Below are 288358 nucleotides of genomic sequence, written 5' to 3'. Positions count from 1 at the left end.
CAAGTTACCTCTACAAGTGTCTCCGGAACCAATTACATTTGGAGCCAGAAGTGGCCATGGAGACAAGAAGTAAGCCACGTACCTTCAGTCCTGACGGTCGATGTCGAGGAACAAGCGGCGATGGGGCAGCCAACTCGGGCCGACAACGACGCCGCACCGCCGGTTGAGCAGCCGTCCACCACACCTGCCGATCCTCCTCCAGCGTCGGGAGCAGCAATGGAGGAAACACTGCTTCGCCTCACTGAGCTGCTCCACGCCACCATCTCCATCCTGGACGACATGCGTCGCTCACAGGTGGAAACAGGAGGGAGAGAGGCGGCCCAGCGGCCGCCCCATTCCGCCGGCTCCAACACAAGGATGGCAGCCGTTCCCGCCGCAAATACATCCGGGTGTGTCGTCACTTCTGCCGGGGGAGCAATGACCGCTGGGAGCAACGTCACTTCCGGGCCCAGCGCGGTCCAACCAAACATCGCTGCGTTATCAGTGCTGCGTCCCTCACCGCCGGGTGACAGCGCTGCGAACGCGAAGCCAGCTTCAGCCGGGTTGCCAGGCAACGAGCGCGGGGCTCACGTCCTGCAAAGCCTGCCGGAACTCAAGGCATATTCTTCAGAGGGGGGTGAGTGGGCAGCGTTCGAACGCCAGTTCGTCTCTCTTATAGAGACGTCCGGCTGGTCAGAGGATGAAGCGCTCCAGGGCCCTCCCGGCCATGCTCGACGACGACGCCCTCGCAGCACTCCTTGCGGTGCCACGGGCGAAACGTGCCATGCTCACGGACGCCCTTCATCAGATGCGGCTGATTTATGGACCCCCATCCGAAGCACGTCACCGCTTCGATGCGAGGAGGAAGAAGGCCTCCGAGTCGGCGATGGGGTACCGCAGTGTGCTGTTGGCCATGGCGCGGGTTGCCTACCCTCGCATGGATGAAGACGCTGTGGAGTCACTCGTGCTGCAGAAGCTCATGAGCTTGGCCCGCCAGCTTCGAGTTGCCATGCCGACAGCCGCCGACGACGACGACTTCACGTCGCTACGTGCTGCCAGGTGCATCCAAGCACACCTCCATTGCGATGAGGACACGACCATCGCCGCCTGCGCAGGCCCACCTGATGCACAAGCCTATGACGTGCATTCGGGGCCTCATCAGGCCTTTGCGGCAACAGAAAGTCACAGATCGTCCAACTGGCGATCCCAGCAAGATCACCACCAGCGGGACCGGCCAACCTCGCGCCAGGACGGGGCGTCCATCATCTGCCACAACTGTGGCCTTCGGGGCCATGTGGCGTCCGGCTGCCGGATCCCCCGACGCTGGACTTCAGGACCTCCGACCCCGGCGCCTCACTCACCACCGTATCCTCTGCATACCCAGGCGAATCAAGACACCTCGCACTCTCGGCCCCCACTTACACCAAGCACGCACCCTCACACCACACAGGGGGGTCATGCTTCGGAGGAGGGGGATTCGGGCCCATCATTGAGCAACCGGGCACTCGGACCAGGTAAATTGTCCGAGTTGGCCCATAGGGTCGTTGCCGCGGCAGCAGGGTCCTCTGCCGTAGTGGGTTCCATCGAGGGCGTTGATGTTCGTATGTTGATCGATACGGGTGCGTCGGCGACCATAATTTCAGACATAATTTATAACATTCTGCCCGATACATGCCGTCCCTTGCAGCCAGTTGATGTGCCATGCTATGCCGCAAATGGGGGTTCGTTGTGCATCACCGGACGGATCAATGCTCAGATCCGCATTGCTGATGTCCAGTTAGTTGGACCCATTTTGGTCTCATCAACCCTCGCCGTTCCGTGCCTCCTCGGAACAGATTTCTTGGGGAAGATGCCCATTAAAATTCTCATTAACAAAGGGTGTATTGAGCTCCGCTCCGGCCGACACATGGCCTTCCTGCCCACACCCACTCGGTTGCACTCCGCATCTACGACGGTGCAGGTGTTGGCGGCCTGTACAATTCACATTCCTCCCAGTTCTCAGATGTTAGTTCCCCTCCGGTTTCGTAAATCCCTTGATTACGACGCGTTCATGGGGGGTGCTGTGATCGGGCCTTCGCGTTCAGCTGAGTGGGTGTCAGACCTCGTGTGTGCACAAACGCTCGTGCGAAACGACCACGACCCCTTTATCCAGGTCCTTAACGCGGGATTGGAAACGGCCGTTATCTGTCAGGGAATGGTGCTTGCTCACGCTACACCAGCCCCGTCAGAAGATGTGATCGTGGGTCACGTAGGGGGCAAGTCCTCTTCCGTTGCCAAGCCAGGTCCTGACTCAGGATGGCTCGACGCGCTTTGCTCCACTTCTGCCGATTTGTCACCATTACAGCATGCTAAATTACGCACGCTGCTGAGCAATTTCGCCGACGTTTTCAGTCAAAGCAAATTCGACATTGGCTGCACTAAATTGCTAAGCCACCACATCGACACGGGTGATGCCGCTCCAATTCGTCAAAACTCATTCCGGTTGAGCCCGGCCGAAAAGGAACATGTACGGGTGGCCGTCAACGATATGTTGGCGGCCGATGTCATTGCGCCATCAAATAGCCCATGGGGGGCGCCGATCGTTCTTGTTAAGAAGCACGACGGGAGCCTCCGCTTTTGTGTTGACTTCAGGAAACTTAATAAGATTTCTGTGGCCGACGCCTACCCGCTTCCCAGGATGGACGAGTCGCTCGATGCCTTAGCAGGTGCACACTATTTCTCCACCTTGGATCTCCTCTCGGGGTTTTGGCAGCTACCCCTTGATGACGCATCCAAACCAAAGACGGCCTTTCGCACGCTGCAGGGACTGTTCCAATTCAACAGACTTCCCATGGGTCTTCACTCGGCCCCGGCGACGTTCCAGTGCCTGATGGAGCTGGTCCTCGCTGGGCTCCAGTGGGATTCTTTCCTAATCTACCTCGACGATGTAATTGTGTTCAGCAAAACTTTTTATGAACACCTCACGCGATTGAAGGCAGTTTTCCTTAAAATGCGGGCGGCTAACCTCAAATTCAAACCGCAAAAGTGCCACCTCATGAGGGATTCGGTTCGTTACTTGGGCCATATTGTCAGCCGCTCAGGAATTGCCACGGACCCCGAAAAGACAAATTGCGTGCGCTCATGGCCAACTCCTACCTCTGTTGGGGAGGTGCGGAGTTTTATCGGCTTTGCCTCATATTATCGACGATTTGTTGCGGGATTCGCATCCATCACGAAGCCCCTCCATGCATTAACGGCCAAAGGGGTAAAATTCCGTTGGGGAGAGTTAGAACAGGCATCGTTCAATGCCGTCCGAAAAGCACTGGTCGATGCTCCTACTCTGTCTTATCCAGATTTTACCACTCCGTTCATTCTGGATACAGACGCCAGCAACACCGGAATTGGAGGGGTGCTGTCGCAAATTGTCAATGGAGTGGAGCGCGTCGTCGCCTATGGCAGCAGGGTGCTGTCGCCCGCGGAGCAACGTTACTGCGTGACGCGCCGCGAATTGCTTGCTATCGTTTTTTTCATAAAGCAGTACAGACCATACGTGTATGGCAGGCATTTCACAGTACGCTTCGACCACGCGGCACTACAATACGCCTTGCGAGTGGACCAACCATCTGGACAGCTCTCGCGTTGGCTCGAGATCCTCCAGGACTTTGCATTCACTGTCATTTACCGCAAGGGGATTCAACACGGGAACGCCGACGGGTTGTCGCGACTGCCGACCAATGGGCGCTGTGCTTGTTTTTTGGGTGCGGGGCGTTGTAGGCATCCTGACGGGGTACCGCCCCCATCCCTTGCGGCCGCGGCCGGAGATGGGGTCGGGGACCACGGGGCTCCCTCCATGCAAGTTCCGCAGGACGCATTGCTGGGCCTCGGGTTGGACGACTGGGGACGTCTTCAGATGGAAGACGTCTCCCTCCTCAAATTGAGACGCCGCGCTAGGGGTGCCGAGGGTCACAGGGGGCAGGGGGGCCCCGTATCATATGTCATCCGGGAAGGCGTCCTCATGCATTGGGATGGGGAGTCCCAATCCCACACGTTGGTGGTGCCCACCTCCCTGCGGGGGCAACTTATGTGGGAAACCCACAGTCGCCTCTTGCACTTGGGTGTTCAGAAAACACTAGCTAAAATCCAATTATAATTTTTCTGGCCGGGCATGGCAAACGATGTGGCTGACCTTGTGCAAGGTTGCACAGAATGTGCACGGCGGAAACCACCTGCTAGGCCCTCCTGCCCGCCGCTCCAATCCATGAAGGTTTCCCGGGTCAATGAGATCGTCGCATTGGATATTTTGGGTCCGTTTCCCGCTACTCCTCGGGGTAATAAGTACCTTTTGGTTGGGGTGGAATATTTTACCCGATGGGCCATGGCCTGGCCACTCCCCAACCAGTCTGCAGCAGCCATTACGGAGGCCTTTTTCCAGGGCTACGTCCTGGATAAAGGTGCTCCCGAACGCCTGCTGACCGACCAAGGGAAAAATGTATCTTCCACCCTGTTGCGGGATGTGTGCAACCTGCTAGGGACACACAAAATTCGCACCTCGCCATATCACCCCCAGACTGACGGTATGGTCGAGCGATTACATAGGACACTTACTTCCATGCTAAGCCACCAGGTGTCTGAGTCACAGACTGATTGGGATCTCCACATACCTGGTGTCTTGGCCGCCTATAGAATGGCGCCCCATGCTGCCACGGGGTACTCGCCATTCTATCTTATGTATGGTAGGGAGGTTTGCCCCCCAATCGACGTACAATTGTGCTTTAAACAGCCCGCACCTAAGGATAAGATTGCCGACCACATCCGTGCTAATGTGCGTCGTCTCGTGGATGCCCGGGAGGCTGCTCAAAATAACTCAGAAGCCCGTCAGCTTGCCAACGAGCGGTTGCGGAACCTCCACACGTCCCGCCACGTTTGGGTAGAAGGGGACCGCGCCTGGCTCCACTGCCCGCAGGTACCATTGGCTACTTCCTCAAAACTGCTTAAGCCTTGGAGAGGCCCGATTGTTATGATTCGCGTTCTCCGCCCGCAGTGTGTCAGGATCCAACATGGCAAGCGACGTTGTTTCGTGCACCCGTCACGTCTAAAACCTGACATTCAACCCTACACACCTCCTTCACTTCTCTGGGGCCGAGAGCACGACATGTCCGACGAGCCGCGCCGCGATGATGCTGCTTCTAACTCTCGGGCAGGTCCCGCTGTCCCGCCCTCAGGTGGCTCAGGAATGAAACCCGCCAAGGCCGACCCAGCGGGAACAAGCTTGCCCGCGGGATCAGCGACCCAGGACACAAGCGCAACAGCGGGTCGTCGGTCCCCTCCCGCCTCCGTCGCGACCGATGGACCTGCCACTCGGACACGCTCCAAACTCAAACGATTTTCATGACCCCCGCCCATGAACTCTCGTCCCAACGCGCCGCCACTCACCTTGCCATCATGTATAGTGGGCGGTTGGGGCGTGCGTTCATCCTGCATATATGTGTTTATACAGTGTTGTTCTGCATCGGTGGCATGGAGTTTCTCTTTATACGCGTGACCACAGGAGGGGGAGAGGTGCTTTCTTCTCATTTTTTTCTTGGTTTGTCACACACTCATTCTGATGGTTAACAAATAATTTATTGTACAATTGTATTTTTTTTGACAGCCGGGTCAGCTGGAAGCTACGTAGAGGGGGGTAATGTAGTGACACAAGAAGGGAGGGGCTGCTGGGGGCTCTGGGACCCTGGGCGGCCCAGGTGCTTGGGCCCCTTGGCGCCGAGCGCTAGGTTCCCAGGCGGCCCAGACGCTTAAGCCTCTTGGCGCCAGGCGCTGGGTTCCCAGGCGGCCCAGACGCTTAAGCCCCTTGGCGCCACCAATGGGGGGGGGGCTGTGTGTGCTCTGTGGGATATCTGGGGGCGCACACAGCCCCACCCCTCGTTGGGGACTAAGCATAAAAGGGGAGCTCCCTGGACGATCAGGGCCAGTTGTAGCTCAAGACCCAAGACCAGCCATCTGAGGACCCTGGGACGCTGTGAGGGCCAGTGGTGGGACTCTGGAACTCCCGGCTCTACGTCCTTGTGAGGGCGAGTTCCAGAGCGTAGCCAGAGTAGTGTATCTAGGCTGTGTACTGAGGCTGTGTACCTAGGCTGTAACAGAGTATCAGGACTGTTGGAGTGTTGGATTGTAATAAAGATGTTACCTCTACAAGTGTCTCCGGAACCCATTACAATATTATACATTCACTCTCTCTCTCATACGATACGTATTATGGTGTTCTACACTCACCAATGACAGTAGTATCTTGAGACTTGACTCCAGTAATGACGACGACGACGATGACAATGACGATACAATGACGACGATGACAGACCTGTGCAGTTCGATGAATGTGATGATGAATGATGATGGTGTTACTGCACAGGTATAATGAGGCCTTTAAATTAGTTCGAAAAATCCGCGATGCACTGAGGCCGCGAAACTTGAACCGCGAAGTGGCGAGGGATTACTGTATTAAATGTGCATTTAAAAAGACGAAGATCGCATTGTGCAACCAGACTGATATAAGCTTCCATAATACAGGTTTTTTTTTGGGTTAGATCACGTAAATATAAATATGTTGTTAAACCCACCACCATCCGACACAGCCAATTAGTAAGGTTTGTCACGTGAACAAAACATGCCAATTCGTTACTAGTGTAATAAAGCTCTTTGAGACGACTTCTGGAATCCTTTTATTCACTTTAGGTTACAGCTGCTTCACGCTGCTGATAGGCAACGTGAAGGGACAGATAGACTGAGAGAGACGCACTGCCACGTGGCAACTCAGAGCCCCGCTCCTGCGTGGCCCCTTCCTCCGTTCGTTCTCGTTCTGACCACGTGTCGTTCCTCTCTACCCCTATTTAATACCCGGGTCACGTGGTACGCTTCAGCCAATCCTTGTTAGCCTGCATCGAATCTTCCAGGCTCCGTCATCAGCTCCCAGGACTACGCCCCTGACTCATCTCCCCATTGGCTGAGGCCAAAGCCAGCAGAACCAATCTCTATAGTCTTCTTGGTTCTTTCGGTAAAGTCACGTAGAAGGTAAGTAATAAAATAATAAAAATAAAACATAATAAAACAATTCTCACGACGTTTCGGCCACAACGCAAGCAGCCGTCCTCAGGTGAAAACCAGGTCTGTCGAGGCGACAGACCTGGTTTTCACCTGAGGACGGCTGCTTGCGTTGTTTTATTATGTTTTATTTTTATTATTTAATTACTTACCTTCTACGTGACTTTACCGAAAGAACCAAGAAGATGAATCCCTGCAGTCACGAAAGCTTTAAATCCAAATTCAATCTCCATAGCTGTCATCCTTAAATCACGTCAGGGCCATGCCCCCAGGCTTCTCCCCATTGGCTGTAAACCAGGACCGGCAGAGCCAATCACCATGACAAGTTGTGATACGTCAGTGAGCCGGATATATTTTCATATTACATCACCCCCCCCCCCCCCCCGGTGTAAAAAGTCAGCCATCTCGGCTGGGAAAAGGGTGACAAGCCGAATCCAATTTAGATAATTATTAGGGCGTCTGAGACGCATTAACAAGGTAAGGGGGGGAGTAGGCATCTACGCACCGAGGAATTCAACCATTAACAACAGACATACATTAGGGCGCCCCTGTAGCGCAGTAACAACAGGGTAATAGACCGCAAGGCAATCATTACTAATGAAACGGAAGAGATTTCGACCGCATACGCGACGCAGGACCCTCTTCGTTTTTCGCGCATGGTCGCCTCGCCTCCCGATCTGCAGGAGGTGTTTGCCGTGGAGAAGAAGAAGAATGTTCGGTTTCGGTCGTATTCCGGATTGGTCCCTTTGGAGGAGGGACGTCCGGGGTCTCGTTGTCCCTCAAAACCTGTTCATCTGCGGGGGGTACAACACAGCCCCGCTGGGGATCAACGGGCGAGGCAAGTGGCACATTCGGCACTCCAGACCCCGGCAGGTCAACAAGTAGAGATGAGGGGCCAGCACGCGAGTCAACGTAGGGTTTGAGTCGCGACGAATGGACATACCAACGACATTTGCCGTACTGGACGCGAACACTCTGGGGGTTCCGAATGTCCACCAGCCTCACAGGCCCCCGCCAAGGCCTGTGCAGTTTAGGGGACGTGCCTACTGGCACCTGAGGGCAATGGAGCCATGCCAGATCGCCTACCGACCAGGGCATGTCAGTTCGCGATCGAAGCGCATACCTCTCGTTCCTTGCCTGCGTACGGGCCGTCGCACATCTGGCGGCCTCTTGTGCCTCTGTAACCCCTGTAAGCGAGTCCCGTACGTGATCAGGCAAGGAAGGGGATGGTTGTTTACCCGCCATACCCAGTTGCACATCAATCGGGGGTACATTTTCACGGCTATACATCAGGAAAAATGGCGAATATCCACCAGGATGCCCGGTATGTGCAAGTCCCAATCGGTTTGTTTTTCACTTACCGTGTGACAAAGCATGGCCGAAAGGGTGCGGTTAAACCGTTCCACCATGCCATCCGTTTGCAGATGGTAAGGGGAAGTGCGGATTTTCTTTGTAACCAGCGCAGTGCAAACATCATTGAGCAATTTGGAGGAGAAGTTACGTCCCTGATCTGTGAGCAGCCCTTCGGGTGCTCCTTTATCCATGACATAACCATTGAAGAAAGCCTCGGTGATGGACGCGGCCGTTTGGTTAGGCAGAGGCCAGGCCATAGGCCATCGAGAAAAATATTTGACCCCGACCAAAAGGTATTTGTTACCCCTAGCTGATGGAGGGAGCGGGCCCAGGATGTCCAGAGCAACTAATTCATTGATACGGGATACCTCAATCGAACGTAATGGCGGAACATAATGTTGCCGAGGCGGTTTCCTCTTCGCACAATAATAGCATGGCCGGACAAAGTCAGTGACATCTGCCGTCATGCCGGGCCAAAAGAAATCCTGCTGCATCGCGGCCAACGTTTTCTGCACGCCGAGGTGCATCAATTTGTCAGCGTGCAGAGCGCGGAGCAGGTCGTGGCGAAGGGATGTCGGCACGACCAGGCGTGAACGGTCAGACAATCCATCAGTACACATCAATAGTCCCGCCTGGCCCCAGAACATCTGCCATTTCCATCCCGCCAAATGAGATCTCGGTTTCCCGATCAGTTTCCGCAGCGGAGCCAGAGAGGCATTGGCCTCCTGCTCGCGTAGCCACACCGAGTGCGGCAAATGCAGCGTATTGTCGGCGCCAACGGGTACATCCTGGCCTTCATCGTTCGACATCGCCCCCATAACCGGACAGGGCGAGGTAGACAGTGCTGCACAGTGGTGCGTACCCATCAGACAGGTGCAGGGAGGAGTCGGGGGCAACCTGGAGAGAGCGTCCGCGTTGCCATGGCGAGTACCCTTGCGGTACGTGATCTCGAAGGAAAATTCCTGTAATGATTCCAACCACCGAGCCAATTGACCCGATGGTTGTTCCAATTTCAACAAATATTGCAAGGCCGCATGGTCAGTGCACACGAGGAATGTCCTTCCATACAGGTACGGCAGGTACTGGCGAACAAAATGTACTATTGCTAACAGTTCCCATAGCGTCATGCAATATCGCGTTTTGGCAGGGGACAGAACCCTGCTGCCATATGCCACCACTCGCTCGACCCCTCTTTCCGTTGCGACAAAACGGCTCCTATGCCGATATCGCTAGCATCCGTGTCAAGGATGAATGGCTGAGAAAAGTCTGGGTAGTCGAGCATCGGCGCGGTGGCGAGGTGATCCCGAAGAGATTGTGAAAGAGCGCTCCTCTTCCGGGCCCCAATTAAATCTCTGATTTTTCCCCGTCAGAACATGCAGTGGCTTAGCCAGTGTCGCGAAGTTCTTAACAAAATGGCGATAGTAGGATGCGAACCCAATAAACCGCCGTACGTCGCCCACCGAAGTGGGCGTGGGCCACTCTCGGACACATGCTGTTTTCTGAGGGTCCGTGGACACACCGTCCGAGTTGGCGATGTGACCCAAGTATCGGACGGACCGTTGCAAAAGGTGGCACTTTTTCGGTTTAAATTTTAGGTCAGCCGAGTGCATCCTCTGAAAGACAGTTTCCAGGCGTTGGAGGTGTTCCTCGAACGTGCGGCTGAATACGATGATATCGTCCAAATATATGAGGCATGTTTCCCACTGCAGCCCCGCTAGCACCAGTTCCATTAAACGTTGGAACGTCGCCGGTGCCGCATTCAAGCCCATAGGTAAGCGGTTAAACTCAAAGAGGCCTTGTGGCGTGCGGAACGCCGTTTTAGGTTTGGACGCATCATCGAGGGGAAGCTGCAAAAACCCCGACGACAGGTCGAGGGTGGAGAAAAATGTTGCCCCTGACAAAGCGTTCAACGAGTCGTCCATCCGTGGCAAGGGGTATGCGTCTGCCATGGATATCTTATTCAATCTGCGGAAATCTACACAAAACCTCGTTCCACCATTCTTTTTCTTAACCAGCACCAACGGCGCGCCCCAAGGACTGTTGGACGGCAAAATTATATCGGCCGCCAACATGTCGTCCACCGCGCCGCGCACGTGTTCCCTTTCAGCAGGGCTCATGCGATGCGGGTGCATACAAATCGGTCCCGCCGCACCGGTGTCAATATGGTGCGACAAGAGCGAGGTATGGCTGAGATCCAAATCGTTTTTACTGAAAACGTCAGCGTACTGTAACAAAAATGTATGCAAAGCGTTCCTTTGCGTAGTCGACAAAGATGTATTTTCCCCGCACAAATCCGCGATCCATCGATCCTGTGAACGACTGTAACGAGGTCCATCAGCGGCTATTTTAGTGGGTGGTTTACCCTCAAAGCTGGTGAAATCGGTAGTGGCGTGAGCCAATACCGATCCAGCCGGAATGACGACCCGGTTTGGGCCCCCATTCAACACTTGTATGAACGGGGCCTGACCCGGCCGAACGATAGTTTGAGCCGCTACCAGGGAAAAAGATTTAGCCACCGAATTCAACGGGGATAACAGCACACCCGTCGCACCGTCCGCAGCATCCAAAGGTTTCCGGTAACGCAGCGGAATAAGCATCTGCGAGCCCGACGGCACCTCTACCATGGCAGCAACAATGGCGTTAACTGCGTTACCCGGGGGAGAACGGCCCAGCAGGGAATGCAGGAACGACATCCTACGGCCCCATGGCATTTCTAAGCAACCTTGGTCGACAAGTATCTTAACTGGCATGCGGCGCAAGAAATCGGTGCCTAATAGGCATGGGATGGCCAGTGAGCGAGAAATCAACACTGGTCCCTCAGCGGTAATATTACCGATAGCAATGCGCACATCAACTTGCCCGAAAATACCCATGCTACCCCCATTAGCAGCAACACACGCGTCATTAACCGGTCGGATCCGTGACGTGGGAATAGACAGGAGATGAAAAATGACATCGGAAATGATGGTGGCAGACACGCCTGTGTCCACCAAAATACGGACATCGATCTCATCGATGGTACCTCGTACCGTCGATGAGCCCGACGTGGCAGCTAGCACCCTACGGGCCAATTTCTTCCAATGTGTATTAGAGTGTGGCATCGACACAGGTGTACAACAATTTCCGTCCGGAGCGCAAATATGTGTGCGAGTGGATGGGTGATGTGATAAGACCTGCCAGGTATCCAATTTGTGCCGACTCGCCCGAGGGTGTCGTGGATCTGCGCCCGGTGGAGGAGATGGAAGTCGACTCGACAGAAGCGGAGAAGGCAGAGGTCGGCAGCGGCAATTCCGGGTGAAATGGCCCCGTCGGCCACACTTGAAGCAGGTGGCCGTCGTCGCCCGGCGGTCGCTCGTCCCGGGCCCTGCACGTGGTTGACCCATATTATCACGCTGGTCGCACAGCCGGCGTCTCGGGACCCAGCGCGGAACAGCAGCCATCACCTCGTCATCGCCGGAGTCATCGGAGCAGGGGATGACCCGCTGTGGAGACCACCCCAACGGTGGACCGTCTATTTGGGGGTTCCTCATCCATGCTGCCATCTGATCCCAGCGCTTTAGATTGAACTTAGCGTCCAAGCAGCGCGCCACCCATCGCGACGTGAGCGGTTCGTGGCCGCATACCGGCAGTGAGATGTTCAGTTCCTGGGATAGCTCAAGCAGTCGGGAAAGGATAAGAGTATCCAGGAGATCAGCCGTCGAGTCGGGGTAGGCGGCCATGGCCAACGCTAACAGCGCCCCCCGGTAGGCCAAGGGCGATTCCTCTGATCCTCGACGACGTGACATAAATTTTCTGGTAGCCACCGTCGGCGGGTTGTAAAACTCCACCATCTCTGTGAAAGCATCACGAAGCGTCTTCTTCTTGGTCGCCGGGATGGATCGGAAGACCACCAGGGAGACATCATCCAGCAGCATGGGCAGCGCCTCCAGTGCCTCCGCCTCCGTCCATCGAATGGATCTAAAGGCCGACTCGAAGCGCCACGTGAAGGCACTCCAATCGCCCCCGGCGATAAATTCCGTAATTTGAGGAAGACGATGTCCGCGGTGAATGGCCGACGCCTCGAGCGTCTCTATTCCCGCTTCCCACGTTCTTCGCGTCTCCGTCAAAATGGTATCCAGCGACCGCGTGGCGACAGCCCCGCCCAAGATGGCGTCCGGTGGCTCCATCACAGCCGCCCCGCCAAGATGGAGGCCTCTCCCCACGCGGCAGGAGCAATGGCGGACGTCGACACCCGCTGCAAATCTTGGTCCTCGGCAGTCGGCTGAAACCCTGGCGGCCGACCCAGGGCCGTTGAGGATGCGACCACCGTCACCAGACTCAGCAAAATCTCGCGGAGCGACTCGATCTGCTCCGCCATCAGCCACCATCCTTTGTCCGCATTTGAGGCCGTCGCTTCTGCAGCCTGTCGGCGATGAGCGGCGCCGAGGAGAGCAGCAGCCGGAGGCAGAGGAGCCGTAGCTCCCAGCAGTTCGTCCTCGTCCGTCTCAACTTCTTCCTCCGACGGAGGGTCCGGTGGGTTCTTCTTTCTGAGGTGCTTGGACATCTTGAAGATCGTCCAAACGGTTCCAGAAGATACTTCTGACACCAATGTAATAAAGCTCTTTGAGAAGACTTCTGGAATCCGTCTTTTATTCACTTTAGGTTACAGCTACTTCACGCTGCTGATAGGCAACGTGAAGGGACAGATAGACCGAGAGAGGCGCACTGCCACGTGGCAACTCGGAGCCCCGCTCCCACGTGACCCCTTCCTCCGTTCGTTCCCGTTCTGACCACGTGTCGTTCCTCTCTACCCCTATTTAATACCCGGGTCACGTGGTACGCTTCAGCCAATCCTCATTAGCCTGCATCGAATCTTCCAGGCTCCCTCGTCAGCTCCCGGGACCACGCCCCTGATTCCTCTCCCCATTGGCTGAGGCCAAAGCCAGCAGAACCAATCTCCATAGCTGTCACCCTTCCATCACGTCAGGGCCATGCCACCAGGCTTCGCCCCATTGGCTGTAAACCAGGACCGGCAGAGCCAATCACCATGACAAGTTGTGATACGTCAGTGAGCCGGATATATTCTCATATTACACTAGTACAGCACATCGGCGTGTTGGAGAGCAAATCCACTACATTTACAATATAATTACGACGTTTTGCCAGTAATTACAAGTAGCATCATCATGCATATTGTTCTTATACCTCCTGTCGTTTGTGTGCACTAAAATAGCAGTCCCTGTTATTATCTGCCCACAGGTAATCCCCACTGAAGTATGGTGACCTGTATAGGGATGCATTTAAACAATGTTTTTTCTGATGATTCGCTTCCAAGCAGCACTAAGCCTGTAGTTATCCGAACGTTTAAATTATTTATTTTATTTCTCTCAATGTCTACAGATTCTCGAATTAGTTTTGGACAGTAGTAACTGGTTTTGTACGGAACTTAACATCATCAAAATCCATTGAGTGTCCTTGTTGGCACGTGTGTTCTGCTACTGCCGACAGTTGTATTTGGGAGTATTTAATATTCCTTTGGTGTTCTAGCCATCTCATGCTGATCATTCGTCCTGTGTGCCCAACATAGCGTTTGCCACAAGAGCTACGTGTTAAAGTGAAATCAGCTTGTTCATCCGTAGTAGAGCTTGTTCACTGATAGATACCGTAATTGCACGAGGAGTTTGCACATTTGAATGTACATATTTGCACGTTCACACAATTGTACGTGCTATACGTTTTTGACTGCAACGTACAACTTATTTGCCTGCCTCAGATCAGTTTTCCCGACACATCTAAGCCAATGCATGTTGTAGCAGCAACTATACAGCTCTGCAACAGTTGCTGAGATGAAACAAAATAAATCCCTCTGCAGCAGCGACCTTGCTTCTGGAATGGTAGTGGTGGTGGTGAGTTGCACGACCAGCAAAGCCGGTGCACCAGTTCCCGGTATCGCAGAGCCAGCTCAGGTCGAGAGAGGAAGGCTGACTCTCATAATCAATGTGGCAGTGTGTTGTTGCTCAACAGCCAGAATTTTAAATACGAACGATAGCAAATCATGCATTTATTCAATTACTGTGTTGTACATACGGGGATGCTGCCGTGGTGTCATGAGTGACCCATGAAGGTCGCCGGTTCAGTTTCCCTGGTGCGGCAGATGAAACAACGGTACATGTTCCTTAATGGCCCCATCTCTATGTCCACCCAGCAGTGTAATTGGGTTTACACGCAATTAGTCCATCGGCAGATCCCGTACGGTGGGACACAGTGTGGACATTCTCATCGCTTCCAAATATGTCTGATCAGCATGGAAGAGTAAGTGAAGTACCCTCTAATTCGGCGCACTTCAGTAACGGCCCTTCCACCAGCAGTGGCGTGAGAACGAAATTCTAGGGCTGCACCTTATTACATTACTACAGTAGCTTGTTTGCCCGTCCTAGGACAGAAGCTGAAATATTAAAGATGTACATTTAGATACTCTTTGGTTTTTTCGGTAAAGTCACATAGATATAAAATTAATAGATCACGATGTTTCGATCGCAACACAAGCGACCGTCTTCAGGTGAGAGAAAAACAGCTACTAAAACAAGGTCTTATATAGGCCTGAGATGGGTGCAGCCTCAGGGTAAGAGGGCGGGGCTAGAGATGGTCTCCCTGAGGCTGTGGAAGTGGCTATTGTATTGTGAGAGATTAGCATGTCAATGCACGATCTTAGTATGTTGCAGCATCGGTGACTTGCCTAGTATGTCGCAGCATCGATGACTTAGCGAGAAGGACATCCAGCCCGTCAATACAAAGACATCCAACCTAATAATACAACTCAGAGAGTCAGCTAAACGTTTTTCATGGAGAAATTTGAGACAGATGCCATCCAAACATCCACCCTACGTCCTTCCTTGTGGAAGAGATACGTAGATAACACGTTGGTCATCTGGCCACATGATCAGCCAGCACGAAACCAATTATTCAACCACATCAATTCCATACACCCAGTCATCAAATTCACCATGGAAGTGGAAAAGGATGGCAAGTTACCATTCCTGGATGTTTTGATCGAGAAGAGATGGCTCGTTGGGACATTCTGTCTACAGGAAAGCACCCACACGGATGCCTATCTAAAGCCTGACTCCCACCACCATCCAGCCCAGAAGAATTCCCTCATCAAAACACTACATCATAGGGCCCATTGCATCTCCGACCAGCACCACTTAGCCAGTGAGCTGGAGCACATACACCAAGCCCTCAGGATGAATGGATATTCTGACCGTACAATCCGCAAAGCTGTCTCCCAAACCATGGGGAGACAACCATCTGAGGACCCAATCAAAACTATCACCTTCCCATACATAGCAGGGGTTACCACAAATATTTCCAAAATCTTTAACAAACACAAAATCCAGGTTCGTTTCAACACAGTACACAAAATCCGTGATTTTATCCTATCTGTAAAGGATGCGATTCCTGACATGCAATATCTTGGTGTCTACAAACTAAGTTGTGCCTGCGGCAGCAGTTACATTGGGAAAACGAAACGATATGTCTCAGACCGTGTTCGCGAACACAAGGCAGATTTGAAGCACGGTAGGACCAATACCTCTGCGGTTGCTGATCATTGTTTTAACGCTGTGGGCTCACACGAAATTGACTTTTCCAAGACGAAGGTACTCTGCAAACCCACCGGCTATTATCAGAGATTTGTTCATGAAGCCATCCAGATATATAAACACAGACACAACTTCAACCGAGAAGATTGGTACAAACTGAGCAATCATTGGAAGGACGTTATTAACTAGGTAAAGTCTTAAGCTGCTGTAATGTTTCCATCCTTCCTGCGATTTTAGCTGACTCTCTTAGTTGCATTATTAGGTTGGATGTCTTTGTTTTGACGGGCTGGATGTCCTTCACGCTCAGTCACCGATGCTGCAACATACTAGGCAAGTCACCGATGCTGCGACATACTAAGATCGTGTATTGACATGCTCATCTCTCACAATACAATAGCCACTTCCGCAGCCTCAGGGAGACCATCTCTAGCCCCGCCCTCTTACCCTGAGGCTGCACCCATCTCAGGCCTATATAAGACCTTGTTTCAGTAGCGTTCTCTCTCTTTCACATCAAGACGGTCACTTGTGTGGCGATCGAAACGTTGTGATCTATTAATTTTCTATCTACGTGACTTTACCAAAACAACCAAAGAGTATGGATGCCTGCAATCACGAAAGCTTCAAATCAAGAATGTACATTTACGTTTTCTTGTGTGATTGTAAAAAAAATTTAGGAAATGTTTCACGTAAATATTTTCTTAACTTATTAAATAAAATGAAGGACTTTGGAAGATTTCTACGATATTTTGTGTGTGAATTTCTTATCACTGTTCAAAAGGTTTCCCTGCACTTGATGAACACTTTGATCTGCTGATGATTTTTAGATCTAGACAGAGCCACGTATAACTGTCCATGGGAATATACGTGTTCATTGAGATAAAAGTCTGACCATGGAACTTGTTGATTGTCATCGGATACGCAGGAATTATCGAAATTTGGCGTCGTTTCAGTACGAAAGGAAGAGTGACATCACTTGGAGCTAGGTCGATTCTCGGGATGAAGACGATTTCGCTTCGGTTGCATTCTGATACAATATCCGTAGTGATTAATTTATTTTGTAACGACTTGACCATTAAACGCGTTCCATTGCAAAGACCATTCTTCGGGTTCAGATTTCGCAGCAGCATGATGATAACGCCTGTCTTCAGTGCCAATGTGTGTGGCGGCATTCCTGAAGGCGTTTGATTGTGACGAAATTCTGGAGGGTAATTCAATACTTCTGCGGGATCTTCCGACAGAGCTGTAATACATTATGAGATCTCCGAAAAGCTGTGTGGTAATGTTTCGGTTCATTTCGAGAGTGTCCTTATTGTTAGGTGCCAGAATCGCACCTTTTTGCAAGCTCTTCTTCAGGCATGTGTTGCAAGTTCTGTCCGTCAATTGCGGTGACCAGATCATCAACCATTATCATTTGAGGTGGATTTCAATGGAACCTAATGGCACTCCAGACATCTCGGGCAAAGTTCCCAATCTAACTTTCAGCAGCCAATTGTTATGCTCATTTTTACCATCACTCCGAAGGTTTTCCGTGAGAGTCAATTGGTAAACTTCTGCCATAATACGCTGGATTTGATGCAGTACTTGATGATATCAACACAGGTGCCTTTTGCTACAACCGGCAAAGTCTGTTTGAAGTCGCCACCCATTACGACGACCTTTGCACCAAACGGCCGTTGAATCTGCATGATGTCGTGCAATAGCTGATCGATGCATCGAAGGACATGCTTTATCAGCATCGTAATTTCATCAATGATGATAAGCGATGCTTGTCGTAGCATTTCGCCTTCTGGCAAATTCAGTTTCATCAACGAAGAAGATGTGTTGAGGAGGGGAACTGGAAGCTTAAATCCGCTGTGCACAGTTCGTCCCCCTTTAAGTAAAGTTGCTGCGATTCTAATGGTCGCAAAAGTAAGAGAGATTTGACATGTTCCACAAACAAATGAGAGCAGTGTGGAGTACAAAAAGTATTTCCAAAGCCGCCAGGACCATCTAACTAGAAAAGTATGTTCTGGACATGCTCATCGTCGACAGCTCTCATTATTGCTGTGAAAGCTTCAAACTGTTGCCTATTAATGGAGCAAATTCTCGTTTCAGCTTCTTGTTCTTCTTTCATGGTAGTGAATCTTGCACAAAAGTATGTAATCAAACACTTCACTACATTTCCCTGTAGCACTGTATTAATGGCAGTGAAAACGATGTCATCAAACACTTCACTGCATTTCACTGTAGCACTGTATTAATTGCAGTAATTATTGCATAAAATTATGTCATAAAACACCTCACTTCATGTCACTGTAGCACTGTATTTAATTCACCTTCAATTTGTTCGAATTCATTGCTCTGATACTTTATTTTCTTCTGCTTTCGCTCGCTGGGGTTTAAATAAAATTGAATTCGATGCAATAGCTGGAAAATCACGGAGAAATGTATATATGTTATCAATATTTAGAAGCAAAAATAAGACTTACCTTTTGTTTCAAGTGCTGAAGAAATAAATAAAAACACCAAATACACTTTGTTGCTGCATATAATTATTTATTTTAAACGTCAAATTTAAAGCGAATTTGCGTAAGAAAAATTATTCCCACTCGACCTTCTTCTGTGGGAGTGTAAATATCCACCGGCTCATGATTATTAATGACGGGGGGAGCTCTTTTGTAGTGACGTCACATACGGATGTAGCACTGTGCTGCGTATATTTATTTTTAGCGTCACTTTCTGTAAAGAAACGTCATATTTGAAGCGACTTATCATAATTAATAATTTAATTCAGCTCCACCTTCCTCTGCGTTAGTGTAAACACCCACACACTCATGAATATTAATGAGGGCGGTGGATCTCATGTGAAGTGACGTCACGCGGGGCGGTGGGCCTCATGTGGAGTGACGTCAAGTGCGGGACACACACACATTCTTGGCTCTTTATATTGGTATTATATTTGTTTTTTATTCGCTGTGACTTTATTAGATGGCATTAACCATCAGAGCAAAACCTCCTCTAATTGAGCAAGACTAAAAACAGTCCATTATAAAATAAATAAATCATATTTCACCTGTTTTGCATTGTGCTTGAAGGCTATACTCTGCATATGTTACACTGTGATCATTGAGGGGACTAATGCCTGTCACCATCATCATCATTATATCTTTATTTAAACTAGGTGAGAGTCCATTGGGACCAAAGGTTCTCAAAGCAAGACAATAATACATTTCATTGCCTGACCCTCGCTGTCCTGTGGGTCTGAGTGAAGTTACACTGCCTGCACACTCGATATCCCTGCCACTGAACAATCCATCTGCTCACTACAACATGACTGGGAAGGATTCACGTTTCAATGCGATAGAAAAACAACGTTATTCCAGGTATGATTAACTTCTTGCCAAAATAACACTTTCCAAGCATGGGATGTAATTTTTTGTTGTTTATTTCTATTTTCGTTATGACCGTAGTTGTGACTTCATCGTCGGTGCGTTATCAAGTCGCCCTCCTCCGTGTCATCCGATCTCCGTAGACCGCAGAGGCAAAACAGCGAATTGGGGAGTGGAAGTGTAAGACGGCGGTGGTTGTCACCAGTGAATGCAGTTGTGTTCCCCACTGACTGTGTAGCTTAATTAACAAGCATTTGAAACTAGAATTATTCAACCGGATCACTTTGCCCGGTGATATGTTCCCAAATACCTTCAAAATATTAGGACTCGGTAAAGGCAGTGCACCTCTCTCGAAAGTGACCATGGAAAGTGCCAGTCGTATTACAGAGGACTGCGTCGGTCTCATTTATAATGGAGCAGAGCTAAATGGAAAACTCGATCGAGGCGATGTAATGCTTTGTAATGTGAGCATATCTGTGAATTATGACTTCAAAATGTTAACCAGAGTGGGGAGTGACAAGTTGTCAGAGTGCTGAACTGGCACTGACAACGAGATCAAACTTCAGATATTAAATTACATTCCCGGTTCTGTGGAGAGGCTGATCCCAGCCATGGTCATCAATGAATGCGGAGCAAAATGAATAGGTTTTATATAGGAATACATTTACCCCTCTCTCTCTGGTCTTCGCACCTGATGGGCTCACAAGTGACGAGATCACATGTATCATCTGTCTTCATGACAGAAAGAGGAAGATTTCATCACAACTCTGGCTGTCACCTGATGAGGCTGGTTGTTGTAATTACTGGCGAAACGTCACGGTACTTGAATTCTAAATGTTGGGGGATTACTCTCCAACACACAACCGGTGAGTGCTGAACTAGTAACTAATTGGCACGTTTGGTTTTCGCCACAAACCTTACTAATTGTCTGTTGTGTGGTGGCGAGTTTAACGACACATTTATATTTACAGGATCTAAGACCAAAAAAACCTCGATTATGAATATGCTTTGCACCGAATGTGCCTATTTTTGCAGCTCTGAAGAATCATTTGGAAGATAAGCACCACAAGTCGTACAGCCTAGAGCTGCGCTAGAAAAAGATATCAGGCAAAGACGTGAAGATGCAGTGCAGGGTCATTCCCGCTCAGGCGTGCATGTGGCCGTGGATAGTTTTGTCACGGATGTTTGTCGTAAGCGCTACTGTGTGCCAAGATGCCTTCAAAAAAAAAAATCTGCGATATAAACGGTGTAAGACGCAGACAAATGCAAGGCAAAAAAAGAACATTGCGTACTTTGCCCCGCGACATAACGCTCTCGCCGCCTGTGCCCTTGCCGTTTGAAACTACGCGACTTGCGCACAGAGCTCTCAAGATCTGAGGGTCTCCTATTAAACAGTCACTTTTTGTTGAAGTGCATTTGTTGGGATTAACTGCACTTTGCACACGAGCGCTGATATTAGTGGGGGCAAGCCATTGGTTTTCACTGACAAGACAGGGGAAACAATAGCGAAATAAAAGAGAAAACAATTATTTATGCCAATTTTCACTGTTTTTTTTGTTGCTGTTGTAAAACTGACATATATTAATACAGCAAATGGCTCTAATTGTAATTTGATGTAAATCTGCATTGGCAGAACATTGTGATCAGACAGGGTTGATCCGCTGCTGGATGAAGGCCTCACCCGGCCACCCGCTGTCCCTCTCGATCCTGCCATATGCAGGACAATACGTCACAATGGGCGACGTTTTCGGCAATGGCTCTTCTTGTTGCTATTTGTTCTTATGCACCACTGCTGACGCAGTATCACAGGTTATGGTTTTTTTCAGATAATATGTCAAATTAGAGAGACAAAACGGTGAACTCTGGGAGTTTTAGTTTCTGGTGCAGTGGTAAAGTTGTTGTTTTTTGTCTGCGCTGGGTGGAGATAGTGCTGTACGTTGCGTGTTTTTGTTTTACCAGAACAAGGTTAGGTAACAAGACACTGAGCGTACAAAAAACAACAACTTCTCATCTCAACACAAAAGGCCACAATTCAAGTGCATAATACATAACGCGTGTATGTGACCATAACATTTGGTCAGCCTCTGGGCAGGCTCAATCATTTTCCCTTTGCACAACCGAAGCCATTACAACCCATTAAGTCAAACGTCTCTATGCTGGAATGTGTGTGAGGTTGTGTTCATCTCCATTTGAGGCCCTGAACTAATCCTCCCACAGCAGTGGTACAATACTCATATTTATTTACACCAGGTTTATGATGGGCCGAGTCGACTCCTGGCTCGGGAAGCAGTGAGCCTGCTGTGCAAAGTATTATTATTATTATTGTTGTTGTTCGATACAACATCATCAACTTGCCACGTGTTGCTACAATTTAGAGGATAGCTCTCCGATTCGTTTTCAAGTTGTACCGTGTTTTTCACTATACGTGCTGGGAGCAAAACGTCGGACATCGTGCCGGACTACACGCGGTACAACCCAAAAGCACCTCTGATCAGTACGGTTGGCAACGTACGGTGCGATAGAAGTTCAACATACGTGCATCAATTGTAGAGCTGAGTCAACCGCCAGCGAAAAGATGAGATCGACTTTCCAATGGTGAGTCCAGTGCTCTCTTTTAGAGAGCTGCAGGATCAGATAGCGAGCACCGAGCACCAATGGAGACCAGCCTTGCATATATGAGGGGAAAGTGTGGCAATTACCACGAACGTTAGACGTAGGAAAACATTTATCCCTCTATTTAAGACTGAAACATGAGGATTTCTTCACAATTCTGATTGTCGCCTGATCAGGCTGGTTGTAATTAAAGGTGAAACGTCACGGTACTCAATTATAGATGTTGTCGCTTTACTCTCCAACACACCAGTGTGCAGTACTAGTCTAGTGATGTCAAATGGATCACTGTAGCGCGTTACGCTCAGTGCTGTAAAACAAGGACATCTGGGTCACTAGGAGCGTGGTACCGGGTGCTTGCAGAAAGAGGCAAATGAGTCCTACCGACAGAATAGGGAATAGCAGCCACTCCGCCAGTGCGAGTAATTTCCACATACTTGGTCACGGGGGAGCATGGTGGGGCTGTTGGCGGAGGGCTGCATGTGAGGACGAGTCACCCTGGCATTGGGTGAAGCACGTGATGGGCCGGGGTGAGGAGTGGGGGTCAAAGGTGAAATAGTGCGCTATTTTTGAGTTGTACGCCTTTTGGCGCCATCTGGTCCAACATCAATGGAAACTAGGCTCTAAGAAAAGCTGTGTCGGGTGTGGACCAATCAACTTCAAGGACATTGCATATCATTATCATTATCAGAGTTGTTTCTTTATGTTTGCAATTTGACTGCTTGTGTTGTGGTTATTGCAAACATGATGCCTTGTATGAAGGTGTCAATTTTTGTACCAGTTGAAAGGGTAAAAACCTATCACTATATTTTGCCACTGGTAAAGGAGGTCTCATCGTGTAAATGCTTACCCCGAGCTCTCAATACTCTGATAGCGCGCTGTTTTTGAGTTGTACGCCTTTTGGCGTCATCTGGTCCAACACCAATGGAGACTAGGCTCTAAGAAAAGCTGTCTCGGGTGTGGAACAATCAACTTCAAGGACAGTGCATATCATTATCAGAGTTGTTTCTTTTTGTTTGCAATTTGACTGCTTGTGTTGTGGTTATTGCAAACATGATGCCTTGTATAAAGGTGTCAGTTTTTGTACCAGTTGAAAGGGTAAAAACCTGTCACTATATTTTGCCACTGGTAAAGGAGGTCTCATCTTCCAAATGCCACGTCTTCATCTCCATCTCTGACGTCATAGTTCAGCAGCACGTTGGCTGCTCTAACCCGCTTATAGTTATCCCGTGTGCGCAAGAGATAGGTGTGTTATAGTCCCGTGTGTAACGGTGTTATGTAATGTAGAATAAACGTTGTTGCCTCCTGAATAGTGGTTCCGAAGCAACTCACTACACTAGTAACGAATTGGCACGTTTTGTTAACTTGACAAACCTTGCTATTGCTGTCGGATGATGGCGGTTTTAACAACACATTTATATTCACGCGATCTAAACCAAAAAAAATCATCAATCGTGAGAACATTATTTGTGTTGCACCCAGTGTCGTTCTGCTGCTCGTTCCCTGAATTACAAATCCTCCACTATTGGCACTGTCGCTTGAGACGAATACATTCCTATAAAGAAGCCCCAGCTGTGAGCGGTGCATAACCCTGTGTCATAGAGCAGCCATAGAAGATGATGTCACGTAACTACTCCTGTCATTTCGTCAATTGGACTATTTGTCCACCCTCAGGACACACGTTTTATATGTTCTGCAAAGAGTGGTTCCAGACGTAATACACACAAATGAGCATATTATACCATGAAAGCATAAGCAATAAAGGGTGCTATTTAGTTATCCACTTGTTTGTGTTACTAGATGCATAATTGAGTTCACTTGATCTATTAAAGCTAAATTGTATTTTCTGGATTTGTAAGCCTTGCAGATTAATGTTTTCCACTCGCATAGCTTAAACAGGTGATATGCTGAGAGAAGTAGACACTGGTCCTACAGTCCACCATCATCATCATTATCAGCCGTTGTCCATGCTGGATGAGGGCCTCCCCACATGGGATGCCACGTTGGCAAGATGTTAACTACATCACCTGGTATACAGGAGGTCGTTAGTTCCATCCCGACCCTGACTCCTGCTGTATATTTATAGTTTGTGTGTCTGTCTCTCTCTCTCTCTCTCTCATCATCATGATGGCTTGGAGATGGTAACTACCTGGCCTGGTATACAGGAAGGTCTGGGTTCCTTCTCAACCCTGACGCCTGCTGTATATTTGGAGTTTGCGTGTCTCTCTCATCATCATGGTCGTGGGTTCGATCCCGGAGTTTGCATGTTCTCCGCGTGATCGCGTGGATTTTTTTCAGAGCCTTCCGGGTTTTCCTTCCACATTTAGACTCAACATGATTTTAGAGTATTTTTCCACTGTAAATTGACACACGATAAGTCACTTTGTTGAGCTATCATTTGTGGCGAGGTTGCTTATGAAAAATAACTGAAAAGCTCAGTGTGGCCTTACCTGGTAGAATAAAATTTAACATAGTTTATTTTTTGACAGTTTTAGTTCAGGGCTTCCCTACATCGTTGCCATGCCTCACTGTCCACTGCTGTTGTCATCCATATCACGCCTGCTCCTTCTCTGCAGTGGTCGTATTTTTTGGTGCAGGTCCCCTCGGTTGTTGTGCTTGATGCGGATTGGAAACAAAACTGAATGCACATAGTTCCATAGAGAAAATAGCATTTTACCTCCAGAAATTCAACAATCCCTCTTGCCTTGTGGTTAGTTGTTTGTCCTTCCCCCGCACCTCCAATTACGTACAGTGCCAAAGAAGTTCTGCAATCATGCATTGCCTACTTTATTGTTTTGATTACATTCATTAAGCGAAGTAGCAGAAAGGCCTATACTAACTTACATTGCAGTTGAAATCATTATACACGTTTAATTTGCGTATATCATTGGCAGGGATTCTTTGGTGCAATAACGCCATCTATTAGAAGTATTACTCTTTGGGGAAGATATTAATCCAGTTGCTGCATCTGTTTCCAAGTTAAAACAAGATATAATTTCCACGTGAAGGCGTTTTGTTTGTTGGATAGACAAAAATAACTTCCTTAACTAATTAGTATGTGCTGCTAGGGCCAAACAGCTTTTTAGATTATTATTACGTTATTTCTCTTGCACGTCCCTTGCTGTGTCAGGGTCCTCATACAAAAAAACCGTACAATGTGTGGTTTATAATTCCAGAGATGTTCGTACTATAGTCCTCTGAGCATTTCACTAGGAGGTCTAAACTCCAGTCCAGTGGTTCCCAACCCATCGCCCACAGCACCCTGCTGCTCCACTAGGCCGTGGGAAGTGCTATGCAACGCTGTTGCAGATGTATTTATATTGAATATTACGAAACCTCAGAATTTTTTGTACTGCTGCATGGTGCGCCCACAAAAATATTGTTGAGGGATTGACAAGTGGTCCGTAGGTCCAAAAAGGTTGAGAAAACACACCTCTATATCGTCTTGGGCGTACGTCTGCGTGTCATCAAGAATAGTTAAAAGTCTGCCTCTCCACATCACAAATAAAATAAAACAGCATTTTTGTCCCTATGTTTACCGATTTTCTCCAGCAATGTTTCATAGCAAACTCTTTAAAGAGTATCCCAACTTGGACTGGTTTCAACCTTATGAATCAGGCCTGTTAAACAAATGCTAGTTGGCTGTTGGATATGTACAGTAGCATGCATTCTATAAGCAGTGTGTGTGTTTGCAATGGGTTATGGTCGCACAATGCTTTTATAGTGTCAATGCTTCAGAAACAGAGTTTCTAGAAGGCACTTTCTTTATTAACAACTTTCACGGCCTCGTCCGCACACTCTTCACAGTAGCTTAGCCTAGCCTGTACACAACACTAGCCATCTAACACTGACAGCGCTGGCGGAGATAACCAACGACTATCTTTTGTAGCGCAATATCTAGCGGAGACGTTTAGTGACAACGACGATGAGATGAAAGCAACGACGAGATGAATCCATTCCCAGCCTCGAGCTCCCGCTCTTGGCTCATTTTATGCTACCAGCACCAGCCTGGCTCGGCCCTAACTGGGCCTCCTTTCTCGAACCCGCTAGCAGGTTCCAGGAGCCTCCAGATGGGGTCCTCCATGACCCTTTCCATAGTTCCTCTGCTCTGCCAACACACCCGTGCGCACGCTCACCAGCGTGTGTCCTGTCTGTCCACCACAGTTGGCGCCGCTGTCCAACAGCCGGCGCTATTACATTACATTACCCCATCCCCTCACCTGTTTAAAAAACCCAGCCATCCCGGCTGATACACAGCAATGCAACCTGGTGGACAGGCAGAGCAACTCCCACAACCGAGAAACATCACGAAACACCAAAAAACCCAGCAGCTAACCAAAACCATTGTCACGATACTCCTCGTGCATCAACAAACCAACACCTGCTCCACCCAAGCAAGTCGGCGTGTGAGCAACCCCACAGCACAACCGCGACGCCCCTGACGAAGCAACAATGCAGCAGCTGTGAGACTCAGCGCACAGTGCAGGCAAAAAAACCCCTTCAGGGACAGCACATCTGCGACGCCCCCCCGAGAACCGACAACGCAACTGCCATGACACTCGTCGTGTGGCGCAGGCAAAAAAAACGTCCCCATCAACAACAACAACAAACACAAAGCACACAACACCACACAACCCTTTATCATTGCACGATACCCTTTAACAAGCCATTTTTCCCCAATCAAGTAGTACAAGGGAGAGTCCACTTTACTGGACATTACTCCCATGAACTGAGTCCTTGACGCCAGTCCCCCACCTTTGGCAAGATCTTGTACTTCTTGGGGGCTCCTAGGAACACAAAAAAGTCCTAAAAGGCACAGCCCTTCCCTGGCGATGGCCATCTGTAGGGCCTGCAGGGCCTCCTCTTCCGTCTACCTGACGGACACCCAAGCTGCTTCGAAGCAATGACAGAATGCTGTCCAATCGCCTCCCGCCGCCATGATCTCCCGAACAGGAGGCAGCCTCCATGTTCGGCACCTGGCTTCTTGCAGCGCCGCTGGATGCGGTTCACTGCATCCCACCCCAAATGGTGCCCGCCGGCCACACCATGCCCTCCGCGGCAAAATGGCGTCCGGCAACTGTGTGGTCTCCACCGTGGGAATTGCTGCTCCAGGCGGCAGCTCTGGTGAGTCCCGCGGCCCACTCGCCGTCCCCTGGATGGCAGATGAGGACAGTGCGCGACCAGCTGGCCGAAGGTCAGGTCGAGGCAGCCAAGCACCGCACCCCACCCATCCTTAACTCATGACTCCGGAGGATCGGCATTCCCCTTCCACTGATCCTTAGTCACCGCTCCTGCGCCAATGGGGTATTTAACCCGGGTTTTGGGTCCCGGGGCTGTCAGAGGGATGAATGTCTCGCCGTCCTCGTCTTCTGATGACACTATCCATGGGTTTCTGTTCCTAGATAACTTGGACATTGTTACTTATACCCTAATGTCTATTGAATTTCCACAACCACTTCTGACACCAGTTGTAGTGCCAACGATTCAGAGACAGAGTTTATAGGATGCACTTTCTTTATTAACAATTTTCACGGTCTCGTCCGCACACTCTCCACAGTAGCTTAGCCTAGCCTGTACACAACATTAGCCATCTAACACTGACGGCACTGACTGAGATAACCAACTGCTATCCTTCGTAGCGCAATATCTAGCGGAGACACTTAGCGTTGACGACGACGAGATGACAGCAATGACGAGACGAGTCCATTCTCAGAACTGGCAGCCTCAAGCTCCTGCTCGCGACTCCTTAATGCTACCAGCGCGGCCTGGCTCCGCCCTGACCGCTCCTCCCTTCTCGAAACCACTAGCAGATTCTAGGGTCCTCCGTGACCCTTGCCCTAGTTCCTCTGCTCTGCCAACACACCCGTGCTCACGCTCACCAGCGTGTGTAATGTCTGTCCACCATGGTTGCCGCCAATGTCCAACAGCCGGCGCTATTACACTACACTTGTATCAGGAATTCCAGGTGATCTTTTGAAATGTGCCATGTTTTGCTTTGATTTCGTTTGGATTGGAGTATATTGATGAATGTATGTGTTTATGTGTGGAGTTGTTTTTGTACGGTAATTGTATAAGGCGTTTCGTACAGAGTCCAGTGATATGGGAAATAACGTACAGGTTAATCGGGTATAGGAGGGTGATAGTTAAGACTTGTTCACAACTGTTGAGTGACTGAGAAACACAAGGATGAAAATGGAAATTGTGCATGTAGACTGTGTGTGCGCAGCCCCAGGAGAAATTCAGATAATACCTCATGCTATCCATGACCGGAAATCAAACACACAACGCGGTTTAGTTCAGTCTGCTGAAGACGGCACCGCAACTCCCGATATAGTCCACATACACACAATGCATTGTGACTGACATTAAAGAACAATTTGCAATCATTTAGAAGTTTCTGAAAGTAGCAAAGCACAGAACCTAAGATCGCCAAAGTAGCAACATTAGTTTCAGTGTGCAGCCCTTGACTGAAGGGGAGATATGAGTTGCTTAGGATGAGCAGTGGATTCAGCTGAGATAAATAGCCACACAAGAGAGGGAAACTAATGAGCACTTTCGGAAGTCATTAATTGTTGGAAGACGTTTCAGAGAAGGTAGCTTAGGTCAGGATAAATTGCCACTGATATGTGCATAATTAGGAACATTTATTCAACATTTGTCACGATGGTTTGAGATTTTTTAGAATTAGATGAAAAATGTGAGGACTTAGAAGGCATTTGCTCATACGGCTAATGTTGCCCACGGGGAACATTACATTTTTGGTCAAGTACGCATGCGTGTGCACGTGTGTACGCGTGTGCACGTGTGTACGTGCAAATTGTAATACAAAAGTTTAAATTAGCTCATTAAGATATCTTGGAAATGTTCGTATTTTACACGTGCACACCTGCACATGTACGCATGTGCACACGTAAGCACGTACAGTACTACTGTAATAAACGACTTCCACGACGACTCTTGACTGGTGTCTTTTATTAACATAATTTCTGCACAGCTCCGCTCCTTCTCTCTCCGCGTATTTCCCCTTCTTCTACTGCTGTGGACGAGCCGTTCTCTTCATCCCACTGTCGAGGTTCGCCTCCCTCTCTCTCTGATCCCGCCGCTGGCTGGCGGTGTGCAGGGAGGAGAGGCGAGCTTCGCTGGGGATCTACTACATGGTTGATGGCGAGGAGAGGTTGAGCAGCAATGCAGTCTAGACCGAGGCTTCCCACACCGACCACGAGTCCTCCCCTGCCTCCGCTACACACCTGAAGAAAATGGAGTGCAAATTGTATATATGCCTACACACCAAACATACAACAGTCAGTAAAAACTACTATATAATCAGTAGATACTAGATACTACTATAGAATCAGTAGATACTACTATAAAATCAGTAGATACTACTATAGAGTCAGTAGATACTACTGTAGAGTCAGTAGATACTATTATAAATACTACTGACTGACTCTATGACGTATATGTTTGGCGTTTAGGCATATATGCCTAGAAAATGTTATATTTTTCGAGTTAAACCTGTTGAATCAACTTTTAACCCTCACATCTAGGGGGAAGGAGGTCCAATTTCGATAACGTTTTGATTCAAGCCTTCTTAAAGGCTCTCATAATTTAGTTCTCGAACAAACGGAACGCCGAGTTTTTATAATAGAAGCTGATGGTGCATCTTATAATCTGCAAGGTGTGTGTATGGTCTGTGTGGCCATATTTATTTCACTCTGTTTAACACGTAGTAGGCTTTCACGACCAATATGATCATAATAGAAGGCTATTTTGGGTTAGATCGCAAAATTAACGGAAAGAACGTCGTACTCAAATTTTACATGTTGTGGTTTAATTCTCCAACACACCTGTGTGTGGTGCAGTAGTCACTAATGAGCATGTTTTGTTTACGTGACAACCCCTACTAATTTGCTGCGCCTGGTGGTGGCGATGGGTTTTGTTTCGATCTGTTGACACTGGGCACGAGTCTGGGTGCGTCTTACTTGTCGGAATGGCATTTGATACGGAGAATACGATACAAAATGGGACATTTAAGTAATGTACTGCAGATCAATTTTACTTTGTTAACGTATTAAAGTGTAATATGGAAAGTACACAATATGGCTCAATACCAGCACATCCTTTAGCTGGCACTTTTCTATCATTCGTGCACGATTTACAGAACTTGGAACATAAACATCAAGGTCAAAGTGTCTCTAGTTAAAATAAGAGTCCACCAATGCTCATTTCTATTGGTGGCCATTAGTCATTGGTGGAAATATCACATTTCTATGACTAGTTTCTCGACGGAAAAATCACTACTGACTTCACAAAAAAATCGACAATATTTGGTTTATAAGACATTTTGGAAATTAATGCGTACATTACACTTTGGGATCAAAAAGTGTATTACAATTGACAAAATTCAGTACTATGGAGAGCTGTCTGCCAATCGATGATTTTGAACGTGATGTTTAAATATGGGGGGGGGGATGTCTTCTGTGAGATGATTTTGAACAATAAAGTTTGACTTCTGGAATACTGTGTATTCTCCACGTTAAAGATGCACCCGGACACGTACGATCTAAAAAACAGGAACAAGTAAAATGCGCCTTATACACTGAATAATATGGTAATATCATTTTTTTTATCAATCTCCTTTACGATTTTTACTTACTTATCCCATGCAAGACATTTCTATTGTGAGTTACGTTATTTTCCCCCCTGACTGGACAGTGCCTCCAAAAGTAGCGGCTTTCTTGCTGCAATGCTCATTCTTTCTCAGGAACGCAGTGTAAACCTTTCTCTCTTCTCATATGAATAACTGCTTTGTGGTTGTTATTCACTACAGCAAGGCTTAACCCTGCCGAAATGAATGCAGTACTATTAAAGATTAAGTTGCAGCCCTATAATTGCCTGCTCACGCAGCTGCCGAGAGAGCTCCTCTGGAGGGGAACTGGGGCTTATTCTTCCAAACTGGCCAGATGTCCTGGAAACAGTGGTAGTTACCCACACCTTACCCCACCACACGTGACCCGCTGATCTAATAACTGTGGTGCGTCCATTTACACACTGCTGGGTGGACGGAGCACTGGGAAGTTAAGATAATTTGCTCATTGTCTCCGCTGAGCTTGAAACCGGCGGCCTCGACGACATCATTCAGTCCATTGTGCTAACCATCATAACCACGTCCACCATCTGAAGCCCTGACTGTGCATGGCACCTCCACCCCCGCCAGTTATAAGCATGTACCTGCCCAGAACGAACACAATAGAGTTTGAATATATCTAGCATCAAAGTACTCCGGTGTATCGAGACAAAGTGCAGCCATCACACGGTTGCAATTACGAGGGTATGTGGTTGTGAAAAGGGAATACAGTACATTCTTCCCACTCCATGAATTCGAGTGTCTGCGAAGTTTAATACAAATAAAGAGCATTGTCTTCTGCAACGATTGACTACTTAAAATGTTGTCTTCGTGGTGTTGATGCCAAACATATGTGGAATTTTCCATATTTGTATACACATGGAAACAAGTGTGAACTCATCAACGAGGCCACGGTAATTTGAACAAAAATACCCTCTAATGGGTGTTGTCGTGTGTCAGTAATGCGTAAGCGGTAATACTGGTTGATAAAGCAGATTGTCAACAATGTTTTCATTCACATCCAGTGAAAAGGAGTATGAATACATTACGTTCAATAAAGGCTACACCTTTTTAGATGACATTTTAGTTTACATTGTATCAATGCATGATTAAGAATCGTAAACAACAAGATTAGTTGATTTCTATTACATAGCACGCCACATCGAGGGGGAGTGATCTCCCATTTAGCATGCAATGCGTTTCGTAGATTACCATCGGGGACAATGTCATGTTTTTTATTGGAGGGAGCAGATTGGAGATATGAGGAGTGTGACGACAGAAGAGAGGGGAAGCAAGGTCATGGAGGAGTATCATGATAATTATATATATTATGAACAAATTTTATGATTTTGTTTCGTATAATTGGTGGTGACACATGCCTAGAATGCAGATCTGGAGGCAGTCAGCAGGAATCATCGCGTGTGCAACCAGTGCTGGTACTTACTGGAGGAGGCTCGTGAAAGACACGACTGGGCAGTTGGAGGCAGTCGCCTTCCAATAACAACAACAGAGAGCAGAGGAGTGACGCTCACAACAACGGTTAAAATGCGGCAAGTTGTCACAGTAGGGGGCACAGCTGGTGCATCTGCCAGTTATCTCAGTCAGTCAACCCATGATGGAACCTTGGTCTGTCCCGTGACCTCCTGTCAGCGAGCCTTTGGTACTTCACGTGGCCATAGAGTGCACGTAGCCTTGCACAAGCGCATGTTGTAACATCACCACTACTTAGTGGCGAATGGAGGTTGTTGTTGGTGCAACTGGCCCATTGAATGTCCGAATAAGACGTGACTTTTGGGCGTGGAACATTACTACGAACATTATATTCTGGACAGGCTTAATTATATCACAGTTGTGTGACATTTTTTAAACTAATAGACTAATTACCAATACGAACATTTTAGTTGAGTTATTAGAATGATAAGCTATTTAAAATTATTAGGCTTTGACCTCATGCTGATAGACTGCTTGATGAATAATTGTCACTTGAGCTTCTTGGGGGCCGAAGCACTTGCTTAGTTTACTTGGGCCTAGTACAGTCCCTCTGTAGGACTACAACCTGATGAGCTATGATGTGGCCCGCAGATGGCAGTACAGCAAGCGGGTCGACAGTGGCATCCCTGAGCCAGTGGTGGCAGAGACCAGCCTCACCATAAGGCAACTATGATAACAAAAGTAGGTTCCCAATTTTAGCTACCCTATGATGATAGGGCAAGTAAACGTCCACCGATAACTTGAATATTTCCACATGGTCAAATGCCCCGTAGATACATTGTGCAGAGGACATCAAGAGCAAAAAATGCACGTTTATAGAAACTGAATTCAAAACAATGTGTCATTACGCATCAATTACTTAGACATGACACAGTGGAACCAACTGGTTAAAATACAATAATTCGTTGTTGTTGTTCTTATGAAAGTATTTTACTCTTTTGCTGAATACAATTTTGTCGTCTTCATCCCATAACCGAGTGCATTTTCTGTGAAAATATTTTCAAAAGCTCCTTGGACCTGTTCGACAGAGAAAAACTGATCTACATAGTACCACAAACAGCATTCATGTCATTTTTATAGGCACGGTCGTTTATCCGATGCCATTCTGTTGTTTATTTCCCAATTTTTTATGATCTACTTAAGAAAATTGGCAAAGGTGCAAGCAGGGGGAGTGATTAAAGTTGACTGCGTTTAGAGTGCGCACTATTAAATCAAAGCTGGAAATAAAACTCCGTGTATGTATGATGAATTTCTTTTGCACAGTCTGTAACCAACAATCCTAATTTGAGGTGCGGGACGACAAACTAAACACAAAAAAATTTGTTTCTAAAGAAATTCGTTATTAATATAGATTTAAAAGTGCATATCTCCAGGGGATTTTTAATATCAGAAGGAAGAACGTTCCGGACGGCCATAGAAGCGCATCTGAAAGTGCGAGCCAAAGGCCGCTTCTACGAGAATGACCGGAGTTCACGTGATCGTTGATGCTCCTTTACGAGATCAGCAAGGTATTGTGGGTTCAATTGTGCCAAGTACTGTTAAATGGACCATTGCGAGTGCAGCCCTTTGGGACGCATCCACGTTCTGGCCGGTGCCACATTTACACAGGGGCTTTAGGGGCTGCAGCCCAGCGAGCCCTCAAATGTTGAGGCACCCCTCAATTATCAATACTGCTTTATAATGGTTCAACACAACACGGTCGCGCTACGATACACCCTATAGCGTAATTCCATATTTGGGGCCATTTCAGTTTTAAGTTTATTTTGCTTGCTGAGTAAGAACTCAAGAGACCAGGATGGCAAGAGTGACCTGAGGCATTAATCTACCATTAGGTGGCAATGATTATTGTTGTGTGTATAATCTAATAAGTTTGTATTTTAAGGTGTAATTTTATAATTTTACGAAGTTTGACCCTGACGCCAGCACACAATGGCCTACACCTACACCTACGAATGATGCTGGGGTATTGTTAACATCCACTGTGAAGCAGATGGCACGTATTAATAGTGTAGAGGAGAGAAATACGCGTAGCGCACAGTTAAGCGGGTGCAACTGAGGTCGAACAAATGTGCGTGTTGCAACTAGGGGTCGGCACGGTTTGGCTCAAACCACCAAACCGCGGTTTGAACCGAACCAAATCGGTTTGGTTTGGCTCTGTTTGAACTGGTTCGGTTTGGTTTGGGGCTACGAAAACCGACTCGGTTTGGCTCGGACAGGGTGGAACCGGCTCAAACTAGTTTGGTTGGTTGTAAAGGCGACACGAAAGGACATGCTGTAGTTGCCTTTGCCTGCGAATTCACTTTGCAATTGCATCTCCATGGCTCGAGCGGCTCAAGACGGCGCCATCCCCGGCGGCTCCAGCATCAAAAGGTATCTCATCCACGACGTGGAAGAGACCAAACACGCCGGTAGCGACGAGGAGCCGATGGCGAGCGAACGTGAGAGCCCGGACGCCACGCGCGGCGACACGCGGCAGAGCCTCATGCGCACCCTCGGCGCCGCAGCGCTGCAGACCGCGACGCAGCCCAAGCCTATCCCGGCGTCGTCCGTGCCCTCCGAGAGAGCAAACTCGGCCGCCAAGCACTCCTTTCTCGACCGACCAAACCTGCACAAGTGCACGTTCAAGGCCGAGATGTGTGTGCGCTCGTGGGCGCGGATGTTGCCTAGTGTTGGGGTTTCACTGCCATTGAACTACCACACTGCGTTCAAGGACATTGGGCGTGCCAAGCTTGAGGAGATGGCTGTGGACGACATCGTCGTCCAGTACTTGCTAGTGAATCTCAATATGAAGAAAGCCTGCGTAGAAATTAGCGATTAATACACTTGATATTTGTATTGAATGCGAATATTGTTTGCCGCGCATCTTTTCGGTTCAAGCCAACTCAAGAGGTTTGGTTTAGCTTAGTTTGGTTTGGTTTTGGTTTGGTTTGGTTCAGTCGTCGCTGGTTTGGTTTGGTTTGCTCAATTTGAAACCAGTTTGAGTCGGTTCAAACCGTGCCGACCCCTAGTTGCAACATGAGGTTTGCACAGACAAACCGCCAGTAATTAAGGGGAGATGCGGGTGCAACCGAGGTCGAACAGGTGTTACGCTGTGACCGGAGGTTGCTGTCAAAGAAACGGCAGATGGGGGTTGATTAATGGGCCAACAGGATGAGCAGGGGGATATAAGCGGGAGTGTGTGTGAGCGAGGGTTGTTGTTGCCGGGAACCAAGAGTGAAGACATCTCGCCGCTGCCACTCCAGCCGTCATCGGGACCTCAACCCTCCCGCCATTGCCGGGCGGGTGTTGGCTGAGCCCACTGCCCGGGACAGACGGGTAAGCGGGTCTGAGGGAGCGTAGGTGAGGGCAGCAGTAGAGATGCGAAGTTGCTGTTGTACAGAATCGCTGAGTGCAAAGACGCTGTGTGTAGAGTCGCTGTGTGCGGAGTCGCTGAGTGTGAAGACGCTGTGTGCGGAGTCGCTGGGTGCGAAGATGCTGAGTGCAGGATAAGTGAGGTGCAGAATAGGATAGGAGCGGGGAGAAGTCAAGTGTATGTGACCGTACAGATAGTCATAGGAGTACCTATAACTGGCGCAAGAACAGGTGAATAAAGTATAAGCAGGTGATTTGTTACAACGTGTCGGTGTGAGTAATTTTTTTAAAACTGCAATAGTATCGTGGTTATTATACTCACAATAATAAGCAAAGAGGGGCCGCTGGATTTCAACTGTAAACATTATGCAACAGGTTCCACAGGTGGGCTCTGTCCGCAGTTAGAGTTAATTATTTATTTTCGCTCGTTTTAACTCTGATACAAATTGTGTATCACTATAAAAAATGTACAATTGACAAACAAATAAGAGCAACTAGCAATGGAGTTAGATCGCGTAAATATATAAATGTGTGTTTATATAAATAAATATATATTTGTGCCGTTATATAAATGTGCGTTAATTTAAATAAATAAATAAATGTGCGTTTACGTGATAAACCTCACTAATTGGCTGTGTCGGGTAGGGGTGGGTTGACATATTTACGCGATCTAACACAAAAAAACCTCTTATGAATGATATTGGTCGCGATAGCCTACGTGTTAAACTAACAATGGAATATTTGACATCAGACTTGGGTTGTGGTGAAGCAGTCAAGGGCAGGAATTAAATGCACAGAAAGGTCTCCAAAACTTTAATAGACCGAGGCCCCTTCAAACTTAATAGGGCCCTGACCACAGATACGCGGTGGAGGCATCGCCCATTCTGACAGCGACGCACTGCCGCAATGCAGTCCCTGCATGACTGCTGATGAAACGGCGCGTTACTCTCCCCGTGCTGCCGCTTTTGCCACGGCCAGTGCACTTCACAGCCAGAAAATCGTATTAGACCAGGTGTGGCACAAGTCTGCTTTAATACCCCAGCCTCACTGCTAGGAGATTTGTTAATGGAAAACTCTTACTCACCAAGACAAATTATTGCACTTCTAGCCCGAACTAACACATGTATGATTTTTTTCTCAAATTTACAATCTGATACATTTTATTATCACCAACCTGCAGTTTAAAGATGTTTCCTCCATTGCCGTTAGAAATTCCTGGGTGAATATAGATCACGGATTAATTAGTCTGTCTGCAGTAGTACTTAAATAACCTTGCATTTGATCTTTCATTGTTGCGGAATTTGTATTCTAGTAAAGCAATTGATATACACGTGGTGGTGAAAATATTTAGTTGCGAACTCAAATCATGCTCGGAGGTTGATCCAGCGCATCATCACCATAGCTGATTTCCATATGTCGAGGCCGACTCGCCCATACTATAGGAATGAATAATTTCCACGGATGGCACAGGGCTGCCAATGAAGAGCGCTCTGCTGATGAAACCCAGATGGTGGAAACCATTCCAGAGTTTTTGTGCTCGAAAAATTATGCTGGGTAATGTTGAAAAGCCACTTTTTTATTGACTAAAACATTTTACTTACAGCTCATATCGTGTAGTTTGAAAAGAGAGCTAAATCAATTATTGTTTGAGCAAGGAGATACATTTACTCTGACATCAGGATGTGTTTATAAAGTTGGTGTTTTCATTGTATTAACATTAGGTACCTGTGTGAAAGGCAGGCGCTCATGCCACAGACTAAATAACCAACATGGCCGAGATCCTGAATTTTGAAAAAAAACTCAGTTAGAATATACAGAAAATCACAAACATCGCCCCAAACCACAAAACCCTCCTAAAAAAAGTAATGGGACTCAGTGAAGAATTCCTGGGTAAACACGTGTATATACATTATCTTTATTTATTAACATCCATTGTTTAAATATTTGAATGTACGTTTTTTTTGGGTGAAAACGGGTAACTGTCATTGCTAACAGAGCGAGTTAGCCCTTTAACATATATTTCCTATACTCGCTTACCTACCAAATCACTTAACGACACGTTTTGTGGAACCAATTACTGTTGTTAAGAGTTCTACTGTATATAATAATAATCCAGCACACAAAAAAGTATATTACGTTCTGAACCAAAGAAAACCAATTATCTCAGCCCAATCAGTAATAACTTAAAAAAACAATTATGTACAAGTGTTTTTTTTACACTTAGGTTCATGTCAAAGTCTTCATTAGAACAGGGGTCATCACATGGTCAACATTGTACTGATTGTTAGTTGTATTGGAACAGTAACAACAAGTGCAGTAGATTAATGCAAAACAAAGTTTGAGTATGGTGTTTTTGTTGTTGCTAATTTTTGGAATAATCAGTCATTAAACAATAATTGACAAGCACTGATATTAGGATATGTCCATGCTGTTTGGTTCATGCCACTCCGCGACACTACCCCACAAGAGGTAAGGCATTGCTTCTAAGTTGAGTTTCGTTTGTCGTAGCAATGCTAACATACTCTATGCGTTTTAATTACATGAAGTGTTGATATTTGAAATTTTCTCTACACAAGACAAATTGACTGCTTCTCTTAAGTTCATTCGAGCATTAAACTCCATAGCTGGAAGCAACAGATTTGAAATACATTCACAAATGTGTGTAATAAGAATAACTACCAGATTAAAAAGCATGACTCTTAGGCTGTTTAATCAATTATTGTTTAATGTAAGATTAAACAAATATAAAATATTCGTGTCCGTGGCTGCAATTACTTACCTAGATTAATAAAGACATGCTTAAGAAAGGCGTTTTTTTCTGCAATGTTATTGCAAATGTGCTTTTAATTTCAAGCCTTAGGATTTGGACACAAAAGGAGTGACACTCTCACACACACACACGTCCTGGACCTCGCATAGGTCAACTTACGTATTCTGTCAGATTGGCAGGCTAATACATCCAGAGTATTAACCAGGGCAGCCTGTCCACTTTTAACCATGAACTCTGTAAAATGTACCAGTGCAGTGCGTGACCCCATATGAGAGAATATCCCACGAAAGTCGCGTTTTTTTGGGGGCCAAGGGACCACTACATTGTAGTTAATTATCACGTCCTGTTTCCAAATGGAAACTTGCCGGAAGAAAGACACGTTTTGATGAGAATTTGCAAGTTGCGATTGCACCTACTGGAGTGGCAGAAGCAATACTTTCCTAATTTTCACCAGAATGTACTGTTGCCATTGCTCACGAGAGGCCACAAAAACGGCCATCCAGCCAAAAGCAAAAACGGCAACGCTCGGGGAAGGAAAGAGGCACCGAGGTGAAGGTGGATAAGCGTAGGAGGGGGGAAGGAGGAGGAGGCACTGGAACAGAGAGGGAGGAATGATGCTGAGACATCTGCAGCAGATGGGACGTGATGACAGATGATCAGCAACAGTGGAGGACGGCTCGCTAGGACCATTCTCTGCCTCAAAACACTACGCCCGACATGAACGATGCTGACCAATATGTGACTGAGCGTCTATTTTACGAGGTCGCATTCATTACACACAAAAGTACCTGCAACAAATTAACCACAATACCTTGTTGATCGCGTCAAGGAGCACAAACAATAATGCGAACTCCGGTCATCCTGGCAGCATCGGCGTTTTGTCTAGCCGTCGAACAAAGACGGTCGCTGCCTCGCACGCTTTCAGATGCTGATAGTTTGTATTTACAGCCTTCTGGAATGCTCTTCCTTACAATATATTAGGAAGCCACTAGAGACGTACAATTTTAAATCTAGGTTGAAGGCTCATTTCTTTAGAATTGCTTTTTGTGTTTAGTTTGTTGTAATTTCTCCGCACCTCCGATTTGCGCGGTTCGCTACGTACAGCACAAAAGAAGTTCAACATACATACAGACATGGGTGACAAGCCAGCTCACCCTCAACAATGGATACGACCTATAAACTTCTGGAACACATCATCCTCCGCAGAATGCACAAATAGAAAATAAATAAAAACTATCCAATGTGCAACTGAGGTCATCCAGAACAGACCTACAACACATAACGACGCAATGCCCGATCCCCAAATACGAAGGAGATACACTCCTGACATGGTTATATGGGCTTGACCACCTGAATGTGAAATTGTACTTATTGCTCTGCATCTACATCAGCAGCCGTACGAAAGGAGAAGAATAAAAAGAGGAAGATGAGGGAGGGACTGCCAATGCCACTGTTTTCAGAGCTGGGTTTTTATAACGGTGTTTAGAAATACCCATTGGAATTAGAATATCATTTATTATCGTAATACTTAAATGGATCAAACTAATTTCATCCACAGCAAAAACAGGGACTTAGCCCATATGTCTAAAGTAAAAAAATATATATATTTGGTTCATTGTCCGCTCTAACTTCCTATACCCATCGAGATAGCAGTTCTCAATCAATCTATGCTCAGAACTAATTTGTTTTGTACACAATGAATGTAACTTCCATGGTGCGTGAAATTAAGCTGAAAAGGCGAAATAAAATGGATGCACTGCACCGAGCGGTATTAAGGAACGAATAGTGCCATGAGGAATTCTCCCTGCTATTAAAGTTTACGTGTTTTACTTTAAACCGGTTTGCACCATGCATTATATAGTCCACTGTGACATCTACCTTGAAGGTGTGTATTATTACGGTGCGTACACCATATACAAATGCATAAATTTGATTTTACAAACGAAACAAGAGTGTTTCCCGGCCCTGATGAGTGTGATGTGGTTTTGATTTCAGCACGTAACCCTGTGCCAGTGAGTGGTGTCAATTACACATCTCAATGGCAGGAGCTAGGATCACAAAGACTGCTGACTTTCCACAAAGTGATACTTATTTTCAGAATTTGAACATGTATTTATACTGGAGGAATCCGGTTAGCTATACAGCTCTTTTTCACAGATGTCCAATAGGGGCAGGTCAGAACGTTTAAAAACAAACAATACAAAACAACACAATAGGAGTGCAACGTATAGGAAAGGTAAACAAACTACATTATTGTCACAGTGATCCTGTGACAATAATGCTATTGTAATAAAGGTCGCAGAGGCAACTTCTGAAATCAGTGTTCTTTATTAACTTTCTTCCACAGCTGTCATCGTACTGGCTCCTCTGCTCTGTAGCTCCTTCATCCTGTTGGCAGACAGCGTGAGAGGGAGGGATACCGCTGCCACGTGGCAGGCTCTGGACCTCGCGCTCCAGCGTGGCTCCCCCCTTTGTTCGTTCCAGCTCTGACCACGTGTTGCCCGTCTCCACCCCTTTTATCCTTGGGTCACGTGGTGCCTCTCAGCCAATCCTGGGTAACCTCCCTGGAATCTTCCAGATCCCATCCTACGGCAGAGGTCGCAACCGGGTACCTGATTCCCGTACCCTACCCGATACCCGGCTACCCGTACTTGGTACCCGTTTGCGACCCTGGTGCGGCCGGGTACGGGTAGGCCGTGAGTCACTGGTGAGTAACTGTTTGTCACTCATTTCCCAACGTCTTGTCTCTTCTCACAATTCAAGTTCCTAGAATCAACCCACCCGCGCCTGCAACATGGCTTCATCCCAGAGGTCGCAATCGGGTACCTGATACCCGTACCCTACCCGTACCCGGCCGGCTACGGCCGGGTACGGGTTCCCGTTTGCGACCTTGGTGTGGCCGGGTACGGGTAAGGAATTAAAATCCGTTTGCGACCTCTGTCCTACGGTCCCAGGACCACGCCCCTAACTCGTCCCCCATTGGCTGTGGCTGAAGCCAGCAGAGCCAATCATCTTCTTCCAGGTGTAACCTTCGCATTACGTCAGGGCCACGCCCCTACTCTCCCCATTGGTTATGGGCTGGGACCGGTAGTCAATCATTATCAATCAGGTTTGACCACTTAATCACCCAGGTGTACCCTCACATTACATTATTAACCAACATCACATATTGGAAAACAATTACAGAGGCGCTTTCTACAAATGTTTCAGTTGAGTCACGTAGAAATAAAATAAATTAAATAATAGAGTACGGCGTTTCGATTGCAACACAAGCAGTCGTCATCAGGTAGAACTAAATTTGAGAGACAAAACACAGACACGGAGACACACAGACAGACACACAAGCAGAGAGAGAGAACACAGAGACACACATAGAGAGACACACAACAGAGTGTATCTGTGTTGTCTCTCTCTGCTTGTGTGTCTGTGTGTCTCCGTGTCTGTGTTTTGTCTCTCAAATTTAGTTCTACCTGATGACGACTGCTTGTGTTGCAATCGAAACTTGATGACGGTTGCTTTTGTTGCAATCGAAATGTCGTATTCTATTATTATTCATTTTATTTTATTTTTACTTGACTTTACTGAAAGAACCAAAGAGCAATTCATGCAGTCACGAAAGCTTCAAATAAAGTTTGCATCAGTTGACTTTAAAACCATTACAGACTACGTTATTTTATTATAACAAAACAACATCACGTATTAATTTAAGGCCTGCTTTACCTTGGTTATAATTTAAAATGTTAATTCATATTTTTTCTTGTAAGGTAAAGGTGCACCGCTGCAATTGCATTTTCGCGGCACTGCCGGTAGGAGGGTCACCACTAGAGAGTGCTCGAGAGAGCCTCTCCTCAGCATATTTGTCAAAGGCCTCTTCCCTACACTCTGCCAGCCACCAGGGGGTTTGTAACAGGGTAGTCGTGCACTTGTTACATCGTTCTACCGTCCAGCAATCACAATTGGTTCTATTGTAAGAGAAGCGAAAGGCGCTGGGTTTTTTCCCCACTCACAGCCTCCTCCTGTGGGATTGCCTTGTTTGAGACAGGTGCATGCCAACTAACGGGTGGGGTGATTATATAAGAAGAATGCTTACCCGATTGGTGGGAGGCCATTCATAACGAGAGTGTGCCTGGGTAATTGGCTCTGACGCTGCTAGGTCGAGGGGGCTGCAGAAGCCAGCGACGTAAGAGGAAGGCAGAATGTGTGGTGGTTGCACGTTGCTGCTACTGAATCTGGGTCTGATGCTGATAGTGATTATAATGATGATGCTGTGATGCGCTTAATGTGAGTTAGGAATAAAATGTGGAGTTCACCTAACAGTGCTGGAAAGTCCCTTTTACAGGTTTGTTTGGATATTCTTCTACACAAGCATTTTGCCTGTCCAAGGACGGGTGTATTGCAATAAATCTGAAACTTGCAAGCGAAAAGCAGACCGCGACGTGATATTCATTGCATTAATGCGTGTGCAATTTGTCAGGGCGCGGTGACACAGACCTATTTAATTTTAAGGTAATAACCCCTTGTTCATCATGACGTCCTTTTTACTTTGATGTCTCAATAGCGTTACGGAGATCGCGTGACGTGAAGGCTCTGCCTTTGCAGTGAGGGTTGTAAGTTGACGCCGAGGAGGGGTGAGGAGGCGCCTCGGCCCCCCATGTGGAGTGACGTCAGCCGCTAATTATTATGAATGGAGAGGGTGTCCATTTGGAGGACGTCACCTGCTCATGAATATTAATGAGGGGGGCTGCTCGATGTGGAGTGACGTCATGAGGGGAGCTGGTCTATGTGGAGTGACGTCACGAGCATTAAGGACATTCCTGGGTCATTATAGTAGGTATTCTCGTCGGCTGACTAACTTACAAACCCAGGTGCTCTTAGTGCTCTAGGTTTGTAAATGCGATTAACCAGAGCATCTCCGCGTCCCAACAATGCATTCTTCCCTCTCACATCCGAGCCTGCATCATAATCCATGCCTTGAACTGCATTGCGTCTGGCATATCAGACATGTCCATTTCCATTCGAGCAAAGTTCTGTGCTGGGTTTCATATTTCATCCAGAGATAGCATAATTGGCCTTATTTTTTTATGTTAGTTTCTTTGTAGCCACTGTGGTATTCACTGTGTATTTAGTATCGTTGCAGTATCGGTGAAGTTTTAATTGGCAAACGTGTAATTGCCAATGTGGTGCTCCATTAAAGCTTTAATATATAAACACAAAGTAACCAGTATGGCTCTGAGCCTTTGTCTCTCACCAATGAATCCTGAAAGAGCCGACATGAAACGTAGTTCTTCTCTGTGACCTTTTGTCATTAACGCTGAACCATTAGTGTCCCAAAGGAACCTTATTCTGGCTCTGAGATTGTCATACATACTAACCCCGAGAATCCTGAAGAAGCCTCTGCCATTTGTGAGTGGCAGAGGCTTTTCCAGGGTGGTCGATATATCTTGTGACCCCTATTTAATTCACTAAAACTTAATATGTTTGTATACCAATGGGTCTTAAATAGAGTTGAATAATCAAAGGGAAACACATTTTAGGGGTCAGCTATTTGTGGGGTCACAACACATCTGGACCAACCTGAACAGCGCATAGCGAAGGTGGTACCACCTCGGGCAGCCAGCCGTAGGTGCCATGGAGTGGACCCAGCTTGAGATTGTAACACCGTTCACAACTCTCGTTTTGCTGCTGTGGTGCAATGGTCAATTGCCGTCCAGAAGTCGCCAGATCGTTCTCCGGGCACTGGCAGTTCAACAGTGGCACAAGTTTCATAAACGTCCCACCTCTGTCAACCCAACAGTATAAATGGGGCATGTCACAGTCAATCGGCAGGTATAATGGGGTAAAGTGTGGGTACTCTACATTTTTTACACTTCTGGCCGGCGTGGAAGAGTAGGCCAAATACACTCTGGAGGGTCTCTCTAGCGCTCCCTCGAGTGAAGGTCCTTCTGTCCAGCAGTGGCAGGAGGAATTAATTGCATGTATGCACCTATAACTATGATCAGAGCAATTATCTCAACAATAGCATGCTACTCATAATAAAGGGTTTTGGTTTAGATCGCGTCATTTACAAATGTGTCGTAACCCTCCACCACCCGACATGGCCAATCAGTAAAAAAGTGTCGGGTAGTGGAGGGTTCCGACACATTTATAAATAATGCGATCTAACTCAACACGTTCCTTCGGAGTGGGCAGGTAGGAACTTGGATGGACAGCGCATTCGTGCACGACAGACAAATATGCACGACAGACAGATAAATAATCCCTGGTGGGCAGTGTGGAACCTGTTGTTCCTACCTGTAAAAATCTTTATCATGAATTTTGGTCGCGAAATCCTACGTGTTAAACGAACAGTATACTTTTCGATTTAAAGCTTTCGTGACTGCAGTGATTAATCTTCTTGGTTCTTTCGGTAAAGTCACGTAGAAGGGAAATAATAAAATAGTAAAAATTTAACAATAAAATAATTCTCACGACGTTTCGGCCACAACGCAAGCAGCCGTCCTCAGGTGAAGAACAGGTCTGTCGGAAAGACAGTGTCTGAATGAACACCACCAGGCTTGGCAGCGTATATATAAGCTGGAATGAAGGGGGAAGAGCGCCTTGACAAAGGAATTTGCATATCAAGAGGAATTTAGTTGCTTCAGCTCCATACTATTAACATTCCTTCCCTTTATTAATGCTAACCCTACTCCCTCCCTTTGATGCTGCTAATCCGGCATAATGCACGGGCATAATATGACTTTGAAACCCCCCCCGCCCACCTCCTACGCATTCCACAAGTAGTGACTAATCCCATATCTGCATTTCCCATAAATACGCTAAATGCCTCTTGATATGCAAATTCCTTTGTCAAGGCGCTCTTCACCCTCCAACTCAGCTTAAATATACGCTGCCAAGCCTGGTAGTGTTCATTCAGACGCTGTCTTTCCGACAGACCTGTGACTTTACCGAAAGAACCAAGAAGATGAACAGTATACTACCACTGATGTTCTTGGCAGCACAAACGCATATTTAAACGAAGTATCCAGAATGCTGAAATATGTATTGAAGAGGTCGGGAATAATTGATAACAGTAATGATGAGGGGGGGGGGCACACATATGAGTGGGAGAATAGGAGGTGGTGGCCAGGGTGAGAAATTGGAGGAAATTGAGCAAACAGACATCTGCTTTGGAGACCACGCAGTCGTAACTTTCAGATCTGTCAACAACTGTCACTTAAACTCACATGGGACGACGACGACGACAACAATTTTAATCTGAGGTTCCAAATTGCAATCTTGCTCTGATTTGTTAACGCATCTCACGGCTTGCTTTGCAATCGCCTGTAAGTTGTACATCCAACCTTGACGTTGGTGGAATCCAAGCCAATCTCATTAGCTCCGTGAAATTTAAGTGCAGCGCAAAACAACAACAAAAAAGCCATGTGAAATTGCACGGACCAATCCTGGCTATGGGAAGGGTGAATGCTCGCGGGGGCTGCGTGTGTTAAGTTAAGAGGATGGTGCTTTCCGCTGAGTACGTTTGGATGGAGTGCCAATGAGGTGTGAGCCTAGTGGGAAGCGTGCACGCCAGTTGAACCGTGACGTGGGGCTACAGAGGATGTTGGGGGATGGCTCCCTGCGCCCAAAGGCTGCGGTTATAGTGTCACTGCTGCAACTCCTCAGCTCTCCAGCGTACCGAACATGATATTGGCTCTTGACTTCGTGAATCTACAGCAGAACCGTAATGCTTTCGGGACACTTTGCAGCACAAACAGAGCGCACGTGTTAAGGTTCCTGCAACGCCACTAGAACAGGGAGGTAGAACATACATGGAAAGCCGTCAGGAGTGCTAATGAAATGCCTGTGGTGATGAAGAACATTGCTGAGGTCATTGTCTCAAATAGGTATTCAACGAGCAGTCCATTTCCTGGTGTATATCGCGCAGTCTGTAACATCGTTCGTCAAGCGTATTATCGTGAATATGTAACTGTGGTGGATTGTAGGAGTTTCATAAACAACTTGGACGTTTGCGTAACAAGACTGTAACTAGCAAGCATTGTAGATCGAATTAAGTCGAATTTGTTGCAACGAGTGCAAGATGCAGGAGGGCGAGTTACTGAAACAGACATTTGTGTTTCTGGAGACCCAGAGGTCAGAGCTTCATGGTGCAGGAATACCCACAAGAGATGGTCTTGGAGGTCACGTGTTCATTGTGCAACTATTGGGAAAACTTGAAAAACGAAATGCATTGTCCTTGATTTACATTTAAATATTATTTTAATTAATTATGATTGATTAGGATTTAATACACGTACACTATACTCTTTGTATTGCATTCGGTGAAATTAAAAGTTCGCCTCTTGACGATACATTGTTACATCTAACAGGCTAAATTACTTTGAGAGTGTCCGATGGTACACATGCGCGTGTGTGTGTGCAGAGTAGTGTAGCGGTGGTGTAGCAGTTAGCGCGCTGCTTTATGAACCCGGCCACTCGAGTTCGAATCCCGCTCACGGTCAGCACCAGTAATGATTATTTGAACCGGTCCTGAGCCTCCCCTAGGTCGACTCAGCCTCAAATGATGCGATGTGTAAACATCGCCATTAGGGAGTCAAATGCGATCGGGCGTGGTGATGGCCACCCACCCCCTAGTGTGCAGTGCCGGCCTTCATAGGTGCTCGCTAATAGTACTTTCCCCAAAAGGTCTCATATAAAGATTCCCAGCCAAAGCGAGCACCAGCGTGGAGTGATATCTGAATTGGATCCCCTGCACTACCCAGTACGGTTAAGTATGGTCAAACAACCCTCAACCAGCAGTGACATGACAAAGGAATACACTGTTACTTATTACTAATTCACATTCCAGATGAAGAGTTGTGATACAATCTCAACAGTCAGGAACATAAATTAGAGCAATGCGTAATTGGAAGCAGTCATGTACCACGGAGAACACATGATTTTATTCATATACGGATACAAACTGTGCATTTGGATGATAAATACTGATAATAAACACAACTTTTCCACGTGGTAATAGAGGGCGCGCAGAAGAATCAACCTGTCAGCATGAAGATATCACAGAAATGTGAAGAGGTACATGGTAATGTTTGTTTTCTAAATGAAAGGAGACGAGATCAAGAGGAGTGGGATCAAGGTTGGGTTCTTTAAGACAGTAAGGGGTTTTGATACACACGTGGCCGAGTGAGGCTGTCGCTTTGCTTCATTTGTCCGAGTGAAGGAACCTCGCAGCAGCGTTCCAGATAATCACAATCTTGTAGATGAGCGAATACGCGTAGCCTATAGAAAAGAGGATTTTTGGTGGCCACCGTGCGAGGCAGGGCGAGAGACGAGCTCGGGGATTAGCTGCAGAGATGTTAAGCTTTGGTCAGGTATGGGACGTTTTGCTGAGCAATTAAATTTGCAATGTTTCTGGAAGCGGGGTTGGATAGGACGAAGAGGAAATATGTTTCGGAGATTAAAAAAGAAGTTTCTGACTGAACATCATGACATTCGGAACATATCACATGTGCTTTACCTACGATGGAATTCGTCAGGGCTCTTAAGTGGTATCACCACTATCAGCCGTTGTTTATCCACTGCTGCATGGAGGTCTCCCTACTCCATGACCATCCCTTGTGGTCCTGTAGATTCAACTATCCATTTCGCTCGCCGTGCATAAGGCGATCTGTTCACTTGCGCCTCTGTATTGGTCGTAGTTTTGGGCACATCGTTTCCTTCGGCTGCTACCACCAGGCTGTCTCATCAATCACCTGTATCTTCCATCAGCCATCGTCCACTCTAACGATGCCCTGGCTCCCACCTGTACAACAGTCGATACGATGCGCCTGAGGTCCGTGCATTTATGTTTCTCTTCGCGTAACTCTAAGCACGCATCTATATACGCTGCTTTGTACACTTTTTAAAATATTGTTCCATTTTGTTCGTCTGCATCCGCCTTTCTGATTCGTGTGGCATTGCTGGCAATGTGCACTGATTGAAAACTTTCCTCTCCAGGCGCGATCTGTACTGCTTTTCATTTAAAAAAAACAACCCATCCTGCTCTTGATCACCTATTCATTTTATTTTTATCCAGATCTGCCTTCAATTGCCTAGGTATACATTTTTTGCTGCCCTATTTGCTCTCGGTTCTGCTGCCGTACGTATACGTATTAAGCTGTGGTTTTAAGGTGTTTCCCTCGAATACGCATTCATTTTCGTTGAGGCGCTGTTCCAAGAACGAGTATTTTGATAGATACACACAATAAACAACTCACCTGACTGCACAGCTGAAGGGAGGACAGTTTAATGAAAGATGTAGAGCAGTGTTCTTCACAAATTTTCAGAAGGGGGCCACTTTCGCCGTGAAGACATCAGTGTGAGGACCGCAACACATTTGAAACCATTGGAAATTGACAGCATGATGATGATGAGGGGCGTTTTCACATGTTGTGTATTGTGTCGGGGGCTGCACGTCAGTGGCCGCACTAAAGGCCACCAGGGGCCGCCAGTGGCCCGTGGATCTTGAAATGGACACTGCTGTAAGATCAATGAAATATTAAGCAGTCTTTTACCAGCAAGGTAATAGGTTAGTTGGACGGTACTCCATGCACTCTGCATTGATCATAAAAACTATCAAATATTTTGGGGGATTTTTTTATTCTCAACATGTGTCAGTTATAATTGTCATTCATATGGGTTACATTTGATAATGACCAGTTCATTCTGTATGAGCTGGCTCTGTTGCTTTCAAGTTACGGCCAACTTGAGGTAAAATGTTGTAAGTGTATAATTCGCTCTTGATTAAAACATTTTTAAGTGCAGCCCTGCAATTACTTGCTAACGCTCCGTCTGGACAGAAGGATCGCCACTGGAGGGAGCTCCAAATATCTCCCTCTCGTGGAGACAGCTCAAGAGAGCTCCTCCTCTAGAGCAGTTTATCAAACTTGTTTGGCCCAAGGACCACTCAGCCCAACGTAAAAATTTACGTGGAACACCCAGCCACTCACCCCTGTCTGGTGACAAAACATAATTCGCTTCTCTCCAGATACCACTAATATAAAATAATTCATACTGGTAGGAACCTCCTGGTTACACCAGCCCACAGGGGATTATTGTGTCTGTCCGTCCGTCGTGCATCCAAAAATAAGAGGGGTGGGGCTGGGTGGAGAGGGGAGGGTGGGGAGGGGCTGGGTGGGGAGGATCTGGATGGGGAGGGGAGGGTGGGGAGGGGCTGGGTGGGGAGGGTGGGGCTGGGTGGGGAGGGGCTGGTCACCCCGTGGTGCCCTTATAAAACTCAACGTTTAACTTACTCACGCCGGCTTGTGCCCGCCCTCACAGTCGGCCATATTTGCGGAATACACCATGCCGCCGTTGACTCTGGCCATTGACCGAGCAACCCAACGTACCTACCAGCTCCCTCCGCAGGAATGTGTTATCGGAAAATAAAACAAAATGACGCAGTCATAAGGTACATTTTTAAGGGGGGTATTTATATCTTAGGGTTAGGGTAGTTTAATCACGGCAGTTTCCCTCACGTTTTTTTTTATATAAGTACATTACACATTCATGTTTGAAACAAAAGGTATACGTCACTGAGACAGAGGGTACACTCCCTTTGCTACATGCGACACATTGGATAAAGTTAGGTTTCCAAGTTAAATGAACAACAATAGAATCCCATTCTATTGCACAACTCTGGAAATCACGAGACAGACCTGCCACAGCAGAATAATAGGACAAGCCGGAAAACCGTACGTTTTAAACGACACGCAGAGACGTGTAAAAGCCACACAACATTTTGATAAGCATGCAAAAAACCATCAGCAGTTCTGGAAGAAGTGCATTGTGGTCCTATTGTCCTCTTTGGATGAATGTGACCGACTGAGAGCAACAGTGATAGGCGGTGATAGAAAACTCGACCGGTTTCGTCCTCATCGGGACTCATCAACACAGCAGTGTTCACTGCTGCCAAGTCTGCCTCTGGAAGCTATATGTGTTGAGTTCCCACTTCCACACGATGAGGCCATTAGCTTGATGTCTACACTGTGGCCCATACAACAGTCCAACTACCCCCCACACCTCATCTGAGAGGAGCTGGTTTCAAGCTAATTTTTTCCTATAGTAGTGAATAAACTTGTCCGTAGTTTCAACTGCCTCGCCGGGAGATAGAACTATCAACCTGTGGATTGAAAGTCGACTGCGTGGACAATTACACCAGAGCCTCATCCGAGTTTACATATACTGTAAAACGCAACACATTGCATTGCATCAGTACGTGTCAGTATGCTGCTCTATCGATCTCTGTGTCTCTCCGCACATGCATGTTTGTCTCCATGTATCTACACTGGTGAAGCGTGTCGTAAATATGAGCACTGGAGAGACAAAGGTGGCCTGGCATGGTGCTGGACACCGACCCCATCACGTACCGTGCAAGTCTTCATAAGGTGCTCGCCTTCATAGGTGCTCGCTAACAATATTTGCCCCAACAGTCTCTTATTAGACATCTTTCATAATAAAAGCTTTTGGGTTAGATCACGTAAGTATAAATGCGTCGCAACCCTCCACCACCCGACACGGCGAATCAGTACAAAATCTGTCACGTTAACAAAACGCCAATTTGTTACTTCTTCAGCCCACCGGTGTGTCTGAAAAGTGAATCCACAACATTTATCATTTGAGGCATCTGTTTGACCGTTTCTGTATCTGTGTCTCGAGGGCCAGCCCCCCCCTCCTTATGTGAGACAGCACAATGATAGCCCCCCTCCCCCGACCCCTTAATCCCCCACCCCTCGTCCCCGCTGCCTTCGGTTATCCCCCGAAAATGATTTATTCCATCACTACATTGGGGCGAAGTCGTCTTGCTTGGTTGCGTTTTGACACTGAAACTCGACGTACTAGTATCGCGAATGGTGTTACATTCTCTGTAATGTCCACTTTACGGCAGATGGCATTGCCTTGGCAATTCCTTACAGAAATAGTACTTAAGCAGTTGTGGGAAATGGCTCGGCGGAAAGCATGCCTGCGTGCGGTACGCACTGTACATGTATAATTAATCGTTATTCTGTTTTAATCAAAGCTATTAATAAGAGCACATTGGAGGGAAGTGTCGCTGCAAGGAATTGCAATTGCCGGGGCAGAGCTAATGACAGAATGGCAGATATTGCCTTCGGACAATAAACGCAATGTTTTTTTGTGATTGCATTGGCAGTGTAGCATAGGCACAAATAATAAACACTCGATCCGTTCGTCAATGACACTGCTCTTAAAGGAACTATATATATGCGTGTGTCTATGTATGTATAAGGTGATGTATCTTGCAATGGCCAAATATCTCATAGCCTCGTGGCTATGAGATATGTATACTGGAGGAATCCGATGAGCTATGAAGCTATTTTTCACAGATGTCCAGTACGCCGCTTGTTGCAGAGGTGGACGGCTCCGATCGAACGACTGTCTGGATTAATACTGCGGGTGTAAATCACTGCAAATATACCCACGTTATACGTACACTTTCACGACCAATATTGTGATTCATAATTGTGTTTTTTTTGGTGGGGTTCGATTATGTAAAAATGTTTGTCGTGAACCCTCCTCCACCAAACACAGCCAATTAAAATACAGGTTTCAGGCAAATGAAACGTTACAAAGTGTATGATTGCGTCAGCACTGCACCGGTGTTATTTTTGGAGAGGAATCTTACGGACTTTTCAATGGTTACCAACGATTACCATTGCTGGATATTACCATCCAGCATCCTCAGGTTGACATGAGCTCAAATCTTGAGACCATGAATTACGAATCACACAAAAAAACACGACGCGCCAACTGCTTCACAATGGACGTGAAATATCCTGTGACATCGATCGGAAGAGTGGGCAGGCTATTGTGTGAGTTGGTGTCGTGGCCCAAATGATGCCAAATAAAAAAAAATGACCTGCAAAATATTCAACCGGAATTGTACATAGTAACCATCACCCCCTTCTACCGTAACTTGGCAAGATCCTCCTGAAGAAGGGCAATTTTATAACAGTATCCCCTCGTTATTCACAAACTTGTAGCCCACGGTTTTGGCTATCCGCGAATCGCATCGGGAACTCTAAACGACTGCATCGAGAGAGAGAGAAGGAAAGTGATGAGATAAAGTGATGAGATACTTTAATATGTATTTAGAATATTTAAGATTACATTTTTATTCACCATGTTTTGTTATGAAAATGTCCATGCATTTAATTGCGTATGTATGCATTTAAAGTCCTTAATTAAAAAGGGCAATATCATTATCCGCGAAATGTACTATTCACGAGCATCTTCGGGACGTATCCCTCGCGAATAACGTATATGCATACACGTGTTGTTACCTTTCAGGGCAGTGCTACTAACGATTAGTGTATGCAGCTCCCAATTCACGGGCTTATATCACAGAAACGATGTTTGGAGTTTGAAGATGCGGAGCCCTAAAACACCTGAAAGACACACCCGCGGTGTTTATACAGCAGCATTCTCCCAAAGCAACGGATAATCTCTGTGAAATGCAAAAAAAAGTATTGCACAGCGATCACAGCACGGGAAACATAACGTCGGCAAAAAAACAACTGCGTAATATTGCAACTGGTGCACAAGGACAAACACTTATGTATCCATGTGCACCACTCCAACTACGTGTAACACTTTCTCACGGCAGGAAAAAAAATATTCAATACTTATATTTTGTCATTTCAACTGGAATTAATACATCTAATCTAAAGGGTCCCCCCCTAAAATACATTCTGATTAGGTTCCCCCCCACCCTCCGAGCGATCTAGGACCACCTCTTCTGCGATTGGCTGTGTGGGGTTAATACATCTCGCTGCAGACAATGGGTAAACTTACAGAGGTAAAACGTAAAGGCGCAGTCCGGCTCTCACTTTCTCACGTCACTGCTGCTGGAAGGTCCTCCACTAGAGGCAGCCGTAGACAGCCCGTCTGGAGAGTGGTTTTGGTCGACTCTCCCACGCTTTGCCTGACGTCTCTGACGATGACGAGAGTTGTCCACACTTTACCGACTCGAACAGCGGTGTACACATTTCCGCCGCGGCAAGAGATCGTGCTATCTATCGAACGCCCTGGACTGCGACTTAACTGCGACGCCCATTGCACCGCGACATCCTCTCCGCCGCAAGACGCGCCGCGTGCGATCAGAGCGGCTTTGAGCAATGCACGCCCGCGGACAGCCGCGGGGGTAAAGAACAAGCGGGAGCCCCGCCGTGGTCTGCAGCGCCACCCATTGCCGTTTTGTCGGGATACGCGCGCAGGTGACCAAGTAAACCCAGCGCCGCGCGTTCAGCTTCCCGGGTGCTGGGATCACAGCTATATCCTTCTGTAATTCCTACACGTCTCTCGCTATGATGACCACAAATCAGTTTCGTCGCCTATCCGGACGATCTCTCCCGGGGAGCTGCGGCGAGCGTGCGTCCGTTAGCCCAAATTGCGCAACACGCTGGAAAAACAACGCTTACACAACAATACGCAACAATTCACACACACAAATCACAACAACAACATATACAGCAATACTCAACAACACACAACAATACACACAACAACAATACACAACAACACACACACCAATGTACAACAAACACACCAATACACAGCAACACACACGCCAATACACAACAACCCCCACAAAAACACACAACACACACATAATAACACACACAACAACAACAACAACGATATACAATAACACACGCGCGCGTGTCTACGGTGCAGCCGATAAACTCCCAGCAATTCAATTTGGTGAGCCTGATCTTGTTATGGATGTTGAAGTATTATCATGATTATTATTTTGCGCGAGAGGATGAAGAGAAAGAGACGAGCGACACACGCATTGAGATCAGGGCGATGTCTCCGTTGATTATTAGGATGACCTTCGAGGTTAATTTTCAATCTCATTAGCAATGGACATATAAATGTCAGTGCCCGCCATAGCATTTGTCCTTTCACACGGAGCGAGACGGTGGTGGTGGTGATGCAAACGTGAAACCGCTAGCCTTCATGATCCGCTGAGTGTTGTTATTGTTGCCAGTTTGGTGATTAATAAATATTCATATTCTTAGGTTTTTTCGGTAAAGTCACGTAGGTAAAAAATTGTGTTGCTTCCGAAACGTCGTGATTTTTTTTACTTTTATTAATTAAAATTTTTTACCTACGTGACTTTACCGAAAAAAACCTAAGAATATGAATCCTTGCAGTCACGAAAGCTTCAAATCTAGAATTGATTAATAAATGTTGGCACGTGTGTTCATTGATGTCCGAGAAATAATTCAGGAGTTTTGTTATTTGTTTTTTAAGCTGCTTTAAGATACCTTATCACGCTCGTATGAATCGAACACAACACGAAGGATACTCTCACGGACATTAGCAATAACATCAAAGCTTCTGAACCGCACATCATTGCGAATACGTGCTGATCCACAGCCGCACAGAGTAACTCGCATTAAATGCAAAGCATTCGCATGCCCGTTTAATGCGCCGCTGTTGCTGCTGGAGAAGATCTGATAATCTGTGTACGTGCTGATCAAAGTAGCGCCTATTCGAAACATCGCGTGCCACAGACGAGGGTCAATGAATTATTCTATAAACTAATCTCATGCAAGCCACCAACTTTTGTAACGAACATTTAAATAGTGTTCATATGCATACGCATTGATACATATATAACAGTATTCGTTATGTGCGAATGTACATAGTACTCAATCGATATTACTTATATATTCATGCTACAAAAGTAATCGCGTTTTTTAGTCAAGCTACACATTACAAAACTAGCACTCAAATCATGGATAGCGGTTCGCGCGCGTGTATTCTATCATGTGTCTTGCTGGAATGGTGTTTGTGTGGAGTCTTCAACAAAGCACAAGCACATATTCCGTGCGCGGACAGCCACACACTCGCATAGTCACACACTCACATAGCCACACACTCACACATAGCCACAATCAAAGATCCCCCGTATAGCCTTAACAGACTGTAGGGGCAAGTGCTGTTAGCGAGCACCTATGAAGGCCGCAACGGTACACGTGGGGGTGGGTGGCCAGCACCACGCTTGACCGCCTTTGTCTCCCCAGTAGCGATGTTTACACACCGTACCAGGTACTCATTTAATGCTGAGTCGACCTAGGGGAGGGCCCGGGACTGGTTCAGATAATTGTCACTGGTATTGGCCTTGAACGGGAATCGAACCCGGCTCGTTGGGTTCATAGCGCAGCGCGCTAACCACTACACAACCGCTCCCCACATAGCCACACACTCACACACAGCCACACACACACATAACCACACACGCACACATAGCTACACTCACACATAGCTACACACTCACACATAGCTACACACACTCACATAGCCACACACTCACACAGCCACACACTCACACATAGCCACACACTCACACATAGCCACACTCACACATAGCCACACACTCACACACATAGCCACACACTCACACATAGCTACACTCACACATAGCTACATACACACACAGCCACACAATCACACATAGCCACACACATTCACACATAGCCACACACACACACATAGCTACACTCACACACAGCCACACTCACACACATAACTCCACACACTCACACATAGCCACACTCACACATAGCCACACACTCACACATAGCTCCACACACTCACATAGCCACACACATAGCCACACTCTCACACATAGCTCCACACACTCACACAGCCACACACTCACACATAGCCACACACTCACACATAGCCACACACACATAGCTACACGCACACATAGCTACACTCACACACAGCCACACTCACACGCATAGCTCCACACACTCACACATAGCCACACTCACACACAGCCACACTCACACACATAGCTCCACACACTCACACATAGCCACACTCACACACAGCCACACTCACACATAGCCACACTCACACACAGCCACACACACACATAGCCACACGCTCACATAGCCACACACTCACACATAGCTACACTCATACATAGTCACACACACAAAGCTCCACACACTCACACACAGCCACACACACATAGCCACACTCACACATAGCCACACACACTCACATAGCCACACACACTCACATAGCTACACACTCACACATAGCCACACACTCACACATAGCTCCACATACACATAGCCACACACTCACACATAGCTCCACACACTCACATAGCCACACACACACATAGCTCCACACACACAGCCACACACTCACACATAGCCACACACTCACACATAGCTCCACACACTCACATAGCTCCACACACACACATAGCCACACACTCACACATAGCTCCACATACTCACATAGCCACACACACACACATAGCCACACACTCACACATAGCCACACACACATAGCCACACACTCACACATAGCTCCACACACTCACATAGCCACACAGCCGCACACCCCGTGCGCGCACGCTCGGGCATTCAGAGCGCATCCGCGCCGGACAGGGCGTGGGGGAGGAGGGAGCTGTGGTGGCAGCAGCAGGAGGAGGAGGTGTTGCCATGGCGACTGCTGGAGGAAATGGATCAGCAGTCGCATCAGGTCCGCGTCGCTGCTGATGCCACAGCGAAGGGAGGCGAGGCTCGTGCTGGGGTTAGCGCCGCGCTAGGAGGACGCGGAGGAGGAACCGGCACCGCGGTGGGTGGGGGAAAGCGCAGACGACGGAGGGAAAGGAACGGCGGAAAAGAAGCGGCGGCGAGGGGAGGGTTTCGCCAGAGGAGGGGAGATAGCGGAGCAGCAGAGGAAGGCTGGCGCGCCTTTGTGGTGGATAGACGAACACGGGCAACGACTAGGCGGAGACGCGTTGAGACAGAGAGAGCCAGACAAGACCGAAGGACGGCGAGGCGGACACGAGACCTCGTATCGCATCTGGTGTGGGAGCGCTCGCTGCGGGTGATTTTCTCGGAGGCTGCTCTCTGTTGCAACCCCCGGCGCTCTCTCGCAGTCCCGCGTCCTCACCTCCCCACGTTCAATCCACCTCTGAGACTCTTCACGACCACCTACCTGAACCCCCACCCTAATTACCTGTACTGCCCCACCCCACTCACCCACTAACCCCCCCCCCCCCATCACTCACCTGTACGACTCATCCCCGACCATATTCCTGATTACCCACCCACATACTTCCCAACCCACCGAAGAGCCATAGCTTCCCCCCGAACTTCACACCCCGGACTTCAACAGCCCAGTCCCCCTCTGACCCCCCACACGGTCCCCTTTTCATCCCCTCCCACCACCAACATCACCCCGCGCCCCCCTCCCTCACTCCTCTCATCCCCCTTTTTCTCTCTCCGCCTTCCGAGCTCGTTCCAAGGCGGAGGTGGGATTGTGGATTTGTGTTTGCGGGAACCCACGGGGTAGCGCTGGGAGCTGGCGGCTGGGGGTGGGGGGAGACCGAGAGCATTTATTTGATTTTATTTCTTTTATTTTCTGTGTGTGTGTGTGTTGGGCTGGGAGGCTGGGAGGTGGGAGGGGGTGGTGGTGGTGGTTCCAAGCCCCCGGAGCGACGAGAACAGCCCCGGCGAGGCGTCTCAACGCCAGCTGGGACCGAAGAACTCAAAGACGGACGGCACGGAAGAGAGGTTACAGCAGCAGCAGCGACAAGATTAACAATAACAGCAGTAATATTAGTAGCAGCAGCAAATATTACGGAGAGCAAGCGGACGGCAAGGTGACAACGGCAGCTGACAGAAGCTCAGAGCGTGGAGCTCCGAGTGAATTACCCCTCTCCACGGACCCACACGCGCGCAACGGTTCCACTCTACGAGGATTGAAGCCGAGCAAAGAGCCACCGTTTCTGCTCTTCTTTACAGGCGCACACGCGCGCGTACACACTCTTACTCGCCGTGCGGTGGTCCACCCGATGCTGAGTGGATCGTCGGCATCAACATGAGACGCATGGGGACGCGACGAGACCCGACCGGGACCTTGGCTCCCTCCCTATGGATTCTGATTCTCGTTTCGTGCGGGTGCATCGGGGTGGCCCTGGCCGCTTTCCCCAACAACGTTCAAATAGGTCAGTGCAGTGCATCTGTCGTTGTGTGTGCCCGTATGTATATATGTATTTGTGTGTGTTATAATGTGTGGTGCATGGCGTCTACGGGTCGCGCGCTCACACACAGCCATGCATCCCATTCCACTCACACACAGTCACACATAGCCACACACCCGTGCCGATCACACACAGCCACACACCCCGTTCCACACACACAGCCACACACTCCGTTCCACTCACAGCCACACACCCCGTTCCACTCACACATAGCCACACACACCGTTTCACTCACACATAGCCACACACCCCGTTCCACTGAAACACAGCCACACAACCCGTTCCACTCACACATAGCCACACACAGCCACAGACCCCGTGTCGCTCACACAGCCGCACGGATCGTCTAATTGAGTATCTGCTGCGGTGCGTAAAAAACATCGTCACTTGGGAGGCCAAGGCGTGGTTCTAAACACCCACTCCCGAGTGCGCAGTGCTGGCCTTGATAGGTGCTCGCTAACGGCACTTTTATTTGAATAATATTAAAACGTATGGTTTCGGGCTATAGGCTGATCTGGGTGTCGCTGTACATGTGTTCCAGAACCCACCTCCCCCCAAAAGCGCATGTGTGCATCTCGGGCTTTCTCCGTGCCACGTGGCAGTACACGAACGTTCGCGTGTCAAAGTACTAGCTTTGCATTGTGCGAATCATGCTTGTACCAGTACTGTAGGGTCTCATCCATAGCCGTGTGTGTGTATCCCTTTGTTTCGGAATAAGTCTCAATGTCCCAGCAGACGCGCACCCTCCCTCCCCTCCACCCCGTTACAGGCTGCACTGCAAACCGCATTGCACTCTCATGGAATATATATAAAAAAAAATAACCACCGTGGATAATGAATGCGTATTAATAACACACGCGTTGCGTGGAGAGCCAGGTGCATGACAATGGAGGTGGTGGGTCATTGTGAGCTCACTTTCTCGCCGTCGTTTATTGCAAAATAGTGACGTACGCGAGACATTGTTGTCGTGTGGGATGCGTGCACTCACGGCAACGCGAATGCGCTGGGATTAGCACCCATGGCCCGTGCAGAATACACGCTTGTGATATTCTTCATACAAAACGTGGCCACCGTTTCTCAATCTCTCTTGCTATTCATGAGCGTATACGTCTTCATTGTCTTTCTTACACTACCTAAAAATGTTCATATATCCCACGTCTACAAACCATCGTTAACGTTACACCTGCCGTTATGTCTGCAAACACGCGTCTCCTTTCCGTGTGTGGCTGCGTGTGTGTTTATTTGTTTTGCATGGCTTGCGATATATTACGAGACGCAGAGTGCATATACTCACACCCGGACAGAAACACGACTGCAACACTTTAACGGCCAGGCTCTTGGCTGCATCAGAGTGACGCCCAAATGTTGATAATTTCCCCACGCCTGCTTTGTCCATCATCACTGCTTAGCTCTACAACACACGACTCATTACATTATTGGTCTGCGCGCTGTGTTCCGAGCCTGGCTCTAAACACACATACACATCGCAGGCTCAGTCATCCGCGGCCCGCTGTGATCTACAAAGAGTGCCCACAAATTACGGATTAATCACCTATTTTCACATCAATCCTTCCCACGTCAGAGTCTTCAGGCAATTGCTTTTTTTAACCACATGCGTTCCATTATGCGCGGGCGTACGCGTAGATTCTTCAACGTACAATTCATTGACAATGGTTGTTCGGATGGCCATCCGTCAATTTCCACGGACAAACCCCTTCCACTCTTATGATCTCCTGCAATCCTTTACGCGATCAGCGTGACGAATGCACGCACCGAATACGCACAATGGACACACACACGCCACACACACACACATTCGCACAACCCAGAAATACCGATATTAATCACGTACGGTCCCGTTGTTTTACGTTTCAATTTTCTTAATCGGTTTACCGTGCAACATTCCCCAGCATATTGGCCGTGATAAGCGTGTCCACACACGTCGGGGCTCGGGAGAGATGGATAATTAATAATATGCTATTAAGCAGGTTCACAGCCCACCCTGGCGCTCTGCTGTATATCATTATCATTATCCATCAGCCACGACCCAATGCATAGCCGAGCAGATGTGCGCTCGCCGTAGGTCAATGCTGTACGCAGCAGTAGCGGGCTTAGCGGGCTTAGCGAGAAAGCAAGAGGCCGGGGTGCTGAACGCAGCAGCAGCACAAGCAGCACACACCGTGGGATGCAAAGGATGCGATATTTAGGCGGACGTGTGTGTTTTTGCAATACCAAATTGCGACGCTGATTTATTTATTTTGCTTTCTATGCATGACCGGCTTCGGTGGGTAGTCAACGGCGTGCCGATTTAAGCTCAAACGTTCTCCCTAAAAGAGCGGTGGGCGCAATAACCCCCACGGCTTACATTGAGGGGAATTGCAACGGATGAGCCGCCCTTCACGGCGTCTGTATCGTCACTTGTCTCTCGTCAATAAAAATGAAAATGACTTGTCATGCTAATGATGTTGCGCCAAATTATGATTTCAAAATTCAGTGGGTTATTAACCGTCCGGTTGTTGTGTACTTTTTTTTGCCAAATGTGGACACGGGTGAAATTGTCTCAGATTTAGTTGGTTGCAACCGTGATACATTCAGTCCAATAATTGCAATACTCTGGGTTTGCCAGGATTGGTTTTAATTCACACAAAATGCATATGTGTATCGGCAAATTATAAGTCCTTAGATACAATCGCGTTTGGTCGTCAATTTGTGTCGCGTCAAGCCTTTTAAAGATATATTATATAGATTTGATGTCATGAACATATGTTTTATGCATTAACATACAGACACAGACACCGTTGTTTGTTTTGCAATCGTCTGCTGCTCCATCGCACAGACAGTTTGAGCATGAGCACTGCAATGTCGATGTGGTATATCTCGCCGAGCCGCTGATATGTTCTTCCCAGTGACACACAGACATCATGAGATTTTTTTTTATTCAATTGTTAATATTTAGCTTAACCTATACGCCATAGATCACACTGAGATATTGATTGCAATATTTCCTTTGAAAGTATATTTGTGGGTTTACAGCTCCGCCCGTCTCATTGAAACAAAATCGTTAATGCATAATTCATTGTGAATAACGCGCATCTGTCTCTTGAGTCGGTGTGTTTGTGCGTTCATGAATTTGCTGTGTGTCTTTGTGCGTGCGGCTTTGTGAGCATGTGTATACATGCATGTATGGGTACTTGTCTTTTTTGGGGAGCGGCAGTGTAGCGGTTAGTGCTACAAACTCGGCGACCCGAGTTCGATTCCCGCTCACAGCAAACACCAGTGACGTTTATCTGAACCAGTCCTGGACCTCCCCTAGGTCGACTCAGCCTTAAATGAGTACCATGTAAACATCAGCACTGGGGAGATAAAGGTGGCCGGGAGTGGTGCTAGCTACCCCCAGCCTCGTGTGCTGTGTTGACTTTCATATAGGTGCTTGCTAATAACACTTACCCCAGGAGTCCGTGGAAGCTATACGTGGTATATTTGTCTTTGTATTCGTGTGCATTGGTGTTGTGTGTTGTGTCTGCACGTCTGCACGTGTATACATGTGAGGCACTGGCCTTTGTGCATGTGTGTGTCAGTTTGCATGCATGCGTGCGTGTACATATGCTGGTTTGTTTGTGCAAGTCTGTGCTAGTGTGGTACGTTTATGCGTACCCTGCTTGAGTTACATACGTGTTTACTGCTGCTGCCTCCGTGTGTATTGACGCATCTGCGCGTGTGTCTGCATGTTTCCGTGCGTGTGTAAATGCGTTACGCATTCTCCACTTCTCTACGCCGCTGGCTCCTCTTCCTTGGCCTCTGGCTCCTCTTCCTTGACCCCTGCCTGGTTCCTCTTCATCGTCTCCGTCTGGTTGCGTGACGCGCGCCCCGGGCTCGCAGGAGGCCTCTTCACGCGCCAGGCTGACCAGGAGAACAGCGCATTCCGATTCGCAATCGTCCTCCACGACACCGCCAACGCCAACTTCAGACTCATCCCGCACGTGGAAACTTTGGAGACGGCCAACAGCTTCGCCGTCACCAACGCATGTAAGAGCCCCCCCCCCCCCCCAAACCGGGGGAGGGGTGGGAGAGCGGGCGGGTGTCTTTATTGCACTCTCACCATTGCCATGTTTCATTTTGCCCTTATTTGTCGATTCATCTTGTGTCTTGGGGACCTGTCATCCCTCGACTGTGCACCGACGGCACACCGAGTAGCCTAGGCCCAGATGTGGTGTCCAATTTGTCCAGAAAATCTAGATGTATTCGTATGCGTGGTCTTCATTTACGGGCATCAGAGTCCTCTAACTTAAGCTCTTTTGTGTTATTCCACTAATGGATAAAGGCCTTCCTATGCTGTCCGGTCATTGGGATTTATTGACCATATTTCACCACCGCTGATCAGTGCATGTTGGTGAAGGGGCAGAGATAGTTCAGATGTCACCCGCTACTTACGTCTGATGTTAGACGTTGCCGAGAATTAAGCTCGGAACACCGGGGTTCATTGTGCAACACACTAACCAGTGCGCCACTGCTCCACCTACGCTGTTCATTATGTAGTGATTCATTCGTAATGCAATCAATAATTAGCATGTGGTTTGATTCGCAACATATTCCGCCACGGACGCGTGTATTGTCATTGCTTTGTAAAGAGTCATAACCAACACTGGCACAATACAAACATGACATCGCACGTCTGGAAGCTGCAAGCTTTGAAGTTGATGCTTGTCCATGTGGTGAGTGAGTCCCACATATTTTTATTTCCTCTGCTGTCAGAGCCTCAACCACGCTGTGGTACATTTGTATAATACTAATTGCTGTACATAATGACTCCAGTGCTTAATTCAACGGATGGGTACGTCTACCAATAGTTTATGCATACGTCGCGTTGTCAATGTATTGCTTTTGCTATGACGTACTTGGTTGTGCTGTGTACTTGTATGCATGTATTCAGTTGGTACCTATGGCAGCGTAATACATACTGCCACTACTGCCTTACGCCAGGAGCCTCACACTAATAAAACAGCCAATTCGTCATGCGGGACGCGGTGTATGCAACCGAATTGATTGCCATACAAAGGCTTTAAGAGTGAAATGGGTCCAGGCAATGCATCCAAGTTACGCTCGGGGTAGTAACCGTGGTTATTTATAAAGCAGTTTGCTTTATTAACTCATTTGGAGCCACATTATGGTAATGCTAAAACATAGAGCATATGATAGTTATTCGATAGATGCCCGTGATGTACGTGCAGGCAATGTAAGAGATAGGCAAGTGAATATTGAAACCCTTTTAAAGGCATTGGGAACTCCGATTCCAGCCATTCTGATCTATAAACTCGTCTCAGCAATGTGACAATGCACATTATGGGCATGCCGGTGTAAGTCGGGTAGCATCTGCAGCTAATTCATTTGCACTCTCTTTCTTACTGAAGAAATCCATGCTTCCATTAATCGACATTGATTAATGCGAATTTAAATTACGTTTCGATGCATACCACATTTTTTCTTGAAATTTGTCGAGTAGCGGTTGTGATCAGCCATTCTGGACTGTCTGTGTACACGTTGTGTTTGTGAAGACCGACCGCTCTAATTTTAGTTGCCCTGGTTTCATCTTCGGTATCGTTTTCTGCTGTTCTTACGAGCCTCAATATTCTCTGTTTTACGTGAAAAAAATTGCAATAACGAATGCATTAATATCGCTACTAATTTTAGTGCATTATATTTACACGTATTTTGTATATCAGCGCAATGCAATGTTATCTCGTTTAAATAATTGTCACGCTGTAGGTATTTTCAAGAGAGTCAATGCAAAGATAATGAATGTGCATTGCTTTGCGTGGATAATTTTGAGCATTATAAGCTGGGCTGTGAAGCCTGTGCCCTTTGACACGTTCCTGGGAATTATGCAACACGGTCTCCACCTTTCAGTTTGCAGCAGATGGCATGCCTTGGCATTGCCCTAAATAAATGAATGGGTGACTATGGGAATTAAACTGTCAACTAAGTACAAAATGGCTCATTGAAAAGGTTGTTGGCCACTCCTATCCAACCGCATTGCACAGTTGCACGTTCCCATATAGACATACTTGCTATTTCAAACTTTACATACAAAACATTGTACCTGCACATTCCTTTGGCCAGCATCATGTGCGGCCAATGCAGTTAATGCCTCCCCATGCGATGTGTAAAGAATTGTAGGAGGAACAAGGCTGGTGCTAAATATGTCAAAAAAACAGGCCGACTCTTTCAAATGAAAGTCAGTCTTGCCGTGTGCTAATGAGCAATGGTCAGTCCACATCTTCATTGATGGTCTGTAGTGCGTGATGGATATTCCACATTCCTACGGCAGGAACTGCTGCTGACTTTCCACTCAGCGGTGCTGACAAAGTGGTACCTATTTACATATTCTGAAGGGATGATAGCTTGAGTTGATTCTGATTAGGGTTTTTTTTATCTCGTAACATTGGGGTTAAGAGCCCAGCAGTGCTCCACCAAATAACCTGTCAGTCATTGTCACTTGGAACAATCAACACTTCTACTACATGTGCATTTAGTTTAATTATATTTAAACATTGTTTAGATAAGCAAGTTATAATTATCAAACGGCACCGTCTGCAAATTCAAATGTCACTGGGCAGTCGTTTACCCTGATCTACCATCGTTGATCCTGCGACAGGGGCCATATACACCAAGTGACTCTGCATTGCTATCTATCCAGTTCCACATAACCCTTCAGGAGTGTAGTACCTCACATATTTTTCATACACAACTACAAACCGGTTGCTGACTTCACGAAATTAGGCAGCCTGATATATACTGTGAAGTATTTTAAACTATAAACTGTAAAGCCCCACTGAGCTATATAGCTCTTTTTCAGGAACGACCTGGCCTCAAACGATAGCCCAACAAAAGTGGCGTATCGTATTGACATTCATAGCAGTCAAATACTCCAAACGCATGTTTCTAAATGTGGAGGGAAAACCAGGAGGACCCGGAGGAAAAAATCCACGCAACTTCACGGAGAGACAACATGCACACTACAAAATATACAGGCATCAGGGTCGGGAACGAACTTCACGGCACCCTGTATACTGGGCGAAAGCCTTCTGGCCGTTAATTTGTATACGGAATTTTAAGCCGAGCCGTGGCTCTGGTGGGAGAGCTGGAGATGAGAATCGCTGGGAGATGCGGCGGTCACGTTGTAATTTACTGCCCTACGCGGTGGGACGTTGCTGCGGCCTGTTGCAGCGGTGAGGAGTGCCACGCAGTTCTTGACCTTCACTCGCACACCGGGGCATTAGGGGGGCACTCATTACCGATATTAAAATATAACCACACACAGCTCGCCGCTCGCCTATGTGCAACATTAGCTAATTGTGTTGGAGGGCTTTTAGCATTGTGGTGTTTTATCATTGAGAAAGGCGTTTAATATTTCAGCGACAAACATAACGGAATATGAAGCGAGGGTCGTGCTCTGTGAACGCTGTCATCATTTCCGTTTAGTGGCCCCAGGTTTCTCACCTTTGCAACATAATGCACGATTGTGAGCTGGACTTCATTAACAATGTTAATAGCTGTAATGAAATAATGTGCATTCAAATCAAGGTGGCTTCCTGCTAATCCAACTGCAATGGGTAAGCAGTCATCTCCTGTTTATAGCCCTCAGCGAGAAAGTGGAAATGCTGCATTCGTATGGTGGAGATGAGTTTATCAAAGGACGACCCACCGCTGACTTCCCGCACGTTAGCGCTCATTTTACCTTCCGACTCAGCGCCACGTGGTCCCGCCACAGTAACAAACAGCTGTAGAAATGGATGTTATTTTCGTCAAATGTGCAATTCACTATAGGCGTTCTAAATAAAGCATTCTCGTAATTCAAAATGTTGATTGAACAATTACTACAGTTAACAGGGTGTTTATGACGACCGTTTTGCGGTTTTATGTTGTGTGTGCTTTTGATTTTCGCACCACAGCCAACGCAGCATCACCAAATAATTAGTAGTGTTGGCGATTCAAAATAGATTCAAATGTATTTTTATTTACAAGGTAAGACCGACGGAGCTATGTAGCTCTTTTTCAGAAGCGACCTGACCACAAATGATAGCTCAAGAAAGTGGATTCTCACGTGGAAATGTATAGCGGTCAACTAAACTAAATTCACGTGTCTAATCATAACCATGCGCATGTCAGTCAGCACATGCTATGTCACAATATCGTGTGAGACATCGCATCGCCATGTTTTCAAAACAATTGTTAGTCCTCTTTTATTGGCGGTCCCTGAGCCAGCAATGGAAACTCCACATTGCTATGGCAGGGACAAGTCTGGATATGTTAACTTACCCCTACGCGATGCTCCCACTCATTGACTTGACCCCAGAGAGATGATGAGTTCAGGCGGTCCCCGCTAGGAATAAAACTTATGCATTTCGAATGGAATAACTCCGCTCTGTAAGTCGAGGCATCACGAAGCATGTTTCTTTTTTCCATCAAGGAAAATAAACGGGGTTGGTTTTATCCATTGGACTAAACTGTTCACACAATACTACATTTAAACTGTTTGTTTTCCTAAAACGTTGCATGGAAATGCTACGACTAGGCTGATGTCTATCTATCGTTGAATGTTTCATTCTAAACACCTGCACCAAACCGGTTTATTAGACAATGTCTTCGAAGCGACATGCATTGGAAATAATACTTCAAATGATTAACTTTTTTTGAAAATAAAAATTGATTCCTAAAAACAAGACCACATTACAAACACACCTCAGTGGAATTTGTATGCACTTTATAAAGTATTAATATTATGGCCTTGTTAGTGTAAAAAAATACGTGTACTATTTTGGTTACGCAATTTTTCATTTAAACATCAAACAGTCTATAGCTTCATTCCATTACCATCCCGACAGATTAATTACAGAGCAACCGCTGCCAGGAATTCAACTCCGAGTTAACTACATGGACACCCACTCACCCGTGCTTCCCTCCTACCGCTTGTCCAGCTGTAGTTGCAAACAGTCCATCTGTAAAATAGCAACCCCATTAACACTGCTAAAACATCACTGGCTCACAGCGCCTCTGATATTGGAACGCTTTGGAGCGTTGGGTGATGTGGTTAACGCATTATGCTACGAGCCTAGACACCTGGATTAGATTCCCGGCCATGGCTGATATCGGTGGCGATGACTTGAACTGATCCTGGGATTCCCCTAGATTGACTCACAATTGAGTTGCTGGTGTCATGTGTAAACGTCAGGAATGGGAAGAAAAACAACGACCGGGAATGGTGCTGACCACACCACCCTCTCGTGCGCCATGCTGGACTTGATAGGTGCTCACTAACGGCACTTGTCACATTCGTCTGTACTGTTCAATGGCTAGCCATCGATCGAAGGCGGTCACTGCATCCACTTCTGCGGCCGTCTGGAACGCTCTTCCTTCCGATATTAGGAAGCCACTGGAGCGATGCACTTTTAAATTCATTTATATAGAACTGAATTTTGTGTTTAATTTGTTCTTCTCCCACACCTCCAATAAGCACGGTTAGCGACGTACGGTGCGAAAGAAGTTAGTCGTGTCTAAGTGCATATAGTGGAAAATGGTGGCACAGTGGTTAGCACCAATAGCGATCTCAGCGCTATTGGTTCAATACCAAATCTAGGGTATCATGAGCCGAAAGTGGAATCTGACCCTGTACTCGGCCTTCTCTCCGTCTCCCTCAAATGCATTGGTAGAATACTTTAGCGTCAGTATTGGGGAAAGAAAAGGTGGCTGGCCGTGGTTCTGACCACACCACTCCCTCGTGTGCAATTCCGACCTTGATAGGCACTCACTAACGGCGCAAAGAAATTGAGAGATCGTTCCGTAACCTGCGTGAATGTGCACATGCAGTACAGATGACAGAGTGGTCAGTGCAGTGTAGGACGTGGGTTCTATCCCCAACTGTGTACACTGGTGCCAAGTCGAAACTGAAACGTGTCATTGATCTCGCGTCTTTGGTTGACTCAGCCTTAAACGCGATATGGTTGCAAAACGCCAACATCAAAACTCGAGAGAGACAAAGGCAGCAGCGGGTGCATGGTAGTGGCCTCAGTGCGTTTCCACTGACATATTACACTCTAATGGGTAACACAGCAAAACGATAACAATCTCCGGGATGGGCACAGACTCCGCCTGCTTTTGGACGCATTCGAAAATCGGCGGATTATGCTAGAGGTCGTGGGCTGCTTGGCGACGATAGCTAAATCTGAGTAGAAATGTCTCCATATGATGGTGATTAACGGGTGACCCACCTGCACGCTTACCTTTGTGTCTGCCAAAATGCGGCACGTAACAATGCCGGTGCAATTGACTGCGCTTCCAACCATACCCCCACCATGCCAATGCGTTTGAATGAGTATTAGAGTGCACGTATGCTCGCAGAATGGATGCCATTAGGACGGGCGTCCAACTATCTCCCAAACATCTGCCTTTGCACGACCATCATTTTGGAAATTACATCACCAATAAGCGTTTTGATTCAATAAAAATGAAAAGTACATTTCGCATTTGAGCCATTCATATTGCGCAAAGCTATCATGAAGGTGCTCTGTTTCACACACCGAGTATAGTCTGCATTGGTTTCACAGTCAGGGACGATGTTGCGTATGTATTTACCTAGCACGGTTGGCTATGTATGGTGAGAAAGAAGTTCAACATACATACATGTAAGTTTGCACTGCAACGAGGGCACACCAGACCCTATATTTTTCAAATAACGTCACGGGATATTAAACCTCCACTGTAAAGCAGACGCATGTTTGCTGAATGCACCCGCAGTGTTAACCAGGGCAGCCACTGGGCTCGACCAGCGAACCTCTGCAACAGGAAAAAAAATAAAAGATGGAAATCGCAAGTTGACGGAAGACAGAAACCGCAACGCCAGAGGTGTTGACAGAGAACTTCGCAGCGCATGCCGTGAGACGATTGACGTGTTTTCAGTCTATGAACATGCATTAATGTCACGCCTTTGATAACATTTCGAGGCAGCAGCTGTGTATTCCAAAAGCTGCATTCACCTTATGAATTGCTGTCCCCCTTCAGAAGCCTTCACTGTTTGACCTGCCCTTGTGTGCACAATAATATTCACATGTGTAAAATGCTCAAATGCAGTTTAATGTGAAAGACATTTAGTCTGACCTGCGTCATAGGGGAAGCATACAATGATTTTCAAGCGCAATGCAAGTTTAATAATGGCTACCAATATATAAATAGATGAATGTTTTTATTTCTTCGTGAAGCAACATACGAACTGTAAATCAGTTTCACTGTTATAATGTGTGCGTGATTGATAATTCTACTGCTGCAATTTTGTCTGCGTTCGCGATTCAAAACAGCTCCTGCGGACGAACCGTCGGGAAAGAATGTAGCTTAAGTACAATGTAAGCAATAACTTTCCAAATTCAGCTGCTTCATACATTTCGGTGCCCGATGCACAGGTTTGTGCACGATATAATGGTTTTTTTTTAGAACCTCGGCAAAAATAAACTGTGCCAGCGAGGTCTCCATTTAAGAAGAACAGACAAAATCCACTCGGAGTGATGCACTTCGGCCATTTTGTCACGATCTGAATCGGGCCCGTGATGTTTGTGGGAGTTGCACAAGCCATCCGCCAATGAGCACGTCCATCATCTGCAACTGATTCATGGCCATCCTTGAAGCAGCTATTCAACGTCGTCAGTTATCACTCGGCTGCGCAGATAATCACCTGGAGGTTTGATGGTTCTTATTCGCCAACACTGTCATCGGGCAGCACAGGTATAATGTCACTTCAGACAGAACATGCTTGGATTGCTTAATGCGGCAATTTTCTGACCGCTCCTCCAGGGTTACCACAATGGCCCGATATCTAGGAGAGGTGGCATCCCGTTGGCTCATTAGCCCCTAAGCAGACATCATTTTAGGGGCCCTGTTTCAGTCTATGATATCCTACTGAGTTCATCATCATGAACATCTGCAATGATGAATCCACTGCTGGACGAAGGCCTCCACAAACTGCCACTACCTCTGACTATAGTGTGATGAAACAATCCGTCCAGCACCTGCACGTGAACTGATGTAATTGCTCCATCTCCCCAGTGGGCATTCTCTCAGATGCAGTCCGTACCTTGGCTTCCACTACATTATTATGTTTAACCATCGTCCACGAGATGACAGAATAATGGTGGGCAAGATATATAGATGCGGTGAGATAAGATAAATGCAGACAGAGAGATGTGGTGAGACGACAGAAGACAAATTCAGAGAAGAAAAAGATGAGAGATTATTTGGCTTGTTCAGAATCAGAATCTTTATTTAGACTGTAGGAGGAATCCGATTAGCTATAAAGCTCTTTTTCACATATATCCAGTATGGGCGGATTAGCAAGTTACAAAAGCAATCAATACAAAAAACTATATGAGTGCAAAATAGATAAAATGGTAAACAAGTCATGAATATTTAATATAGTTATATATGTCTAATTTATCAAGCTTGGGCAAGGGAACAAAAACAACAACAAAACAGTCCGAGACCACACCATGATAACACCACACAGCAGTAGTCCCTCAATAAAATGGCACATCAACATTGTTACGTTAATTACCATGTTATATTTATTAGGATGTGAATTCGAGTTGATATTTGACGTACCCCGATTTTTTTTTATGAACCTGGGGCCCTTGAGCCACTTGGGGGTTTAAGCGTTTGCTTGGTTTGTGTAAAGTTCAGCCACCGCTCATGCCTGGGAATAATGGTCTCGACAGCGTTGTCACAGGATCTTCAGTGGCCATTTTGAGGATGGATCTGCACTCATGCAATGCCACACGGAGATTAATAGCCGACTGCAGCAATCGAAATGTTCACAAACAAGCAAAATGGCCCGATGGAACATGCACAGACTGCAATGTTTCCAAGCCACTGAAACACACACACACACAGTTTATCCGATTCCATTTTCCTAATCTATTTATTGGCCTTTGGCCATTAGATTTAATCAGTGCTCGTAAAATAGCGATAATTAATTTACTCTTGAACACAAACAGGCAACTCTCAGTGACCGGAGTTTAGACGTTAAGCATAATTGTGAAATTTGGTCGTAGCCCAAATAAAAAAACGGATGCTCTACACCATACAGTAATTTTCTCGTCATCATCATCAAGAAAAATAAACTATACAAATTGTTTGGTGATGGTGCTGCTGTGTTCGCGGTGGCGCACAAGCACAATTAACACAGCAGCTCAACACGTTAGTCGATAACAGCATCTTAAAACACCATCTTAACGGAGTGGTAGCCAAGGAATGTAAAGCGTTTTCCCTTTAATACAGTCTTACTGACGAATGCGTTGATTTCTTCCCTTCCTGATGTGTGCATGGCTTCAATGAGAGCTGCTCGCTACGCACGAAATGGTGTAGAGGTTCCGCAGCGATGGAACTGCTTTTATATCATGCGCACTTCTCTGTTCGGATCTGCTTCGTCCGGGTGTTCATCGGTGCCCCGACAACCCTCGCCTGTGCCCTTCGCGCTCCAAATCCCCTCGATTCAACTTTCTGCTGGGGCTGGCAAAAAAGGCTGCTATTGATGACGTCTTCCCAAAATGAAGACGCGTCTGTTGTGCCCCGGCCGTTCGATACCTCTTTCATACGCCTCTGTCCAGTGCAATCGCCGCGCACGCACACTGCGTCGCAAATGCGGAGTAAATTGCGCCTAACATCTGGAACTTTCCACTGCACAGGATGTGTGCACATGCGCACACCTGGAAGATACAATAATCACTGTTAAGGCATTTAGGGATACATAAATAGCATCCATCGATCTTGTTTGTAACTGGTTTAACCTGGAAAATGCAATTAGCATGTGTAACAATCTATTATTAAAGTGTCTTATTATGCCTGTGCACATGTGCACGTGAGTGTGTTTGTAAAATGTATACAACACATTAGAAGGGTTTCTTTTGTAAAGACGCTATTGTAAAGATGTGATATTATTTATATAATCTTAAATATAATGCTCATTCTTATGAGCCACAGATAACTTAGCTCTCAAGGTACAGACATTCCACATTCCCATTCCGAGTTCAAGTCTCAGAATCATGGTAAGTAAAACAACGTTTTACACTGTCTTTACGTGACATTCACTGATGTTATATATGCCCGGTAATGTTCTCGTCTTGACTCACGTATTATCGAAACACGGATTTTATTTGTTGTTTTGCCGTTCTTCATTTTTATTAACAGTGACACTTTTGATATATATACACGTGATAGTATATAGGAATGTACAATCTGTGAGTCACACAACATGCGACATTGGCAATGCCGAGAGCATAACCTTCCTTTCTCCGGTAACCTGTGCTCGTTAAATTGCATTGTCCTATGCCTTATAAATTGTACACATCTCTTGCCGTCTCGTGTCCCGTGAAGGTGCTATGGTTTGAGTATATGAACCTTAAGAATATGTTCTCATTCCCAAATAATCATAAGAACACAAGGGCAAATAGAAAAAAAAAGAATAAACATGCCCTATACGCTCTCTGCCGAGTCATTCTTGGCATTAGGTGCATTTCCCATGACGCAGAGGAGTCTCAATCGCCTTTCACCTTGTGTGTGGTTTATTTGACATAGAGAAAACAGCTCATCCAGCGAGGGCCATGCACCATGCAAACAGCTCCCTGGGTTGTATGCGCGCGCATTGCTCACTCTCGGCCGCGCGATAACCACACGAATGAACGCACGTGGGAAGTGCTCCCCGTAGTGGTTAGAGATATATCGTAGGAATCGGAGGAGCTGTGGCTCGTGCCCAGTTTGTCCGCGACAAAGTCGCAACGTAACTTGCTCTTTTGAAGCGACATCGGCGCATTTTCTATCATGCACGCACGTGCGTGGAATGTTTAGCGTTTACTGCACTTCGTTCCCTGTAATATGATGGATTTGTAAAGTATCAACGGCCGAGTTAAACACAAATTGTAAGGTGAATATTGAAATCAGAGATTAGTTTGTCTTTACTGTAGATTTGTAACACTAATGTTCCACCTGTATTGTTTAATTATTCCTCGTATTATTATTGAGCTGCAAAAGCATATACAATGTAACTGATATTGGCCAAATACTCCAATGCTTCAAAATGACCTGCAATGTATTCAATTTAGATTACAAACAGCAGCATGCTGTCCTACTGAGAAGAGTCTTGAGACTCGGCGAGGGTAAGCAAGCATAATGATCCATAAATAAAGCTAACAATATCTGACCTGTAATGAATGCATTCATTTGATTATTCTGCAAAGTATAGTGTTTCGTGATTCAGCCCGTTGTGTTTGTGAGTAGGGCACTCTTTAAAATGCTGGACTCACAAGTTCAAGGCTTTGAATGCAAATCGCACTTGGGGATGACTCAAGGTGTCATTCATACGGGATCGACAAAATTGATACCACTTTTTGAGACGCCAACGTTGATCACATGATGGAGAGACTGGCCCCCGCCATAGGAATGTGGAATTTGTGAGCATTCAACATTGGTCATATCGTGGAGATATTCGCCCCCACCGTAGGAACGTGGAATCTCCACCACTGGTTTAAGGCTGCCAATTAAGATGCCTGTCAACACCCATTGCTCACTTGAGCTTTGGCTTGATTCAATTAACGATGAACGCTTTCCAACCAGAGGCAAAATCCTGTATTTTATGAGAATTGGATTGCAGAAATAGCGAAGTTCAGCGGGATATGAAATGACTATATCCCCCCGCTTCCGCAATGGAAATTTGACTCGAGCAGAAAGAGTGAGCTAATGTAATTTTTGTCGAAAATCAGAAAATAGTGATTTTTTTCCACCACGAGTGGTGGAAAAGTGTACAATCACAGCATGATACAAATTTTGCAAACTATACAAATGTATGGTGCTTTGAAAGGCAATGATTGCTGGAATGCCTTGGACCATAAACTGATGCATGTGTTGCCTTGAAATGATTACAGCCTGCGTATTGTTTAGGAAAGAACATTGGTATATATAAAGTCAAATATTGTTTGCAAGGTGGGATACAGGAATGGGAGGGTTAGAGAGGGGATATATTGCACGTGAAATAATCAATGTTTGTCACATTGCTGCCACCGTTTCATAATAATCAATAAGAATTATCATCGTCATCAGTTTCATCATTGTCATTATCAGCAATGTCACCCCTATAAATGTACATTGACAACAGCGTTACCTTGACTGCCAGCGGTAACCTGCCTGTCGATGTATCTTTGATATATTTGCTTTGCGAGGAGCACTACATCAGCTGCCGTCCCATCGGCTTGGAGACATTATAATAAGATCCCATAGCACTCTGCACAAAATTGCTGCATTTGTTGTGTGTGTGATAGCAAAAATTGTGTTCATATAATATATACTATCTCGTGTTATCTCACGTGAAGCACAACCGCTGCCTATACCCTAATGTTATACAATGATACACTGAATGTCCATGCAATGAATGCTGATTGTTACTGCGAGTCTGCAGTATATGTCTGCAATCAAACAATAAATACGGTACAACCTAGCATGTAAAAATCACGTCTGCTCTGGCCACTTAACTGCCCACACCCAAGTGCAGTATTTGTACAACGCGTAACTGTAATTTTCTGTAGATGTTCATAAATCTGACCTTGTCACACATCCGCCAATACCTCAGTTCCCGGCGAGTCGGATATATGGTGTTGTACTGTGTACGGTTCATAGTGTACACATCGTAGTGTACGATTTAATTATACAAAAGGTAAACTGACAAATATTGACGCTTTCATCATGAGCATGATTATCATTCCGTGTCATCTGGTTGAGCCTCAATATCATCAAATTAGTGTCAGTACGAAACTAGGATGTAATCATATTAAGTGCCATTAATTTACTACAGCAGGTTATAGAATAATTAAAAATGAATATTCATGAGAGTTTCTAACAAGATTGAGTGAATAGTTTAGTTTGTTGTCGTTCCCCAGTACCTCCGATTAGCATAGTTGGCTACATACGGTGCGAACGAAGTTCAACTTGTATACTTAAATAAATAAGTGCATATTTTTGACACTTCATCCTGGAGCCATCACAATAGAAAAGGCTCAGTTTCCATAATGTCAGCATAACTCGCAGTTTGCATACAGTCATTTTGTTTGATTCCCACAGATGTCCAGTAATTACTACAGCGAATTACTAAAGCATGCCATTTTCTGTAGGCTGGGCATTAAACACCCGCTGACATTCCCAGTGCTGTGTGCCAGTCATAACCGTACGTCCACAAACAAATGGAGCAACTTAATAAGAGCTACCTCGGTCTTCCTTGTAAATGATGCATTGGCTCTGAGTGAGCGCTCGCCCAGTAAAATAAAAAAAATTGATCTGAATCGACCTATCTGGCATGGAATGCACGCAGCAGACACAATGTGCTTGCATTAATTTAATGAAAGAGATTGTTTTTATTTACAGCGAGCTACGAGCCAATTGAGATGTGGCCCGAGCGGGAGCGCGTTCGCCGCTTCCTGTAAAGGTTCACGGTGCGATTCCAGTGGCTGGCCAGGTTATTGCTGGGAGTGTATTAACCTCAGCAACAAACAAATACTGGGCGCTATCTGCTTCACAGTGGACATTAACAGTTCTGTGACATGGTGAGCAGGTGTACGCCGTTGCGTGCCAGCGTCATGGTCCAAATTTGCCACAATTTGAAAAATAACCCACAGATTTCTCCATTGGGAATACAGGGTGTTTGAAAATGATGAACTCGATTTGAAATCGCTATATCTCTGCAACCACGATCCGCCCATGAATCAAACTCTAACCACTTGAAAGGGCGGGGCATAGAGTTTAAAATGATTACCGTTAGATGCCTCTCCCAGCGCACAGACAGCCCCTAGCCTCAGTCATTCGCAAGACACACTGTCTCAACGTTGGATAGGTCGCACGGGACCCAAAGACTTGGCGCTACACTCTTGGGCCCCAAGATCCCCAGATATCACACCCTCCGACTTTTTCTTGTGTTTTGTGCCACCATTCGCGACTAATCTGGATGATCTCAAAAACATAATCACGGCAGCGGTGACTTTATTGGAAGTAGACACTTTGAGAGGCGTCTGGGACGAATTCAACTATCGTCTCGATGTTGTCCGTACAGCAGGTGGAGGACACATAGAGCATTTATAAAATGGTTAGTAAAACTTGATAACTCATTAAACCGTTTGTAACGTTTTGTGTAATTGTAACATGTTGCCATCGTGAAATATACTGCTTTGAAATTGGGTCCAACTTTGTCAAACACCCTGTATACACAGAGAATCACCATCCCCCCTGTTAAAACTTGGTAGTTCTCTCCTGAAAATTAGTCATAATAATAGTTTGAAAGGGAGAGCTGCACAGAACACACGATATTGTGTGAGCAGTGTCCGCTCCGTCTGGAGAGAGATACGTCAATGGTAGCCCCGATGCATTTGTGTCATTCCTATTGTTGTTGTTATGGGAGGCAACCGCCTGTACCGCCTAAGCGAACAAAGAAAACACGTTTCAGAATTACAGTTTTGCACAACTTTTCAGGAGCCGAGCAGGTCCGAACACCTGTTTACGATTGCAATGCTAAATTACGCATCAATATTGTATGCTTTACACGGTGACATATACTGCTCTGCAATATGATGGTGGCCTTCTGAAGCCATTAATCAAACGGTCATAGGAGTCTGGTGCGTGAATACATGAATCCTAATCACACCTTAATAATTCACGCATGTATGTATGTGTTATCAGGGAGAACATAATGTTACTTTTAATTCAAGATATGCGGTGAACATAAGGGGTACAAACGAACGGTCGCGTCAGAGTGTACACACAGCTGAGCGAGTGGAGGTAATCGTCTCCATTGGCAGCCCCAGCATGTAAATTACAAATTCCTATGGTGGCGTCAGTCTGGCCATAGAACAAAAACTGTTGACTTGGAAAAAGTGTACTCGTTTTATAAATCCACGAATAAATTAGATTTTTTTGTAGTTAGACATGCACAATTGTAGGTTATATATATTACTGCTAACGTATTGTATTTTCATGAATATACTATATTCTAACATGAATATATATATACAATTTACTATTTGGTGATGTTGCTGCATTTGCAGTATGTGTGTGTATGTTGAACTTCTTTCGTACCGTACGTAACCAATCGGAGGTGCCGTCCGTGCTAATCGCAGTAGTGCACAAGCACAAAACACAAGAAGTACAGCAACAACATCTCAACACATTCGCTAATAGCACTGCATCATAGAATGTTCTAGGAACAAGGGCCATTGCGTACAAAACCACTTATGTAATATTTTGGTGTTTAGTTTCACATTTATGCATGGCATACTTCTGTTGGGTGCCCTCAATCTGTCGAGGAAATTGCACATTCCTAAAATGAGGAGCAGTCGATTCCGAAGACAACAATTTAATTACGTTATGTAGAATAATACTGGTAGGAACCTCCTGGTTATACTGGTATGAACATCCTGTTACACCAGCCCACAGGGGATTATTGTGTTCGTCCGTCCGTCGTGAATCCAAAAATGGGAGGGGTGGAGAGGGGAGGGGCTGGGTGGGGAGGGGATGGGCTGGGTGGGGAGGGTGGGGCTGGGTGGGGAGGGGCTGGTCACCCCGTGATGCCCTTATAAAACTCAACGTTTAACCTACTCATGCCGGCTTGTGCCCGCCCTCACAGTCGGCCATATTTTCGGAATACACCACGCCGCCGTTAACCCTGGCCAATTGACCGAGCAACCCAACGTTCCTACCAGCTCCCTCCGCAGGAATGTGTTAATTGTAAAACAAATTATGAACCCACTTGCTGTGCTACCTCGAACAGGCACTTAATTTCTCTGAATAAGTGTGCACGTGTGTGCAATCCGTTCACTCTGCTCTCACTATTGGATTACGTGGCCATGTGCCACCAGCGATTTGTTTCTCAGAATGAATACAGCGTTTGCAGTGCTTACGAATCATACGACACGCACAGCGTTTACAGCAAGGGACATAAAAAAGTAGCGTCATTACAAAGAACGCATACATCTTCCGTTTTAGTAAGATGTTTTGTTTAACCGATAAAATGGTAAAGATGCAGCCTTGCAAGTGCTCGCTCACATTACTGCAGATTGACGTCTCTGAGCGTGATGTTTGGACAGTATGAATCATTCACATGCTAACCAATTCATGCAAACGCGGCCATACATATTTACAAATACATATTTTGAATCTAGATATTATTTTACGTAATACGTTTGGTCATGGAGCTGTTGATGTATTCTCCAGCTTTTCAATACAAACACTGAACATTCCCGTGATTTAAAAAAGCAATACATTCGTGTAATTTCACAAACCAGAAATCTCACACTTGATGGAGCCTTTATGAGAGATCAAACCCTTTCAAGACAATATCATTTCTCAGGAAGAGAATTCAATCTTTTAAACAAATAACAATTCCTGTGAAAAAGCAAGCGGCTTCTAAGGTGTCACGTAATCACTTGATGAACCACGCAGCCTTAAAATACTGTATACGACTTTTGTAGCCGGAAATTACTGCGATTCCACATCAACCATTTCCATGCCGTACGCTCGGAAAGCACACCCTGTTGTTTGAGTGCGGAAAGCTTTAATGGCTTAAAGAAATGTCCCCGGTTCCTATGGATGCTTTAAGCGTGGGAAGTAAAGATTTGAGTCATTATTCCCTGCGACTGTCGGACTCTCGACACGCCTTCCCCAGTGTGAGCTGCATACAGATTTTGGATCGTGCTGGGTGTTTTTTTTATTCACTCCTCCTCCGTGATGTTGCAGTTCAATCCATTCGAAAACAATGTTTGTTGCCCAATTATGCCCTGTTAATCAACATTCACTCTTCCGGCATTTTCAGAGGTTGCGTGCCTAATTTGTTTAACGTCCTATTTGTGTGGTCCGCACTGTGCTCATGGTGTCGTTGTGGACGGTCTCATCAGTACACCACCGCCGCTGCTGCTGTCAGTGCTCTGATGGCAACCTAAGATAATATAACCACAATGCAGTAACACATTAGCATGTACTGTTTACGTGACAATCCTTACTAGTTGGCTGTGTCGGGTGATGGCATGTTTAACGACACATTTATATATTTACGCGATCTAACCCAAAAAAAATCTATTGTGGATGATATCGGTCGCGAAAGCCTACGTGTTAAACTCACAATGCAGTTCTTCAGGAAATTCCCGATGGTTTCTGCATTTGCCCAAAGGCTGTGTGCTCTGTGCCACGTGTCTGCGTATTGTTTGAAACTCATGCAGGGTTCCAGCCTAATGGGTTCTTGTCGTCGTTTTTATAGATTTTATTGAACATTGCCATCACCTTTTGTCGGTTAAAAGAAAACAAATTCAGTGAAATTAAATGGTATGTCCATTATGCAGTCGAAAGTCCACAGCGGCTGATCATATGTTTGAAAATGGGGAGTAGCTTTAGTTTGCAGTGGTAGGTCTTGTTACGTGTTATACAATGTGTGTCGTCTTGCACATTTGTGTTTGTTAGTTGAGAATGTGGATTAAGGCAAAGGCACCCAGTTGCGTATTTTACGGACATCACAATCATTAGTTTCTAATTAAAACATTGACGGTAATTTCATAATTCAGTTGCATAATGAAAGCAGGTATATACTGCGATACTGTGAAAGGAAAGTGTCCTACAATTGCTTACTCGTGCGACGTATGGCAGAAGGGCTTCCCACTAGATCAGTGATTCTTAACCTGGGGTGCACGCACCACCTGGGGGTACGATATGCCCGTTCTGGGGTTGTGAGGAATGGCCAGATTTTTTTTTAAATGGTAAATCAGCGAAAAAACAAATTAAGCACGGGCATGTAAGTACAACAACTATGTTTTTATCAAACCTATGTATTAACATTGTATTTTTTGTTTACGGTGGTGCAAGGCTAAAGTAAAGGTTAAGCACCACTGCAGTAGAGGAGGCTCTGGATAACCTTTCCAGGGAGTATTTTTGGCCTTCTCGTCCATCCTGACCAGAAATCTTGAAAGAGGTGGGAGAACCCACACTCTTTGCTTCTTTTGGTCAGGTCACGGAGAAAGAAACTAAATGAAATAATAGAATACGACGTTTCGATTGCAACACAAGCAGTCGTCATCAGGTAGAACTAAATTTGAGAGAGAGACAAAACACAGACACGGAGACACACGGACAGACACACAAGCAGATAGAGACAACACAGAGACACACAGAGAGACACAACATAGACACACAGAGACACACAGAGACGTTTCCACACAGAGACGTTTTTAGTACCCACACTGTTCCCCATCACACGCGACATTCCCATTGCCGTTCTGTGGTGAACCCATTCATACTGCTGGGTGGGGGGCGAGGGGGTTATTTATCAATTTAAGGGGCTCCACGGTGGCAAGATGTTATCTTGCTCGCCTGGTATGCAGGAAGTCGCGGGTTCGATGCCGACCCTGACGCCTGTATATTTGGAGTTTGCGCGTTTCTCTCCCCGTGGTCCCGTGGATTTTTTCTCCGGGTCCTCCAGTTTTTCCCTCCACATTTAGAAACATGCGTTTCGACTTTTTGGATAATTTTGCTGCTATAAATGTCCAAATGATGAGCCACTTTGTTGAGCTGTCATTTGTGGCCAGGTCGCTTTATAAAACATAAGTTAACACCTCAGTGGGAATCTTTATTTGAAGCTTTCGTGACTGCAGGAATTCATACTCTTTGGTTCTTTCGGTAAAGTCACGTAGATAGGAAAATAAATAATATATCTATTATTTATTTTCCTATCTACGAAAGAACCGAAGAGTACCTCAGTGGGCGTTTCCTGGTCGGATGGGGATGGTTTAGTTTTCTTCGTAAGTATTTGTGTGATTTTTTTACCTTTCTAGTACTTTACCCTCCTACCGCGTTTTTGTATTGTTTGTTGTTGTAATGTCCCTACCCGTCACTCTATTGGACATCTGCGAAAATGAGCTTCATAGCTCATCGGATTCCTCCAGTATAAATAAATGTTCTCATTCTGATTTAATAAACTTGCCCTTATTGTTCTCACTTCCGGGCCGGGAAATATAATTGATTTGGCGACCTCATGAATTGTGGGAACCATTGCACCGTGGCAGCATATACGACATAGTCCACACTATTTCTGTGAACATTTAACTCAAAAATGTCTCTCAGATACAAAAGAAAACACTTTTCTGGAATGAATTCTGCTTTCAAATTCTTGCTCCAGCTATAATGAGAGCAGATACAAACATATAATGCTTGCAGCTGGATTGAATTCTGCATAAGCATCATGTATTTTTGTTTTCCTAAGCACAGAATATATATACAACACAGTGTTCACTATATATACGCACACACTTATGCATATACTGTAGTATATATTTCTGTACATAAAAAGAAGGATCCTCCCCATTTAACAAGATAGGCTGTTGGGGAAGGTGCCGTTAACTATATCATTCGAAATAGACACGGAGCGATGCACCGACTCAACCATTACAATCGATTGACGTTCATAACACATGCATCAAGTTGCGAGTGGACGAAACCATGATTTTTAGCCCATGCAAATAATATGCACATGGTACATATAGACTAACGGAGCAAATAATGAAACTACTTCGTGCACACGTGACAGAAAGCAACCAACTTGGAGTGCAAACCCAGTTGGTATAAGTGAGAGGAAGAAGCAAAGATAATTACATTTTAGAACCAAGCCGTGACAACGTACGTGTGTGAGTGTGCGGTAGTGGTGTGTGTGTGTGGTAGTGGTGTGTGTGTGGTATGTGTGTGTGGTAGTGGTGTGTGTATGTGTGGTGTATGGCTACACGTGTGATGAGAAGGCTGGTGCAGCACAAGTGCAGGACTGGAGCTTGTGCTGTTTACTCTGCTACATTCCCCCCTCGCCATTCCAACCCATACCAGATAGCAAAGACAAAGACCCCCCGTTTAGCCCTGATAGACTGTTGGAGCAAGGGCTGTTAGCGAGCACCTATGAAGGCCGGCATGGCACGTGAGGGGGTGGGTGGCCAGCACCATGCCACGGCCGCCTTTGTCTCCCTCAATGACGATGTTCACACATCGCGCCGGGCACTTATTACAGGCTGAGTCGTCCTCGGGGAGGCTTAAATCTGCTTTAGATACTCGCCACCGGCTTTGGACACGATCGGGCCCTGAACTCGGGTCGCCGGGTTGGAGCACAGCGCGCTGACCGTTCCACTACCGCTCCCCCATAGCAGACAGCGACGGTGGAAGGAGAAACATTGACAGGGCCGAGTGAGTGTGCGTACGTGTGAAGTGAGATCGTTTGTATGCATATTGAACTTCTTTCGCGCCGTACGTAACCAACCGCGCTCATCGAAGGGGCGGGGGATGGACAACAAACGCACACAAAAAGCAGCTCTAAATAAATGAGTTTTCAATCTGGATGACTTAAAAGTGCATAGCTCCAGTGGCTTCATATTATCGGAGGGGAGAGCGTTCCAGACGGTCGGGGTAGTGCATGTGAAAACGCGCGTATGCGGTGACCGTCTTTGTTCGATGGTCAGCCCAAAAGCCGCTGGTGCTTTAAGACTGACAGGGAGTTTGCGCGATGATGGTTCATGCTCCTTGGCGAGAGGACGCTCGTCGGCTTTGGTCGACCTCTTCCCGGAGGGTTGGGATTCCCCCTGCAATTCGTCACTGTCGCGCCACATCGCCCTCCTGGTCTCCCGCAGGTGTACAACCCTTGTATCACAACCGTTTATAGACAACCTCCCGGTAGGGGAGTTTGATTCCATAGTCTATTGGCCTGCGGCTGATTAATGCAGTGATAGGCCGTACATTGTGAAGTGATGAATACCCGGCGGTGGTGGCATTGCTCGCCTGTAATCCAGCAGCACCGTGGAGGCGGCGAGGGTTGGCGGATCGCAGAGATGTTGCAAAACTCCCTTCGCATGGCGGTCGAGGTGCCATACCCTGGCTCTCCAGGAGAATGTTCTAAAGAAAAGTGTGGACTAATATCATCTCTACCTTCTGAATGTGAGAGAGTGGGCACACGTGAGTTTTCTCTAGTAGGTTGATAATATCTGAATAGATAGGGAACTGCAGAGCTTGGAAAAATTTTGATAGCCATTTGCACCATCTGGTTGCATTCTAGGTTGTCTCTGCTTCTTCCGTGATCAGGAGGTTTAATTTGCATGAATGACCGAATATAAACGGAAACATTTATAACTTGCTTTTTGCCCGTCCAAGGACGGGTGTATTGCAGTAAATCTGAAACTTGCAAGCGAAAAGCAGACCGCGACGGTCTGCTTTTCGCGTGACGTGAGGGTTCTGCCTTTGTAGTGAGGGTTGTACGTTGACGTCGAGGGGGGGGGGGAGGCGCCTCGGCCCCCCATATGGAGTGACGTCAGTCACTAATTATTACGAATGGGGGTGGGGGGGGTCATTTGGAGGACGTCACCTTACAATGATTATTAATAAGGGGGGCTGTTCGATGTGGAGTGACGTCACTTGTGCATGATTATTAGGGGGGGGGGAGTATTCCATATTGAGTGACGTCACCCACTCATGATTATTAATAAAGAGAGGTGGGGGTGTCAATTTGGAGGATATCACCTGCTCATGAATATTAATGAGGTGTCTGGTCGATGTGGAGTGACGTCACGAGCGTTAAGGACAGCCATTCCTGGGTGATTACAGTAGGTATTATTACACATGAACATTATTTACTTAGTGATGGGGAGTGTTTCATGGGTGACGGGACATGTTGTAAGGGAGCTTTTTCAAAAGGCCAGTGGAGGTATGGGCAGTGCCCTGGATTCAAGCGTATAGTGCAATGCCACGTGTTCAATTTAGGCTGAAATTACTCAGGATAGTTGTCAGTTCCCATTCAAAGGAACGAACTCAAACGACCAGAATAGACTAATTTGCAAGAGTAACCTTGGTCAACAGAATAACAAAATCACAACAATTAATATATCGTTCCGTACAGCAATTAAGCAAATGGAAATCACAGAGAAATAAAACTGGTTCAATACTGCACAGACAAATACCCACGTCTGCTATACGTCAAGTCTGAATCGAATAATTCCGTATAAGGTTGAGTTGTTTTGGCATTGGAAATCACACACATAAAAAATATATCGACTAAATATGTGCTTGTCTGATCGTAGTTTCTCTCGGAAGGCAAAACAACACATTCTGTTTACTTCCCGTGTATGGCAGCACTTTATGTCATATCCAAAAGTTACAGTATTGACACTCGTGTGAGGCATAGCACCAGAATGTTTGCTTACAGCATTCTTATGTTACGAGCCTACACACTGCATTGTTACAAATTGTTCTGACGTGCCTGCCAACTGCTGAACTCGCCAAGCTTATACGAGATGAACGAGCAAATAACCTCGGTGGTCACAACTGCGACAACTGCGATGGTTAAATTTCGATTTAAAGCTTTCGTGACTGCAGGGATTCATCTTCTTGGTTCTTTCGGTAAAGTCATGTAGAATGGAAATAATAAAATAATAAAAATAAAACAATAAAATAATTCTCACGACGTTTCGGCCACAACGCAAGTAGCCGTCCTCAGGTGGAGAACAGGTTTGTCGAGAAGACAGAGTCTCATTCAGACTCTTATTATTTCCATTCTACGTGACTTTACCGAAAGAACCAAGAAGAACTGCGATGGTTGGTTGCACGAGACGACCCACTAAAACATTCTACACGATATACCTTTCCAGTGATCTTGCGTGAACATTCTCATGCCTCAGGAGACGAGAGCTCCTATTATCCGCGGCAGCTGTAGGTTCTGCAACACAAACTGTTCACTACACATATTCATTCATATTATCTGCGATTATCAACAATTTTTACCGATAATGTACGCATGCTGAACTTATTTTTACACCGTACGTAGCCAACCGTGCGCGTGCACAGCTGAGCGGCTTCCTTTCACTCAAATTATTTTTCGTAGATCAGAGGAGTCGCGTGCCAACTTCGTCCTCTTATCAACAGGTGATCCGCTATTTCTTACCTCACGCACAAGAGGAGTAAAATCGCGGTAATAGGAACACTGCAGGTAATAGGATGCGTGATATTGAGTATGTCCACCGAGACAATATGACCCACCGAGGAGATGGAGCGATGAAATCAGCTCGTGCGTAGGTGTTTGGTCGATTGTCATAACGTCGGATTAAGTGAGGTGAGGTGGCGAGGACTTTGGGAGGCCTTCATCCAGAAGTGGATGGATCACGGGTCACGAAGATGATGATGATGCATTAAACCATCCATCGCTTACACCGAAGAGAACGAACGTGCGTAAGGGTGTTCGGAGGAGTGAGTACGTGAACTGCAATGTAAACCCTGAAGGGATGAACACTTTACAAACGCCCTCCCCCCCTCCCCATTCTCAGCAGAGACGCGAGGAACAATCGGGGCATTGAGCCACGGCAGTGGGAGCCGTGTCGAGCCAACAGAAGGGGTGCAGCCTATTTGCGCGTGTTTACTGCACTCCGGCCCGAAAGGGTTCTGGCTTCGAGACAGGGTCCCTTGTAACGATTACGGCCTGTTTCTCGCGTCTCTCGAGATTAATGCAGAGGGGTGCACGCTTGGAATTGCGCAGGAGAGAGAGAAAAAAATGAAAAGAGAAACACGTGGATCGGAGAACGAATGCGAACTGCTGCAGAGACGTTATATTGAAAAGCGAAGAAGAGGTCTGTAGGCACATCGCTCGAGGCGATGATAATGGATTGTCCAGACCGATGACAGAGTGGCAGCCGAGGGCGAGAACACGACCGAGACCACTTTTGTGATTTGCAGCGATGAGATCGGCTTTGCGTAGGAGCAATATGGATCGTTTCCATCTTGAAACCATTTAGTGATGGCACCGATTTGGGATTGGCTTCATCCAGTCGTGAATAGAGGATGGCACAATCATCAGCTGTGCTGTGTTCACTACTGGATGAAGGCTGTTGGGCCAACATTGTAGAATTCCTTTCCAGCTGAGACCCCGCTTGCTTGCCCATTGCCACATATATAGCCTTGTTGTAGCTGCTCTCTCGCTGGTTCAGCAGTTCTACTGCTGAATTAAGTTTTTTTCCGCCTGAGGACGACCGCTTGTGTTGCGATCGAAATGTCGTGATTTATTTTATTTTATTCCGACGTGACTTTACCGAAAGAACCAAAGAGTATTGTCTCAAATGTTCAAACCGCATGGCAATGTTGACCCAACGTTGCATGTTCACTGGGTTCACACACACACACACTCGTTCTTGTGATTTTGGTCATTTCCATCCCCAACGGCGTATTCAACAGAGAGACTCGGGAGGGAATCAGCTACGAGCCTAAAAATGCATCAAACGCCTCGTGGTTCCATCAGATTGACACTTAAAGGACGCATGGCAACTGTCTCCGGCAGAAGGCAGTGGTGGTCACTTCTAAATCGTTCCATACGTGCGCCTTTTGTCACAGAGTTCTGCAGAGCGGGGTGTGGGGCGGGGGGTGTTGATTTTGTCTACATCTAGATAGCGCAGTCGGGAACAATTGTTTTATGAAAGAGCAACGGTGCTCCTTCTAGCTGCAAGGGAGTGGTGGTTAATGACAGCGCACGGCAATCAACGCATTTACTTTTGGTACGGCTGCTCGCCCGACGTGCACATCTCCTCCGTGGGCATAAACAGAACAGCTGGCGCTACTTCGGATGCCCTAGAAGGGGCTCTTTATGAGGCATATATTAATTTCACATGTCAGAAAGTAATTATAAAAAAAATTTGGGGGGGGGATTGCTACCATTTTTTTATGGTGAGTTATAAAGTGCACGCGTCAGCAATGACTAAGAAGCGGTACAATGCATTCTAATGGCTCTGTATGGTTTGTATTATAGGATGGCTTGTATTAAATTTTGGTTTGTATTATATGATGGTTTGAATTATAGGATGGTTTGTATTATAGGGTGTTTTGTATTATAGGATGGTCTGTATTATAGGCTATTGGATAAAAGGGGTTATGTGACATCTTTATTTGTTGCAGTAAATTTCCTGGAATTTTACCAAAATAAACACGGAGCACGGTGATTTTTTTATCTGCCTGGCGCCAACGAAGCATAAATAATCACACGTCTCTTTCAAGATGTACAGTGCACTTTGTTGCAGGCGTATGCGTCACTGTGGACTCATTGCAAACCGAGTTGCCGAGCGTACATACGGTATAAAGAAGCAGCTACCATCCTCAACAGGAATATGATACATTTGGGCGGCATTGCCCTACGCATTTGCGACTCCGCGTTCAGTAGCTGTTGGAATCTCTGTCACGCGATATTTGACGAACACGACAGCTTCTTCCCAATTACAGAAATCACGTTCCCCGTTATGTGCTCGCGAACGGAACTCGTGCTGCACGTGGGAAGCCACGAGTAAGGGGGTGGTGGTGGTGGGGGGTGCAAAATGATCGGACGGCCACCCCTGGCCCGTGTGTTCTCGCACGCCAGAGAGACACGCCGTTCGTCGCGGCGCTTGTCCCACAACGGCCGTGCCGTGTCCCCGTGAGCCGTGGCGTGTGAGGCGCGCGCCAACTTGCAGGGCACGTCCTCAGTAGCCCGCGCTGTGCCGATGCGACCCGTCTCTACAGCAGTGAGGCGCGGCTCGCACGCTTCGTATGCAACCCGGTGCACCGGATTCAAACTATTGAACGATACATATTTTTTTACTTTACCAGGTATGTATTGTGTATGCATGTTGACCTGCTTTCGCACCGTACAGGTGAGGCCAACTGAGCTATGTAGCTATTTTTCAGAAGCGACCTGGCCACACATGATGGTTCAAATAAAGTGGCTGATCGTGTGGAAATGTATAGCAGCGGAATACGCTAAACGTACGTTCATTCTGAATGTGGAGTAAAAAACCAGAGGACCCGGAAAAAAATTGCACTTGGCCACCATAGGGAGAACATACAAAACTCCAAATATACAGGCGTCAGGGCGGGATGGAACCCAAGGCCTCCTGCATATCAGGCGAGGGCGGTAACATCTCCCCACCGTGGTGCTTCTCAATACGGAGAGTACAAAAGGAAAAGGTGCAGCCCTGCAATCCCTTGCTCATGCCACTGCTCGTAGAAGGGCCTTCAATGGCAGCCTGGACGATGAGCTCTACAGAGCTCTACAGAGTTCATCGCCGGGCGTAATATTTGGCCTATTTTTCCATGCAGACCAAACGCCTTGAGAGTAGTAGGAGCAACCCATACTTTACCCCACTACACACGACCTTCCGATCGACTAACTGTGGTGCAACCATTTATACTGCTGCGTAGACAGAGGTGGGGGGATTTAAGATACTTGCGCCATTGTTTCACACTGGCGTGCCTTGAAATTTAATCGTTCACCTCTAGATTTCACGTTCAGTGTGCTAATCATTGCGCCGTGGCAGCATCAATACGTGCAGTAAGCGAATGTAATTGGCTACTAAAACTATAGCCATGACGCTTTAGTCCTGAACTATTATTCCAGGAAACAAAATGGCGTACATAGTTTAAGTTTCAGTTTCGTGCAATGATTCCTGGTCTTAATTGTACCGTCGTAATGGGTTCCAGAGTGCACATGGAGTGCTGAAGGTGCTTTTTATGACTCAAGGAGTGTCCTTTACCTGCAGTAAGAGAGTTGTAAATAAACACGGTGACTTAGATAAAAAGATGTGGTGAGACAGCCTGAAATTATAAGCCACCACGTCACTTGGGTAATTATTGTTATTGCCATGGAGTTGCCTCCTGAATTTTTATGTTGCTGAAAATTAATTATAATTAGATTAGAGCCGTTTATCAATGCACTGCTGGATGATGGCATTCCCATGCTATGTGGGTCATGGAAATGTATACGATACTTCACCAAATGGAGCAATGCTGGTTGATGAAGGAGGATACCAGGACTTGTTCAGATAACACTCGCCGCTGACGTTAGGCTGGGCTGGGAATTTAACTCAAGGTACTAGGTTCACCAACCACTGCACCACCTATTGTTGCTGTTGCTATAATTAATTCGCCTAATTGCCAATGCATTCTTTCAACCGTAAACCTAACATGCTCACGCCATAAACAAAACACCCAATTGTACACTTACTAATTTATACCCTAATTGTTTAAAAGAAATAACAGTACATAAATAAGTAATATTTCCCAAGTCTCCCCCTCTAAGAAACAATACATCTCAATCGGCTGTCAACTGATTAAATAAATTACGTCGTGCAGAATTGATGAAAACCATAGTTTTAACGTGCACGGGGCAACTGTATTGCCTCACCTGACAGTGTCGCGTTCGACACGAGCAGCGTAAGAGAATGTGACTGGTGTTGAAAGTGACAAACCTTCAAAGTATAAAGTAGGACACCAGAGGAAAGCCAGACAAATACGAATTCCCACAGCTCCTTCTGCTTGCAGATCAATGGCGTCTGCAGAGGTGTTGTGCAAGCAGCTAGTTTGCCTGTACTGTATATCATCCACACATTATATTCAACCCACAGTCAAACTATATTGGATTGTGTACGATTATTTTGATAATTCCCGCCTGCTATGTTAAGCGTGTGTGTGCTTATCTCATCAACGCAATTCAGTTGAACACAACGTGCCGTCGAGCGAAATACATGTTGTTCACTTCTTTGTGCATTATTGTTCTTAACGTTAAAATGTGTCCAGAAAAGGCATCAAGGTTAAAGCACGCTGGGCTTGACATTATGATTATTACAATTATTATGTTTGTTCAACGACAGTCACCTTTACATGCCCAACATGTGAGCGTGATGGCCGTATTCATATTGCGATTATCTCAACAGCGCCAAAGAGGACCCCTGGCTAAATGTGCATTCAGCAAGAGTGCCCCCGTGCATGTGATGAGAGGCCAAACGTAATTCAGGTTTTACGGGACAATTGTGTTAAAAAAATGTGACTCCTGGCCTGGGCACTACCCACACTTGGAAATTTGATCGAATGAGATTGAACGTTTTATGCGGCCGAGGCAGCGGAACAGCAGATGCTACACGTGTCTGTGCTGTGTGACAGAAAACACTTATATGATCACTGGGGATCGCTATTCTGCACATGCTCCGTGCTTGTAAACTCTTAGGTACACGCGCACGGTGGCAGTGCTGGGCCTAAGCAAAGCAAGCAAAAGCCTAGCAAAGCAGCTCAGGCGGACTCATATGCATAGGGATGTATCAAATGTCAGCGAAAATTTAAATCCGACTAAGCACAAGATAATTCATGCAGAAAAGACGATGAATCTGCCTTATCTTCTCATCTCTATCTTGTCTGCATCTCTTCTCTTATCTCGCTACGGTACATCTATTTCTTCTCTCTATATGTATTCTGTCATCTCACAAGGTTTTTCTTTCTTTCATGAATTGAAAGAGGCACTCCCCAAAATAATGTATGCCCCCCCCCCCCCCCATGGGCTAGAAGCACCAATACAAACACATTTCAAATCCTGGGCAGCGTCGTCTTGGCCCAACAACCCCTCCAGGTTTGGTAAAATAACCTCCACCCCGTAGTGGAAAAGTCAGTGCTGGAGGTCATACAGAGAAAAAAGGTGCCAGGTATAGCAATATGGAATTTCCACTACTGGCTCAAAGTAGCACCTATGAAGGCCAGCAGGGTGCATGATGGGATGGTGCGGCCAGCCACACGCCCGATTGCCTTTGTTGTCCCAGTACTGACAGTTACACATTGTACCAGGCATTAATTTAAGCTTGAGCTGACCTAAGAGAGGCTCAGCACCTTTTCAGGATTATCGCAACTGATATTAGCCATGGCCCGAAATGGGACCCAGGTCCGCCGGTTCGTAGCCCTGTGCGCTAACCACTATGCCGGCGCTCCCTCAACCACGGTGGTTTTACGCAAACGCATGCATACACCGACACTCACACGTGCACCCAAAGGTCACCACTCTCTGTCACAAAAAAATTGTGGCTCGTGCTAAAACACACGGGAGGCGTAACATGGTCAGTGTCACACCTTGGTGTCTCTGTCTCCCATTGCTGACACTGATACACCGAACCAGCCACATGTGTATTACTTAAGGCTCAAGCCAGACGAGCATTACGTTACGTTTTTCCCTGGCCCCGTCTCCATTACATTAAATAAACGGCTGTGTCGAGACTTAAGGGTATTGGCGGAACAAAGAGAATATATACGCAGAGTTATTAAGCACATTGTCAGTCGCTCCATCCAGGTGTTTTATTCTGAATTGTTGCATCTTGTTGTCATGATTTGTTTCATGAATTGATAATTTCGCCTCGTGTATTTTTCATTTGTTCTGTCTTGTTCACAGTTGTTTTCTTTCGCTCCAATAGCCTAAATAGTAACTTCAGTAATTCATTGTTTGAGTAAATTGTAACGATTCAATTCTCACACATACAATTTTATCCATGTACCATTCTCATTTTAATTGATGAATTGATGCCAAGATTATTGTATAACAGTTATAGCCTCAGGATTAGATCTAGACTGCAAGATATAATATTTTGTTTGCTGTTTTCAAACATTCTCTGTGATATATTTGTATGTGTCCGGTGGTAGTCGTGAAATGCAATAACAGAACATTGTTACGTTATGCTCTTGCTACCCTGTGTACATTGCTTGGCCATTTATTCTCTTGAAGGCAGCATGCTATTGGGTTGCAATGGGGTCACATACATTTAATATGTCAATGATAAGTCGTAAGGATGTCACATGGGTTTATTTTAGTTAGGAGCAATGGTCACGTCACCATGTTTAACAAAGATTAAGTTAAATTAATATTTATCATCAGTAGTATAAATATCACATGTATAACAATTTAACTGCTTTACATTACGTTATAGTCTTTTTTTTAGGAAGGCCTAATTTGTATAAGCAAAGTTGGCGTGAGTTCGCTGTAATTCCATTAGAGCATAGAACTCCTGCCCAGAATGAACGGGCGCAATGGGATGGGGCATATAAGCAAGGGGAGGGTAGGTGGAAGGGTAGGAGGTGCCTTAGAAGGGGAATGAATTATAAAGAGTAACAGATGATATATGTAGCACAGTACTGTATATACATATACTGCGAAGTGGTCTCATTTAGTGCAGTAGCATTGCTCATTAGAAGAGTGGTCTCTACGTTTGCTTACATAACTTTACTCATTAAATATGTGTGCTGCGTAATCTACACAGAACAATGGCTCACTTGAACGGTTGCCACCCGTCCAGGATTTCGCAGGGTTCTTCTCTGTAAGTCTCTCCGGGATATGAAAACTTAGAAATAGTCTCCTTTCTTTACGTCCCAAATTGTTATATTTCAGAGGTGGCAACCCTATTCACCTGGCATGTGCGCACCATGGTCTTCACGACGTAGATTAACTATTTTATTAACGTGTTACTTAAAACGTATGCTATTTGTTAAAGTGACATTTTTGTTCACGGCCTGAACACTCGAAGTGTAAAAAAGGGCTAAGTGTCGTTCTGTTCCAGTGAGCAATATGCCAGCACTTGTCTCCAGACATGGATCTGAACCGATTGTGGAAATTCTACAATTCCCAATGACAGGAGGGGGGTGGGTTCAGTATCTCCAGAGGATGATCACTGATGACTTGGGTCATCAAATTGGAACTCATCTAATCAACTCCAGGGGAAGATGCGATGGGTCGACCCTCAATTTAAGTGTGAATTTACAACCCAGTGACAGGGAGTAAAAGTGTCATAATAACGGCACCTCCGGGACAAATGCCCGCGAAAAGTGTGTACCCAACTCCACGCGTGGCTTGCCGCACATGTAGACTGCATGCGGGGGTGACACGGAGCGGTGGCATAGCCCAGTAGTAGAGCATTCGTTGCTTGTCACAGAGGTTCATGATTTGAATCCAGTGGTTTCCCTGGTTAAAACTATGGTGTACATTAACCAAAACAGCACTCGCTGTCAGCTTTAAAGTGGACGTTAAAGATCCCGTGCCGTCAATTTCAGGAGTAGGCCAACGTGTGCTGGCGCCATGACCCAAAATTCTCCGGAAAAAAAACCCCGCAAAATTACTCAAAAGGAATAAACATAGCAATCATCGACGCTCACACAGAAAAATACACGTGGGAAGACCCTCCTGAAATCGAGTCGTGCGGCTTTAAGGCTCCGTGAGGCTTTCCTGGGTAAACAAGCGCTACGGAATAATAATAATATCACATACTAATAAAAAGATCAAATAACAATATGGAGTAGATTACTGAGCGGACACCGTGCATTGTGTGAACTCGATGTGGGAGCCTCACGATGAGTGTTGGGAATGCGTCTCCCGTCCCCACACGGGGGCTCCAGTTCCAGTCCATCTGGCCAGGTAATTCTCTTTCCCAGATCATTGTAAAGTCTCAACGCAAATTACAGTAGTGCCAATGACCATATTCGCGTGCTTGCGTATATAAAAACAAATGTTTTTACCTTTCGACACGTCCACTTGGGGTTTGGGGGTACAAAAAAATTCCAGTGGTTTTAATTCAACATTTCATCAATAATGCATTGTGTAAATACTCCTACACCTGCGCAGCTTTAGTCAATAGAAGTGGCATTGGAATAAAGCTTGTTTTGTACAGTCGTGTCATTTTACTGTGCAAATTAGATCTAGCAGCAGGGGACGTTGCAGCTTCATTTGTGATTGCTAAGAGGCACTGGCATCTGTTCGCTTTATAGAGGCACTGGCCTCTGTTAGCTTTATAGAACCAGACGTGGGCTCGGGTCTGGTCATAGAACTATAGCGGCGGGCACGCGTCCCAGGGGTCGTTGGACGTGCAGCCGCCGTTCGTCTTTTCCACGTCGCAGCAGTTCAGGACTAACGATCGTGGGGACTCTGAAGTGGTGTTATATGCATGGAATCCCTGTTGGGGGGTGGGGGCGGGTGAAGGGTGATATCAACAATCATCAAGGGGGCTCTTAGAAAAATCTATTGGGTTCCTGACCCCCCTGCCCGTAACGTAAACACTCCCTCTGGGATGAGGGGCGCGAGCTCCCTCGCTATTATTATTTTGTCCACCAGCAGAGGGCCCCCTTTCAGCCGTGGCGCCCCCGGCACCAATTGCAACTTTGTTAACTGGCCCCCTCGAATGTTGCGGTGCCGCACGTTGATGACCGTCCGTTAGACGCAGGCACAGAGGAACAATACCTCTGGTGCACCTATGCCTCGAAGCGACCCCCCGAATCAACGGTATCGCCAAATCAGAAGTCGACACCAAGCCGCGCTCACAGATGGTCAAGAAATATTGCCACTTCGTAAATCGTGCACCTCCAACCAAACACCACTGCCATCGATGATGAAGCTGCGCGATGAGTCTCCCAAAGGCAGCTCGGCTGACCGTAGGCCGACACGCGTCGGCCATCACGTGACCACAGCGTGAAATTTAAATTGTCCACCGAAATCAATCTCTCTACGGGGGGAGGGGGTCATCATTACCACGCTTTTGTATCGATGTGAAACGTGGGCGCTTCTTATCGACGACACATGAGGCAGCTCGGTCACTTCAACGTGTGCCCCGCCTGAGATCAATGTGTGACATCAAGTGCCCACACGGAGATCCTCCGCAATGAAGTAGCACAGAGGTGTGCCACGTAACGTGGATTAAAAGCACGACGTTTAAGTCGCGGCTTCATTGGGCTGGACAAATGGTTTCAATTGGGCCGACTCCAGGACTGCGAATGCAGTCTTCTACAGCCAGCCAGAGAGCAGCACAGGCACAAGTAGCAGGTCCCTCCTCTGCTACAAACACCACAATTAAAACACGCACGGGGACTGTTCAGTTGACAAGAGATTCGTGGGTAGATGAAAGCTTTTTGAAGAAACTCGCATCAGTCACCTGCAAAGGGGAGAGGCATCAGAGCAAATAAATAGAAGGCTGCACGGCAAGCAACCGGTGGCTTCACCTGTGCTGTCTGCACGGCAACGAATGGGCCGTTCTCCCACTCGCATGCCCGTCACCGGTAAAGTTAAGACTCCTTCAAACGCGAGTGTTATGGTCGACAGCATACGCGGCGGGGGTGCAAGTTGTGTTGTGGTGAGTGTACTGCGCGATGATCCCAGCGACCCGGGTTCGCTGGTTCTTCTTTCCACACGCACTTGAAAGCGGGCTCTGCTGGCTTGGGAATAGCCTCACACTACCTGGGCCCTCGGACCCAATATGCAAAGGAGAGTTCCATCGGCTCATTAACTCCCAATCAATTAACCTCGCCTTCCTCTCTCACACCCCACTATTTTCTGTGGCTGAGAATGGTGGATAAGATGTAGGGTAATATTTTTTTAAACAAATTGCAAATGAATCCCCTTCGCGTGACCTCGTATCCAGAATCAAGACACTGACTGCGCGTTCCATGCACATCTTATCTAGGTTTTTATATAGTGCTTTTATCAAAGCGCTTTACAAGAATTATGTATTGTACATTCATATTGGCTGATGGGGAAATTATATGGGGTTTGAATGTAGCAGAGGGGAAGGGATGGAAAGGAAGGGTGATGATAGGGAAAGGGAGGAGCGAGGTTAGGATGGTGAAGGGGGAGTATGATTAAGGTTTAAAGGACGGGGACAGGACGTAGTAGATGGATACACTATTGAAAAAAAGATGAGGCTTAAGGGAGGAACGAAAAATGTTTAGTGATATTGCCTGTTTGATGTGAAGTGGGAGTTTATTCCAATGGAGAACCAGGAAGGAAAATGAGCAGAAACGTGACTGAGCACAGGTTGGGGAAGTGAGATAGAGTGGGGCAGAACCATCGGAAAATTGTAAACGAGGGTCACGGATTTGAATAAAAGGCGGTAGTAGACGGGAAGCCAATGGAGTTGGACAAGGAGAGCAGAGGAATGAGTGTGATGTGAAAGCTTAAAAATAATCCGGGCCGAAGCGTTTTGAATCTGATATCTGAACCTGGTGAGTAATGTAAGCATGTTGAACTTATGCATGTTGAACTTCCTTTGCACTATACGTAGCCAACCGTGATAATCTAATCGGAGGTGGGAAACGTACGATACATTTCCTAGCACGGGGAATGAGCATCAGCACCGAAGAACCAAAGGCACCTGGGTGTGGAGTTGGCCACACCAAACACTCATGTGTTGTGCCAGGTCTTAATAGGCACTAACAGCAATTTCTACAGTTGTATATTAGGATAAACTAGGAATATTTGTATGTATACTACAAGAAAGCCTTCTTATCTATTTTGATATGGGTCACGCACATCGTGGATCATATTATGCCGTGAGGCTATCTGCGAATTTACCTCATTTATCCGCGAGGGGAAAATGGCGGATAATTGTGGGGCAACTGGATGAATTTGCAGCACAACTCCACGTAACCTCGGCAACATTACGGGAAATAGAAGTCTCCAAAGCGGTGGTCTCTGAAGAACAACTCGCTAGCACGCATACGTGGTCTGCACTCTTTACAACACGCGTATAATAAACATGAGCACGCAGTGTTAGCAGTTTCAAAAATAAGACTTAACCCGGAATTGTATCGTGAACGTTCGTATTAAAATCGTCCCAAGACCTTATGAACACCTGTGCACTGCCGTAGTTATGTATAACTTCACAATTGATTTGTGTCATGAATGCGCACTGCAGGCCTCGATTGATGTTGCCGCAATGTTGCCATTTTAAAACACTCGGGGGGGGGGGGGGGGGGGACTGTGGTGGCCACTGCGACGAGTGGTTATTGCTTTCTTATTTTAACCCCAATTCCTAATTGGCACGTATGACTGAGACGTGTGACATGTTCTGTACTGCCCACATTCCATTTGAACGTTGCATAAGCACAAGTTAATTGGATGAGTGAATACATTTTTCGTTTAAATGTCGCTTTGTTAAGACGTTTTTGGGCTTGTGTGAGCAGAGGTTGGGGGTGGGGGGGGGAGTAAGGGCTGCTGGTACAAGAGCGGTCCTAATGATGATGGTGTGCTGCACGAGGTAGCTGGAAGGAGATGCTAACCATCACCTGCTGCATAACCACCTGCACTGATTGCTCGAAGGGATGCGCGCGCGTATTGACAGATGGCAAAAACCAATTAAACGCGTACCGCTTAAAATCTTAATTGCCTGACGTAAAACATATTTGGTCAACACCTTTCAGGCAATACCTTGGGTTATTGACTCATTCACGCACACCGTGCTGCATTTTTTGTTATAATCCTGACAGATTCAGACGGCGGTCGTATAACACAACATGCGATGTTGATGGAGCCGACATAACTGGGATCATGTGCGTCTCATTCCGCTGTATCACCCCTGATGCCCGTTGCTCCCTCGTGCGAGTCGAGGTTAGGGAAGGAAATGCACTGTGGGTTATATCGAGGGATATATGCATTGGTAATAATTTCCTGGGAGGCTTTCTGTATTTTTTTAAATATATCGTTATGAATTGAAGATAACGGAATGTTGCATGGTCTCTTAAGAAAATTTGACACATAGAGAAAACTGTTATAATCAACCCTTAAATGTAATGCTGTGTCCATGCAGAATTCATCTTGCAAAGACAACTTACACAGTAGAGTTTTGTGTAGCTTTGGGTTATTCTGCGAGCTGCTGTGATGTAATGATATTACGATATATTATTATACAATGTCAATAAGATCCGAGATAGTCGTAGCATTTTTTTTTCTAAATATCATCATTTTGTGATGATTATATTTGCCAATTTAAATTTTTCTTAAATATTGTATTCATAATACTTATATAAGAAGCATATATTGTAAACTTGCAGCGATGAGAAGAGACGTACTTATGCAGGGTGAACTGCAGTTGAATAACTTTTCAGTGATCTTTATTAGTACCGAAAGTACAAAATAAAAAAACAATAAATACAATTACAAATCGTCTTGGTTCTTTCGGTAAAGTCACGTAAAATACCTGCAGTCACGAAAGCTTTAAATAGAAAAGAATACAATTACAAAGCTACAGCAAAGCCTGATATCGCGATAACTGTTGTGTCATGAAAGTTTATATTGTATCATGAAAATGTAACCCGAGTATTAAAATCGAGCATTGGGGATGATTTCCTAGCATTGGCCTAGAATTCATTGGAAAGCAGCCAAAAGCCACACAGTGACTTCTGCAAATGTTTGAAATTTCCCACCCGACATAGGTCAGGAGGCACATAAGGGGTAATGTTGTGCATATGTCAGTGTACTGAGCCTCCACGACTTACATATTCAGTTTGAATCCCGGGTTTCCAGCAGGGTTACATTGTAAAGGGCCCAACAAATTTGAAAAGCCCTGTTACCAATCACCACAAAGAAACAAACCATCATTTTAAATATGTAATGATGAGAATACCTATGAAATGAATGCAGGCAAAGACAAAGAGATTTAACAACGCACAAAGGTGTGCAGCATAGCATGTCTAACAGCTTCTCAGCCTTATCCAGACGACCAGCTCAAAGTAAAGTCAAACCATTGTTATTTGCAATGACTCTGTTGCAAGTTTGGAAATTATCTACCATCCAAGGCGCCATTACATCGAACACACAACTAAGGCAAGAATAATTTGAGAAGGAACTGAATGTGCGGCCATGTTGTTGTGGAGACGATCAACTCCATCGCACTGGACAGCAGTGACACAGAGCCACAACATGGGACTAGTTTTATCCTCATTAGGGCTCATCAGTAGAGTACAGTACAGTTATCATTAACAAACCAATATGATAAAAAATAGAATTAGTTCAGTTAAATCCAGCTGTAAGTCCATTGGTGGCTTGCACAATAGATACACTATGATGTGAAGAGCAGTGAGTGCGGTGGAGTAATGTGTGGTTACTCCTACCTCTTACAAAACTTCCTCACGGGGTTTCTAGAGCTCTCCCTGGAAGAGGCCCTTCTGCCAGCAGTGGTGTGAGCAAGCAATTGGATGGCTGCACCTTTTCCTTTTCTATGCTAATCATTTGCAAATTTACACTTGTGGAACTAATAAGAGGGACTTTACAAATGAGACAAACCATAGACACCACACAGGTAGAACATACGATGGAAGGGGGGGTGAGCACAGTTACCTGTCTAAATCCTGTCCTGTTATTTTCATACCACTCCACAATGCAGTAGCTCTGCTGCGTTAGTGGGATTCATCGTGAGGAGGGATGGTACATGGTGTGCCTGTGTGATTACTGATAGCATAAACAGGTGGGAAATAGAGTTATTTTCATAATGAGTCATCCGTCGTTTCCATAGTGATCCACTCTATGTATGCATGTTGTATGTAGCCAACCGTGCTAATCGAAGGACAACAAACTAAACACAAAAAGCAGTTCTAAAGAAATTATTTTTCAATCTAGATTTAAAAGTGGATAGCTCCAGTGGCTTCCTAACGTTGGCAGGAAGCGCATTCCAGACGGCTGCAGAAGCGCATCAGAAAGAGTACGATGCGGTGACCATCTTTGTTCGCCAAAAGGTGCTTCTGCGAAGGACGACCAGAGTTCACGTGATGATGGTCTATGCCCTTTGACGAGATCGGCGAGGTTTTTCGTTCCAATGCAGTGGCCAAGCATACGAAGCCACAGAGCCTCGTCTGCAGACCCATAGATTGTGCCGCCAGACGCCCAATCCCAGAGAAGTGCCCATCACAGAGAAGATGGTGTTCACTGTGCCACTCATACCTTGGAAAGGCATTTCAAAAGCCTCCATTGGTGTCGAAGCAATTTTAATGTTACAATGGGTCAATTTAAAATCGTATTTATCCAAGAGACATATCAAATTCCAGAGTACAGCATTACACCATGTATGTAGGAAACGCTTCACAAGATGTACAGTACGTATTCATATGTAAAGTGCATGCATGTGAACATTATGTAAATGGTATTTAACGTGTGCATAATGTATATATCCCACTATATGCACTGAACATGGGTGAAGGCAATGTTTAGCGCATCGCACTTATGCACCCGGATATATGTACGTTTAACTTTTTTTTCACTATACGTAGCCAACCTTGCTAATCGCAGGTGCCGGGGAAGGACAACAAACTTAACAACAAAAGCAGCTCGATCGAGATCTACCTGGATTTGACTCCTGGCGCTGGTGGTGGGTGTCTGAAACCGGTCCTGGACATTCCGTTTCAGCCTCCACTTTAAATAACATCCATGACTAACATTGCGTTGTGGTCATGCTTTTTTTCGGCACGAACAACTGCTACGTTTATCATGTTCATTGAATTGCTAAAATTCACTGAATAGCTGAGGGGAGTGAATCATCGCATCTCTCTGATGCACACCCAGGATGTGTATTTGTTTTTAATTGCTCCAATGAATGCACTATTTAGTGTTGCTTTGCTTGCTAGCATAATGCTGGGCACACACATACCCATCTCAACAGCAAATTAACAAACCAGATCAATCGATGCTAAAGCACTGGGCAAAATAGTAAGCCAAATAACTCTGCTCTGATGCAGACCTTAGCTTAATTCAAAACATTAAATACCGCAATCTAATTATTATCAATATAATAGCGAATATTGTTATGACTATTACCTGCATGACAAGCTGCTAATTCTTCCCATATGTGAGTGTGTGCGTGTGTGTTTTGATAAGCGTAATTGCTGCACATAAAGGCTTTAGGAAATTATTGATTGATTGATGTACTTTATTTAACAAGGTAGAAGTCTGTTCTGATTTATTATCTCTTGCACGAAAGACCTGGATAAACATAATTACTGTTTATAGGAACGTGACTTTTATTTATATTTCACCGAGTATTTGCCGTGGGTAAATTTTCCACATTTTTGTGATGTGGGTAATGATACCAGCACACGATTGGCCTGCCACAGTGGACAATGTCACAGGGTCTTGGTCGTCTTCTTTATAGCCGGCAGTGTGCTTTGGGTAATTTAATGCAAAAAATAAACAGGGTGGCTACATGAATCGAACCATGTTGACTGGCCCAGCGGTGAGTGTGCTGACCACTGGACAATTCAGCCGCCTAATTAACTCTAAAGCTTTTAAAAAATAAATGTCTTTCGGCAGTTCTTGGCATCGTCGGGAGGAAAGAAGAACTCAATAAGTGATTGCTCAAATAAATATGTGCGGGTTCATTTCTAAAATTCGATTCTAAAGAAGCATGTTTAATCAACATGGTATCGTGCAGCATTTTTACATGTTAATGTGAACCCTCTTATATAAATGTCAATGCATTTTACATCGTGACATATTGAAGAATTCGTTTAATGTAAGTATTACGTTCGCTCAAGCAGAGTCTGGCTTTAGAAAGAACCACACAGGCTACCTTGCATGGCAATGGGAAGGGCTTGTGATGGCTATAAGCTGTTCAGTGTAAGGCTACACAGTGCCTGTTAATTCATATGACAGCTTTTGCAGAATCCCCAAACTTCATACCAACTTAAAACGCCTATATTTTATGTTATCATGATTTTTTTTATGTTCAATATAATGTTTTGAGTCTTAATAAATATTGACACAAAACCACTGCCGTTACGGCGAGGACGCTTTCTGTATTTATTAAGAAAATGATGCATCAACCAATAAAGCCCTCTCCTTTTATACCATTACACGCATTGGCCATGAAGTAATTTTCATGCCAAAATTTTTGATTTATAATGTGGTGTGTGCTTTAAAATGTGGATGAGCGGCCAATTGAATGTGCAAACAGCAGGACGTTTTGTCACAGGCATGCAATGTTTCATTTAGGAAGCATTTAATTTGCATGTAGTTATTGCTGTTGGGTCTCTTTGGGAGCCATTTTTGCACCACCAGGGGGTTTAAATCAGGCTCCGCAATGTGACGCTGGCTCCCATGCTGCCATGCAAATTAGTCCACCCAGGACATCTGCAATAAGGGGCCTAAATCATGCATCTCATTTAACTGCCTTTTGGCCAGGATTAAATAGCAAAGGGTCAGGTCTGCTGTTTAGGAGGGGAATGTTTAGGAGGGGAATGTATGAATGCGTGCATACAATGCAATTGTATTTTTTTATACCATCAAAATATAAAGCTTCATCATGTAGTGCTTTCACCCACGAACAAACAAAAAAACACTGCTGATGATATATGTTGCCGACGTTTGAATGACACAGTAAAAACGAATATATATATTTTTTATAATGGATGGTACCTTCATGGACTCCCTGTATATTGTGTACAATATGAACAAACAAAACGTTTAATGTACAAAGTTTCTGATTTTTTAAAATATTTCCACACTCCTCATAGCTGTTGTTGATTACAGAATTTGTGTTCTGAAGTAATCGAATGGCAACAGCAATTGATGAAATGTAAAATTATATATTTAGCCGCTATGTGGTCTCACATTTTCAATTAATACAATTACAATATGATGATGAACACTCATGCAAATGCATATGCATGATGAGGAATATAATTCAATGGAATTTAATGTACACACATTCAAAGGGAAGACTGTGGTGGCAAAGCAAGGGCCTCCAAAGACAAAGATCCCCCATTATAACCTTAACAGACTGTTGGGGCAAGTGCTGTTAGTGAGCACGTAGGAAGACTGGCATGGTACACAAAGTGTGGTGAGCACCACGCCCGACCGTCTTTGTCTCCCCAGTGACGATATTTACTATACACCGCACCAAGTGATAATTTCAAGCTAAGTCAACCTAGGGGAGGCCCAAATCCGATTCAAGTAATCGTCACTGGTTTTTGGCCGTCACTATGTTTATAATGCAGCGTGCTAACAGCTACACTACCGCTCCCCATATCCACCATCACACGCATACACTGTGCAATATATCTTGCATACATAGAACCAACAGGAAAAAAAGTTAAACAGGAAATAATCTTTGAAGAGCCCAAAATTGGGATGGCAGGAGCGACAATAGCGATATTATTAGGTGATTTTCAAGAAATGCAATTCACAGTTGGTGAAGAGAATTCAACAATTCCGCCAAATCCTACAAACACAATTTTATGTTAATAGTGAACAGGTTCAATATAATTTATTGAACAATCACTTTGCTGCACAGTTGTCATCAATCTCCCACCAGTGCAGCAATGCCAATTTGGCTCTCCATGGCCTGTCGCACATCCACTGCATTAGCTGAAAATCCGTGGACAATTTGTTTATGCAGCACACGTACGATGCCCGTACTTATTAATGTGCGCTTCCTGCTTAGCAAAGGATAATGCGGGATAGTGAAACACATACAATAGGATGGCATGGCGAGATTATAGTGATATTGCGATGATGATTATTGTTATTATTTGCATTTGTTTTTCCCTTATAAGTCTCACTGAGCCTCAACATTCTTCTTCGGGAGGGCCTTGCCAAGTTGTCACAGTAGGGGTGATGTTTCTGTTGTGTGTAATCCCAATTGAGTAATTTGAAGGTAATATTAGCATTGGGATGTTTGGTCAATACCAGTTGCATTGTATTTTCAAAATTAGCGTGATATACAATTCTAATATACGCTTTGAGCTGTTTGTCAATCTACTGCAGGGCGGTTAAACACCACCCTTGACCATACTTCACGACGGTCAGTGCGATTTGGTTATGAAGGTTAGGCCCAGGACTAAGTCAGATGTCACGTGCCACCAATGTTATCCATGGCTGGAAATCAAACTCAGATCACCCCATTCAGTCTGCTGTGTGCTAATGATGCGCCATCACTCCCTCACAGTGAAGCAAGTGACAGCAGTGGCGAGTAATATCTGAAGTGCTCCTGGGGCCTCCACCGTGCGTGTGGTCGCACTGACGAGCGTGGTTGGTGAAGTATAGCTAGACAACCCCGTGACCGCCGCACTGTATGCAGAGGCTTTCATACTCGTCGTGGAATACTGCTGCTTGGAAAACATTGTTAATACCATTGAAAAAGCTATGGGGTAGGTTTGGCTAAACATTTCATTTGTATATTTTTAGTGATTTGCTTACCTTTCCAATACGTCGCACTCCTTTCGTGTTTTTGTATTATATGTTATTGTAGCATTCGCCCATACTGAACATCTGTGAAAAAGAGCTTCAGAGCCCATCGGATTCCTCCAGCTTAAACAAATATTCTGATTATGAGAGTGGTTCGGGGATTTCACTCGCAAGTGGACGGTTGTCGCTTCAAACAGCACATAGGAGGGTCAACTCAGCCAATCATCCCACCAATAATGGATTTAATGTGGGGAGACTGGGGTTCTCTACGGTATTGTGTAATTTCCACCACTGACCCCGGGCCACCAACACAGATGAGCAACTGCCCTATACTCATTTGAGCAAGGAGACCATCATAATTTGTATTCATATTGCAAAGGGATGCTGTTATGGTCTAATGGTCAGCATGCTGGACTTGCAACCCAGAGGTCGCCGGTTTAATCTCTCGGCACAGGAGTTGAAACAACGGTGCAAATATCTTAACCCCCCCCTCCTCCTCCAACCGTCTCCATCCACCGAGCGGTGTAAATTAGTACAACCGCAGTCGATCGGCAGGGTAGCTGTGGTGGGGTAAAGTGAGGGTAACTCCCACCTCTTCCGAGATGTCTGGGCAGCGTGCAAAAGTGGGCCAAATAGAGCTCCCTCCGGTGGAGGCCCTCCCCCAAAGTAGTGGTGTAGAGAAGCAATCGCAGGGCTTCACCTTTAACCGTCATCTTTGTTTGTGGGCTCTCATCTACAACATCCAGAAGGGCATTTTGGCTTCACCCAGTTACATTCGGTCCACTAACGAGTGCTAACAACTGAAGACGAATCCATACCCATGGTTGCGCCAACTACCAATTAAAATATTGACGATGAAATCCTTTCAGGAGAAAGCTTAATTATTTTTTCATTTTGGCACGTAAACATATATATATATGTATTGTCTTCGGTATACAGTTTTGGGTATGAAGTATGGATTTGTGGGGTGGTCAGACAATTTTGAGAGCACGATATTAAATGTATGCACAGGCTCACACCATATTGCTTTCTTTCAATCAATACTGTAACCCATAACATCAATGCACATATACAATAAGCACACACATGCCAGACTTGAACATAACCCTAAAATTAAACTGAATGACTTATTTTCTGCTTCGCTTTCAGAATGTTATGACTACACCACGTGTGTGTGTGTGTGATCCTATTGACCTGGTTCGATTCGTTGCCATAGTCATCATGGGTGGAATGTCAAATGTGAACCTGAAATGGTTCCCCTCTTCAGTTGACTCATTCTTAAACGAGTTGGCTTGCGTATTGTGCAAATATTAGTATGGGAAAGACAAAGGTGGACTGTAGTGGTGTTGGCCAGCACACCACACCTTCACTTGCTATGCTGTCCTTAATAGGCACTTACTAACAGCCATGCATCCCCATGCAGTGTGTGCACATAGGTCATAATGGAAGTGTTTTGGGTTAGATCGCGTAAATATATGCCATTAAACCCACCACCACCCGACACTGTCGATCAGTAAGGTTTGTCACGTAAACAAAACATGCCAATTCGTAACTACTTCAGCACACTGGTGCGTTGGAGAGTAATCCCTCAACATGTACAATTCGAGTACGACGTTTCGCCGGTAATTACATCCAGCCTCATCAGGTGACAGCCAGCATTGTGGAGAAATCCTCCTGTATCCGTCTTAAATATTGGTCGCGAAAGCCTACGTGTTAAATAAACAGGAGTCACCCTGCGTGTTAGTGCTCACGGGCTGCGAAGGGGCTTGTTCTTTTTAGAAGGGAGGCGTTGGAGCACACTTAAAAAAATGTTTTAATGCGGGCCCACGTTTTGTCGCAATTTCACAAGATCCATCATCAGCAGGACGGAGGCAATTGTGGTAGCGAGCGCATTGCGATTAGTGGGGATGGGCCCCCGCCAAGTCCCGTGCAATCGATTGCAACGTGGTTGCCCCCTGGTGCTTGTGAGTGCTGGGCAGCTGGAAGAAGAAAGGGCCCTCTGGGGAAGAGGCTCCTCAGTCTCCGATCAATATGATAAATTTACCGTACCTCACCATTTATGGATGCCTAAACTGAGCCTGTGTTTCACCCACTGTCTCTCACTGGCTGCGCAGAATGGTATTCCTTCACCTTGGTGGGTTTTTTTTTAGAAAGCAAGATAAACAACAATTAGTTTGGGAGATGATTTCAAGGCCACGCTGCTCTTTATTAAAGGTCTTTGTCTCTGTCGTCGGGGGCAAATGCAATACAATATTTGGCACTAACGCTCTCGCAGTAACATTGGATTTATGTTATTTTTATTTTCAGTTGCTGTATATTGATAATTGAAAATAATTGAATGTGAGATTAATACAAAGCATAGCAATGTGTAATGTATCAATGTCTGATATGCATATATATTATTTATTCACCTATTACTCCTCGTGAAAACATTCAAATTCATATCATAAGTGATATTTACTAAGGAGCCATACATTTATGAAACTGCACCATTTTGTTTGTCAGGTAAAGAACATTAATTTGGAAAACAAATTTAGAACCATTACCGTGACACAACGGCTGCTAATATATTTTACGTTAATGTGAACCAAAGGAAACGTTATTTTAGTTTCATTTACATTTTCTATACCGCGGCTACGCAGTGTTCAGCACGATGAACGCAGAGGTCACCCCCCCCCCGCCCCCCCCCGTTTACAACGTGTGCACACACTGTTAAAAAAATTACCGGCTTGGTCATTTCTCCTGGTTTTCAAAGTATAATACACGCCATATTTAAAGTGGCGTGTAATATGAATACTGTTTCTTACATGTACATTTCACCTTATAATTGAGTCCATTTTATTGATGAAAGAAATCACATAATGGTACCTTTTCACGTGAAACAAATGCTATACTCAACTGCTTCATACTTTCCATATTATACTTTCCATATTAATACTTTACATATAAGTCCACAATTATAAATATAATACAAAATTAAACAGTTTCAAAATCCACTTTGTTACGTGTAACAACTAAACAGGCTCATAGTTTACCTCAATTTGTGCAATTTTGTAATGTCAATAGTTTCAAAATGGATTCTAATGCGAGTGAACATTTTGTAATCTCCACAATAATTTGGTTCTTTCAATACGTATGACCAGCGTGGAAGAGTAGGCCAAGACTACAGCGCCCTCGCAGAGCTCTCGCGCTCCCTCTGGTGGAAACTCTTTCACCAGCAGTGGTGTGAGCAAGCAATTGCAGGGCTGCACCTTGACCTTTTAATTCTGCTATGACTTCAAAGCCTCGACTATTGGAGGTAATTGGGTGACTCGGGTGGCTAAAGCCGATGCCAGAGCACTGAGCTGACCGCTGACATTCAGAGTTTGAATCCATACAGCCCCCCAACCCACCCCAGTCAAAATCTGATTCTGTAGATTGTAGGTTTATGCTCTCAGCCAAATCACTGTGTTGCGTGTGAAACAAATAGCCAAGGTCAAAGTGCACGCTTACCGTAAGAGACACATTGTGTGGTGTTCATCTCCACCATTTAGATTTGAGCCAGTGGTGGCAATTCTACGTTCTTATGGCGCCCCGATATTGTTTCCTATCTACACTTAACATCAAAACTGGCCCTTATCCTCTCCTCCTCCTCCCTACAACCCGCACTGAACAGCATGGTGAAGTATGGTATGGGGGAGACCTTCATCCATTTTGTGGATTAAGAATGAATGGAATTATGGAGTAATTTTATCGTTACGCTCCAGGTACTAATTTGAAGGAAATCAGCAATTGCTGTGTACGTATGTACATTGGACTTATTTCGCACCGTATGTAGCCAAACCCTGCTAACCAATGGATAGCCTTGACCACTTGCCATTGCAACGAGGACATTTCACCGTCGACTTCAGAGACGAGAGCTGCCACAACCACTGGCTTGAGTGTGGAGACGCATGACGACGCATGGTTTTGCACGCCTTAAGCAATTATGTCCGTGCCAATAGAAGAAGACACCAAAACTGTGCTTTGGCTCACGGGTGAAGAGGCAGTGCTGAAGAAGTTACTCAACCACAATGCGTGGATACAGGAAATATCAACACAGCACTGCTGGTTATGCATTAGCAATTACGAGAGCCGCAAAGGGTATGTGTTTATCGTGTTTGTTTGAAAACAGTCGACCATATATTCTAAATTATTTATTCAAACTATACAAAAATAACGATTTCGTGATTACAAATAAATGTCTGCTGTTGAGGAATTATTCTTGAGCCACCCTTTTTCTTTATAAACTCTCGCATTAAAGGGAACAAACGCAGATTAATAATGATAATACACCGTACTACCATGAAAGGGCAGATAACGTGTTTTTCTGTAAAAAAAAAACACCCGTTAATATTGCAATATTGACTTACAAGTTGTATTCAATGCCCAAATATTTATCGCATAATGCTCCATCTCGTCTTCATGTGCGACCATGGTAGTATTATTCTTTTTTCTGAAAAAAAAACCCAGCTTCATGACTTTTAAACAAATATTTGATTTTGAAACAACATCTCGCATCTATATTCTTTGGGTCTTTCGGTAAAGTCACGTAGAACAAAAATTATACAAAAAACTACGACGTTTCGATTGACGATTGCTTGTGTTGCGATCGAAACGTCGTAGTTTTTTGTAAAAACTAATTTTGTTCTACGTGGCTTTACCGAAAGACCCAAAGAATATGAATTCCCGCAGTCACGAAAGCTTTAAGTCAAGATATCGCATCTACTATTAAATCAGTAGTCCTTGCAAGCAGTGAGAAATGCTTACAATTCCCACCCAGTTATTTTGTTTAAATCAGTGAATTAAACTTGTTCAAGGCAAACTAAACAACCATTTCCTCATGAATCACGAAGTGAAAGCCACTCGGCTTGCAGGGACGCTGATAAGAGTTTCGATGTTTTTTTTTGTAAACAGCGTTCATCGTTCATACTGGTTGCATTAAGTTCTGGCTTGTTTCACGTGAACACATTTTTTTCTTTTTAGCTCTCGTTAGTGCGCGCACATGTCCCATAGATGTCGCCATGGCCGACATAATTTGCGCCAGTTCGCCATTGCCAGCGAGCTGCTGGCATCATGGGGGCCTCACCAGCCGAGATAAAGAAGTCTGCAGAAGTCGGCGTGTGCGATGGGCAAAAACAAAAGTTGATTGTGAAACCAACTTCTACGTTCGTTGCCTGATTTAACAATCGCCGCTGTGTTTTGGTTTGGCAAACTAAGGGCCAGGTGCAATGCATTCATTTAGGAGAAAGAGGGCATTGGAGCGTACATCCAATGCGCCCGTGCTTTTCACCAGTTCAGCTGAGCTCACCACTGAATGTTTAATGAGCCCCTGTTGGCTGAGTGTTGAACCCTAATTCCCCAGAATCCACATCTAATTAAGGGCACGTGCCGATCGTTGACAGCAGTAATATTTGATGACAATTTGTACTCACTCTAGAATGATTTATATTTGAATAAAGCACTTTTTTGTCGAGAGTTAACGTCACATATGTTTCAGATCGTGCGTGTTATTTTCGTCATATCGTGAAAGTTTCCTTTAGAAATGTTTGTTCTTTAATTATAAAATTGCCAAGGTGTACGTTTTAACTTTCATAATTTGGCTTATTCAATTGGAATTGTTCCTTGTTACTTGTAAAATGTTGTTTTTAAATATATAAATGAAACAAGTATTTTTAAGTGACATTTATCAAAGAATAAAAATGCAACACGTCTTGATTTTTTTTTATAGAACTACATCATTCTATGAGCACATTGTCCATTAAAATAATTCAATTACATCACCTTAAAATACTGGTCTTGGCACCTAATTCCACTTAATGAATCAGACCTTGGTTACATTTTCTCTTCTTCAGTTGCATATTTAATTTCGATACAACTTGGGCTACAGAATTTCTAGCCTTGGTTTGTTACATTAAGCTCCAGTTTCGATAAGCACACAAATGCCAAGGTCATTGTGTACCCAGTGTGTTGGTTGTGTGGGATTGCTTTATTGCATTTGGGAAATAAAGCTGAGCCTGTGTTGTCTTAATTCATTACCAACACCGGATACTGTCAGTTGAGAGCAATTTCACAACAATTGCATTATATAAAGCTTGTATTCAAATAACTCCGTTCAACGTAAGCTGGTAGATTTAAAAAGTGTAGAGTTGCTTGTACTGTACATCTGAAATGATTGGGTCTGGTTTATTACGTAAAAATATTGGGCCAATCGAGTGATTGGCCCAAGACACAGTTATACTTTGTATTTACGTTTTACCCATTTGGCTCAACGGCAACGTACAATGAGTTTGTGTACAGTTTTGCATTTTGTGTTGAACAATGCGATCCCAGAGGTTACATGGAGATGTCTCGCCAATAACAATGTGGCAATCCTGCACCTTACAGGTCCGAGTCCACTGACGCGTTAGAAGGTGGGCATGGTCATGAGTTTTCTTGCTTAATCAAATGCTGCTTGATCGTATTTTTCTTTAGACGTGGACATAGAAAGAATGTCTGCTTATTAGATATATGTGCATTAGACAAACCTGCATGGAAATGAAGCATCTCGCTAATGTGGATAGATGAGTGAATGTGTAGATAGTTGAGTCAGAAAACAGGTTTGCAGGTAGTTGGTATGTATGCATGTTGAACTTATTTCGCACCGTATGTAGCCAACCGTGCTAATCGGAGGTGTGGGAGAAGGGCAAATGTGCTAATCGGAGTAGCGAGAGGAAGGTAGTAATGAGTGACAGGCACAATTCTGTCTATCAGACAATCGCTAGTGACTTCAAACTGAGTGGAGCTCACAAAGAGACTGCAGAGAGAAACTGAACTTGATTTATATTTGAAATCGTGACCTTTCCATCACAAGCCCAGTGCTCTACCTACTGAACTGTCCTGGCCACTTATACTTTATCACACAAATGCACTATATATAGATACCAGTATTGCCTCCTATGCCAACGTGTCATGTGAACCTGATTTCCAAAGGCTTATCTCTGCGTCACGTAGAGAATCAGTTTCTATAAACCGTATGCAGAATATTTAAAACATGTTAAGTAGGGATGTCTGCCAAGTTTACAATTTTCAATTTTTCACTATTTCATTTTATTTTCACATCTATGCTACAGTAGTTATCGGTGAGACAGTTTTGGCAAGGACAAAAAAATGGTGCAAACGAAAATCAATTTTCTTTTTTGCTGCCTTAGCCGCTAACATGGAGGGGGGGAAATGAGTTAAATTGAAACGTGCGAGATCTCTTTGTGTGCTACACATACTTAGGTGAGAAAACACGATCCTCTCCCAAGTCTCAATGAACAGCCTCGCTTTATAGAGTGGCCAATCCACTCAGTGTTGCTTTTCACCATGCAGGTATCATTTGCAATAATCGTGAGTTATGTATAGGTTCCAAAGTGCGCATCTGTCTGTTTGACCAAATATTGACAAATGTGGTCTCGGTGGAACCAGAATGGCTGTTGGGGGGTCTTCATTGCACTGCAATTGGTGGGTTAATATTTGGATCTTTGAAGAAAGGAAATGTTTCCGTGAGAATTTATGGAGCTTACAACGAGGCCATTTGTGAATGTCGATGTTGCAATTTTAAGCCAATCAGGGAAATGTCTTTTCTCCTTAATTAACTTATTGTCTTTGTAGCTGACTTATTACATCCACAAACAGGGTTTTCATTTCTTATAATAATGATAACAGTATTATACTGGAATATACAGCTCATTGTCAGTCCACTAATAGTTGAAGGCCTCCCCATACTATGTGGGTCCTGAGGATTCGTTGACCATACGCTGCCCAGTGAAGGTTGGTGAAGAGGGGGAGGGGTGCGGAAGGGTGCAAAGCGCAGTGCCCTAACCACTGCACCACCACTCCACCCACACGTGACCCCAACAAGGCTACGCAATGTCAATAACCCTGCTTTCATTTTAACCTCACCTGTTATGAATGTTATTATTTCACCGAAGCGGCAATAGTTTGCATATCTGAATAATATATGGTGTGGCTGATTAGCTCAAGGGGCTAATATCAATGTTTGGAGCATAAATATATATGAAATTCACGCTCGGAGTCACAAGCACCTGCGGGTACAGTACTATAACAAGTTTATGGTCTTTGGCAGCAGAAACAGCAGGCTAGATAAATAAGAAAAATGGCTTAAATCATCTCTGAAAGCGAAACATGTAGATCGCAAACAAAAAAAACAAGTCACACAACAATCCCATGTGAAAAGCACATGGATCGGTCTTCTCTTCAGCTGGAGATAAACTTCGAATATTTCAATAAAAACGAGGCAAAGGCTTACGATGTTACCACAGTATGATTCTACAGCTAGTAATACAACTACTGTGCTGTTGTAGGGTGTTGTGTTATTAATACCACCGTCTAAATGTTAAACACGTAGCACTATGATTATACCTGACTTTGATTGTGCACATCTGCAAAGGTTGGTGGATCGTGAAAATGTCTTAATTTGACCTGAAACTCTCAACTGGCTGAACCATGAAATGGTCAGGAAATGAGGACATGGCAAATGCGTGTTTGTAAGGAATTGTAGTGCTATCTCCTCACATGCATGCTTTTCTCCATATATTCTCAAATGCAAATCGCTTATTAATATATTTCTTAAATATCCCAATGCAGGACTCTCCTGAATACACTTTCATACTCAGTAAAGATGTCTAATATAATAAAGACCACTATTTAAGTATAATGATAATTATAATGCTTGCCAATAACTGGGATCGCATCGATGATATAACACTTGCAAATTGATGCTTGCCTGATGTATCCAAGAACTTAGTCACGCAGTGTGGTTAGCTTGTAGCTTGTATACAGCCTGCATTTCACAAATAACATTATTAATCTCAGGTGCAGATAGGCTTTCACAAAATTTGGCCTTAAATATGGAAACACTAATGCTCAAAATTTTCACAGAAGCCACATTGCCAAAGGCTTTCAGCCATTTTTATTTATTAGAAAACATTAAAATATTACTGTGTTCGGGGCAAGTTTGTTTTATTATCCATTTAAAACCGGCTCTGTTAGATTAACAGAATCTCAGGGCCAATAATGAAACAACAAAAAATCTTCAACTAACATTATTAAAACAAGTGTATAACTTTAATGTGCCCTAATGTTTTATAAGTTGTTCATTGTATGCTCTTAGCAGTGAAAGTTTTTTTTTGTTCCAGTGATTATTTTATTTTAAACTGCACACAGAAGATGGCAGGTCATAATGTACGTGTACCTCCCAATCTGTCAATCCACTACTGGATGAGGGCCTCCACACACTGTCTGTGGACATGAGCGTTGGTTGACTATACTTCACCATGCTGATCATTGTGGGTTGGTGAGCATGTTGGGAATATAGAACAAGAGTGGATTTTGCTGGACTGCCCTATACAGCCCACAACACCTACTGCACTTGTCTGTTGCACACAGTGATCACCCATCCAAGCAATTGCCTAGGCTAAACCTGTTTAGCTTTCGATGTTTGACGGCATCGCATTTTCCATGTGAGGGGTCACTTTATGCTACAGTAGCCAAGATCATTTAAACCTTGAACAATATCGTTGTTGTCCACTGTTCAATGCCCTCATTCCAGTACGCTACAGTAAGATTGCTGGTGATGGGGCAGAGTGTAGTTGGGTAGAATGGAATTTCTTTGAACTGTGGAAGAATTAGAATAACCATACACAAGGGGATATTGTTGAAGGAATATGCTGTGTCACCAATTTAAAATGTTGGAAACCCTCTGTCTGCAATAATTATCATCAGCATCATCATCGCGTAATATTTACACCACCCCTCCCATGCAGGGCATCATCGCGTAATATTTACACCACCCCTCCCATGCAGGGCATCTCGAGTTGCACTGTGGCAGGGGTCTCCTGGAGGCATGGGTCCCTGCGTAGCACAAGGTGAATGCACCACCGGCCAGCAAGTGGGCACTAGTCTGTCAGTCGGGGGGTGATGTTACAATGTAGCTCTCCCATTAAGGAATTGCAAGTAATTGATTAATTTTGGAAGAAAAAAATTGAGATCATAAAGCCGTTGCACCTGGCCTCGTGTTTTTAATAACATCACGGGATCTTTAACGTCCACCGTGAAGCAGATGGTGGATATTCTTTACGGTTTATACTCCCCCCAAGTGTTAACCAGGGTGGCCGTTGGGCTTGAACCGCGAACCTCTGCAACAAACGGAACACTTGCTAACCACGGGGCCACATCACTGCTCCACGCAAATGAGGTTATCAGTTGTGTATAAAGCCATATACTCGCTCGCTCAACATGACATTAGCAATAGTTGTAACTATCGTGATCCTGGGCCAAATCAAAGGAACGTTTTTATTTTTGTGGTGGAGGTTGTCCCAAGTGGACAGGGGGAGTGGTAGAATTCACCTCGAGCCCATTCTCAAACTAGTTAATCGATGGGCAGGTCATTTGTATCAAACGAAGCTTCGCTTTTAGGACTCACCAATGCTCGCTTCTTCTTGTGAAGTCCTGAGCAACTTGTTTCAATTCGACAGCGAAATATAAAACCTTGTCATCGATATAAAGAGAAATGCTATCGCGCTAACGAGTCGATTTGCTTGTAAATATCACTGCGTGGTCACGTGCCCTAATGTATTTCGCAAGGGTTAATGTCTTCATTATTCTCAAAACCAATCACTTATGTTTCTCCCTGTGTCTCCTTTAACCATTCACAGTTCTTGTCAAATGGTCATTAGTTGCGTGCGATGTGGACTATTTAACTTCGATGTCAAGTGACAAAGATGGGGATTCATGTTTAGCTGAGCCCAGGTGGGGGTGGAGTGTATGTGTGTATACATGTATGTTGAACTTCTTTCGCACCGTACGTATTTCTTATGCATGGGCCTAAGTCATGAAGCCACTGGATAGTGCTGTGAAAATCTAAAATCAGTGTTTGGTGGATTTTGTAATTTAACGGACAGCATCACCCGAAATCCAATGGGATGAGTAAGCATGTGTGTCGACCATAAATAGGGATTCTCTAACTCATCACAACTCAGAAGAGGTTAAAAATATTGACCTTTAATGCGAAGGGAAATGCAGTGTGTTAAAGTAATGAGTTACTGCTGCTGTTGAATCAATATCTTTCATTGAATGATATGGCTGCTTCCAAACGGGTTTGATTACATCTCATTTTTGTAGACATCAACAAAACTTCGACTATAATACGTGTTTTTAGAATGCAAGTCTGATTTTTTTTATAGTTATAAGAACCAAGCATGTTTGGAGCATTTTAGTACGAAAAAAATATCTGTATCATTTAAAAGGTAAAAAAAAACAGCTGAATGTTCCCCTGTTTACTTCGAGATGAAATAGGCCTGATTAACTTTTACACTGGTACAAATCTTTGTAGCAGATGATCCTAATTTTTCTTGTCCCTGTCAATTTAATTAATTTTTAGTGTACTCACTATTCACGGCTAAGGCAACGGAAATAAATACATTTGTGATTATGTGATGGGGTGAGACATTCAGTACATTATTGCTTTTTTGCCGAATAGCGATAAAGGGGGAGTCATTTTCTTTACGGCAATGAAATGGAGTAACGTATGGGTGAGTTAGAACAACACAGTAAAAACACACCTAAAATATATAACAATAATAATTAAAATGTATGATGTGCATTCCATGCTAGGATCACAATGTGCAATGCATGAAAAGCAGGAAACAAAAACAGAACCAGTTTAAAGGGATGAATTTTCACAGCAGACTTAAATATCGCCGTTATTTATTTAACAGGACGCAACCCCGTTACGATGAATGATTTGTTGTTATGCCACAGGGCTCGGCACACTCGTTGTACCGTCTGGACAGTTGAAGGATTATTCAGGAAGGGTACTTTTATTCTCCTGTCCTTTGTATATAAGACAACGTTCAAATGTAACATTCTCGATATGAGAGTCACGTAATTCATCTGAAGTTACTCGATATCAAATGTTGTGCTTTGGTAATGATCGAGAGAATTGACGATGGAACTGCTGAACCCAAAAACCCGTAGTCGTTGGGCAATCGGACAGCACGCAAATCGCGACGCACACAACGATTGAACACACCACGCACATTTATATTCTTGATCTGGTAATAACTGTGTCGAATTGTTGCCCTTGACAATCAATTATATATATGTTAATACATATGCATATTTTATAGATGCATATCGGTATAGATTCTGCATGCCACCACAGCAGCAAAAAGGAAAGAATAAAACAATGAATTTTGCCACGCAATTGTGGCGACTTGGAGGGGCTTAATCATTGCATCCGTGATGTTCCCTAGGCTACACAACCGCACGGCATCTTCGTTAATTGGTTACACTGTAAACAAAACCGGGTTTTTTTTCTCATTCACGGGATTTGTTTCATGAAGGAAAAAAACACACGATCAAAAGGAAATCTAACGACAGTATAATGGGATGCGATTCAAAGCAAACAACTTACAGTAACTGTAAGAACCTACCTAACTGTGAATACAAACTAACGTAAAGAGGACAAAAGAATGATCACACGAGGTTAGGATGAAGGCACAGCCCTGTAATTCCCTACTCACACCATCGCTGGCAGAAGGGCCTTCACTCGAGGGAGCTCATATGAGGCATGAACAAAAACGATGTAAAAATGCTTTAAGAGAAACACCTCACGTCTTATTAGGGTAATTTTTACAGAGGTCACCTACTCGGGGTGCCCCTCAATCCCGATCCTGACGCCTTGTATATTTGGAGTTTGCATGTTCTACCCGTGGTCGCGTTGATATTTCTCAGGTTTTTTCCCTCCACATTTAAAATCAACGTACGTTTAAAGAATGAGGCTGCTCTAAGCCACGTTGTACAGCTATCATTTGTCGCCAGGTCGCTTCTGGAAAAGAGATATATAGCTCAGTGGGTCTGACCTGGCAACATGAACATATCGAAAGACCTTACTCTATGGAAAGGCTTCTCTTGTGATAAGTACAGAGATAATCAAACGAGGTTCCTCCTCCCGCATTGCTCTCATTATCAAAAATATTAACTTTCACAAATGTGCGTCTCTCTTTGGCCAAGCAAAACGCGATTTAGCTTATCGACTGTATATTGGTTCTTTGTTATTATATATGTATTACTACCTTCTTAGACGAGCGAGTTCGACATATGCTTCTATTATGGGCTTGTGTGGCTTATTCATATTATAGGTAATGAAATATTGGCACTGCTTCCACTTTTTTCCAGCCAGACAATCATAAGTGCCATCATATTCACCTTGTTTGTGCTATCCATTCCGAACTTCCCATCTCGCAATCCCCGCGTGGAAACTGGTTTCCATTTTAGCCACACTGTTAGCCACATTCATCGTCATTTTCATGCCTTCCCGAGCCTAGGAAATATGATTGGCTTTTTTTCAGGATCACTAGCTTGAAACTTGTTCAAGGAGACGAGATTTCAAGCTACTTTCCCGATTGGATGTGGGTTTTGTTATCATTAACTATGCCTTAAGACACGGTTTGGTTTACCCAACAACATAAATAAAATACGTTCATTTGGCTCAGAGAGGAGAGAACGACATTTTCTGGTAGGTTCAAAAGTAAATACAGTACTGCAAACTTTATCTGAAAACCTCGTGCGCTGCAAGCGATTGTTACACGTGGCTCAATGAAATTAAATGAGAGCATAACACTTCGAATGCTTTGTAATTGGTTGGAAAAGGCTCACATATTGTGCTTTGCGTGGCCACACCGATACACATTTAGAGTATTCGGCTGCTATAGATTTCCACGCTTTCATTTGTGATGGCCAGGTCGCTTCCGAAAAAGAGCTATATAGCTTAGTGGGCCTTACCTGGAAACCAAAAGATGTAAGTTAAATTTAGATATGAAACCCATCATTGTCATCATCAGCCATGGTCAATGCAGTGCTGGATGAACGCCTCACTCATTGTTGCTGCCATCTCTCAGATCCTGCAAAGTGATCCACATAGCACCGCCACAAGTGTTGATTTCGTCATTCCATCTCCTCGGTGGACGTACTCGGAATAGCGATCCCTTCCTTCGCTGCCACTACAATATTCATTATTTTATTGGAAATATGTGGGGAAAGAGATTCACAGCCCATCGAATTCCTCCATACTAAATTAAGATTTTGATTATTCTTGACCACAGTCCATCAGCTCTTCTAGGGATGGGTCCGGCCCAGGCCACACTTACTTTTCTGAACAGTTTAAATGATATAATTAATCCGCGTATGTTCTCTCATTCACGTGTTCCTTTCTGTCTAAACTAAACTACTTATACTAAGCTTTTAATTTTGTATTTTACCAGGTAAGGCCCACTGAGATTTCTAGCTTTTTTTCAGAAACGACAAGGCCAAAAATGATAGCTGAACAAAGTGGCTTATAGCAGCCCAATACTTTAAACGAAGGTTGATTCTTAATGTGGAAGGGAAAACCGAAGAAAAAGCAACGCGAGCACGGGGAGAACATGTAAACTCCAAATATATAGGCGTCAGAATCGGGATCGAATCCACGAACTCCTGTATACCAGGCGAGGTAGTTGACATCTCGCTACCGCGGTGTCTCTCAATGTAATTCCAAAAATGCATCTCTCCTTGCTTCTTGAAAAAAAAATTAAGTTTTTTTCCAAGAACCCCGGTCTCTCTCAACTGCTTCATTCTGCAAATAGCGTCGTGCTCTTATGCCCATAGGATACTGTGCGATACGGCAGTTGGATTGCATCTGAGTACGTATGCAACGCTCGGATGCGCTGCCACATTTGTGTGCTTCGGAGAATGCAAACATTGTTTGCAGCAGCTTCACAAATTCATGTCTGTCACGCATCGATGTCAAACCTGCACACGGTGACATCTCGAACGTTGAGTGCTCGCATTTTATGGGGCAGCTGTTTAAAAAATAAAAAATAACCCACAAGCTTGCTTCGTTTTCATCATCATCGTCTTTGTGCCGTGCAGCGTCGTGACTGCACAGCGCTGGAGTAAGGGGGACTGCGTAGCAGCTCCCTCACCTCCGTTCATCTGATGATGCACAGACCACCCCCTTGATATACCCCGCGTTATCGCCGAGGCCTCTCTGTGGCTATAACCGATTTGACTTTTCTGAAACGACGAATGACAGAACCACTCGACCCCCCCTCCCCCGCGACCCATATCTCTAACGATGATCCATGCAACTTTGAAAAATCGGGCTTCTGTTATCCACTAAATAAGTAAGAATGGCCCAAAACGATGTTGTATGTACTATGTCGCATTGTACGTAGCCAAACGTGCTAACCGGAGGTGCGGGGATAACATATGGGGGGGGGGACACATTCATAAATTACACTGTGGCCTTATAAAGGAATATGTATAATCGGCGACGTTTCGAGCAATTGCCCTTCTTCACGACACACAATCCCATCAGGGGCGAGAGCCCAAGCCCCACCACCTGCGTTCTGTGAAATTGCAGATGCGATAGACAGAGACAACAAGCACCTGTCGCGAAAATGACGCTGCGTGCGGTGTTGCTGTGTGTTGTGCTCAAGGGGAGCGGTGGTGTAGCAATTAGCGCGCTGCGCTACGAACCCATCGAGTTCGATTCCCACTCACGGCCAACACCAGTTGAAGATTATCTGAACCGTTCATGGGCCTCCCCTAGGTCGCCTCAGCCTCAAATTAGTACCTGGTGCGGTGCGTAACAACATTGCCACTAGGGAGACAAAGGTGGTCGGGCGTGGTGCTTGCCACCCACCCCCTCGTGCACCGTGCCGGCCTTCATAGGTGCTACTCGCTATCAGCACTTGCCCCAACAGTCTGTTCCAGGCTACACGGGGGGGATCATTATCTATTTTTTTGTGCTCAAGGCAACGCAGCTCAATAGAGTCATTAGAGCCGCACCGCAGTCCACAAATGTACCCGCAACCCATTCGGATCCCCCACAGCCAGGCAGCCTGAAGGCCGCACATTACTCGTATGTCTCGGATGCATGCACGCAGGTCCTGCTGGTGGTCACACACGCACCACCTGGATGCACCGGACAGGCTTCAGTCGGGGTCCGCGGGCAGTCGAGATCATGTGCAGCAAATGCCGCTGTTCTTTTTTTTCACGTCGAAAGATGGGATGAGAGCGGCGGTATCAATGCTTATCACGCTGCACTATAAACCTAGTGACCTTTATTCAAGACAACGATGAATCAATGGCGAGGTGATATCTGAAGCAGTCCCGGGTTCGCTATAAACCTCGTGACCTTTATTCAAGACAATTATGTATCAATGGCGAGGTGATATCTGAACCAGTCCCGGGCTCGCTCTTTCACTAACCCGCACTGGCCAGCGTGGTGAAGTATGGTCGTTTTTCCCCTGCGGCTCGGAAGCAAGTGGGTTGACAGATGGCTTGTACGTGTGCATGGTTCCCTAACTACCCTTGGCAGCTCCAACACGCTCACTTCGGCAGCACGCTGCTGCTCGCACATGCATGTGACAGACATGAGCAATGTTACCTACCGTATGTTCCCCCAAGGAGAGGATTTGACGGGTCTTTTGCAATTATAAAATGCAATAATTTACCTGATGACGTCCGCTTGTGTTGCGATCGAAACGTAGTGGTTTATAATTGTATTATTATTTTGTCGATCTACGTTATTTTACCGAAAGAACCTAAGAATATATAAAATATACATGCTTTAAATGTCTCCATTTAGAGATTGTACGTTTGATAATGTACAGCCCTCTGTCAATCCAGTGCTGGATAAAGGCATATCCGCACCACCTTGGTCGTGGGGTGTATGTGAACCATACTTCACCACACCGGTCAGTGCAGTTTCGGTGAGGAGAGATGCAGATATCACTCGCACCTGGTGGTCGCCCTGGTCGAGAATTAAAGGAGGGGGTGGTGGGGGGGACCCGATTTGTCACGTCGTGTGCTAACCACTGCACCACCCCTCCACCCGTCGGAAGTAATATTGTATTTACGATGGTTCAATTGGAAAAAAAAATGTAATCTGAATCTTTCACGGCAAAAAATGTCAACGACGCACAGTGTTTATTTGAGGCGTGACTAAAGGACATCGCAGGGGGATGCAATCATTGCTGGTGGTGGTGTACGGTGGGTACGATGAGAAGCGAGAGACTATCAAACCCAGAGCACATTTTAGTCCGTTCAGTGGCTGGCTATCGCCCTCTACTGCCAAAGACGGCGTACTTGTTGTATCACGATAACGTTGCACATTCGTGGGTCTCGCGTCACAACATTGGAACGGTCGCTCTGGATGTGTTATTTATATAAATATTGTACTATATTGTATTGGGATAGGGTTTTTTGTTTTTTTTTCATCCTAAAAATTTAATGTGATTTTATGTAATATTGTATGAAAAAAAGCCGCTGTACATGTTGATATTGGTTCACAGTGCATTTAAAGAATAGCACAATCAATTAACTGATGTCCAGCCACAGGACGGTGTGGATATGGATAGCATAGCCTGCAATCGAAATGTCTCAAGTTCAATACTCAGTCAAGGATGGACTCGACCCTCCATCCTCCAGGCGTTGATGGGGGGGGGGTGCGGGAATCATCGCTCTCTGAGAAGGCAGCAGCAGGTGCTCAAATGATAAACTCATCCCTGCCATAGGAATGTGGGTATTTCACACCTTCTTTTGTCTATCATGTGTATTAGACCTCCCCTCCTCCTCTCTGCCCATTGTGTTGGCGTGTGCAGTAATTGGCCGCTGGCGCACAAGCGCTTCCACGTCCATCGCCCACCCTTTTGGCCTCGCCCCCCCTCCCTCCCGATACGTTCCTTTCATTGGCTACCATAGTCTGATGAGCTCCCCCCTCCCTCTCCCTCCCCCCTCAACTCGCTTTTAAGGGATTACATCTTGAATCATTGCCTCACTTGATACAGATAATCTGACTGTGACAGTCCCACCTGATGACGGAGACTTGTGTTGCCTCCGAAACGTCGTGATTTTTGTTTTTTATTTTATTTTACTTTCTACGTGACTTTACCGAAAAAACCTAAGAAGATGATTTCACACCTGGCTCAAGCTTGTACACTTGTTTGAACAGAAAATCACTGACGGTTTTTTGTGTGTGTGCAAATCACCAATGTTGGACCATATTTTATTTGAAGCTTTCGTGACTGCAGGAATCCATACTCTTTGGTTCTTTCGGTAAAGTCACATAGGTAGAAAAATAATATATTACGACATTTCGATTGCAACACAAGCAATCGTCATCAGATGGGACAACCACAGCAAGAAAAAACTGCTGAAGTAGGCGAGAGATCTGCCGTGGCACGAGGTTTTATAGGAGTCGACAGTAGGGGGGGAGAGAAGTGGGGGGGGAAGGAGGCGGGGCAGAAAGTAGACCCCGCAGCAGCACCCGGGTCACTGGAGTAAAGTGGACCACCGCGGCAGCAATGGAGAGATCGGCTGCAGGGGGGGGAGAAAGAAGGGGGGGGGGGGCGGGGCAGAAAGTGGACCCCGCGGCAGCACCCAGGTCACTGGAGTACTAGAGTAGAGATCAGAGAGAGATGCAGAGAGAGAGAAAGACACACAGAGAGTCGGAAATAACAGCTGACATAGGCAGGTAGGATGGAAACAGCACAGTCAGTTAAGACTTTACCTGGTTAATAACGTCCTTCCAATGATTGCTCAGTTTGTACCCATCTTCTCGGTTGAAGTTGCGTCTATGTTTATATATCTGGATGGCTTCATGAACAAATCTCTGATAATAGCCGGTGGGTTTGCATAGTAACTTCATCTTTGAAAAGTCAATTTAGTGTGAGCCCACAGCGTTAAAGCAATTATCAGCAATGGCATAGGTATTGGTCCTACCGTGATGCGGTACGAGACATGTCGTTTCGTTTCCCCAATGGAACTGCTGCCGCAGCCACAACTCAGTTAGTAGACACACAGGTATTGCATATCAGGAATCACATCCTTTACAGATGGGATCAAGTCACGGATGTTGTGTACTGTATTGAAACGATCCTAGATCTTGTGTTTGTTTAAGATTTTGGAAATCTTTTTAGTAACCCCTGCTATGTATGGCAAAGTGATGGTATTGGTTGGATCCTCATATTGTTGTCTCCCCATGGCTGGGGAGACAGCTTTGCGGATTGTCCAGTCAGAATATCCGTTCATCCTGAGGGCTTGGTGTACGTGCTCCAGCTCACTGGCTAGGTGATGGTGGTCGGAGATGCAACGGGCCCTATGGTGTAGTGTTTTGATGAGGTAATTATTCTGGGCTGGATGGTGGTGGGAGTCAGGCTTTAGATAGGCATCTGTGTGGGTGGCTTTCCTGTAGACAGTGTCCCAGCGAGCCATCAGGTCTCATCTCGATCAAAACATCCAGGAATGGTAGCTTGCCATCCTTTTCGTGGTGAATTTGATAAATTGGTGTATGGAATTGATGTGGTTGAGAAATTGGTTCAGTGCTTGCAGGCCATGTGGCCAGATGACGAAATTGTTATCTACGTATATCTTCCACAAGGAAGGACGTAGGGTGGATGTCTGGAGGGTATATGTCTCAAATTTCTCCATGAAATCATTCGCTACCACTGGGGATAAGGGAGAACCCATTGGGGTACCCTCATTTTGTTAGTAGAATGTACCATTCCAGGTGAAGTAAGTGTTGGTAAGGCAGTGTCTTACCAAAGTTGGTACATCTGGATTCAGTCCCTGTTGGACCAAGTCTTCAATGATTGCAATGGTATCAGGTACAGGTACCTTGGTGAACAGGGAGACTACATCGAAACTGACAAGTAAATTATCTGGAGACAGTGAGATATTCTTGATTAGAGAAACCAAGTGAGCTGAGGTAAGTTCAGCTGAGGTGGTCTTGCCCGTGAAAGGAAGCAGGGTCCCAGACAGAAATTGGGCCAGTTTGTAGGTGGATGAGTTAATGGTGGAGACGATAGGATGGAGCGGGATACCTTCTTTGTGGATTTTTGGAAGGTCATAAAATCTGGGTGGTCTAGCAGCCGAAGGTTTGAGAGAAAACCGCCTCTACGGGGAGGGTTTCCACACAACTATTAGATCTTTTAACAGACTGCGAGACAAGAAGGCTCAACTGATCGAGTCTCTCACCTTTCTTAAGAGATGCTGCGACACCAAGGTAATACCAATCGCCTTTACGCTCACATCTGCTACTGTCACTTCTTCTGACTCTAAACGGATCTTATTTAGGGCCAGCCTAACTCTAATCTCAGAGAGAATAAGATTTCTCCGATTTGAACTTGATAATTTAGACAAGATTATCTTACAATCACACTTAGAATTAACAGATAAAATGGCCACATCTGATTGGGACCATGTAGATAACATGGCAGTTTCTTTATCTATTATCAGAGATTTGTTCATGAAGCCATCCAGATATATAAACACAGACACAACTTGAACCGAGAAGGTGGGTACAAACTGAGCAATCATTGGAAGGGCGTTATTAACCAGGTAAAGTCTTAACCTACCAGCCTAGGTCAGCTGTTATTTCCGACTCTCTGTGTGTCTTTCTCTCTCTCTCTCTGTGCATCTCTCTCCGATCTCTACTCCAGTGACCCGGGTGGTGCCACGGGGTCCACTTTCTGTCCCGCCTTCTCCCGCCCTCTCTCTTCCCCCCTGCAGCCGATCTCTCCAGTGCTGCTGCGATGGTCCACTTAACTCCAGTGACCCGGGTGCTGCTGCGAGGTCCACTTTCTGCCCCGCCTCCTTCCCCCCCACTTCTCTCCCCCCCTACTGCCGAATCTTATATAACCTCGTGCCACGGAAGATCTCTCGCCTACTTCAGCAGTTTTTTTCTTTCTGTGGATGTCCCACCTGATGACGATTGCTTGTCTTGCGATCGAAACGTCGTGGTCTATTGTTTTTCTACCTACGTGACTTTACCGAAATAACCAAAGAGAATGTTGGACCATGTCCATAATTTCCGGATACACAGTCCCCGGGTTGCGGAATACACGACTTGCAGAAATCCGACCTTAAGGAAATGCTCCCGTAAATCATGTAAAATAATCTTCAATACGTTTTAATGTTCTTGGTTCTTTCGGTAAAGTCACGTAGAAGGGAAGTACGTGACTTTACCGAAAGAACCAAGAAGATGAATCCCTGCAGTCACGAAAGCTTTAAATCGATACGTTTTAATGCTTACGTTAGTTACGCAAGTGCAAGTCTTGCAGCGTGGGTAGGTTCTGGATGAATATGGTGGAGCGAGGCGTGAGGCGGGCAGCCTTACGCCTCACTCGAGCTTCACTAGGATTAAGGTCAATGGAATTTATTTCTATTTTGGGGGAAAATTGTACAGTTTCCGACATACGGAAAATTCAAGTTACGGATCGTTCCCGGAAACCTACCCCTTCCGTAACCCGGGGGGGACTGTCTGTTCTTATAAGGACGTATTAATTGTATGCAGTATCGATTAAGTAAATCTCACTTCTAGTACAAACCTTCACCTGAATTGTTCTCATTCAAATCGATGTTAAACATCCCCCATGACGTCAAACGGCAAGAGTAGGCCATTGTGTGCCAGCGTCAGGGTCTAAATTTGGCAACTTTTTTTATTTGACCGCAAATTCACTCAGTTGATAAATAACAGCAATCATCGCCCCCCTACTGGCAGACGTCCGTATTTAACATGTTTTAAACATTCTGTATACGGTTTATAGAAACTGATTTTATACGTGACACAGTAATAAGCATTTGAAAATCATATTCACATGACACGTTGGCATATGAGCCAATACTGGTATCTATATATAGTGCATTTGTGTGATAAAGTATAAGTGGCCAGGACAGCTCAGTATATAGCACACCGAGCTTGAGATGGAAAGGTCACGATTTCAAATATAAATTAAGTTGAGTTTCTCTCTTTGTGAGCTCCACTCAGTTGGAAGTCACCAGCGATTGTCTTATAGACAGAATTGTGCCTGTCACTCATTACTACCTACAGTTGGCTTCGTACAGTGCGAAAGAAGTTAAACATACAGACGAATGCCCCAGGTCAATATTGCAGATGAAACAATCCTGGTCTTTTGGGTTCTGACCAGGTTAAACTAAATCAACTTGACACTTATTTTCTCAATGACACATGAGTGATATGAAGGGATGTTTTTGTCCTAAAAGAAAATATATGGAATATCTATTACTATAATACTCTCTATTTCACGATCAATACAGTACTTTTACAACAACGCGTGTGAAAAACCCACATTGTGTAATGTCAACGTATTCTATCTGAATACAAACGAATCACGGATCTATGAAGGAGGAATGGTCTACGTATCTACGTTGTTTATTATAGCTAATTGTACACTGGACTTATCTTCATGATATATAACAAGATTTCACAATGCAGAATCAGAACCTTTATTCAGACTGCAGGAGGAATCCGAAGAGCTATGAAGCTCTTTTTGCACAGGTGTCCAGAATGGGCGGGTAAGCAAGTTACAACAGCAAACAATGCAAAAACACAATAGGAGTGCAAAATAGAGAAAATAATGAGTCACTAAATATAAATACATATTTCGTTAAGTCCGATGTATCAAACCTGTACAAGGCAACAAAACCAACAAAACAGTTCCAGACCACACCAAGATAACACCACACAGCAATAGTCCCTCAATAAAATGCCACATTAACATTAAACTTTCGATACACAGGCAAGGATCAAAGTTTCAAATCACATTCGCAAATGTGACTGCTGTATCCCAGCACTAATCTTCTGCTTCAGGATAGTTTTGAAGGAAGATTTCCGATGTTAAGGGAGGAAACAAGGTTGTTGTTCAAAAACGTTGGTGCTGCAATGGAAAAGGCTTTGTCACCTATTCCAATGCATTTCCATGTTCAGTACATGACTGGATCCTCCTATCAATTTGGAGGTCCTTTGGAGACAGAATAACCATGATAAGAGTAGCAGTTGGGGGCTCATAAATAACTTTACAAGTATTGCATCAATTCCATTGTCTTGCTTGCATATTAATCAGATTTTTTTTTTAATATGCCCCTTTGCAAGCACCACATCTTATCTTTAATAATTTCCTCAATCTTAGCATCATCAATTAGTGGAGTTAATGAAAATAGTGATTTATTACATCTGTAATTAGATAGTAACAGGAATATAATATGTCACATCAAACCATAAATTACTCATCACATGTTTCGGTACATGGATTGAATGTTACTGTATTTGTCTTGCGACTTGCACATTACAATTCTGTGGATGAAAGTGCAGCTAATAATCATATTTCTGCCGACCACTCTGCTCTCTGCAGACAATTACGATTTAAAACCCCGAACATCAAAGCGTTGCCGTGAAAGTGTAAACAAAACTTCCTCAAACTTGATTTGAAGATTTCGTGACTGCAGGAATTACTCTTTGGTTATTTCGGTAAAGTCACGTATAAATAAAATGAAATAAATAATGAAATACGACGTTTCGATTGCAACACAGCAATAGTCATTAGGTATAAAACAAACTTAGTGAACTTAGAAATACAAAGCAATCCAACACAGAGCGTCGGCTAACACAACAGTCAGCACCTTACCTGGTTGATTACGTTTTTCCAAAGATTTCTAAATTTGAGAGAGGCGACAATAAACAGACACGGGGACACACAGACAGACACACAAGCAGAGAGAGAGACAACACATAGACACAGAGAGAGACACACAACATAGACTAGGTTTGTTTTCTACCTGATGACGATTTGCTTGTGTTGCAATCGAAACGTCGTATTCTAGTATTTAATTTATTTTCTTTCTACGTGACTTTACCGAAAGAACAAAAGAGTGATAACTTCCTCTCCTGATTTGCATAAATTATTGATTTCGCTCCACAAATGTCAAGGTTGTTTGCGCTTTCGCAAAACATCGCAAGTGTTGACATGGCAATTATAACTTGCGTGTAGCGTTGTTACACCCTTGAAATTTCACTGATAATTGCATTGCTAGCAATTCATTAACGGAAGGCCCACATACGAAGAGCAAGAAAAGATTTAGTCGATAAGTCTGAGCGTATTGCATCCACTGGGAAAAGCATTAAGGGCCTCGTGTCAAGAGAAGTGATCAATTTCTCATTCAATATCAGTTTATATATATACATTGTCCCTTTTCATGTGGTTTATACAACTAAAAAGTGACAGTGTTGTCTACAATTCAAATGAGTGCGAGAGAAATGCTCATCGGATTTGGTGTCCCTGAGACAGTTGCTGCTCCAGCAAAATTACTGAATTGCTGGAGCAGTCACACCTGATGACGGATGCTTGTGTTGCTTCCGAAACGTCGTGATTTAATTTATTTTTTTCATTTTAAAAACATTTTTACGTGAACCGAACAAACCAAAGAAGATGGTGCCAGTGCCACTCTTGATCCGCATTCCACTCCACACCCATCATTCTACTGGGACTGAAGCAGCGGGAACCGCTATGTAGGAAACCAAATGGTAGGCTGGTCTATATAAGAATGTGAACGTTTGTTTTCCTCCAGCTTAAGGCTGCCAATAGATTTTGAATGCCACCCCACGCTTATTCGAGTTTGGAGACACCTTGACTTTGGTGTGATGGCATATGATGCTTACATAATTGAAAGCGTACTACTATATACGATATCGGAGTGGAATCAATTGCTCGCCTAAACTGAACACTGAGTGCCCGATTGCTGAGCCACATTGGGTCAGCCGCTCTGCACAGAACAAATGTGCCCCAGTCAGTTTTTTGTATCGTCAACGTGCGATCTGGTTGGAGAATGAACACGTCCCGTGATCTCACGTAGTAATTCTCATCGTTAGAGGGATAACCCCCCCCTCCTCCCTCAAAGCGATGCGATGAATTGTCGTGATTCTGGGTTGCGATTCCACTTGAAGAACGATCAATGAGTGAAGCACGTGAAGCAATGACACGTAAATATGGATTATGCTCACTGAGGCCTTGCTGTATGAGGGCCTCGTTAGGATAATGCAAGTCGCGGGGATGATTTGACTATACTTCACCACGCTGGTAGATGCGGTTTGGTTGAGGTGGGGACCATAAACCTGGGAGTGTAGAGGTACTGTACAGCAATGAATGTTGGTGGACTACCCTCTGCTGCCTAGCACACAGCCCCACTCTGTACAGCAGTCTTTAAGAAATGTCCCATGGATAAATGTGATTTTTTATCTTCGTAAGCAAATGCATGTTTGCATTAATCACATAAAACAACATTGATTCTTACATAAACAATTTGCACAGTCAGCTCAAGAATCAATATTAATCAATGCATCGTCACACCTCTACCCATCATGATGTTGATTAGTATTAGTTGATTGAAATTTGTTACCGTGTGAAAGCAACTTTTGTACCTTGTTATTTCTGTTTGTTCAGAAATGTAACTGTTAATCAACAATGCATATGGATTAAGGGACTTCTTTTGCAAAGGAAACCGATGTAATGTCATAAACTTGTGTAGATATAAACAATGTGTCAATGGGAGGTGTTTGTTTTCTGTTGGAAAGTCAATGCGAGGTCTTCCCATGCAACAAGCATTGTTGACTTGTCAGAATGTTACGACATAATCGTATCAACCCTGGGAGAGTTGGATGGTTAAGCAAATATAGTTATTCTTTTTTGTATATATAGTTGGAGGTGTTTGGCTATTACACTCATAAAAACGGTCTATACTCTATGAACAATAATTATTAATATTTAACCAGGAAATAGTCCCGGATCAGCTCCGGCCTGGCTCTGGCGGCAAGTGAGCCAGATCACAACTGGCTCTGAGCACGGTCCCGGTTAAGTTCAGGATTTCCATAGCGCTGAGCCAAGCCACGGCAGAGCTGTTCAAAAGCACCTGTTAAATAAACCGAGTGCCTCGAGCCTGAGATGAGCCGCGTTAGAGCCAGAGCCAAGCGGTGACTCACAACACGGGCCTGAGTCTCAAGACTCTTTCACGAGGGTTGTTAGCCGTTTTTTTAAATGAATCGGTGTTTGGTTTACTGTGAGAGGAAACCTAACCATGTTATGGAAAAAAATCCACGCATTACGAGGGGGTTAACGGTCAACTCTGCCGCCACGGGGCGATATTGTTAACTACCTCGTGGGTTTGATCCCGACCCTGGCGCCTGCTGTATATTTGAAGTTTTCATGTTCTTCCCGCGGTCGCGTGGATGTGTCTCCAGGTCTTCCGGTCTTTCCCTCGACGTTTAGAATTAACATGCGTTAATAGAATTTGGCTGCTGTAAGTTTCCATATGATGGACCTCTTCGTTGAGCTGTAATTTGTGATAGCCAGGTCGCTTCTGAAAAAAATTGCTACATAGCTCAGTGGGCCTTACCTGGTAATATTTATTTTGGCCACACCAACAAACTTACATCGCTTGGCAAGCCCCCGTGGTCACACATCCAATAAATAACCAGGCTCATCACTGCTTAGCTTCATATATCTGGTCAGGTACCTTTATTGTCAGATGAATAATTATCTAAGAACCCTGAAAATGTGCTATATTTGCTTAGTTAATGACGGCAGTATTTGGTATTTTCATGAAAATAATAAAGTATTCCGCACACATGCGTAGGGGCCTGGGCACTGATAAGAAGCTTATCCGGCTACCTTTTAATTCATTTCTGGCCACCTTGTTCATCAGTATAATTGTAACACGATTTCCATTTAACTTTAATTCACGTATTTTTGTGTTCACGTGTTCATAATGTGCTGCGAGCATTATTTTAATTGCATGAGGGATTTGATGCACGTATACGTTCATTGCCCTTTCTGAATTAAGAAACTTGTGTTAATGCCATGTCTCAACTCTCAACCTCGGACATTTTTCACTTCGTTTTTTTTCTTTCTTCATCATAATTTTGGAACTTATTTTCTACACGTTGCTCCTGCCAGCGCAAACATCTTGCCTGCTGCTGAGATTCAGTTAGTGTAATGTCAATATCGGGATATATATATACTCATCACTATCACAAAAATTAGATATGTCAACGATTGGGTCATTTATAGATGCCGTGAATATACATTAATACCACCCAATGTGGTCTTCTACTTATCCAGAAAAAAGAGAGCCTAATTGAGTGTCAGAACTGTTTCCGTTAGGTCCTGCTTGAGACGTTTGACACATTTATAATTACAATTCTGCAAGTTATTTTACCATAAACTGCTTCACTGAGTCTTAAGACTCTTAGAGGAGGGTTCTGCATTGGCACGTTTGGCTAATTACTTTAATCGGTGTTTGTCCTGTGGAAGGAAACCGGCGTACATGGAAACCCCCATGCATACAAGGGGATATTACTCAAAGTTTTATACAGACGGATTAAAGCCACAGACTCATTACAGTTACTGGATTAAATCTGCGGGACCACACCCATTGCTGTGCTCTCATCGATTTCCACCTCACAGTCCTTGCAGCTCTACACCTATAACACCTTTTATGTACTGGTGGTCCCCCCCCATCTTTATATCACGCATGGAGGTCGTGGTTTCTGTTGTAAACTACCGTATTGCAAATGTTTATCGTCGGGATTTATAAAATTATTTACGTATTCCGTAGGAGGCCCCAGTAATATAGGATGCATAGTTGATTCTGCAATTGGCTTGGTCATCAACATTGGATGTATCGTGTTGCCTTGTACCGTGTTGTGGAAAGGGAATTCCCGATCAAACCTGCGCCATGGGCTTCGTTTCAAATGCCATCATTCGGCATTTATTTCATCAGTGGCCTCTGCAGGATGAGTGAGAATCCAATTCCAACAACAACAACAGAAACCCCTCTCGCTCAATATGACCGAGGTGACTGGTAAGCTCGTGTAGATAACACGAGCCAAACATAAGACTGCCGAGTCAGCGCCATCTAAATCTGGGTTTCCAATTCTCCCCCCGCAAGGTGAGGTGGAACTTGAGGGAGAGTTTCGTGGTTAAGCTAACGCACCAATGATTGCACAAGAGGCCTTCATGTAAATGTACTTTTAAATCAGTTTCACTAAACTGACTTACGAGATCTAGAACTGATTTTCGTCTTCTGGAGAAAACCGTAGACCGAGACAAAGCTTACTCCCTATTACCAACACGCTCGAACCAGCGTGGCAAAGAATAGTTAAATAACCTTCCTGTGATGCACTTACACCTTGGCCCCAGTCCCCAGCAGCTCTGGACCCAGCAGCCGTGGCGTTGGCTGCGTAGGTGAAGAAAGCGAGGGGGCTACGCAAGGGGTTACTCGGAATCACTGGTGGTGCGCACAGGCGCCTTTTGGAATCAACCGTCAACATCGGAGGGATGTGATTGAGGACAGCGGCTTAGGGAGGGCCTTCATCCAGCAGCGGATTGACCGAGGTGGATGATCATATTGGTGGACCGCAGACATGTGAAAAGCCAGATTTAGCGTCGCATGAAGGAACACCACGCATCTTGTGTTTTTTTTTACAGGAGGTCTGTGGAATAGCCACTGCATGTTGTTTTCTGCTGTTACCTATCGTTTCGGACTTTTACTAACATGCCATCAGTTTGTTTTGTCTGTCTATATTGTGTTGTGGGTGTGTACTCAAAATCACTGTGATTCTGGTTGAGTGGTGCTGGGCTTGCGATCGGAAGCGTGTGTGTTCCAACTTGCTCAGCGCTTTTCTCGGTTTATCATCTCTATGGTAGATATATATAATATGGTGTGACCTTATGGGAAGTCGTCACCAAGGGTCATCGTAATGAAAAGACGAGCGAAAGCAATTTCCATCACTGGCTCGGGATGTGTGCCGTGGTGGACGGGTTGGGCACGCTGAACTTTGCAGTCTAGATGTCACTGGTTCGATAAGCAGATTATGGTGGGGTAAGAGTCAGTTAGTTGACTTTTACGAGCTAGAAATTTGAGCCCACATGGACTCTTTTGACAAAGTCGACCTGGTTGGAGGAATAACACAAACAAACATGGCAGCTTCATGCTGTCGTTTAAATGTAGATATAACGTGCGATAAGGTTCTAAGTAACGGTATCATATGGAGAACACAAATGCGTGAAAATATAATGACAAGAGGTAGAGCTGTAAATTAATTACAGAGGATGGTCATTTACAGCGGGTGAAGTTAACGGATTAACGAAACAACACCACAAGAGCCAACGCGTCAATGGACCCTGTAGCATCGCGTTGCACATTAAACCAACGTCTTTGTTCAAGTTTTGACAGAACCTGACTTAATTTAAAGAGTAATACGTTTAATTTACTTTTTGTATAAAAGATCTTCTGTTTCATTGCATTTGTTTGTGTCCATGCCTGACACGTCAAAAATGTTACTTCATTAACAGTGAGATGATACATTATTCGGTGAAAACTTTCAGTAAAGATAAGGAATTGTCAGAACAAACAGTCTGGAACAAAGGCTAATTTATTGGCCTTTGATTTGGTTAGACAACCACATTTTTATTATACTTTTCAATTGTAACTTTATCTTTTAACAAAAATATGGAGCTGTTAGATTTTGTTATCTTCCAAAAAAATATTAGTATGCGAGACTGCTCAATACAATCCTTTTAATGCCTCCACCACTTCTGCTGTTGCTAATAAAACAAAAATATGTATAATTTCCACGTTTGCCATTACTCCGGAAACTCATTTCACAAATAATAACCTGGTGGTTATTTATTTTTTCGCAGTTTTTCATGTTATAAACGTGACATCAGCAATTGCATTTGAAATCGTCGCAGCGGGCAGTATAACATCCTCTTGTATGTACGTTGAACGTCTTTCGCACCGTATGTAGCCAGCCATGCTAATCGGATGCGTGGGAATGATCCCAGAAGATGATGTCATGGAACTAGTTCTGAAGATCCTTAGATAGTGCAGTATCCACACTAGGTGGAGCACCTTTTCATATGCCCTGACAAGCATGTTCATCACTTGGTAAGCCACTTTGTTTTTTTTTATCCTCAAGTAACATCAAACACTTAATTCGGTGCAGTCATCAGTAACCAGGATGGGACAAATACACTCACTGCTCTTTAGAATTTGGTTCAAATTAATTACGGGTGGCTCGCACAGAGTTTAGCACAGGATGAGAGCCGTGTACCAGCCAGGTTCTGACACAGTATGGGCAGTCCTCGACTTACGGACACAATTCGTTCCTAAGACCCGTTCGTAAGTTGTAACACATTAATCTACTGTATTTAAATTCCCCCCCACACACAAGCACTCACTCTCAGCATTAGGCCGACCCATTAAGTCTCGCGGAGGATAGCTCAGCTGAATAAAATAGTACTGCGGTTCAATGTTCCAGTGAGAGTTTGCGTTTTAAGTCAATGTAAAAAAAAATCATGGAAGCTGGTTCGTAAGTGCGGGTGTTCGTTAGTCGGGTGTTCGTAAGTCCAGGACTTGTCTGTATGATCCCCCGGCACCATCACATCATTTGACCGGCCTCGTGTTAAAGCAGTCAGGTAGATTGACGACCCAGACCTCACTGATTCGCTCCAATCGCGCATAATGGCTTGCTCTTTTTTTGCTACTTCACGATGGAGTTTTGTTCTAAAATTCCACAATAATTTCCTTGTCGTGGAATCTTATTTCATAAATGTGATTAACTTTCAAAAAAAGTGTAGAACGTGAGAAAAGTAATTTTAATTAGTTTACAATCATTGTAATGGATCGCGCAAATGGAACTTTAGTTTTATTTCAGAGATTACGGATCCTCTAAATGAGATAAAACAGTAAATAGATTTTAGCATGAGATTAGACACCTACGTGAACCATCTGTTAATGCAAGAGACTCACTAATCCCCATTCATTGGCACGGGATTCCGTGAAAATTAGTAGTTTTTTCTTCCGTTTCAGCAATCATCTATAGAAACCTAATTAATTCCAGTGTAATTAGCGTTCAGTTGTTTTGTAATCAAGACACGCCACGTGACCTCGTGTGATATATTGCACATTTTAATTATGATTGATGGCATTTGCGCTCAGGTCAACCGTGACGCTAAGCTCCGTTTTAATGGAATGAGTTGTTCAGGAATGTCTGGGCCCAATGCGGATAAAGTGGATCGTCGGACTTTGATTAGTTGGCATCTCCTGCAGTAATGCGTTAATTATCAAATGATTAATAAGGGACGAATGTCAGACTTTCGAATGCAAACTTGTGCAATCATTGAGGGTTTTTTCGTCGAGACCAAAATCATTTATTATCCCCACTTAATATCCGGTGACTGACCAGGTCGCGTTTTGACAGAGCACCTCCATCACCGTTTAACGGTTGTGAATTAAAATCTGTTGCCTGGGGTTCACGAAATGAGTGCCACATTGTGGGAGGTAGAATTTCCTCCACCTGATCAGGGCCACCAATTAAGATGAGCTCTGCTCGATGCTCGTTTCAGAAAGAATTGGGATGCACATCTTGTCGTTTAGATCGCCTTAAGCTATACAACCTATGAATGTCGCCTACAACTGAATGGACAATTCATTTGAAGAGGTAATGAAAGCATTCAACACACAATGGATTATTTTAAAATGCCTGGTTTTTATGACAATTATTCTTTTGAGCTCCCCCAATTAACATTTGTTCCACCCCTCGCTCTCATGTTGTTAGTACCTCACTAGTCGAGGGGCTCCCCATGCCTTCCAGGCTGTGGGTGATAGATGGCCATACTTCACCACGCTGGTCAGTGTGGTTTGGTGAACATGGGGGGGGGGGGGGAGATGATGCAGGACATAAATATATTTTGCTGCACTGCCCTCTACTGTCCACAACGCTACTGCACCTGTTTTAAATGCAAGGTGGTCACCAAGGCAATCATTATCCATAGCTTTCAATACCTGACGAAATTTGGCAAGTTACGTGTGGTTTGTTCGTAGGCGTTGCAATGGCATCACAGACGAGTATCAGCAATTGTTTTTGGATAAATTAAAATATAGGCTAAAGACTTTTAATCCTTGGAGTTCAGTCATTTATTCTTTGTTCATATGAACATGACTCTAAGTGATAGAAAAATATTTTGACTCAAGTTGGAATGCCATCAATTTCCGAGAAAAAAATCCAACACCATCTGCCACAGACGTGGCCCAGAGAGCCACGGCAAACCCATCATCAGCATCTGACTGCAGATGGTTGCTTTAAATTACACCCTGCCTTAGCAGCGCTCCCGCCATGTATTTTTCCTGCCTCAGCAGCTCTCCCGCTATATTTTCACCTGATGACGATTGCTTGTGTTGCAATCGAAACGTCGTGATATTGTAATTTTTTTCATTATTTTTTTTATCTACGTGACTTTACCGATAGACGCAAATAATTAAAATTACACCGTGGAGATTATACATGGCTGTATGTGTAGCCAATTACAAATGATTACTGATTACACTTTTTTTCTTACTCGATTCTAGTTCAGCTGTGCTCGCAGCAGAATGTTATGAAAGTAAAGCAAAATAAGTGTCATTTTGACCTTTCAAAGTGAGCAATGCATCTCCTCGTTTTAAAAATATGGCCCATGAAAGATAAAATCATAGACCTCCTATTCAATAAGCCTGTTGTTCACAGTGGATCGGGTGGGTACCTTTTCATATACAATGCATAGTGTTCTTGCATCGCAATTAAACGGACAGTATTGATTGTCACAGCTTGAATATGTCCACCGTAATTGAGTGACAAACGAAGATAAATAACATGTTTGTTTGCAGTCATTGATGATTTGGTTGTGACTATCAACTTAATACATTTGACGACATATTTAGATCATAGGTAGCTAGCTGTCTGGATTTTAAGACAGAATCTCAGTGGTACCTCGTGCACTACATGTCCACCACACACATGAGTATTCGTATACTCATGTTTCTCAGGCTTTGCCCTCTTCTAAACACGTTTTACAATGGCCTAAATTAATATGTGCATGCAGTTATGTACTGCAGGTTTCCCTCACTTGTGCGATTTCGCGTAAATGCGGCGGCAAACCTATGTCTACTCAAAATTCGCGATATGCGGTTTTAATTCACTTATATGCGGCTATACGGTCAGATGTGGGACAACATTGTGTACTGCGTGTGTGTACTGTGTGCTTACTGTGTACGCCACTCAGCAGGCAGGCTGTCTCGTGCGGTGCATTGTGGGTTCGGTGACCGTGTAATCCATGCTGCGCGATTTCACTTCATGGGCCCCTTTATTTGGAACGCATCTATGAATATCGCATACAGCGAGGGAAAACCTGCCGTGTATTCTGGCAGCTGGGTGGTCTCGTGATTGACACATTCATGATCGAGCCAGTTCACAAGGTAATTTGACTCCAGCATCCTACGTGCCTATTCTGCCGGCTCACACCTGGTCTCGTAAACTATACTGAATTAAATGTATAAAGCATTAATGAATTAAGATTGAATGCTTGAGCAGTAATTGTATACGGACCTGCACACTGAGGATTGTTACAATTTGTGTTATAATTTTAAACTGTTTGCTCACAGCTGTCAATGCAATTCAGACAGCCCGTCATCCAGAAAGTTATATTTTGCTGCTGGGAAAATATATTTGAGTGTCAATGAATGTATTACCATACACTTGACATTGTCACATTTAATTGAATCACTTTTAAATATGTTCTTACCTTGAGCACATTCAGAGCTCTTGTTGGTGATTGTATAAGTTGATGTCGCCATACTTTCACCATAATATGCATTTGATATTTTGAATCATATATGCCTGACAATATTTTTGCGTTAAATAATGGGTTCCTAGTCTGATCCAGTTGTGTGTGCTGTATATTACCTACTAACCGGTATATCAGGTTAGCTGACAACAAGTATAGCACTTATTTAGTGGTGTGTTTTGTCTGCTGTAAAGTGGAAATTAAAGACATCACTAATGTCATCAAAACCCCACAATTTTAAGATATCCAACCAAACTCAAATCACGCAAAAAAAGTTCAAGAAAACACTAATCTAATGGTTCATTGCTTACATCATTTGTCAGTGTCCCTTGCTAAAAGTATTGTTTTATCGTTAAAGGCCATAATCACCTGATTAAGCGAAGGACTGAGCATTGAGAATATTATATTTAAGATAATATTTGAGGTTTAGACTGCTCCTGAAGTGTAACGGTTCACACACTGGGCTTGCAATCCGGAGGTTTCCAGTTTGATATCGCGGCGCAGCAGTTGGAACAAGAGTAAAGTTTCTGAATGTCCCCCGCCTCCATCCACCACAATACAACGATCGGCAGGTCGCAGGTCGTGTGTGGTGGTTGTAAAGTGTGGTTACTCCCACCTCTTCCAAGACGTCTGGCCAGTGTGCAAGACCATGCCACATACAAACCTGGAGAGGCCCTCGAGAGCTCTCTCAAGTGGAGGCCCTACCACCGGTGAGTGAAATCAAGAGGGTATACGGCCTACTCTTCCACTTTTCCCGGACTTGTTGCAATAGGTGGAAGTACCCATGGTCTGCGGTGAACCCATGTATGCTGCTGGTTGAACAGAGAACAGAGTTTGGAGGGGGGGGGATTGATAAAAAAAAAATAACTTGCACCGATGTTTCAACTGCCGCACCGGATGATCGAACCAGCAACCTTTGCGTTGCCATTGTGCTGTGCACTTAACCATTTCCACCGCACGGCAGCATCCCCGATTGGCTTTGTATGTACACTCTCCATTGTTTTGTGACGGGACCTGCCAGAGGGTCCATCGCTGCCGTGATTGGGAGGGGCGACGGATTAGAATGGGCTGAATGCTGAACATCCCCGCGGAGATGGAACGCTCCACAGATTAATGGTAACAGCTGTTGTGCTTCGTAAACATGTAAACATAATGCGGGATGCATGTAATTAATGATCTTGGCATAATGTCGACACCTGGTCTGCCTAACAACGGCAAACGATGCGCTCGCATGCGACAAAGGTAGATATGTTTATTGTGCAGCAACTGAGAACATTTTCAAGGGCATGTTGGAGCTATAGAGGTAGGAATTAATGTGGTGTAACTTTCCAAGTGCCACGGATATTATCTCATGTGCGGGCTGCCGTCGTGACTGCTGTTAGAGAACTCCAGCCAAGTTCGGCAGTCGGCACTGAACATGTCGTGGTGATGTGGCCAAAATTACACTTGGCCGCATTTGGCACGACTGTGCTGCTAAGTAACAGGGGCGTCATCGTAGCAATTGTGTCAGGCTAGGTGCACTTTGCGGTTATCAGGTCAAGTGTCGGAGGCTTGCTTGCAGGAGATGACTAACTGATGCCTCACCTCTGTTACCCGCTGTCAAACCTTCAAATTACAAGAAAACTCCAGCATGTATTATTTGAGCTCGGTCTACAGATCATGGTTAGAGAACTTGAGTGAACATCCTGGTCAGGTGTCCACTCAGCCTTGGTCCCTTCTGCGTTGGTAATATGAGTCTTCCTTTGTTGGGAATCAACAGTTGTCATCCTACAGAAAGACTGAAATGAGAACGTGGAATTAAATAATACAATTATACTGCAGATGTTCAGGTGGGCATTTACTGAGTTAATGATTTGAACAGTGATTTAGAATTAAAATCTTTACTCATATTGGAGGAATCAGAAGAGCAACACAGCTTTCTTTCGCAGATGTTCAATATTTGTGTATTTAGGTGAGAACTCAAGGGACGAGGAAAGTCTCATTTGCAGCAGTCAACTGAATTGATGCCAGCTCCTCAAGACCCCTGTTTGGAGTTGTGATTATGCAGCGTAAATATGTTCGCGTAAAAGCGACTGTGGGAGGAGCCCGATGCATTTTGGTAAGCTCACTCGTAACTTAAGAGTGTAATAAAGATCAGACTGGCCTCATACAATGAGCAAATCACAGCAGCAAAGAGACCTGGCCGCAAGCAGGCAGGACTCCTCGCAAGAAAATAAGGCAGATGTTGTCTTTAATGAGCTAAGCATCACGCGGTCCGATGCTGACGTATATATTTTTTGGAAATGATCGATTTAAAAAATCATTACTTTTGTCCAAACCCATTTGAATTATCCAATGCTTCAGGTCGAATTCTGCACACGAGCGCAGCTGCTCGAACAGTCTGCCTCTTGTCAATTATCTTCTAATCAATATTTCTACAACACTTTACCTTCTTGGGAATCGTCTTTGCTCATCCATACCCTTAAATATGTTTCTACCGAGAGTGTTAAATACCGCCAGCTTCTGCTGTAATTCTTTTAAGGGCATCATGTTGGGCATACAAAACAAACGACACAGTTTGATTTTATAATGAATTTACAACCATTTGTCAATCCACTGCTGGTTAAAGCTCACCCCACACCATGTTGGTCATAGGGTTGTTGGACCATACTTCACCACACTGGTCAGTGTTGGTTGGTGAAGGGGAGGCCATGATCGCTGCGGTTATCACTTATCACTGATGTTAGCCGTAGCTGAGAATTGAACTCAGGTCGCTGGGTTTGTCAGGCAACATTCTACCCACTGCACCGCCGCTCCCACCATATCATATATGTTTAGAATAGATAAAGTCATGGCTTATATTTAGATTTCAGTATTAAAGGTTCCTTCGTAAAAAAGTAAAAGTTGTTTTATTTGGAGCCAATGGTAAATTTAACACCAAGTCTTTCACCAACGATATTATGCATGATAACGTTTTTTTGGGTTAGATTGCATTAATGGAATTTTGTTCTAAATCCACTTTCATCCGACACAGGCAATTATTAAGGGGAGTCACGTGAAAAAAACATGCCAATTAGTTACTACTTCAGCACACCGGTGTGATAGAGAGCAAACCCACAACATTTACAATTTGAGTATGATGTTTCGCTGGTGATTACAACCAGCGTCATCGGGTGATTTCCATAATTCTGGAAATGGTGAATGTCCACCTTACTTTGTGTTCATTCGTATGGATTTTCTGTGGTGCACTGCAAGGTTCTGTAGTATTTGTCTAGGGAATCACAGCATTACCCTGTTGAACAGGCCACACCCTGCCGGTGATGCTTGGAAAGTTGAACAATAACAGGCATTGCCTAAATGTTGATCGATGATTTTTTTGCTGCTAGACATGAACGTTATTCTATTTTGCATTTTGATGCTGAAGCACATTTATTTTGTGTCATGTATGTATTTATTTACCTGGTTAATAACACAAACAAACATTGCTGTGAGTTACCAAATATAAGAGTCTATTGGATTTGGTGGCTGGATTGCACTCGCCACTGGATGAGGTTATACAGAGCTTACGGTTTAATTTGTTCAACCATGCGCTAACAAATGTGAGATAAAAATAGAGTCCAGAAACGGTCGGTCTCATCGGATGCTCACAAACCATCCACTATCCCTCCTATCGTTTTGGACTCACCCAGTAGTCTTCATTTCGATATGACAGCCCCTCGCATGATTAGTAGACCTTTGGATACTAGTGTCATAACCCAAATGGCATATTTGAAACTGACTTCAATTGACAAGATAACATTTGAAAGTGACTCTTCTTTGTTTGTCCCCAAGGGTGGCATTGTAACTTAACTAATATGGTCCTGTAAGGGTACTGCAGATTGCTATCAATGCATTTTGCAGCATGATTCTTCCCATACCAAACATGAAGTTGCATGTAAAAGTGCTGGCTGTTGATATATGCAAATAGTGTATTTGAATAACCCAAGGGTGTAATAATCCTTAAAATCATAAATCTTCTAACACAATTGTTTATCGTTTATGAGAGCCCAGGATGGCATGTTACAGGTAAGCAGAAGTCAAGTAAGATTTAACTAGGACTCACACTGTGTCTCTATGTGCATCGGGAGCCTTGTATATGCTATCCACTAGACCACCTTGGCTTCATTATCCAACCTCACTGCCAGCCTCTGCTTTGTGTTTTTTTTAACCCAGAGTACTGCATCGGCGGCAAGTAATTGCTGCACTCTGTTTTTGTCACCAATATGTACCCTCAGAGCTGATTGTGTCCGAATCAAGAGCAAACAACACGTAGGAAATAAATTATGTTGAATTTTATAATACACTAGTGGGAAGTACCCAGCGTTGCCCGGGTCAAATTTATATTTCAAACCTACTCTTAAAAATCTAACAACAGTGCATACTGTGGTGGTACCTGCTATGATTACATCAGTGCATACCGACTGTGGTGGTACCTGCTATCACTACAGTAGTACATGATGACTCTATAGCAGTATTTATCGACTCTATAGCACAAAATACTCACCTGACAGAGTGGCATAGTGAGGCATAGTCCCGTGCAGCAGTACTTGCTATGATTACAGCAGTGCATACTGACTGTAGTGGTACCTCCTATTATTACAGCACTGCATATCGACTGTGGTGGTACCTGCTATCACTACAGTAGTACTTGCTGACTCTATAGCAGTATTTATCGACTAGAAAGCACAAAGTACTCACCTGACCGAGTGGCGTGGTGAGGCCTAGTCCTGTGCAGAGCCCACTGCCTCGCCTAGATTGTGCAGATGGCCTAGGTGGCACGTTGGCAAGCTGCTACTCCTGACCCTCCCCCCCCAGCCACTATCTCCCCAGCCACTCTGCAGTAATATAATTTCCTATAGTGGTAGCATGTAGCGACTGTATAGTAGTAATAACTGCACACATCGGGGTGGGGGGGGGACATCACACAGTGAAGAATTTACCTGAGCGTTTAGTGTATTTTTATAGGATTTTTAATGCGAAATAAAATGTCCCCCTCACTCCCACCAAAGACGCGTGAGTTGGTATGGTCGTGCACGCGTCATAAATAACTAAATAAAAGGGAAGCGCTCAAAAATCGCACAGAATCGCTAATTAAACTAATTAAAAGTTGACATGTGAAAAAGGAATAGTGCTTGCTCACGGCGAGGCTTACGGCGTGGTACCTGGCTATTTTTATTTCACGTCAACCCCACCAATGGAGAGCCAAGCGTGCGACCACACACAAACCCACACACAAACCCCGCCACAAACCCACACACAAACCCTGCCACAAACCCACACCACCACAAACCCTCACACAATTTTTCCTTTTTTATATATATAGATCACTGCACATGTCTCCTCTTCCAGTAAAGCCATCTCTCGGCTGTTGACTCCAATGCGACAGCATTCAGCATTGCTGCAATTGATTCTTGCCTATGCTATAGTTATTTTCTCCAATGGATAGACTGGCCCCCACCATGGGAAAGTGGAAATTCCCACTATTGGCTTATAAATATCCCATTCTATATTTCCTCAGCACATCCTATGAGCTAGATATTTACTAAAATAGGGTGGCGCAGTGGTCAGTCCGTTGCACTATGTACCCAGTGACCTGAGTTTGATTGCCAGCCACGACTCACATCAGTGACAAGCAATATCTGCGCCGGTGCTGGGCTCCCTCCTTCACCACCCTGCACTGATGAGTGTGGTGATGTACGACCAAACAACTCCACGACCAATAATGGCGTGGTCAAGATCCTTATCTAGCAGTGGATTGATAAAGGACTGTAAATTATTCTTATTATACTAGAATAAGTGATTTTAAGCTTTCGTGACTGCAGGAATCCATACTCTTTGGCCTTTTTCGTAAAACCACGTAGGTAGAAAAAAATAAAACAAAAAATATATATCACGACGTTTCGATCGCAACACAAGCGGTCGTCCTCAGGTGGAAAAAATAACCCAGCAGTCTTACCTCTTGTTGAGAGGTAGGACCTCTTGTTGTAACAGCTCTCTCGCTGGTTCAGCAGTTCTACTGCTGGATTATTATTTCCGCCTGAGGACGACCACTTGTGTTGCGATTGAAACGTCGTGATATATTATTTTTGGTTTTATCTTATTATTGTTCTACCTACGTGACTTTACCGAAAGAACCAAAGAGTATAGAATAAGTGAATTGACGTGAAGTGACATTCGATTAATTATAATGAAATGTAACAAGGCCGTGTGAGTTTGTGCACACTTATAATAATGCAAGTCTCGAAACTTCTTGACTGTTCCACATTCACCAACGTAATTGATGATGATGGCATGCCTGTACACGTAATGTTGCACATAAGAAAATGGCAGAGAGGGGGCAGCTGGTATTTGTTTATGTCGGCTGTGTCAGGTTTGTCAGCCTCGTTCCTCAAGCGTGAGCTAACCTTTAGGCTGCTGACAACGATTTAATGGCTCTTCTCACCACAGTAAATGGTTGCACCCGCACAATCCAGACGGTCCATCTCACTTAATGAAGTGGCCCATGAGCCGAGCGCAGAGACAACTGCATACGCTTAATTTACGAGCACAGATTCAAACCAATCAATATCGCTGCAACGGAGTGTCAACATACGTGAGCAGGATTTGGCGCTCACCATTTAAATTGAGTCTGTGGGAAATCCAGGCACCCAGTGATGGAAATGAGCCGGAACGCCATGGTGCGAGTGAAAATTTGAATCCTGTGACTATGTTCTGGAAGGAATCAAGATTAATATTTTTTTTACTCAGAAATAAGATTCATAGACTAATAGAGAGACCCACAGACATGCACACAGACCCACAGACGCGCACAGAAACCCACAGACACGCTCAGAGACCCACAGGCACTCAGATAAACCCACATACATACACAGAACCCCACAAACAGAGCGAAGCTCCTCCTCCTCAGATCGAATGGGGGTGGGGGAAATAATTTATGAGTTCCCCCAGTAATTTGCTCCGATTTCCAGCCCTGCTGGCACCGATTGGGCTGGTAGACTGTCACTACTCACTCCACTTCGCATCTGTGCATTGCTAGTCACCCACCCACCTACCCATCGAGCAGCCTACCTACCAGTGACAGTTTTAGGAGGACAAAATGGTACCACTGTGGGTTTTTCAGTGTCACGTGAGGCATGGGTTGACTACATTCAATGCGATGGGAGTGCAGTCATCAGTGCCCACTCCATCGGATAGGCAGGGCCCTGGCGCGCCTCAAATGTGCCAGTGGAAAGATATCATCACAGGTAGGCCTGGACTGACTATAGGGCAGAAGTCCCCGGGAAAATGCCCGGTGGGTTCGGACCATTCTGTGTGGGGACATTTGCAATTGTGATCAGAGTAAAAAAAATGTAATTAATATATTGTATTACTTCTAATGTGTACACTTCATTGTTTATTTACGCTCTCAGTTATGTACGCTCTCAGTCCCATATTCGGCAGTTCCGAAGATTATTTCTCACCGGTCCATTTGATTGTTGGACCCAACCTAAATGGGCCAATGAGATCGCACGGTAAAATCACGCGAATACATCACGTCTGAAATATAGATACTTAGTATACAGTTTGTCGCACAATCCATTTCACAAAAAAATGTCCCAATTTCCCACAGCCCGAATTTGGGCCGGGGGGTGTTTAAAAATGGCTGGGCCAATGTTCGAGTCCCAGTCCGTCACTGATCACAGGCGTGCCTTGATCTCCCCGTGCTTCACATCCACGCCTCACCACCGCGCTCCCTCTCATCGCTCTTATTTAAGGAGCTTTCCATTTTCCCGAATCTTACGAGTCACCTGGGACCCCCCACCCCCCGTTCGTTTCATGAGTCATTCGCGTACACCCCCCCCACCCTCGAGTACGACCCATGCAGCCCACACTGCCAACTACCATCCACCTGAAAAGTCAATTGGGGGAAGGGGGGGGGGCACCATGGGGCCCCACAGTGAGGCCGCACCTTCCCACCTGCCCACGCCGACCCCCACTTGCATTTATTGTTTGTATATGTAACAACAAAATTGCCACTGTTATATCCTTTTCTTAATCCAAGAAAACCTCACAGAGATTCCATTTTCAGGAGGGCACTGCTTGAGATGTTTGGCCATTTCCTTTTTACATTATGTTTTGCATGCGGGAGAGGAGACTTAAATAAATTAAACACACAAGCACGCGCGCTCGTGCCTCAACTGTGCAAATGGATATAAAGGAAGCTGCTTTGTAGTATTACCCTTTTGCACCAGGCTAATGTGTAATCAGTCAGCTCGGTATTTCGAGGGGTAATAAGGGGCAGGGATGGCCCATATTAAAATAAAACAAATACAGATAGTGCAATAAATCTTGACTTAAAGCTTTCGTGACTGCAGGAATTCATATTCTTTGGGTCTTTCGGTAAAGTCACCTTGATAGGTTCAAAGCAAATAACTAAAAACTACGTTTCGATCGCAACACAAGCGGTCATCATCAGGAAAAGGGGGTTAGCTTCTAAAGGCAAACTGTTTATAAAGGTTTGAAATGGGCATAGCCCAAATGTCAGCAGCCAATGTTAATGTCAGTGGTGGGCAGCAACCGCGACGGTGGTGGGTTTTCCACCAATCAAATGGATGCCAGGTAAAAATACATTAAAATAATATATATTCAGTACAGCTGTGAAATACTGAAGCAGATGCAAATGGGAATTTTGTTCACGGTTGTGGGCTTAGAGATCACCAACCATCGCTGTTGCTAAATATCGTATCGACACTTTTGGAATTTGAATATAACAAATTCGTAGGGGCTTGAGTCTTACGGCAAATTAGCAGTTGATTTGCAGTTGAATAAGATTGTTTGAAGTTGCGATATTTATAAAACGTAGCTTTTGCTGTCTTGGAAAATATCAGTGTGAAACTTGTGAGATGCTGGCATCAAAAATGTCTCAATTCCTGTTCCCAATCAAACTCCAAAGAATTATTTGTTGAAATCACAGCAATGCCAGAACGAAAGCATGACCTGGTTTTCTGTTCAATTTGGATGTCTATCATCTATCCCATTTCCAATCTGATTGTGGAAATTCATTGGTGGTTTAAATAAAGTCAGACTTCTGAAATATTATTAACAACAATACTCTCACCAAAGGGAGCACTTTAATAGCTATACCATTTATTTTTTGCAAACACGTTCAGTTTTAGAACCATTTCTTATGAAAGTCACTGAATGTTGGGCGCAAAAGAAGGATTGCGAAAAGGGGTATAAATGCAGCACCTAGGTCAATCTGCTCAAGCAAATCATATCAAGGGTAGTGTTTATTGAGCATGGTTTTATTGACTCTACCCAGTAGAATCACTCATATTCCATCAGCAGAATATGGAACATGTTTGATTTGATTAATGAAGGTAATATCCGATTGTTTATATTAATAAATCCATTTTCATAATTTAATAAATTCACCAGGTGAGGGGGGCTGGTGAAATCCAAGTTTGCGTTAAGAAGGGATTCCAGAAAATATATCCAGTACCCAGATCACAGTGGAATATATGTGTTGTGTAATCAAAACAATAGATGGTTGGTTAATTTATTTAACCTGGATGAGAGTCCATTGAAATTCGCAATCACTTTTCTGAGCAAGATCTGTAAAATTCCTGTTAGCTAGCAACCGCTATATTGGCAAGTTGCAGTGGAATATATTTGCATGTGTGATGTGTGTGCTCTAACGCGGGTACGCAATGGTTTACACTGACATAAGACGTCACAAGGTGATCATTGGAAATATACAGCAAGCAATACACTTTATTAACACCATGCATATTAATCAAACTGGTGATCGGTTTTCCATGTAGCTTTCTGCTGTTGCCCTTTGCGGTTCTCTCCAATGTTATTTTTCCTCGGATTGTTACCGCGTGTTGTTCGGGACGATGTCCGATGTTTCGCTCCACATTGCAGGAGCCTTTTTTTTTCATGAACCGAATCCTACCGAATCCAAACACAAACTCAAAAACCGGCAAAGCAAATGTATTTTAACACATAGTAGGCTTTCGCAACCAATATTATCCATAAGAGGTTTTTGGGTTAGATCGCCTAAAGAGAAATACAACTCTGTCTGTCCGCCTGATGATGCTGGTTGTAATTACTGGTGAAACGTTTTACTCGAATTGTAAATGTTGTGTGTTTACTCTCCAATAGACCGGTGTGTTGAACTAGTAATGACTTGGCATTTTTCTTTTCGTGAAAAATCTTACTTATTAGCTGTGTCGGGTGGTGGCAGGTTTAACCACACATTTCTATTTAATTGACCTTACCCAAAAACCTCTATTATGGACAAAGCAATGATGCACTTTGCCCGCGCATTGCATTCTACGGGTGGCTTGACTCACAACCGAAAGCTTGCAAATCCGGGGGTTAAACGTGCCCACATATCCTTGCTGGGTCGACGATATAAATATCACTCTGTGAGAGAATAGAGGAAATCGCCTCCCGTCCAGAGAATACGTCGTTTCTACCGCTGGCCCAGAGGGGTCAGTTGGTGATGACACCAGCCCGGTTGCTCACAGGAGCACTTTGACTTCCTGGTGCTGAAGGGATTTGTATTACTCATGCACACACAAGGGGCGGTCAGAGTGCATTGCATTGAATACTAAAGCGCAGCCGGCACAAACAATATCCCGAATGGTAATATCCCTTTGCTGTGCAAAATACGGGAGCCATCCCAACCGTACACATACCCAAACTGACAGCTTTTTAATTGCTTTATTTTTTCGGAATCCATTCTTAAAATGTAATCTATTATATACCGCGTTTATTTTTCACTTTTTGTTTGTTGGATGTGTTTGTATCGCCCATGTGCTTTGTGAATGTAAGTGTCTGCGGGGAGCGGTGGTGCAGTGTTTAGCGCGCTGCGCTACGAATCCGGCGACCAGAGTTCGATTCCTGCTTAGGGCCAACACCAGTGACGATTATCTGAACCGGTCATGGGCCTCCCCTAGGTTGACTCAGCCTAAAATTAATACCTGGTGCGATGTGTAAACATCGCCACTGGGAAGACAAATGCGGCCGGGCGCGATGATGGCCCCCCACCCACTCGTGTCGTGCCGGCCTTTATAGTTGCTCACTAACAGCACTTGCCCCAAAAGTCTGTTAAGGCTATACGGGGGATCGTTGCCTTCTTGTTGTTGTGCGTCTGGGGAGCAGTGGCACAGTCGTCACCACACTGTTAACCACCTAACCAGGTAGCTGAGTTAAATTCCTAGCCATGGCTAACAATCACCGGCAATTGATACCTCTGAACCTGTCCCAGGAGCTCCCGTCGGTAGACTCATCCTTGTGCAGTGCGTAAACATCAGCACTGGGGACGCAAAGGCAGCCAGCAAGTTTATGGCCACACACCGCTCACAAGTGAGCCGCGTCCAGACGAACTGGATGCTCACTGACAGGTGCGCCGCTCACAGTGAGCTTGCGAGGGTCAGGGCTATTTCACAGACGATAACCAAGGGTGCTGCAAAGGTAAAGGGAGTATTCCACGTTGGGTATCGTCCAAGATCACCCTGTTGTGTTTGCGGTGCCAGTTTTTTTTACAAATTCTCGCGGACTGTACTTGCCCAGGCAAACTGAGTCTTTGTATCTTGGTGTTTATATTCCCCTCTGCACATTGCTATCTTCAAATCGAATCAGGTTCAATTCCTGACCAAGCAAACCGACAGTGGTTGCGAGGCGAATCTAAACTAAACTATCTTATTGATTCTTTTGGTAAAGTCACGTAGAAGGGAAATAATAAAATAATAAAAATAAAACATATTAAAATACAATTCTCACTACGTTTCGGCCACAACGCAAGCAGCCGTCCTCAGGTGAAGAACAGGTCTGTTGGAAATACATATTATGCCCGTTCATTATGTAGGATTAGCAGCAACAAAGGGAGGAGGTAGGGTTAGCAGTAATAAGGGAATGAATTTTAATAGTAAAGAGCTGCAGCAGCCAAACCACCACGTAAAAAACTAAAATATAAACTACATCTATGTTATCAATATACTAAATATACTCTCCAATAAGCTGAGCTACTAACAGTAAGTCATACATTACAATTTTATGTCGCAAAAAATGTAATATGCCTCCAGCTAAACTTTTTCCTTACATCACACGGATCTACCCCGTACTATATAGTGCTATAGACAAACCCAACATTAAATTACATACTGCATTACTATATACCACCCTATACCTTAGACTATACATTATAATATTACACTATGTATTATTCTACCCACCCTATTGTATACCACACTGCTGTATATTCACTATACAATTACGACACTATATATTACCTTATACATTATATTAAACAATACACTTTTATACTATTCATTAATATACAATCTGCTAAACACTATACCAATGGGAGAGTGGTGACAGGGGCTTGCAGCGGAGCAAAGACTCCATTCCCTGCTGAGAATACATAAGATATATAGTCAATGCCAGTGAGTGGACTGCGGTCTGAAAGTCACCATATACGTGAACACAATCAGTTAAGATCCGAAATGGTTTATTACGTCCTTCCAATGATTGCTGAGCCAGAATCCATATTCTCGGTTGAAATTGTCTCTGTGTTTGTATATGTGGATCGCCTCATGAACGAATCTCTCATGATAGCCAGATGGCTTGCAGAGAACTTCTGTCTTGGAGAAGTCAATGTCATGTGAGCCCACTGAATTGTAACAGTGATCTGCCACGGCTGAGGTGTTTGTCCTACCATGTTTCAGGTCTGCTTTATGTTCACGGATGCAGTCCGAGACATGTCGTTTGGTTTCTCCAATGTAACTGCTACCAGAGAGACAACTTAGTTTGTAGACGCCAAGGTACTGTATGTCTGGAATCACATTTTTTACAGACGGGACCAGATCACGGATTTTATGTACTGTGTTGAATCGGACCTGGATCTTGTGTTTATTCAGGATTTTGGAGATCTTTTTTGTAACCCCCGCAATGTAGGGTAAGGTGATGGTTTTGAATGGCTCCTCAACCGGATCCTTCTTGATGGTTGGAGTGATGGCTTTGCGGATTGTGTAGTCAGAGTAACCATTAGCCTTAAGAGCTTGGCGTATGTGCTTGAGTTCACTGGCAATGTGTTCCTGGTTGGAGATCCATTGGGCTCTATGGTGTAGAGTCTTGATGAGGGAAATTCTTCTGGGATGGATGGTGGTGGGAATCCGGTCTTAGGTAAGCATCCGTATGGGTAGCTTACCTGTAGACAGAGTGGCGCATTGAACCATCAGGTCTCCTTTTAATTAGGATATCCAAAAAGGGTAGCTTGCCATCTTTTTCGACTTCCAAGGTGAATCTGATGGCTCGGTGTATTGAATTGATGTGGTCGAGGAATTGGTCTAGAGCAGGCCGGCCAGATGACAAAAGTGTCATCTACGTACCTCTTCCATAAGGTCGGTCGTAGAGTGGCAGTTTGGATGGCGTCAGTCTCAAATTTCTCCATGAAAACATTGGCTACAACCGGAGATAGGGGGAGCCCATTGGGGTGCCCTCAGTTTGTTTGTAGAAAGTTCCATTCCAGGTGAAGTATGTATTGGTTAAGCAGTGTCTCACCAGGGGGGTACCTCAGTATTCAGTCCTTGATGAACCAAGTCTTCAATGATTGTGATGGTGTCAGGTACAGGAACTTTGGTGAATAAGGAAACCACATCAAAACTGACAAGCAGGTCGTCTGGGGAAAGGGAAATTCCCTTGATTGTAGAGTGATACCCTGGTAGACCCACCCAGAGCAGAGTCCGCTGCCTCCTGCAGTGTCACAGCCGGTTTGTCTGTAGAAGGCACGACAAGCGCTCTTGCAGGGTCAACAGGCACAGGCAAGGGTGTGTCGGCGGCAACAGGCACCGGCAAGGCAACATCAGGAGATGACGCATCCGTTCGAGGGGCCACGTATGGTTTCAAGTGAGACGTATGGACGTACCAGCGCCGAGATCCGAACCGAACGCACGCGGACTGCGGGTTAGGAACCTCAATGAGCCTAACAGGCCCCTGCCATGGTTTATGCAATTTAGGGGAGGTTCCTGCTCGCACCTGCGGGCAATGCAGCCAAGCCATGTCCCCCACCTTCCAGGGGCACTTCCCCTTCGAGCGTCGAACGCAATGTTCGTTTCGGGCCTGGGTTTTGGCAGTAGCCACTCGGGCCTCCTCCCGCGCCTCAGTGACGCGGCGAACGGCGTCCTGAATGTAATCGGGGAGAGGCTTAGTAGGTCCTTTCACTCCCGTTCCTAACTGCACATCCATTGGCGGCACGTTTTCGCGATCGTACATGATAAAAAACGGAGAATATCCTGTGGACGTGTGAGGCCTCATCCGGTATGCCGAGAGTACCTCCAGGGATGTGCAAATCCCAGTCAGCTTGCTTCTCATTAACCGTGTGACACAGCATGGCTGACAGCGTCCGATTTAGTCGTTCCACCATGCCATCCGTCTGCGGGTGGTAGGGGGATGTCCGGATCTTTTTGGTCCCCAGAGCAGCGCACACCTCCCCCAACAATTTAGAAGAAAAATTCCGGCCCTGATCCGTGAGCAGCCTCTCTGGCGCCCCTTTGTCCATGACATATCCAAATGGTCGGGCAAGGGCCAGGCCATCGGCCAGCGCGAGAGATACTCCACCCCAACTAGCAAGTATTTATTACCCTTAGCGGATGGCGGGAAGGGTCCCAAAATATCCAACGCCACCAACTCGTTAACTCGAGACACTTGTATAGACTGTATCGGCGGCACATATGGGTGTTTAGGCGGCTTCCGCCAGGCACACTCGGGACACGTGTGAACGTGCCCGACGACATCCGTCGTCATGCCGTGCCAGAAGTAGTCTCGCTGCAACGTCAACAAGGTTTTCTGCACCCCCAGGTGTAATAGCGTGTCGCAATGCAGAGTCCTAATCAATTCGTCGACGACGGCACAACCAGACGCCAGCGATCATGTAACCCTTCCCTCCACATCACCAGTCCGTCGTGGAGAGCGGCCCCCGGCGTCCCCCCGGAAACCAGTCCCCCCCTCCCTTTGCAGCCCGACTCCGCAGGGTCCCCAACGAGTCGTCAAGCATTTGTTCACGAATCCACACTGCTCGTGGAAGGTTCAGAACCCCATCGGCCGGTCCCGGGCACATTGGAGCCTCAGGCACCTCGACCGCTAACGCAATAGGCCGAGGGGGCTGCTGGGTCAGCGTACACCTATGCGTACCCGACGCGCAAGCGCAAGGGGATCCTTGCGGCAACCTGGAGAGCGCGTCCGCATTCGCGTGACGCGCCCCCTTCCGATGTTGAATTTGGAAGGAAAACTCCTGCAGAGTGTCCAACCATCGTGCCAGCTAGACGGATGGTTGGTCTACCCTCAGAGCATATTGTAAAGCCGCATGATCCGTGCGCACAATAAACGAACGGCCGTAGAGATACGGCCAAAATTGGCTGAGAAAATAGACAATGGCCAAAAGTTCACGGCGAGTGACGCAGTAGCGGGTTTCCGCGGGGGACAAGACGTGGCTACCGTACGCCACCACGCGTTCTACACCACCTTTGGACTGTGACAGCACGGCCCCAATGCCCGTGTCACTCGCGTCCCTGTCCAGAATGAAAGTGTGATCAAAATCGGGATAGTCCAATGTTGGCGCTGTTGCCAAACGATCGCGCAGGCCCTTAAACGCCACCTCCTCTGGCGGTCCCCAACTGAATTTCCGTCTTTTACCCGTAAGGAGGTGCAGAGGCCTAGCGATCGTTGCAAAATTGGGAATGAACCTACGGTAATATGAGGCAAACCCCAAGAAGCGACGCACATCCCCCACCGTGGCCGGGGTTGGCCAGTTGCGGACGCACGCCGTCTTCTCCGGATCCGTGGCAACCTCGTAGGCACTGACTATATGTCCCAAATAGCGCACGGACCATTGCAATAGGTGACATTTCTTAGGTTTAAATTTCAGATTGGCGGAGCGCATCCTGGCGAACACCGCCTCCAGTCTCTGTAGATGTTCATCAAATGTGCGGCTATAGACGATGATATTGTCTAAATATATCAGACATGTCTCCCATTGCAACCCCGTTAATACCAGCTCCATCAACCTCTGAAATGTGGCGGGGGCAGCATTCAACCCCATCGGAAGACAATTAAATTGAAATAGGCCCTGCGGCATACGGAAAGCAGTCTTTTCCCATGAGGACTCATCGAGGGGAAGCTGCCAGAATCCCGAAGAGAGATCCAGCGTCGAAAATAACTTTGCCCCCGACAAGGCATCGAGGGAATCATCCATACGCGGCAGGGGGTACGCATCCGCCACGGACACTTTGTTTAATTTGCGAAAATTGACGCAAAATCGCAATTTGCCGTCTTTCTTTTTGACTAAGACTACAGGCGCGCCCCATGGGCTGTTAGACGGAGATATTATGTCCGCAGCCAGCATGTCATCCACTGCTTGACGAACATGGTCTCGCTCCGCCGGGCTCATCCGATGTGAGTTCAACCGAATCGGAGCAGCGTCCCCCGTGTCAATATGATGGGATAGCAGGGAGGTGCTTCCCAAGTCCAAATCGTCGGAGCTAAACACATCGGAATAACTCAACAATAGCGCGCGAAGCGCGGATCGCTGTTCCCCGGTCAGGGATGAATTTTCGCCGCACAATTCGGCGACCTAGCAATCATCTTGGCCCGTAGGGCCCGAAACTCCGGCAACCACATCCCGGCGGCCCAGATGGTCCTGGGCCGTGAACGCTGTTGTGGCATGGGCCACGACCGTTCCGGCCGGCACGCAAACATTCTCCGTACTCCCATTAAGCACCTGCAAAAACGGCTGCTGGTCCAGCTGGATAATAGTTTGCACCCCGACCAGCGCCGATCCGCCCGTTATGGTTGCGGACGGCGATAACAAAACCCCAGGCGCTCCTTCCCGACCAGGCACCGGTTTCCGATATCGCAAGGGGATAAGCATCTGTGAACCAGGTGGAATGTCAACAGATACTTCGGACAGCGCCTGCACCTGGCAGACCGGAGCGGGTCGCCCCCAGGGCGACGGCAAAAATGTAATTTTTCGACCCCCCGGTAATTCAATGCAATTTTGATTAACTCTTATTAGAATGGGCATTTTGGCCAGAAAATCAGTTCCCAACAAACACGAAACCGCAAGGGACCTCGAAATCAACACAGTTCCAGAGGCCGACACCACCCCGATGAATATATTGGCGTCCACCTGGCCCACAATGCCCATACTCCCCCCGTTTGCTGCTACACAGGAATCATAAACCGGGTGCACTGCGTCCGGCGGGATGCCCAATAGATGGAAAATGACATCCGATATAATCGTCGCGGACGCACCGAAGTCCACTCAAATGCGCACGTCGACCCCTTGTATAGAACCCGGCACAGTGGATGAACCAGTAGCGGCCGCAACAACCCGCCGTGCCAATTTACGCCACTGCGTTACCGAGCGACATGGGCCAGTCGGCGGCCTCCCGTTGTTAACGACACCCGGATCGCGCGGCAACGGTGATGAATGAGGTGCCAAGCCTTGCTGGGTGTCTGGTGCGCACCGACTTGCCTGTCCAGGAGGGTCCTTCCGCGGCACGTCCGTGGTCGAGGCCTCCTGCTGGGGCGGCCCCGGGATAGGGGCCCAGCAATCCCTGGCCAAGTGGCCTTTGCGACCGCAACGGAAACACTCGACGTCATTACGACGCACAGCACTCCCCCCATCCCGACGCTTCCGCGTCGGCGGCGCAGATCGTGGCCCCGGCCCTCCGCGGGCAGGCCACTGCGCAGAGGCGGCCGTCAATTCCTGCGGGCCCCCCCCGTCAGGAACGTACACCGCCTTCTTGGGATCCCAACCCACGGCACCCCCTTCTACGATGGGCCACCCTGTCCACGCCGTCACCTGCTTCCAACGGCGCAGATTAAACTGGGCATACAAACACTTCGCAGCAGCCCGAGACATTAACTTCTCATGGCCGCACACCGGCATAGGGATCCCCAAATCTCTCGACAGCTCAAGCATTTTGCCCAAAATCAGGGGTTCCAATTGGTCAGGCTCCGTCTCAGGGTATGCGGCCGTGGCCAATTCCAGGACAGCACCCCTGTATGCCACTGGCGACTCTTCGGGTGCCCACTGGCGCTGAACGATCGTCAGTGAGCGTCATCCGGTGGCTCATACGCATCCGCCATCTCGTCAAAAACCCCTCTCAGTGTCTTCTTCTTCTCGGCCTTGATGGAACGGAAAAATCTGACCGACTCATTGTCGAGAAGAGTTGGCAGAACTTCCAGGGCCTCTGCGTCAGTCCATCTGGCGGAGCGTACCGCCGCCAAAAATCGGTAGGCGAATACACTCCAGTCGCCTCCAATTGAAAATTCTTTAACTGTTGTCAAGTGACGGCTGCGGGTCCTCGCTCCGCTGTCCTCCGCAGACGGCGCGTCGCGTGGCATGTTCAAGATGGCGTCGCACCGCAACGTGTAAAAGATGGCGGCTTCCCGCCGCGGAGGGCGCAAGATGGCGGCTTCCCGCGGTTCTTCCCCTGCCACGCCCAAGATGGCGTCCTCGTGCCACGTGGCAGAGGGCGCTGGCGGCGCAGGCAAGGCCCTGGTCTGTTAGTCACCCCCAGGCCTCCCCGAACCCGTCGCCGGCGTGACGAGGTCGCACAGTTGTGCCAAGACGGTCTTCAAAGTCTCCAGCTGGGCCGCCATCTGTCTCCATCGCTGGTCAGCGTCCCCCGGCGCGGGCGGATACACCGAAGTGGCGACCTCTTGCACCCCCGGGCCAACACTCGTTCCCGCGCCAATTTCTCCCTCCATCGTTGGCAGCGCCACTGCCTGAGGAAGGTCGTCGTCGTCGGAAGATGTAGCAGACGATGGTGCGTGGATATTCTTTCTTCTGAGTTGTTTTGACATGCCGTTTCACTTCTGACACCAGTGTAATAAAGGACTCTTGCACTGGGTCTGTCTCTTTGTCCTTTATTGTGGTTCGTACAACTTTGCCCGCACGGCGTCTCGATCAGAGTCTCCTCCGTCTCCTGCTCGGCAGCCCCACTGCTGCCGTCGCTCCTGCAGACTTGCTGCTGGCTCACTATGCAGCCCCGCTGCTGGCTCTTCACTCAGCCTCTCTGCCTCCGACCTGCAGCCCCACGGCTGCTCTCTATGCAGCCCCGATGCTGGCTCTCCGTCTCCTCCGTGCCCGGACACCGCTGGCCAATGGTGCCGAGTCCCGACCTGTGGCGATCACGCCACTTTCCACCTCCTGCCCTGCGTGGCCTCCTCCTGTCTTTATTCCCACACTCTCCTCCAGCCCTTCCGGTTCCTGCCCTTAAAAGCTCTCCCTCTCCCCACGTGACCCTAACTCCTCCCACCCGTTACGTCACATCCCGCGAGGCCGTTTATGCTCGCATTACAAATATGCTAAATGCCTCTGTTGATATGCACATTTCTTTGTTAAGGCGCCCTTTCTCCCCTAACCCAGCTTAAATATACGCTGTCAAGCTTGGTGGTGTTCATTCAGACGCTGTCTTTCCGACAGACCTGTTCTTCACCTGAGGACGGCTGCTTGCGTTGTGGCCGAAACGTCGTGAGAATTGTATTTTATTATGTTTTATTTTTATTATTTTATTATTTCCCTTCTACGTGACTTTACCGAAAGAACCAAGAAGATGAATCCCTGCAGTCACGAAAGCTTTAAATCGAAATTTAAACTAAACTATTTTTTTCTTTTATCAGGTAAGGCCAACTCACCTAAATAGCTCTTTTTCAGAAGCCACCTAGCGACAAATAATCGCTCAATGAAGTGGATTATCACATTGAAATTTATTGCAGCCAAATACTCTAAATGCATGTTTCTAAATGTCGAGGGTAAAAATAGAGGACCTGGAGAAAATCCACACTATACAGGTATCAGGGTCAGGATCGAACCCAGGCGAGGTAGTTGACATCTCTCCACCGCGGAATCTGATTTTGGCTAGGTTGGCTCAGGATAAATTGAGTATCTATTGAAATGTGCTGATGATGTCTGGAGTGGGAATAAGTGTGATGTTGAAGACATATCCTATGTTAGCCTTAATATATACTTGCTGGCATCTCTCATGCTAAATGGGAAATTCTTATGTTTGTACGCGTGAAACAATGCACCGGGATGTTTGTAAGCACGGCAATTTCTGCGTAACATTCTTTATTCGTACCGTTCCAATAACGCTCCGTGGCCGAACTACTTATAAAACACACGCATGTATCGTTTACAATTCAGTGCAAACCTGACCGTGACCATCACCCTGAGGAGAGGAACATAAATATTATTAATGTCAACTTTTGTCTCCCGTGTCCATTTCGACTGTTGCAACCATGTCGGTGAATTGGGACGTCAACTGAGCAGACAGATTTTTACTCAGAATGTATCTTAGATCACAACACAAGTTGTTTATTGTGCCACACGGGAGAGCGGGGGAGGGGTGATTTTCAGACACGCTGCACTTCCCTGTTGTTTGATCATGTTGTATTTTGTCGCCCATACAACCGTGTGTGAAGCCACTTGTCCCCCAGTGTGCCTGCACTTAAGTCAGGGCACTTCTTGCCTTTGCTCCTTCCACTTGGCAGAAACATATGTGGCCTTTAAAAACAAACAAAACATAAACCCCTCTGAGTATAAATCTATATTTGCATTTGGTTTGGGAAGCCACCATGGATACAAAGAAAATCAAATGGTTAATGGGCTGCAGCTGGTAATTATTTAGATTCACTATTCCTAGTGGTTTAGAAAAATGCTAATCCAACGTGGCGCTAATGTTAAAATTCATGAATGTAAAAATAATGGCCACACTTCTACTATGAGGATGATGGCGTGGTATAATGGTTAGCACACCGGACTTGCAATGGTGGCGAGATATTACCTACCTCGCCTGGTATGTACGAGGTTGTGGTTTCAATCCCAACCCTGACGCCTATATATTTGGAGTATCCATGGTCGCTTGTATCTTTCTCCGGGTCCTCCGGTTTTTTTCTCTACATTTAGAAACATGCGTTAAGATTATTTGGCTGCTATGAATTTCCACGTGATAAGCCACTTCGTTGAGTTATCATCTGTGGCCAGGTCGCTTCTGAAAAAGAGATATATAGTTCAGTGGGCCTTACCTGGCAAAATAAAAAAATAGTTGTTTAATTTAGCAACGAAGAGGTCACTGGTCCAATCGCTCCACACAAATAGTTGATACAACTGATACGTTTCTGAAAGTTAGTTGAACGGCAGATGGTAGGATCAAATGTGGGTACTCCCACCTGTTCCAAGACGTCTGGCAAGCATGGCAGAGTCCGGTATTATACTCTAGAATGGCTTTCCATCTCGTTGAGGCCCCCACCACCAGCAGTGGAATGAGAAAGCAACTGCAGGGCTGCGCGTTTACCTTCAACTGTGAATCATGTGCACTGAATGTTGATGGCTGCAAATCCTGTTTGCTGGCACAAGCGCCAAGGCAGGTTGCAAGGGTTGTACGGTTGACCCCTGCTTTTGTGGCTGACCTCTACTCAGCAATGCAACAAGCCGTTGTCAGAGTGTGCCATACACTGCAGAGTTACATTATAATATCTTGCAATATCAACTGCCACATTGTGCCAATGTCAATCAAATTTTATTTTATCCTAAAACGTTATCTTCATTTTCTTTGAACAGTGGTATCTGAACCGGTCCTAGGCCTCCATAGGTCGACTCGACCGCAAATGAGTACCCAGTGCAGTGTGTAAACATGAGCATCGATGAGACAAAGGTGGCCTGGAGCGGCTGGACACTCCGTGGTATTCTAGATTTGAAGCTTTCGTGACTGCAAGGATTCATACTCGTTGGTTTTTTCGGTAAAGTCACGTAGGTAAAAAATAAAATAAAATAAATGAAAACAACTAATTAAAATTACGCCAAAAGGCGTACAGTTCAAAGACAATGTACTATAAGAGTAATGAAAGCTCTGGGTGAGTATCTACATCATGGGCTCTCCTTTGCTAGTACCAAAATATAAGAATAGGTTTTTCCCCTTTTTTCTGGCAACAAAACTGAAAGCTTTTTACAAGGAATGAGCTGTATGCCTTTTGGCGTCCTCTGGTCTAACACAGAGACGAGGCTCAAAAGAAAGCTGTCGCTGGTGTGGACCAATCAGTTTCAAGGACAATGCATATATTTTAAGAGTATGTTTTTTGTTTGCATTCTGACCACAGGTATTGTGGTTAATGCAGACATGATTCCGCATAAAAATGTTTCAGTGGCCAGGCATGTTTCTTTGATCACGGCTGCTGAGCACAGGCCCAAAGCGCCAAGGTTGTAACAAATTGGGAAAAGAGACGATAGGAGGGAATTTATAAGTTGAGTAATGTGAGCAGAAAGAGAAGTGTGACCTATACCGTTGGTTAGTCGCCTATTTATCGCTCTTGTATTGCTACTGCCATGCTTGCTATTCCAATCAACTACCTTAGTAGTTGGCGCTCATTACCAGCACTTTCTGCTTTTATCTATGAAGTGTAAACAGGGGATATGTGTATCTTTGTGTGTGTGCACGTGTTTTTGTGCGTGTGTGAAGAGCGGTACTGGTGTATCGTTTAGCGCACTGCGCTACGAACCTGGTGCCCCGAGTTCGATTCCACTCACGGCCAACAGCAGTGGTGATTATCTGAACCGGTCCTGTGCCCTCCTAGATCGACTCTGCCTCAAATGAGTACCTGGTACGGTGTGTAAACATTGCCACTGAGGAAGACGAATGCGGCCGGGAGTGATGCTGGTCACCCACGCCCTCGTGTGCCGTGCTGGCGTTTATAGGTGCTTGTTTACAGCACTTGCCATAACAGTTTGTTAAGGCTATACGGGGGATTTTTATATTTTGTATTTGTCTTGTGTGTGGGTGTCTGTGCACTTTTTTGTATGCATGCATGTGAGCGTTCTAAAATCTGATATCGATTTAAGACAAAGCTTGGAAAGTGGTGTAGAATGTTCTGATGACACTGGATAAATGTTCTGGCTCATATGTCAAACGTATTTGTTTTCATGAAATTAAAACGGAGTAATACATTCTGCTTGTGGGCGACTAGTGAAGATAGTGATTCATCATTTAAGCTCCATCAGCACGTCTGCCAAACATGAAAAAGCAGCACAGCAAGATTCAGCCACAACAACAGCAGCGATAAGTATAACATATAACATATAATTACGATTATTCACGTTCACCCAGGAAAGCCTCGCTGATGTCCCTGCGTCGAGATGTCTCCTAAAGTCGTGTTTTGCATGCGGGATGAAACCAGAGTGGCCAGAGAATAGCCACCCTTACAAGGGGACACTTGCTGGACTGCCTTCTGATATTAACAATATATTTGGGAGTTTCATACATTTTCATTACCTACCAACCCTTACATTGAGGTGTTAGCCCGTTCACTGGATATGTTTATTCAGAATTTATGTACTTAAACAGCGACATAATGCATGACCTAAATTGATGACAGCAATTTACAGACTCATATTGTACGTTACCTTTATTTTTGTATCATTACTGTCACAAGCATTACCATTGTAAAATATTCATTGTAACAATAATTATATTAAGTACAGCCCTTTGTCAATCTACTGGCGTATGACAGCCTCCTCCAGTCACGCCTGTCCGATTAGCACGGTTGGCTACGTGCGGTGCGACAGAAGTTCAACATGCATACATTCAGACAAGGGTGCTATTTGACCACACCTCACCACACTGGCAAGCGCCGGTTCGCAAAGTGGGGCCGTATGCATTTATGTTGAATTTTATTCGCACCGTACGTAACCAACCATGCTACTGCGAGGTGCGGGGGAAAGGACAACAGACTAAACACAACAAGCAGTTCTAAGATATTCGTGTTCAATTTAGTACAGTGGTGTAGTATATCGTATATAGTGTAGCACGTAATGTAGTGTATAGTGTAGTATGTAGTGTGTATGTGTAGTGTATGTTGAACTTTTTTCGCACTGTACGTAGCCAACCGTGCTAATCCGAGGTGCGGGCCAGTACAGATTCGGATATCGCTCACCACCGACGTTAGCACTGGCCAGGAATCGAACCCAGGTCTCACATGGTTCACAGTGCAGCATGCTGACAACTGCGCCACTACCCCTACAGGATAAGTCCTTCTTTCGCGGAAATATGGTGGACCAATCTTGTGGATCCTCGTGTCTTGCACGGTTGTCCGCAGACAATAAGAGGTATTTTTTGCAGACCCTACAGCTGTGGCACATGATATGAGTCATGGATAAGTGGAATTATTCCGTGTCCCATTATTATTCTGAACGATAATCGCTTTCACTGGGAACCTGGTGTCGGATGTTAGTGTGAGACGAGCGGACTAACCTGTCAAATCACGTTCGTCCCACCCACGCTGGGTGAAACGCCGGCCCGTGGTGCCACCTCCATTGTCTAGCACACGGTCCACACAGCTCTACTAACCCCCTCCCATCCACTGCGAGCTAGTTGGTAGCAACTACACGGTCCCGTGGCAGGGAGCAGTCTCTCCGGACAACAACCGCGGTGGCCTGCCTGTCACGTGATGTGTGTACGTTGAACTTATTTCGCCCCATGCATAGCCAACCATGCTAAACGGAAATGCGATACCCGTGATGCCTTCTTGAAGGCGAGATGTCAACCACCTCGCTGGTAGCCCTCACCAGCCTTGCTCTGCGTGTGCTCGCCACATTGTGAGGCAGGACTGTGGCCTATTGCACACCAACTGCAGTTAAAAATACAATACTGCCAGAATACAAGTTTTAGCTTAATGGTCGTGCAGGAATCGATTGATGGCACAAACCTCTTTAATCGTACAGTAGTATCTGTTAAAAGAGAACGTTAACTGTCATGCTGATAAATGGTAAAAAAATACATTATAAATACGCTTTAGGATGGTGATTTGACTAGTTATCAGCAGACTGGCTTACGTTTCAGCCAGTTTTCTTTTTACGATGGACGATGCGATTATCACTAAGATCGTTGTTTTTTTTGTCACCACTATCATTATCACCAAAGGATTAACTACATTTTAGGCTTGTAACATAAATAGATATTTAAGACTGGGTGATATAATTTGGAGAGTAAAGCATTCTGCTATGCAAGGTGCAATCCAAAAGTTATATTTTAAATATATGGCATTTAACTCGTAATTTAAGTGTCTAACTGTCGTATTGATGTGCGGACTTCTCGGAAAATTGGCTGCCATCTAATAACTCAGATGTGAGTTGTTTCAGCCCAACAAGTTTCAGTTGTGGCTACTCCACACAGCAGCAATGCGGCCTTCATCAGGGGGTGATGGTTGGTTTCTGACACTGCACACATCGCCTGCCATCCAGTCTTGCTGCGACGAAATTCAAAACGATGTCACCATGTGACAGTTAATTGTGGTATCGCTTTCCCAACAATCATTACTTGGCTGAAGATATCTTCGTGTACAGAGGACTGCAGAGCCCGGCCAATTGTTGGTGCTGGCTCATCGCTTCACTGCTGCCTTGCGGCTTGTCTGTGGTTCCTCAGCGATCGTTCGTATTACTGTGAAGCAAAGTTCCCAACTACTCAGTGTCTTGACCTTTCACCCTTTGCTTCGCGCGTGCCTCTCCCCCAGTCTGCTCACAGTTTTCGCGTGGCGTTTTTGCCATTTTTGGCTTCTACGACAAGAAGTCGGTGAACACACTCACGTCGTTCTGTGGCGCCCTGCACGTGTCCTTCATCACGCCCAGCTTCCCGGCCGAGGGAAACACGTCCTTCATCCTGCAGCTGCGGCCGTCGATCACCATCGCCCTGCTCGACCTCATCGCGCACTACAAGTGGCGTCAGTTTGTCTACCTGTACGACACCGACCGAGGTGGGCCCGCGGCGCCACCGCGCTGCTCGTGCGTTCGACGGTGTGCGCGTGTGTGGAGATTGTGGTGGTGTGCGCAAGTGGTGGTGTGTGCGTGTAGGGAGCGTGTGGGGAGCGTGGCGGTTCGCTTGTGTGGGGAGCATGGTGGTGTGTGGGTAGTGTGTAGGGAGCGTGGCGGTGTGCGTGCGTCTGGATCGTGGCGGTGGCTGTAATGGAGCGTTTAGTGCATATTGCAATTAATACGTTTAACAGTTTATATTTGACCAGGTCAGGCCCACTCAGCTATGTAGCTCTTTTTCACAAGCAATCTGGCCACAAATCGTAGCTCAAGGAAGTGGTTTATTACGTTGAAATTTATAGCAGCCAAATACTCTAAACGTATGACGTTGATTCTAGGTGTGGAAGAAAAAAACGGAGGACCCCGAGAAAAATCCACATGACCACGGGTAGAGAAAACATGCAAACTCCAAATATAAACGCATCGTCAGGGTGGGGTTCTAACCCACGACCTATTGCATACAGAGCGAGGGAAATGACATCAACCGAAGAGGCTTGATTAAAGCTTACTCTACAACTGTTTATGGCATAGGGTTTTGGATAGTTCTCATCGTCAATCACGGTCAATCCACTCTGGACGAAGCCCTCCCAAAATCCATTGACATCTCTCGCACCGTACAACATTGATAACCTCAACAAAATACAGATCATGCCTTCAGTAATTAGTGATCTTCATTTCTGGCATCTTGGGGTTTAAATGTCTCTTGGGCGTCTGATAAAAAAAACCGTGGTCATTTCATTAACAGCAACAACAAAATAACACTTGTAATTTTGAAAAAAATGAGCTGAGGATTGTTGCTTCCTCAAAAATTAAGTCGTGAGCCACCACTCGGCACGGGAGAAACGAGTCCCAGGTGTGTGTGTGGTCCCCCTGAGCCGTCAACTGTGGAGCCAAACTGCTGTGGTGGCCTGTAGCCAAGGGAGGCATTACGCCTGCACCCCACCCCCCACCCAGCAACTAAACCAGTGGCTCCTCCCCACCGAGAAGCAAAACTCGTAACACGGAGAGATTGCTCTCAGTGTGTCACATCTCTGCTTAAATTAGTGTCCAGCTGCTTGTCCGTGTGGCTGGGCGGCATGCCAGCCGCAAAGGAGTGTGGGTAATGGCCCAGAGCGCTCATCCCATTCCAATGACGTACGTGTGTGTACATCATCAGTTTATCTTCCAATTCCGTTTCGATGGCATGCGTGTACGCACGCGTATGAATGTCATCGGAATGGAATCAGAACTAAAAAGTTCACGCCGGAGGGCGTATGGCACAGTTTGGCAGCAGGTATCGTAGAGTGTGGTCATATCACTACAGTGAAACAAGAAGAAAACCCCATGCGGTCTGTTTCACGTGATCGTGTCACAATGGCATGATCCATGGGTAAATATTTTGTTCAACAACAAAGTCAGAAGTCAAGAGTTGTTTCCCTTTCTTTGAGGGAACCAGACAGTGCTGCCCAATATGAAAGGGATTCCAGCATTCCAGGGATGTATTTTTGGGATCCTTATTCGACAAATTATACAATGGATAGCTGATTGAGTCAAAGCTGCTGTCTAGGAGTGGATCCTTGTTCTTGAGTTACATTATGTATACCTGTGACTTTGTGATTGCACCACATTTCAAGAGAAAACGAGTGTCTACTATGGCCATGAGAGCTGTTAATAAAGACGTTGTACCGTGCATCAGCCTCACCAAACAATCTGTCAGGTCAGCTGACACCATGAAGCTCTAGGCCCTCGAATTTCTTCATTTACAATAGGAAGATCATGACGATTATGATGCAACACATAATTAAGTGGCTTCCTCATTGATGGCAGACCGTGAATATATATTTCCACATTGGTCAAGGTGCAGCATCATTTCATCATCTGTGGACGGTGGTGTAGAGGTTACCTGACATGTCAATGCACAGATGGATTCATTATAGTTGGCAAGAGATGTGACACTGCTCCTCCTCTGTGCTTGTGTGATGATGTGGATCCCTTGCAAGGACATCTGGTGCTCCTTGGAAAACGTCAAACTGAACCGTTTGTGGAAGATAAAGTCTAGGTTGCCACAAGTGCCAATGAAGTTGCTAGATAACTCATTCATATATTTAATGAAGGAATGCTGTCATGGTGTGTAATGGTTCTCACACTGGACTTGCAATCCGGAGGTTGCTGATTCATTCTCCCAGCATTGCAGTTGAAACAATGGGGAAAGTTTTTAACCCTTTTCCATTCCGAGAAATCTGCAAGTTGCAGAGTGGGTGTCCTGTTCACTGCTTAATCTCGGAACGTGCAAGCGGTTAGCGTTCATTTAATTCAGAGAGGCATAGCGCCGCTGTTTTTCAAGATATTGTACTCGTCGAAAAGAAATGTCATGACACAACCACATTCTAGTATAGCCAGAGCCAAACTGTGTCACGTGCCCTCTCACATGGCCTTGTGGGAGCCTCGATACATCTTCTGACCTGAAGACGTCCTGATAAAGTTATTTTATTTATTAAATCTGATGTCGTACATGTACGTACATCATCGGAACGGAAAAGGCTTAAATACCCTACCCCACCAGATTGTACGTGCTGAGAGATAGTGGATACTGCCACTTCTTCCAAGACGTCTGAACTGCATGGAAGAATAGACGAAATACGTTCGTAAGGGGCCTTCTGGAGCTCCCACTTGTGGAAGGCCGCATAAGGTTTAGAGTAATGTCATGAAGAATTATTGTTATTATTATTTGTAGTTCCTCTCAATAAACACTGTCACACTCGTCATTGTGGGCCGATGTCAGGACAGCATCCTCAATGTGCACGTCAGACAAAATGTGCGAGAGAATATTTTAGTGAGTGGCTGTTCAACGAGCAATTTAAGTAGACCACCACATTCTAATTACAATGCGCAATATTCACAGGCTTCCACAAAATTGCATGAGACAATGTCGATAGAGACCGACCCTGTGTAATTACTGACCAGTCTTATCAGATTGTGCTTACAGTTTAATCTCATTGACTTTTTATTTAAGCAACTATGCAAATGATAATATGTGGCATACTATAGAAACACATGTTAAACTCGTGAAAACACATTCACAGATGTTTTCATGGAGATGTATACAAGGCAATATCTGGCCACTACAATAATTGACACAGTAATTCTTAGTCATTGTGGATATTGAAATGCAGTTGTCCTGGCTTTGGATGTAATTTATTTGTAGGCTCCTCAAGTAGGAAAAGCTGCAGTGATTGGAACAGGCAGTCTGAATGTTAAAATTAATGTTCCTAAGCAGCATCTGCTTGGGTAGATTAAATTTGGACCAAATGGAGTCGATTGGAGTAGAGTGGACTTGCAAATAAGTAGTAACAGTAAGGCTAATTATTTGAAGTTTTTTGGCACTCTTATGCCTCAGAAGTTCAACACGCCTTACGTCATCACATTTCATCTCAACCATTCCAGTGTCTGGCTGTAGTCTAGCCGAGTGGCAGCTGTCCCCACACAACGTCAACGCAGCACTGGCCTTGAAATGAGCAATAGTCAGCCAGTAATAATCGTGCGAGTACCATATTGTCATTCATCAATTGTGACAATTTTTTTAGACCATGACCACAGAATTAAAACGTTTTTGGGTTAGATTGCGTTATTTATAAATGTGTTGTAACCCTCCACCACCCGACACGGCCAATCAGTAAAAAAGTGTCACGTTGACAAAAGACAAATAGTTCACTACTTTAGCCCACCGGTGTGTTGAAGAGTGAATCCACAACATTTACACATAGCTTAGTCTTTTTTAAGTAATGTCACTGGATCTTAAACGTCCACCGTGAAGCAGACTGCACGTAATATATTGTTTAATTAACCCTAATTGGCGATTCCCATTTGGGTTTCGTGGATAGCAGCTGCTTTCTAGAGGAACATTGTTGGAAGCCAGTATCATTGTTCTCAAAAAAATATTAGTCTGATGTAACTGTGGTGATGAAGTTTGTTTTCAGCTGCAAATATTTTCCATGATTGTCACTCCTTGTCAACGTATCTACATATCATCTGTGATGGGAGGTCCGATAGTTCGTAATGCAGAATGTCAGAGCGAAATAAATGTAATCAAGGAAAATAATGGTGAATGAGATGTATATATTTTTTAAATTCTGTCCATGAATTCAAGATATTAAACGAATTTTTTTTTTGTGGAGAACATGTTGGTACCCCGGGGTATCAAATAATACAAAATGTCTGAGGCAATTAGATATTTTATTTCTGGGACACTATTTTTTCCAGGGGTATATTTAACTCTGCGACTGGGGTATCCAGGCCATTATCTGCCATTCTCAGCGCTCTCAATGAGATCGAGGACTTAAAAAAGTATTTTGAATCCAACTTCATCGCGACTAGCTGGGAGAAGCACATCCTCGCATTCATGTCGAGCACGTCAGCATCAGCAGCAGGAGCGGCATCCTCTGTGGCAGGTGTCTCTTCGTTGGTGGCAGACCCGTTATCTTCGGTGGCAGAAGTGGCGACATTCATGACGGGTGCATCATTGGCTTCCAGGACGGCGTCTTCGTGATTGTCCACGTTATCGAGTGTCGAAAGCGTTCATTGGATGGTCGGTGTTGGTGGTTCGCAGCAGACCGTTCCTCGTCGCATTGTTCGTGAATGGTGCAATCGCAAGATGATGGCATTGCAGCGTGTGATCGCCAAGCTGGGTCAAGAAGCGATTAACAAGATTCAGAACGATTTGGCGTTGATGAAGACATCCGGTATGGATTGGAATGGCAGTAGTCTGAGGGGATCATTATTAACATGATCCAGTCAGGGCTATCAGAAATTGAGATTCGTTCAATCATTTCTGTCGGCGGTTCCAAAGTTGTGCATCTGCGTAAGGTCCTCAAAGATGAAATTGACACTCTTCATGCGCAAGGCACATCACGCGCTTGCTAATGCTGATCTCGACGCCATCAAACAGGACTCCGAAACATGGGAGGTTGAAGATGGCTTTCCGTGTGCTCATCGGCGACCCAAACAGTACCTCGTCACGCCGAAGATCATGTGGACCGAACTCTATCGGTGATACAATGTCAAGATGGAAGCCCAGGACTGTCGTTTCGTGTCTTTTTCAAGATGGATTCAGTACATCCACATGTACTATCCCGGTCTTAGCTTGATGCATACAGCCGAAGATGTTTGCGACTGCTGGATTAGAATCAATATCCAGCTCGAAGGCAAGGATCTTCTGGATGATGAACGTAAACGCCTACTGCCATCGGCCAGCACAGAACGGTGTCAAAATTCGTCAAGGAGTATGTCAAACAACACACTCCTGATCAGAAAGTCCTTGACACCGTTATTCCGGAATACTACGACGACAACAACGACGCAGCCGGTGGCGACCCGAGTGGACTGCCTGTCAGTGCAGGAATGAAACGGCCTTCCCACTATCTAGATTCAGATTGAGGATTTTGGTGGTAGCTTCGCCATGCCGCACTATGGTCACATTTGCCTGTCCGCGGATTACTTCAATTACAACCTGATGTTCCAGAACTTCGCCCATTCTATACGGGCTGGGACGTGATTTTGAAGAAGCACTTCAAGCAGATGCCAACTTGCTACACGTTCAACTACTTTTTTGAGATCAATGAAGGGTTCGTTAACATGAAACACCTTGGCTTGACACCCGACAGTGAGGTCGTCCACGTCCCGCTGATCAAGCAGGAGAATGTCGAACTCGTCTGTTGATCGATTCTACATTATTTGTTCGGCGGCAACGTAGACACGATCGAGCAGGGGACGTTGCAATCAATCCGTTTGCCGACGGCTCCTGTCGGCAGCCTGACGATGAAGAAATTGCTCTTGCTCTCAAAGAAGTACTTTTTTTATTCCTCCAGAATACCTGACATATTACCCGGCAATCGCGAGCGAGATTAGCTCGCAGATCGACGACCCGATTCAGCAAGCAACCCCCACCCGCTCGAACAAATGCCAGCTTGTTTCGATTGACGCGATGGTGGATCCGGACACCGCTGCGGCACCGAAGGCAAAACTTGGGTGTCTCAAGAAGAAAACTGGCGTCGCTCCGGGGCAGAAATTGATCCTGTCTTTCTTTGCCAAACATTAGCATAAAAAAATGTGTTATCGAAAGATTCAACGTTGAATAGTGCATCGTGTATAGCTCGTCGCGATGAGTCGATTGCCGCATCACCGACCATCAACAGACTAAAAATGACTGCATCACGGACATTGTGCGAAAGCCAGGGTACTATGGTACCCCGAGGTACTGCCATAAGGTTAATATGTGAATGCAGCACATAACAGTGTGAGGGCATTATTAATGCAGCGCCTCAAGCCCATAGTCACCAGATTTTAATTTATCTATTTTTGGTTGACGCTTTTAAAAAGAAGGTTTGAAGGAATACTAAAAACATTTTGAACTATAACATCCATTCTGCCGGGATGGCAGAATGGATGTTATTCTGTCAAAAAGTTCAGTGCACGTAAGTTCAGGATCAGCTTTGCACATGTCTGAATCCAATTGGTTTGAAATCAGGCCAAGTTAAAATGCCTACATTTTTAAGGAGTTATATGAAAAATCCCTGTAGTAGTCATGGAAGAATTTGCCCCAATGATTTGTCTGTGCATTTATTTAAAGAATTTGAACAAAAAGACCCTTTATAAAGAATCAGAATTAGAACATGTATTTATACAGGAGGAATCTGATGAGCTGTAAAGCTTTTTTCACAGATGTATAGTCGGGGCAGGTAAGAACGTTAAAACAACAAACAGTAAAAAATATGATCATAGTGGAGAGTACAAGAAAGGTAAACAAATCACCCAGACACATACAAATAAAACTAAACCATCCCCATCCTATCAGGCAAAGCCCACTGAGATATTCACTTATTTTTGAGAAGCGACCTGGCCACAAATGATAGCTTAACAAAGCAGCCCATAATTTGGACATTTAGAGCACCAACATAATCTCATTGCGTGAATCAAATGAGGCACCACAAGTAAAGCATTAAATGAAAAACGAATAGATGACCATGCGGTGCAGGGCTCAGAGCAGTGAGCAAGCACTATTGAGATTCTAATTATTATTTTTTTACCAGGTAACGTCCAATGAGCTATTAGCTCTTTTTCAGAAGCGGCCTGGCCAAAAAAGCGGCTTATCATATGTGGGAATATATAGCAGCAGCCAAATAATCTAAAGTCGTGTTTCTTAATGTGGTGGGATTAAACCGGAAGACCTGTAGAAACCTCCACGTAAACAGGGGGAGAACATGCAAACTCCAAATATACAGGCGTCAGCGTCGGGGATCAAACCCATGGCCTCCTGAATACCAGGCAAGGGAGTTAACATCTCACCACCGCAGCAAGAGGGAACGATTCTGGGTTAGAATGCCACTGTCGCCCCAATCACAAATTAGTCTAATCACTCATGACAAGAACATAACTTTGTTATTCACTTAATTTGGCTAAATTCAGGCTCCGAGATAAAAACAAATGCTAGTTTTACCGCCAAGTGACAAAATATGTCTCGAAAGAAGGGAAAATGGAAAAGTGTCCCCCGCGAGTGTGAGGATATAAAAGGTCCCTTTTAGGGATTGCAGACGCATTTCTACATCTCCTTGTGTGGCCCATTGGATCATACATGGGGTTACACCATACTCAAAGAGTTTCATATGGATACTTCATATTATCATGTGATGGCATTATCACCATTGGACAATTGGAATATTAATGGAATATAAATGAGTAAAATACAAATACTAGAAAATGTATTCTTCCAAATAAGTTAACCTTTGCAATTGTTGTTTATCTGTACTCATTACTTAAATCAAGTTAATGTTCCACAGTAATATATGACTAAAATGAAATAAGCAACAACATGTTTGACAACAATTGTCATCTAAAACGCATGCCTATAACAATACAATGCATGTGGTATAGCATGGCTATAACAATACAATATATGTGTAGTATAGCATGGCGATAATAACACAATATATATGGTATTGCATGGCTATACGACAATATATATGGTATTGCATAGCTATAACAATACAATATGGGGACACATTGGTAATATTGACTACTGCCAACAAGTGGTGTGTTGCAGTAAATACAGAACCTCACATGTTCATCCAGCTTCATCAGTGAACATTTTTTTTCACCTGTTGTTAAAACTTATCCAGACTAGGACCTTGAGACTTAGTAACCCTTTGTACGGAAGACCTAAGAAGCATAGTTGTTTGGGTATGTCTCTGTTTTGTTAATCAAATATACATATTATGATCTACGACACCGGTAGCACAATAGCCCATGTTAGAATATAATTATTTTTTAATATTCACACTATAGCAGAAACAATGATGGGCCGATTACCTGGGTGGATTCCTGCCTGGTTGAGTGCCATGCTCCCAAGTGCTCATGCACGGCGTTGACGTCACCGCAAATTTAAAAATAAAGCCAGATAATAAGACAAATCAACTGTCTTCTAACTGGCTCAGAGGCAAGGGCCTAGTTGGAACAAAGCCACAGAGCCATTTTCCTATGAATGTCCTGGCCTCTTTCCCTCTATTCCAGTGGTCCTTAACCTTAACTGCAGCCTTGCACCCCTTTGGTTGTCAATCGTTATTTTTTTAATGTAAATAAATAGGTTTGATGAAATAAAGTAGTTGAAACTTAATTTGGAGCTTTCGTGACTGCAGGAATTATTCTTTGGTTCTTTCGGTAAAGTCACGTATAAAGATAAAATAATAAATTAAATTAAATACTAGCATACGACGTTTCGATTGCAACACAAGCAATCATCATCAGGTATAAATTAAATAGAAGCACAAATCTAGTATACTTAGAAATGTAATGTAATACAACAGAGAGTCGGATAACATAACAGTCAACACCCTATCTGGTTGATTACGTTCTTCCTGAGAATGCTAAATTTGAGAGAGAGATTAAACACAGAACTATAAACATATAGACAGACATATAAGCAGACAGATATCACAGAGATACATAGAGAGAGAGCAAACATAGGCATAAAGAGAAACTACGCCTCTGTGCTAGTATTTAATTTAATTTATTATTTTATCTTTATACGTGACTTTACCGAAAGAACCAAAGAATAATTCCTGCAGTCACGAAAGCTCCAAATTAAGTTTGAACCACTTCTACGGGGAAGTTTTAAGTTTGTTTTTTCTCTCTCTCTCTGGGTTTTTTTTCGTTGTCTCTCTCTGCTTGTGTATCGGTATTCGTGTCTGTGTTTTTTCAAATTTCACACTTAACTTCTAATTTAGCAATCTTTGGAAGAACGTAATCAACCAGGCTATGCGTTAATTGTGTGTTGACCGACCCTCTGTGTTGCATTGCATTACATTTCGAAATTTTTGCTAGGTTAGGTAATTTAGTGTGTCTCTCTCCCTGCCTCCTATTTTATTTCAAGCTTTCGTACCGTACCACTCATCGTGCTACTCATTGACATGCTAATTTCTCTAACCCTTCTCTCTCCCCCCCTGCCCCCCTCTCTCAAGCGTTTTACACCTTGCCACTCACCATTTCCACTTATGGACATGCTAATTTCTCTATCCCCTCCCTCTCTCCCCGCCCCTGCCCCCCCCCCCCTCTCTCTATTTAAGGCCTCGACACAGAGGCGTAGTTTCTCTTTGTGCCTATGTTTGCTCTCTCTCTATGTATCTCTGTGATATCTGTCTGCTTATATGTCTGTCTATATGTTTCTGGTTCTGTGTTTAATCTCTCTCTCAAATTTAGCATTCTCAGGAAGAACATAATTAACCAGATAGGGTGTTGACTGTTATGTTATCCGACTCTCTGTTGTATTACATTACATTTTTAAGTATACTAGATTTGTGTTTCTATTTAATGTATACCTGATGATGATTGCTTGTGTTGCAATCGAAACGTCGTATGCTAGTATTTAATTTAATTTATTATTGTATCTTTATACGTGCCTTTACCGAAAGAACCAAAGAAAGTAGTTGTACTTATGTGCCCGTGCTTAATTTGTGTTTTGATGATTTGCCGTCTAAAATAAATCTGGCCATGTCTCGCACTCCCAGAAAGGGCATCTCACACCTGCAGGAGGTGCGTGCACACCAGGCAGTGCCGGATTAAGCTAGTGCGGGACCTGTAGCATCTATATATATACAAAAAGTAAAAAAATTGTCTGTTTGTGGGTTTGTGTGTGGCTTTGTGTGTGTTCGACGCTTGCGAAGGATTTGGCTCTCCAACGGTGGGGTTTATGTAAAATAAATATAGCCAGGTACCACGCCATAAGGCCTGCCGTGAGCAAGCGCTATTCCTTTTTCACATCCGTCAACTTTAAATGAGTTTTATTAGCGATTTAGTGCGATTTTTGCGCTATATCTTAATTTACTTATGACGCGTGCACGACCATATCAACTCACGAGCCTTTTGTGGGGTGGATGGCCCATGCCAAGTCTCACGCCTTCGGTGGGAGTGAGGGGGGGATTTTCTTTCACGTAAAAAATGCTAGAAAAATACACTAAACGCTGAGCTTAAATCGTCACTGTGTGATGTCCCCCCCACCCCGATGCATGCAGTTGTTACTACTATACAGTCGCTAGATGCTACCACTATAGGCCGATAGATATTACTGCAGAGCGGCCGGGGAGATCGTGGCTGGGGGGGGGGTCAGGAGTAGCAGCCCAACCCCAGTCAAGGCGCCACCTCGGCCGGCTGGACAATCTAGGCGAGGCTGGAGGTTCTGCACGGGACTAGGCCTCACCACACCACTCTGTCAGGTAGAGTCGATAAATACTGCTATAGAGTCAGCATGTACTACTATAGTGATAGCAGGTACCACCACAGTCGGTATGCACTGCTGTAATCATCACAGGTACCACCACAGTCAGTATGCACTGCTGTTAGATTTTTAAGAGTAGTTTTGAAATATTGTTTTGGCCCGGGCAACGCCAGGTATGTAAGCTAGTCTTATATATAAAAAGTCTCCGTGCGCTCGCACTTGCGAAGGATTTGGCTCTCGGAGGGTGTTGTTTAAGACCGAAATAATTTGCCAGGTGGCACGCCCTAAGCCTCGTGGTGGGAATAGGCTATTCTGTGTTCGCATCCGTAAACTTTAAAGTAGTTTAATTAACACCTTTTTGCGGTTTCTATTATTCATTATTTACTTATTGCGCGCCGTCGACCGTACCAAGTGACGCCAATTGCGTGGGGGGGGGGGTGCGGAACCTACCAAGTGATGCGCCTTCACTCGAGCTCACGGGGACATTTTCTTTTACGCGTTTTACAGCCAACACATACATACATAACGCTGCGGATATTTTTTCACAGTGTCATGTTCTCTTCGCCCCCCCCCAACACGATCCGTCCAGTTTATACTACAGACTTCGTACATCGCCCCCCCCCCCAACTCGATGCGTCCAGTTTATAATACAGACTTCGTAGATAATAATATTTTACTGCTTACATAGCATTATTCTTGCACGGCCAGGGGAAGCTGGGGAGGGGGGGTAGCGGCCCAACCCCTAGCCTGGCAACGTGCCAACTCTGCCGCCTCGCCAATGTAGGCCAGGACGTGGACTACGTATGGCACAAGGCCTCAACATGGCTATGGTATGTACAACAACTCAAGTCCATTGTTTACTATTGTTAAACACATTAGTTGACAAACATTACAATAATAATGTTTGTGTGCAGATAAAAACTCAGCTTCATTGTTTAACATTATGAAACAAGTTCACAGATGTTACAGTAATTATGTTTTTGTGAAGATAACAACTCAACTTAATTGTGTACCATTATGAAACAAGTTGACATCTTACAATAATTATGTTTGTGTACACAAAACTCTTTTTGGATTTTTGGGTTGCTCAATTTCCACTTTTTTTGCTGTGCTTTTATAACGCCGCCACGGTCTACTGCCAGTCTGTGATTTCTGCTTATTTCTTAAATGCATTTCTATTGTTTCCATCGCTCACGTCACGCTATTTACTCATACGTAGTACTGCGATATTGATAGCAGTGCCATCATCGGGGATTGCTGTGCCCGTCGATGTGTGTGTGAGTCCATGTGTGTGTCTTGGAGTCCATATGTGTGTGCATGTAGAGCCATACGTGTCTTTAACTCCATGTGGGTGTCTTTTTCGAACGGACAACGTCAAAGTGTTTGTGGGTGTGTTAGTCCATGTGTGTGTGTCAGTCGCTCTGTGTGCGTGTACGTCGATGTGTATGTCAGTCCATATGTGTGTGTGTTAGTCCACATGTGTGTGTAAGTCTATACATGTGTGTGTCACTCGATGTGTGTGTGTAAGTCAATGCGTCTGTGTGTGAGTCCATGTGTGTTAATCCATGTCTGTGTATCTAAAGTAGATACCTGTGTGTCACAGTCCATATGTGTATGTGTGTGTAGGGCTATGTGTGTGTCAGTCTATGTACGTGTAAGTTCATGTGTGTGTGTCTTAGTCCATATGTGTGTGTGTAAGTACATATGTGTGTTTACGTCAATGTGGGTTTAGTCCACGTATTGCTGTGTGCGAGTCGGTGTGTGTGAGTCGCTGTATGTGTGTACGTCCATATATGTGTGTGCAACTCCATGTGTGTATATCTCAAGTGGATGTCTGTGTGACAGTCCACATGTGTATGTGTGTGTACGGCAATGTGTGTGTCACTCTATGTATGTGTGTGTGTCGCTGTATGTGTGTATGTCGATATGTGTGTGTAACTCCATGTGTGCGTATCTCAAGTGCATATCTATGTGTGTGTGAGTCCATATGTGTGTGTGTCTGTAAGTCGATATGTTTGTGTGTGTCAGTCCATATGTCTGTGTGTGTGTCTCAGTCCATGTGCGTATGTGTGTTAGTCGCTGTGTGTGCATGCCTCCATGTTAGTCAGTGTAACTCCATTTCTATGCGTGTCTGTAGGTCCACGTGTGCATCTTAGTCCATGCGTGTGCTTTATTCACCTGCTCAAGGCCTATTATACCATCAGTAGGCCTGGCCTCTGGGTTGCTCTTCGTGCTTTCCGAGTCCCGAACCCACTCATCACCATCCTTAAGGACCTTCATGATGGTGAGCGGCCCCGCGTCTTAACTACGTGGCCGTGAGTCAGAGCCATTCCCTTTACACCTTGGGGTGCAACAGGGATGTCCTCTGACTCCCACATTGGACCACATAGTTCGTCGAGCCTTCAATGCCTGTACCGGAAGAATTCCCATCTGCTACAGATACAATGGGAGGCTGATCGATGCCCGGGTGCGGTCAAGGGATGGCTCCCTATTGCTCAACCACGTTATGTATGCCGATGATCTGCTAATGGCTACTCACTCCGAGGAGGAGTTCGAGGTGCTGCTGCTGAACCTGGAGCTTGCCACCAACAGGTGGGGCCTTACCATCAGCCCAACCAAAGCTAAGCACCTGCCTGGCTATTTTGTAGCATCGGACAATCCACCCCCACAACTCCCAATTGGTGATGGGGCAGTTGTGGAGACAGTGGAGAGTTTCCCTGGGCAGAGTGCTAATGACCGGCTCCGGTTTAACAGCAGAGGTCTCACTCCGAATCAGTCGAGCTGCAGTATCTTTTCATTGGCTGCGTAACACTGTGTGGAAGATACCTGGCCTATGACTCCGCACGAAGCTTCAGGTCTTCTCAGCCACGGTCATTCCCTCCCTTCTCTACGCTTGCAAAACTTGGACCCCCCCCTAATGGAACATCTTCGCCGGTTAGAAACATTTAGGATGGCCTGCCAACAATCCATCCTGTATTTAACCATGCTGCATTGTGTAAGGAGCTCACAATTCCTTGAAAGATGTGGACAAAGTGAGCTCCTCCGGTAGGTAAGGCTGCGTTGCCTGAGTCATGTAGCCCGCATGGCCAGACACCGCATACCTAAACATCTTTTGTTCGGCTGGATCAAGGGGGCTAACAGCCCGGCACGGGCTAGAGAAGACATGGAGTGATGTGGTACAGGAGGACGTGGAGCTGAGTCGACTTGCCGATGATTGGTACCAGCCGTGTCAAGATCGGCCTCTGTGGAGGAGCCTCCTGAAGGACGCTACTGGGCAGTTGGAGGCAGTCGCCCTCCAACAACAACGGAGGGCGGAGGAGCGACGCTCACAACAACGAGCGGAGCGTTGGGTGGCTAAAGCACAGAACGTTGCCACAGTAAGGGGCACGGGTGGTGCATCAGCCAGTCGTCTCAGTCAGTCGACCTGTGCCATCTGGGTCTGCCCCGTGACCTTCTGCCAGCGGGCGTTCGACACTTTAAGTGGCCTCAAGGTGCACATAGCCTGGTACGAGCGTTGTGGTGATGTCACCGCCACTTACTGGCGAATGGCGGTTGTTGTTGTTCAGTCTATGTATGTATGTGTGGGTTGATATGTGTGTATAACTCTATGTATTTGTGTCAGGCGATTTGTGTGTGTAACTACATGTGTGTGTCTGCCTTTTTCGCCCGGGCAATGCCGGGTACTCACCGCTAGTGTGTTATAAAAGGTCCCTAAATAAATAAATAAATAAACACTTAAATATTTAAACACATTTTTAAGTTGCATAGTGAAGTAATTGTATTTTTTCATTTGCTATACAGCCAGATAATACGACAAATCACTAACCTTAAACACCCAGTCGTTAATATAAGTTTAAGGCAGTATAGTACTATAGTAATAGAGCAAGTGCAGAATCATTTAACCGGAATTGATAGATTGCATTTTTTTTACCGCTGGGCCCTTGAATGTGCTGGGCCCGTAGTATATGCTACTTTTGCTACTATGATAATCTGGCACTGACACCAGGTTAAGTACCACTGCTCTATTCCATACCCAAACACTTTCTTCTCCCTCCTCCTTTATGCTGGCTTTTCTTAGCGACTGTGGCCTAGTTTTCTGACTCGTGAGCAGTGTACCTTTGCTGTATAAAAATGTAACCTTTACACCTGGGCTTAATATCTCACGGGATGTTGTCTGGAGTATTCTAACCCCTCACACACACCCAAATCTGAGCGCTGGACAGCTCTGGCTGTAATGGATAACAACGTAAGAACATTTTAATTTAGATGCAGTTAACTTGGTATTTGAAAATGCTGGGAAACTACCTGCAAATAAATTGGGATTTACACATTGCAATTCCCAAAAACTTGGTAGGACCCTCTTGAAATAGAGTTGAGATTCATTGAGATTCTTGGGTGAACAAGCGTACAATTTGTTCAGCACACAACAGCACTTCCCATTATACTTCGCCAGAGGTGCGGATCAAATACGTACATCAAGCAACTCCATTTGTGCCATCGCATCAGTTGCCGTGTTTTACCAGTAGCTTTTCAAATACTGTAGGAAACAGTGAGAAACACTCATTTTGGCAGTCAATGGTAATAAGTAATAAATAATGGTCTCTAGCAAGGGTGACTATACAGTAGCCTGCAAAATCGCATCTACAATTAGCACGGCTTCGTACGGTGTAAAAGATCAACACATATACATAGAGATGCGTTGATTCCCATTCGGCGCACCGGGGTGAGTGTAGCAGCTACTCGTAGTTGCAGGAGTCACGTGAAAACATTTCATACAACATATACAAGTTGAAAAAAAAGATTTTTTACACTTGAAATTTGACACTTATTTTGAGCTAAAAGAATCAACCTTAATGAATGAATGAATCAGTGCACCATTGCGCACCCTAAGTTAGTGCAGAGTGGCACTGCGCTGGCCAGGCTGATCGCGATCGTGCACCAGCTTATCCATTTGATTTGCATGGGTGGTGTGGCGTAGGGGGGGGATGCGTGTTACTCGTATTCCCAATGTGGAGGCGCTTGCTACGGGGTGGCTGGTTGAGAAAGGTGCGATTTCGCACAGAATCTCAGGCACACCGCTGAGTTGCAAATTAACCGGCGATAATCAGATAATTAGTGCTGGAAGCTGTGTACAATTGTGCTCAACCTTAGCCTAATGCAGAGTAAATTATTTTCAACGGCATCGTGCCCAATTAACAAAATAGCCTACATTAGGAGCGAGGTTGGCACATGGCAAGGATTGACTTTGCGCTGGCTTATTATAATCAATGATGTTCTTTCCGATGGAAATATGAGGAAAATGCTGAAACAATAAAAAAATGCTCTGATAATATATGCATTGTCTTTGAAACTGATTGGTCCACACCAAAGACAGATTTTTTTTTTTGCATGTTCACCACAAGTACGTGTGGTTAATGCAGACAGGATTCCTTGAATAATAATTCTGTTCGGTGTTTTAACATCTTGACACCTGTTTTATTGCCAGAAAGGGTAAAACCTATTGTTATATTTTAATACTGGCAAGAAAGGTCCCATGTTATGCTGAAAAATGTTCTAAGACATAATTATTCACAGGAAGATGTGAATAATTATTTTAACTGTGGTCTTGCAAATTGAAGATATTATTTAGTACATGGACCACTGATACAGTGTACACAAAGTTGACAGTTTAGATCTATCCATCAGTTGATCATTTTTACGAGGGATTTTAACAACGTGAGCTGTCTCCTGTCATGAAAAATTAAATCCCGATGGCATCATCCGCATCTGCTGTTGTAATGCATTATGGATAAACTATAAATAACCAGAACTCGTTTCTGTGTCCCCACTTTCAAAACGTGTTGGTCCATCGGCCTATTGGCTTTTAATGCCAGCATTACCCAGCAGCATTTGTTTAAGCAAGCAAACTCTGCACGGGTTACAACCTTTTGGTTTTCATCAGCAAATTGTGCAGATGAGACAAAAACATGTTTTATAAATATTTGGCAGTGTTTTAGCCTCAAACCAAAATTTTAATATCATTCAGAATATCAAGGGACAGTATATTCTATAACCTATGACAAATTCGAAATTTATAAACTGATTTATTAAAAGTATTAATTAATTATTCCTTTCATTTGTTGAACCGCGAACAACTATGCATCAACCAATTAACAAGTTAGAGTCAATGTGTGCAGGTGACTGCATCGAGAGGCATTTCAATCTCATGGCCACGTCTCCTGGATAATTCATCCACTCGGGTCTGCATATATCGCAGTCTGGGCAGTGATGAAGGAGGCCTAGGTAAAAACCCAGACACACTACGATTACAAATGATGGTTCAGCCAATCAGGATTGATTGCTTTAAGCAGGGTTCAACACACTGAAATTTTGCTTCATATGAGCCATGATTGAGGCCATTTCTGTTCGTTAATTTCCCTCTCGTCTTAAGATAATTACAATTATTACAGATTTTGATTCGGTTATTCTAAGCTGGAGTGCTTTAATTATTGCAAATTACTGGCCTTAAAAAGTAGCTACATAAATTTTGTATTATCGCTGACAGATTTTATTTTTTCATAGAGCCACGTTAACTAAATATAAAGGAGCAGTAACATAGTGCTTAATGCACTTGTGCTATAAACTTGGAAACCTGAGTTAAATTATAATCAGCCAACAGTGGCGGGTAATATCTAAACTTATTCTGGACTCCCCTTCACCAACGTGCAATGATCCAGTGTAGTGAAGTATGGTAAAAAAAAATCCCATAATTCACAAGATGCGCGAAAGTCTTTATCCAGGTATGTTTTGACAAAGGGCTGAAAACAAAATGTTACATTTTTACAATGGGAAAATGTCAAAACTGGGTGGTTTTTAACTTTTGCCGACAAAACTGGATCCCAAATGTCAAAACTGGGTGCACCCTGGGTGGCCAAAAACTTGAGTTTTGGACACTCAGGGTGCACCCAGTTTTGACATTTGTCAAATACACTTGATAATTGTATACTAGCACAGTGTGCCAGCACCCCATTCATCCAAACACTTGGTATTTGTATACTGGCACACTGTGCCAGCACCCCATTCATCTAAACACTTGGTATTAGTATGCTGGCACAGTGTGCCAGCACCATATAACTACACACACTTGATATTTGTACGCTGGCACAGTGTGCCAGCACCCCAACGACCAACATTTCAAGCTACGGCTCGGACTCGGAAGTGAGCTCGGGGCGGGCTTGCGACCAGGCGGGCGCACTGCCACCTTGCGTGATGACCTAGACTAGTGACTCGCGTCAATACCAAGCTTTTGGATTGTTGGTTGATGCTACGCGCTACTGTACACCCATAAATTTGCCATGCATTCGACCATAGCCCGCCAAACGACCAACATTTCAAGCTACGGCTCGGGCTCGCAACGGACATGCGCCATTACAGAGGAATCGACATTCCAAGTGCGCTATGGCCAGGTTTGTATACTAGTACCAAGGCCATAAAAACACTAACTAGTACTGTATGTATCCTTCGCCAGCCGCCACCAAGCTCCTAGTTTTGGCAATATACAATAATGACACTGCACATTTAAAGAGCGTGTCAAAATGTTTTCTATTCCGAAATGCTACCAGCAACAATGCACCTGCGCATGCGCTCACGGTAGGTGTCCATGGTGCGATCGTTCATGTCCGTCACGGTGGGGTACGCCTCCTTGATAAACATCTCGGCGACTGCCGCCACATAAACGCCACAACTCGTCGTGTCGCACTGGTTCAGCTCGACGTGCGTGATGGACCATGTCGTGTCGGACGGGCTGCGAGCGCGAGTACCACTGATGGCCTTGAACTCCCAGCGGGAGCTATCGAGGCCATACTCGGTGCCTTGGTCGCGCACGTAGGCTTCCAAAAAAGGCAGCCAGCTGCCCAGTCGCCTGACGAAGCCCAAGCCGTCGTACATCACGATGCGCCGTGCGCGGATGTCGATCACGATGAGGCACCAATGGCACTGTGCGAGGTTGAGCGGGAGCATCACAAAGTCGTGACGGAAAATGTTGCGGCCGCCCTCGCGGACGGGCTGGCCGTTGCGGCGCATAGCCTCCCACCGAGAGCTGTTGATATACCGCGCCCTCGGCGCAGAGGCGACGAAATAGAGCCATTCATTAATGACCTAGTCAAATAAATAGTCTTGATAACCGTTGATCTGAACATATACGTAGATCATAATATACACTTACCCCATCACAGAGCCAAGACCCGCGGTTTAGGGTTGCAAGGTCCTCGGCGCTGAGCTCAAATCGACCTAACGTTGCAATGTACGTTAACGTCAGTCGGCAATATTGCAGCATAACGATTTGTACCGTCGGCATGGGGGCTCGAGTTCAGAAAGGCGCCGTGATTGCGGCGGCGCCGACTAGTGGGCTCGACGTTACCACTGCTCGAGCTCTTCAGCGCTGGCGTAGTGCTCGCCAAGCACAGAGACAAAGGCGACGTCCTTGGGAGATGGACCAGCCTGCTTGACGCTCCTGACCATGGTCCCAATGGTGCGGAACAAACCAACGAATGCGCATCTCGTTGATTGGTCAATCCTTTGGCCCACCGTTACGGTGATTGGCGGAAATATTGTGTGAAAAATCAAATTGCTGGCAATGAAAATAGACATATTGTCTCGTGAAAAATTGAAAGTAGACGTAGAAACGTGATTTTTCACAAGCATTTTTCACGAAACAGGTGGAGGAGCGGCTCACATTCGAATGGCAACCCTCCACCCCAAGAAGACTTTTACCACGCGCCGCGAGGCCATCCACGGCATCCAAGACTTTGCTTTGCAACAAGGCAAGCGCGCGGTCCTTGACCTCAAGCGAAGCGGCGGACGGCACGTTGCCATCGTCTGCTCTAGTTCAACACCTTGTTCCTTCAAGGTGAAGCTGACGAAGCTCACGGGGGAACGACGCGGCTTCCGCGTCTTGGCGCTGTGCACGGATCACCACGGCTGCACGGGCACTACCAAGATCACGCAGCGCCAAGTGGAGGCGAACACGACAGCCCGTTCGGCCTTTCGCGCCAACCCCCGTACCTCCGCACCGACTGTCATTGCCCAGGTCGCCGACGTTGCTCGCGTCATTGTCCCGACCCGGATGATGTACCGCGCCAAGGACACGTGCATCGCGGCGAACGAGAGTGCGGCCCATGCAGGCTTCGAGTTCATCAACTCGCTGGTGGAGACGTTCGGCAAGCTCAACGCGACGACCTGCAGTGTGCGAGAAGACGCGGGCATCTTCTGGGGTGCGTTCATCTGCAACCCGATCGCACGCTCGTTGCAGCCAAGTCTTCAACGCGTCGTCGGCATCGACGGGTCGCACATGAAGGCGCGCGCCTACAACGGAACCATGCTCGTCCTCGTTGGGCGCGACGGCAACAACCGCAACGTCCTTCTCGCCGTGGCGCTGGTGCCGTCCGAGACGGCAGCGGCCTACGACTGGTTTCTCAACTGCTGCACGACCAACGACATCGAGCTCGACGGCACGCCGGTCTTCTGCGATCGTGGCACGGGCATCCTAGCCTCCGACTGGAAGGACCTCATGCTCATCCACTGCACGCGGCATTTGATCTGCAACGGCGTGGACAACATCGGCTCCGCGTTCACGCCCGACCTCCAAGGCATCATCTACGATGCCCAATGGTGCGCCTCCGAGGCCGCGTTCCACAGCTCCTTGGGCTGCTTGGGCGTAGCTCTGCCTGTGGCGGCCACGTACTACAACAAGATCGACCCCCACACGTGGGCGCTCTACCCGCACCTGCACACGACGCCATTGTACGGCTGGCGCACGACGAACTTTGTGGAGTCCACGAACAGCGAGGCCCTGCCGGCTCGCGAGATGGACCCCTTCCACTTCCTCATGCACCACATGGAAGACATGATGACGACGGCCTTTGCCCACCGCAGCGACGCCGAGAAGTGGGCCGCTCAAGGGCGTGTCATTACGCCGTACGCTCAAGGACTCATCGACGCTCAGCAGGCGTTGGCCCCGAGGTACAAGGTCTACGAGAGTACCTCGACGCGTGCATACGTCAAGGATCCAGACGCCTACGCCTCTGCCAAGCGCCGAGTCGATCTCAGCTCTCGGTCGTGCACGTGCGGGTACATGAAGCAGATGGGCTTGCCGTGTCGGCACTACATTCGTGCCCTCATGGCGTTTGGGCGGATGCCCGAGCTCTACGACGCATGTGCGGTGTGTTACCAAGTCTCTGCCATCAACACGACATGGACCTCGGTTGCCGGTATCGAGCTGCCCATTGCCGAGGAGCTGCAACGCGACAACACCATGATGCCACCTCCTCGCCAGAAGAAGGCTGGCCGCCCGAAGAAGCGTCGGATTCGCAACCGTGGCGAAGGTGGCCCATTGGGCCTCACGCGGTGCTCCTTCTGTCGCGCCAAGGGCCACAACAAGCGCTCTTGCCCGTCGAAGTAGTTATATATATGTAACAAACATGTTTTGTTCTAAGTGTGCAGCACCATACTTCTCGACGCAAACACTATCTACCGTTGTTCTACTGTAGTAGGTGTAGCATGCAAGCTGGCACACTGTACCAGTATACAAATGGCAAGTTCGTGTATGTTCGCGAGCTGAAAGTGTTACTGTAGTTGCAAGCTGGCACACTGTGCCAGTATACATATGGCAAGTAAGTGTTACTGTAGTAGCGAGCTGGCACACTGTGCCAGTATACAAACGGCAAGTAAGCGAGCTGGCACACTGTGCCAGTATACAAATGGCAAGTACGTGTATGTTCGCGAGCTGAAAGTGTTACTGTAGTTGCAAGCTGGCACACTGTGCCAGTATACATATGGCAAGTAAGTGTTACTGTAGTAGCGAGCTGGCACACTGTGCCAGTATGCAAACGGGAAGTTTGTGGTGCAAGGTATGGAACATGAGCCACGAGAAACATCATTTGGAACGCTCTAAATCTGTGGCGACATATGGATGAATAACGCAAGGACCTAAACGTGTACAAAATGATACATTAAATCGTACACCTTCTTCACCCAGTTTTGACATTTGTCCACATTGAACATCACCCAGTTTTGTCATATCAAAAAGCACCACCCTGTTTTGCCTGTCGTTTTCCAAGACCACCCAGTTTTGACATTTGGGATCCAGTTTTGTCGGCAAAAGTTAAAAACCACCCAGTTTTGACATTTTCCCTTTTTACAATAGTTAGTATTTTACCAATAAAAAAAATAAAATAAGTCCTCCCCGCAAAAACATTTATAACCTTGTCACATGTAACCCCATAGGCGATAACAGTACGCAAATAAAATGAAAATGCTAATAACAAATGTAATATATTTATCAGGTAATGCTTAATTACATTTTAACACTTATGCTAGGAGAAGGTTACATTGCAATGTTTGGGCAATTCATTTATTTAAGCCATGTGGCAGGGATTCAGGAATATATAGAGACTAGTGAAAAGTATAGATTTGTGAACCCACTTGCTGTACTGCTATCTCGTTGTCACTCTGCACCCTGTCAGGTTTGGGAGTGTCACCCAAAATACACTTCGCACTATGATTGAAAAAAGTAGCCCAATAATACGCGACTATATTTCACATCAGTAGCAATACAGTGTGTTGACAGTTGCGTTGTTTAGATATAATTGTCGACTCAACAGTTGGAATCTCAACACAACTACATTCAGCAATGATGCATGACTCTGGTTGACGTTGCACTACTTGTTTTTCGGCATCACGTGGACATCAGGGAGTAAAATACAACTTAAGAATGTGGTGTTGAAAGATGATTGCACTTTGTCATTCATTGTTTCTGAACTCTCAATGCAAAAACAGTCCAAGTTATAATGCAGCATTCATTCAACAGTTTGTACTTGTGGAATTGTGAATCTTTCCCGTGGGCTTTTCTAATTATAAATTATTTAAGGACTTGCAGTTCTCTGGTGCACACACTTCTTCAATTTCGTCTCTGGGTTAAAAAAACGTAGCACTTTTAAAAAGTATACATAATTGTTTTCAGTGGCTCTGGTGGCCAAATTCATTGATCATAAAATATACACACAGTGTCTAAGTTATTAAGTGTTACTTATGAGGCTTAATCCACTCCATTGGGCACTTAAAACCCATATGACCATGCTGGTAGACACAGTAGCTGTCTCACTTACCCTAATTTTTACTGGGGTACAGAGCACTTTGTACAGTCATGAAGGGAATTGGGGCATTTAATAGGTTGTTTGCATTCCCGTGGGCTCATAAAACTACAGCTTTTGATCTCGGTGGGAATTATTGTCCTGAATACTGCATGTATATTTTAGCGCAGAAAGGTGATATAGTACCATCTGATGTCAAGTGAATAAACCCATCAGATCATCGCATTGCATTAATGGAGACAACAATGGGACAAGTGCATTGCCAGTACCCTGTAAGGTATATGAGGAGTATTTGGGTAAGTCTGCATATTCTACTCAAGTGTGGTGCTTGCAGCAGAGTTTAGAATTTGTAATTGAAGGTACGGAAGTGACTCCCAGTGACCTCCACGTGCTGTCACGGTGAGATGAGCAAATTTCAATTCCAACGAAGCAGTAAAGTCACGCGAGAAGCAAGACAAAAACGGTCTTGCGATCAAGGCCTTAGACAACGGTATGGGGGCCGGGTACATGGCACTAGAAAGGAATTGTCCTGAATACTAACAATGGCAGTTTTAGGTGGCTATCCTGCAAGATTCGTGTAAGCATTGCATGGAGTGACGCTCTCTAATGTGAGGTTATTTGTTATTGTTATGAAACTATACATCTCTGATGTAAACGCAGATCTAAGTGAACAAGAGACATGTGTCAAAGTATTATTACTGGTTTTGTCTGAGTTAATTGTTACCTTTGGGAGATACAATTGATAATTGATGGCGAATGGAAAATATGCTTTTAATGTAGGCCCTGTATCAGAATGTTTTGCCACTTACTCCTCATGAGTGGGATATTCTGCACATAGTACCTGGAGCAAACCCACACACACACAAGGGAATAAGATTTCCACCCATAAAATGGGATTTCCTTACGGCACTGCGTAAGCGATAATCCAACAGTGACACAGTAGGTAAGGTCCTGCTCCACGAGCCCAGTTACCTGGGTTTGATTTTGCAGCTATGATTAATATTTGTGGTCCTGTATGTATGTTGAACTTATTTCGCACCATGCGATGCCAAGCATGCTAATCGGAGGTGCGGGTCAAAACCAGTCCAACTCTTCACCAATGGTTAACTGTGCATTATGGTGAAATATATCTCAAAAACTCTCATGACCGACATGGCATGGGGAAACCCTTAATTCAGCAGATGATTGACTATTATTTTATCGCTTTTGTACCGAGTAAGTGAACACGAGTGTGCACGCATGAGAGTGCATCTATAGAAGCATTATCCACGGCTCAGAGAATGCGTAATTGATCTGTGCATGCCCAGTGAGCGTGCACATGTACCTCATGAACCTCACATTATGCACGCTATGCGTGTGTGTGTATGTACATACAGGGAGCGGTTGCATAGTCATTACACACTGTGCTACAAACCCGGCAGACGGGGTTCGATTCCTAGTCACATCCCAACATTAATGGTTGTTATCCGACCCAGTCTTGGACCTCCTATAGGTCCACCCTTCCCTGCCCTCTCTCCTTTCTACAAGTAATTTGCTACAGTGTGTAAACATCAGCATTGTGGAGACAAAGGTGGCCTGGCATGGTGTTGGCCACACCATGGCCTCGTGCACCATGCCGGCCTTCGTAGTTGCTCGCTCGGCCTTCTGACTGTTGTTGTCACCACACCGGCGGCGGGGTGGGTGGCGGTGCGGGATCTTTGCGCATCCAGGCCTGGGAGTGCTGGCGAAAGTGATCCAGGAGGCCTCCCAGCGCAGGTGGCAGATGACCGCGCGGTGCGTGGAGAACATGAACGACGAGGAATACCGGGCCCTGCTCGAGGACCTGGACTCCCGCAAGCAGCACAACATCGTGCTGGACTGCGAGCCCGAGCGCCTGGATGCCATCATGTCTCAGGTCCAATTGAACGAGTGGTCTGGTTGCGTATGGCGCGAAAGAAATTTCCACGTGCGCGCGTGCGTACGTTCATTGTCACTGGGGGTCGCCGGCTGTTGCTGGGTGTCCCAGTATCGTTCTCCGTCTAAGGTGAGCTACCCCTGGGAAATCTGCGAGGCTTCCTATCCATCCTCCTGTGTTCACAAGGTGTAAGGACCCATGGCCCTGGATAGGCCACAGAATGTTGGTGGAGAGTGGAAAGCGGTGCCGAGTTGGTCTGTGAGGCTTGGCACATCTCGGGGACGTTATTGTGTAGGAAGCTGAAGTGAATACAGTGATAGTTTATTTAATTTTGTATGGAGAGTAGGATTTCCACCTACTTGTCCGTGGTTCTAAACTGCTATGAACTGAATATTATTTGACCAGGTAAGGCCCACCAAGCTACGTAGCTCTTTTTCAAAATAGACCTGGCCACAAATGATATCTCAACTAAGTGGCTCATGATATGGAAATGTATAGCAGTAATATACTCTAAATGCATGTTTATAATTTGGAGGGAAAAACTGGAGGTCCCAGAGAAAAATCGACGCGATCATGGGGAGAGAGACACGCAAACTCCAAATAAAGAGGTGTCATGGTCGGGATCCAACCTACGATATCCTGTATACTGGACGAGGTAGTTAATATCTCGCAACCGTGGCGCCTTCGGATTGTCCTCTGGGGTACTGTAGCTGTCCTGGGAATTCCTACGCATTATTAATCCCAGTGGTTGTCCGTTACATTTAGTTCTCCCTCCTTCTGTTCTTGGGAGCTATCCTCCTCCCCATACTGTGTCGCAGTTATTTGTGCCTCAAAGGAGGTGACTCCATGGGTCAGCACTGCCTGCACAGGAGCAATGGCCGATTGTAATGTTATAACGTATATTCAGAAGATGCATTGAGTTATATTTAGAATAGAAAATCTGCACGGTATGAAGGCTCTTTCTCAGGAGGGTCCTTCATTGGGATGTTTGGTTAGTTTGGTTCTATTAGTAGGCGTTTGGGAGAACGTCAGAGTACCTCGAGAAAACCTCAACCCTCGTGGATACCTCAGAGTTCTACACTTGCTGTACGACCATCTTCTGGCTTCCTCACAGTCCATCAGGATGGGAGTCTCAAAGCACACAACGACCTTGGCATGGACTACCGGAATATGCAGCTCTCCTTGGGCCGTATTGTTCTAACGATCGTGTATATGCAGCACTTAGCACGCTGAGGCACAATCTTTGCTGCCTGGGTATGACTCATATCCAGGTACAACATCGACAGCATTTGACATTTAAACCTGGTCTGGACCTCTCCTTTGGTAACTCAGACTAAAATGACTACATTGCACCATCAGTCAACATCAGCAAGACAGAGGCTAAATAGGGTGAGTGAACGTGTTGTGTGTAAGTCTCAGTGGGGTTGTTTGCGCTGTACGTAGTTTTTCATTGAATACGATTACGAAGGAGGCGATTTATATTGAGCAGTTTAACACGTTGTAGTAGGCTTTTAGGACCAATATTATCCATAAGGGGTTTTTGGGTTAGATCGGAAACATATAAATGTGTCGTTAAACCCGCCACCACCCGACAGCCAATTATTAAGGTTTATCACGTAAATGAAAACCTCTTATGGATTATATTGAGCACTTTCTGTCCATTGCTGAGTTGTGCAAATAAAAAAATCCGCATGTACGAATTAGCTCTGGTGTAACAAAAACAGATCTGCAATAAAGTTTTGACTTAAGCACAAAGAGAGTTCAGCTTTTAAACGAAGGGACAATTAGGGACAAAGCGTGCTGAGAAGTCTTTTACACAATTAACCACTCGTCGGCTTCCTGCCATTTTACTTGGCAGATTAATCGATGTTTTTTTAGTGGTTGCTTTAACTGTTTTTTTTAGTGGTTGCTTTAACTGGTTTGTGGCCCTATAAGTCTCATGCCTGTATTCGTGCCTTAATGTATTTATTTAATTAATCATCGCCCTGATTGATGTAACGATTCTCTTCCTGCAGGCTGTTAGTGTGGGCAAGCATGTGCGTGGCTTCCATTACATCCTGGCTCATCTGGTAAGTGTGCGATAGCTCCGGCACGATATCAAATTTGGTGAGCGTCTAAATGTGACTGAATCTCAGAACGCTGTGCACAAAAGGAGAATGCTCAAATTGGCAGCCTGTATAGACAGTCGTCACTAATAGCTGTAAACATTTATCACATATACACGCCTCTGTGTGTTGCGAATTTGAGTAGCAATGTGTCATGCAGTTGCATTACTGATGCTGCTGTATACAAACTCAATTTAATAATTAAGAGCAATTTTCATTGGATGTATGGTGGGCTCTAAGTGGCTACAGGACAGAGAAGGAGAAGAGATGGCAGTATGTCAATGATGAGTGACCGTAACCATCAGCAGGCTAGTGAAAGTTTTAAGGCGACACTTTACCAGAGAGAGAGTTAGGTTCGAGAAACAATGAAGAAAGCAGCGATCGATGACGAGAAGAGAAGAGCGTGGCTGTGGTGGTGGGGACACGCCTTGAGGAGAGATCTTGAGAACGTGGGAAGCAGAGTTCTGCAGACGGATGTGCAGGGCACTATACGAGATGGGAGCGCAGAGATGAAATGGAGAGCACATTGATACAAAGCAGCGGGAAGCCACAGAAGGAGGAGCAGAGCCACTGTATATATGGAAGCGGAGAACTATCTCACAAATTGTTTTTTTGTTTTACCAGGTAAGGCCCACTGAGCTATATAACTCTTTTTCAGAAGCGACCTGGCCACAAATGTCAGCTCTACAAGGTGGCTTGCCATGTGGACATTTATAGCTGCCAAATGTGGAGGGAAAAACCAGAGGACCCGCACAAAGATCGATGTGACGATGGGGAAAACGTGAAAATACTCTTTGTTTTTTTCGGGAAAGTCACGTAGGTATACAGGCGTCAGGGTCAGGATGGGGCCCACGACCTCATGTATACCAGGCGAGGCAGTTAACATCTCGCTACCATGGTGCCCCAGAATAAGGAACAACCAGATGGATTGTTACGCTGCAAGACCACAAAGGATGGTGAAGTTGCATTCAGGAGTTGATAAGATAAAGGGGGAAAGATTATGTTACTCCAAATTTGCACGTAAAAAATATTATTCATCGGAATGATTTTAAGGCAGGGTTCGAATCTGTTGACAATTGTGCGCTAGTGGTGGAAACGTATCCTCTGTTCGGCAAATACAACCACTGCTTCATGTGATTAGGTTGGCCCCTGACTGAAATGTTAGCTTGCTACCTTCCAAATGCGAGTCAGGGGCTCTTATCACAGTACCACCTGGCCACATTTCACAAATAATTCTGCACAAATATCGTAGCACACGGCACAGGTTTGTAAGACACCCTTGTATTGAGTTAATTCACTTTGGCAGCGTGTTACGGCAGCTCAGTAACTAAAATGTGCTTTAAGTTATGGACTTAATCAATAAATATATGTAACGTCACGCGTACTGCACCTCTGAGTGATGAAATTAGATTTTTTTTTTATAAACTTATTTGCATAATGCTAATTTTGGTCAATTAAGGTTGAACAAAATGTCACCTTAGCTTATATTAACACATTAAGTTATTCTTTTGGCACATAATAGAAATATTAATTTAACTTCATATACAAAGCACGAGAAATGAATTCAGCTGAGCAAATGTGAGTATTTTTTTTATTCTGACGCAAATTAAAGGAAGTCATTAGACAAGCATGGGGTTTCACTTTCGATGGCAAATTATTTTTTTGTGGCTTGGAATACTTTTCCCATTATGGATATTTACTTGTAATTACTCAATCATAATGGCCTTCATCACGTCACTGGAAAATAAGAAATAGCAGCAGTAACCAACCAGCTACGATATTTTCTTAGATTTGTATTTTACCAGGTAAGGCCCACTGAACCATACAGCTCTTTTTCAGAAGCAACCTGGCCACAAATGATAGCTCAACGAAGTGGCTTATCACGTGGAAATTTAGAGCCGCAGCACACGATGTTGATTATAAATGTGGATGGAAATACCGAAGGACCCAGATAAAATTCACACGACCACGGGCAGAACACACAGGCGTCAGCGTCGGGATCTAAGGCACGACCTCCTGTATGCCAGGCGAGGTTTAACAGGATTCAGATTTTAATATGCCCGTATAAGGTGTGATGACAACTATTATTTGGTAAATAAATATTCTCCAAGCTGTGAGCTCATCCCGTCCAATGATCTCTCCAGTGGTCTGTATAATAAGCACCACCGTGTGAGTGCCACTTGGCGTGAAGTCACTATTGTATATATTGCCTTGTGAAGCGAATTGCCATCGGAATCAGAAATTCCAACATTGACCATCATCAATGGAAATGAGAAAATAAACACAGGCACACAGAGAGTTGTTTTGAATTATAAATAGTTTACGAGTCAAGTTACTGTAGGGTTGAATTCTTTGACAAAATTTGTATAAATGTCAGTGGCACAATGCTATGTGCTCTGCAATGCGAACCTAGCCACTCAAGTTACATTCTGGGCCATGAATAATGTTAGAGGGGACTTGGCGAAAAAGTGAGTTAAACGTTGTATTAGTGGGGAATGCTATTAAGTAGCTTATTCTAATTCTCAATATGCTGGCGTGAGTAGTTAGGTTTATGCTGAGATATTTTTTTAATATATATCTAAACTACCGTGGTACTAAATGTTACACGGCAATTTTTATTATACACCATTGCAATGCAGCCCCAACGGCAGTTTCGCCCAGTGCTAAATATAAACGTTTAATATCTTCAATCACATTGGCGTGCAATGCTTTGGCATTAAATCATCACACGTATTAAGGTGATAAAATGTTGTATGTTCCTTGTCTTAGTAAATTTAGTCGAGACTTTGATTTCAGCATCAGCTGTAACTGACTGCCGCGTTGCACTTGTGGTGTCATCACAATGTGGGACGTTACCCTCTCAAAGGTGTGAACGGGATCATAAAGCAAGTCCATAATTTTGACAGTAGATGTACATAAACAACGAATGACGGGCACGTCACACCTTGTAGAGGAACGTCTGAGACGAGTGCAAGTGTAACGAGGTAAAACATTTTAATTTACCACGTAGCACACCGCCTCACCTTCTTCTCTTAAGATCCTGCAAATGAAATTACGTTTGCAGTGTCGAGAGGAAATTTCCGCAGGGCTGTATTTCCTTGAGGCTGTGTTTTTTTTTGTCACGGCCGCGTTGACATAGTTACGATCCTGCAAGAGCGAACCGAATGAAATAATCCAGTGGAGTTGTCTGTTTCATAGAGAGCGACCTCGGGCTACAGAAGATGTTACGTCCTTCGATTGGATCGTGCAGTGTAATTTTGTATCCGTTGTGTTGTGGCGCAATCCTCCCTCGGCAAATTAATATGAAATCGACAGCTTTCACACTCGACGGAGCAGCAGCAAAGAGAGAGAGTGTGTGTGTGAACATTATGGGACAATCTGGCGTGCGTGAAAACGCCTGGTTTCTATATTTATTAAAGCGGAGCTTTTGCTCGTTATCGCGAGCCGTGCCACCTGTGCTTCATTTTTGCTTTGATGTAGTGTCGCATCATGCCGCAAGATCTATGCTGGCAATCCGATGTTAAATGTACTGAACAAAAAAACACTTTTGTGTGGTATGTTTTTATTCTTTTTATAGACGGTATTTTTTTTGTTTCAGAAAAGCCGCCACAAGCCCATTTTTATGTTGAGCAGATTATTTTCAATTAAAATGTTTATTCCTCTTCATTACTCGCGAACAATTATTCGGACATTTCAGTTGTGATAATCTTTTGAAAATGCTCTGAAAAGGAAAATATTTAAAGCATTCACAGTGGTACAATAACTCGTTTGCACCCTTTGCTTAGAGCAAATGTTTGGTGCTTGACCATGCAATGACGATCAGTTATGGATATAATAATAATAGCAATAATATAACAATAATGCACAGGCATTTGTCTATCCACTGCGGGAAAAAATCCTCCCCGTGCCGTGTCAGTCACGGGCTTGTTTGACCATACTTCACCACACTCTTCAATGTGGGTTTTTGCAAGCGGGGTGCCACGCCTTGGCTGGTAATCAAACTCGGGCCCCTGGTTTCATAGCGCAGCGTGCCAATCGCTGCACCACCGGTGCCCCATTTTTGTTACAAGCTTCGTATTCATTCAGTCAAAGGAATTGCCGACCTCAAGACCATGCTGACCTCATGAACAGAGTTGACGATTGTTATTTCCAATAATTCCTCGAAAATTAAACGGGTTTTTTCACACGTTTCGTGTAACGATTGTAAATTTCGAACGATTGTACATTTTTGTAATAGTACTCAAATACAATTAGAAGTTTTGATGTTATAAAGCATCTAAATGCAACATCTCCAGACCAATTTGAGACAACGCATTTTCTGGATGTATTTTTATGATTGCTGAGCACAGGCTCAAATATCTAAAACGCCAAGTGGTCAGTAGCAATCAGCACTGTTGAATGTGTAAAAATAAGATCATCTCCAATTTATAGGCTTTATAATTTAGATATATCCAATAAAATGTGTTTCTGAAGGTGAGAACCAGGACATTGCTACGAACGTGACCTTTAGTTACCATGTGGAGTTGTTTCTATTACCAGGACATTCACCATTCTACACACAAGTGACTCTGTTTGATGGCGCTTATTAATTTAATTACAAGTTAATTGTTTTTGTTTAAATATATTTTGCTTATTAAATGATCTGATCCCGATTTTAATCAATTTCGTTTTTTGGCGGGTTTTTTCAATCTAACTATGCAACAATGTATTCAATTGGAAAAAAAAAACGAAATCACAATGAATGCCCTGTATTGTCGGAGGGGATGATGGCCAATAACACTCGTTACGAAATGCTTGCCACAAATGAACTACAATACCTTGCTGATCTAGTCAAACAGCATAAACCATAATCACACGAACTCCGGTTGTCCTCGCAGCAGTGGATTTTGGCTGGCCATCATACAAAGACGGCCACCGCATCGCGCGCTTTCAGATGCATTTCTTCGGCCGTCTGGAATGCTCTTCCTTCCGATATTAGAAAGCTTACCAGAAGTTATGCACTTTAAATATAGATATAAAACTCATTTCTTTATAACTGCTTTTTGTGTTCAGTTTGTTATCCTTCCCCCGCACCACTGGTTAGCACAGTTGTCTACATAAACACATATAATAACAGTCGCAGCCAAGGAATGGAACGTGTCTGAGAGAACATCTAGCGAGGAGATGGAGCGATGGAATCGTTCGTGTGCAGGTGTTGGGTGGATTGTTGTTACATCGCAAGTGGATAGACCACGGTTGATGATGATGCTGATTTTAAACTTAAACTGTTTTACTCTTGATAACTAAGCTATGCGCACATCATTCCTTCCATGAACTAGGCAACATTCAACTAGCTTTCATCAAATACAACATGTAACCACACACCCCTGCAGAGCAGAGTGATACTTTGTTGGAGGACATAGAGAGGGCATTGCTTAATCAGACTTCCCATGGCCGAATACTAACACATGGCAGCGTGCCAACAGTGCGGGGGAATGTAATGGTAACTTTTCTTTTTCTGCCAGGGCAGCGGTTTTGATGGTTTCGTGTTGGCCCGGATTGTGTCGCTTCGCAGGGCTTCACGGACATCGACCTGGAGAAGTTTCAGTATGGTGGCGCAAATGTCTCGGGCTTCCAGATCGTGGACTACGAGGACCCGGCAGTGTCGCGCTTCATGAAGCAGTGGAACCAGCAGGATGAGCGAGAGTACCCAGGCTCCGAGAGTCGCATTCTCAAGGTGCCCCAACACAATCGTTATCGTCATAAATTTCCAATCATCATCAATCGTCAATGTATCCGTTCATGATCCGTCCTTCGGTCACTCATTCGTCCATCCGCTCATAATCCACATATCCATCCATCCATCCATCATCATGTTTACATTCTCTCAACAATGGTTGCTACCATGATGTAAAGGTTAGCAGCACACTGGACCTACAGTCCGGAGATTACGAGCCCAATTCGATTTCCCTGCACAATAGTTGAAACAATGGTGAACCTTTTTCAAATGGCCCTGCCTCTTTCCACCCAGCAGCATAAATGAGTTCGTCGATCTGCAGGTTGCATGTGATGGGATGAAGTGCGGGCACTCACATTTTCCAAGATGTCTGACCAGAGTGTAAGAGAAAGCCAAACACCTTCTATAGGGGTTCTCTAGAGCTCCCTCCAGTAGAGGCCCTTCTGCCAGCAGTAGAGTGAGAGAGAAATTTTAGGGCTGTGCATGTACCTGCACCTAAACAACGTCGACCCAAAATAAATTATAAATCCGCTATCCACGGTCATGCATTTTAAATGGACTGCTAAATCCTGCCTCCGTCCTTTTGTGATTGCTTAAAGCAGGTGAGCAGGTGTGCGCAGTCACCCACCAGAGGGGCGCGGAAGGGGTTGTCGCAGCCCCCTCGAGTCAAGCGTCTTGCCCAATGCAGTCTCTGATGTGTAAAACGGCTCATGTATCTTTACATCGCGCCAGCTCTTGTCAGTCTTTCATTCTACGGACCCCTACACATTTATTTTGTAGACATTCGCGGCTGCCCCAATGGGTGTCTGGAACTTCGCTTTTGATCTTCCTTGGGCCACCTGAGAGTGACCGCGGTGCCTGATTTGGCAGCTGCACTGCAGCTCACTCTTGCACGATCGGCGATTTTCCCGCATTCTCACATGTGTAGTACCGTCGAATACAGGTCGACACCCGGGGTTGAGGCACACTGAGGTTTATTACAACAAACGTTGTGACATACACACTTGAGGGGGTATCGGCCCCCTCACCCGTCTATCTGAGGACACACCTCCTAGCTAACCCTAGCCTGCCTCAGAGTCCTCCTCTCGTGGACTAGGGGAGGCTATCTTGGCCCGACACTGGTCAGTCGGGCCCGGTACTCAGAGTCCAGACCAACACTGGCTCTGGCTCTGGCACCACGCCACTGGCTCGAGCCTGCGCGGTCCTGACAAGGACGGCGTAGCAGGGGGAGACCAGGGCTCTATCTCGGACGTCTTCCGTCTTCTCTTCTTAGCTAACCCAACTCTCCCTAGCCCCCCGATACATTCCCCTTTTATACATCCCCCTCCCTGAGGGGTGGGGCCCTGGGGGATCGTAACGTCCGAAGCGCGGACGTCGTAGAGGGCACCTGCCCGTGCACTGACGTAGCCCCGCCCACTGTGCTAGTTTCCCGTAGGATCCCATACATATCAGCTCGACACATATTTCCTCCGTAAGACCCCTACACATGTACCTGTCCCTGATCGTATTCCCTCTCTTGGCTGCCGTTCTGTCTACTAATTTAAGATCAGAAGGTGGATTGCTTCACTAGTCTGGCAAATGGCCCGATGATGCTGGATGTAATTACCAGCGAAACGTCATGGAACTCAAATTTTATATGTTGTGGATTTACACACCGGTGGGTTGAAGTAGTATCTAATTGGCCCGTTGTTTACGTGACAAACCTCACTGGCTGTGTCAGGTGGTGGAGGGTTACGACACATTTATACTTACACGATCTAACCCAAAAACCGTTATTATGAATAATATCGGTTGCGAAAGCCTACGTGTTAAACTACTCATTTGTTATTTTTTAATTATTTAGGTTGAGTACGTTAATTTATGCTTCCTGTAAGTTTGTGTCAATAGTGATTTGTGTGTATGAGTTACACTGCCATGGTTTTGGCTACCTTCCTATTGCAGCACACACATTGAACTCCCATTGTGAGCACTGGCGAAAGTGCATGAATTTTGTTTCTCACAGATGTTGTCAAAAGAGCGCTATCAGTGTCACATCATGAGACAAAGTATCCACTGGGATTTCTCACATGGTAGTACTTGCCTTCCTGTTAGAGAACTGCCCACGGAAGCAGATATTACAGAGCTACCTCTGATATCCCTTCAATTGACCTCTGGTCTCCACAGTCGAGGGCAGGAAGTGCATGAATTAAAAATGTTAACACATTTATATATCAGTTTAACACGTAGGCTTTCATGATCAATAGTATCCATAATAGAGGTTTTTTTGGGTTAGATCTGGCTGTCGCCTGATGATGCTGGTTGTAATTACTGTCGTGGGTTCACTCTTCAACACACCAGTGTGCTGTACTAGTAACGAATTGGCATGTTTTATTTACGTGACAAATCATATTAATTGGCTATGTCGGGTAGTGGCGGGTTTAACGACACATTTATATTTACGCGATCTAACCCAAAAAATATCTATTTTGGACATTTAGATATTTTTTCACTCATTTCCCATGATGTGTGTGTTTTATTTATGTCGCATGAATGTTATCATTCATGAATCATTCATTGCCGATATTTATTTCAAACCCAGCTTAATGCATCTCCCCCCTGGCTTGCTCGCTGCCACCTCTACCAACCTGGCTATTGCACAGCGCATGATGCAATGCGATATTTAAATTAAAACCATTCTCTCTGGAAAACGAAAAGCCTGGATTTCCGGCATTTCTGCATAAACCCAGCTAAGGTGTTCAATTGTACGCGTGCCTTTTCTATAGCAACCTCTGTGCACATCTATAGCACACTGCATGACTATATATAAATATATTATTTGATTATTTCGTTAGATAGAAAAATAATGAAGTTAATACAAATAAGAATAAAAATATAAAATGTATTTAGTTATTTTGCTCTCTTAATGAAACAATGGAGTGAGTTACATTTTATCACAAGCAGATTGTGCTTGCACACTCCGGAGGACCCGGCATCCTGACTGCCACACCACCCACGAAGACAATTCAAGCTTTATATCAGGCAGAATTCGCCCAACCACAGTCACAGTCATTTACGTCCAACAGACAAACGAAGATATGCATGTTGAACCTCTTTTGCACCGTATGTAGCCAACTGTGGCTAATCGGAGATGCGGGGTAAGGACAACAAACTAAACAAACAAAAAAGCAGTGTTAAAGAAATTCGTTTTAAATCTAGATTGAGTGGTAATTAATGACTGTTTGTCTAAACAACGACAGCTTAATTACATTCGAGAGTGAACACATACATTTAAAGAGTGGTTGTATATTTTTTCTATATTTAACTAAATATTTGTTTCTATATATTTGTTTATGATTTCTAAGAATATAATTACCATATTTTCCGGATTATAACACTCTTCAGGAAAAAAAGTTAGATGTAGCCCAAACTTGTACCCAGTGTCAATCCCACACGTAAGAGATTATAAGATGTGCTCCCAACGTGTGCTGTAAAATCAAAGGGAAATGGTGCATCATATAATCTGGAGACAGTTGCATTATAGTAATTCCCTCGTTATTCACGAACATGCTATCCACGATGTTGACCATCCGCGAATTGCATCTGGAACTCTGCATGCCTGCATCGAGAGAGTGTGAGAGAAAGAAAGTGATGAGATAAAGTGACGATAGAGAATGTTAATAGATTATGTATGTCTATTTATGGTAATTAAAAAAAGATAGGTGTTCCTTGGACAATATAATTGTCTGCAAAAATGTGCTATTCACGAGCATCTCCGGAACGTATCCCTCGCGAATATTGTAGAGTAATATAAATGGCCAGCACCTTATAAACCAAATCAAGACTAAATGAGGCAAGGACTCTCCATGTGGTCAGTGACTACAGTCACACATGTGCCATGGGTGGAAACTTACTGAAGTCAGAGCCGTTTGTATTATTCCAAAGTATTTCCCAGATGGGGGTGGTTCCACGCCTGTAATTCAGACTGTCAAGGCAACGAGGGTTGGTGGATCACGCACATTTTGTAAAACTCCCTTCCCATGAGCATCGAGGTGCTATGCTTTGGCTCACCAGGAGAAGGCGGTACAGCAAGTGTGGACAAAGCTCCATGCGTTACATCTCTACTGAACAGAGTGTTGTCCCCCTCGTACGCGTGGCTTTTCTGGAGGTATTCCGGTTTCCTCCCTCGTTTAAATACTCAATGGTTGGCCGATAACACCTTAATATATAGAGGACCGCTGAGCTTGGGATGGGAGATTTGATGCTTCCCACCGCCTAGCTGCCTTTCCCACTTTTCTGTGGTTCCTCGCTGCTACGAGTGATCTTCTCTCTTCAAGAGTGAGCACACACTGTGCGCGTTACAAATGAGTTTGCATATCCATCCATCTATATTTGAGATTACTAAAATTGACTAGATTTTTTACGAAGCTTCTTCACTCTCTGACATCTTAAAATCCTTACCCACCACATACATTATTTCGCTTACTGCATCAGCCTTCCATCACCACTACTCTTCCATCCCACTCTTCTCCTGGAGTTCATGAAAATACTACTATATCCAGAAGAGTCTTAGGACTCTTTTTCACGAGTCCTGCATTCCAGTTAATTCCATTTTAAAATCTAATTACCTACTTCGTGTGGACCCATTTTAACGGGTGCCTTTTACTGGTTAAGTTAGATTTTAAATCTTGACTTAAAGCTTTCGTAACAGCAGGAATTGATATTCTTTGGGTCTTTCGGTAAAGTCACGTATATAGGTTCAAAGAAAATTACAAAGTAACAATATTTAGTTATTATAACAATATTTTGTTATTTTCTTTGAACCTATCTACATCACTTTACCGAAAAAACCAAAGAATAAGTAAGATTTTATAAACCAACTATTAATTAAAGTACTTTTAGTGTTGTTTTCACACTCACGTTGCATGAAATAAAGATTTATATTGCCACTTAAATTAACTGTAAAGTGCTTTAGCTGTGCAATGAACATCATCCGAAAAAATATATGTGCAAATTACATTATCATGGGGGATATGTGAACTAAAGCATTACTGTACATTAGTTGTAAGCAGTGTCCTCCGATAACACTTAAAACACGTGTGTTTGAATCAAAATATTTCTTCCCAAGACAGCATCATATTTTAAGAATTGTACATTGTCAGCGTTGAGAATAATTTATTTAATTAATGCTGCCGTACATTTTTTTATCATGCAAGGAAGGAAAATAGCATTTTGGACAAGCAGAATCAATCTTGTGTTGTTCTCGCTAATAGTATCCCAAAAGTGCGATTTGATACAGAGGCATGAACAGACATCTTTCCAGAAACGCCAGAAGACATTTGGGACCTCCTATAATGCCTGAGGAGCAATTTTGGAAAGAGATAGGCACAGAACTTCGTTGGATGTCTCCCCAACGGGCTTTTTCACACCGCTATCATAAAATGACCATCATTTAGCTGTTTACATGAGTGGCCATCCTTATTTAATTTCAGATGGGCGCGCGGGTATTTATACTCGCACGTCAGCTCATAGTTTATACAGTGAGGGAAAAAAAGGTTTTAATCCCCTGCTGATTTTGTACGTTTGCCCACTGACAAAGAAATGATCAGTCTATAATTTTAGTGGTAGGTTTATTTGAACAGTGAGAGACAGAATAACAACAAAATCCAGAAAAAACGCAAGTCAAAAATTTTATAAATTGATTTGCATTTTAATGAGGGAAATAAGTATTTGACCCCCTCTCAATCAGAAAGATTTCTGGCTCCCAGGTGTCTTTTATACAGGTAACGAGCTGAGATTAGGAGCACACTCTTAAAGGGAGTGCTCCTAATCTCAGCTTGTTACCTGTATAAAAGACACCTGTTCGCAGAAGCAATCAATCAATCAGATTCCAAGCTCTCCACCATGGCCAAGATCAAATAGCTCTCCAAGGATGTCAGGGACAAGATTGTAGACCTACACATGGCTGGAATGGGCTACAAGACCATGGCCAAGCAGCTTGGTGAGAAGGTGACAACAGTTGGTGCGATTATTCGCAAATGAAAGAAACACAAAAGAACTGTCAATCTCCCTCGGCCTGGGACTCCATGCAAGATCTCACCTCGTGGAGTTGCAATGATCATAAGAACGGTGAGGAATCAGCCCAGAAGTACACGGGAGGCTCTTGTCAATGATCTCAAGGCAACTGGGACCATAGGCATCAAGAAAACAGTTGGTAACACACTACGCCGTGAAGGACTGAAATCCTGCAGCGCCCGCAAGGTCCCCCTGCTCAAGAAAGCCAATGAACATCTGAATGATTCAGAGGACAACTGGGTGAAAGTGTTGTGGTCAGATGAGACCAAAATGGAGCTCTCATTGGCATCAACTCAACTCGCCGTGTTTGGAGGAGGAGGAATGTTGCCTATGAGGTGGAAACATTATGCTTTGGGGGCGTTTTTCTGCTAAGGGGACAGGACAACTTCACCGCATCAAAGGGACAATGGACGGGGCCATGTACCGTCAAATCTTGGGTGAGAACCTCCTTCCTTCAGCCAGGGCATTGAAAATAGGTCATGGATGGGTATTCCAGCATGACAATGACCCAAAACACACGGCCAAGGCAACAAAGGAGTGGCTCAAGAAGAAGCACATTAAGGTCCTGGAGTGGTCTCCAGACCTTAATCCCATAGAAAATCTGTGGAGGGAGCTGAAGGTTCGAGTTTCCAAACGTCAGTCTCGAAACCTCAATGACTTGAAGAAGATCTGCAACGAGGAGTGGGACAAATCCCTCCTGAGATGTGTGCAAACCTTGTGGCCAACTACAAGAAACGTCTGAACTCTGTGATTGCCAACAAGGGTTTTGCCACCAAGTACTAAGTCATGTTTCGCAGAGGTCAAATACTTATTTCCCTCATTAAAATGCAAATCAACTTATAACATTTTTTACATGCGTTTTTCTGAATTTTGTTGTTGTTATTCTGTCTCTCACTGTTCAAATAAACCTACCATTAAAATTATAGACTGATAATTTCTTTGTCAGTGGGCAAACGTACAAAATCAGCAGGGGATCAAATACTTTGTTCCCTCACTGTACGTGGCTATGCCACACGGGTTTCCAGCATGTACAATGATTTTCTCTCAAAGCTCCTGCGCTGTAACAAGTAAAAAAAATTACAGCCCTTTGCCCAGTCCTTTGCAGTGAAAGTACTCTCCTCATGCCGTGTCGGCCATGGGGATAGATTGAACATACTTCACCACTCTGGTCAATCTGAGTTGGTGAATGGGGGGGGGGGGGGGTCCCGGACCAGTTCAGACTTTACTGTAAGTACAATCCCAGTCGGGATGAGCAATGAAATGATAATCACAATCAAGGAAATGAGTACCAGAGGGAAGCCACGATTGGATGACTCGCCCCGACTGGACATCTGTGAAAAAGAGCTGTATAGTTCATCGGGTTCCTCCAGTTTAAATGAATATTCTGATTATGGATGCCATATAAAAAGGCCAGCCATCGCAATCGGAGTTGCGAAATCTCTACTGCTGGCTCAAATCTGCCATGGAGAGGAGGAGCACCACCCTACTCTCGTTTGAGCAAGAAGACTTTTGAGTCGACTCGCATTGCTTGCACGGTGCCTCATTGGACGTGTGAAATTGCACACGTTGGGTTGAACCTCGCTGAGGGGCTCCTGTAAATAATAAAAAAAATACAAAATAAATAGCAAATAATAGCTCTCCCACATAGAGTGCCACTTACACTTCGTTCCACCAAGCGTCGCGTCGTTGTCGCCCCGACTCTCTTGCCACCCTTTCCACAGTTCACTTCGGCGCTGACCTACGACAGCATCCTGGTGATCAGCGAGGCCTTCAAGAACCTCCGCAAGGACCGCTTTGAGCTGTTCCGCAAGGACAATGCTGGGGACTGCCTCGCCAACCCCCCGGTGCCCTGGCCACAGGGCTACGACATCCAGCAAGCCCTCAAAAACGTGAGTGGTCACCGAGGCACCCGTCTAGTTCACGGGCCAACACCTTGTTTTTTTGTGTTTAGTTTGTTGCCCTTCCCCCGCGTCTCCGATTAGCACAGTTAGCTACGTACACTGCGAAATAAGTTGTTACATCAGTATTGCAAGTGAATCTTGCAATAGCCTTCATTTATAATGTATGTAATCACGTAATCAACAATTAGCCATGTGCAAGAAGTGGCAACGGTAAATATTTACAACCGCCTGTGGTAACGATTGCTGCTCTGGCTCACGGCTTTTTGCATCATGAAGGCAAACACAAACAAACACACCAACACACACAAATCAAAACACACGCAAACCAACACACACACGCGCGCAAACACTCACACACAAACCAAAACATATACAAATTAACATATGCAAACTAGCACACAAGGGTAGGATTGAAGTAGGCATGAGTTTTTGGATTTATTTTTTTCCAGCATATTTTCTTAGTTAAATGCCCATTTTGAGATTTTATTTCGTATATTTGGATTGGAATGTATTACATTTAAGATAACTCTCATTGGTTAAACATTAATTTCTACATCCTTATAATTGGAATGTTAACAAAAAATATAATCGGTAAAAACATGTTATATATATACACTTTTAGCGTTTTAATAAATTGCGCAAAAATTCATAAACATGTCAATTATGTCACGTGATGGTGGTGGGAAATGCACAGACAACATGGAATCTGAAATAATTTGTAAAATCGGATCAGGTGAATTTAGTATGTTCGCAAGATTCTCGGATTAGCTGATAATCAGGAACAAATTGTTGTTTTGCAGTTAAATTCCTCAACTGCAAATCCCAGATTGTCCAACTTATTTGGAGGCGTCAATAATATGAATTTGAAAGAATTAGCGTCGGTTTTCTGAGCACCTCTATGGCACCCTCTAGTGATATCACCAGGGTATGAATACCTGACACGGAGTGAATATCCCTAAATAATTACAGTGAGGGAAAAAAGTATTTGATCTCCTGCTGATTTTGTACGTTTGCCCACTGACAAAGAAATGATCAGTCTATAATTTTAATGGTAGGTTTATTTGAACAGTGACAGACAGAATAACAACAATAAATCCAGAAAAACGCATGTCAAAAATGTTATGAATTGATTTGCATTTTAATGAGGGAAATAAGTAATTGACCCCTCTGCAAAACATGACTTCGTACTTGGTGGCAAAACCCTTGTTGGCATTCCTTCCATAATTTCAACCGTGATGACGGTTACAAACTGAGTAATCATTGGAAAGATGTGATTAACCATGCAAAAAAGATTTAACTACACTTATTAGCCAATCTTATTTGACAGACAACCATTACTGTTTTACCATGTTTAGTGGTGGTCTCCCTGTTACAGGTTTAGTCACAAACCGCACCTCTCCATAACAAAGGCTCAGCCTTTGTTATGCAGTCTATTCTTAGTCTCAAGCCTCACCTTACCATATTAATAATAAGTATGCGGCCCTTGCCCCACCACCTTCTCCAACCATTATATAAACGCAGTGGTAACTCCTGCAATCTCTCATTTACTTGATAACAGCTGTCGTGGCTGTGACGGTACCACCTGAAGACGGAAGCTTGTGTTGTCTCCGAAACGTCGTGATTTTTATTTTTATTTTATTTTACTTTTTAATGTTTTTACCTACGTGACTTTACCGAAAAGAACCTAAGAATACCCTTGTTGGCAATCACAAAGGTCAGACGTTTCTTGTAGTTGGCCACCAGGTTTGCACACATCTCAGGAGGGATTTTGCCCCACTCCTCTTTGCAGATCTTCTCCAAGTCATTAAGGTTTCGAGGCTGACGTTTGGGAACTCGAACCTTCAGCTTCCTCCACAGATTTGTTATGGGATTAAGGTCTGGAGACTGGCTAGGCTACTCCAGGACCTTAATGTGCTTCTTCTTGAGCCACTGCTTTGTTGCCTTGGCCGTGTGTTTTGGATCATTTTCATGCTGGAATACCCATCCACGACCCATTTGCAATGCCCTGGCTGAGGGAAGGAGGTTCTCACCCAAGATTTGACGGTATATGGCTCCGTCCATCGTCCCTTTGATGCGGTGAAGTTGTCCTGTCCCCTTAGCAAAAAAACACCCCCAAAGCATAATGTTTCCACCTCCATGTTTGACGGTGGGGATGGTGTTCTTGGGGTCATAGGCAGCATTCTTCCTCCTCCAAACACGGCGAGATGAGTTGATGCCAAATAGCTCCATTTTGGTCTCATCTGACCACAACACTTTCACCCAGTTGTCCTCTGAATCATTCAGATGTTCATTGGCAAACTTCAGACGGGCATGTATATGTGCTTTCTTGAGCAGGGGGACCTTGCGGGCACTGCAGGATTTCAGTCCTTCACGGCGTAGTGTGTTACCAACTGTTTTCTTGGTGACTATGATCCCAGCTGCCTTGAGATCATTGACAAGATCCTCCCGTGTAGTTCTGGGCTGATTCCTCACCGTTCTCATGATCATTGTAACTCCACGAGGTGAGATCTTGCATGGAGCCCCAGGCCGAGGGAGATTGACAGTTCTTTTGTGTTTCTTCCATTTGCGAATAATCGCACCAACTGTTGTCACCTTCTCACCAAGCTGCTTGGCGATGGTCTTGTAGCCCATTCCAGCCTTGTGTAGGTCTACAATCTTGTCCCTGACATCATTGGAGAGCTCTTTGGTCTTGGCCATGGTGGAGAGTTTGGAATCTGACTGATTGATTGCTTCAGTGAATAGGTGTCTTTTATACAGTTAACAAGCTGAGATTAGGAGCACTCCCTTTAAGAGTGTACTCCTAATCAGAGCTCGTTACCTGTATAAAAGACACCTGGGAGCCTGAAATCTTTCTGATTGAGAGGGGGTCAAATACTTATTTCCCTCATTAAAATGCTAATCAATTTATAACATTTTTGACATGCGTTTTCTGCATTTTTTTGTTGTTATTCTGTCTCTCACTGTTCAAATGAACCTACCATTAAAATTATAGACTGATCATTTCTTCGTCAGTGGGCAAACGTACAAAATCAGCAGGGGATCAAATACTTTTTTCCCTCACTGTATTATTATACAGGCGTCTCGCTTAACGGGCGTTCTTTCAACCACAATCCGCTCTCACAAGCAATTAATATTTAGACCCATTTGTTCGCAAAACGATAAAAATGTCCACTTATGGAGTGGACACCGGTCGATGAATATGCATCCCCTGGCAGCAGAGATGCACGGTGGCCCACAGCTGTTTGTTTCACAGCTCTCTTTGGTCGTGTGGCAGAAAGGGGGCCTCGTGGTGGCACTGTAGTGGGTGGGTGTGGGGAGCGCTCACAGCCAACACCAGTGAACCAGTCCTGGGCTTCCTCTAGGTCGACTCAGCCTCAAATAAGTAGCGTACCTGGTGCGGTGTGTAAACATCGCCACAAGGGAGACAAAAGCAGCCGGGCGTAGTGCTGGCCACCCACCTCCTCGTGTGCCCAGATCAGCCTTTATAGAGGTACTCGCGAGCAGCGTTTGCCCCAAAAGTCTATGAAAGCTATACGAGGAATCTTGCACTGTGGTTCTTCAAGTGCGGTGTTATATTTGATGTTTTATTACGTTATTTTTGTATTATATATATGCTTTTCTCACGTTAAAAATGTTGTTCCCAGAGTGCAAAATGTTTGGCCTCAAACGTCTATTTCAGATTTTGACATGGGAGTGCGTCAATGGGAAGACGACCATCGTTGCTCACGAGTTTTCGCTTCCCGAGCTATTTTTCATGGAGCGTGTCTCGCTCGTTAAGTGAGAGGCACGCGGCTGTACCATAACACTGTGGGATGCTGCCCTTGGTGTTATGGTTCGTGCACACTCAACTTCCAATTCCAGAGGTCACAAAGTTCAACCTCCCACTCATCACTACAGACATCGCAAACACACGAGCATGCAGCATCATCGGTTCACGCTTCGACTAATGCAACTCTGTACTCACCCGGTCCTAACAAAAAGCCTAAAAAAACTCCGTCTACAAAACCACCTCGCACACACTGTCCTCACCTCCCACCAACTGTGTCTGACCTCCGACTTCGATCTCCGGGCCTTCCACTGGCTCCCAATCCCCATCAAAATTACCTTCGAAATTGCCTGCCTCTGTTACACTGCCTACAGGGCCGGTTACCCCTCCATACCTCTCGGACCTCCAGACGCCCTGCTCCAAAACCACCACCAGAACTCTCCGCAGTTCTACCCTGGAGTTATTCTCGAAATTGAGAGTCAGGACCGCGATCGTCATGCGTCGTTTCTCTGTTGTCGGCCCCTCCACCTGGAACGCCATCCCCCTCCACATTCACAGCGCTGTATCTTTACCTGCCTTTAAGCGCCTTCTCAAAAAACACATTTTTATTTGACTTTAACTTGGAACTGATCTCTGCTCCGTCCCTCAGGGTCACTGCCTTCGGGGAAAGTGAAAATAGTGTGCGTTATAAATTGGCATTATTATTATTATTATCATCATCATCATGAATGGGAAATCCACTGCATCGTGAGCGTATTCACCTACAGGTCACCACATATGACGATCCTGCGATATACCAAAGACAAAGATCTCCCGTATAGCCGTAACAGACGGTAGGTGCAAGTGCTGTTAGCAAGTAGCAACTATGAATGCTGGCACAGCACTCGAGGGGGCGGGTGGCCAGCACAACGCTCGGCTACCTTTGTCTCCAGAGCTGTAATGTTTACACACCGCACCAGGGTACTCATTTGAGACTGAGTGGACCTAGGAGATGCCCAGGACCAGTTCAAATAATCATCACTAGTGTTGATCAAGAGCGGGAATTGAACCCGGGTGGCCGGGTTCGTAGCGCAGTGCGCCAACCACTGCGCTCCCGCTCCCCACCATCGACCCAGCTCCTGCACACGATTAACACAGATACATGCTAATCGAACAGATTTCATCACACCCTCTGCTCGTGAACATCCTCATGGACGCGTTCTATTTTAGGCGGCCACTCCATAATGAATTTGGACCATCAGCCATCAAAGTGGTGTGTTCTGCCCAAGCCCACCGACTTGTTTTAACAGTTTGGAAGAAGTCATGAACCTGCATGTTGTTCCTCTTTCTGCCTCTCAGAATAATCCTGAGCATGCATTTCCCCATTCCCTTCGGTGTTATACTACACAAATATAGCTTCAAATATACGTAGGTGTGTGGCAAGTTTGCCATATGTTCACCTCATGCCTGCACAAACCAATAGGCATTCGCTTGAAAAAACTTGTCCATGCTTTCAACTGTACATGGATGACAGGAGAATCAGAATATAAATTATGTTTTTTTTTATATACAAATAGGTTTAGCGTAAATAACGAGACTCCAGAATATATGTTTAGTGTGAGGTGTTGAGAGCTTGGTGTATTGAGCATACAGGAGAGAAATAAGGGAGTGCTGGAATTAATTATTAAAACTACAGCAGGAACCTTCAAGAGATTTGGACAAGGGAGGCTGATCATTAATGTGTTGCAGGGGGGAGCAGTATTCCATTAAGAACACCCGTTCATTTTAATGAAATTGTGTTCATTATTGTACTGGGAAGGAGCATTCGGAAAAATGAAGAGGCATTGCAAAGCTTAATTTCTGCGATTGTTCCATACATGGAGGAGACATGTGGTTTGCATGTTCCATTAGTCACAGCGATGGGTTGCGCTGCAAAAGGTAATACGACGACACAGCGCGTGCATCACAAAGTGTGCTATTACGCCTCACTGCCATTGACGAGAGATATCCACGGCTTAATTGTGCACGCTGAATTCAGAAATGATGAGCGCTAACACTTCATAGGAGGCGGTGTAAGCTCTATTTGATCCTAATGGCGGTACACCAGGGTACCAAATAATACAAAATGGCCGAGGCAATTAAATATTTTATTTCTGGGACACTATTTTTTCCAGGGGTGTACTTAATTCCGCGACTGGGGTACCAATCAATCCGAAATCAGTGCTACTCCGCAATGTCGAAATGTAGCGAGGACGATTGTGCTGAAACCCTGAATGCTCGTACGCACCGTAGTGGTGCATCGCGTATAACTCGTCGAGATGAGTCGATTGCCACATCGCCGACCATCAACAGACTGAAAATGACTGCATCGCGGACATTATGCGAGAGCTGGGGTACTATGGTACCCCGGGGTACCGCAATAAGGTTAATTTACCAAAGATTAACATTCTACCAAAGGCTAAATCGCATGAAACGTACCCGATCTCTTTAGATCTCTGGAGCTAAAGGGGCCGTCCATAAATAAGGGGGGGGGGGGTCAAAAATTTGTGACGATGTGTGACGAGGGAGGGGGGGTTTGAGAAATGTGATGTCACATCAAAATGCACAACTTTAAATAAAAAGACAACACGTTCTACTTAATTAAATATACTTTTAATGTTTTCTCCTACAACATTAGAGTGCAGCGCTACATTAAATATGCACTACAATGACAATAGTTTAAAGTGATTTGAAGCATGTTTTATATTTGGGGGGGGGGGGGCAGAGCTTTGTGACGTCATATTTGAGGGGGGGGGTCTGACTTTTTGTGACGTCGTGTGACGAAGGGGGGGGGGGGGTCAAAATTCGTCCAAAATCGCGTGACGTCATTTTTGGACGGCCCCAAAGCAGGGTTAAACTTTCATGTTCCTTGGATCGTTGGGTGAATTTTTCTCCGGGTCCTCCGGTGTTTCCGACCACATTTCGAATTAACATGGCGTTCAGAATATTTGGCTGCTGCTATAAATGTCCACGTGGTAAGTCACTTCCTTGAGCTATCATTTGTGGCCAGGTCGCCACAGTGGTGTAACACTTTGCTCACTCGACTTACAATACTGAGGTCGCCAGCACCGATTAGATCTCCTGGCGCGGCAGTTGAAACGACGGAGCGAGTTCCCCCCCCCCCGGCCCCCTCCCCCATCTCTGTCCACCCAGCAGTACAAATGGGAACACCACAGGTTGCGTGTGGTGAGTTCAAGTGTGGTTGCTCCCACCTCTTCTAAGACGTCTGGCCAGCATGGAAGACATGGCAAAACACCCTCTAGAGCTCTCTTTAGTGAAGACCCCTTCTACCAGCTGAGGCATTAGCAAGCACTTTCAGGGCTGCACCTTCATCGCTCATACTTCATTGATACATTCTATGTGCATACCTTGACAGAGTTTTTACAGTGACTCATTGGCTATTCCGGCTACCTTTAAAGCCTTCCTGAGTGAAAATTTATAAAATGGTATCAGTGCCAAGATAAGACATTTAAGGCAACAGCCGTTGACTTTCGACAGAGAAGAGCATATGCTAAGCTGTGAGAATAGAGACCTGCTTTGAAGCGTGAAACTTAGTTTGAGAAAATAATGTTTCAGTCTATCGCGTGTCGGCACACATGAGAACTTATGGCACCGTTAAATCCAATCACAAATGAGGCATTTTAACGTTAATTAGTGTCTGCAGATGACAGCAAGTACAATCTAGCCAGAGTTAATATAAAGTGTCCCTCTACGTTGTATTAGCCATATGTTTCAGCTTCATAGATGAATACAAATGCAGCGTGTATCCTCCAGCAGGCAACTGTAGTTGTTTCAGAACTTTTAACAGAGTCTGGGTCAGACTCCAACAGCTCACATTGTCCTTGAAACTGATTGGTCCACACCAGACAGTTTTCTTTTGAGCCTCGTCTCAAACGGTCTTAGACCAGAGGACGCCTTTTGGCCTAATTCTGTGAGGTGAGTTACGCGAGCAGCCTCTCGTTGCCGAAGTCTCCGTATTTACGTTTGTTCATCTTCACGGCAGGGTGGTCTAGCTACAGTGAGGGAAAAAAGTATTTGATCCCCTGCTGATTTTGTACGTTTGCCCACTGACAAAGAAATGATCAGTCTATAATTTTAATGGTAGGTTTATTTGAACAGTGACAGACAGAATAACAACAACAAAATCCATAAAAACGCATGTCAAAAATGTTATAAATTGATTTGCATTTTAATGAGGGAAATAAATATTTAACCCCTCTGCAAAACATGACTTAGTACTTGGTGGCAAAACCCTTGTTGGCAATCACAGAGGTCAGACGTTTCTTATAGTTGGCCAGCAGGTTTGCACACATCTCAGGAGGGATTTTGTCCCACTCCTCTTTGCAGATCTTCTCCAAGTCATTAAGGTTTCGAGGCTGACGTTTGGCAACTCGAACCCTCACCTCCCTCCACATATTTTCTATGGGATTAAGGTCTGGAGACTGGCTAGGCCACTCCAGGACCTTAATGTGCTTCATCTTGAGCCACTCCTTTGTTGCTTTGGCCGTGTGTTTTGGGTCATTGTCATGCTGGACTACCCATCTACGACCCATTTTCAATGCCCTGGCTGAGGGAAGGAGGTTCTCACCCAAGAGTTGACGGTACATGGCCCCGTCCATCGTCCCTTTGATGCGGTGAAGTTGTCCTGTCCCCTTAGCAGAAAAACACCCCCAAAGCATAATGTTTCCACCTCCATGTTTGACGGTCGGGATGGTGTTCTTGGGGTCATAGGCAGCATTCCTCCTCCAAACACGGCGAGTTGAGTTGATGCCAATGAGAGCTCCATTTTGGTCTCATCTGACCACAACACTTTCACCCAGTTGTCCTCTGAATCATTCAGATGTTCATTGGCAAACTTCAGACGGGCATGTATATTGCTTTCTTGAGCAGGGGGATCTTGTGGGTGCTGCAAGATTTCAGTCCTTCACGGCGTAGTGTGTTACCAACTGTTTTCTTGGTGACTATGGTCCCAGCTGCCTTGAGATCTTTGACAGGATCCTCCCGTGTAGTTCTGGGCTGATTCCTCACCGTTCTCATGATCATTGCAATTCCACGAGGTGAGATCTTGCATGGAGCCCCAGGCCGAGGGAGATTGACAGTTATTTTGTGTTTATTCCATTTGCGAATAATCGCACCAACTGTTGTCACCTTCTCACCAAGCTGCTTGGCGATCGTCTTGTAGCCCATTCCAGCCTTGTGTAGGTCTAGAATCATATCTCTGACATCCTCGGAGAGTTCTTTGGTCTTGGCCATGGTGGAGAGTTTGGAATCTAATTGATTGATTGATTTTGTGAACAGGTGTCTTTTATACAGGTAACAAACTGAGATTAGGAACACTCCCTTTAAGAGTGTGCTCCTAATCTCAGCTCTTTACCTGTATAAAAGACACCTGGGAGCCAGAAATCTTTCTGATTGAGAGGGGGTCAAATACTTATTTCCCTCATTAAAATGCAAATCAATTTATAACATTTTTGACATGCGTTTTTCTGGATTTTGTTGTTGTTATTCTGTCTGTCACTGTTCAAATAAACCTACCATTAAAATTATAGACTGATCATTTCTTTGTCAGTGGGCAAACGTACAAAATCAGCAGGGGATCAAATACTTTTTTCCCTCACTGTAGATGTTATTTTATTTTTATTGAACCCATTTTAACAGTCACAGCAGAAGAAACGTAGATATACAAGTAAGGCCAGGGTGTCTGGGAATTGCATCCTCTGGGTAGGCTATCTCCAAAAAACAGGAGCTTGCTAAGGTATATAAGGTTATTTAGTTTTACCAACGAGGTATGTTGGACTTCTTTGGCACTGTACAGTATCACAGAGACAGCGAGCAAAATTAAAAGAGAAAGGAACTTGATGCAAGGTGGCGAGCTTAAGAAGTGTAACTTCTTCTGTTTGTTACATAAATAGCTCTAGATTTGAAGCTTTCGTGACTGCAAGGATTCACATTCTTAGGTTGTTTCGGTAAAGTCACGTCGGTAAAACATTAAAATTAATAAAAGTAAAATAAAATAAAAATCACGACGTTTCGGAGGCAACACAAGCTTCCGTCTTCAGGTGGAACCGTCACAGCCACGACAGCTGTATCAAGTAAATGAGAGATTGCAGGAGCTACCACTCCGTTTATATAATGGTTGGAGAGGGGGGGGGAAGCGGAAAGTACAGCACACTTTTTATTCATATAAATAGCGTTGTTTGAAGACCAACTCCAGAATTATGACTCTAGATGTTTGTTATTAGGCCACAACGTAGCTCCTGGCAGCACTGAGTGAAGACCTACAGTTCCTTCATGGAAACAACGGAGCCGGCATGCGTTGATGATGCACCCCCCATCACCTATGTTTCGCAGCCACAATCACAGCACTGGCTTTAATTTAGCACCAATAATTAATCAGCCGTGACCTACAAACCGACATTTCATACACTTTAGCATATATAGTGAATAACATTTGGTGCAATGTTCATGTGATTTAAGGTGCAGGTGAACTTATGTAACATTTGCATAGCCCGTGGCTTTTGTGTCTTTTTTTCAATATCAGCCTATGGAGGGTCAGGTGTCAGGATTTACACCACCTGTGTCATCTGCTAGCAGTCATGTTCCATTGACTTCTGCTTTTAAAATGATGTACGCTTAAATTAAACACCTTTTTGTGACGCTGCGTTGGGAGATGCACACAAGCCCAAATACACACAATCTCAACACGTTCATCAATAACACTGCCCTAAATGGGAAAGTAAATAGATAAAGGGATTTTGAGTTGGCATACTGTAGGTGCTGTTGCAAATTATTGTATGTTTCTGAAACACTAACGCGTTTGCGACGAACACATTGCGTGTTGCTTTCTTTAAGTGCCACTAATTCTACAATCTGGCTTCATCAAATCAATGTATTCCAGTCTCCTTTTTGCACTTACATTACAGACTACACACATGGTTTATCACACAGCGGGTTCCGCTGACATTCCCGAGCACTCCAGAGCAAGGATCAACAGAACCGCAAGCATCTGGACTGAGTCCGCCACGCTGGTCCATCAGCGGGGACGGCCTCCTGCTCCCGCTCGGGCGGCGCCCCAACCACCAGATCGACCGAAGGCGCGGACTGCGACACAGGAGGCACAAGAGCAGCAGGGTCAGCAGCAGCAGGCGCATCCTCGATCCCGGCAAGGTTCTGAGCCCCATCCACGGTCACAGGCCCGGGTGCTGTGGACGGCATGACACAGTCCTTCCAACACACGCGCTCTGAACGCATCAACCCCAAACCGTTGGACACATCAGACACCGGCAAGCCAATCGTTGGAGATGAAGAGGTGATATGTGGATGAACAAACGGCTTCAACCGAGAAGGATGGACAAACCAACGGCGACGGCCCACCCGGATACGCACACATTGTGGCCGTTTCACCTCGACCACTTCCACGGGTCCTTGCCAGGGCTTATGTAACTTAGGAGATGTACCAACCGGCACCTGGGAGCAATGCAACCATGCTTTGTCGCCGATGGACCACGGCAACATGTGATCCCGCTTCCCCATTACGTTCATTGCGCGCCTGTGTTTTGGCAGCGTTAACTCTGGCCGCCTCTCGAGCCGTAGAAATGCGCTGTAGGGAATTTTGCACATGCTCAAACAATCTGGACTTCCCTTTATACAGTGACGAACCCAATTGGGTACCTATAGGGGGCACATTCTCTCTCCCATACATCCTATACGCAGCAAGCACACTCGGCACATGCAAATCCCAATCCATCTGCCCAGCGTCGACTGCCTGACAGAGCATGGAGGTCAAAGTTCTATTCAGGCGCTCCACCATCCCATTCATCTGTGGGTGGTATGGCAATGTCCTAATTTTCCTCGTACACAAAGCGTCGCAAACCTCACGCAGCAATTTAGACGAAAAATTGCGCCCCTTGTCTGTGAGAATTTGCTTCGGGGCTCACTTGTCCATCATATAACCGTACAAAAACGCCTCCGCAATGGAGGCCGCCGACTGGTCAGACCATAGGCCATCGGGAAAATATTCAACCCCCACTAAAATAAATGTCTTCCTTTGTGGAGTAGCCCAAAAGGGTCCAAAGATATCGAGCGCCACCAATTCGTTGATACGTGAACCCGTAATGGATTGCAGCGGCGGATGTGACTTCCGCTGCGGCGGTTTCCTGGGCGCACATTCAACACATCCTTGGATCCATCTGGAGACATCAGCTGTCATCCCCGGCCTATAATAGTCACACTGTAGTGTCAAGAGGGACTTCTGGACACCAAAGTACAACAGATGATCCTCGTGCAGTGCGCGAACCAAGTCACCCCGGAGAGCGGTGGGGATGACAAGCCGCCAGCGATCCAACATATCCTCTCTCTACATCAAAAGGCCATCATGAAGAATCAATCGGGGCCCATCAGCTGACGCGATAGTTTCCCGTGAATTTTGCGCGCGACCCCGCAAGACCCCTAAGGAATTGTCATTCAGCTGCTCGTGCACCCAAGCAAAACGTGCAAGCTGCAACACGCTATCAACCGGTGCAATCGGGCCAGGGGGCTCCGAACCAGCAACCACAGACATAACGGCAGCTGGCTGCAACATGGAGAGTCTACAATGGCCCGCCCCCGATGAACATGGACAACGAGGCGATTGAGGCAACTGGGACAAGGCATCTGCGTTACAATGTCGAGCACCCTTATGATATATCATGCGGAAATATTTCAAGCCAATGCGAAAGTTGGCCAGAAGGTTGTTCGACTTTCAGGGAATTCTGGAGGGCCGCGTGATCTGTACAAACAACAAATTCCCTGCCGTAGAGATAAGGCCTCTATTGTCGGATGAAATAAACAATGGCCAATAATTTCCTCTGAGTGACACAATAACGACGTTCCGCGGGGGAGAGGACATGGCTGCCATACGCGACCACCTTCTCAACCCCGTTTTAAACGTGAGACAAAACGGCGCCTATTACCGTGTCACTCGCGTCAGTGTCCAGGATAAATGGCGGGGAGAAATCTGGATACGAAGGGCTAAAAACTCAGCCTCTTCCTCCAGACCCCACCAGAATCTTTGATTCTTAGCCGTCAAAGCATGCAAGGGTTTGGCGACCACAGCAAATTGCGACACGAACTTATGGTAGTATGATGCAAACCCAATGAAATTGCGGATATTACCCACACACTTGGAGGTCGGCCACTCGCGCACACATACCTTTTTTTTTACGGATCCATGGTGATGCCCTCAGCACTAACAATATAATCCAAATAGTGCACTGAATTTTGTAATAAATTACATTTCACCAGCTTAAATTTCAGATTGACTGAGCGCATCCTAGCGAAAATGGAATGCAGATGTAGGAGATGTTCGTCAAAAGTGCGGCTGAACAGAATAACATCGTCCAAATAAATGAGACCAGAGTCCCACTGCAGGCCCATCAAGACGAGTTCCATGAGTCGCTCGAAGGTGGCCGGAGCCGAATTCAAGCCCATCGGAAGGCACTTAAACTGAAAGAGTCCCTGGGGCGTGTGGAACGCGGTTTTAAGCTTTGAGGAATCGTCAAGGGGAAGTTGCCAAACCCCGAAGACAAATCGAGAGTAGAGTAAATCTGCGCACCGGACAAGGCATCCAGGGAGTCGTACATGCGCGGGAGCGGGTACACATCGGCCACAGAAACTTTCTTCAACTTACGGAAGTCAACATAAAATCTAAGACTACCGTCCTTCTCCTTAACAAGCACGACGGGCGCTCCCCAAGGGCTATTAGATGGAGAAAAAATATCGGCGGCCAACATGTCGTCGACCGCCCATTGTACACGTTCATTTACCACTGGGCTCAAACAGTACGAGTTCTGATTAATAGGGCCGGCCTCCTCTGTGTCAACACGGTGATGCAACAGGGAGGTCCGACCGATATCAAATTCACTCTTACTGAAAACGTCAGAGAATTCGCACAAGAGCAACCGCAGGTCGTTCCGTTGCTCGGGAAACAACTGAGAATTCTCCTGATACAGAGCTTCAGCCCACATCTCATCTGTCACCCCAACGTGGTCAATAGCACCCACAACAATCTGCTGCGTAACAACATAATGTTCACGAAATACAGTGGTGGCGTGAGCCAACACCGTACCCGCCTGAACCACCACCGCAACCGAGTCCACGTTAAGAACTTGCAGGAATGGGACCTGGTCGGAGCAAAGGACCGTCTGTGCACCAACTAGTGCCAGTCCACAGGTCATCGTATTCGACGGGGTCAAAAGGACCCCAGCTGCTGAATCAACACTTTTAATTTCCTAACGATAGCGTAGCGGTACAAGCATCTGGGATCCTGGCGGGATCTCCACCGCAACATCAACAAGGGCTTGTACCGTGACGCATCCTGCCAAATGTGGTTGTGACGATGGCACAAAAAAAAAAATTGACCAGACGGCATTTCCAAACAACCCTGGTCAATGAGAATTTTGATGGGAATCCTCTTAAGGAAATCGGTACCCAAGCACAGCCACTTCGCCAATTATGATGCGGGCATTCACCTGGCCAATGATGCCCATGCTCCCACCATTTGCCACTACACAAGCATTTGATGAGCCGGAATCGACAACAATGAAATATAACGTCTGAAATAATGGTAGCCAAAGCTCCCGTGTCCACCAAGACATGCACCTCTACTCCCTGCACCGAACCCGACACCGCCGAAGAATCCTCAACCGCTGCAACCATGCAACGCGCCAATTTCCACCACTGTGTCCTCGGGCAAGGCCACTCCTGCGCAGCCGAACCCTGAAGCCCGGTGCCAATGTATGAGTTATGCTGAAAGCGAGTTAACCCCGAATTATCAGATGTCTGAGATTGCAAAATGGGTCAGGTGTCTGATGTGTACCGACTCGCCTGTTGGGATTGAGGTTGAGCCTTCGAAGGGGCAGCGGGCGCCAGAGCAGCAGTCAGTGTCGGAGGATGATTCTGGCACCCCCTCGCGAAGTGCCCCGGCTGGCCGCAGTGGAAACAGGCCAAAGGTAGCCTCTGCGCCATCCAGTCCTCACGTTGACGTGGTCTCCAGCTCCATCGATGGCGCGCAGCATCCCCCTGTCTCCGATTCTAATGCGGTACCACAGCAGCGCCGTCCCCCACCGAAGATGCATCGTCGGCCGGAACAACCACCACTTTGCTCGGCGACCATCCCTTCGGTTCCCCATCTCGGCTGGGGTCCCCCATTCACGATCTGAGACCAACGCTCTAGATTTTCATGGGCCTGAAAACATCTGGTGGCCCACCGGTACGTTTGGATGTCTTCATCACACACAGGTAAGACCACCCCCATGTCTCTAGCCAAGTTGAGGACAGAGTTATGAAGACTGCAGGCTGAAGACCAGCTAGACTAGGACCCTGGGACCTCGAGCCCGACGTCCTTCTCAGGACTGGGCCGAGCTGGGACCAGTGGTCGGGACCCATACCTTGGCTGGGTCGGGTCAGATAGCCTCCCCTAGGACACGAATAATTGGCAGGCTGAGAGTGAGCAGGGGCAGTGTTTAGGTCACAATATCCCGGAGGCCATACCTCCCTAGATAGGGGGCGTAAGGGAGTTGCCGTAGTTAAAAATAAACATACCGTGTTGCCTCGATCTCAACGTCTCCATCTCCATAAAATAACCCACTACACATGGGTGAGTGGTGCATAGCAGAATAGGCAGCTCGGACAGACAACCAACGTGGACATGTAGGACTGTAGCATTATGTGGTACGTGCGTCAGATCCCTTTTCTTCAGGGAAGGAAGGGGAAAAGGGGGGGGGGGAGTCAGTCAAATTTAAATTTCAATCAAGTAAACTCGGGGTCTCTGGAGTGGCATTCACGAGGGAACCCCAGATCTGTGTGAACTTCACTTCCCTATTCCTCAGTTTCCGACTGAGGTGTTCTAAAGCTGCTAGGGCAAATAGGGAGTTATGCCAGAGGGTTAATGAGGGGCCCCATGATTCTTCCAGGAGCTCAGCATTGTTTTTCTAACCGAAATATTAATTGCTTGGAGAAGGGTGTGTTGGTGCCTGGTGATACCTTGGGATTTAAGGCCTAGGACGGAGGTTTCAAGGCTAAGTTGTATCTCGGTGCCAGGCATCGCGTTGTACAGATCAGTTATTTTATCATAGAATATCCTGATGGTGGAACACTCCCAGAAGTTGTGAATGTATGTTTGGATGGTGCCGGTGGGCACCTAGGGTAGTCTGGGGATATGGTGTGGAAAAATTTAGCCCTCCGTTGATTCGTGAGATATGTGCTATGAAGGAACTTAAATTGAATCGTCCTGAGAGGGAGGAATCTTAGACCTTGCCAGGGGTTGTGCCAAATTAGTTTCCAAGACTCTGATGGGAACGGGCAGCCCAGCGCCCCCTCCGAAAGCGATCTGCTTTTTGGTCTCACCTCGTTAGAACCCAGGAGCAGGAGTTGGTATGCCTCAGAGATTTTATAGTGGGTCTTCTCTTCAGTTAGCCATACCCATATCGGGGAGGGGATCTTTCGGAGGTCAACATCCCTTGCCTTGTTAATAGAGTCCCTGATCTAGATACATTTGAAAAAAAAATCGCTATTAGGGATGTAATGTCGCTTTCTAATGTTTTGGAGAGTGTCCAACACCCTGAATCAGATGAGAGATCACCCACCCTCTTGACCCCCTTGCCCCCAATTCTGAGGGATGGATTATCCCACATAGAGTCGCTGGAGGCCAAAGGTGATAGGGATCAGTCAATTTCTCAGGATCCAGAGGGTTGTGTTGACCTAGGATAGTGGTTTAAAATCCGAGTGCTTATCCCTAGGATGCGAGTGGACTATACCTTCAAGGCTACAGGGGATACTGATGCCTCTTCCCACTTCTTCCAGGAGCCTCATCTGTTCTTATTGAGACAATGCTTGACCATGAGGAGGCCTCCCGATAAGTAGTACTTGAGTTAAGATATCGTTGTCGATCCTGGCCACCTTGTGGCCCCAGACAAAGGAGGATACGAGGGAGCGGAGCTTACTGAAGAATTTCTGAATTATCTTGGTCGGGATCATCCTGAGATGGTAGAGGGCCTTTGGAAGAGTCATCATTTTGACCAAGTGGACCCGATTGGAGAGTGACAGCAGGATATCGTCCCAAATGGCTTGGAAGGTCTCAATCTCCAAAAGAAGGGGGGGGGGGGAGTTCTCTTTGAAGAGATCCGCTAGGTTGTAAGTGATATTCACCCTGAGGTACTTGATTTGGGAGGGGTACCACCTGAAGGGGGAGACATTGGATGGAGGTCTTCCTGAAATCGTGGACTGAGGCATGATATCTGACTTTGTGACGTTGAGTTTATAGCCTGAGACTGCACCGTACTCAGCAATAAGCTTCAGGAGGGCAAGTATTGAGGTTTTGTGATGGTAAGCAGAACATTATCCGCATATAAATTTACTTTCTTTTCGACTTGCCCATAGCGTATACCTAATATCTCCGGGCTACTTTGTATCCTGGCTGCCAGAGGCTCAATTGCAATTGCATACAGGAGGGGGATTAAGGCACATCCCTGTCTCGTGCCTCTAGTGAGGGGGGACCTCTCTGAGACAGAGCTATGCACTTTTAAATTTAGATTCAAAACTCATTTCTTTAGAACTGATGTTTGGGTTTAGTTTGTTGTATTTCCCCTGCATCTACGAGAAGCACGGTTGGCTGCGTATGATGCAAAAGAAGTTCAACATATTTACATTTTAATTGCTGCATGGACTGCGTTGAAATCTTACATACCAAATTTACAATTCAAATCTGCAATAATGATTACAATAGACATTACATGTTGAATCTGCAGCATGAATCCTTAGATTGTATATAGTCATCTTTAAAGGGAAACGGTGTATGATAATTGGTTCTTTACCCTTCTATCTGGCAACAAAACTGACACCTTTTTACAAGGAGTCATGTTTGCATAGACCGCAATACCTGCAGTCATAATACAAACAAAAGAACATAACTCTGATAATGTGCACTGTCCTTAAAGTTGATTGATCCACACCCGAGACAGCTTTCCTTAGAGCCTAGTCTCATATGGGTTGGACCAGATGACGCCAAAAGGCGCACAACTCAAAGACAATGCACCATCAGAGTATGAGAGCTCGGGGCAAGCATCTACACTATGGGAACCTCATTTGCCAGTAAAAAATATGATAATTGGTTCTTTACCCTTCTATCTGGCAACAAAACTGACACCTTTTTACAAGGAGTCATGTTTGCATAGACCGCAATACCTGCAGTCATAATACAAACAAAAGAACATAACTCTGATAATGTGCACTGTCCTTAAAGTTGATTGATCCACACCCGAGACAGCTTTCCTTAGAGCCTAGTCTCATATGGGTTGGACCAGATGACGCCAAAAGGCGCACAACTCAAAGACAATGCACCATCAGAGTATGAGAGCTCGGGGCAAGCATCTACACTATGGGAACCTCATTTGCCAGTAAAAAATATGATAATTGGTTCTTTACCCTTCTATCTGGCAACAAAACTGACACCTTTTTACAAGGAGTCATGTTTGCATAGACCGCAATACCTGCAGTCATAATACAAACAAAAGAACATAACTCTGATAATGTGCACTGTCCTTAAAGTTGATTGATCCACACCCGAGACAGCTTTCCTTAGAGCCTAGTCTCATATGGGTTGGACCAGATGACGCCAAAAGGCGCACAACTCAAAGACAATGCACCATCAGAGTATGAGAGCTCGGGGCAAGCATCTACACTATGGGAAGCTCATTTGCCAGTAAAAAATATGATAATTGGTTCTTTACCCTTCTATCTGGCAACAAAACTGACACCTTTTTACAAGGAGTCATGTTTGCATAGACCGCAATACCTGCAGTCATAATACAAACAAAAGAACATAACTCTGATAATGTGCACTGTCCTTAAAGTTGATTGATCCACACCCGAGACAGCTTTCCTTAGAGCCTAGTCTCATATGGGTTGGACCAGATGACGCCAAAAGGCGCACAACTCAAAGACAATGCACCATCAGAGTATGAGAGCTCGGGGCAAGCATCTACACTATGGGAACCTCATTTGCCAGTAAAAAATATGATAATTGGTTCTTTACCCTTCTATCTGGCAACAAAACTGACACCTTTTTACAAGGAGTCATGTCTGCATAGACCGCAATACCTGCAGTCATAATACAAACAAAAGAACATAACTCTGATAATGTGCACTGTCCTTAAAGAAGGGTAAAGAACCAATTATCATATTTTTTACTGGCAAATGAGGTTCCCATAGTGTAGATGCTTGCCCCGAGCTCTCATACTCTGATGGTGCATTGTCTTTGAGTTGTGCGCCTTTTGGCGTCATCTGGTCCAACCCATATGAGACTAGGCTCTAAGGAAAGCTGTCTCGGGTGTGGATCAATCAACTTTAAGGACAGTGCACATTATCAGAGTTATGTTCTTTTGTTTGTATTATGACTGCAGGTATTGCGGTCTATGCAAACATGACTCCTTGTAAAAAGGTGTCAGTTTTGTTGCCAGATAGAAGGGTAAAGAACCAATTATCATATTTTTTACTGGCAAATGAGGTTCCCATAGTGTAGATGCTTGCCCCGAGCTCTCATACTCTGATGGTGCATTGTCTTTGAGTTGTGCGCCTTTTGGCGTCATCTGGTCCAACCCATATGAGACTAGGCTCTAAGGAAAGCTGTCTCGGGTGTGGATCAATCAACTTTAAGGACAGTGCACATTATCAGAGTTATGTTCTTTTGTTTGTATTATGACTGCAGGTATTGCGGTCTATGCAAACATGACTCCTTGTAAAAAGGTGTCAGTTTTGTTGCCAGATAGAAGGGTAAAGAACCAATTATCATATTTTTTTACTGGCAAATGAGGTTCCCATAGTGTAGATGCTTGCCCCGAGCTCTCATACTCTGATGGTGCATTGTCTTTGAGTTGTGCGCCTTTTGGCGTCATCTGGTCCAACCCATATGAGACTAGGCTCTAAGGAAAGCTGTCTCGGGTGTGGATCAATCAACTTTAAGGACAGTGCACATTATCAGAGTTATGTTCTTTTGTTTGTATTATGACTGCAGGTATTGCGGTCTATGCAAACATGACTCCTTGTAAAAAGGTGTCAGTTTTGTTGCCAGATAGAAGGGTAAAGAACCAATTATCATATTTTTTACTGGCAAATGAGGTTCCCATAGTGGAAACGGTGTAGTTTTGTGGAATGAACTTGCAGAGAATTACATCAAAGTATTCTTGGTCGAAATTATTTCTTAAATCAATCAAATGTTCAATAAGTGGGAATGTCTTATTAGTATTCTATTAGTGTTCTTGGTTGATTAAAACAGCCCACGTGATGCAGAATCCCCATACATGGTTGCCTCCTATTTCCTCTTCAATCCCATGGTTTTCATTTAATTTGTAGACTGTCTCTGGGGGTATAAAATATTACCTGGAATAGTCTGCTATAGTCATGTCCTATACAGAATTGGGTTTCTTTGAGGTGTGTTAAATATGGTTCCAACAATTCTGTTCCCTTCATTGCACGTATATTCATCTCATGCATGCCCTAGCATTTAATTGGTATGGCTATGCACATTGAAGTCTCTGTAATGTAAAAGGTGTCCCTGTTACGATGGTGCCATGGGTTCGAATTTAGATTTTCCAATTTTCCCTTATCGTCCCATCGTTTCTATAATTAGTATATTACATTCCACTATGGTGAAGTGACCTTAAGTACAATGTGGGGTTTGTAATGAACATGCATAGGCCCTTTTATCTTATTTAGTGGCACCTTACTGAATTTCATAAATGTTTGGAGGTTACATAATGTATTCTGGGTATTGGGCATTGCTGAAAACAACTGTGGTATCATTAACGAATTGGCCAAACATCCCCACGCAGGGCCCTACTGAAAAAAATGTTGACACATGTTTATGCTTGTTTGGCTAAAGGACTTTGTTATTATAAATGTTTTGCATGGTACATTAGTTGTTTCAATGTGGGTTCCTGCCCCTGTTTATACCATGTTTTCATTCCAATGTGTCATGCGAGTAACGTTTCCCAGGATGAACACGTTTTGAGAATGAGTAAATACTAGGGTTGTTAAGCGAGTTCACCGGTAAACCAGTAACCATATGGGACCTTTCTTGCCAGTATCAAAATATAAGGGTAAAACTTATTCTTATAAACCGGTAACTGTTTTCAGATTCGATTACCATTTCTGACAGCCAGGAACCGGTCATCAATTCCAGTGGAATTTTAGAAATGCACCGATGGGCGCGTGCGAACATACAAACCAGCGGAGCGGACTAAGCCACCATGTGGCACATATGTCTGTGTCCATGCCGCTGCCCCCTGGTCACTTAGTTAATGTTAATAATTAGAGTCACTGAGCGCGATGCAACCATACTCCCCACAGCCACTACCCATGACCCTCACAGTTTTACCGCATGGCACAATTGCCCTCATTTCTCGGTTAAAGGTAAAGCCCAGGAATTGCTTGTTTGCCCTATTCTTTCAAACTGGTCAGACATCTTTGAAGAGGTGGGAGTACTGACACTTTACCTCACCACATGTGCAGCTGATCAACTGTGTTGTACCCATTTGCATTGCTGGGTGGACAGACGAGGTGGCACTGAAGACACTTGCCCCATTGTTTCAACTGCCACGACGGGAGATCTAATATTAACCGACGACCTCTGGATTGCAAGTAAAGTGTGATGACTATCACACCACGGCAGCTCCTATGATTTTCAGTTATTTAAACATGTTGGGCTTATTGCTGTCAACATTTATCGTTGTGGATCAAATCTGCGATGCATGAACAAATGATTACAACAACCCTAGTAAATATCCACGTTGTTTTAATCATCACTATTCCAATAAACACTTTTTTATCCAGATTAGTATTAGTGAGTCTCAAGGCTTGGATTAATGAGGGCTCTCCTTGGGATGTATAGGGACTCTACTTACGAGCGAGTTAGGTACTAGAGGTCTATTCGTAAGTCGGTTTGTTCGTAAGTCCAACTTTACTCCTGTCAATTCCAAACATGCTGTACGGCGTGTACACTAAACAACAACAGGCAATGGCGGTGGCCAGGCAGAAGTGCTGGGAATGCTGGATAATGATACAGAGCAACCACCGCCATGTATTGCGCGGCAGTTAAACTTACGACTGCGTCCGAAGAGGCAACTGGACATATGGACAGGTTTGTTCATTTCTCTTGAAACTTCGTAAGTTGAATGTTGTAAGTCGAGGAGTCCCTGTACGTATACATGAGGATTTTCTTTTTGGAGGATTCAACATGTAGGCTAACAACCAAACTTCCAGTTAACAAACATACGCGTACAAGAGGCGATAACTCAAACTCCAAACACATCTTCTAAAAGTCTGACTCCACCTTGTTACCTTCTTTCTACCGGCACCACATTTGCACATGAACACATATGCCTGTGTAAACCACCAACGTTGCCTCGAAGTTACAATTATGTCTAAGTTGCATTGAATTATTGCCCCCAAAGTTCTGAGCATATATCACCTCTCGCTTTAAGACAACCACCAAATAATATAGCCACGCACTGTGTTTGTGCATGAGGTGATAATGACAAGAGGCCTAATCTAATATCCTTCATGGGCTTCTTTTATAAATCGTCCTACACTGCTCCTCAGCATGTATGTTGAACTTCTTTTGCACCAGAGGTAGCCAACAGTGAACATCGAAGGTACGGGGATGAACAACAAACTAAACACCAAAAGCAGTTCTAAAGAAATTAGTTTTCAATCTAACAGTATTAAGAGTTCACTCCATACCGTCCGTACAAGTAAACTTTGAATGGCAATGAGCGCGCCTTGGCGAAAACGTGCAGTGGGTGGCTGGGCTCCGGGCTAAGAACATGAACCTCGCTGTATTTGAGGACGTACTTGAGAATTCAGAAAGTGCATTTTGAATTCAATTGCTGAAGGAGCTTCCAAGCACAGGGAGCGAAATGTCGGACATCGTATCAGACAACATGGGGTAACAACCAGACCATGTCAGAGAGCTCCACAGTGTAACTGCAAAGACCTACGCAGCAGTTTACTTAAGGCAATTGTTACAAACTACAGTGTAAGACTAAGTTAAAACTAGGATGCTTTCCATGTTACAGCGCCATAGAAATTGACATTATAATTAACAATTTTGGGCTCAGGAACATTACACGGTAATTCGAATGTCCACATTAACACAGCTGCCTCCTCCCTAACATACAGTACTCCCATAATATCCAACGGCACAGCTTCCCCACACAATTACGAGTGTCGAAACGAATTTTCTAACGTTGCCGTTGGACAGTAATAAGCACATGGAAGCAAGGAACGGGTCACCTTAATGAGGGCATCTAATTCTTTCATTAGAAGGTTTTTTTTTTGCCAAGTCGGTGATGCGGAAAGAGAGAGGTTCTACTGGACAGGCGCTGGACATTAAGGAGGACATTTTTTTCTGCGCCCACAAAACATAATCCAGGCAGAAGCGTGGCGCGGGAACTGAAATAATTAACTCCGTAATAATAAGATGGTCCCGTCTGCCACGGGACCTAATAGCTCACCACTATGAATGCACGATGCAATCGTCGTGTGAACAACGATATTTTAAAACGCACACCAGGTTATTGTAGTAATTGATTTCAAAATGGCCCTCAAGAAACGTCCAGTCTTTTAAATATTACCGAACAACAGCACCTTGTTAGTGCATCTTGATTTTGTTAAGGATTGTGTTGCACACCACTATTGAGTATAGCCAATTAATGAATTAGATTCCATGAAGCCAGACATTTTATAAAACTGTACTGGGCTATGCACATCAGGTTGCACGTTGTGTCATAAAACCAGAGGCCAAAAGGAAATATTAAAATCCTACATTTATGCGGGAATATTTCATTACTTTATGGATTAATTTTCATAGTATATCACTTATAAAATACAGCTTCTTTTCAATACAAATTAAAACAAGTATAGGAAGCATACTTGCCGATGTAACTGGCTGTGTTTCGTTATTGTCCTTCCCCCACACCTCCAATTAGCGCGGTTAGCTATGTATGGTGCGAAAGAAGTTCAACATATGTACACAATAATAGGTTTTTCCCCTTTTTATGCCAGCAAAACTGAAACCTTTTTTACAAGGAATCATGTCTGCATTATCCACAATACTTGTGGTCAGAATGCAAACAAAAAACACACTGATAATATATGCATTGTCCTTGAAACTGATTGGTCCACACCAGAGACAGCTTTCGTTTGAGCCTCGTCTCAAACGGTGCTAGACCAGCGTTTCAAGGACAATGTATATATTATCAGTGTGTTTTTTGTTTGCATTCTGACCACAAGTATTGTGGTTAATGCAGACATGATTCCTTGTAAAAAGGTTTCAATTTTGTTGCCAGAAAAAAAGGGGAAAAACCTATTATTATATTTTGGTACTGGCAAAGGAGGTCCTCATGATATGTACACATACTTTACGTGTCAGCAATGTTGGGAGGTTAACTTTTTTGAGGCTTTAAAAGTGACTTTGCGTAATCTCACTACGTGTATTTTCCTCATATTGCACGATCAATATGTTGCTTGATTACGGTTCTGATTGCCTTCTTCACAATCGCATACATTTGATCGATTTAACATGAACATAGCATCATCGCCCCTGGAGTGGAGAGTGTGATGCCATGGTGCAATGGCCAGCACACTGGACTTGCCTCTAAATCCCCTGCCGGTGCAGCTGTTGAAACAATGGCAAAGTTTCTCAAACTCCGTTCGCCTCTGTTCACTCTGCAGTATAATTGGGGGAGGGGGGGTCGCGTGAGAGCAGCAGTTGTCAGTGTTGGGATTAGCCGCGGGATACTTCAACATCATCGAATACGCCTCGTCATCGTGGAAGGCTAGGCCCAAACACCCCCTGGGGGGCTTTCTGGAGGGTATTTATGCTGGATTAAGACATTCTACATGGTGTGGGGGTGTGGGGCTGGTTTAGATTTCACTGTGGTCAGAAATCAAACTCAAGTTACAAATTTCGTAGAACATTGTGCGAACCGCTGCACCATACCCTCCCCACGCTAATCTATATGTTGGACAGTGTTATATATGATTGCCCGTACACAAGTGCAGACATCGAATTGTATCCTTGCCAGCAATCTCTTATGAAATTCTGGTGTTCTGTTTGTCTGTCAACTAAATTATGAGAGCCTTTTAGAAGGTTTGAATCAAAATTGTATAGAGGAGTGGACCCCCCCAGATGTGGGGGTAAAAAGTTGATCCAACAGGTTTACAACAACTGTCGACCCCCCCCCCCCCAAACAAATATTCGTATGCATATAAGCCTACACACCCTACATACAATAGTCAGTAGTATCTCCTACAGACCCTACATACAATAGAGTCAGTAGTATCTACACACATGGGCTGGGGGGGAGGAGAGGACATCAGTGGGGGCAAGGGGCAAAGCGCAAAGCGTTGAGAAGCCCTCCGCAGGAGCTAGAATTTCGGCGGCCATGGGCCGCCAAAATTCTAATTCTGGTCTAACAAAAGGCCATCTAGTCAAGGCGTTTTCCTCAACTGCCTGAAGCACAGATATCCTATGAGGAATCATACAACACCTTGATTAATGTTTGATGATTGCACATTTGTAATATTTAAAAGCCCATGTCAATCAAGCACCTGGATGAAGGTCTCCCCCATGCTTTGTTAGTCATTGGGGTTGTTTGGCCTTACTGCAAGCTCTTCATGCAGGCTGGTAATAGACAATCCCAGGACCGATTAAGATATTACTTGCCACTGATGTTAGCCACAGCTGGACACTGAACTCAGACTGCGGGGTTCACACTGCAGTACACTCACACCAACACCAATAAACCAATACCGGCCATTTTTCACTCAGTGATGGTGACGCCACCACGGCGCCTGTGCCAGGTAACACCACACATTTTGATGAGATGCATGCAATTGAAGAGTCAGTTGTTATTAATAGTAGATGGAGTGAGTGAATATAGTCCTTTCTTTATATAGCTCCCAGTCACAATGTTTGGTTCACCGTAATGCCAGGTCTTGTTCTGGATCTTGTAGTATAAGACATTCAAATGTTTTTAAGACTTAAGAACACGAGTCTCAATGCGACTACACTGTGTATACCTCCTGTTTTACCAGCTGGCAGTTTACCACTCTGCTCCACTTACTATTTATGTGGCCTTGTAGTGAATGTAATTACCAGGCTGGGGACTGCTTTACTCGTAATGGTGACTGTGCTTTTGTTGTGTCTGTATCATTACTATTATTATTGTTGTATGTTACCGGTTAGCTCTGAGGGCTGGTGTCAATTCCGGACACGAAGTTGTATAATTTTAATTGTGTAAAATACACAGCACATGGCCTTAGCAGACTATACAGTAGATTGCATACACATCAGGTATCAGCCCATTTAAATGAATAGTGCATTGCAAATCGAATTGTGGAACAGAGCATCCAATAATGAGGCTGCCATCCTTGTGGAAATGCATGCATGGTTTTAATCAATACAGCCTGGACATACATAATTTTGCAGGTTTAGGGAATATGCTCTGAAGAATTTGTGGGGCATTTAAACTAAAAAAGCATTTTTAATATTAGCAGGTAAGGCCCACTGAGCTATATAGCTATTTTTCAAAAAATGATAACTCAACGAAGTAGCTAATCATGTGGAAATTTATAGCAGCCAAATGCATTAAATGCATGTTTCTAAATGTGGAGGGATAAACTGGAGAACCCAGAGAAAAAGCCAAGCGAACCACGGGGAGAACATACAAACTCCAAATGATCAGACGTCAGGGTCAGGATCGAACCCACGACCTCCTGCGTACCAGGCAAGGTAGTTAACATCTCAACACCGTAGCGCCCATGCACCAGCATCACCCCTTTCATTCTAGTTCTCGTTAAAAAATGAATACAACCTCCTGCCAATATTTGTGTCTGCACATTGAACATGTTTTACACATCCCATCAGCAGCAAAGGCAGTGCCTCCTTCGAGTAGCATTGTGTTAAACCAATGCCTCCTTCGAGCAGCATTGGTTTAACACAAGAAATCTCTGAACTGCGTTGACAGTGATTGTTTGAACAGGGAGGTGTTCTTAAACCAATGCTGGTGAACTACTCAATGTTGAAAGGCAAGAACCATTTTGGCTGTAAGATCTAGTTTGTTCAAAACTACAACCCACTATATTCATTGAGCTGGCTAGATCTGCTTGCATTATAATTCAACACTGTTTCCACACGCCAATTTGCCTGGACTGATGTTAGACATATGTGTTAATTCTAGATTTGAAGTTTTCGTGACTGCAAGGATTCATTCTCTTTGTTTTTTTCGGTGAAGTCACGTAGGTAAAAAATTAAAATAAATTAAATCACGACGTTTCGGAGGCAACACAAGCTTCCATAATTTTGCTGTGGCGATTCCACCTGAAGATGGAAGCTTGTGTTGCCTCCGAAACGTCGTGATTTATTTATTTACATTTTTTACCTACGTGACTTTACCGAAAAAAACAAAGAATACATGTGTTAGTCACACTGAGCATGTGGCTAAAAACACAGCATTGTCTCACATATATGTCTCAGTAACCAATGCAGTCACTTGAATTCCATTTGGTTTTTGTGTTAATTTAGTTTATTAAAAAGGTCAGTAATTGGAAATGTTGATGGGATTACATTGGGCTAAGACAGATCATTTAAAGTCGTAGACATGTGAGGTCAGTGCCCCATCAGAGGCGCAGCAGATTGAGGTGCTGATTCTGCTTGTCCATGCTGCTCTCCCTCGGTTGCACTCCAAACGGCACTAGTTCCACAACTCAATACGGCCAATTACGCGCCCAGCTCCTCGGCAACTTGTTCCCTGACGTTTACTCACGTAATTTTTGCTGTCATGAAGTATAACGTCTAATCCAAATACCGTAATGCAATTACATTTTTAAATTGCATGCTTCACAACGTTAATCCAAGTTTTAAACCTACTCTTTCTTTGCATCACTCTGAACTACACAATGAAATTGATGAGCAGTAGTCTCCTTTGAAATTACCCTGAATGGCCGGATCTCATAAAAAAAAATTGCTTGGATAATGATAGGGCACACGAACTGGCCATATGTAGATTCGTTGCTTTCAATGTGTGCACGGTTTGGGCCTGATGGGATCCAATGGATTAGGGATCACAGCACGGGTTAACGGCATCGTTCAGACTGTTCAGAAACGTAAGCGAGCTTGGACAGGACATGTTGTTGTAAGGGTCAGTGGCCTATGGTTAACATTAACGATGTTGCGGCAGCCAAGGAATGGAACTCATCTGAGAAGGATCCACCGAGGAGATGAAGAAATGAAATCAGCTTGTGTGCAGGCGAGAAGTTGATCATTACATCGCAGGATCATTAAGGATGGTGATGGCTTGGAGAGGCTTGAATCCAGTGGTGGATTGACCATGGCAGATATTGATGATTCAATCAGCAGATCGGACGCGAACCAATCAGCCAATAAGGTCACATTAAGTCCATATGCAGCCAATCAAAACGACTGACTTGTTTCTAAAAATGTTTCCCACAATATCAGATCAGATAAGATTTAAATATGATTTAAATATGATTTAAATCTGAACCTCTGGTGTCACTCCTAAAGTAGAAAGTGACAATGTACTCCCAGTTAAGCTATTGAAATAACAGTAACATTATCAGGAAATGGCAATGCAGGTGATTAGACTGTAAAGTTGCATTTAAATATATAGTAATAAATGTACAGCCCTTTGTAAATGTATCTGGATGAAGGGCTCCCCTGGCTGTGTGGGTCGTTGTGCTATATAACCATACTTCACCAGACTAGTCAATATGATTTGGTGAAAGTGGGGCCCAAAACAGGTTCACGATGAAGGTGGAACCTAACACCGGTTGAGATAGGGGCCGTCTATAAATGACGTCACGCGATTTTGGACGATTTTTGACCCCCCCCCCCCCTCGTCACACGGCATCACAAAAAGTCAGACCCCCCCTCAAATATGACGTCACAAAGCTCTGCCCCCCCCCCCAAAAAAAAACGTGCTTCAAATCGCTTTAAACTATTGTCATTGTAGTGCGTATTTAATGTGGCGCTGCACTCTGATGTTGGAGGAGAAAACATTTATTAAAACGTCGATTTAATTAAGTAGAACGTGTTTTCTATATTTATTTAAAGTTGCGCATTTTGGTGTGACGTCACATTTCTCAACCCCCTCGCCCCCCTCGTCACACATCGTCACAAATGTCTGACCCCCCCCACCCCCAGGGTGCGTGACGTCATTTATGGATGGCCCCATATCACTCAGGAGTGATGTCGGCCATGACTAGGAATCAAACCTGTTCAGCAGTATGAAGGATTGCCACGGTGTGAATTGCCTTCGATCAGCAATGGATTGACAATGGGGGTGTATGTTATTATACCGTACAATAATTAAGGGGCTCATTGTTTTTTCGCTTACGCTTGTTTACCCATGGAACAACACTTTCTGATAAGGGTACTGTCGGGTTTTCATGGCAGGGGGCGATGATTGAAATTCATTATTCCAAATTGAGCGATTACCATCCACCGCAGAGATGGTTTCAGCTATCTTGTATGACTGATGGCACTGCTATCACCGACGTACTCTCGCTGTGACGTTTCTGTGTTCATGTTTCCCATGCAGGTGAAGACCCACGGCCTCACAAAGACAATCCAATTTAACGACCTAGGCCAACGCACCAACTACACCCTGGGCGTCATGGAGCTGAGAACAAACGGCCCCCAAAAGGTACCTCCCCGTCTGCTGATTACCGAGTTATTTTGTTATTTTGTAATCGTGTTGCACTCTTCAACAACAACAATAACTGTTATTTGCCTCTAAATGGCCGATGACATCACCACAGCGCTTGTGCGAGGCTCGGTGCACCTGGAGGCCACGTGAAGTGTCGAAGACTCGCTGGACAAGAGGTTACGGGACAGACCCAGGTGTCATGGGTTCAATGACTGAGATGACTGGCAGATGCAATAACTGTGCTGCCCACTATGCCAACTTGCACTTTTAAACTGTCTGGCACTCCGCTCAATGTAAACATTGCTCCTCTGCCCTCCATTGTTGTTAGAGGGCAACTGCCTCCAACTGCCGAGTTGATTTTTGCACGTGCCTCCTCCACAGAAGCCGATCTTAACACATCTGGTACCACTGATCAGCAAATCCAATCTTTTCTGCATTCAACAGTATCAATTCAGCCCATCTCTTCTCCAGACCAGGCGGCACTTGTTTAGTGCCCTCTATCTCGCCAAACAGAAGCCTGCAATGGCTGGACATGAGGGCGACATGACCCAGCCTTTGCAGCTTCACCTGCTTTAGGAGGTCACTGATGGGACTGTGTCCAGATGTTTCAAGTATCTGGGAGCTCTTCATAAAATCCCAGGCCGATTAAACCCAGGATGTATCATGGCCAGGCCAGCCTGAATGTGTGTTTTATCTGGCGCAAATGTCCCCTTTAAATGACTCCACAAGCGTAGATGAGTGAGGGCATAACTGTGACCGAGAAGATCCGTAGTTTCATATGGAACAGCACACACCCACACACAAAAAATGACAAAGCCAGCCGGAAAATACACTCCACCTCTCTCGAACAGCATGAGGTACTTGATAACAGCACAGCTAATATCGCGAAGGGAATTGCCCATCTGAATTTAATAACTCCCACTGCCGTAGATGCACAGAGCATGTGTGCGCATTTCCAATAAACGGAATGATAGGTTGTAATGCTGATGGCTGTAGAGGACTGCAATGGGCTTGAGAAAGCTTCAGGTTTCCAGCAGGGCCAGTGGGCTATGGGGGGGGGGGGGGTGATATTATGCCAGCCACAGGACTTACTGTAGCTGGCACGACAGAACGCTTCGGTTATGACTATGGGATCTCGCCAGAGATAAAAAAAATCAGGCCCTCACATATGTAGTGGTGGTGTTGACGCGCGCCGACAGTGAGAGATCACGGGGCGGCGCGGGGTGCGTGGTTGTGCGCGCTGACACAAGGTGGGAAATAGGATCGTGGGCAGCGCGCAGTGATTGGTCAACTGGGGTGGGTGCTCTCAGCGACGTCCGCATGAGGGACTATAAAGGGGGACGCGCGGGAGCACTCGGGGAGTTGTTAACCAGTTGAAGATCGAAGACGGAGTTGAAGAAGTAGGGCCCTGAGACCCCTAGTCCCGCTGTCCTTGTAAGGGCCGGGACCCTGTGTGGCTCGGAGGCGAGACTGTGGGACCCGTGGTCTGACGTCCATGTGGGACGAGGCTGTGGGACCCAGAGTCGAGACGGACACCCCAGTCGGGTGGGTTCCGAGAAGCTACGGGGCGTAAGAGCCCGTGTGGGTGTAGCCAGGGGAACCCCGTGGGTTAGGCTGCAGTTAGCCACCCGTGTAATATAAGTTGGTGTTAATAAAAGAGTGTGCTACCCGTAAGGTCGTCTTCCGACAAGTTACTACATTACAACTGGCGTCAGAAGTAAACCTGTCTTCAAAAGGATGGATACTAGGAAGACTACCCGTACCCACGAGCGAGATCGGGAAGACGACGGCGTACCGGAGCCACAAGCCTCGGAAGGTGAGGACGAAGAGTTGCCGCCGATGCAGCACTTCGCGGCGATGGCCGACGCTCCGCTCGCCTCCGACACCGGCCTACAGGATGCACACTCCCGCCTGGCGGAGTTGCTGCTCGCCGCCGTTTCAATTTTGGCAGAAATCACCGTTTCAGCAGGCGGGAGGACGACTACGAGGTTGGAGGAGGGAGCGTGGCCGGAGGGATCCCGCCAGAACGCGCTCCGCGCCGAAAGTTTTGAAATTGGCGCCATTTTTGAGGGTCCACCATCGATTGGCGGGAAGCGTGGACACCACGTGGTCGGGGACCTCCACTCTACACGGCCCGCGTCATCGGCGCGCGCCAAAACTCTCCACCATGCGCCTGCCGACGGAGCCGACATTTTCGTCAACCACAGCGGCGCGCGGGAAAAGCATTCATCGGAGGACGACGACCAGGTCTTCCAACAAAGACTGCCCGCGCTGACGGCGTTCAAGGCAGACGGGGGCGACTGGGGGGCCTTCCAACGAAGGTTCCTCGCACATCAAGAGATATCGGGGTGGTCCGACACCACTGCCCAACGCGCGCTGCCGGCGACGCTCGATGACGACGCACTTGCGGCCTTCACATCCGCCCCAAGGTCGTCCCGCTCAACGCTCCAGGCCGCGTTACATCTCATGGCTAAGGTGTTCGGACCGCCCTCGACCTGTCGCCACCAGTTCTACGAACGGCGTAAGATGGTTGGAGAAACTACGCTCGCCTATCGCACGGCGCTGCTCGCCCTGGCAGACGCCGCTTTTCCCTGCATGGACAAGGAGGGGAAGGACGCCATGGTGACAGAGCAGCTGCTGGCGTTGGCTCACGACCTGGGAGTCCCCATCAATACTTCGGACAAAATGGACATCTGCTCCTTGGGGGTTGCTACAGGTATCCACGCACATGAGGTCCTCAAGCGCAAGCGGGCGGTCGTCTGTGCATCGGCGGGGATCGCGACACCTGCTGCGACGGTCGCCGAGCCTCAGACTGCTACGGCTCGGGAGGAGACCTTCACCGTGTCGAGACCGGGGGAGTGGAGATCGGGAGGTCGTTCGCCCATACGATCGTCCCGCAAGCTGGAGCAACTGAAACCTACGACGTCCCTCGTCATGTGTTACAACTGCGGCCTTCGGGGTCACGTCGCGTCCGGGTGCCGGGCTCCACGTCAGCGCGCCACGGGACCACGTCCGGACGACGACCAAGGCCCCAAGTCGTCCCAGCTAACCCCGGCAAGTCGCGGCACCCCACACGCTCGGTCTACATACACGGCACACTCGGGTCGCCGCTTCGCGGTGGGGGGACCGCGTATGGGTACCGGGGATTCGTTCGTACACGGCCCGGGAGCAGTCAAATGGTCCGAGTTGGCCCACAGGATAGTGGCTGCGTCGGCCGGGTCGTCCGTAGTAACGGGTTTTATTGACGGGGTTGAGGTCCGGGTGCTGGTGGACACGGGTGCTTCGGCCACTATCATTTTGGACCTTATTTATAACATCCTCCCCGTCCAATGTCGACCCCTTCTTCCGGTGGACGTACCGTTTTACGCGGCGAACGGGGGTTCTTTGGGAATCATCGGACAGATTCGGGCGACTATTTGTATTGGCGATATCAAATTGGCGGGTCCTATTTTTGTGTCATCATCTCTGGCAGTTCCTTGTTTACTAGGTACGGACTTTCTGGCTAAGATGCCCATTAAAATTCTCGTCGATCAGGCCTGCATTGAGCTTCCATCGGGTCGGCGGGTTGCATTTTTAACGAGTCCTACCAAAATACGCACGGTTTGTGCTACGGTTCAGGCGCTGGCAACTCAGACTGTGCGGGTGCCCCCAGGATCGCAAATGTTGGTACCCCTTCGATTGCGAAAACCCCTTGGGGTGGATGCGGCGGAACAAGGTGTTCTGTTGGGGCCGTCAAACAGAGCTGTTGGGGGCCTCGGCTTAGCGGTAGCTCAGACCATGGTGCGGGCGGACAGGGATCCGTTCGTTATGGTTCTGAATACGGGGTCGCGGCCAGCTGTAATTACACAGGGCACGGTGCTGGCTCACGCGGCGCCGCTACCCGTCGATGAACAGCTCGTTGCACATGCAGATTCTAGCCTCGATACGCATCCTCCATTGGAGGAAGGGACAGAATGGTTGGACTCGTTGTGTGCTGGGTCTAGTAACTTGTTTAGTGTGCAGTTGGGAGCGTTGAGGGGCCTGCTACTCGAATTCGCTGACGTGTTTAGCAGACACAAGTACGATATTGGCTGCACGGACCTGTTGCGCCACCACATAGCGACGGGTGACGCGGCCCCTATTCGGCAGAATCCCTTCCGGCTCAGCCCAGCCGAGAAGGAGCATGTGCAGTCGGCTGTTAATGACATGTTGGCTGCCGACATAATTTCGCCCTCTTCCAGTCCGTGGGGTGCTCCCATCGTCCTTGTTAAAAAACAGGACGGGTCCTTGCGGTTTTGTGTGGATTTACGCCGCCTAAATAAAATCTCGATGGCCGACGCGTATCCACTCCCCAGGATGGATGAGTCGCTGGATGCCTTGGCGGGAGCACAGTTTTTTTCGACGCTTGACCTGCTTTCGGGATTTTGGCAATTGCCCCTCGATGAGGAATCGAAACCAAAGACCGCCTTCCGGACACCAGGAGGCCTATTTGAATTCAATCGATTGCCCATGGGCTTACATTCCGCTCCCGCCACGTTCCAGAGGCTCATGGAATTGGTTTTGTCAGGACTCCAATGGGACACCTGTTTGATTTACCTCGATGATATCATCGTTTTCAGCCGGACTTTCGAGGAGCACCTCCAGCGATTGAGAGGGGTATTCCTGAGGATGCGTTCCGCTAAATTAAAATTTAAACCGGCTAAATGTCACCTGCTTCGGGAATCGGTCAGGTACTTGGGGCATATCGTTGGCCATTCAGGGATCTCTACAGACCCTGCTAAGACGCACTGCGTCAGCTCATGGCCAACGCCAACCTCAGTCACTGAAGTCCGCAGCTTCATAGGATTCGCCTCCTACTACCGCCGTTTTGTCGAACATTTTGCCACCATAGCCAGGCCCCTACACGCTTTGACAGCTAAAGGGGTAAGGTTTCACTGGGGGCCGGAAGAGGAGGCTGCGTTCTGCTCCCTTCGGGACGCCTTGGTGCGGGCTCCTCCCTTGTGTTACCCCGATTTCACGCAACCGTTCCTGCTTGACACGGATGCCAGTAACACGGGTATCGGGGGAGTGCTCTCACAGGTGGTCGGGGGGGTCGAACGGGTGGTCGCCTACGGTAGCAGAGTTTTGTCACCTGCGGAACAACGTTACTGTGTGACACGTCGTGAATTGCTAGCGATCGTTTTTTTTATACAGCAATTCAGGCCGTATCTCTACGGCCGTCATTTTACTGTTCATACGGACCACGCGGCTCTCCAATACGCAATGCGGGTGGCGCAACCCTCCGGCCAATTGTCCCGATGGCTGGAGGTCCTCCAAGACTACCAATTCACGACGATTTACCGTAAGGGATTGCGGCACTCGAATGCGGATGCCTTGTCGCGGTTGTCGCCTCGCTCGGAATGCGCATGTCTTCTGGGATTGGCGCGGTGTAAACCCCCTGTCACCGTCCCCGCGGAAGTTTTGCTCGCCGCCACTGACGCTCCGGGGGTCGACGCGCCCGCCGCTCCCACGGGCGGGGACTCGTTACTCGCGTTGCCTCTTATCGAGTGGGGCCGTCTCCAAATGGCTGACAGTTCCCTACTCACGCTGCGTCGGAAGGCAGAGGCTCCTGGGGGGGGGGAGACGCGGGTCGGTTCCTGGGTGGTCAGACAGGGCCTCCTGATGAAGTGGGACAATATGTCCCGGCGTCATACGCTCGTTGTGCCATCTGCTATGCGGGGTAGGGTCGTTCTGGCTGCTCACGAACGACTCATGCATTTGGGATTTCATAAAACGCTCGCCCTACTCCAACGGGACTATTATTGGCCGGGTATGGGGAGCGACGTGGCAAACATCCTCAAGGGATGTGTGGGGTGCACTCAAAGAAAACCGCCACAAATAGCGGCTAATCCACCGCTACAATCCATTCAGGTTTCGCGCACGAACGAACTGGTTGCACTCAATATCTTGGGGCCCTTTCCCGCTACACCTAGAGGTAACAAGTACCTGCTGGTTGGCGTAGAATATTTCACCCGATGGCCCATGGCGTGGCCACTCGCCAACCAGTCGGCTGCGGCAGTGGCGGACGCCTTTGTCCAGGGCTATGTTTTGGACAAAGGCGCCCCCGAACGCTTGCTGACGGACCAAGGAAAGAATTTTTCGAGCGTTTTGTTGCGCGAGGTGTGCGACCTGTTGGGTACGAAGAAAGTGCGTACCTCCCCGTACCACCCGCAGACTGATGGAATGGTTGAACGTCTAAACAGGACGATTACTTCTATGCTGTGCCAACAGGTCTGCAACGATCAGGTTGATTGGGACTTACAGGTACCTGGGGTACTCGCGGCCTATCGAATGGCCCCCCATGCGGCGACGGGGTTTTCCCCATTTTTTCTCATTCATGGGCGGGAGGCCGATCCGGCCATGGATGTCCAACTGGGGATTTCCCAGCCACGTGCGAAATCTAAATTGGCCGACCACATCAAATTTAATATCGCCAAACTGGCTGAAGCGCGAGAGGCTGCGAGGTTGAATTCAAGGTCTCGCCAGATCGCTAACGAAAGATTGCATGCACGAAAGGTGTATACGCACGATTGGAAACCAGGCGATAAGGCCTGGCTGCACTGCCCACATGCACCGTTGGCTACGTCCCCTAAATTGTTGAGACCATGGAGGGGACCGGTGGAAATCGTGCGTATTGCACGACCCCAGAGTATCCAGATTAAATGGGAAAAACGCCGTTGGTACGTACACCCCTCCCGGCTGAAACCCTTCGCGGCACCGCATGACCTCCCTTTGTGCCGTAACGACCGAGCGTGTGATGGGGCCGTCGACTCGGGGAGGGATGTGTCGCAGTCTGATCCTCACGTGTCTCCACCTGACCCACTCCCAGGTGTCTCGGACCTGACGGCTGTTGACCGTCGTGAACCGGAACCCCCGAGGCACGCGCGGATCTCCGATGCCTGCCCCGTGCCTTCCTGGACTGCCGGCACCACCGGACGGTCAACCGCGTCTGGTGCCATACGACGGACCGGCCAGGCGGACTCGTGCTAAGACACGACACTTTTCATGAAAAAAAAAAGAAAGAGGGGAGGGCCCGAGATTGCAGCTCGCCGCCGCGTTCCCCTTCTGCCCGGTATAATGTCCCGTTCAAGGGGCGCTCGGAAATGAAGGGACGCTGCACAAGTAATTTTTTTTTTTTTTTGCATACACATTTATTGTTGCCGCTCGCCGGGTTGTACATATTGTACATATTGTTCTTGTTGTCGCGGTGGCATGTTCTGATTCTTGCGGATGGCGGAGTTCTTGTTGTGTTGTGTTGTTGTGATTGTTGCTTGTGTTACGGGGCACACACGGGGGGGGGGCGGGTAATACAAATTTTTTATAGCAGCCGGGTCGGCTGCGAGCTATGTGGTAGGGGGTGATGTAGTGGTGGTGTTGACGCGCGCCGACAGTGAGAGATCACGGGGCGGCGCGGGGTGCGTGGTTGTGCGCGCTGACACAAGGTGGGAAATAGGATCGTGGGCAGCGCGCAGTGATTGGTCAACTGGGGTGGGTGCTCTCAGCGACGTCCGCATGAGGGACTATGAAGGGGGACGCGCGGGAGCACTCGGGGAGTTGTTAACCAGTTGAAGATCGAAGACGGAGTTGAAGAAGTAGGGCCCTGAGACCCCTAGTCCCGCTGTCCTTGTAAGGGCCGGGACCCTGTGTGGCTCGGAGGCGAGACTGTGGGACCCGTGGTCTGACGTCCATGTGGGACGAGGCTGTGGGACCCAGAGTCGAGACGGACACCCCAGTCGGGTGGGTTCCGAGAAGCTACGGGGCGTAAAAGCCCGTGTGGGTGTAGCCAGGGGAACCCCGTGGGTTAGGCTGCAGTTAGCCACCCGTGTAATATAAGTTGGTGTTAATAAAAGAGTGTGCTACCCGTAAGGTCGTCTTCCAACAAGTTACTACATTACACATACACCGAGTGTGATGGTTTCCAGCCAGTCACCATTGACCGTGCACTATACAAATGTGCTTTACATTGAATTTGTCTGGCCCAGCTCCTGAGGAAATATTTGGAGGATAGCACCAAAATATTGTAATTTTGTATAGTGATGTAGTAATTTTAAGTCTTTCAAACGTGTTCTATAACACACCTTCATGCTAGTGGTGTATGAGTCAAGGCCAAGGCATTGTATCTTGATCATTGCAGTGGTAGAAGTATGTTTTATGTTAAACTTATTTCGCACCATAGGTAGCCAACTGTGATAATCGGAGGTACGGGGGGAGGACAACATAAGCAGAACTCTCTTCTGTGTCTGCAAACATGAATACACATTTTTGATTGTTCTCATTTACATAGTAGGAAGGGGGGTGGTCTCCATATACAATTTATGTTTATTTTCTGCAAACTACCACTCATTTTACCCCATAGTAATGATGGACTGAGTAAGATCCCAACCAATATTTGAATTCGCAACCTGCTAATTGTGAGCTCAGCGATCCAATCACTGTGCTACTTGACTCAAGGTTGGGCCGCATACAGACGAGAGTAAAAGTTGCATCAATATTTACACTGCAAATATTCCGCACCAGGCAATTGCAGTTCTTAAACATTAAAGCCTGGAATGTTGCTTTCTGGCAACAAAACAGGTGTAAATATGTTAAAACACCAAACTGAAACCTTTAACAAGGAATCATGTCTGCATTAACCACAATTTTGTGAATTATCACTATGTAACACAATTTTTGTTCCTGGGTAGTAAGTAGTAAGCTACACCAATTTCAAACATTTTAAAACAGTTTGCCTCAGCAGCAGACCATGCTTTCCCACCTGATGATGGACGCTTGTGTTGCACCCGAAACGTCGTGATTTATTTAATTTTATACCTACGTGACTTTACCGAAAGAACCAAAGCGTATGGATTCCTGTAGTCACGAAAGCTTCAAATCAAGATTGTTATTTTCTAATTGCTTACGCCTAAAAAGTATAGAAAATGGATATTATTCTCCACAAACTTAGCTTTTGTGACCAGGACAGTGATATTTTGAAATGTACCTATATCAATGAGAAAACGGGCAAATTTGTGTCTTTTCGTTCACATAAAGTCGGAAAACAACAACATTGAATCAAAATTAACATGTATTTGCACAAAAATAATAAAAAAATGACTACAAAAGATTTAGAAGTGAGTAGTTTTTTTATAGATTGATGATTATACTGTAAATCACTTTCACGAATCAGCCCCCAAATGTAGTCCCCATCATGTTATCGTTATATTGTCCTTGGTAGCGGCATTAAAAGTCCAGTATATCCTGGTGGAAGCGCTTGCCTTGCTCCTCCGAGTACGCTCCCATGTTCTCTTTGAATTTATCAAGATGAGCATCAAGGATATGGACTTTGAGGGACATCCTACAGCCCATTGGGCCGTAGTTCTTCACCAGAGTCTCAACCAGCTCTACATAGTTTTCGACCTTGTGATTGCCCAGGAAGCCACGAACCACTGCAACAAAGCTGTTCCGAGCTGCTTTCTCCTTACGAGTGAGTTTCTTGGGGAATTAATTTCACTCCAGGATCTTCTTTATCTGTGGTCTGATAAAAACACCGGCTTTGACATTGCCTCGGAAAGTTTAGGGAAAAAGTCTTGAAGCTACTTGAAGGCTGCCAACTCCTTATCTACAGCTCTGACAAATTGTTGCATAAGGCCCAATTTGATTTGCAGTGGTGGCATCAACACCTTCCGGGGGTCCACCAGCGCCTTCGTGTCCCTGCTGTCCCAAAGGCAAATATAGCAGGGAAACTTGGTGAACCCGCCTTGGAAACCCATCAGGAATGCCACCATTTTGAAGTCTCCGATGACCTCCCATCCGTACTCATTATACTTCAAGGCATCCAGCAAGGTCTTGATGCTTTTATAATCCTCTTTGAGGTGCACCGAGTGAGCCAAGGGAAGAGATGGGTACGTGTTACCATTATGGAGCAGCACGGCTTTTTGAGGCTCCTGGATGAGCTGTCAATGAAGAGGCGCCACTCATTCTGGTTACAGGCGATTCTGATTGCCTCAAACAGACTGGTCACATTGTGGCATAAGCAGAGCCCATCTTGACGGGTGAAGAAGCTGCAAAAAGGTTGGTGACGCTTCCTCTGATGTGCGACTTGCACACTTTCATCCAAAAAGTTCCACTGCTTGAGCCTAGATGTCAAAAGCTCGGCATTGGATTTGGTGAGACCAAGATATCTGATCAAGTCGTTGAGGTCTTATTGGTTGGGGTAGTATGGGTTTCTCTCCTCAGCTCCACCTCTGAAATTGTCATCTTGTTCTACGTCTTCCTCGCTCTCTGACCTGCTGCTCTCTTCTAAAGACAGCTGCTCTCTCTCTGGAGCAGTGGGTACGGGGAGCTAATGTCAGTGTGGCACCGGGGCGATGGATGAAGGAAGGTCCAGATACGTGATAGCAGATGCAGTCTTGCCAGTCCGACGTTTGGAAGGGTCCACCATGCAGATGTAGCTTGAGTGGTCAGTGGGTTCCCGCCAAATTTTTGGGATAGTGAACTTCATAGTTCTCTTTTCCCCTCTGTACCATCCCACAAAAATACATTTATTTCACCCATGACTAATGTGTAAGAGATTCTCAAAACATTTATCAGAAGTTATATATTTTTTCAATAACATTGAAAATTGTAAAACATTTAATAATTAACTTTTACAATTTACATTTTTTAAACAAATTTTTTGTATAATTGTATATCTTACCTTCCAGAGTTTTTTGCATTGCTCGCAGATGAAATGAGGTGCCCAGGGTTTGTTTTGAGCCCCGACAAGCATACCGAAATATGCCTTGTAGGCCTCAGAGTACTTTTTCGTTCTTGTCTTGATAAATTGGCCACAGACATAGCAAAATGCGTCTGCCGGATGCTTGCAGCCTCTTGATGCCATCTCTGAAAAATGTAGATATGTATCCACTTAGGCGGCTGGAACTAAACTGAACTGGTGGCCTTAAAGCCCCTGTAATTATACCACTATTTATATTACTGGAAAGTTCTATAATGTTCTAGAAGTTACTCCAAGTTTACTAAGCACTGAATATATCTGGAATGTTCTGGAAAATAGGTACATTTCAAAATATCACTGTTCTGGTCACAAAATCAAAGTTTGTGGGGAATAATAGCCATTTTATGTACTTCTGAGGCAAAAGCTATTAGAAAATAACACTTACTACCCAGGAACAAATAAATATAAAAAATTGTTACACAGTGTTACACACATTCCAATTACTTTTACGCTTGCCAGACAGCATCTCATTGTTAAGGTGACACATATTTCATACGAAATTTATCATGGTAATTACTGTAATCCATTTTTATTCATATACAATAGGACCAATGTATAAAAAAAAAACATTAGACCATTTGTATTGCAGTGCTCTATAAGCGTCTGGCATTATTGCACATCATTAGAAGGTTCGTGGATGTGCACCCAATGCTCATATAGGATCCGCTCACTTTTGTACTCTCTAGTGTGAAACATTGGACATCAAATTGCGTCAAATGGAAAGGAATATGTCCCGGGTGTTCTGTCTTTAATAATAAATGCATCTCTCCCTACAGCCTTGTTCTTTCACCTCTTTTAAGATGTGTCTGCACACCAAGTGTGACACCAGATCACCGGAGGCTTCTCATGTTTATCTAAGATTGAGCACGTGGAACGTTTGCTCCTCTCTGTTTACAGAATTGCGATATGCTGCACAGACATGAGCCGAGTAGACGCGCGTCAGCCTGTCCACCTTAGCGCCTGGTGTGCAAGGTCACGAGCCTTGCATACCTACTTTCGCATGACGCGTATACTGTGTTGTTCTCTGCCAGTCACGTTTATTCGAACTAAGATGGCAGAAAAATACATACGTGCGTGTGTTATATGTTTGTTACCTGCAAACACAACGTGCCCGAATAGTCAAAAAAGCTAAACTGGGAATGTGTGTGCGTGGTGGTGCAACGGTTAGCGCGCCGTGCTATGAACCTGGCGACGCGAGTTCGATTCCCGTTCACGGCCAAAACCAGTGACGATTATCTGAACCGGTCCTGGGCCTCTTCCCCTAGGTCGACTCAGCCTCAAATGAGTACCTGGTGCGATGTGTAAACATCGCCACTAGGGAGACAAATGCGGCTGGGCGTGGTGTTGGCCACCCACCCCCTCGTGTGCCATGCCGGCCTTTATAGGTGCTCGCTAACAGCACTTGCCCCTACAGTCTGTTAAGGCTACACGGGGGGATGTTTGTCTTTGGCAGCGGTTAGTGCGCTGTGCTGCACTATGAACCCGGCCACCCGCGTTTGATTCCCGCTCACGATCCATAACAGTGGCGGATGTCTGAACTCGTCCTGGTGGGCCTCCCCTAGGTCGACTCAGCCTGAAATGAGTACCTGGCGCGATGTGTAAACATTACCACTAAGGAGACAAAGGCGGTCGGGCATGTTGCTGACCACTCACCCCCTCCTTCTAACATTCTAAAGGCTATACGCGGGATCTTTGTCTTTGTGAATATATAACTATAAATATATCTCCAGGCGATCCAAATAGAATACTATATGAGGGTAAAGGTGTGTCTCTATATTTACTTGCTCATGCCACTGCAGGTGAAAGGGGCCTCCACGACGGGAGATGCAGAGAGTCTATCTAGAGAGCATTTTTATCCTACTTTTCCGAGCTGGCCACTTTACCCCAGACGCAGATGACCTGCCGATCAACTGTGGTTATCCTTTTGGGCAGACACGGTGGAAGGACTTAAGAAACTTGCATGTCGTTTAAACTGCCACCATAGGAGGTCAACAACCAGAAACCTCTGGATTGCAAGTCCAGTCTGCTAAAGCATTGCATCATGGTAGCATCAGATGTACAACATTGTCCATGCACAAAGGTCCACCAAGTGCCGATAGCATGGCTGCTATTAAGGCAGCGACGGCACACAACATTATTCGTCTCCCCTGTACTGATGTCCACTTGTTTATATAGGGTACGTGTTGATACAGGGTACGTGCTTTAATAGAATACGTGCTTATATAGGGTATGTGCTTATAGCCACACATAGACCGTTTTTTGAGGGTTTGCAGTTTTTCTACACAGGTCACACACTGTGCGAATGTATTCCCAATAAATGATGTATGGCCTAAATCAATAGCTGAATAATTTATACCAGCATACATGGTACAGATTCTGGCCGAAATTAATTGAAGTGCCTTGCAGTTTACTGCCTTTCACGCTCTTCCACAAAAACAGCACTTACGTTAACCAAACACGTGGCATTCGTTTTCCTGCGGTTTTTTTCTAAAGCAGATTTGCAGTCAGGTATAGTCTAAAAAATGTGCTTATTGGAAGACAGCTGTTCCAACTATAGGAGTGCAGTTTTTTTTCCAAGTGCCCAATTATTTGTATTAATGTGTAAATCAAACGTCGATGTATTTGCACCTCAAAGTAGGCTCATGAAATGATATATAATTTACATATATAGAACGGCTGTTTGTTAACGGTAGACTGCTTACTCTTTGGTTCTTTCGGTAAAGTCACGTAGGTAGAAAAATTGTATAGAACTAAAAATAATATATTAACGACGTTTCAATCGCAACACAAGCGGCCTTCCTTAGGTGGAAAAATAGTTCAGTAGTTCCACTGCTGGATTATTTTTTATATAAAATAGTTCAGCAGTTCCACTGCTGGATTATTTTTTCCGCCTGAGGACGACCGCTTGTGTTGCGATCGAAACGTCGTGATATATTATTTTTTGCTTTATTTTATTTTTCTACCTACGTGGCTTTACCCAAAGAACCAAATACTATGGATTCCTGCAGTCACGAAAGCTTCTAATCAATGTAGACTGCTTATTATCACTGCGAATAAAACAGTGGCTTGTTCTTAATGTAGAAGAGACTGAAGCTTACACGGGCTGCCATAGCTTAATATTTCAGGCACATAGACGCGATGCTTCCTATGACATGTCCATTTATTTCTGCCAAAAATGCCAATATTGTAAAAACAATGACAGTGTCCCCATGTATTACTTCTACAGTAGAACCTCTCTTAACGACCACCCCTGTTAACGACTAATCGCTTGACGACGGGCCTGCATAGAGCCCAATGTGGAGTGTATAGTAGTGTATAGTGTAGTGAATATCTTCTTGGTTCTTTCGGTAAAGTCACGTAGAAGGGAAGTAATAAAATAATAAAAATAAAACATAATAAAATAATTCTCACGACGTTTCGGCCACAACGCAAGCAGCCGTCTTCAGGTGGAGAACAGGTCTGTCGAGGAGACAGAGTCTGAATGGCACGCTCCAGGCTTGGAGCGACTATTTATGCTGGGATGGAGGGGCGAAGAGCGTCTTGACAAAATAATTTGCATATCAAGAGGAATTTAGCATATTTATGGGAAATGCAGATATGCGATTATTACTACTTGTGAAATGCGTAGGAGGTTTGGCGAGGGGTTTAAAGTCATTATGCCCATGCATTATGCAGGATTAGCAGTATCAAAGGGAGGGAGTAAGGTTAGAATTAATAAAGGGAAGGAATGTTAATAATATGGCGCCGCAGCAACTAATATGCTTATTGACTATACCTTGTCATATTACACTGTTTTATTCTACCCACTCAACTGTATAGCACACTGCTATATATTCACTATAAAATTACGATACTATATATTACCTTATACATTGTATTAAACATTACACTTTTATACTATTTATTATTATATAATATGCTATACACTATACCATAAACCGTCGCGTGAAAGGTACTAAGAGGAAGCAACGAAATATGTCAATGGGAGAATGGTGGTAGGAAGCTTGCAGCGGAGCTATACAGTTGAGTGGGTACAATAAAACAGTGTAATATGACAAGGTATAGTCAATAAGCATATTAGTTGCTGCGGCACCATATTATTAACATTCCTTCCCTTTATTAATTCTAACCTTACTCCCTCCCTTTGATACTGCTAATCCTGCATAATGCATGGGCATAATGACTTTAAACCCCTCGCCAAACCTCCTACGCATTTCACAAGTAGTACTAATCGCAAATCTGCATTTCCCATAAATATGCTAAATTCCTCTTGATATGCAAATTATTTTGTCAAGACGCTCTTCGCCCCTCCATCCCAGCATAAATAGCGCTCCAAGCCTGGAGCGTGCCATTCAGACTCTGTCTACTTGACAGACCTGTTCTCCACCTGAAGACGGCTGCTTGCGTTGTGGCCGAAACGTCGTGAGAATTATTAAATTATGTTTTATTTTTATTATTTTATTACTTCCCTTCTACGTGACTTTACCGAAAGAACCAAGAAAATTAATCCCTGCAGTCACGAAAGCTTTAGATCGAAATTTATAGTGTAGTGAATAGTAGTGTAGAATAGAACCCCTCTTAACGACCACCATTGTTAATCATTTATTGCTTAACGACGGGCATTCCATAGAGCCCAATGTGTTCGCTTACCGACCATTTCCCCTGTTAACGACGGGCTGGTGTTGGCAGAGGTGGGACAAAGTCATTGTTATGCAAGTCCAAGTCGAGTCGCAAGTCATCAAATTCATGACTCGAGTCTGACTCGAGTCCAAGTCACATGACTCGAGTCCACATCTCATAGGTGGGACAAAGTCATTGTTATGCAAGTCCAAGTCGAGTCGCAAGTCATCAAATTCATGACTCGAGTCTGACTCGAGTCCAAGTCACATGACTCGAGTCCACACCTCTGGGTGTTGGTACAGTAAATATTTATTAATGCATCGATTAACCATGTTTCTTGTATTGTTATGTGTTTATAATTTTGTTGGTATGTTTATATATCAGTATACATTGTTTACATTTTGTTAATACGTTTTTTGGATGAAAAAGGGTAACTTTCAAAGCGATCGGAATGAATTAAGGCTTAAACTTGTACTTCCTATACTCGCTTAACGAACCAATTACCATCGTTTAGAGGGGTTCTATTGTATCATTTTTTTGTATTGTTTATTGTTGTAACATTGTTACCCGCCCCGACTGGACATCTATGAAAAATAACTTTATAGCTTATCAGATTACTCCTGCAGTATAAATAAATATTCTGATTCTGATTTGTTACACTATCCAGAAATAGTTTTGGCACACCGCTGCATCCACCTTGCCTGATATTGTCATCATGGTATAAACTTCTTGATGAGATTCTAGGAATATTAGGTACAATTATAAAGGATTATTAGTACAGTATTCCCTCATTATTCGCAAAGGATACGTTCCGGAGATGCTCGTGAATAGCACATTTCATAGATAATAATAATATTGGTCTACCTTAAATAAATACATGAGAAAGCTTTCTCTCTCACCACTTTCTTGCATCACATTCCCTCTCACCATTTTGTCTCTCTCTGTGTTCTGATGCAGTTCTGTAGAATTCCAGATGCGCGCACAGCAAAATCGCGGACAGAAAGTTCGTGAATAATGAGCAAATACTATATTATGTCGATGTACCTTGTTCTCTAGTGGTAGTGCATTAGGGGCCGTCCATAAATGACATCACGCGATTTTGGCCGATTTTTGACCCCCCCCTCCCCCCCTTGTCACACGGCGTCACAAAAAGTCAGACCTCCGTCAAATATGAAGTCACAAAGCTTTGCCCCCCCCAAACCATATTTCCATTTTGAAAATAAAACAGGCTTCAAATAACTTTTGACTATTGTCATTTTCGTGCGTATTTAATGTGGCGCTGCACTCTGATGTTGTAGGAGAAAACACGTATTAAAAAGGAGGCGTTGGAAAGCTGATATTTTGCATAAATTCACTTTAAAATATTCAACGTCTAACTAAAACTGCAGATGTTCACAATATTATATTGAAATTCTCTTATAATTATAAAATATTAATAGTAATTATAACTTTAAAAAATACTTGAAACTTTGTAGTAGACTTAGCAAAATGGAGAGTACAATTATAACAATCACATATTCATTCCACATAATGAAAAGCCCCGGTAGAATCATTAAAATAAAAATGTTTAATAATAATCATAATTTTTTTTTACAACATTTATGCTTATCCATTCTCTGATGGAGAAGCAAAATGCTTTTTCATGGATAAAATAAAAAGTGACTTCAGTAAATTAAAATAATCAAATAGTTAATAATGAAAATTAATAAAAATGAGTGTTGTTATAACAATTATATTCTTTAAATTTATTTAAAGTTGCGCATTTTGATGTGACGTCACATTTCTCAAACCCCTCCTCCCCCCCTCGTTACACATCGTCATAAATGTCTGACCCCCCTCCCCCCTCCTAGGTGTGTGACGTCATTTATGGACGGCCCCTTATGCCGGTAATCTAAGCCAGCTTAGCATAGTTCCAAAAAATGTCGAGTGAATAATTATTACGCCATGTATACGCTGGAATCTTAATTGGTGTTGTGTGGTTTTTTTTGTCGTGTGATGTGTTGCAGATTGGCTACTGGTCGGAGAGAGCGAGGAACTTGGTGATCACCAACCAGGAAATGCTCGGCAGGAATGGATCGGGCAAAACTGGCAACCGGACCGTTATCGTCACCACCATCTTGGTGAGGGCAGCCTGAGCAGGCAGTGCGGCGAGGGCTCGTGGCCCCCACGTCTCTTTGTCACCACTCCGCTGCGCACATTCTCTGATTGGGCCAGGGACCACGGTTTTTGGAGATGTTGATAATGGGGATTTTAAAACGAAGCCTGATGGCAAAAAATTACACTTTTTGGAAAAATTGAGCTCCCATAGCTCGCTGTCAACAATTGCATTGCTCCAGGCCATTTGAGGTACGCCTCTAAAGACCTCAAGCAGCCTCGCCTCCAAGTGCAGTATGGAATTACAATGTAATTAATTGCAGTAGATCAAACGGTTTGATTGGTGAAATTGGCACTCAAAACATCTTATATCATCCGGGATTGTTTTTAATGGTTTCAATAAACACATATCTACATAGTTGTTATGTTATACAGTGAATGTGGGACCTTTAGCCTTGGGTATTCATGAGTATCCTTATAGTATTGTCCTCTATCTTAAAGAAAATGAATATATACATTGAACAACATTCGCCCAGAGACCCCTGCCTGGGCACATATGATGCCATAAGGATGTCTTTTTTCATCTCTGTAACATGGTAGGGACAATGTAATGAAAGTTTTTTGTGAGAGTACCTTAGAGCCCATGAGGTAGGAGGCATTTAAGCCCCCAAGTCTCTGGATTTTCAAAGTTCATCAGCAATGAAGAGGAGACCCGAATGGCATTTGTCAGTGTGAAAACCAGTAAGTGAAGAAGAGCTCCTTTAATAATGTACAAATGTCAGCGCGAAGATGATAAAATAATGATACTTTATAATTGGCTGCTTTTTGCCAATCCACTGCTGGATGTAGTCCTCCACCCTCTGTGTTGGTCATGTGGGTTATTTTACCGTACTTGTCCACGTTGGTCTGTGTAGGTAGGTGAAGGGAGGGCCCAGGATATTACTTCCCAATGATGAAATATTAATTATTGGTGTGCTGGTAATCCTTCTTTGCAGAACATGTCGAAGCACTAAAATGCATTCTCAACGAATGTATGTGCTCCAGATTACTCTGCTCTTATATGCATAAATTCACACACCCTACTTTGATATAAATCACAGTCGCTCTCAACCTCTAAGTCATTGTTCTACAACGACGCTTGCGATTGATGGTCCGAAGATATTTGTTGATCCTTTGATCCACAAGCACACAGGCTTGAATAGAACCATGCAGTGACCGTCTTCAAAGCCTCCCCTGATGGTGAGGCTGTGAGAGTGATAATCCAGCCTGTCACTGCATCCGTATGCATTGTGTTTCATTATACACAGTTCCTCTGCAGCTCGTGCAGAGTGCACAACTACAAGTCAATGAACATCACATGATCATTAACATAAACCAATGTGTACATGTCACGGCACTGTTGTTGATGTGATAGAAGTATGCACGTAGTTAAACCATGGATACCATGAGGAAATGTTAGTTTGCCTTGCGATACACGGAGTGATGCTCTGCATTGTGGTGAAAATTCCAAATTCTTAGATTGGAAAAACTGGCATGTAAACATGATGACAGGATATGTGAGGGAGCACTGAAAAGCATGAAATTGTGTTACTCAACGTAACTCTTCCGTTGGTCTGATCTCTATTAGAATTCTTGAACGTTCATCTGTGCTACATATTTTGTCTTTCACATCTGGAAAGCATTAAATCAATACCATTAGAGCAGGGAAGTATTTGACATTATTCAAACAAGTTTCACAACTTTTGGAATTTACTTTCACCATGTCATCCCTTTGTTTCTTTCTTTCCCCATTACGTATCACGTGTCTGTGTGGCATGTTTCCGTGACTCACATTCTGTCTGACCTTGCCAATTCTACTAAAGCAACAAAAAAGTAACCGAAAACCAATCTAAATAAAATAAAAACGTCTTCTAATCGAAAAAATGGCATCGTAAAAACTGTAACCCGTGAATAATGTTGGAGAGGCCGTCCATGTTTTGCTGTTACAAAGTTCTCTGAGACGGATAATTAACTTGTTGGCTTTTTTACTCCAAACAATAGTACAATTAGCATCTTAGGCATTTTTTTCAAAGATATGCAATCATTACCATGAAGAGATCACTCTTCATTTGTGAAGCAGACAATATAACTGGTGATTGATTTATAAGCACTGATTATTGTATATCCTCAAAGGGTTTGTAATACCACTGTTGACTATAATGGAAACGGGGAAGTTGCTCACTAATTGCTTATGCAAAAAATTCCCTCGGTGTAAATAGTAATAAACGTAATACATTTGGTGTTCGCGTCATTGTTATAGCACAAGGCTGTCACGAAGGCGCTGCGTTTCACATGCATAATCAGAGTTTCATATCGGTGGGTGACGTTGCTGTGTGTAATCTCAATTGAGTAATCTGTGGGAAATTTCCGACTTTGGTCAATTTGGACCGCGATGCCAGCACACAAACGGCCTGCTAATTCCAAATTACATAAACTGTGAAGCAGGCGCCATGTACTTGTGCGGTTAATACACGCGCAATAAATATAACCAGGGGGACCTGTTATATTTGAACCTCATACCTTTACCAAGGAATGGTGTTGAGTTTAGCCTAAAACACTGATGAAAACAAACAAAACAACCGTTTTCCCATTTATTTATTTTTACAGAGCATTGGCATATGGGCCCAGATCACAAAATTCACTACCACTACTCCTCCTCAGAACCTGCTTTGATCTCAAGATAGCAGCCTAGGATTTGAACCCATGATCTCAGGAGTAATGGCTCAGTACTCTGAGATGGGCATGGCTTTCTTGACAATTGTTTAGTGGTTGTAGTTGTTTGTTGAGGTGACCAAAAGGTTTTTATTATGGACGAAAACGAGCCCTGCTTGACTGATCTGGACAGATGCGTAACTGTCTGCCTCTTAGCGAAGGAGTTATCGTGTAATTTGTTTCGTCCAAGGTGCTGTTGCCATGTTGTTGATACTTTAATTTTAAACCTGTCGTTCTATGTCATCCAGTTTCTCACGTTCATATCCCAGTCTTCGCCGTTGTTTTCAAAAAGATGCATTGACTACCAGTGGATTTTAGTCGAAAAACATTTCATCATTCTTGATGTAACTAGACATATTTAAAGTGGGAATGAAAAGATCAATATAGCAATGTATTTCATTTACTTTAAGCCAGAACTAACAATACATGTTAGAGCATTATTTTTTAGAAATATGAAATTAATGGGTTGAATAATCAAATGTTTTTTTTAAAGGTTTACTAGATTATGTTATTTGGGGATATTGTAAGAATCTCGTTGAACATGGTAAATGTTGACAATATTACATTTTAAATAAAGACATACATTGTAAAATATGTGTCTTCTGGTTGTCACTGCAGCTTCCTCTCTGTGGAGTAAATGCAGTATTATTAATTTTTTCAACGTCTTCATATTTCACTGCCAGAATTGCAAATGTCGTTCGTAATATTTTTTGGGGAAGAGGTCACCTTAAGGTCACGAGTTGGTCGAGAAACAGAAATTTAATTTTGCACCAAAAATTCCCAGCGGGTATAACAACGTGTTCGCCGCCCGGCTATCTTTCGTAAACCACTCTTACCCATGGATAAAGGTTCAAGCTACTTTTATCAGCAAGCTATTTAAAAACGATGGCTCCCAGCCAAGCATTTGTCAGCCTCCTTCAAAGTCCGGAGGGTTATGCAACCAAATGGAGACTGTAAGTGGGATTAGACATTTTTACTTTCAGGTTTTTAAATTTACTTGGGATTTGTTTTTGATTAACTTTAACATGGAGTGTCGATTGACCAACAGGGACATTCAGTTTTAACTTTAACAATTTGATGTTTCAAGTTTACAGTTAGCAAAACAGACCATCTTGATTCTCAGCGTGCGGATCAACATCTTCTTAGGGCACTGCCTCGATGGCAGTGGCCTGGGGAGACCTCCATTCAGCAGTGGCCTGACCATAGCTGATGATGTTAATGATGTATTCTAATCCAGGGCATTGCCTTCGATTGTCAAACTTTCCCTCCCTCGCTCTCCCAGGATGCGCCGTACTTCATGCTCAAGAAGAACCACGAGCAATTTGAAGGCAATGATAAGTACGAGGGCTACTGCGTGGACCTGGGCCAAGAAATCGCAATCCACGAACAGTTCGAGTACAAATGGTCGGTGGTGCCCGATGGTGCCTATGGGGCACGAAATCCTGACACCAAGGTCTGGAATGGCATGGTTGGAGAGCTGGTGTATGGGGTGAGTATTCCCGTAGTCAGGGCCCAGAGCATACTTTAAATGTGTTCTCCTTTTGCCAAAAAAGTACGTGTCATTTGTTCATTCGATTTGAAAGTTGTGTCTTTCAGGAAAAAAATGCCTTTGAAGAGAACAGCAATAGTAAATACAGAGGGCTTGAGAAGGACAGTCTTAAGGGATGATGGCCAATGCTCAAGAGTAATCCTGGAGTGGGCAATCAAGGGATGGAATGCATCTGAGAGCGATAACATCAGCACATGTGCAGGTGCTATGTGGATTATTACGTCACAGGATCATGAGGGATGGCGGTGGCTTGGGGAAGCCTTCATCTAGCAGTGGATTGACCATGGCTGATAATGATGGTCAATATCTTATCAATAATGTTTGTATGCGATAGCTTATTAAACCACATTAAAGCCATTATTGTAAACGACACAAGATCGTTGTGTTGTTTTTTAATATAATTCTCATTATCAAGAATCTACAAAGCTAAGTGTTTAGGCTGATAGTGTTTTAATGCTATGATCACACCACTCCGTTATCTGCTGTTATCTAAATCGATTGCAATGGTTGTACATATTAAGTCAGGTAGCATTGCGGTTGATTACTTAACTCACAATAGATATGTCAAGAGTTCAAATCTAAGTTGAGGGATAACTCAACCCATCATCATTCTGTGGCCAGTAAAATGGTTGCTATTTTGTGGGTAGTCAACAGTGGTTGTCATAGGGAGAGGCTGGCTCCTTCCACAGAAATGTGGATTATTACCCCTGGTTCAGGACCAACAACAAGGATGAGTATCCCACAATGTTGTTTTGAATTTGGAGACACTCTTTTATAACGCTTTCCAAACTCTGGCTAAACACGCATTGGATGTGGCTGTCCATCCATCTGTCTCTATGTTCATCCGTATGTCTTTCTGTCATTTTATTGTAAAGTTGTGTTGCTATTAGGGACTTTCTCTATAGAAAACCAGCCAATTTTGCTTACAGAGTTGCCCAATGCTTGGCAACAAAAAAAGACTCAAAGAATATTCGTTGGCACGTGACGTCATCTTGTGGAGTCGCGAGTCATAATCACATCTCCCTGGCCGATGATGCTACTTCATGTGATATTATTTTGTTGTGCGGCTTGAAACGGAACGCTGTTGTCACTAATTGAATACCTAAAAGCAGTGGTTCTCAACCGGGGCTAAGCGGACCCCTGGAGGTATGTGGCAATGTCCCAGGGGGTACATGAGGTTATTCATAAATGCGTAAAATTATATCGTACATGAGAGTCATTGGTGAATAATCATCGATGAGTCTGCAAATATCAAATAACTATGATACAATTTGAATACATATGGTAACCTAGAACGATATAAAAGACCTTTCTAAACTCATTGATTATTAACAATGTGGTTTCCAAGAGTAACCAGCAAGCGTGAACACATTACATAATCTGCAGAGCTTCCGTTGAATTTTTTCATTAGCTTGGAGTTACTAGCTATTATGGAAAGTGGACAATGGGTTAAAATTTTGATGTTCATCATTCATACATTTATTTCTCAGAACCATGTTGGGTCAGGCAAGGGGGTACTCGGTTGAACCAACATTCAACAAGGAGGGTACAGTAGCCAAAAAAATTAACCCGTAAAAACTAAGTTTTTCACTATAAATCCTTTATATGCGTGGCATCGGTTTTATTTTATTATTCATTTCTGTTTTTCTTGAGTAAGAGTTTCATTTTTATCACATTGGTATTTTAAATTAAATATGAAAAAAAAAATCCTAAAAAGTGGAACATTTTGGAAACATTTTTTCACGAAAATAAATTGTCACGCACAACGAGTCTGTGTGCAAAATGTCAGCTCGATTGGATCACGGGAAGTGGGTTAAAAAACGACCGAAAGATTTGCACGGTCGTAAGCGCGCAAGCAAGCAAGCAAGTGAACTTAATATAAAGGATTTAAAAAGGTTGAAAATCACTGCCTCAGAGGGAAAAGAGCGCATGTTGGCAATCGTTCCAGACTCAATGCGAACGCGCGACATTCCTTCTTTGTCTGATCGTTGGACACTGCGCTGTGCACACCGGCAGCGGGCAGACATCGCCATCGCCCCGCTCACCATCTCGCTGGTGCGCGAGGAAGTCATAGACTTCTCCAAGCCGTTCATGAGCCTGGGCATCTCCATCATGATCAAGAAGCCGCAGAAATCCAAGCCCGGCGTCTTCTCGTTCCTCGACCCACTCGCCTACGAAATCTGGATGTGCATCATCTTTGCGTACATCGGCGTGAGCGTCGTACTTTTCCTGGTGAGCCGCTTCAGCCCCTACGAGTGGCAGCGCGACGATGACACCGACGTCGAGCCCAACGGCAACGGTGGGACCGGCGGGGGTGGAGGAGGAGGGGGCAGCGGCGGTGGTGTGGGGGGCGGCAGTGGTGGGGGTGGGGAGCCCCCCAACGAGTTTGGCATCTTCAACAGCCTCTGGTTCTCCCTCGGCGCGTTCATGCAGCAGGGATGCGAGATCTCGCCCAGGTAAAGCGCTCATCACACCTTCCTGCTTTGCTCACCCTCTGTGGACATGCCGCAGTGGCAAGATGTCAACTCCCTCGACCGGTATGCAGGAGACTTTAAGTTGGGATCCTGACGCACCTTATGTGGGTATATAGAAATTTGAATCCTATTAAACCTTGCCTAGTATGCAGGAGGTCCTGAGTTTAATTCCGACCCTGAAGCCAGCTGTATATTGAATGTCATGCTAAGGATGATGTCTTTCAAATGTTCACAGTGTTGAGAAGGGCTAGTTCTCTGCCACACAGTGATCATCATGGGCGCCACGGTGGCGAGATGTTAACTACCTTGCCTGGTATAAGGAGATCCTGGGTTCGATCCCGGCCCTGACGCCTGTATATGTGGAGTTTGCATGTTCTCCCCGTGGTCGCATGGATTGTTCTCCAAGTCCTCCGGTCTTTCCCTCCACATTTATAGTCAAAATGCGTTTAGAGTATTTGGCTGCTATAAACTTCCACATAAGACACTTGGTTGAGCTATGATTTGTGGCCAGGTCGCTTCTTAAAAGAGCAATATAGCTCAGTGGGCCTTGCCTGGTTAAATACAAATTTTTCATATTTTAGTTTAATGCCATCATGCCTTCCACCATACCTAGCTAAAGGCACAACTGCAGGGGCCACAAGCTGCAGGAACATGGGCCAACTTTTGACGTCCACATTTTTTTAATCGAGATTCCACGCTTAAGCCCATGGGATTGGACTTGTATAGTCATCCCAGCAGGAATTATAAACCAATGCTTTCTCCTCCCTGCCCCCCCTCCTCTTCCATACTCCCAACCCGGCCTTGGTTAGAAAAGGAATACGAAACATTTTAAATATCCCTTTTTTGGGGAGAAAAAAATAAACAGAGAGGACGCAACTCCTAAAAATGCAAACCCAGCACGGACGATTTCATGCCCTCTGTCATGATTGCAGTTTTGGGATCATTAAAACATGATATAAAAAAAAACACAGTTCATTCTCTATTAATATCCCTCTGCATCATAGCAGGTCATCCTGCCAAAATCTGGATCTTTGTTGCTGTACCCGTTTCGTGGCAGGTCGCTCTCAGGGCGGATCGTCGGCGGCGTGTGGTGGTTCTTCACACTGATCATCATCTCGTCATACACGGCCAACCTGGCTGCCTTCCTCACCGTGGAGCGCATGGTGTCACCCATCGAGAGTGCCGATGACCTGGCCAAGCAGACGGAGATCGCATATGGCACCCTTGACTCTGGATCCACCAAAGAGTTCTTCCAGGTATGCGGCTGGGGCAGGTGCCAGAAAACCCACGCTTCCAGAGCCGCATGCCGCTCTTTAAGGGTTGCATCGTGACCTTTTATTTATTAACCCTTTTCCATTCCAATTACGTACGTATATGTCATCAGAACGGAACACTGAATCCCCAACCCACTGCTTGCCCCTGATGCTGAATTCCCAGCTCGCCGCTCATCCCTAATGCTGAATTCCCAGCCCACTGCTCATCCCGAACGCTGAATTCCCAGCACGCCACTCACCCCTACCGCTGAATTCTCAGCCCAACGCTCGCTTCTAACGCTGAATTTCCAACCCAGCACTTGCCCCTGACACTGTCACATGAACGTTAATGATTCGCTATCTAGGCGTCTATATGAAGAGCGTCTCTAATGAGTGGACTATGCTGCAATGTGTTAAGGTGTCGTTTTACATGTTGAGTTTGTTACATTATAACTCAAAAAACATGCGCAAAAACCATAAAAAACATACGTGGTAAATAAATTGTTCTCATAGACGATTCATTCACACCTTCCAATGGATGCAGCACTCTTATGGCACTTCTTTTTGATGCACAGATGATAATCTGCGTCAAACTGCGTACAGCCGATACATCGCCTCCGTATTTCGGAAAACAGAGCTCATTAGGTAAACCGTGTAGAGCCGAACAAGTGTTCGTGAAAGCCGCGTTGGGCAAGGTTTTCTTGTGCTGTACTTAAATTCAGCCTTGATAGAAGTACTGCTTATGGAAGAAAGAAAGAATAATCTAGATTTGAAGTTTTCGCTTGCATTACATTGCAAGAAAATATGCATCACCAATGGCTAAATTACTCCATGAAAGATGTGCGGATTATTAAGTTGAGTTTCATGAAAACCCAAATGGCACGAAGCTGCCATATGGGTCTATGTTAAAGGAATTCTTGATTTTTTTATAACATCCAACTCTAAAAAAATGCAACATTATGTTTTCCTTGAGCAGTAGTCGCGAACTGCACGTAATTTACGAATTACAGGAGTTCACGGATTATTGCAGCACACAACTCTGGAGTGCTGCTGTATACACAGCGTGTATTCGAGCTATAGGAGTCCAGAACAGCGTTTCAGGAACTGTTTTGGTTCCGCTCCTCCCATCCATTTCATGTTATTCGATGCAAATGTTTTATTCAAATATAGGGCACAATACAATTACTTATGGCTAGGTGTATCTTGCACTCCAAGCCAGCTCAGCAGCTTTCCCGAAAATATCGAGTAACAAATTACGATATTCTGATCAATCCAACTACTTCTGATAACAAACATACTGTATTTACTGTTTCTTTTGCATGTTTTTATGGTGTCTGATTAAACCCAAACAGGCATATTTCCGCACTTACGTATGTATGTATGTATGCTGAACTTCTTCCGCAACACACGTAGCCAACTGTGCTAATCGGAGGTGCCAGCGCTAATCCCGGTGTAAAACCCACCTCCCTCTCACGATGCGAACCCATCCCCATCCTGCCCTCATCTTCACGCAGCGCTCCAAAATTGGCGTCTACGAAAAGATGTGGCTCTTCATGAAGGACGCCGAGCCCAAGGTTTTCGTGAGGACCAACGCCGATGGCGTGTCTCGAGTGCGCAAGTCCAAGGGCAAGTACGCCTACCTGCTCGAGTCCACCACAAACGAGTACACGGAGCAGCGCAAACCCTGCGACACGATGAAAGTGGGCGGCAACTTGGACTCCAAGGGTTACGGCATCGCCACACCAAAGGGATCGGCATTAAGGTGGGTGGAATAGTATAACAATGCGCGAGCGGCCGTCAGGCAGGCTCTGTCCAAGAGCACCCTTTCCCTTGGCGTCCTCTCTTGGTCCGTTTCTTTATCCCCCCTTTATTGTCTCCTCTGCTGTTGGTGCGGCCGCATTGCCATTGTTGGTTGTTATAGTATTCCACCCGCCTTGATGCGTGTCTCTTGAGTTGTTTCGTGTGTGTCGTGGGTGCTCCTTCTGCCGTCTCGTAAACATGTTGAGGTGAGATGAGGTGAGGTGACTTTGCTCTCTTCTGTGCTTTGTGTTTCTTATTCCACACTGTTTATATGTATGTGTATATATATATGTGTGTATGCATTCATGTGTATACATATATATATATATAAATCGGTTTTCACTATCAGTGCTGTCTTTGGTGCTGCTGCTGCTGCTGCTGTCATACTAGTCTCTCGATGTGATGGGCTTTGTACACTAGGAAACGTTTCTCAGTGTAACAGAAGCAAATTTTTGCCAACCTCAGACTTAAGTTTCATAAGTTGTGTCCACTTTCGCCCACTATCTTTCATCACCTTAGTAGCCTTCCACAGAGCAAACAAATCCCTTTTGTATAATGTATGCGTTTAAAAGGGTATTTGGCTGTTTAGAAAGTACGTGGGTCAAATACGCAGTCACTGTGAAAACCCCTTTACCGTTCCACAGAGCCAACTCAGAGAGAGGGAAACCACCTACCAATCATTTTGGCGGCAGGGTGGTGCAGTGGTAACACTTGTGCCACACAACAAGAAGGCTCTGAGTTAATTTCTCGACTCTTTTGCCTTTCTGTGTGGGGTTTTATGTTCTCTCTCTGTCGTGCAGGGGTTTCCTGCGAATTCTCCAGTTTCTTCCCATAGCAAAAAAACACGTGCAATGTGACTGGTTTTGTCCAATCATCCCCAATGATAATTACTGAATTGAAATTGCACATAGAAGCATCACCCTCGAATCTGAAGACTTAACAGGATGCTCCTGAAAGAGGCTTGAGACTTGGTGAGGATTTCCTGGGTAAACAAGTGTAATAATAATTATGAAGGACATTCAGTAAAATGATGTAAATATCAATGTGTCGTTAAACCCACCACCACCACCCGACACAGCCAATTAGTAAGGGTTGTCATGTAAACAAAAAGTGCCAATTAGTTCCTACTTCAGCACACGGGTGTGTTGGAAAGTAAACCCACAACATTTACAATTCGAGTACGTCGTTTTGTTTTCGTGACTAACATTACTAATTGGCTGCGTCAGGCGGTGGTGGGCTTAACGACACATTTATATTCACGCAATCTAACCCCCCCAAAAAAGCTGGATTATGGATATTGGTCACAAAAGCCTACAACGTGTTCAAATGAAATTAAGTACCCTGAGGCTGAATGCATATAGAAGTTCCTCTGATGACAATAGCTGGTCTCCCTCTACCTGAAGTGGTTCTGTGCCCATCGCCCATGAGAAGCAGGTGTGCTGTTGCAGAGTTATTCTGTAACACTGAAGAAGGCTGAAAAGCTGCTGCAATCTAGTGACTGACACATATCCGGCACAACCAATAATATCTGCAGAGAGTAAGTTTGCTGTTGTTGCACTCAGAAATCTTGAATGCATGTCATGAGACAATGTGACATATATACATTACTGTATAGAGATGTATTTTAAATCCTTGGTTATTGTTGTAATTTCCCCATTAATCATTGCAGATATCCAAGGGATACCTTCTGTGCTTTCTTGTGTCGGTCATTTATTTCGTACAGGTATGCGAGTCCCAAAGATGTTTCTAACGCGATGTATTTCTTTCAGGTGGATATATTGGTTCGAGTTTTCACCTTTGTTGGATGTCTGTAATATCCTGACTCACTGTGTTGTTCTCTCCTTCTTCCTAAGCCTCTCGTTTTCTTTTTCAGCGACTGACTCTAAGTCAAAAATGAGCGTGCCATGCTCGATGTTTGAACCGTGTCGTTTAATGCTTGCGATAACATTCCCTAAGAAAACCACATATCCCTATAGGTCCTGCAGACCATGGCCACAGTACGTTGTATTGGCTTGCCTCTCATGGAAAGCACAGCTCGACTTTGCTAACCAAATGTCACCTTTGAATGCGGTGCAACGATGAGCAGTCCCCCGGTCATTCTAATCCAATCCCCCTTCATATTTTGGGGCATTGGAATCAGATGCTGCAATGTGGGGGCATGCACAATTGAAAGTGTGGCAATTATAATGACATCAACAGCAAACCTCATAAGCATAGCACTCGGAGAGTGTTAAGTTGATATGTGTGCCTAAAATATCTCGCAACGGCAGTAAAAAAAGATGATAATTTTGACGCCACCTCCCTGTCATAATTACCACACTGACAATTAATACATTTTTGCTACGAACGTATAACCCATTGCTTTATGATTTGGCCGAGAGGGCCACCACTGCTTAGCGTAACATTTCAAAAGCCACGCTGCATACGGTGCCTGTCTGAGCCAGCTGACGAAGTGTGTTTCCTCCCACCCCTGCCACCCCCCAACACTCATCCCTGCGCCCTCTTACCTACCCCCCCTAACAACAATGTAACGGCCGCGGTCCCCAAAACGCCGTTGCCCGACCACCCGCACCTCATAACTCCTCGCCCCGACCCCCAAGAGATGCAGTTAACCTGGCCGTTCTAAAACTGAACGAACAAGGCCTGTTGGACAAATTGAAAAACAAATGGTGGTATGACAAGGGCGAGTGCGGAAGCGGGGGAGGCGACTCCAAGGTTAGCTTCGGCCTCCCTGAGCGTCCGTCCGTCTGTCCACCCGTTCGTCTGGTAACCTGGCGACTATCTTCGTAATCGGCAAAGCTGCATCGAGCTGAGTGCTAGCCGTAGAAGTGAAGAACATTGGAGGGGGGGAAAAAACTATCTGATGATAATAAAGGAGATTTTACAGAAGCGTTGACAATTGTTAAGTTTTACATTTTAATTGGAATCCCAAGGAAGTGGCTCAGGCGCGCAACCAAAGGACTCAAGTTATTTTTGCTTTTCTCGTTATGGAAATTCGTGTAGTGCATATATGTAACCATTCATATTGTAATGAGTTAAGCAGAAATATCCCTATAAGATTCAATAAATTAATAGTTTGCTGAATATACTTTCATGCTATACATATGTTGGTTATGCATTTATAGTGAAACGTGCACACTTTTGTTGAGAGTGTATGTTTTACTACCAGGTATAAATCCATAACCATTAGACTTTGTGTTTAATGTTAAAAAAACTTAAGACAATATTCCTTTGGTTGCTAGGGATTCACTCATTCTATGTATCTAAACGATTAGCCTTTCACTTTAACTTGATTATTAATCAAATCGGGTTATTAAAACAACTCATGGCCAAATTAAACATGTTTAATTGGTCTGAAAGTGACCCGTCAAACCGCGAATAACTGCCCACGTGCATCATAAGGTAAACCAAATTCGTTCTGCAGTTGAAACGCCATTTTGACATCCGATCGCTCAATTAAACGTGGACCCTCCGTGATGTCAAAATGAAATGCGAGCAACGCCATCCAGAGAAACTGTCAATTAGGAATTTTTGGACAGTGAAGTTGACGGAGGTCGCAGGAAGGAGTGCAGGCGAGTCTTCGGTGCTCGAAAATGCGCTCGTGTGCAGTTCAAACTTTGCCGATTACCCAAAGCGATCGCGTAGGGCTTAGGGAGGACGTCTGCCACAGGAAGCTGCAAACTCCCTCGGTGCCGTGCGTCATCGCTTTGCGGCCGCCCCACGCGCTGAATGATTTGTTGGCATTCAATAACATAACATAACGCGCGATGTGCTGTTATTTATGTTATTCCCTCCCGGTACGAAAAGAACTCCGGTAAACCTTGCCGTTTTGAAACTGAGTGAGGCAGGAGTCTTAGACAAGCTGAAAAACAAATGGTGGTACGATAAAGGGGAGTGCGGTGGCAAGGACTCTGGAAATAAGGTTAGTTGTTGCCGGGGGAGGGTGGGGCCTCCCTTTCTCTCTGTGACGATGCGCGGACTGCGTGCGGTGGGCGTGTATGAGTAAAAGCCATTTTTTTCATCAGAGGAATCGTTCTCACAGCCGCCAAACAAACATCTATCTGCAGCGTTGCTCTCAAATTGCCCTCGTCCAAGTGGCAGTCGGTGAGTCAAATCCACTTGGTCGTGTCAGAAAAGAAAATACATTGTTGGAAAATGTATGCCCTTTCATAAGTGAACGATATTTACTAAGCCTGTGACCAAATGACAGTGCATGTTGAACTTCTTTCGCACCGTACGTATCCAACCGTGCTAATGAGGTGCGTTGGAAGGACAACAAACTAAGCACAAAAATCATTTCTAAAGAAATGCGTTTTCAATGAGTGCATCCTATCTTGAGCAAACCCCTGAGTCTGGCCACGTGCTTGGATGGGCGACCACCGCGCACAATCGAGGGTTCCATCGGCGTGTGGGCTCGTGCGTGGTGGGCAGCAGACGGCAGTGATTCCATTGCTCCTCCTAACTTCCACGTGGATGCTCCCACGTTTCACGGGCCCCCGCACCGACCAGTGGTGAAATAACCGCCACAGCCTGCACGGTGTAGGGAGGCCCTCAATCAGCAGAGGATTGACAAAAGGGTATATTTCATTTCAGTAATTACGTAGTAACACATATACATTCTGCATTTATACTGCTTAATTGGTCATGTGTATTTGATTACAGTAATTACTTTATTTTACAACAATCTATAGATGCGTGTGAGTGCACGTGATATTGTATGTTTGCACATACACTCGCGCACGTTTATGGTACATGGGCTTACTAAATGTTGATGCCATTCAGAAGTATTTATTTGAAAATTAGACTGACATAAAACGTTCAAAAGACTGTGAGACTGCGTTCCTGATCGATATACAACAAATGGCCATTTTACCATATCTCACCGTACATTTGGTAACTTGTGAAGGGTAACAGTGTGATATATGCAAGCAATTTCTTAGAGAACATAAACATCCAGTGACTATGTTGCTAAGAACAATTCCAACACATGCCGTATGCAGTAGAGGAATGTGTCTGTACCTTAATAACGTAATTACAGTACTGCATGAGATCGAAATTCCCTACGTATAAAGTAGCTGTCATAAAATCTGTTTTAATGGTATTAACATGAAAAATACTAATTCACTTATCTACAAATTGGCTATATTTACACCTGTGTTTATTTCCCAATAGTACATTATATGATTACATATTTATAATGTTTGTAATATTGTAGAAAAAATGTTTGTTCCTCTTTAAATATTTTGTCGTGCAAAAAATGCAAATGTTACATTCTATTCAAGTTTTGTGATGAACATTGTGCAGTCTTCTGCCAGTCAAATTGGTGATCCGTCGAGTCAAGCTGTCACATTTTATGACGCCAACTACGAATTAGTCACACTTCACTCTGAGATGGCTTTGTAATGCATGCATACTTCATTCTAAAAATAAATATATAGTTTACTGGCATTTAAATTCACAGTTTAGCGAAATATTACGTTTGGATTTTCTCTTGTCAGTCATGAATATAGTAATGTCAATTCACTTGGCTGCATTAACAATTAATGCAGCATTTAGATTTTAGATTTTTCTGTGAAAATATTTTGAGCCTGATGTGTGCATTACTTAAAACTGAATGCCACAATTTAATTGTTTATTTGATGAGAGTTTTAATCATACAGGGGAGGGTACATGCAATGCTTTTTAAATGTATTACATTTTAGTGTATATTTTTTTAATGAAAATTGGAATTAGCTTTTTACAACAATAAATTTATACTAAGATACTATATTACATTTAATATTCACAATTTGGTTCTAGATAGATGATTACTGTTACCTTGGTGCCGCATATAAAAAGAGTGCAATTTTGTCCAAAATCTATTGAACTGTCATGATTCTGTCATGAATAACAAGATTTTAACTTTGTCTAAAATTATACTTTTGCTCACGTCAAAACAAGCCCCGAATGAATACACGTTAAAAAATATTCCAAGAAACCTCACATTAACTGTGAAAACTAACATCAAGCAATTATGAATCTTTCACAAATGTGGCAAACATCCATCAAGTGTGACAAAACATGAATTTGGCCAGACCAATTTATGGTGGAAATGTCACTGAGCTGCAGAGATGTTGAACGTTAAGTGTAACCACTAATGTCATTTTAACGTTTAAATGCCAGAGAATTGCATTTGATGACATTTCTCGCGAGTCTTGAAAATTAAAATTCGCCGTTTATGTGCACTTCCCTCCAGATTATTTACTTTAAAAAATGAAAGCACTGTTAATTATCTGAATTAATCCATTAAAATATCGTGATGCACTTCTTATCGACATAACACATGGCAACACAAACCCACAAAAGCATTGGCCTGATTTATTTTTACAATGACAGTAAAGCAAAGTCAAATACGTCCATGCACGGTGCGAAGCAATAACCAAATACAAATGTAAATGCTCTGAATAAAGTGACTCCTACCAACTGGATAACGCACATGCCAATGTAAAAAAATCGTACACAAAATCCTGCTTAAGATAAGCCAACAGATACTGGTCTTGAAATGCTCACATCAAACCGGTGCACTAATTTCTAGGACTCACAAATTTAAAACATAATTAAATTTGGAAGATAACTTTGACAAATTGCACTGGGCTAATCCTCCCCCCGTCTGTCACGCGAGAAAATTTTACTGCATTGGCAAAATCACTGCTCAAATTTCCCAATGTGGAGACAGACTGCTCTTAGGTTGATTAAGCTTTCATTGAATGCACTGAATAAATGTAACCTGTGTTGACGTGCCGTTTTCAAATATTAAGCCAATTCAAATATATCTGATTATTTTTTAAGAGCAATCTGGTATTTTCAAAAAGGCAAAAACTTTAAAACATTTCAGAAATTCAGGTTTTAATAAATATTAAAGATTTTAATGCATGACTAATTCAATATAAAATTACTATTTAAATGTAAAATGATAATGGAGCAGATAATATGTATTTATAAAGTAAACACATAACCAATTACATTACATTCACATCTCAAACCATGTATTTTCCCGAGTCCCATTCAAAATACTGTGATAACCAACCATCTGTAGTATTTGGCTTGTGTTTGGGCCATCATTTGCCCATTCATAACAGCAAAAGAAAGCCTGGCAAACATTTTGTATGGTGCACCAATAACACCATTGCATAAATACGCACAAAGTGTACGCTTGCTGCAGCATAGTACATTTGGCATTTGTGGCAAAATACGTACTGTATTGCCGATGCTGGCAAAATATCGGCAACTGTACAATCCGTGCTTTCCAAATCCACACTTATTAAAACGTAGATAAAAATGTTATTAACCTGTTGATCTTTCTCAACACTTCCCTACCACCACCCTAAAACGTCCACCTCTCCCTCTATCCATCGCATGATTCTCAAACCTCATCGTCGGTTGGCCGTTTGCGGCTGGCCGGCCACCCGCACGACCACAACGCCAACGGGATAACTCGCTGCTGCGACGACTACGTCCACCCTCCTGCCTGCCTGCCCGGCCCGCCCGCCTACTCCACCCCGACCCTCCCGTTCGCGCGGAATAGGACAAAACGAGCGCTCTGAGCCTCAGCAATGTGGCCGGGGTGTTTTACATCCTCGTGGGAGGGCTCGGTCTGGCCATGCTCGTGGCTCTCATCGAGTTCTGCTACAAGTCGCGCACGGAGGCCAAGCGTATGAAGCTGGTGGCGCAGAGCCTTCTCAAGCCGCCGGCGCCCCCTCCGCCGCCGCCGAACTACAACCCCACGTCAGGAGGCAGCCAAGCCAATCCCGGTGTGGGGTTCACGTACAAGGAGGGCTACAACGTGTACGGCACCGAGACCATCAAGATCTAACGGCACAGGAGCAGCAGCTCATACCCCGTGAGCTAGAGCAGAAGGAAGGCTTTTGAGTCCGACCCTCCCGTGCCTCCACTTGGGAGACTAAAAAAAGATTTTGTTGGCGAAAAAGCCATTCGCGCACGTAGATTTGGGCTCTTTTCTTTTTTCTCGCTTCTGTTCTATTTTTGGAACGTATACGTTTGTGTTACATTGTAAAAATGTAACATTATAACAAGCGTATCCTGGGGTGGGGGGGTTATCAAAGGTGTCCGTTTTATTTCTGCCTTGTTGAACGGTACAGTGTTCTGCTTTTGAACTAGGTTGCAGCCTGGCCCTATTTGGTTCTGGTGCGTGCTTGACTGTAGTTATGATTTACACATCTGCGTTAACACATAACCTGTTCTGTTATAGACAGGGTACTCAAAGCATCCAACATTGTAAGCTTTTTTTCCCTTCTTTTCGACTGTCAAATGATAGATGAAAGAAAACAAATCTAAAAACGATAGTGTTTGTTAAAATATAACAGTGCACAACAAGATTTACATTTGTATATACAATATACCTTTAACAATATGCCTTTATAGGTGTACATGTACATGTACATTTTTTCAGCCTTGATTGTATATATCTCAGGTTTCATGCACTTCATTAAGCTTTTTTCGCTTCAGCATTGGCTGTTAATAAGCATACATCATAATGCTACCACAAACTTCATCCATTCTGAGCAGTTTATTTTTTGCTCGGGTTTTTTTCTCCTTTGGTCAAATGCGCATAATTAGTTTTTACATGTCTACGCCTGCTTGCACTGCAGGCAACGGGCAGAGTCAAGTGAACTTTCTGATGCTTTTGCGAAACTTCATATAGCCGAGGCACAGCTTTTTCGAAAGCCAATTTACAGCGGAATGCAGCGATGAGAATGATCCTGACACTGCAATTATCAACTCAGTCTGCAACGGTGTGCCCCAAAAATAGATTTCCTCCGTGAAGTAACTGCAAAAGAGTAGCACATCTTGAGTTGAGTTTGAAGAGCAAATATGAACCCAGATTGTAGACTGACTCACGAATAACCATCCGTGGCCCCAGTGACATGAGAGATTATTTGACCCTTACCCATATGGGGTCGCAGAATGACATTGTTTTATTGTTATACCAATGCCCTGGTAAATCCTTATAATGGCGCTGTGCAGGAGCCTGTGGGACATTATGGTGTACGTGTGGACGGGTTGTGATTCACGTTTCAGGACACCGTGGAAGAACTAAGCTATTCACTGACGGAGCCGTCGAGACAAACATTGATTGAAAAGAGGAACGGAATTACGGTCGTCCCAGTGAAGATGTTGGTCCTGGACTGTGCCAAAACTTGGCTTTTGAGAGTGAGAATTACCTTTGTTTATTTTGTTTATGTTTATGAATCGCAGTGTGGGGTCTTTATGAGATTTAAAAAGACGAAATGAGGAAAATGAAGTTGGAAGCTCGTTTGACAAAATGCACCATGAACTTCTACACCTACCCGAAAATTAAGTGGGTTGTGCACGCATTAAAAAACAGCACTGCATGGACTCCGAGACAATTTCACTGAAAGAGCAACAAGTGCGCTAGGACAGTAAAACTCTTTCAAAAAGAGTGGTAACTTTAGGAATCTGTTAACATGGCATGATTCTCAGAAATGGTGTGCAGCTTCTCGGAATTCAGATGTGGAAAAAAAGGAAAATCTGTGGAGGCAAGAGATGGGAATTTTTTGTTGTAGGGGAATTTAGAATGACATTAACACCCCACGGATAGATTAGCAACCTCTTTTGGCATCTGAAATGACAGGCATCTACGGGGGACTGACTGTTACTTTCACACAAGCACTGTCTGGCATCATGAGACCTTGCTTATCAGACATACGCAAACATATCAGTGTTTTTATCCCAAAACGGACTTTCAGCGCAACACGCACACCACACAACTCTGCTGCCTGTAGCTACAAAACTTGGGTATTAATATACATATATATGTAACTTATATATACGTGAATATATAAATGAGAGATGGGGGGGGGGCGGTGGGAGATCAGTACATAAATACGCGTGCAGTATTGGCATTTCCATGAAACATGCGAAATAATGGAAGTTGTCACACATTGCTGACATTGAAGGCTAAAACGGTGCTGCTTGCCATGCAGAGTTGTACCCCGTTGCTGCCATACCCCCCCACCACCCCCACCACCCCCAAATCTGGCCGTACGGGCGAATCGGGCGGTGACAACACAAGGGGCGATGGGAATGGCCAAACGGAGTGTGCTTCAGTGTGAAATTCCAAGTGAAAAGAGTATTTGCTGGAAGCGCTCAATGCTACGATCAAATACTAAGGGAGCAAACATGTAACATTCTCAACCAGCGTTGACATCTAAAAAGGGACTTCTCTGTACACGGGGCAACACTTATCACACCCTCAGCCTTGAAAGGAATCAGAGCAACACTTTAAAACAGTGTAATATTTTACAAGTCTTCATTTTTTTTATTGTCATTTTTATTTTTACGATGTATGCATTATGCAGAACAAGAGCTTGCTTGTTTTAATGTTAATATAAAAAAGTGTTATATGGAGCCAATGGTACTGTATGTGAAAAAGAAAAGTATTTTAAATGTTATCACCTTTTTTGCCTCACCAATTATTGATAAATCACTCATGCTTGTGCGATCTATATTGAGAAACATTGCTTTATGCGTTTTAACAAAAAGTATATTCCTTTTTTGTTGAGAAAATGTTGGCCATAACCACCTATACATAAAAAAAAAACTTTTTCTGCAACTATAAAATTAATGGAGCACATGAATTATACGTACATGGATATAAACGCACACATCGAAATATACCATACTTGCATCTACACATTGTACACAGACAAATGCACATACAATTTTCACAACGACAGATCACCTGTATGGCGTTAACATACTGTTGGGGCAAGTGCTGTTTGAGAGCACCTATGAAGGCCTGCACGCACATGAGAGGGTGGGTGGCCAGCACCACGCCCGGCCGTCTTTGTTTCCCTCGTGGCGATACTTACACATCACACTAGGTACTCACGTGAGGCTGAGTCGACCTAGGAGAGGCCGAGGAATGGTTTAGATAACGTCGCTGGTGTTGCCCGTGAGCGGAAATGGAACTGATCGCCGAGTTCGTAGCGCAGCATGCTAACCACTGCGCCACTGTTCCCCACTGTTTGCACATACAAAATACATGCATACATATGACATCGTATTTCCAAATGTCTTTCCATTCAATTGCTCATGTAATGGTTCATTAGAATGAACCGTTGGACTACTCTGACAAGTGTTTCATCAGTAAATAGATGTACTGTAATGTACTAGCTTCAGGAGTTTATTAAATATGTTTTTATTTATTTGATTTTTTATTTGTGAGTATTCCATCAAAAGGACTGGATGCAGTGAGGTTGTTTACAACAGGAGGAGCTTGAAACAAACTGGATGTACAGACAGCGATGAAGGCTCTTAACACTATTTTGTCATTCACTGCTTGTAATGGGATTGCAGGCCATTGCTTCAGTATTTGTGCTAACATGTTGTAAGTAACACAAAACAAATTATAGATTATTGACATGTGGCCATTTTCTAATCCAATAAATTTGCAAGAAATTAAATTGTTCCGAATCGCGTGTGCTGCTATGAGTCATAACGTGAACTGTGAGTACGATGAAGGGTGTCACATGGCGGAGTAGACATCCCACGTTTAAACACTGCAGTTAAAAAAAATGTTGTTGAACACTTAAAGAAGCATAGCAATACATTGCATCGAAATTTGAAAAAATACAGTTGAACATGTACGCTTTCGTGACCAATATTATCCATCAAGGTTTTTTGGGGGTTAGATCTCGTAAATATGTGTCGTTAAACCCGCCACCACCGGAGACAACCAATTAGTCAGGTTTGTCACGTAAACAAAACATGACGATTACTACTTCAGCACACAGGTGTGTTGGAGGGTAAACCCACAACATTTACAATTCGAGTACGACGTTTCGCTGATGATTACAACCAGCTTCATCAGGCGATAGCCAGAAATGTGAAGAAATCCTACTTCGGTCTTATGTATTAAAAGAAAATACCCCAAAAGCACTCAATCAAACATCGCCCCCTACTGGCAGACCAATGCCAATGAGACTCACCCTGGTCTCTGAGTTCTCACCTGGTTAAATAAAATTAACTTAAACATTTGTTAATACTGTAGTTATAAATGTAGGGAGATAACATATAGAGGACCTTATTTAAGTCATTCATATCAGCCATGATCTATCCACTGCTGGGTGAAGACTTCAAGGATTGGAGCACTTGAACCCATCTTATCATACCATTGCCAATATTCCCTGCCTCGGCTGCTACTCTAATCGATGCCTCCAGGTTCGTGATTGAACAATAATTAGTCGGTTTCGCAAAATGTGTGCATTTTTCGAGTTTTATTGTTAGTCTCGACCACGAGTCATCGTCTATTCTCTCAACGTCGTTTTCTGCTGAAAGCCCACTTGTGTTAACAGTGAATATAGTGTCTGACGTTTGTGTCTCTTTGTTTGTCTCTCGGTGTTACAGTTAAACCCTTATAATGTTCGCAGGTTTTCTAACAGCGTTATTCATGACGAATTTTATAGTCGTGTTTATTATAAAAAATTCTCCGGGGTTGTATTTTTTTTGTTATATATTTGCGGCAATAGCGTGCGCGGCTGACTGACACTCGACCGGAAGTCGTGAGGCATGGCAGTGCTCTTCCTCTCGGTCCGCCTCTATCTGCCGCACTCTTTACAATGGTTTTTGAAATGCCACACCGTGTAATAATAATTTAGTCATGAACTAATGTTTGAACGTTTACATGGTTATGTTCATCATCGTTAAAGGTAAGTTAAATAGCAAAACAATACCGTGCAATATATGTATTCATTCATCTATGCACAGTTTATATGTTAATGTTTAAACGCAATGTACAGAAATCCATCGCGGACTTTCCAACCTCGGATTCTGTATTATTATTTGTATACCAATTTACCAACCGCAGCCTGAAAATGTGAGTATCCACGGATGAGCACGGGGTCCCGCCAGACGCATTTACGAATTTCGAGGGGACCGCGGTTCTCCGCGCCACCCGTGGCGCTGCGTGGCTTGATCAGAGCTGTCCCTCTCTTTTGTTGTACTGTACTGTCATTCTCGCAGCATCATGGGCTGCGTCGCATCACAACCACATGAAGCCTTTTCCCATTCTGCAAGTTGCAGGGTGGGTGTTCTCGTTTCACCGCTGAATCTCGGAACGCGCAAGCGGTCCAGCGTTCAATTTATTTAGAGAGGCTTGGTGCCATTGTTTTTAAAGATTATACTCACCGCAGAGAACCGTAGCGACACGACCGCACCCTATCATGGCTAACGCCAAACCGTGCCACACGCTCTCCCGCATGGCCTTGCGGGAGCCTCCGTACGTATTCCAACCTGAGAACGTATCGATAACGTTATTTTATTTCCGTTTTTCTTCCGATTACGTTCCGATGATGTACATGTACGCCTGCCCACTCATTTGTCATTAATAACCCACTCCTCCCATCATTGTATTGTCAGCAGCATCATCGTTAAAATTAAGGATATGTACAGTTAATGCAATGTTTATTTATGTTTTATAATGGTATTGTGTAATTGACTATTTTTATTCGGCGTTTAGTTAATAAACAGGCAAGTTCGTTAACCTATGACGAGTCTGACCACGGCTGTGGTTCCCCGAACCCCTATTTCCCATAGGCCCCTGTGCTTTACAAACCGCGGGTTTGCCTACCGCGGCCTTTTCCAGGAACCTAACCCCTGCTGTTGACGAGGGATTACTGTATGTTTATGCCCCTTAAGCCCATTTTCCTCACAAGCTTTAAGTATTAATATTCGCCGATTGAATGTTCAGGCCCTCATACAGGAACATATCTCTGCGAATATTAACGGTTTAGTGAGATTCAATACATGCCCCTCTCCATGCGTCTTCGTGCACTTTTCAGTTTTTACATTTTATTGTCATTGATTTTCATATTCCAAAGAACACAGGATGAGATTTTACTATCCTTTGTGCAAGCACTTCCAAGAGTTCATGAACAGTGAGCCTGGTGAAATTTGGGGAGCGCATCGTCAGTAGTGAACCTTTGGTTCCTAGGGTGTTTCGGCCTTTCATACTATACACCCTCCCCAAAGGCGGCCAGCGACAGGGTGATCAATCCTACGCTTGCGTCCCATTCCCAATTAGTCATAGGAGTTGCCTTGTTGTTGATAGCCAACATCCCATGGGACTATGCATGGCAGGGGTGTCCTCCTCCCTGAGTCAAGCATTGTTGACTGCATACCTCCTGGCCCTCTCACTTTGGGGCCCAGCTGGGGTCTTTCCTCTTCATCCAGAGCCACTGACTGCTGCCTTCTGCCGCCTCCGATACAGCTCTGATTCCCGAACGCTGGCTCTTGCCCTTAATTCCAAGGTCTCTAAGCAGTCTGGTTGTAGATGTTGCCACAAACCCTCTGCAGCCCACCTCCACTGGTCGGACTTCTGTGTTCCAGCCATGATGCCGTGCTTCGGCAGCTAGATCGGCATAGCGCAGATGTTTTCGCTCATAAGCCTCATCTACTGAGTCCTCCCAGGGTACTGTGAGCTCAATGATGAAGACCTTCTTGAGCGAACGGGACCAGAGCACCATGTCAGGTCTTAGGGTGGTGGTTGCGATCTCCGGAGGAAACACAAGTTGCTGGCCAATGTCAGCTAGCATTTTCCAGTCGCGGGCCAAGCGCAGCTGGTCTCGCTCTATTGGTGTAGAGCCGCTCTTCGGTGGTTTAGCCCCTTCGTGGACAAAGGTCGTCCGTAAGGGGTGTGATGCTGCTGGGGGTGGTAGGGAGTTGGTGGCAGCTCGCTTGTCCTCCAGGGCGGACGCAAGGTTTTAAGGACTTGGTTGTGACGCCAAGTGTAGCGTCCTTGGGTGAGGCTTGTTTTACACCCTGTGAGAATGTGCCTGTGGTTGGCTGGCATGGAAGAGGGCACAGTCCGGATCTTCACCATACCATTGGTGAAGATTAACTGGTGTTGGAAGGACGTGATATATTGCTCTGATGGAAAAGCTCAACCGCCTCGCTTCCATGGCCCACAGATCCTTCCAGCTGATCTTCCTCTTCTCCACACTGTCCCATCGAGTCCACTGTCCCTGTTTGGCAAGAGAGACTGCCTTGGCCCACATTGCAGCCTCCTCCTGATGGCGTACTTCCTGCACTACCATCTTCCGCCGCTCTGGTGCAGTGGCCTTACTCCAAGCAGCACGGCTAGTTAGCCCAAGGCCTCCTCTCCCTTGCTGAACATGACCCACAATGTCAGCATGTCTGAGGGCTGCTGTTGCCTCCTGGACTGCTTTTCCTGGCCTCCATTTGCGCCCAGTTGCCAAGGTCGGCGCGTTGTTGCTCACCACTGGGTCTCGAGATTCATTCAGTGTCATCTGGAGCCTGGTTTTTGCACACTTGAATTCCTCGGTTAGACTGGTGAGGGGCAGCTTGAGGACACCATCTCCATAGAGGCCTATGGTGGTAAGGCATCGTGGAACTCCGAGCCACTTCTTTAAGTAGCTCGTGACTCCTCTTTCCATCTTCTCCACTGTTGAGATTGGAAACTCATACACTGCTAGGGGCCACAACACCCGGGGTAGGAGACCAAACTGCAGACACCAGGCCTTTAACTTTCCAGGTAGCTGGGTGTTGTCGATGGACTGTAGGCTACTACTGATGTCTTTGCGCAGCTGTTGCACCTGATCTTTGTCCTTCAGGCTTGCATCATACCACCTTCCAATGCTTTTTACCGGCTGCTCAGACACTGTTGGGATTTGGTCATCTCTGATGAAGAATTTCAGGTCACAGAGTACTCCCTTCACAATCGAGATGATGCGTGACTTGGATGGTTTAATCTTCATACGGGCCCAGCTGATGTTCTCCTCGAGTTTTCTGAGCAGTCTCCTGGTGCATGGGACAGTGGTGATCAATGTTGTAATGTCGTCCATGTAGGCTCTGAGTGGAGGGAGGCGAAAACCAGAGTCGACTCGCTGTCCACCAGCAACCCATTTTGAGGATCTGATGATAACCTCCATTGCCATTATGAATGCCAATGGAGAAATGGTACATCCCGCCATTATGCCTACATTCAGGCATTGTCATGAGGTGGTGAACTCTGAGGTGGTGAAGCAGAACTGCAGATCCTGAAAGTACGACTTCACCAGGGTTGTGATGGTGTCCGGTATGTGGAAAAATCTGAAGGCAGACAACAGGAGTTTATGGGGCACAGAGCCAAATGCATTGGCGAGGTCGAGGAAGACTACATGGAGGTCCCTTTTCTCCACCTTGGCCATTTGGATCTGGTGCCAGATCATGCTGGAATGTTCCAAGCAGCCAGAGAACCCTGATATTCCTGCCTTCTGTACAGATGTATCGACGTACGCATTCCTTTGCAGGTACTCGGCCATCCTCTGGGCAATGACCCTAAAGAAGATTTTACCCTCGACATTCAGTAAGGAGATTGGGCGGAATTGGCTGATGTTCACTGCATCCTTCTCCTTAGGGATCAGGACCCCGCCTGCCCTACGCCACACTTTGGGTATTATCTTATTTTTGCCAAGCTGTTCTCATGAGCCTCCAGAGGAACCTCAGGACGTCTGGTGCGTTCTTATACACTTTGTACGGGACTCCATTTGGCCCCGGGGCTGATGCTGTTCTTGCCCTTCGAACTGTGTTTTCCACCTCTTTCCATGTCGGAGGGCTGGTCTCAATATGATGTTCCGGGGGTTCAATGGGTGGGATATCTGATGGGATGGCCAGATGTTCATGTCGCTTTGAGTCAAAGTTTGTTGTTCTCAGGTGCTCTTCGAGGTCTTTCTTTGTTGTTTTTAGAACTCCACTTTTTTCCTTTGTGAAGAGACTTTTAAGGAACTTGAAGGGATCTTTATAGAATCGAGTTCTAGTTTGTTCTTTCTTCCTTCTGCGCTTCCGTAGGTTCTCTGCTCTACGGAGGGATGCCAACCGGGTTTTGATGTCAGCCTGAAGTGCCTCTATGCCCTCCTTTTCCACTTCCGAGGCTTTCTTCCACTGTTTCTTAAGCTGTCTCCTTTCTTGAACGAGGCGCTTGATTTCTTGTTGCCTCCTGGAAACTGGTGGGGTTGGAACCTTTCTCCCGCCTTTTGCCTCTTGCACTCCAAAGCTTTCTGCCCCGTACTCATAGATGATGTCCCCCATCCTCTCCAACTTCTTCTCCACTGTGCCTCGAAGTTTCTCGAGGGTCAAGGTAAGGTCAGTATTCACTGTTTCCCACAACTTCTTGTCACTGGCGCCAGGCCACTTCACATACGGTCTGTGCCCTGGTAGTCTCTTCTCGACTGCAGGTCTGGGAGGCTGGGTGAGTTCCACTCCTGTTGTTGGTTCCACCTCAGTTGTTACTTCGGTGCTTGAGTTTACGTCCTCCATGACAGTGGTACTGATGCACTGCAAACTATGGTTTGCGTCCAGTTGTTGTGCTTCATTCGACTGATTTGATCGCTTTCGCAGAAAGTAATCAATGCGAGGCCTCTGTCTCTCTTTACCCAAACACCCCTTCTTCCCCTGGTGAATCCTCAACCTATGGTGTGATGTAACTTTCCTCCAACCACAGACACATACCTGCATCTGTTTGTGGCCTGCTGTTGTAGCGGAACTTGTGACAGTTGCTGTGGTGTTCTCTTGTGCTGTGCTCTCATTACTCGTAGTCGTTTCCGGTCCAGTCGTTACCATGTTGTCAGTCGATGAGTCATCTTCCGCCCCCGCTCTCGCAGACTCTAGGGGTATTCTCGTATGTTGACTTTCTGTAGCTAAAGCGGGTGTTTCCAACATACTGCGAAGCATGGGAAACTACAGAAATGGGAAGCTAACCCATGACTGTCCCAGTGGGGTCTATTCCCTCCTGTCAGCCGTCTTTCCGTGCCGCCACAAGGACTTTCCCCTGTTGTCAGCTGATCTTTCTCAGCAGTCACTGGACAAGTCCAGATATTCAGATTCCAAAGAACACAGGATGAGATTTTACTATCCTTTGTGCAAGCACTTCCAAGAGTTCATGAACAGTGAGCCTGGTGAAATTTGGGGAGCGCATCGTCAGTAGTGAACCTTTGGTTCCTAGGGTGTTTCGGCCTTTCATACTATACACCCTCCCCAAAGGCGGCCAGCGACAGGGTGATCAATCCTACGCTTGCGTCCCATTCCCAATTAGTCATAGGAGTTGCCTTGTTGTTGATAGCCAACATCCCATGGGACTATGCATGGCAGGGGTGTCCTCCTCCCTGAGTCAAGCATTGTTGACTGCATACCTCCTGGCCCTCTTACTTTGGGGCCCAGCTGGGGTCTTTCCTCTTCATCCAGAGCCACTGACTGCTGCCTTCTGCCGCCTCCGATACAGCTCTGATCAAGTTAAGTTTTCAAAAGGCACTCCAACTGGCTCTCACCTGCCTGCATACAAAAAAGGAAGGCTCCCAGACATGGAATAACTGGACATCATCAAATAAGTGGGACCAAAATTAGTGGAGCTATTTACTAAATGTTGAAAGCGGCCTCCTGTCATGCGCTAACCCCACTGTTGTCCAGAGTTCCTAAAATTGTAAGCCAACAGCTTCTGCAGCAATCACACATTTTTTGGGGGGGCTGCTACAAAACTTCAACTCTGACCGCGAAATTGGAGTACATTTGGGTTCCGCAGCATCACTGGAAGGGTATCTCCCAAGAGTTGCAGCGCTTGCAGGCAGGCGCAGCTCGGCGATATACTCCGCAATGCTCTCATCTGGACGTTGACTCCATTTGTGAAATTGAAAACCGTGGCGTTATTTGAAGGTGCAGGGTTAAGATGAGATTTCGCAATCATTGCAATCTCTTACTGCACCTGTGTCAGGACTCACAGCATCAGGAACAAAGAATGGCACAGTAAAGAGAACTGCAAGCTTCAGCTCAAAATCAAAAATACCACTTTGCTTCTGAATAAAAGTCCAGCCTTTTCTGCTGTGCAGCTCCCAAGATGCTCCTTTCTCAAGTACAGAATGCGGGAGTGGATGGATGGGAGGTAGAATTCAGTCGGATTGAACATTAAACTAGGAGCCAGCAGCAGCAATAGAAATATAATTGCAACTATTATTGCTGTTATGAAAAGCGTCAGCAGCAGTATCAGCATCGGTAGCAGTAACAACAGCAGCAACATAATTATCAACATGTATGCTAGTATAATTGCCATCAGTCAGTAGCAGCAATATAAAGGAGACACAACATAAACAGCGCACATGCGCTTGTAGAAAACGACAGACAATATGAATGAGGTTTTATGGACGAGATAAAACAATTCGACGAACAAGACAAACACACACGCAAGACAGTACAAACAAGACAGGACAAACCAGATAATACAGTGAGACAGTATCAATGAGACAGTACAATTAGAAAGTATTGTTTTCACGAGACAGTACAAATGAGACAATGCAAAACAGACAAGCAATGCACGTAATTCAGACAATAACATTAGGGGCCGTCCATAAATGACGTCACGCACCTAGGGGGGGGAGTCAGACATTTGTGACGATGTATGACGAGGGCGGGGGGGGTGAGAAATGTGACGTCACATCAAAATGTGCAACTTTAAATAAATATAGACAACGCCACATTAAATACGCACTACAATGACAATAGTTTAAAGCTATTTGAAGCATAGGGGGAAGAGCTTTGTGACGTCATATTTGAGGGGGGGTCTGACTTTTTGTGATGAAGGGGGTGGGGGTCAAAAATCGTCCAAAATCGCGTGACGTCATTTATGGACGGCCCCTTAGACAGACAATAATAAAAACAATACAAATGAGACAGTGTAAACAATGATTTTTTTTTTACAAAGAGTCACGGGTAGAGGAAAACATACATATCTGGAACATACACTTTAACCGGAGGTAGGGAGTTGACAGAGCATACGTGGAGAGTAGTAGAGACGAGAGGGGAGAGGTAGGAGCATACGTGGAGAGTAGTAGAGACGAGAGGGGAGAGGTAGGAGCATGAATGGAGAGCAGTAGAGAGAGACAAGAGGAGAGAGGTAGGAGAGTGCATTGAGAGGAGTCGAGAGAGACGAGAGGTAGGAGCATCCATGGTGAGGAGTAGACAGAGACGAGAGAGGTCGGAGAGTGCATGGAGAGGAGCAGAGTGAGACGAGGGAAGAAGTAGGAGAGTGCATGGAGAGGAGTAGAGAGAGAGGGGACACATAATCTGAGACAAGTCCAAGGATGATCTTGAAGATGGCGAGTGTGATCTGAAATTGATCCACGATTGGAATGTCAGCCAGTGGAAGGATTGGAGTATTTGGGTGACCTGTTTCCTATTCATGGATGTGGCTAAAACAAAAGTCATCAAACACTCCAAGAAGCTTTCTTTGACGGTAAATATATATATTGTTAGGAAATCTAAACTTCGACATTATGCATATGTTGAACCATTGCGTTGTAATTCCAGTTATGTTTTGTTAATATGTTGAGTAATATATATAGGTGCATAGCAACGCTTTTAAATGTCCTCGTTTTTGTGAACCTTTTAGAGGTGCGAATTTACTCAAATAGATGTTACCGTGAGTGACAGGGCCTCTTCCTGTTCGCGTATTCACTGCGGGATTGTGGCCTCCCCAGTTCCTGCAGGTTGTCGGTGTTATTTGAACATACTTCACGCTGATTTAGCGTGGGTCTGTGAAGTGGGTGGCGCAGGATCGGTTCAATCATCACTCCCCACTAAATTTAATAGCGATCAGGTATTCAACTCGGGTTTTCGGGTTCAAAGCGCAGTGTACAAACTACTGCAACAAACGCTCCTGTATTCATGATTCAAGAAAGATCGTTTCCTCTACCGGTGATTTGATGCTTATTTCCAAATGCACAACTGGACATACTGTGCTACCTGAAAACTGCACGCATTTTGTGAAACCGACAAATTATTGTTCAAACGCGAACCTGCAGGCATGGGGTAGAGTAGCAGCCGAGGCAGGGAACACATTGCCAATGGAATGATAATATGGGTTCATGTGCTATAATGTTTGGTGAAATTTTCACCCAGCAGTGGATAGATCATGGCTGATATGAATGACTTACAATACGGTCCTCTATATGGCAGGTCCTAACCCTGCCATGGTGCTGATGGCCTACATCCAACCGAAGCACCAAACAGAATATCGATCTAATAGCCCCATTACTTTTCTCACTAAATGTTTTCTTGTAGAAGTAGCATGGGATTAAAGTAAAGGCATGCTTATTATAATCCAGGTAAAAAATAAATTAATTCCCTAACTTGCACACTGGCACAAGCAATATTTCGACTATAGATTAATCTAGAAAAAAATATAGTGAAAATACTATAAGTTAAAGTCTGATTTTTTTCGTTATTGGATGATAATCCAGAACTACCTCCTAATTTGTTACTCTATACAAACCAAGTGTTCACACAATCGGTATTCTTTTCTCATACATTTTATTAAATAACTTCTAAATATATTTGGTAAGACCTTGGTTTGTGAGAACTTGGATGTCTGCATTAAATGCTCGGCAAAGCAGATCCACAAATAGATTATATGCCTTGATGTGATTTGTACAACTGAAATTGCAGCAAATGGTTGATTAAAATATCTATGACAATGCAACATCTATAGCCGAATTGACACAACCATTCAATCACTCCCGCAGAAACAGACGCTTTGCGGTTAACGGTGTGAAACGGTAACTGAACGTACTTCTCACCTATTAATTGTGAATGTGTCGCGTTTGCAATTGATGGCTGGCACAACTGTGCAACGTTAAGGGGGTACCACACCGAATGTTTCAGCAAAAGTAGATGAGGGCGAGGGGAAGGGTGAAGCAGCAACACTTAACACGTACTGATAATCACACTGCAATGTGAGGCATCGCGCTGCACTCGCTGGACTGCTTTCCCCACTCGACTGAAAAGGCCCAAATCATATCATCAAAAGGTCAGAAAGCGTGAACTTTGCACGTACGGGTCACGTTGCAGCAAATGTGCGTAAGGGGCCGTCCAGCCGTCCATAAATGACGTCACGCGATTTTGGGCGATTTTTGACCGCCCCCCCCTTCGTCACACGGCGTCACAAAAAGTCAGACCCCCCATCAAAATATGACGTCACAAAGCTCTGCCCCCGTCCCCCTAAAAAAAAACATGCTTCAAATCGCTTTAAACTATTGTAATTGTAGTGCGTATTTAATGCGGTGCTGCACTCCGATGTTGTAGGAGAAAACATTTATTAAAAAGTATATTTAATTAAGTAGAACGTGTTGTCTATATTTATTTAAAGTTGCACATTTTGATGTGACGTCACATTTCTCAAACCGCCTCCCCTCGTCATACATCGTCATAAATGTCTGATCCTCCCCCCCTCCAGGTGCGTGACGTCATTCATGGACGGACCCTAAAGGAGTATATTGTTCCAGATAATACTGTAACATGTACGCAATTCCGCGTACTATACTTTTCACATAGGGCTGATATTACAGCAAACATGCGTAGTCTGTTGTTCCAGATGATACCTCAATATGAATGTACATTTGTTTTTCAGACTTTATTGCCTATTGGAAACGTGTGATGAGACAATCCATTCAGAGCTCTTGCTAGGCAGTGAAACCCACGTGTTTTTGAACTTCTTCTTTCGCACCGTACGTAGCTACCAACCGTGCTAATCGGAGGTGAAATAGAATGGCCTTGTGATTGGAGGTATCAAAGAGCTGCTTCTGGATTCCAGTTGATTGTCGTTTATCCAGCTGCTGCTGCTTCCAAAGTTATCCGGCTGCGGTCCCAGGCCGATCCGGCGAAAACGGTAAAGGCGCTCGAAATGGCTGCAACCAGTCCGGCGATCTCACCACGGTGTGCGTGTCAATAAAAAGTAGCTACGCTTGATTTCAGTGTCGAAGCATTATATAAAGCACAGTATACACTGCATACAACTATTTAAACTATATTAATACTGCACGTATAGAAATATTGAATGACTTACAGCTACGGTAGTAAAAACAATTTATACGGTGCGATCCGGAAAAAAAGTGTGCTGTGTAATTCGGCATCAGTCTGGCGATCGTCAAACATAAGTGTAGCGATGTAAATCGGCTGTGTACACTTACCTGCAGGGGCAGACACAGTCCAGCAGGGGCAGTCGCTACAGTATATCCTTAGCCCCAGAGTAGGAGGGGGCTGTGGGTTGTTATAAGATCCCCCGGGACCCCTTCCAATAAGAGAGGGCTACGGGGTGTCCTGGGATCCCCCGGAGCCCCCTCTGGAACTCTCTGGAAGACAGGCGGAGCCAGGGGCTGACGCACCGGTGTTGTGTATAAAAGCCGGACCCCTGGAAGGGTCCGGGGCCAGTCCAAGACAAGCTAGAAGACCAACTAGCTAGGACCCTGGGACCCCTAGCCCCGCTGCCCTTGTAAGGGCCGGGACTCTGTGGGCCAGTGGTGAGACCCTGGGAACCCCCGACCCGACGTCCTTGTAAGGGCCGGGTCCGAGTGGGCCAATGGTCGGGACCCACACCTTGGCTGGGTCGGGTCAGTGCAGACTCCCCGAGGGCACTCGTAAACCGGAGGACCCGGAGCCCTAGCCCCCGTGATAGGGCACGCTAGCCCGGAGGCAGTACCTCCCCAGACAGTAGTTAGAAGGGCCATTGCCCTGTGTAACGATTGGGCTGTACTGCAGAGTTTGTATTGAATAAAAGTGTTGCCTCCAAGATTCGTCTCCGACTTCCATAAAACCCACTACACAAGTGTAAAAAGAGCATACAAAGTGCGCACATCACAACATGCAGAGGCTTCGAGATTGGTGTGGTAAGTACGGTACAGTAAATACACTTTTTCACAGTAGGATATATAGTTTTTTCTATGTGTATATTTATGACAGTTTCATAGAGCAAACAAATAAAAATAATGACACCACCTAAAAACATGTCATACAAGAATGTGCAAAAAACATGATTAAAAAAAGAAAAAATTACGTTTTTGAAAATCCAGCACCCCGTCCCCACTCTCAAAGCCGCCAGATAACACTATGTAACACAATTTTTGTTCCTGGCTAGTAAGTATTATTTCCTAATTGCGTAAGCCTAGAAACTATAGAAAATGGCTATTATTCCCCACAAACTTTGCTTTTGTGACCAGGACATTGATATTTTGAAATGTATCTATTTTCAATGAGAAAACGGGCAAATTTGTGTCTTTTAGTTCACAAAGTCAGAAAAAAAGAACATATGAATCAAAATTAATATGTAATTATACTAACGTAATACAAACATGACTACGAAAGATTTAGAAGTGAGTGGTTGTTCGAGATTTACGATTATACTGTACATCACTTTCACAAATCAGCCCCCAATTGTAGTCTCCCATCATTTTCTCGTTATTCTAACCTTGGTAGCGGCGTTCAAAGTCCAGTATATCCTGGTGGAAGCGCTCGCCTTGCTCCTCCGAGTACGCTCCCATGTTCTCGAATTTATAAAGATGACCATCAAGGATATGGACTTTGAGGGACATCCTACAGCCCATTGTGCCATAGTTCTTCACCAGAGTCTCAACCAGTTCCACATAGTTTTAGAGCTTGTGATTACCCAAGAAGTCACGAACCACTGCGACAAACTTGTTCTAAGCTGCTTTCTGCTTACTAGTGAGCTTCTTAGGGAATTAATTGCACTACTGGATCTTCTTTATCTGTGGTCCGACGAATACACCGGCTTTGACCTTTGCCTCAGACAGCTTTGCGAAGAAGTCTTGAAGGTACTTGAAGGCTGCCGACTCCTTATCTACAGCTCTGACAAATTGTTTCATAAGGCCCAATTTTATGTGCAGTGGTGGCATCGGCACGTTCCGGGTGTCCACCAGTGGCTCCCACTTGACGTTGTTCCTCCACACAGAGAACTCGGTTCGCTGTGGCCAGTCCCGCCTGTGGTAGTGCGCATTGGTGTCCCTGCTGTCCCAAAGACAAAGATAGCAGGGGAATCATCTAACTTGGTTCTTTCGGTAAAGTCACGTAGAAGGGAAGTAATAAAATAATAAAAATAAAACACAATAAAATAATTCTCACGACGTTTCGGCCACAATGCAAGCAGCCGTCCTCAGGTGAAAACCAAGTCCGTCGAGGCGACAGAGTCTGAATGAAACAGCACACGAGCTTGGAGCATATATGTAAGCTGGGCGCCTTGAAAAATGAATTTGCATATCAATAGGATTTTAGCATATTTATGGGAAATGCAGGAATGTGATTAGTACTACATATGCATGTGAATTATGCAGGATTAACAGCATCAAAGGGAGCTGCAGTTGTTGCTGCTGCAGTTGCTGCTGCTGCAGTTGCTGCTGCTGCTGCAGTTGCTGCCTTATCCATTTTAATATAACACTATGCATTATTCTACCCACCCTAATGCGTATCACACTGCTATATATTTACTATACAATTACGACACCATACATTACTCTGCACACTGCACCAAGCATACAAATGCCACACTATCTGCCACTATACACTGTACCATTGACCGTCGTGTCAATGGGTGAGTGGTGGAAGGAAACTTGCAGAGGAGCAAAGAATCCATTCCCTGCGGAGAATACAATGCCAGTGAGTGGAACGCGGTCTGAAAGTCACCGTATACGTGAACACAATCAGTTAAGATCCGAAATGGTTTATTACATCCTTCCAATGATTGCTAAGCCAGAATCCATCTTCTCGGTTGAAATTGTCTCTGTGTTTGTATATGTGGATCGCCTCATGAACGAATCTCTCATGATAGCCAGATGGCTTGCAGAGAACCTCTGTCTTGGAGAAGTCAATGTCATGTGAGCCCACTGAATTGTAACAGTGATCTGCCACGGCTGAGGTGTTTGTCCTACCGTGTTTCAGGTCTGCTTTATGTTCACGGATGCGGTCCGAGACATAGTGTTATATTAAAATGGATAAGGCAGCAACTGCAGCAGCAGCAACTGCAGCAGCAGCAGCAACTGCAGCAGCAGCAGCAACTGCAGCAGCAGCAACTGCAGCAGCAGCAGCAACTGCAGCAGCAGCAACTGCAGCAGCAGCAACTGCAGCAGCAGCAACTGCAGCTCCCTTTGATGCTGTTAATCCTGCATAATGCACATGCATATGTAGTACTAATCAAATTCCTGCATTTCCCATAAATATGCAAAATTCCTCTTGATATGCAAATTCCTTTGTCAAGGCGCCCAGCTTATATATATATGCTCCAAGCTCGTGTGCTGTTTCATTCAGACTGTCGCCTCGACGGACCTGGTTTTCACCTGAGGACGGCTGCTTGCGTTGTGGCCGAAACGTCGTGAGAATTATTTTATTGTGTTTTATTTTTATTATTTTATTACTTCCCTTCTACGTGACTTTACCGAAAGAACCAAGAAGATGAATCCCTGCAGTCACGAAAGCTTTAAATCGAAATATAGCAAGGGAACTTTGTAAAACCGCCTTGGAGACCCATCAGAAATGCCACCATTTTGAAGTCTCCGATGACATCCCAGCCATACTCATCATACTTCAAGGCGTCCAGCAAGGTGTTGATGCTGTTGTAATCCTCTTTGAGGTGCACCGAGTGAGCCAGGAGAAGAGACGGGTACTTGTTAACATTATGGAGCAGCACGGCTTTGAGGCTCCTGGATGAGCTGTCAATGAAGAGGCGCCACTCATTCTGGTTACAGGCGATTCCGATTGCTTCGAACAGACGTGTCGCATTGTGGCAGAAGCAGAGCCCATCCTGACGGGTGAAGAAGCTGCAAAAAGTTTGGTGACGCTTCCTCTGATCTGCGACTTTCATCCAACAAGTTCCACTGCTTGAGCCTAGACGTCAAAAGCTCGGCATTGGACTTTGTGAGACTAAGATCTCTGATCAAGTCGTTGAGGTCTTTTTAGTTGGGGTAGTATGGGTTTCTCTCCTCAGCTCCACCTCTGAAATTATCATCTGGATCTACAACGTCTTCCTTGCTCTCTGACTTGCTGCTCTCTTCTAAAGACGGCTGCTCTCTCTCCAGGAGTGGGTACGGAGAGCTCATGGCAGTGTGGCACTGGGGTGATGGATGAAGGATAGCAGGTGCACTCATGCCAGTCCGATGTTTGGAAGTGTCCACCATACAGAAGTAGCAGTTGCTTGAGTGGTGAGTGGGTTCCTGCCAAATTATTGGGATAGCGAACTTCATGGCTTTCTTTTCCCTTCTCTACCATCCTACAAAAATACATTTATTTCACCCATGACTAATGTGTAAGAGATTCTCGCAACATTTTTCATGTGATATATTTTTCAATAACATTGAAAATTGTTAAACATTTAAAAATGAAAAACTTTTACAATTAAAAAAATTTGAACAAATTTTATAACGTAAAATTCCGAGCAACAATTGTCAATCTTTCCTTCCAGAGTTTTTTTTGCATTGCTCGCAGGTGAAAAGAGGTGCCCAGGGTTTGTCTTGATCCCCGACAGGCATGCCGACATATGCCTTGTTGGCCTCACACATCTTAGCAGATGCTTCCACATAGTACTTTTT

At 45.2% G+C, this 288358-nt stretch overlaps 1 protein-coding gene across 2 annotated transcripts; it reads left to right on the top strand.

Moving 5' to 3' along the window:
• Nucleotides 1-57711: 57711 nt before the first annotated feature.
• Nucleotides 57712-272413, top strand: LOC144722603 (glutamate receptor 2-like). Of its 2 annotated transcripts, none has more exons than XM_078600826.1 (15): nucleotides 57712-58246; nucleotides 62162-62308; nucleotides 163238-163477; nucleotides 188111-188295; nucleotides 190311-190364; nucleotides 195955-196116; nucleotides 203889-204056; nucleotides 233508-233612; nucleotides 251013-251126; nucleotides 255134-255340; nucleotides 257417-257856; nucleotides 258932-259130; nucleotides 260642-260889; nucleotides 264735-264849; nucleotides 268492-272413. In XM_078600826.1, exons 1-15 carry the CDS (start codon nucleotides 58120-58122, stop codon nucleotides 268777-268779), a joined length of 2799 nt encoding a protein of 932 aa, XP_078456952.1. In that variant the 5' UTR covers nucleotides 57712-58119; the 3' UTR covers nucleotides 268780-272413. The 2 variants fall into 2 exon arrangements, with proteins under 2 accessions (XP_078456952.1, XP_078456954.1); XM_078600828.1 differs by lacking the exon at nucleotides 264735-264849 and adding an exon at nucleotides 263528-263642 and having other exon boundaries at nucleotides 268492-270208.
• The last annotated feature ends 15945 nt before the right edge of the window (nucleotides 272414-288358 follow it).

Source organism: Lampetra planeri, chromosome 15 (assembly GCF_965212315.1).
Source record: "Lampetra planeri chromosome 15, kcLamPlan1.2.h2, whole genome shotgun sequence".
Taxonomy (NCBI): domain Eukaryota; kingdom Metazoa; phylum Chordata; class Hyperoartia; order Petromyzontiformes; family Petromyzontidae; genus Lampetra; species Lampetra planeri.
This window is presented reverse-complemented; position numbering and strand designations above follow the sequence as displayed.

Bases quoted from the DNA above. Each gene is read 5' to 3' on its own strand.
- LOC144722603 (XM_078600826.1), top strand. From the start codon at position 58,120: ATGAGACGCATGGGGACGCGACGAGACCCGACCGGGACCTTGGCTCCC. The intron at 62,309-163,237 runs GTAAGAGCCCCC...CCTCTCCCCCAG, and splicing joins CTTCGCCGTCACCAACGCAT to TCTGCTCACAGTTTTCGCGT. The intron at 204,057-233,507 runs GTGAGTGGTCAC...TTTCCCATGCAG, and splicing joins TCCAGCAAGCCCTCAAAAAC to GTGAAGACCCACGGCCTCAC.